This window comes from Equus quagga, chromosome 9, assembly GCF_021613505.1.
Source record: "Equus quagga isolate Etosha38 chromosome 9, UCLA_HA_Equagga_1.0, whole genome shotgun sequence".
Classification (NCBI taxonomy): Eukaryota; Metazoa; Chordata; class Mammalia; order Perissodactyla; family Equidae; genus Equus; species Equus quagga.
Genome location: NC_060275.1, coordinates 46,079,849 through 46,321,109, shown reverse-complemented (window position 1 = coordinate 46,321,109; position 241,261 = coordinate 46,079,849). Strand labels below are relative to the sequence as shown.

Here is a 241,261-nt window from a genome sequence, read left to right as displayed (position 1 = left end):
TATCATTCTTATTACTATTTAGTGGCAGTTACAAAAGGAAGTGTAGGATCTGTATGTATAAATGGGAAAGTATCCAAAATATGTCTTAAAAATAATTACAGAAGAATGTGTGTCATATAGTTCTGTTTATAAATTGTGGAATTATATGGTAACTTTTATTCCCCCTGTTGAAATACTTTACAATGAGCACGCATATATAAGAAAAAAATAGTTCCATTTTGAAAAAAAATCACATTATTTTGTCAATGTTGTTGTTATATTGTGCTTTTAATGTTTGGAAAACAACCCTTAGGGAAAAAAGTCAAAGAGTTTGAAAAAGAATTATTTCATGAGGCATGTGGAATTCCATTTCATAGTAGAAATTTTATAATATGATAGTATCTTCAAGGTAAAGCTGTGGTATAAATTTAAAAGCACTAGACTGAGGGCTCCATTCTTCTATAAACAGCTTATTTATAATCAAAGTGAAATTGCAATTTTCAATGCTATCTTTAAGTGGAATTTGTTCTCTTTTTCTAGCCATTTAGTATCGATTAGTATAATTCCTACTACTTAGGTTGAAAACAGACACATACACACAACTGTGTTACTCATGGTTTGGCAAATTTACCACTAAATTTTTTTCCTTGAATCAGGTATATTACTACTTTCTAAGTATGATACTTTTATGTTTCTATAGTTTTGGATCACGTTTACATTGTAAAGGGGAAATACTTAAAAATCTCCTTTCTGATAATATTTTCTAAGTGAGTGAAGCTTTTAATCCATAGGATGGGCTGAGTCAACCTTTTCCCATTCTTTTCTTTCAGATAACATTTGCAAAAAGAAGAGAATCAGTTTCTCTTCCTTTAGCTGTCTGATTATAATTTGCTCCCTACCCGTGAGCGTTAGGGTGCTTCTTAACAGTGGCATATTCTAACAGCTTCTTTATTGTTGACTGCTATTAACTATCTTCAGGGACTGACATTCTTCCAGGTTTGTAGAAACACTATTTGAAATGGTGTGGAAGGGGAGCAAGAGTTTGTGACTGCAAAAGACTGATGGTTATGTGAGAAACAGCTGTTTCAGAGATTTTATGAATGAAGTTTTTGGGCAATGTGGTATTAAAAGAGTAGGGAAAGAAAGAAAATGGCCATGGAGAGGTCAAATGCCAAAGAAGTCTTGAATAGAAATGTTTGCAGCCTTTGCATCTGTTTAAGCTTTTGATCAGTCTATTTTTTTGATAGAAACACATTAACTATTTCCTTATAGAAGTGTTGAAAATTAATTATATGATATTTCGGTATGGCAAAAGCAAAGAAGTGTTTTCTTTTTCTGTTTTAGCTTTCTTGATTTTCAAACCCTTAATCTTAGACAAAAAGCTGAGAAATGATATGTCACAGTTACATTGAATGCAGTTTGAATTCAATGGATATGTGTTTGATAATGAAGTAATACTCATTGTTTTCACAAGAAGAAATCCAGCTTACTTCATGGTTTAGGTAATAAGTATATTGGTCTTGGAATCTGGATAGACATCAACCTTTGAACAGTCTGCCATTGATATCTTTCAGAAAAAAATTTTAAAAATATGACTACATAGATTTTTTAAAAACATTTAATAAAACCTGATAACCAGCCCAGCTACTGTGAATTAAATCATTTTGATCTTTTGGAAATAGTTTATGTGACATTAGTGTTTAATCATTATTCTTTAAAGCCGTTTTCTTTAAAAAAGAAAATAAGGGGCCGGCCTCCTGGCCAAGTGGTTAAAGTCTGCGTGCTCCACTTCAGCAGCCCGGGTTTGCCGTTCGGATCCTGGGCTCAGACCTACTCCACTCATCAGCCATGCTGTGGAGGCATCCCATGTACAAAGTAAAGGAAGACTGACACGAATGTTAGCTCAGGGCTAGTCTTCCTCAAACAAAAAAAAGAGGAGGATTGGCAACAGATGTTAGCTCAAGGTGAATCTTCCTCACCAAAAAAAAAAAAAAAGAAAAAGAAAAAGAAGAGTGCATCAAATTAAGTCTTAAAGGAAATAAATCAGTGTTGGACAAGTGATACTCTATTTTACAAGTTCTTTATAATGGATATATATTGAGAAAAACAAAGGACATTATAAGAAAGATTTTATGATGGTTAAAACCCTTTTGTCAAGGAAAAAAGTCATTCTTTTTTGTAATGTGTCAACTACTTTCATAGGACTGACTGCTGACGCTAGAGTAGTAATAAACAGAGCTCGTGTGGAATGCCAGAGTCATAAGCTCACAGTTGAGGACCCAGTCACTGTAGAATATATAACTCGCTTCATAGCAACCTTAAAGCAGGTAAGCCAATATTCCAACAGATTTCTTCAAGTTTTCTCCTTTTCCATCATTATGGGTCCTATGAAAATACTATAATCACTCCAATCATTTGGTCTATTAAATCAACTAAATTCCTTATTCTTTCTCACACTTACTTCATACTTACACTGTTATTCCAATGGAATGGATTGATTTGATCACTAGAAATCTCAGTCAGTATCAATTCTGGGAATTATATTAAAATTTAAAACAATAAATCTAATCTTTAAGGGGATTTCTACACTTCTGGAGACATAGTAATGAGAACCATTTTTTAAAGTTGACCAAAGAAATACCCATGATTCTTTCAGCTACAAACCTAAACATAACTAATCAGGTTTAGATATGACTTCTTCTGAATTCATGCATAGATACATGGCTGGACATTAAGTATAATCATGATGTAAACATGTATTTTTTCACTTATAATTTTATGTGTCCTTTATATATGTCAACATAGTCCTTATACTTAAGGTTCTTACTAACTACATAATACTGTTTCTAGTTAATATCTGGTAATTATTTAGGTTGTTTCCAGTTTCTTTCATTTTTTTTCTCTCTCTCAATTTGCTACTTTAATAACATTACTCTTTGTCACAGCCTTTCTTTTTCTATTTTGAATTATATTGTTAAATTAATTTTCAGTATGGGATTACTAGATTAGAGACTGTAATTGGTTTAAGACTCTTGTTATATGTAGCTAAATTGCTTTCTAAAAAGATTGAACCAATTTTTATTGTGCAACCAGCAATGCATAAATGTATCCCTGAAGGATCATTAGCATTGGGTTTTTCATTTTTCTTTTATTTTGCAAATAACATAGTACTGTAATAGTTGTTTCAATTTGTATTTTATAATTAGTAATGAGGTTGATATTTTTCTACATGTTGGTTTGCTATTTTCAGTCCTTCTAGTCCCTTCTAGTCCTTTCTAGTCCTTCTAACTATCCTTCACTTTGACAGGCACTCTAATGGTTAAGACTGTTCCCCAGGAGCCAGAATTTGAGGGTTTGAATCCTGGCCTTGCTACTTCCTACTTAATGCCTTGGGCAAACTAGCTTGTTTTACCTCAATTTTCTTATTTATAAAATGAGTGTTACAATAATACCTACTTTGTTGGGTTGCATTATGGATTAAATGACTTAATACATTTATAGCATTTAAAACACTTTCTGGCGTGGATTTTACCATTTGTCCATGTAGAGATTTTTTAATGGACTACATATCCTAGGTATTAAAGTTTTAAATTACATATTTATAGAAAAATTGCCCTATTTTAAAAATTTAATTCATATGCAAGAAAGTCCAAATTTTTATATTGTTCTACTTTTCTTTTTTATTTGCTTTGATTTTCCTGGTAGTTAAAAAGGTATCCACCAAAAAACAAGGTACAGAATGTTATGTATACAAGGTTCCCAATTGTGGTTCTTAGGTTTTCTTCTAGAACTATAAAGGCTATGCATTGCACAGTTATAGAAATATATATTGTAAATCTGTCACAGTGGAATTGCCACGGGGAAGGAGCCTGGGTTCTGGGACAAGAGAGAGAGACCCTTTATGTACAACTTTGGTACTTTTTAAATCATTTTAACCTTGTCCATGTGTTACTTTTTCATTAAAAAGAAATGGTTTAGGGGCCGGCCCAGTGGCACATGGGTTAAGTTCGCACATTCCACTTCAGCAGGCTGGGGTTCTCTGGTTCGGATACCGGGTGTGGACCTACACACTGCTTGTCAAGCCATGCTGTGGCAGGCATCCCTTATATAAAGTAGAGGAAGATGGGCACAGATGTTAGCTCAGGGCGAGTCTTCCTCAGCAAAAAGAGGAGGATTGGCAGATGTTAGCTCAGGGCTAATCTTCCTCAAAACAAACAAACAAACAAACAAAACAAAAAAAATGGTTTATTGAGCAAATAAAGTAAAAGGGTCTCTCCTCTAAGGTATATTTACAAAGCATCTACTTCATACCTCAATATGAACTAGGAACATTAGAAAATACAAAGGAATTAAGACATAAACCCTATTCTTTAACAGTTTATGTTTGTAACCCAACTATTTGCATTCAAATTTTGAGGTGGTTTATGGAGATACATATATGATAAAATTTAAAAATAAAAATTAGGATACATTGACAAGTCCAAGAAGAAAGCTAGTGTAAAGTTATTTCAAGCTACAGAGTTACATACAGTTCCTCAAGCTGCCTACAAATGGAGTCTTGAGCTTTCTGTCAGAACTGCCTCTTGGTACAATGTCTAGGGGCACCAGTCTCAGAATGAGTGTGAATTCCACTCCCTGGAGCACAAATCCAGGAAGTTCCTGGCACAACAGGAAAAAGAAATATAATTGGTTTCCAGTGCCCCGCTGTCTGTGAGGGAAAAGCATGCTTTTTCTTCAAGAGAAACAAAGGTTTCCTTGTCTTGGGACTGAAAGAAATGTCTTGGTTGGCTTTTCTGTAGAGATAGCTTAGTCTATAGTGAACAGAATATACTTGATGATAATAGTATCAAGTGAGAATACTGGATAATAATAGTAACAATTACAGTGTCTCTCAAAGTAAACCAAGGACATGCTTCCAAAGCACAGCTCACTGAAATCAGCTGTGCTGGGAACCAAAATGCTGTGACACACACAGTTCTCTGCTATATTAAAGAGATCACAATCTAGTTATGTTACCAAAATGTTCATGGAGCAACAAGAAAATTATCTTAAGACCATATGTAAGCAAACTTAGGATTTTATTTTACAGACTGTGTACATTAATTTCTTAAAAATTTCATCGTGGATTGAAGTCAGTCCAGAAAAAGTCAGGTAGAGGATCTTAAAGATACTAAAATAAGAATTGATAAAGAAGATCATTTTGGCAGGAATGCTTTATTTACTATTAGAATTTGTTATTTGATAAGTAATACTGTTATACTTTGTATGGCCTCATATAGAAAGTAGTTATGAAAACATTTTATTTTTCAGAAATATACTCAGAGCAATGGACGAAGACCTTTTGGTATTTCTGCCTTAATTGTAGGCTTTGATGACGATGGTATCCCAAGATTGTATCAGACTGATCCCTCTGGTACTTACCATGCTTGGAAGGTGAGTCATGAATTTGTTAATATATTTTAGAAGTTGAGGGGGCAGCCTGGTGGCCAAGTGGTTAAGTTTTTGCGCTCCACTTCAGCAGCCCAGGGTTTCGCCGATTCGGATCCTGGGTGCAGACATGGCACCACTCATCAGGCCATGCTGAGGTGGCGTCCCATGTGCCACAACTAGAAGGACCCACAACTGAAAAAAGATATATATATATACCACTATGTACTGAGGGGGTTTTGGGGAGAAAAAGAAGTCTTTAAAAAAAAAAGTTGACTAAATGTATTCACTGTAAATGCTTTATCACTTTCAGGGACATGACAAAAAAATTTATGTTGCATTAAAATATCGATGGTGATACAACCTTTATGTGGCTATTTAGCTAGTCAGAAACTATCATGGTTTTGATGGGTACAGAAACACTTTAGTTTATTAATCACAGGGTGTTTTCCTTACTTTTGAGAAGATGTAACAAACTTAAGTGTATATAAATGATCAAATAAGAAAAATATCCAGTTTCTAATTCATCATTCCTTCTTCCAAATTAGTATTGCATCATATAGATGCTTGCTTTGAGTAGTAATAGTATTTCTGCTTTTAGTAAAGAATTAAATGAGCATTTAAACCCCATACTGAAAATTTAATGCATCTTCCATTCTAGAAGAGTCAGAGCCCCCCAAACTATGAATCAGTTATACCCATGTGTCAGGATGTTGCAGTTGTCTCCACATAATTCCTGGAAGATAGTTTGTCTTCTGGGATAAGTCGTTATCCTTGTTTTAGTACCCAACTACTAAATTTGTTTAATGGTGCGCTTAAATCTAATACAAAAGTCTTCGGCCTAGGGAAACTAGTGGCAGTTTCCAGAAGTGAATTTTTGTATATTCTCATATATAAGAATAAGACTACACCACAGAATCTAAGTGATTTTGACTTCATTAAAAGTTTAAATACCTAGGCTTTAAACAATTTCATGAAGAGTTTATTTTACTATGATTAAGATGCAAATGAGGGTCCAGCCCCATGGTCGAGTGTTTAAGTTCATGCGCTCTGCTTCGGTGGCCCAGGGTTTCACTGGTTTGGATCCTGGGCGTGGACATGGCACCGCTCATCAGGCCATGCTGAGGCAGCACCCCACATAGCACAACCAGAGGCACTCATAACTAACATATACAACTATATACTGGGGGGCTTTGGGGAGAAGAAGGAAAAAATTTTAAAAGATGCAAATGAATTAATGGGGAAATATTGCCTTGGTCTCTATGCCTGTATTATCTATAGGATTTGATTTGAGCTCACCATACTCATAAGATACTGTTTTATAAAACAGTTAACCAGGCCAGTAAAACAATGTGTTATATTCTAGGCACAAAAGTCTCAATACTTGTGTTAGCTGCACATCTTCTTTTAAGCTACCTGGACAATCTCATTGGTAATCAGAAGCTACACATTTACCTGCTGCAAATACCAGGCTTTTTCCTGCCAGTTAGAAATCTTTTACATGTACTAGATTTCTTGTGCCTTTCCAAACCTATGCCCTAAACAAAACAAGTTATTACACACAATCTTTCTCTAAGTATTTTGAAGTCTGCCATCTTCTGTTTGCATTTATCATTACATCATTACCTTTCATTTCAATATCATAACAACAATTTCCAAGTTTATGTAATTTTCCATTTTGATTTGGTTGCTCCCTGGGGTCATACAGAAAAGCATTTTTATTTTATTTCAAAGCCAATTAATTTGGAAAATATTGGAATTTTAAAATTGTTGGGGATTTCATTGATCATCTAAGTCTGAAACTATGCCGTGCTGTGGTGTCTTAAGGCCATATGGCGGAGGTGGGGAGGGTCTGAACGGTGTGTGCATACACATGCATACACGTGTATACCCCATTATCTCATTTTACTGATTTTACATATTGTACTTTCTCGTAAGATTTTGGCTGAAGGAAGTATTATGCAGCTTTAAAAAACATTATCTGTAACAAAAAACATTTGAAAACTTTATTTTCCATATTTGGTAAGTGATACTCAGGAGTTAAGTGAATTTTTTTAAGTTCACACCACTACTTAATAGCAAAACTGGAATTAGAATTCAGGGTCTTCTGCTTATTAGTCAAAGTTCTTTCCACTACATCATGCTACCTCCCTTAGGCCAAATAATTCTCTATGCGTATTATATAAATTGTGATATACAGCCTTGAAAGGTAGAATAAAATCTGTTTTTTTTCTATTTTGGGAGGACTTCAGCCATGAGATCAGGGATTTTGGGGAGTTTTTGTTGTTCATTTCTATGTTTTGTTTTTTTACTCTTACCTACTATACCAAGTAACCTGATAGAATGGTACAGTGGGCTGTTGAGGACACAGCTGTGGTACCATGTGGTGACAACACTTTGCAGTGCTAGGTTGTTACAGTCTTACAAGGTGCAGGTAGAAGATGTGTGAAATGGAGAGTAGAAAAAGGAAGTTATAAATATACACTATGGCCACATGACCAGTTGCAGAAATGAGAACAGAAGTAGCTAATACCAGCACTTTGGTTTGTTGGGGTTCTTTATCTGGCAGGTGACACAAACTTATTTTTTATTTTTTTATTGATTTTTCTCCCCAACCCTCCCCTCCTCCCAGGACATAGTTGTATATTTTAGTTGTGGGTCCTTCTAGTTGTGACATGTGGGATGCCGCCTCAGCGTGGCCTGATGAGTGGTGCCATGTCCGTGCCCAGAATCCAAACCGGTGAAACCCTGGGCTGCCAAAGCAGAGAGCACGAACTTAACCACTTGGCCATGGGGCCGGCCCCCACAAACGTATTTTTTTTGGAAGATTGTGGCCCATTAGTGATCCTGTCTTAATGGGTTACAGAGCCTTCCATTAATTTTTTTCACTTTACATAGGAATACTAAGACCTCCATAATCCCTTGAGTTCTAGATATCTCTTCCCTCATCTCATTGTATAATAATAGCTTTATTTCCCTTGATAATCAGAATAAATCATACCATCCTTACAATAATGCCCACCTTGCCTATTGGTTCAGTGGCATGGGAAGTCCAAAATGGCCAAGTGGCAGTCTTAGCTTCTAGTTCAGTGGAATTCTTGTTACAGCCCCTGGTAGAACGTCACCACTCCCCCCTCACCTCCACTTGGGAACTAAGAACCCAGTGGTGACAGGAAGCAGAAATTTTACAAGTGGGCTATTAGGGGTGTTAATGAGATGTCTGTCACTTGATTCCTAGATTTGTGACCATGGGAGAAATCAGTTAATCGTTCCTGTTTCAGGGCAGATACAGGATCTTATAGAACAGAAACATAGCTCCATAAGGTATCACCCAGCTGGTGCTATAAAGGAGTCTTCAGTAAGCTATTCCATGTTTCTATGAGGCTGGCTATTCCAGGGGGATAGAGAACAGGATAAAACCAGTGGATCCCAGGGGCATAAGTCTGTTCTCTCAGTTCCTTACATCAGTTCCTTGGTCAGCAGCAGTGTTTTATAGGATACCATGATGGTGAAGAAAGCATCCAGCAAGTCCACAGATGGTGGGGCTGACAGAAGCGTTGAGGACAGGGAAGGGAAGCACATCTAGAGTAAGTTTCTCTTCCAGTGAGGGCAAACTGCACCTCCTTCCCTGACAGAAGAGGCCAACGAGATCAGACAGCCTGGCAGGTTGCCACGTACTCTGGCAGTATCCAGGTCAGTTGTGGTGAGGGAAACCCATTTTGAAGTGTTTTTTTCTTTCTTAACACATTTTCATATTGAAGAAAATATTTTTTACTTCGAGTAGCAGGTTCTGGGGTTTGGCAAATTATATTAAATTACATTAACTAAAAATTCTCCTGCTATAAACACCTAGGATGTTAAAGTGATCATTAACATTTTTTAATAATGCATAGCTGAACTCACAAGAAAGACAGAAAATCCTAAGGGACCAAAAATGAAGAAGGAATTGAGTAGCAGAGCAGTAAGCGTGGAGTTGATGATATCTCTGCACTTAGGGATATTACAGTGCAGGATTCCCAAAGATAATTCACCACCAAAAGTTATAAAATAAAATAATTATATAAAGAGTCTGTCCTTTAACAAATATTCAGTCTATACATACTGAATTCCAATTATATATCAAATACTGTTCTAAGTCTGGGGATATAGAGGTGAACTCAGACAAATACATAATATATAAGTGCTATGAAAAAAAAGGAAACATGGTTAGAAGGATAGAGAGTGACTGGTAGGTAAGGTGGTCAGGGTAAGCACCTTTGAAAAGATGACATTTGAACAGAGACCTGAAGAAAGTGAAGGAGCAAGCCAGGTAGTTATTTCTATGGTGTTCCAAATAGAGGAAACAATAAAGACCAACTCCCAAGGCAGCAGCATGTTCCATATGTATGAGAACTATCAGGGAGGCTATCATAGCTAGAGCTGTAGCTCTACGTGGGAACATATGCCTTTGCTACAGCAAATCTACAAGAAAGATGGTGGTAAGGGTGCAGTAACAGAGGTAGGAGGGATCTAGATCTTGTCAGGTCTGAAGGCCATGGATAGGACTTGAGATATTAAATAAAGTGATGGATAAAGCCATTTGATATTTTTGCATATGAGAGTAACATGATCTGATTTATATTTTAAAAGTCTCTCTGGCAGCTGTATTGAGAATAGATTGTAGGGTAGGGTAGGGGAGATGCAGGCAAACAAGTTAGAAGGCTGTGTCTAATAATAAATCAGGCAAGAACTGATTAAGTTTGGGGCATTAGACCAGTGAAAGGTGGGGAAGGATCCAGCAGTCGGTGAAGGAGGAGACCCCAGAGAGCAGTGTCCTGGATCCCAAGTGAAAAGAGTATTCCAAGAAGAGATGATCAGCTGAGTCAGTGCCACTGATGGGTCAAGTAAGAAGACAGTGCAATGATTGGATTTGGCAACATGCAGGCTATTGGTGACCTTGACAAGAACAGCATGCATGGACTGATGGTGATGAAAGCTGGATTGGAGTGAATTTAAAAGAAATAGGGAGGAAAGATCAAGAATCATCAAGGGATGCTAAAACTACCAGGTAAAAGATGGCTAAGGAAAAGGATGTCCACATGGTCCCACATATTACTTATTAATCACAAAGGAGAAAATGTACCTTTTCAGTGGAGAGATCTGGTGGACACCATGATAACCTTCAAACTTACCATCGCTTATAATGGGATAAATTGACATTATGTGCCTCCTGGTGTGATATAATGGGAAAGAAATAACATCACCTTTGTAGTATTCTTTTTTTTTTATGACAAAGATTGGCCCTGAGCTAACATCTCTTGCCAATCTTCCTCTTTTTGCTTGAGGAAGATTGTCCCTGAGCTAACATCTCTGCCAGTCCTCCTCTATTTTGTATGTGGGACACCACCACAGCATGGCTTGATGAGCAGTGTGTAGGCCCATGCCTGGGATCGGAACCCGTGAACCCCAGGCCACCGAAGCAGAGCACACAAACTTAACCACTATGCCACTGGCCTGGCCCAACCTTTGTAGTATTCTTGCCATTGTATTTAACCCTAATCTGATCAAGAGGGAACAATCAGATAAATCCAGATTGTGGAACATTCTACAAGACATTTAAAAAATATTCATGTTATTGAAAGACAGAAAAAAACAAGGAGACATTTCTAGTTTAAAGACTAAAGAGACGAATGCAGTTCGGTCTTTGATTAGACCCTGGATGGGGGAAAAACAATCACAAAGGACATTTTGGGGACAACTGGAGATATTAAATATGGAGTGTATATTAGATAATAGTATTGTATCAGTTTGAAATTTCTGGTGGGGGGTGATAATTACAGTGTTATATAAGACAACACACTTGTTTTAAGGGGATAGATGCTGAAGTATTTAGAGATGAAATATTGTGGTTTCTGCAACTTCAATATAAAAAAGTGTATATTTGTGAAAATAAATGAAGTGAGGTAAAACAAATATCTCAAAGTGTTAACAATTCATAAATCTAAGTTAAGAATATCTAGTTAGTTGTGGGGTTGGCCCCATGGCTGACTTGTTAGAGTTCTGCATGCTCCGCTTTGACAGCCTGGGTTCGTGGGTTTGGATCCTGGGCGTGGACCTACTCCACTCATCAGACATGCTGTGGAGGCATCCTACGTACAAAATAGAGGAAGACTGGCACAGATGTTAGCTCAGGGCAACTCTTCCTCAAGCAAAAAAAGAGGAAGATTGGCAATGAATGCTCAGGGCAAATCTTCCTCACACACACACAAAAGGAGTATGTAGTTAGTTGTTCATTGTATTCTCAACTTTTCATAGTTTTCAAAATTTTCAAAATAGAAAATTGAAGAAAAGGGAATAGTAAGGAAGGAAGTAAAGATAGTTCCTTTAAGAAGTTTAGCTATAAAGGGAGCAGAGATATGGAACAGTAGCTAGAGGAGAATACAGGTTCAAGAGAAGTTTTTTTTTAAGATTGGCCATACTATGGGATTCATTCATTCATCAACAATGTTAAGCTCTTACTATGTGCTAGGCACTCTTCTAGACACTAGGGATAGCAGTGACTAAACAAAATCTCTACTCTTAGAGAGCTTATATTCTAGAGGTGACAGAAAGACAAGTAAATATATAGTAGGTTAGATGTTAACACATCCTACTCAAGGAGTGGGTCAGAAACCAGCATCACCTGAGAGCTTATTAGCAATACAGAATATCACGTCCCACCAGGCCTTCTGAATTAGAATCTGTTTTAACAAGATCTCCATATAATTTTTATATACATTAAAATTTGAGAAGTACTACTATGGAGGAATGTAAAGTCAGGTGAGGGGGATGGGGACGGTGCAGGAGCGGGGTGCAGTTTTATAGAGAGTAGTCAGGGCAGAGGAGTATTTGAGCAGAGACTGTAGGAAGTGAAGGGGGCAAATTGTTAACATATCCGGGGAAGAGCATTCCAGAGAGAGGCAGCAGCAAGGGCAAATACCCTGAAGTGCAGCTTCTTGGTGTGTTTTAGGAGTAGCAAGAGATGGAAGGAGCAGAGGGAGGGAGGGAGGTAACGGTAGGATGTGAGGTTAGACAGGAGTCTGTGGAGCAGAGAGACAGAATCATAGAGGGCCTTTCTTATACTCCATTATAAGATTGTGAATTTTACTCTGAGCAAGATGGGAAGTCATCGGAAGTTTTTTAGCAAAACAGAGACATGAAATGACTTTTAAGAGGTGCTTCTGGCTGCTGTGATAAAATGTATGGAGGGGGCAAGGATGGATGCAGGGAGGCCAATAAAGAATATAATAAAAATCCCAATGATCTGTGCCACGTGGTAGTGCTGGAAATGATGAGAAGTGGCTGGACTTTAATTTTATTTTGCAGGATGAGAAATGGTGTGAGGCTGTGCTGATGGATGTAGGGTATGAAAGAGGAGCAAGAATGAAATGTTTTGGAATTTTTATAAATTTATGAAAAAGATACAGTGGAGAAGCAAAACAACGAATGTAGAGGCAAGTGAAAATATTCATAAAAGACCTTAAATAGATGCAAGTGCATGGAACCCAGTGTGAAAATGTTTAAGTAGAAGCACGGACAGTTTTATGTTTAAAAGAAATAATTGTTTTTAATGGAACCTTCCAAGCACATACATAAGAATACAAAATAATATAAATATACGCATGTATTCAGCAAATTTAAATAGATGTTAATGTTTTATCATATTTGCTCCAGATCATTTTTTAAGAGAAATATTTCAGACTTCTGAAAATAATATTTAAAACACCCGTGTAACCACCAGCCAGCTTGAATGTAATTGAAGCTTCTTGTGCATCCTTCTAATCTCATTCCCCTCCTACAACATCTCCTCCTACCTGCTCCAGGAAACCACTATCCTAAGTTTGACATTTATCTTTTCAATGCATAACTTTACACTTTTACTGCACATGGAAGTATCCATAAGTAATAGGGACTATTTTGCATATTTTAAAATTTCATACAATTGGTATCATATTATGCATATCATTCTACAACTTGCACTTTTCTTTGTTTAGTTTGACATTAAGTAGAGATAAGTGCAATGATGAAACCAAGCTGCTGGATAATGTCCTAGATCACAACAGAGAGTTGCTTTAGATTGTATGTAGAGGGAACATTTCTCTGAAGAAGGGATGTTTAAGCTGAGACTGAATGAAAAGAAGCCAGCCAAGTGGCTATGTTGGGACAAGGGCTCTTCCCAGATGACTTTGCTGACCTGCCAGATTTAGAACTCATCCTTTTAATTTAAAAAACTGCAGTGTTAGAAAATTTCAGGTATGTCTGTGTAAAACCCATACTGTGTAGGGGTTTCTTGGCCTTATAAGGTTACAGGATGTAGCCAAATAGGATACATAGTATAAAGTGACAGATCTCAAAATGTAGTCTTCAGACTCCTGGTCCATGAAGTAAAAACTATTTTCATAATAATACTAAGACAATCCTTCGCTTTGTCTCTGTGTGGACATTTGTAGTGATGATGTGAAAGCAATGGTGGATGAAACTGCTGGTGCGCTAGCAGCCAGGTGTACTAGTACTCATTGTATTCTTTACCATCATGCCTTTGTAGTAAATTAATAAATAAATTCAACTTCCTCATAAGTTGTCTTTGATGAAACAGTAAAAATCATTAATTTTATTAAATCGACTTTTTTCTCATCACAGGAAAATATTGTAACTGTGTGTGGTGAAGGATGTTAACTAGACTTATTATGATCATTTTGCAATATATAAAATATGGAATCATTATTTTGTACACCTGAAACTAATATACTATGTCAATTACATCTCAATAAAAACATTATTATAAAAAATCTCAACTCTTTGGGCCTGCCCCATGATCTAGTGGTTAAGTTCGGTGCACTCCACTTTGGCAGCCCAGGTTCAGTTCCCAGGTGCAGATCTACACCCCTACACCCCTCACTGGCGGCCCTGCAGTGGCTGCGACCCATGTACAAAATAGAGGGAGACTGGCACAGATATTAGCTCAGGGTGAATCTTCCTCAGGGGGGAAAAACATTAACTCTCAAGTATGCATCTTTTCATATTCTGTGTGATGAAACAGAAGTATGCTTAAAGCACATCTACTGCAGGTAATGTTGTTTTGAGGAAAAACAATTATGCGATTGTTTGAGTTGTAAGCTAAAATAGCCCATTTTTTATGGAACTTCATTTTTACTTGATAGCACAACAGACAGAATAACTGTGGTTATTCAGACTTGGAAATTTAGCAGGAAATCTTCTAAAGAATGAGTGATCCGAGGCCTTTACTTTAAGGAAACAACCGATAGTACTTGTTGTCAGTGATAAAATTCAAGCTTTCAAGCGAAAATTAAAATTTTGAAAAACATTTGTCACAAAGAGCTGAACAGTTTCTCAGTACTTAAAGACATCTTTGATGAGATTGGTGGTGAAATTAATGAGCATGATTATTTGATATTTTAGAAATCAAATTGGTCAACATTTGGAAGATCTGCATTAATTCACTGAAGCAGTGTTTTCCAAATGACCAAAGCATGATATTACAAAACTAACAGTGTTAATGCTTTCGGGGGCATGTTTTGCTGTTGTCAGTAATGCTTCAAAACGGGAACAAAGTTAATATGTTGTGTACTTCAGAACAATGTTTCTCAAAGTGTATTTCTTTGATGTTACTAGATATATAGATATAAGGTAAACAAGCTAAGTCATTTTGGGTGGTGTTTGTCTAAAGAAATTTAATGTTTTATTAGGTTATGGATCTTCTAAAAAGCATTGTACGTCTTCCAGAAGCAGTTAAAGTAGTCATCGCCAAGATTACTTGAATTTAGAAACCTTTTATCATAGATCCTCTCTCCACTCTGGTATTCTTTGGAAAATACTACCATAGAGACATAGCATCTTAGGACCGAAAAGACTTTTAAAGGCTGTTTAGCCATCATTTTTAGGAAGTGTATTATTAAGTGCTTTTGGGATCAGCATTTCTTGAAAGGAAGGGAACAGCGCGAGGCAGAGGGAGAAGGGGGACTGCAGTGCAGTCTCAGTAAAGGCCTGGTCAGCCCCATGGGAAGCTCTGCATCTCGGGTGGCTCTTCAAAGTTGTTCCAAGTTGGGGTGAGGGGGCTGGACATTAACAACTCTTCATCAGTCATTGGATATGGGCCACCGCTAGAAGAGTGCATGACCTTGGGTGAGGCAGCTCAGTTAACCAAGGCATCTCTCAAGAAAGTGAAGAGCCTGGGCTATCTGCCATCGGCACCCCCAGGAGCTCTGGGAATAAGGGGCAAGGGGCACTGAGTGACAGGATCCACTCAGAGGTGTATCTGTGAGGTATTGTTTTGGGCTCGTAACAACAGAGATATGATTCGTAACACATAAGGATTTGCTTTTCTCACATAATGAGAAGTTTGAAGGTAGGCACTTGCCAGTGTTTGTCTCTTTTATTATCTTAGTCTTTTTCCATGCTCTCAAGTTAGCTACCAGACATCCAGCCAACATGTCTGCATTCCAGGCAGCAAAAGAGTCCTAGAAGTTCCACCCAGTTACTTTCACTTGTATATTTCTATTTGTAATGGAGGCTAGGAAATGACATTTTTTCAGCAGGCACATTGCCCCAAGTTCTGTCACAAAGGAAGAATGGACATTGGGGTTGACAGCTAGTATTCTCTGCCACAGAAAATCATCGTAAATCTGGATAGACAGGCAGGAAAAACATTGCAAAACCATCAGAGGCTGTTGAAGTGGCTGGGGTGGGTGATGGGGTTGGAGGCAGGGTGGGAATATGAGTGTGGCAAGAAGCAGCTAGATTTTAGGAAACCAGTCAAGTAGGTGAGAATTAAAGAATTTTGACGTCGGCAATTGGAGAAAGTGGACAGGAAAGTCAGGAGTGATCTGTAAGGGCGGAGATTTCTGGATAAACTGCTACCGTAGGTACTTCCCCTCTTGGCAGCAACCAGTTAGTTACCCCCAAAAAACTAGTAGCTAATAAACTCCAAAGTCGTACCACGCTTTACTTTTGATCATAGTGGAATTTCAAGGCCACAAAATCGAATTTAAAATTTCACAGCTATTTATTTTAATCCTCTGAAACACAGAGACATAGAAAAAGCTCTGTGAAGTAGCAGAACAGTAACTCCCGTGTAGTACAAAAGATGTGTTTTCATGCTCCCTTCCTAAAAATCTCCTTTGAGATCTCTTTCCTGTAATCATATTGCTAACCAGTTAGAACTGAAACATTTCCCCTTTAATGCCAGGATCCTTCCGTGAAAGAATGGGTCCTTCTGCTGGTTCTTTCCCCTCTCTAGAGTCATCATAGCAAAGAGGCATGTGGCAGCATAATGCATAGAGGTCAAAGCTTGGACTGTCGATTCAGTCCATTTGGCACGATCTAGAGACATGTTTGGCTGTTACAGCTGGGATAGGGGCCGCTACTGGCATCTAGTGGATAGAGGTTGCTAAACCTCCTACGATGCACAGGACAGCCCCCCACAGCAAAGAAATATCCAGCCCAAAATGTCAATAGTGCTGAGGTTGAGAAACCTCGTTTTAACCTTTCCAATCCTTCATTTCTTTACCCATGAATTGGAGTTAGTAATAGTACCTGTTTGGTTTTGTAATGGTTAAATGAGATAATCCGTGTAAAATGCTTAATATAGTGCCTGGCACGTAAGTGTTCTGTTAATGTAAATTACTATTATCATCACTAGTATTAGTCTGGATATTTAGACTGAATTAAAAGAACACAGCATTTACTACCTATAGCCATGCCTCCAGGGAAATCCATTTGCCTCTTTCCTTCAGAAATGTCTACAGAACAATATAAAACGCGCAATGGAACAGAAGAAGCACTTCTTGCTTATAGTCAAAGAAGATAATGAATCAATAATTACTATACTTTATTCTAAATTCTGTACTTTATTCTAAGTTCTGAGAAAATGATACACAGTCCTACTCATGTCAGCTTTCTTCTTCACGTGGATGTCCTTTTTTTTTCAGTCTTCTCTTTCTTCCTTTTGCACCATATTGCAAAGTTATACCTCCTTTCCCCTCCACATCTTTTGGAATTTCAACTCTTTCAATCTCTTCTGGCTATCAAGGATTTTGGAACCATTAAAGTAAAAGAAAGCATTGGCCAAGACCCAGGACAAAGTGTTGGTATATTTGAAAATAAGTTTATTCATATTGATTTCATATTGAAAATAAAATTATTCATACAGTAACCAAATGAGCTGCTGAAATGCTTGCTAAGTTTTCAAACCTTCAATTTTCATTTAGTAATTATGAAAACTCTAAGTCTCTAAAATTCACTTATTAACCATAAATCCATTCATATTGCAGTAATAATAATACTTATCTTCTATTTTTCAAGGCAAATGCAATAGGCCGAAGTGCTAAAACTGTTCGAGAATTCCTAGAAAAGAATTACACAGAAGATGCTATAGCAAACGACAACGAAGCTGTAAAATTAGCAATAAGAGCTTTGCTAGAAGTAAGTGATCTAATAAAGCTTATTCAGAAAAGCATAGGGTTTTTTTTTCATTCAGTGGCTTATTAAAACACAGAATTTCCTGAAGTAATTCTCACATTGCACTTATTCTACATTAGGTTGTCCAGTCTGGTGGAAAAAACATTGAACTTGCTATAATAAGAAGAAACCAACCTTTGAAGGTAAGTCATTAGGAAGACAAAAATACCTGTAGTATAAAGTATTTTGACAAAAAATTAAAATGTTGTTGACACCCACTGGTGTCTTCATTATCAGCCTGAAACATCCCTTTAGCATCCATTGACACTGCAATTTCCATTTTGTTTCTGTAGGCTGTCACTAATTTGTATGTGCTTATTGCAAACAGTTACCTATGCCTAACCCTTTGTGAAGACTTAGAGGCACTGAGATCTATATATGGGCCTATCCCATTTAGTGGTATATATTCTTCTAAGTAGGAATTCCTACTGAGTCAGCCCTATATGGTGTCAGTATAGCTATTCCCTATGGAGAGTCATTCCTGGCACCATATAGAGAGCAGTTACTCTTCCTGTCTTTTTAGATCTCCTGAAATCAAGATGTGCTTCCAGCCAGTGTCATTCAGCTGCTATTTATATAATTGTTGGCCCTCCAGGCTTCTAACATAGTGTTATCCTTCATTATGTTAAGGCACCACCCATTCTTGGTTGCCTACTGGCTTTTATCTCTTCTCTCTTCTTTTCACTTAAAAGTGGCTTGCGATTTAAATTTTAGTGCCTTGTGTAATAACCTTTCCATATGTCTTTGTGGCAAGTCTAGCATTATTCTTTCTATGCCTTTTGTCAGCTCTTATGGGTTAAAACTGCTGGACCACAAAATAAATTGTTTAGAACAATGTGATAAATTGTTAGGATATTGTGATAGAGGACTCATGGGCTAAAGAGCATTTGAAATGTGGTTCACGATTGTTCATTAGGTAGAACTTTACAGTCTGGTTTGCTGACTAGCTCTCTCTAGCTGAGAGTGTACAAAAGCACGTAAAGCATGGGAATCTATACGAAAAAGGTGCTAAAAAGGATTATTTCACATATACCTTTTCTTTTGTTTTAAGGAAAATATTTCAAGGGGAAATAAGGTTAAAATCAGTGCTATGTGGAGCAGTGGGGTTTTTGGGTTTTAGGGGCTTTGTTGTTGTCATTGTTTTGACATCACATTCCCACCTTTTATTAGTTAATCAATAGACGGAGGACGCAAGGATAGGGCAGCGCAAAGTTTCAGTGAATAAGAGAAATGGGGACAGAGTAATGGGGTCTGCCCCAGCACAGCCCCACAGAAATAACCAGAGTGCTGAGCACAGAGTGTGGAGATGGGAACTGAGCCGCAGTGTCACCCCTGCTGTAAAGGATGGGGGGACAGATGTGTCAACACCACAGGGACAGAGAACCACTGAGACCAGAGTCATCTCTCCAGCCCCATCACATACATATATACACATCTGGAGAGACACACACACAGAGTTATACATATATTTTTATTATGAGTGGTAGGGGGGTATGTGTACAGCAGCAAAGCTGTGCTCTCCTTCCACATGATATTTCAGGAGAGGCTGTAGGGGAAATAGAGCATGTGCTCTGGAATTGGATGGACCTGGGTTTACGTTCCAGCGATGCATTTGTTTAACAGTATGACCTTGAGCAAGTTGCTCTCATCTTTGATATTAATAAAATAAAAACTGTTTTTGCTTTGTACTTAGTGAGAGAGTTGTAAACAAAGCAGTGTAAATCATCTTTTCCCTACCTCTTTGGCTAGTCTGTGAGCTGATAAGATAGTCAAATCCTATCAGAGAATCACACAGTGGGGTAGGGCTAGGGGGAGTTCAGTAAGGAGTTGTTTGCTCACGAATAGAATAAGCGTTGCATTCAAATGTTTTCCAAGTTATATGCATATACAGGATACGTAATGCAACATCACATTGTACCCTGTGCTCTTTTAGAGCACAGTGATAGTGGAAATGTCATAGAGTCCTGGTTTTGTCCATAATTGTTACAAGTTGTGTTGCTTTTAAACCTTTTGAAATATTTCATTACATATTTGAAGTTATATACACTATAAAGTTATAAATAGAAAATGTAAATTTATAAAATATAATTGAGTCCCTTCATACTATAAATATTTAGAAATTACTGGTATTATTGAAATTTGCTTTTTAAATTTTTTCTCTTCTCAGATGTTTAGTGCCAAAGAAATTGAATTACAAGTAACTGAAATAGAAAAGGAAAAGGAAGAAGCAGAGAAGAAAAAATCAAAGAAGATTGCCTAATTCTTAGGATGAGCACGGGGAGCTTTGAATGTTTGGTTGTACTCCTCGGAATTATTTAGTGAAGTTTTAAAGGAAATAAGTTGATTTGTAGCATTACATTGAGTAGTTACATGCTGTTTCAAGAATGCCAGATTTCTGCCTGTCTTCAGTCTATTACATGGACAAACATACATTAGTAGGAAGGTTATCTTTGAAAAGAGCTTTCAGTAATTGTTGGAAGCAATCATAATTCCACATAAGCCTGAGACAGTACTTTATAACTTGTCCAGTGTATTACTTTTCTTCATATATGCAAATGTAATTAAGAAAAAACATTAATTAAAAAAATTAATAATTTGGTGACATTTGAGTATTGATATCAGGTAAAAAGCTGTTCCAAAATAAACTGAATATAATATTGAGTTGCATTTCTAGATGCATGATAAAAACATCCCTGCATTGGTGAATTGCCAAAATTTTGTCAGCTTGCTTCATTTTTGAATATTTTGTCATATTTATTTTGCCTTTGTCATTTCATAAGTTGCAGTATATCATTTTGTTCATGGGACACATATTAAAGGCCTAATCCAAATAGGCAATTAAAATAAAGTGTGGTAAGAACTTATAAGGACATCTCAACAGGGGACTATATGAAAATAAGGAGAGAAGTGAATACATTTAATTCTTTTTTTTTTTTCAGGAAGATTAGCCCTGAGCTAACATCTGCTGCCAATCCTCCTCTTTTTGCTGAGGAAGACTGGCCCTGAGTTAACATTCGTGCCCATCTTCCTCTACTTCATATGTGGGACACCTACCACAACATGGCTTGCCAAGCGGTGCCATGTCCCCACCCAGGATCCAAACTGGCGAACCCCAGGCCACTGAAGCAGGAAATGTATGAACTTAACTGCTGCACCACTGGGCCAGCCCCAATACATTTAATTCTTAGTTTCAATTTTAATTTTATCTTAAGCATGTCCAGTGTGTTAGATTTGTTATATGTGCCATCAGATATCTGAGTGCTTACTATATGCTTGCATTGTGCTAGGCTTATTGGGAGTAATAAATATAAAAAATTAATCCAGGGGTTGGCCCCGTGGCATAGTGGTTAAGTTCACATGCTCCACTTCAGCAGCCCAGGGTTCACAGGTTCAGATCCTGGGCACAGACCTAGCACTGCTCGTCAAGCCACACTGTGACGGCATCCAGCATAAAATAGAGGAAGATTGGCACAGATGTTAACTCAGGGACAGTCTTCCTCAAGCAAAAAAAGAGGAAGATTGGCACCAGATGTTAGTTCAGGACCAATCTTCTAAAAGAAAAAAAAGAAAAATTAATCCAAATGGCCCACAAAAAGAATGTGTTTAATGCCTGTAATGAGGTTATATTTTTTAAAACAAAAGATACTAATAGGTATAAACACAAAAGCTTATATACCTTATTATTTTAGAGCTTTGTCTTTTTTTAAGATTCTTTTTGAAAACAAGGAAAGAGGTTGAGTTTTTGCAGAAGAATAAAAGGCTCAGGGGACGTGGTAAAGGAAAGAATCAGTTTGGGTAGGCTATCATAAGATCTAAGCCATTGGTAGTTGTAGTGCTCTGAAGAAAGGGCAAAAGAAAGAGCAGAGTACAAGGCCGCCTCACTGGTATTCATCTTGGGCCAAATTCCTGCGGCCTCCTGCTGCTGCACTTCCATTCCTCAAACAGAAGGACTCCAGGGCATTTTCTAGGGCAGAATGTACAGTCTGTATTCCACTCTGACTTAGACCCCGACTGCCTTTCTAGTTTCATTGGAACCATGGAATTTCATGGCTCCCTATACCCTTCTTTAAAACTTAGAATCAAAGCCAAATACGTGTTTCCTGTCACCTCCTGGCCCTGCTTAGCTTTCCGGAAGCAAAGGTGCTTCCCAAGCGAAGCCTTACTAAACAAAATTTTAGCACATTGGAAAAAAAATCCACACCTCTGATAATCAATAATTAGCTCCTACTAAAGGCATCTCCCTCAACACGCACACACGCACACAGGAGGGGCGGGATGTTCGCATTTTCCTGCTGCACTGCAATGAACCCATTGCGAATCCTTGATACTCTGGATACATGGCTCAGCATCTTGCACATCCCTGTTTCTTGGCACTCATCATACTATATTGACTATATTGAAATTGTCTGTTTGATCTACTTTTTTGACAAATATTGAGTGCTTTAAGCAACAGGCACTGTTAGATGCCAGGGATATAGTGGTAAAGAGTTGTCTTCGTTTTTTGTCCTCACTACACAGTAGTGAGAAGGCAGATATTAAACCCAAATAGTTATATATAATTGGGATTAGTGGGGCCGGCCCAGTGGTGCAGGGGTTAAGTTCGCTCATTCTGCTTCTTGGTGGCCCAGAGTTCGCCGGTTCGGATCCTGGGTGCGGACATGGCACCACTTGGCAAGCCACGCTGTGGTAGGCGTCTCACATATAAAGTGGAGGAAAATGTGCATGGATGTTAGCTCAGGGCTAATCTTCCTAGAAATATATATATATATATATATATATATATATATATATATATATATATAATAATTGGGATTAGTGCTCTGTGTCTGTCTTCCCTACTAAACTAGCAGCTCTTCAGGAGGCAGGGCTGGGACTCACGTCTCTTTCATCTTTGTTTCCACACCTTCCCTATTGTTAAGACAGAATACATGCTTGTTGAGCTGTGTTAACTTGCAGACTGTTGCACATATCAGATATTGGGAGGATGGGGGCACGAATCATCTAGTTTAATCCCTCACTTAGTGTAGAAATCAACTTCCTAAATCCCTTTTTCCCTTGTTGAACATTATAGTGATGGGAAGTCCTCACTTTATCAATGAATATACATTGCATGCAGGGCCCCTCAAAGTGGATTCAGACCCTGGTTAAATAAAAATAGGGGGACTTCCAGGAAGAGAGGAATGTGGTGTTATGCAACATAGTATGGTCCTGGGAAACCAACTGAAGGTGCAGTGATCTGAAGTGGCATTCAGCTACTACTCATCCCTCACTGAACATTCTCTCTGCCACGTACCAGAAATGAACATGATATGGTCCTTGTCTTGAAGAGATCATAGTACCAAATAATTGAGTCCATTCTTGCAAGTTATCTGAATAATGAAAAGTATATCTCCCTTACAATCTGTGAATTTAATATGGAACATGTTTCTGGAGTAATATTTAAATATTCCCTAGTAAATGCAGCACACAACACCAGATCTTTTAAAATGGAAATGAGACATGTTTTGTGTGTTAATAAACAAAACAAGGGGGTTATACCTCCCTGTCTCCCAATTTCCATCTCTGATCTGAGGACGGGCCATTCTGCGCCTCTGGATGGATTTGGCTATAAATTGATATATTGTTAATGACCCTCTTCTGAATCATACCTCAGCTGTGTGGATCCCATGTTTCCTATCTGGGGGAACAGGGACACATCATCCAAATGATATGGTTCTAATTCTACCCCTTACTTTTATTAAACAAGTACTCATATAATGCTTACTACATGCCAGACACTGTTTGAGTTCTTTACAAACATTAACTCAATTCTCAATAACTCTCATGAGACAGGTTATGTGGTTTATGCCCAAGGGCTGATGGTTATGCTGCTTTGCCACCACACCTGTCCCTCAAAATCTCCCAAATCTCCCTCACAAAGCTGTTTCCTGAGGGGCAAGAGCCTTTATATCTCACTGGCTTTATTCCTCCTGTACCCAGCATGAGGGTCTTGATTATTTTTGGCTCAACTGCTTTCTTTTACTTTGGAAGGTATTACTTTGGCCAGGTTTTGCTGATCTACATAAAGTGACTTTTTTTCTAAATTTTTTTTTTTGGTGAGGGAGATTGTCCCTGAGTTAACATCTGTGGCAATCTTCCTCTATTTTGTATGTGGGATGCTGCCACAGTGTGGCTTGACGAGTGGTGTGTAGGTCCATGCCCAGGATCCGAACTTGCAAACCCCAGGCCACCAAAGCAGAGCTCGTGAACTGAACCACTATGTCACTGGGCTGGCCCCACTCCCTGTGATTTTTTGTTTAATGTGACATTTTAGCCAAAATATACTCAAACATTATTTCTATTTAAAATGTCATTTCTACATCTTTTATTGAGAGAAAATTCCCCCAAATGCAAGCACGTTGTGCTTTTTCTCTCTTGTATCCTCCAGGTGAGATAATCACAAACATTTGGTTTTAGGAATCAGCTAAAGAAGTTCTCTTCCCATCACTGGGTTATGGTCAACTACATAGTCTGAAAAAATTTCTCACTACAGGCATAGAAATGCTGGATAACACCTAACAAACATCCTTTTAAATGCATAGCTGAGCTCACAAGAAGTAACGGAAATCCCCAGAGGCCAAAACCAAAAAGATTTGAAAATCAGAAGAGGCATTTTCGCAGATGCTGGTGCTGCCCTGGAGGAGGCTGCACTGGCACAGGGAATAAGCAAACTGAGAACGAGACAGGAGAGAACCTAGAAACACACCCACCCTTCCTGGAATACTTGGTTGTTGGCAGCCAGCAGCGCAGCATCAGTCAGTGGGTAAAGAACAAGTTCTTCAATAAATGGTGATAGGATAACTGGTTATCCATCTGGAAAGAAAGAACTGGACCTCTACTTCACAGTATTAAAAAAAATTCCAGGTCAATGAAAGACCTAAACATAAAAGATAAAACTTGAAGACTATTCAGCAAAATAGCTTTAAGACTTTGGGGGTAAGGACAGATTTCCTAAACAAGGTACAAAAAATGCTAACACTTACGAAAAAGACTGATAATCCAACTACCTGAAGACATAAGCTTCTCTACATCAAAAGATAACAGAAAGAAAGTAAAAAGATGGGCCACAAATGGGAGAAGACATTTGTAACACATATCACTGATAAAAGCTGTGTGTCTGGAATTTATAAAGAACTGTTTGTTCAAAGGAATAAAAAATACAATGTGGGGGCCGGCCCAGTGGTGCAGCGGGTAGGTTTGCATGTTCTGCTTCAGCGGCCTGGAGTTCGCCGGTTCCGATCCCGGGTGCAGATATGGCACCACTTGGCAAGCCATGCCGTGGCAGGCGTCCCACGTATAAGGTGGAGGAAGATGGGCACGGATGTTAGCTCAGGGCCAGTCTTCCTCAGCAAAAAGAAGAAGATTGGCAGCAGATGTTAGCTCAGGACTAATCTTTCTCAAAAAAAAAAAACAACAATGTGACAGAAAAGTGGGTGGAACATTTAAACAGGCGGGTCACAGAAGAGGAAACCTGACCTCTTTATGAGGAACTTATTAAATGATGTTCTACCAGAGTCATTCATGAAATGTGTAGTATAACTATGATGAGACACTATTTTACAGCCATCAGATGGGCAAAAATTAAAAAGGACTGTATAAAATGTTGGTGAGCATTTGGAGCCAAAAGAACTCACCTACTGCTATTAGAACTGTAGACTAGGACAACTGCTTTGGGCAGCAAGATAGTGAGACTTAGTCAAGTCAAAGAGGCAGCAATTCCCCTCCAAGGTATATAGCCCATAGAAACTCTAGCATATGTGCATAAAAATAATCACGTACAAAGGCATTGTTTGTGATAGCAAAAAAAAAAAAAAAAGAAGTGACCTAATATTTATCAAAAAGAGAATAAAAGAATAAATTGTTATTCATACAGTAGCATACCATAGCAGGTAAAAAGAAGGCACTACAGCTACATGATGTATCAACAATGGATGTGTCTCAAAAACATCATACTGAGAAAAACTAAAGCCAGCTGTGACAGTGTATACACAATGTGATGTTTATAGAAACCTTAAAGGCCTACAAAGCTAAATATAGTATTTAAAAGATACAATGTTTGAGGTAAAACTGAAGAAAAGCAAGGGAATGGTTGTTGCAAAAGTCAGGATAGTGAGTATTTCTGTTGGGCGCTGGGAGAGACATGCACAAGAACTGCTAATGCAAAGCTGGGTGGCGAGCGAGTGCATGTTCACCTCATTCTCTAAACTGTACATGTAAGTTATCTGCACTTATTTATTGTGTGTTTCCCAATTATAAATCCAAAAAACATTCAATGCAGAAAAAGATTAAGAAAATTTAAACACACATACCTTACCCTCAAGAAAGAGACTCTTTTGAGTAAAATTAAAAGCATGCCTAGGGGCCGGCCCCGTGGCGCAGTGGTTAAGTTCACACATTCTGCTTTGGTGGCCCGGGGTTCACCAGTTCGGATCCTGGGTGTGGACATGGCACCGCTCAGCAAACCATGCTGTGGTAGATGTCCCGCATATAAAGTAGAGGAAGATGGGCATGGCTGTTTGCTCAGGGCCAGTCTTCCTCCGCAAAAAGAGGAGGATTGACAGTAGATGTTAGCTCAGGGCTAATCTTCCTCAAAAAAAATAAATAAATAAATAAAATAAAAGCATGCCTAATTATAATGTGTTATCTATGGATGTTTCCATATGAGATAATAATAAGAAGCAAAATCAGGATGGTTGGAAGAGAAGGGAACACAGGGGGCTTCAACTGCATCTGACACATCATATTTAAGTCTTAAACAGTGGATGGTATCAGAATGTTCATTATAATATGCCCTTGTCTAACAGAGCCAGAGACATCTTTGCTTCATTACTAAAGTTGGCACTTACCCCTTCCTAAAAATTTCTTTTCCCCTCATTCCTGGTGATCATGAGGAATATGACCAAGTGAGTGAAGTAATGAAAGACATGACAATCTCACCATTATTTGAAGTGAAATTATGATTAATTCTCTTAGGAAACAGATCTGGAGTTTGCATAATAAGTTTTAAAAGACATTCATAACCTAGTAAATTTCTTCTTGATCTTTGGAAAAGGAAGTGATTGAAATAAATACTCTCCAAGTTTGCAAAAAACCACTTACACTACTCATATTTCATAATTCCTTAGGGCTTTTCATTCCAAGTATTTCCATGGTTTATGTAATTGAATATATATATTCACATCCACTGAGATTCCTTTAGAAAGAAATTAAGCAATTACCTTATCATAACTCCACATAAATTTTCAGTTGTTACTGAGGGGTCAAAAAAATGACTAATCTGATTAAAATCTACAAGAAAATTTTTCACTGTATTTTTAATGAAGGATTATAAAGGTGCACTGTGTTTTACATATATAGTAAACATAGACTTTTTCTTTAAGATCTTGATTTCAAAAGGCATATATCAGGAAAAAAACAACCTGAAGAAATGCATGTAATAGTCTCATTGAATTTTTACATTATTACTCCTATTTTTAATGAGTAATACATTCACATAGTCAAATATTCCATCTCATTTTTGTCCCCCAGTAACTATGTTCCTCTTCTTGGAGGCAACCCATGTTACCAGTATGTTTCCACTGATATTTTCCATATACGTCTATCGATATTTTATACATATACAAATATGAATATATCTTTTGATGCAAATAGTAGCATAGAATATACTGTTCTCTATCTTGATTTTTTTCACTTAATATATCTTTGAGGACCTTCTCATGTGAGCATCATTCTTTCCAACGTACAGATGTAACATTAAATTATTAACCAGTCTTGTATTGATGAACATTACTGTTCATCATCGTTGCTACTGCTAATAATGTTGCAATGAATAAACTTTTGTTTGTCACTTCCCATATGCAGAAGTATATTTACAGGATAAATCACTAGAATTAGAACTGCACGGCCAAAGATATGTTACACGATAATACAAATTTATGTTTCTCCTAACAGCGAGTGAGGATCCCTCCTTCTCTACACCATTCCCATTTTAGTTGTGCTGGCTTTGTATGATGTCAACTCAGCTAACCTGGAACTGTTTCCCAGAAATCTCTTTCCTGTATGGTTCCAAGTTTGAGTTGGCCACAAGAGAAATCTGCACAAGATTCAAAAGGCAGAAGGGAAGCAGCTCAGTGTAGGGCACCAGGCACTGTAGCATCTCTCAAAGGATATTGGTTTGCTGGCTCACTTTGTTGGTCCTGGAAGGCATCCAGGCCCTTAGCCACTCCAGTTCCTCCAGATCCTGCTGGATTTCTTCCTTCAGATTCTTTGGGAACTGGGCCAGGGATGCATGCTGCTTCATGGCAAAGGACATTAGCTTTTGCTGCAGGTCACCAGAATCATCACCATTGCAGATGGTGAAAGATACACAAGGGTACTGTTTGTCCTCATGGGTTACAGTTGGTTCTCAGCCTCTCCACTTCACATCCAACTTTCCTTCCTGACTACCAGACTGAGCTGAGTACAGTGCATTCAAGCCCACAGAGAGGCAACAGTCTTGCACAGCTTTCTCCATCAACTCCCACAATTATGTGAGGTCTAATTCCAATAGGAAATTGCTTATTCTCTGGGGCCGGCCCAGTGGTGCAGCAAGTAAGTTCACAAGTTCCGCTTCAGTGGCCCGGAGTTCTCGGGTTCAGGTCTCAGGTGCGGACCTACACCTCTTGTCAAGCCATGCTGTGGCAAGCATCCCACACATAAAGTAGAGGAAGATGGGCACAGATGTTAGCTCAGGGCCAGGCTTCCTCAGCAAAAAGAGGAGGGTTGGTGGCAGATCTTCCTCAAAAAAAAAAAATCCAATGATGTTTTTTTGAAAATAGAAAAATCCATCCTAATCTGAAAATTAAAGAAAAAGTGCTAATTGCGGTTTCCTATTTTTCTGTGAAAGTTAACTCACATTATCTAAACTAGTACTTCTCATACTTTAATGTATTTGAACCTCTGAGGATCTTGTTAAAATGCAGGTTCTGATTCAATAGGTCTGGAGTGGAGTCCAAGAACATATTCTGTCAAGCTCCCAAGTAATGGATGCCCAGGATGCAATGGCAGCACCCAGGAATTGGTTAGATCTCATTAGCTAAGTATCTGCATGTAGCCCCTACTCTGGCCTGTGTGATCTCCCTTCCCTCCCATACACACACTTCTTTTGCTTCATCTCCTGCCATTCCTGCCATTCTGCCCTCCTTCATTCAGCTAAAGGCATGCTGGCCTCCCTGCTTTTCCTCATGTACACTAAGCATGCTCCTGCCTCAGGGCCTTGGCACTAACTGTGTCCCCTGCCTGGATCACTCTATCCGCACCCTATATGGGCACATCTTGCTCCTGTACTTTCTTTCACTTGCTGTACAAATGTCCCCTTATCAAAGAGGCTTTCTCTGACTACCATATATCAAATAGAACTCTCACCCCCCAACACCTAACACCTGAAATGTGTGTTTGTATGTGTTTACTGACTGATCCCCCTCCCATGAGAATCATAAGTTCTACGTCATTTTATTCATTGGTATACAACCAGTGCCCAGAACGGTGCCAAGCACATAGTAGATACTTAATAAATATCTGTTGAATGAATAGTAGAGAGGCATTCATTTAAATTAAATCCTATAAATCCAAAATTGGGTGCCAGGTCTTTCCTTGCTTCTCACTTAAAAGATACATGAAATTACTGGATAAGATTAGATATTCTTTTACTTATCTTATTCTAGATAATGTTATATTTATTGATAATGGATAAAATAATAGAATAGAGGTCTTGAAAAGTTTTCCAGGGGCCGGCCCTGTGGCCGAGTGGTTAAGTTCATGCAGTCTGCTTCAGTGACCCAGGGTTTCGCTGGTTGGATCCTGGGCGCGGACACGGCACCGCTCATCAGGCCATGCTGAGGCGGCATTCCACATAGCAGAACCAGAAGGACCTACAACTAGAATATACAACTATGTACTGGGGGCTTTGGGGAGAAGAAGAAGGAAAAAAAAGAAAAAGAAGAAGATTGGCAACAGATGTTAGCTCAGTTGTCAATCTTAAAAAAAAAAAAAAGTTCTCCAAATTATATCTTTCTTTGGCAAAATAAAACTCTGTCTTTGAAATGCACATAACATGTGACTGATCATGCATGAGGCTGGCCAGGCTACACTAGGGACTCAGGGACAACTCAAGGCCACCTTTTCTCAGGCATGATACTTTGATTTTGCTAATAGTGTCATGCTTTCTCTATGCCCATTACAGCTGAGATCTTTTGGTTAAAAGAAACAAAGATTCACTCAAGTAAGGGCACAAGGAAATAAGGGCTCTCATGGGGAAATACAAAACTGGGAACAATAGCATCATTTTGCTTCCTAGGAAGTGGCAGTGCTAGAAATGTCAACATGAAGAGCTTTTAGATCTTAACTCTAATACTGCACTAACAAGATCAGTTCCTTTCCCCACATCTGTTCTGTTCTTCTCTCTTTACTGACTTTCTCTGCCTCATTTTATTTCTTTAACTCATTGCTCACGCTAATTCATCATTTCTTTTCCCTTATAACCTTCGGGCTTATACCGATGCATTATGGCCTCTCTAGCCTCTCTTTCAATTATGATCGTGTAGCTCCACCTTCCATACTTAATTTCCCTTCACTTTCTAAGGTTCCCAATTTCAATTCTGCAAAGAATAAATGTTTGGACGAGCTGATATTTTTGCATCAGGCCAGGGCAAGGCCACTGTAGGCATCCAAGGATTGGCAGCCCTTGGGCCAGCTTCCTGATGCTTGTCTATCAGCAGTGGCCAGCAGCTTAGGGTCAAGCAGTTCCCCAGGGGATGCCCTTTGTGCCAGTAGAGCAGTTTTCTTGCAAGAGGCTGGGGACAGGGCAGGCATCATGACTGACTTGGGTAGCACACACAAGCTTCCTCTCACAGAAAAGACTTTTTTCCCAGCTCCTTTTCATTGATTGAGATGATTCTGGAAATTTCTTATGACTCACGACAGGCAGTCCTCTCCACGAAGACTTTCCTCAGACTGGAATAGAGGTCTGATATCTGTGTTTCCAGAGCTCTTTATTGTGACCTGTCTCATACTGTCTAGTAATTGTTTCATACTTGTGTCTCCTACTAGAGCGTAGCATCTCCGGCTATAAAGTGTAAACTTACAGTTTGGGGCCTCAATTTATGATGACTAAATAAAAGCTCTAAAAAGGTTTTAACTTTACTGAAGTAGTAGGTGAAGTCTACAGATTATTCAATCTCTGAAAAAGAAGAGGGAGCGAGGAGGGACTCTTCCTTTTGACGGGAAAGAGACGCAGATTATTGGTCAGCGGTTGCCCTCCTTAGAAACTGGCTGGCGGGAAATGCATGATATTGGGCAAAGGAGCAACCTCAGGACAGTTTTCCAAAACCTATCCCACGTCAGCTTCCTCTGTGCCACCTTAAAGGGCGTCATATGATCAAAGCATTCCTGGCTGGGGAAATCCGTGAAACGCTGGCTTACACGAAATAAAGCAGTCTTCTTTACTGCGGTGGTGACCCAAATGTGGTGTGTCCACCCCTGGGTATCTGGAGACCATTTCACGAGGTACATGGGTGTCTTAATTATTTTCATAAAATACTAAGATGTTTGCTTTTTTAAAAACTGTGTGGACATTTCTGCTGATGGTGCAAAAGCAGTGACGGTAAACCTACTGGTGCTTTAGGACAATCGGCACAGTGACACCAAACTATACACTAGGCATTGTATTCTTTACCGCCATGTGCTCTCTTTTTGGCATTTGCTTTTTTTAAAGGCAGTTCCACTTAAGGATGTTCTTGATGAAATAGTAAAAATTACTTTTCTTTTAAATATTCTGTGTAATAAAGTGAGAAATACATAAAAAGCACTTCTGGTATTTACCAAAGTAAGAAGATTGATTTGAGGAAAAGCACTTATGTGACGATTTGAACTGCCAGCTGAAGGAACCACTTTTTTCATGGATTGTCATTTCTTTTAAGAAACTATGTTTTTCAGAGGCTGACCCAGTGGTGCAGCAGTTAAGTGTGCACATTCTGCTTCTTGGCAGCCCGGGGTTCGCCGCTTCGGATCCCGGGTACAGATATGGCAGCGCTTGGCAAGCCATGCTGTGGCAGGCATCCCACATATAAAGTAGAGGAAGATGGGCATGGATGTTAGCTCAAGGCCAGTCTTTCTCAGCAAAAAGAGGAGGATTGGCAGCAGATGTTAGCGCAGGGCTAAGCTTCCTCAAAAAAAAGGAACTATGTTTTTCAGACAAACTATGTTTTGTCTAAAACTTACTAAGACAAACTATGTTTTTTGGGAATTGGTATTTGGTAACCATTTTCTCAAAAATGAAAACAGTAAACCTGTCACTTCACGGAAAACAACTGACAGCATTTATTGCCAATGACGAAGTTCAACTTTCAAGCAAAAATTAGAATTTTGGAAGACTTGTATACACTACTAAGAGACTGACAGCTTCCCAATATACAAAGCTGATGAGATTAGTAGTGTTACTGAAAAATATGAGTTCGATATTGTATAATGAAATATGCCACCACTTGGAAGATCTGAATAACTCAGGGAACCAATATTTTCCAAAGACACACACAAAATCATGCACAGGTAAAAGATCCATTCAGTGTAACCAATGGATTCCAATGTAACAAAGTATGAAAAGTTAATTGATATGATTTCAATTTCCACACTGCAACTAACCTTTAAGAAACTACTATTCTTCAAGTTTTGATGTAGCATCAAAGACAAATATCCACAACGATCTGAAAAGGCTATTGAAATATTCTTCCCTTTTCCAACTACCTGTATGAAGTCAGATTTTCTTCATACACTTGAATCAAAATAACGTATTGCAACAGAATGAATGCAGAAGCAGATACAAAAATCCAGCTGTCTTCTATTAAGTGAGACATTCAAGATATCTGCAAAAATTTAAAACAATGCTACAGTTTCACTATGCTTTTAAAAAACTGTAGTTATTTTTCATTTAAAGTGTTTATGAAATGCTATAAAATATTTATGGTAATATGTGCACTAGCTATCAACTTCTCATCTCCCAGCTAGAAATCACCTTTCTTTGCCCCTTTTTGTGACAGCAGAGCTGAACTCTGAAAACGTTTCTTCTTCGTCAGCTGGTGAAACACTAAACTTGGTCAACAGAGGGCACTGAAGTGATACTGCAGAGCTATAGCAGCAGCTACTTGGTTTATGGATTCTGGTACTCCAGTATTATCACTGGATAATACTGGATTCAGTGAGACGAACTCCAGTTCCACCCCCAGGACACGCTTTCCCCACCTTCAGTGGCTTTATAGATCAGCAATGGCTCATTCCCTCTGGCAAGTTTCTTTCGCACTGTCCAGCTTGGTGTTCCAGGCTCTCGTTGAGGAGGTCTGACTCTCAGCCTTGGGGAGGGCCCTCTCATAGTCCCTGGTTCTTTTATTGTCTGCGCTCCCTCCAGCTGGAGAGAGCAGATGCTTTTTTTGCCCCTGCTACTTCTGGATGCCTTAGCGTCCTCTTCTACCTCTTTTAGCAGTTAACTACCTTCTACTATCTAACAATTCTTTATATTAAATTTTCCCTCTTCAAATAACTAGTGTGATATCTGTCCCCTGACTGGACCCTAGCTAATGTAACATGTGAGTAATGTAACATAATGAGGCTTTTACTGTTATTTTTAAGTGGACTCATAAATAATTTATAATTTTCTCACTTTTAATTTCTAACATGGTAAATATTGATAGATATAATCCACATAAACAAAAGATTTTTGGGGTCCTCAGTAAGTTTTAAGAGTGTAAAAATTTCCTGAGATGAAAAAGTTTGAGAACAGATGCTTTACTACAAGTCTTCTCAGAGTTTTCGATAGACTAATACACACTACAAATCTGAATTTAAACCCAGATCTAAATATAGAAATCCGTAGAAGACACTGAGGTTGACAATTTTTAAATCCTGAAAATTTGAAACCTTTTTTTCTCATTCAGAAGTTCCTTAAAAAAAACAGAGAAAAGAGGAGATCACAGCTTATCAGCTAATAATATTATTAAAATGAAATGCATTAGCAGGAATTACTTAACAGTAAAGAGAGGATACAATAGAAAACTTGCTGAAATTTAGAGAATAGAGAAGATTCTCTGAAAGGAATACCTGGAAACAAACAGAAGGGTAATGGTAGGTGAGAGGTTTTAGCCCAGTTTTGCCTGGGACCTTGACCTCCTTCCTTCCCACCACAAAAATCTCATGACACTGTGTCAGAAACTGCAGGTTAAACAGTAAAATAACACAGCCCCTTCTGAAAGGAACTTAGAGTCTACTGGGGAGACACAGAAGTAAGGGATCTGCCAGAGGGAAAACAGAAAAACAATGGAGGGTATTTGTTGGGGAGGAGGTCAGAGACGACTTCCTTGGGCAAAGCTCCTCCCTCACCTCTTTGCCTGGCCAGAAGAGCACGGCATCATAAGGAGATTAACATGGGACAAGGGTGGTAGCCAGAAGTGATGACAAGCAGGGGTCACGTCATGATGCGACTTCTATCATGGAAAGTTTTTAAGTATAGAAGAAACCTCAAATTTCTGTTTTAGAGAGACAAGTATCAAACAATTAAACCACTTGAGGAAATATTATATCAAATACAAGACTAGAAAGCATATATTGTTATTATTCAACATTTTTCTGGAGATTATCTCTAATCAATGCAATAATACTAAAAACACATGACCCACAAATTCATTAATCTGGTCAACAAATGTTTATTAAACACCTACGATGGGCCACTGTTCCAGGCTATAGGCATACAGCAGTTAACAACAACAAAAGATCCCTGTCTTCATAAAGCATCATTCTAGAAGAGACAAAATTGAAATCTTACTAACCTCTCAGAATTTCACCTAGTGAAACACTTATCTTGGCTTCCTTACTTAACGTCTTTGATTTGTTTCACCTTGACTTTCTGTCTTAACCCTTTTTGATTGTTTTTACCTAGCTCTCCAGCTTCTCCTACTTCCCTAATTTCCTTTATTGGTTTCTTTTTTCACGCTACCACTAAATGCTGAGTTTTGATACGGGTTCTTCTCTTTACTAGACCTTCTCTCCCTCAGCGATGACACCCAGTCCCATTACTGCAAGTGTAATTTAGATTCCGTCAGGAAGGGCAGGCAGAAAGAGGATATAAAATCTAGACCAAGTTTCACTTTCAAGTTCAGTTTGATCTTTCTTGAACTAGAACTCTTGATCTTTCCCTCCAGAGCTGCTCCCTGTCCAATCTTCCCCATCACTGTGAATGAAATCACCATCTATACAATTTCTCAAGCTAGAAATGTAAAGTCATCTTCAACATATTTCACTCCCTCAGCCACTTAATTCAATCTATCACTAAGATCCATAGATTTTTACCTCCAAAGTATATTTTAAATCTGTCCGTGACTACACCCTATTTTCATAGTCACTGCCTCCACCCTATTTCAAGCCACTCTCAACTCTCACCTGGCCATCAACCATAGGTAAGAACCATCTAACTAGTTTCTTTGTTGCTTCTTTTGCCCTCCCCAAGTCCTTCTCCATATAATAACTAGAATGATCTTCTAAGAATGTAAGTTACTCAGAAAATGATGGGGATACATTAAAAGGATACAGGAGACAACTTAAAGGAGATCCTACTGTCCAAAGCTGAGACAACTGAGAATCAAAATAAACCATGATAATAGCTCATCATAACCCATTGACTAAAAAAGAATGCATGGATCCATACCGATACATACACAAGAGAAATGGGAAAACTACTTCTTCTAGTAGAATGTCAAACAATAATGTAGAAGAAATGATAATGTAGGGAAAAAAAAAATCACCATTATTCAGCCATCATAGTAATAACTGATTCAGCCAAGAGTCATTAATGGACACAAAAATTAATAGGTCAAAGCTTGACGAAGAACTGGATATTTACATAGTCTCAAACTATGTCCTATACACTGCTTACGAATTACAGAGAGGAAGACAGCAACTGTACAGTGAGAAACCTGGCAGTTGCATCATAAACAAGTGATCAAATTTAATGTAAACAATAATAACACAAACGTAACTCATGCATTTCCTAATGTGATACAGAGGACATCACATCACTCATGCAGTATCCCTGTCAAAATGCATAACCTGAATCTAATCGTGAGGAAACACCAGACAAACCCAAACGATGACACTCTACAAAATAAATGGCCTGTTTTCTTAAAAAATGTCAATATCTTGAAAAACAAAAAAAGGCAGAGGAACTGTTTTAGATTAAAGAAGACTAAAGAGATATTAAACTATATGCAAGAAATGATTCTGGATTGGATCCTGGACTAGAAAAAAACTGCTATGAAGAACATTATTGGGACAGTTGGCAAATTCAAAAAGACCTGTTGATTTAAGATCTGTTGACTACAGAATTGTATCAATGTTAAGTTTCCTGATTTTGTTAATTGTACTGTGGTTATATAGGTGCATGTCCTTGTTTTTAGGAAATATACATGAAGTATTTGGGATAAAGGGGCATGTCTGCAACTCACTTTCAAGCAGTTCAGTGAAAAAAGTATATATACAGTCGATTCTCATTATCTGCAATAGTTACATTCTACTAAATCGCCAGAATGCTGAATTAGCAAATACTCAACCATTGCTCCCAGGGGAACTACAGGGTTGGGTTCCTGTAGACGTCTAATCATAACATATTTTTCTATCTGTCAATACATAACCTTGTTTTATGTGTGTGTCTGCTTGAAGACACCTTAATTAATATATATTGTTGATTCATTAACATTGAACTCACAACCAACAGCGCTGTTACTTGTGCCTCAACAGAGCGCATCTAACACGTATATTTCTTTTTCATTTTTAATTTATTTAATTTACTTTTTTTTTTTTTTAAGGAAGATTAGCCCTGAGCTAACATCTGCTGCCAATCCTCCTCTGTTTTCTGAGGAAGGCTGGCCCTGAGCTAACATCCGTGCCCATCTTCCTCTACTTTATATGTGGGATGCCTGCCTCAGCACGGCTTGCCAAGCGGTGCTAGGTCCACACCCAGGATCCGAACCGGCGAACCCGGGCAGCCGAAGCAGAACATGAGAATTTAACCGCTGCACCACTGGGCCAGCCTCTAACACATATAGTTTCTCTGAAAGGCACGTCATAGCTTTCTTGCACTTAGGAACACCGGACAGCACTTCAGCACTACATCGGGGGGCCATTTTAAATGGCAAAATCACAAAGAAAATGCATAAAAATATGAAAAATATGGCACTAAATAGACTGTAAAAGGGACACTTGTCTACAGTATGAGAGCTACACCATGAAGGCAGAGTGCCACCTTGTTTGACCTCAGCTGGAAACGTATGCGTTTGGTGCCTCAAAGTTTTCACTGCTCTGCACATGTCTGCAAAAGACCTCGAAAGCACCATGAGTATTGATTTTGGGGGTACAGATACATTTTAGCAACTAGGTGAATTTGCAAATATGGAATCTGTGAATAATGAAGATCGAGCGTGTATATATTATGTATGTACACATATACACATGTACACGCAGAGAAGAAATGACAAACAAATCAAAATGCTAAAATTGGTGAATGTGGATGAAGGGGGTATGGGAGCTGCAAGTACTATTTCTTGAAACTCTTCTCTAAGTTTGAAATTATTTCCAAATAAAAGTTGAAAAATGTAAATAAATTCATTTTCCTCCTCTGCTTAAAATATTTCAGTTGATTTCATTTGCACAACACATGAGACCCTGAAGGGGGTCAGGCCCTTCTCTGCCTCTCCAACATCATTCTGGCCACTATTCCTCTACTTCCCTCTGGACCAGTCTCATGGGCATTCCCTTAATTCCTAGAGCTCTTCCCTAGCTCCCTACCTAAATTAGATCCTATCCATTTTCCTCTTTCAAAGCACTGTCTTCTTTTCTTTCATAGCACTTATCATAATTTGTAATTATACATGCAAACAATTATGTGTTCTTGTTTAATAAATATTATGCATAAAATGATAATTATGAGGACATTCTAGAAATATGGAATTATAAAAGTGAACTGATTTAAGTGTTTAGGCATGGGAAATTATTTAGCTCAAGTTCTAAATTACATACAAATCAAACATACACTTCACCTAGTAGCAAGCATACAATGGACAAGGATTAAAAAGGGATACATAAAAATGAGAATTCAGCCAGAATGATGGAATTATAAATAGTTGAAAATAGAAATTGTTTTCCTTTTAGGTTCCTTTCAGTAAGAAAGAAAAATAATTCTAAAACAAAGAATGATGATAATAATTACAATGTTAATGTTTAAAGGAACATTTAACATAAAACATAAAAATCTCTCTGATTGTAGACTAGAGAATCGAATGAAGGAGGAGCAAGGTTGGAGCCATGGAAGGAGCCCAGTTAGCATAATTGAAGTGAGCGTGCTTTGGTCTGAACTAAAAGAGGGAGAGTGGGAATGAGAGAAGTCAATGGATTCCAGAGATACTACAGATATGATGCTACAACTGACAGGACCTAATGACTGAAACGGTGTGAAAGAGGGAAAACTCAAAGTCAATTCCTAATTTTACACCTTGGGCAACTGGAAGGAGGTTGATCGGCTCACTGAAATAGGGATCATTGGAGAACAAGCAGGTCTGAAGATGGGATAAGTAGTTTCGAACCTGTGGGGCATCCAGGTGGAGATAGTAGGCAGCTGTCTATACAGGTCCGTGGGCCAGGAGAGAAATCTGAGCCAAAGATAGACAGATATGAAAGTCATAAACATACAGATAGAAGTTACGCCATGGAAGTGAATGTTATCGCCCAAGGAAAGTGCAGACTGAGAACAGAAAGCTCAAGTATTAACCTCCTAATACTATACGGAGAATTGTGCTAGACACTGGGGATACACATATAAGACAAAATTCCTGCCCCTAGGAGGCAACCTAGAGGTTAGGAGTGGGATAGGAGTCAGAGAAGTACTCTTTGTCAAGCACCTACTAAGTATTAAGTTCTCTCTTCTGGTCCTGAGATGAACAGAACACAGTCTTGGCTATCAGAAAATTCACAGTTTAGTGAATAGGAGAGGGTAGGCAAGAAAAAGAACTTGAATACTACAATATAAGTGAAATGGCAAGGTGCTACAGGAGAAGAGAAGCACTGAATTCACCCAGTGTAGGTTATTGCCTTTTGAAGGCCAAATGGAAATTAATTTGGCCAGACAGAACATGAGTTTCAGATGGGGAAGGTCTTTGAAGGGAGGTGAAGCAATGTATGAAAAGGCATGAAGTTGACAAAGAGTTCGGGACATTTGGGAAATTCCTGCAGCTATCTGTGGTGCCAATGGAAGGTCCCCATGGGAACATGGCAGAGTGAGATTGCTTGGGCAACCTAGGAGATACCAGATCATAACAAACCTTGGATGCCATGCTAGCTATTTGAGATTTTATCCTGCAGGTAACGGGAAGATGTTAAAAAGCTGTAAATGAGAGAGTTCCATAAGTAGATTTGCATTTTTCGAAGATGTCTAGAAACAGTGAGGGACAGGGATTGGATTGGAGGAAGGGAGAAGGATTAGAAGAGAATTTTCACAAGTTCTCACCATCACAAATATCCACCTACTAGCATCTGTGGCCAAGAACTCTGCCTTCTCTTCTGTTGCCATAGATGAATGGTCTATTGCTCTTATCAAAACCCAACCCCTCCAATTGTGCACTAGATTCCATCCCTTTTTGCATTTAAGGACATGGCTCCTGCAAGCCTCCTCTCTTTATTCCTCTAACAGCAATTTCTCTCCCTTCTGGATCACTGCCATCAGCATACAAGCATGCTATTATCATAAAGAAAACCTCTTTCTTGACCTCATCCCCTCCCCCTACTGCCCCATTTTGCATCAAAACTTGCGTAGTGTTCAAACGCTTTCCTCCAATTCTTTCTTGAACATACTCTGATCAGGCTTTCATTTCCACATTCCACAGAGAATTCTTGTCAAGTTTACCAAAAGACCTCCACACTGTGTTGCTGTACCTAATGGACACTTACCAGTCCTCATTTTACTTCATCTATCAGCTGCATTTGACACAGTTGATCACTCTCTTCATCTGAAACTTGGCCATTTGTTAGCTTCCAGGACTCCACATTCTCCTGATTCTCCTCTCATCAATGGAGGTTTGTTCTCCATCTCTTATTGCTGGATGCTCCTCATTGACCTGACCTTTAACAGTAGAGAGCCCGGGACTCTGGCCTCTTTTCTTCTCCTTTATATTCTCTCCTTGATCATATTGAGTTGACCAGCATTAAAAATACCATCCATATGCTAGTGAATATATTTATATTCAGCCGGGACCTCTTCCTTGAACTCTGGGTTTGTATATCCAGCTGCCTATTCCACACTCTATTTGGATATATAAAAAGCATTTCAAATTAAAACATCCCAAATTGAGCACCTGATTTCCCAAACCCCATTGTAGTCATCCCTACTCCAATTAGCAGTAAGTCATACTTCCAGTTTGCTTTGGCCAGAGACCTTTGAGTCATCCTTAACTCCCCTCTCAAACTTCACACTCAATCCATCAGGAAAACCTGTTGGATCCAGCATCAAAATATTCCCAGAATTTGACCACTTTTACCACTTTTGTCTAAGCTGCTATCATCTCTCATCTGGATTTTCCAGTAGCTTCCTTAAGTAGTCTCTCTACAATTATCCTTGTATGATTGTTCTTGTATATTATCCTACAATTATCCTATCCAATTAGCCCTCTGGGTCTATTCACACAGCAGACACAGTGATGTTTTAAAAATATAAGTCAGATAACATCACTTTGCTGCTCAGAGTCTCTCAACGTCTTTTCCATTTCACTCAGGGTAAAAGCCACAATCCTTACACAGGCCTACAAGACCCAACATGACTTTGCTGCCTCCCTTTCTTTCTTCTTCTGCACACCAACAGCACTTCCCATGCCCTTGTTTTATTGCCTTTTGCATGACATGTATCACCATCTAATATACCATATAATTTACTTTTTCACTTTGTCCCTTTCCATTGGAATGTATGCTTCATGGGGACAGGGATTTTTGTCTTTTCTTTTTTTCACTGATATATTCTTTACTACCAAGCATGCGTAAGCATTCAATAAACATTTATTATGTGAATGCATGACTGAAGGGAGGTGGGGAGGAGAGCCTTCTAAGAATATATAATTCAACACAATGAGTACTAAAATAAAATGGACAATGCAAGTACAAAGTTCTGTGATTGCAGAATCTTCTGGAAAATAAAAGATTATTTCTGAGATTATGGCTTCTTAGGCAGTCTTATTACTTTTTCTACTCTTGTTATGAAATGAAAGGAGTGAGCACTCACACTTTTAGAAAATGGCCCATCTTCCTAGGTTAAGGTGGTGTTTGTAATAAGCTTCCGCTTGGCATATAGCTTGAGCAGTCCCATATACATGCCCAGCTTTATGAAATTCAGTGAAGTTTCTCGGGTGCTGTGGGGAGTAGACTAGGGAGTACTTAGCTGTACTTACAGATTTCAATTGTCACTGAGAAAACGTATTTTAAGAAAAAGCTCGTGTTAATTTTTGATTATGCGAATACTATTCATTGTTAAAAAAAACTAGAAAATACAGAGAAATAAAAAGAAAATGATCATTTAGAACGTCTCCAAACAGAGAAGTCCTTAGTTAACAGTTTGGTATACAATCTAGATTTTCTTCTGAGCATATGTCTATCTGCTTATTGGTTTAAAAATTTTTTTTAATGTACAAAAAATGGAATCATACTTTATATACTATTTTATAACCTTTTTTTTCATTTTACAATATACCATGATCATTTTTCCCTAAATGTACCTCTAAATGGCAAATTTTAATGGTTGATTAGTATTTCACAGTGTGAATGGATCTCTTGTTAGGATAGTTTGGTTATATCCACTTTTTCTAGGAGCATTGCTTTTAAATGCTAAAAATTTTTAAAAGTGTCTCAGGGGCCAGCCCTGTGGTCGAGTGGTTAAGTTTGTGTGCTCTGCTTTGGTGGTCCAGGGTTTCAATGGTCCAGATCCTGGGCATGGACCCAGCACAGCTGTCAGGGCATGCTGAGGCAGTGTCCCACATAGCAGAGCCAGAAGCACCTACAGCTAGAATATACAACTATGTACTGGGGGGCTTTGGGGACAAGAAGAAAAAAAAGAAAGGAAGATTGGCAACTGCTGTTAGCTCAGGCGCTAATCTTAAAAAAGTGTCTCATATTTCCTTAAACCTTTAATGAAGATATCAAAAATGCAAGTTATTAACGAAGTTAAAAACTTCATAGAGTTTAAGCCGCATTCCTTTAAGAGGAAAGGAATGAGAGAGCAGTGTTGGAGGTGTTCTGTTGCAGAAAGTATTTAAATGCTCTGATGCAAAAGCACAGATACTGGACCAGGTTCAAGGTATAGAACTTGAAGGCATTTGTTTCTGGCTCACTTTGAACCTGAGGCCATAACCATCTTAGCTAAATAGTTCATCTTCTCAGGCAGATTTTTCAGCTGATCTCATTTCACAGATACACAAGACTTTGTTTAAATTCTACAGAGTAGTAAACTTTTATTCCTTTTCTGAAGACACTGTAGGCACTTGAAAACCAAAAGGACCATAAGAATAACTTACATTCTCCACCCAATAACTATATCCTTAGCCTTTGGTTTTGCCCAAGTTAAACTGTATTCGTGTGTGTAAACAGGGAAATATAAATTTTGTATTTGTTCACAGTTTTCATTACCTGAATTAATGAGCAGAATATTTGGACAATTAATGACTTAGTCCCTCGTTTAGAAGCTGCTATGGTCTGAACGTTTGCATCTCCCCAAAATTCACATGTTGAAATTCTAACTCCCAAAGGTGATGGGAGGTGGAGCCTTTGGGAGGTGCTTAAATCATGAGGGTGGAAACCTCATGAATTGGATTAGTACCTTATAAAAGAGGATCCAGGGAGATCCTTTGCCCCTTCGGAGATGTGAGGACACGGTGAAGAAGTCTGCAATCTGGAAGTGAGCCCTCACCAGACCATGCCGGCACCCTGATCTCAGACTTCGAACCTCCAAAACCGTGAGCAATAAATTTCTGCTGTTTATAAGCCACCCAGTCTATGGTATTTTGTTACAGCACTCCGAATGGATCAAGAAAGAAGGTAAATGAATAAGTATTTTTCAACATCTTCAATTTTCCAAATATTTTAACAGATAAACATAAGAAAATCAAGGTATAATCTCCCCCCTGCATTTTTTCTTTTCTTACATAAATAGATAAAATGCATTTTTTGCCTCCCTATGTATCCTGTTTTATTGTAAGTTTCTATAGGAAGGAAATGTAGTAAACATAATTATTACTTAAGTCCAAATTCAGGACAGTAGTTACCTGTGCTGGGTAAGAAGTATATTCCGGGGCCGGCCCCATGGCCGGGTGGTTAAGTTCCTGTGCTCCCCTTCAGCAGCCCAGAGTTTCGCCAGTTCGGTTCCTGGGCGCGGCCATGGCACCACTCATCAGGCCATGCTGAGGCGGCATTCCACATAGCACAACCAGGACCACAACTACAATATACAACTATGTATTGGGGGCCTTCCAGGAGAAGAAAAGAAAAAAAAAAAAAGAGATTGGCAACAGATGTTAGCTCAGGGGCCAATCTTTAAAAAAAAAAAAAGTATATTCTTTGCAACTAGATAATTAAAGTTCTCATTAGTGAGACGAATTATAAAGCAAACATAGACGATTATGAGAATAACGTTCAAGGTCACCTTAAAGAGAAAGTATACTTCCTCAGCCAAGCCTCTTTGTAACTTGATTGAGGGTATTTACATACCTAAACAAAGTATGTGAGTTGGGGGTGGAGTCCAATGGAAGTTTAGAATGGGACAGGTCTCAGCAAACTTTGAGCCTTCCTTCCACAAGTATTTATTGAACTACACTATATGGAGAGAGAAAAACCAAGGCTAAACAATTTGCTGAGCTAGTAAAGAGCAGATCTCAGATTCAAATCCACCAGACCGTTCTGCTTCACTGAAAATGTTGCATGTCTCCATTTAATTCATTCACTGAGCAAATATGTATTAAATACCTTTTATGTGCCAGGCATTTTGCCAGGGGTAGTGTGGGATATATGGTGAATCAGCCATTTGTGGAGCTGTAGAAAGAGATGTACTTTGGCATCATACAGACTGGTTTGAATCCCAGCTTCTTGGATAAATTACTCTTTTGACGGCATTTTATGTCAGTAAAATTAGGTGGTGGTTTAAAAAAAAAGAAACAAGGAAATGTATCTCTTAGTGCCCAGCACACAAGAGGCCATAAACTGAGTCTTCTTCTCCCTAACTCCACTTTGAGGAGTTTTCTAGACGGTAAGTGATCAGGTAAGTCTTCACGGAATGGGGAAAGTTGCGCTTGATTTGGGTCATGAGATGGGGTTCTTGATTTGGACTAGTTGAGATGTGGGAGACGGCAAATGCAGTGAAAAGTGAGGATTGTGAATAGATCCTGTCCATTGGAGTTTACAGGGAGGGAGAAAACTAGAAGCTGTAAACGTCAGGTTGCCTGCCTACCTGCAAAATCTCCTTCGGTATGGTGTCAGTTCCTACAAACATAATATGATGACAATGCCCTCAAATCAGGTCATCTTCTCTGACTAGATCTCTCACGGGCAAGTTTTTCCATGTTGGGCTGTATTGTTGATTCATTCAACAAACACTTTTCACTTATTCAAAGGATATCTAGGATTGCACTTAAGATCTAACTGCTAGTATCTGAGGATGTAAAAATCAAAACACTGTCCCAGTTTCCAAGGAGATAAATAATTTAAGTAAGTTTAGAGGTGACAGAGACATATATAGAAGCACCGGAAGAAAAAGATTTTCCTTTGGAAGAGCTCAGCTCTAAAATTGTATGACAACAGCACCATTTTACAAACTATAAAATCATACGCCATTCTTAAGCATTTAAAAGACAGAAATGGATATTTAAAAAAATTTTCACTGTGTCAATCGTAATGCTCATTATAGCGACGCTTTAGAGCAAAGCCCGCAGAAAAACACTGAGTTACCGTTCTCCGAAATCGGTCTTCCACATTTTTTCCTCAAGAAGTAGAAGCCCGTGGAAAGCATATTCTTGGCTGTTCAAGGAACACGCAACTGAGGATGCGAAGGAGAGGAACGCGGATGCCGCAGTTTTCCAAGTGCGGTTTGCCCCTCCCACGTGGTAGATTTTTGGCAACTCGCCCCTCCTTCCTCCCCATTCCGGGGATGATTCTAACGCCCTCTGGAGTCGTCTCTAGTGACGTCACGAGCACGATTCCAGCCTGTGGCCAATCACACGGCCGGATTCCGGGGGAAGCCCGGGGCGGCCGCGGCGGCCTGTGCGCGTGCGCGAGGTCTCCGCGTGGCTATATAAACATGGCTGGCGGGGCCGCGCGGCGGGGCCGTGCGGAGCGCGCGGAGGGGCTTTGGGGCGCTTCGGCTTTGTAGTTTTGAAATTTCTGGCGGGGGAATCGCGGCGTTGAGTTTTGCTGGGAGGGGGAGCCGAAGGGACGCCCTTCCGGGAGCGGGGCAGCTGAGCTCGGCTGTAGCGGGACCGGAGGCTGAGGCGCCGGGCTGAGCCGGCGCACGTGTGAGCGCCGCTGAGGAAGCGGCGAGCGGCCAAGCAGGTGTTGCTGCCGGCGGGCTGCGCGGACACGAGGAAGGTCCGGGACGCGCGGGTCCCGCTGCCCAGCCGGAGCCGGTCCCTGACTTCTGTGTCGCGGCCCCTGCGCCTCTCCCTAGCGATGCTGTGGGGCCGGAACTGCACTGGAATCGGCGGCCGCTTGTCAAGCCTCCCCTCGCCTCTGCTCCCAGAACGGCAGCGCCGCAGCTGCCGCTGATCCACCTGGGGGATGCCCGCGGGCCTCAGCGAGCCGGCCGGCGCCGCTCCGCCCGCCGCTGTGAGCGCCTCTGGGACCGTGACCATGGCCCCTGCCGCGGCTCTGCCCGTCCGGCTGGAGAGCACCCCGGTGGCCTTGGGCGCCGTGACTAAGGCTCCTGTCAGTGTCTGCGTGGAGTCCACGGTGTCCCAGCCCCTGCGGTCCCCTCTGGGGACCCTGGTGACCAAAGTGGCTCCTGTCACTTCTCTTCCTAAAGTCAGCAGCGGCCCTCGGCTGCCTGCTCCTCAGATAGTCGCTGTGAAAGCCCCCAACACCACCACCATCCAGTTGCCTGCTAATTTGCAGCTTCCTCCAGGTATGTCGATCACCTTTTCCAGATTATCCAGCGGTGACACGGGAAACGTCGCAGCCCCGGATTGCGCCTTCTTGCTGGTAGCTCTAAAAAAACTCACCCGAGAACCTTTCCTCATCTTGACTTTGCAGGGCAGCGATTTGGCTTTACAATTAATATAGCCTCTTTGAGTCCTTACTGCAATAGTTTTTCTTTCCATATTTAAGGAAAGAATCTTTTCATCCAAATGACCCAGGAGAAGCTGGAGCAGCGTATTGAGGAGGGCCTTTGAGGCACTGGCTCCTGGGTCGGGGAAGAGACAGGATAATAGGTAAAGTTTATTTTCGTGCGGAGGACGGACCGATTTATGTATCCACAAGCTTAGATTACGGCGTCAGAAAAAGTGTCTTTAAAAGGTTCTTGTGTGTTAAGACTGAAAGAGTAATTTAAGTTTAAGCAAGCCAAAATAAGTTTACTGTTTTCTAGTGCCAGAAATGAATAATGCTGCTTCCTGCGCAATCTTTAAATGTGTGATGATCGTTAACTTTTAGTTAGAAGAATCCCTCTCACTGGGAGCAAGTGCCAGAGTTGAGAAATAGATCTGTCATGTTTGAAGCAGGGTGTGAATGCCACAGTTTGAGTCTGTGACGAGTTTTTTCCTAGGGTTTGCTCTGTTGGGCTGTTTTTCGTGATTGATGGAAAGGTTTGGCTTTGTGATTGTTTACATATGTAAATATGCTGAATGATATTTGAGTGTTCTACCTTCTTTCCTCAACTGAAAGCCTCTTGGAATTTCAGTGGGGAACAAAAGCACATCTCACATTCTTCTTTGGAGTGAGCTCTACTCAGAATATTTCTTCTGTTTCTTTAGCTTAGCAGTAATTGGAAGTCTGTCCTGCAAAGATGGGAAAGCGTGGAGTTATTTGATTCAAAAGATTTCAGTGTCCTCTAGCAAAAGGATAGGGGCTCTTTTGTAGCTGGTGTTCTATTTGGTTATGAACATTGTGAAAAAGAAGATGTTCTTCACTGTTGCTGAAGTTCTGTTTCAGTTTTGGATGGTACCGAGGTACGGGCACTTAGGACTGCACGCAGCTGGATACGTTTTCTGCCGGTTCTAAATTGTCTTCCTGCGTATACTCTTATAAAGTAGTTATGAACGTGTTTGAATGAAATTACCCCCTAATTTGTTAAAAACTAAGTTCCTGTCTAGCCAGTGAACTTTGCTTGGAAATAATCAAAAAAGTATTAAGATAGAACTTTCAGGAGTGAAAACTTGGAACTGTTTGGAACTTGGAAGGTGGGAACTGATCGCTTGTTGAGGGTGTACTGTGCTAGGCACGTTTATAGTCTTTCCTTTTGTTGGTCATAATAGATAGGTAGCAAATAAGGAAAAAAGTCTCTAAGGGTAAATAATTTGTCCAATGCCAGACAACTCATAGGGGTCAGAGGGAATTTGAATCCAGGTCTGTTTAACTTAACTCTTTCTGAACCTTATGCTCACCACTTGGTGTGTGTATCTACAGTATGCTTCATTGAGTATCAGTGCTAAAAGATAATTTATAGAATTTGAGAGCCTGATCTTTTCATACACGAGGAAACCAAAACTGAAACTTGCCAGAGCTGAATGCAAACCAGGACCACCACCTAAGTATGCAGTACAGTAAAACAGTTTATGCTATTGACTATGGAGAAACTCTCACAAGAGAGAGGAGGTAAATTGCTTTTAGGAATTGTTATTTCAGAGGAGGTGGAGAGGTGCTTTGAAGAGCAGCTTTTGGGAAATTCTGCTGATGTGTGGCAGGAACATACTAACACGTTTGTGCTCTCATTGGTGCACCATAATATAGCCAATGGTTGAAGAATGAAATGGAAACACTGATTAAATGACATTTTTAAGAGGTTGAGTCTTGTACCATTTCTTTTAGATAGTACTGTGGATTAGCAGTTGATTACTTGTGGATGTTTAAATTATATGTCAGCTCTTATTTTTCCAAGGTAATGAATACTTTAAGTATTTGGTCTCTCTTTACATCAGAATTTCCTCTATGAACAGAACTGGTTTTGAAAAATATAAATATTCTCCACAGGTTTTTCTAGGGAGCTGGAGCTGGAAAAAAAGGAGAGGGGGCATTGTGAAGAAATAAAGCAAGCTCTGAAAATTTTTCTTTTGTCAAATGTTTTTGGTAATCTCTTCAGTCTTCCATTTCGTGAACCTGTGGGATTTTATCCCAGACTGTGGCTCATTCTGTTTTTGGTATTCTGCATCTCCTATTACTTGTTTGAGAGCCGTGAGCAAGGACTGGATGACTTCTTTTATGTCGTTAACTGTGGTGAATTCTGCCTGACAGTCATACTGTACAGAAATGTGTGAAAGTTACTTGTGAAATGGCTACCGTCCATTTTCATGAACTCCTTCATGCTGAGACATGGCATAGGATTTGCAACTTCTTTCTCAAATTCTGGAACCAGTTCCTGGATAAGGCAGTGGTTCTTGTTTCCACCCTGGCTTTATTAAAGGGATATTACATGATCAGCAGCTTCCACAGTTGTCACAGTGCTGCTGGACTTCGTGAAATGCGAGGCTGTTCTCTTCAGGCTGTTTAGGTTTCCAAGGCTGTGGAGTCAGCTTAACCCCAGTGTTGATGGCATTATTCATTCTATGGATAGTCATCCCTCAGTAGAAGGTGCTGACATTCTTTTCGTGCTGCGCTTCAAGGCTAGGTTGGGTTCTCCTATTTTGTGTTCCCACTTGCACTCTGTACTTTTACCACCTTTGTTCTCTCACACTTTGTTATTATTGGTTCCTTTTTTATTGTAATTTCCACAAAGGTAGGGAATCTGTCACTGACTTTATTCTTCCTAGGGCCTAGTAAGTTGCGTGGCGCTTAAGCATTTGAACGCAAGCTGAGTATGTATGGAGAGAGTGGGGGCAGTCTGCTGCAGCCCTGAAGGGATTCCAAGGGCCATCACATCAGTGTATCATATTTTTAATTTCTTTGCTTATTCTGCTTACAAAAGTGGTAGTAGTTATGTGGAAAAAAAGTACTGAAATGTAATACTCACTTCATCAGAGTATTATCATTAACAATTTGTTGTATCTTTTTCATGTTAGTACCCATAAATCTTACTCAATTTTTGAATTGCTTAGTAGTCCATTCTATCGATGTACCATCATTTTTGAACCACTTTCTTATTTATAGACATTGATAATGTTTCCACTACTTTCTGCTACTACAAATGATACTATAATAAATATCTTTGTATATATATTTTTGTGCAGTTTTGTAAACATGTTTTTATAGGACAAATTGCTAGAAGTGGAATTGTTGGTTCAAATATGTATTGCCAAATTTTACCCCCAAAAGATTGTTTAAATGCATAATCAACAAAGGTAAAACTTAATTTTAAAAAGGTACCCAGGAAATCTAAGAAGTCATTTTCCAGACTTAACTGTACTTAGTGGTAAGAGAAGATGAACATATAATTAAGTGGAGAGACATAGACTTTTAATATAGAGAAATGTGGACTGGATGATAATATTATGTAGATTTGTTACTTCCTGAATAACTATGCCTCAGAGGGCTCTTGATAGCTTGAAGTCAAATAAATATATGATATATAGTAGCTAGGAAGGTTTAGTTCAGAGCCACAGAACAAGGGCTAGGTGGTGTGCTAATCAAGTCTGTAGATAACAAGAGGCTTGGAGGGAAAGTAGTGGCGTGTAGTAATGTAGGGCGGAACCTTGGCCTGGGAATCAGTGGACCTGGATTTGAATCCCAGCCCTACCTCTTAATAGTTTTGTGATCTTGGGCAAGTTTATTAACCTCATCTTCAACTTTAGTTTTCTTATGTCTAAAATGTGGACCATAACTTCTTCATAGAAGTATCATAAGGATTAAATAAAATAAACATACAGGCCTCATGTCACAGAACTCCGGGGAGCGCCATCTGTATGGAATATATGTTGTACAGCAGGAATGTCCTGAATATTTAAGGTGCCTGTATAGCATTTGGCTCTAGGTACGGTAAGGTTGCTGTTTATTTAATATATATAAGCATCCACCAGATTCTCAATAATTTAAAAGGATGGAGTTTTAAATAACCTCAGTGCCTACCCACTCCAATATTTTTTAACTAGAAAAATGATGTAGAAAATTTGGAAAACAGAAAAACTACCCTAAAATATTTTGAATGTATTTTTTAGTCTTTTTTTATGTCAACTTTATTGAGCTATAATTTTTGTTATTTAAAATAAAAAGGAATCTATTTACAGTGAGTTTTGAAAAATTTGACAAAGATGTGCAATCAAAATATAGAACATTTCACTCCCCAAAGATTTTGGTCTCTTTGGAAGAAAATATATATATGCGTCCTCTATTTTTGCATAATTGGGATTCTATCATATAATTTTTGTATCCTGCTTTTCACTTACTGTTAAATAGTGACTTTTTTTCCTTTTTTTTGAGGAAGATTAGCCCTGAGCTAAGTGCTGCCAATCCTCCTCTTTTTGCTGAGGAAGACTGACCCTGAGCTCACATGCGTGCCCATCTTCCTCTACTTTATATGTGAGATGCCTACCACAGCATGGCGTGCCAAGCGGTGCCATGTACACACCCGGGATCCAAACTGGTGAACCGCAGGCCACTGAATTGGAACGTGTGCACTTAACCACTGTGCCACCAGGCAGGCCCCAAATAGTGACAATTTTGTATGTTATGAACTCAAAAGTTTAATTTTAATGGCTGTATAATTTATTATTTAATCATTCCTCTATCCATTTAGGTTGCTTATGCTTTTTTGTTTAAAAAATTACTTCTAAATAAAAGTAAGCCAAATGTTTTTGTGTTTAGATTGTGGTGTACATCTTGATTATTTTCTTGGGACAGATAAGAATTGGAATTCCTGGATCAAGGAAATGTGGGTGTTTTATAAAGTTATTGATATAATTTTTATTTACTCATACATTTCAAATCAAATAGATTTCCAGAATTTCCTTAGATTACTCTAGGCTTAATTTTTCTCCAACAATCTTATTTTTGTAAGCTAACACGTACATATATAAAAACAACAACAAAAGAAGGTAAAAATCCTGTCAAATCTTATGGTCCTATTTTAAAAGATGAAACTTAATTGAGGTAAATAGAACCTCTGTTTTGACAAATCAACTGTGTAAATGGAGAATAGGAGAGATTACCACAGTAGTAGAATCTGGGATAAAAATTTATTGATTGATTTAATTTTTTCTTTCATTTACTCGGAATCATGGGAATAAGGGGAAGAGGGAAATTTAAGTGATTTTTAAGCTCAGTAGGGGAAACTAAGACATTTGAAAAATTAAAGGAGTTGGGCCCATGGTGCCTGAAAAAGAAAACCACTTGGAATATGTTAGTTGCCTTTAAGCATTTAAAGGACTGTCCTGTGGAAATGAAAGTAGGCTTATTTTGTGTAGTTGCACAAGGGACCCTTGCATTTGTGAATATTAATGGGAAGAACATTTTGCTTCCATATTAAGGAAGAACTCTATCTCTGGTCTGCTTGTGAAGGAGTGACACTTCTGCTCTCCACCTTCCTAACCCTGGACTTACTTGGGTAGAGGCTAGAAGGTCACCAGTCGGGCATTCATGTATAGCTATTACATTGTAATAGATGCATTCTGAAGTCTTTCTGGCTCTGAGATTTGTATGGGTCTTGTCAACTTAAACAGCAGATTCGCCTGTTGTTTTACCCTAAAAACAAATTTATTCAGGAATAGCCCCAAAAGAACTGGAAGTCAAGATGTGCATACTATGGCCAACCCTAGGCAAATCCATAGAACACAGGAGGGGAGCTTGCTTTTATAGAGAGAAAGGGGGTGTAGGGAGGAGCTGTTCTAAAGGGAAGTCCATTGGGGGAAAGGAACAGTTCAGGGGGGCAAGGGGTTCTCATTAGCTGAGCTACAGCATTTCTCATTGGCTGGGCTGTTGCTGGGTGGGGAGAGAAATCTTCCTCCAGTTGTAAAGCAGTTGTGTTTCCTGTCGGAGATGCAAGCTTGCAGTTTTGTATTATTTGGGGTAATTGACGGTATGCTAGGCGTGAGAGCTCCCACTACAGGGCTTCCTCGCTCCAAATTAGTTGAGGTTTCTCATATTCATTTCACAGTGTGCTATCCTTTCAGGGAAAGTGTTTACCAATGCTTGGAATATGGAGAAATCAGAGCCTCCATCCAGATCTGTTTGCCACCAAGATGAAGTAGGAAAGGCATCTTGGGAAATAGCAGTTCACTGGGTAGAAAAGTAGAGTATGTTAAATTGTGTACCAGATAGCGAGTGGACATGGATCACTTTACACTTTGATATCCTAATATTTTTAGAGGAAAGTTCGTCTGACACCTGATGTACAGTTATTTTCTTTGGAGATGTGTAGAATAAATAGGCAAGACTGGCTATTGTTTTATGATTGTGAATCTCAGATATTTATCAGGATTGAATTCAAAAAGACCTGGTAACTGGTCTTCAGAAAAGACTGACTAACGTTCAGCTTCCTTTATGTGTTTATAAGTGCATTTTACAGGTTGTTGCCCACTGGAATTGGGCCTTTGAGATAGATAAATACTTCGTCAGAAGAGGATCCAGAGTTCAGATGAGCTCGTTATTTTATTCTCAGTCTTGTCTATCTGCAAGTCCTCTAGTATTACCTCCTAGTGATGTTTTGAGTACTTAGTTGAAGAAAAGTTTGGATTGTGCACTTTTTAGCATTAATAACAACTGTTACTGATAACTTTAAAATACAATAATCCTCTCAAATGTATTGTTTCCTTTGATCCCTTTAACAATCTTACAAGATAGGTATTAAGTCTCTCAATTCACAAACATGGGATGCTTTTCCATTTATTTAGATCTTTACTATTTTTCAACAACTTTTTGTAGTTTCCAGAGTATTAGTTTTGTACTTACTTTGTTAAATTTATTCCTAAAGTATAGTATTCTTTTTGATGCTATTGTAAATAGAATTGTTTATTAATTTCATTTACAGTTATTTGTTGCAAGTGTATACACTTGAGTTGTGTGTATTGATCTTGTATCCTGCTGCCTACCTGAACTCGTTTACTAGTATTAATAGTTTTTTTTGTGTGTATTTGTTAAGATTTCTATATACAAGAGCAGATTATCTGTGAATAGTTTTACTTCTTTCTTTCTAATCTGGATGCCTTTTATTTCATTTTCTTGCTTAATTGCTCTGGCTAGAAGTCTCAGTACGATGTTGAATTGAAGTGATGATTGTAAGCATCCTTGTCTGAGTCCTCATTTCAGATATCTGTGTCTTGTTCCTGGTCTTAGGGAGAAAGCGTTTAGTCTTTCACCGTTAAGTATAATGTTAGCAATGAATCTTTTATAGATCCCCTTTGTCAGGTTGGAGAGGTTTCCTTTTATTCTTACTTTGTCAAGTGTTTTTCTCATGAAATAAAGGGTGTCAGGTTTTGTCAAATGCTTTTTCTTGCTTCTGTTGAGATGGTCGTGTGATTTTTGTTCTTTATTCTATTGATAGGGTGTTTTACACTAATTAATTTACGAATGTTAAACCAACCTTGCATACTGAGATAAATGTCACTTGGTTATGGAGTATAACACTTTTTGTATGATGCTGAATTCAGTTTGCTAGTAGTTTGTTGAGAATTTTTGCATCATTATTCATAAGGTATGTTGGTCTCTGGTTTTCTTGTGATATCTTTGTCTGGTATGGTATCAGGGTAATACTGACCTTACAGAATGAGGTGAGACACGTTCCCTCCTCTTCTGTGTCTTTGAAAGTTTGTGAAGGATTAGCATTAATTTTTTCCTTAGATGTTTGGTAGAATTCACCAGTAAAGCCATCTGGACCTGGGCTTTTCTTGTGTATACTTTTTTGATTACTAATTCAATCTCTTTATTTGTTAGATGTCTATTCAGGTTGCCTATTTTCTTGAGTCAGTTTCAGTAGTTTGTGTGTTTCTGGGAATTTGTCCACTTCATGTAAGTTATCTACTTTACTGGTTTACAGTTGTTCATGGTATTCCTTTATAGTCCTTCTTTGTGTAAGATTAGTTGTAATGTCTCCTCTTTCATTCCTGATTTTAGTAGTTTTGAGCCTTATCTCCTTGTTAGTCTAGATAAAGATTTGTCAGTTTTGTTGATCTTTTCAAAGAGCCAACTTTTGTTTTGATTTTTCTCAATTGTTTTTCTCTATTCTATTTACCTTTGCTCCAACCTTTTCAATTTCCTTTCTTTTGTTTGCTTCAGTTTTTATTTTGCTTTTTTTCCCTAGTGTTTTAAGATAGAAGGTTAAGTTACTGAATCTCCCTTCTTTTAACACAGGCATTTACAACTGTAAATTTCCCTCTGAACACTGCTTCAGCATTATCCCATAAATCTAGGTATGTTGTGTCTTCATTTTCACTCATCTCAAAGTATTTTCCAGTTTCCCTTGTGATTTTGTCATTGACTAACTGGCTACTTAGCAGTATGTTGTTTAATTTCTACATGTTTGTGTGTTTCCCCCAATTTCTTTTTGTCACTGTTTTCAAATTTCATTCCATTGTAGTTGGAGACCATACATTGTATGATTTCAGTCCTTTTAAATTTATTGAGATTTGTTTTATGTCTTACTATATGGTCTGTCCTGAGACTGTTCCATGCATACTTAAGAAAAATGCTGTTATTGGGTGGAGTATTCTATAGATATGTTTTAGGTCTGGTTGGTTTATAGTATTGTTCAAGTATTTGATTTTCTTGTTGATCTTCTGTCTAGTTGTCTATCCTTTATTGAAAGTGGAGTATTGGGGGCCGGCCCAGTGGCGCAGCGGTTAAGTTCGCATGTTCTGCTTCTCAGCGGCCCGGGGTTCGCCAGTTTGGATCCCAGGTGAGGACATGGCACTGCTTGGCACGCCGTGCTGTGGCAGGCATCCCACATATAAAGTAGAGGAAGATGGGCACGGATCTTAGCTCAGGGCCAGGCTTCCTCAGCAAAAAGAGGAAGACTGGCAGTAGTTAGCTCAGGGCTGGTCTTCCTCAAAAAAAAAAAAAAGTGGAGTATTGAATTCTCCCAAGTACTATTTTTGGATTGTCTGTTTTCCCCTTCATTTATGTCAGCTTTGCTTCATAGATTTTGGGCTCTGTTGTTTGGTGCACATATGTTTATAATTATTACATCATCCTGGTCCACTGGCTGTTTTATTATTGCCCTTCTTTGTCTCTAGTAACATTTTTTGGTTTTGGTCTGTTTAGTCTGATACTAGTATGGCCATTCCAGCTTTCTTATGGTTACTGTTGCATGATATATTTTTTCTGTCCTTTTACTGTCAACTTTTTTATATCTTAGAGACTAAAGTTTGTCTTCTGTAGGCAGCATATAGTTGGATCTTGTTTTTTTAATCCAGTCTAACACTTTTTGCATTTTATCGGATTATTTAATCCATTCACTTTTTTTTTTTTTTTTAGGAAGATTAGCCCTGAGATAACATCTGCCGGCAGTCCTCCTCTTTTTGCTGAGGAAGACTGGCCCTGAGCTAACATCCGTGCCCATCTTCCTCTACTTTATATGTGGGGGGCCTGCCACAGCATAGCTTGACAAGTGGTGCCATGTCTGCACCCGGGATCCGAACCGGTGAACCCTGGGCCACCAAAGCGGAACATGTGCACTTAACCGTTGTGCCACTGGGCCGACCCTCCATTCACATTTAATGTTACTGATATAGTTGGGTTTAGGTCTGCTATTCACTTTTGTTTCTATATATTTTCTCTCCTTTGTGTTCCTCTATTTCTTTTCTGCTTTTCTTTGCATTAAGTGAATATTTTTTAGTGTAACATTTTAATTCCTTTATAATTTTATATATATATATATATGTTTTCGCTGATTGCTGTAGGGCTTACAATATATGTCTTATTGAAATCCACTTCACATTTATATTATTTCCATGAGATGTAGAAACACATCTCCTATTTACCTCATATCCCTCTTCATTTTTGTGCTATTATTGCTCTACATGTTGTATCTAGATATGTTACAAACCCAACAATACCTTGTTATAATTATTACTTTGTGTAATTTTATGTCTTTTAAAGAGAGTGACAGAAGAAAAGAGAGCTAGAATATATTTATAGCGTTTGTTTTATTACCTTCTTATTTACCCTTTCTTGTTTCCCCCGTTTGTTCCTGTGGATTCGAGTTACCATCTGAGGTAATTTCCTTAGTGCAGTACAACTTTGTTCTCACCCACTTCCTTTGTTCCATTATTCACAAATAAATTACATTTCTATATGTCATAAGTCCAACAATACAATTATATACATATAATTCTATACAGTTGTTTTTTAAACCAATTTAGAGAGGAAAGCAGAAGTAATATGCATTTATACTATCAAATTACATAATTACCTTTATCAGTGCCCTTTCTTTTTTCATATGAATTCACATTACTGTCTGGGTTTACTTGTTTTCAGCTTGAAGAACTTTATTTAGTATTTCCTGTGTGGTGTGTCTGCTAGCAACCAATCCATTCGGTTTTTATCTGGGTATATCTTCATTTTGCCTTCAGTTTTAAAAGACATTTTTGGTGGATATCTGATTGTTGGTTGACACTTTTCTTTCAGCAGGTGGAATATGTCATACCACTGCCTTCTGGCCTCCATTGTTTCTGATGAGAAGGCAGCTGTTATTCCTGTTGGCAGGGAGTCTCTTGTACATAATGAGTCATTTTCTCTTGCTGCTCTCACAGTTTTCTCTATGATATATTTGGTGTGTATCTCTCTGAATTTGTCTTACTTGGAGTTTGCTGAGCTATTTGGATGTCTAGATTGTTTTTCATCAAATTTGGGAAGTTTTCAGACCTTATTTCTTTGAATATTTTTTCTGCTCTTTTATATCTCTCTCCTCTCTTTTTGGTATTATGCCCATGTTGGTGTGTTTGTCAGTGTCCCACATTTCTCTGAGGCTTTGTTCATTTTTCTTCATTCTTTTTCCTCTTTGTTCTTTGGATTGCATAATCTCTGTTGATCTGTCTTCAAGTTCACTGATCTTTCTTTTGCCTGTTCAAGTCCAGGCCCAGAGGAGTGAATTTTTCACTTCAGTTATTGTTCTGTCTAACTACAGAATTTCTTTCTTTCCTTTTTTTTTAATAATATCTATCTCTCTAGTGATATTCTGTATTTGGTGAGATCATCATTGTACTTTCTTTTACTGCTTTGAGCATGGTTTCCTGTAGTCTTTTGAACATATTTTAAATGGTTACTTTAAAGTCTGTTAGTTCTGACGTCTAGTCCCTCTCACAAGTAATGTCTGTTGCCTGCCTTTTTTCCTGTAGTGTCACATCTTTCTCTTTGCATGTTTTGTTATTCGTTCAAAATTAATATCTTTTAGCAATTCTAGATACTGGTCCCTACTCCCTTGAGTGTGTTCTTGTTGTTTGCTTCTTTATTTTTTTAATGTCTGGCAGGATTATTGTAGTGAAGCCTATTTTCCTTGCAATGGAAGCCTCTGATGTTGCTCCTTAGAGGATACAGCCTTGGGCATGAGCACAGACACCCTGGGATCACAGATATTTTAGCAGGGGCTCTTTGTCTCTTTCTCTGATTACTCTGTTAAGCTGTCTGCATCTCCTGGTATCACACCCAGCTATTAGGCTCCACTCATAGCCTGCCTATTGCCCTATTGTTTTCAACAGTGCCATAGGGCCAAATTTGCTCCATAGTCTAATCCAATTAAATTTCGGCTCCTTTTCAGGGGTAATTTTTGAGGTCATTGTTTGAGATTTGTTCTGACCCCAGGAGTGCCCTTCTTAGTTTTCTCTTTGTCAGCTTCTCACTGGTAAACTAGAGCTAGGCCTATGGCTTAGCTTGTATCTGTCATGAAGCTGCAAACTTTCTTTTAATTGTTCAATTGTATTTGAGAGTTCTCTTAGTGGTGAGCTTCTCCAGACTCTGTTTGAAATAAAGTCAGTTTCTCTGGGGACATATTTGGAGCAGGGACCAGCACTGTCACATTGCTTCTCTCTGAGTGATATCCCTGCCTTAGGAGCCAGGTACTGGGCATGGGTGGTAGCCTCTGGTCTTCTCTGCTTACCTCTCCCAGCATGAAATCTCCATCCTATGAAAGAACTAGAGGGAAGGTGATAGGGGGCCAAGTATTCTCATTGTGTCATCTCTGAGGTAGAGTCTTCCCATTTATGAGCGGGCATAGGGGAAAGAAGGCTGGAACCTCTTGGACACACTTGTCGCAAATTTGTCCTGTACAGTATGTAGCTTGGGGTGGTGGAGATGAGAAATGCTGGTGGGCTGCTTCTCCCAGGAAGATACCATAGCCCTCAGCTGGGGAGCTTGAGAGAAAGTGAGGTTCTGCATTGGCCACACTTCCTGGAGTGGAGTCTTGGTCATGCTGAGCTAAGAAGGGAGAGGGAGGGAGTAGATCGTGGTTCAGATGCCACAGATTCTTGCTGTTCTTACTGAGGGTAGTAGATCCTTTTTAATAATTGTGCAGTCTTTTTCTGTATGCCTTAGGGCAATTTCCAAAGACTTGAAATGGTTGTTTTTAAAAATAATTTCTACCAGTTCCACCTGTTATGCTGGGAAACGGGTTTGTTGAGTTCTTTATGCTGCCATTCTGGAAGTGGAACTCCAGCTATGAAGATTCTTATCTGTCCCTCCTACTGACACGGACAAGAATTTTTTTAGATTAGAAATACTGGGTTAGAGGGTATGCAAATACAAATCAATTTGGCATAATCATATAAAGTTGAATAAAGCAGTTGTACCAAATTATACTACCACTATCAAGATGTTAGAGCTCCTGTTGCTACACATTTTTCTAACACTTAATATTGTCATTGGACTTTTTAATCTTTGCCTGTCTAGGTAGATAGAAAGTGATATCTCACTGTGGTCTTAATTTACCTTTCCTGTCATTGGCATCTGTGTTTTTTTTATGCATTTTGGATATTTGTCCTTTGAGTATATGTAAAGTAAAATGGTCTCCTATTTTGTGGTTTGTCTTTTTACCTGGTGGTTTCTCTTGCTCAACAGAAGTTCTTTTAATATAGTTGAATCTATCCAACATTACTTATTTAAGAAATCCTTCCCTATACCAAATGCAGACAATTTTCTACATTGTCTAAAAGTTTAAAAGCTTTTACTTCTTACCCTTTTATCCTTAATGGTTTTTGTGTATGGCGTGAAGTTTTTCATCTTTTCCATATAGATAACTGATTGGCCCAGCCCAAATTATTGAAGAGTCTCTCATTTTCTCACTGATCTGCGGTGGCTCTTAGGAAAATTTGATATGCCATATCTGCATGAGTCTATTTCGGGGCTCTCTGTTCTCTTCTGTTGGTCAGTTTGTATAGCTTTGTGCCCTTACCATACCATCTTACTTATTGTAGCTTTCTAAATCCTTTCGTGTCATGAAGGAAAAGTGTTTTGCCTTCTTCAGGAATATTTTGGCCATATGCTTAGACTTTTAATATTTTAAATAGTTTTAAATGAAATCATTCTTCCATATTATATAAGATAATTAGTAGGCATGGAATTCAGTATGTACTAATCACTTACTCAGAGCATTTTACAGTGTTGAAAGAAATGGGAGAAGAAAATATATGATGATTATGCTTCACTTATTAGCTAAGGTCACTTTTTTTCCCTTTTTAACTATAGGAACAGTTTTGATCAAAAGTAACAGTGGTCAGTTGATGTTGGTGTCTCCTCAGCAAGCTGTAACAAGAGCCGAGACTACAAGTAACATAACTTCAAGGCCAGCTGTACCAGCGAATACTCAAACAGTCAAAATCTGTACCATGCCGGTAATATACCTTAAAGTTCTTTTCATCTTTTTTAGTTTTCCAGCTATTATCTTCATATAAATGTGTATATTTGCCAGCAAGAAATAATTGAAGAGATGATTCTGCTCAACTTTTTGAATTAAGCTACTTTCTTTTTGAATATGTTAGTTTAATCAAGATGTTTGGTTTTGTTATTTGGTAATTGCTAAAATAAAAATTCAGTCTTCATACTCAAAGGTTTTGTAGTCCTCGAGGGAAGGTTCAAAGGGCTATTTGCATCTCTAAATGGAAAGAAAACCATTCTGCTTCAGTTTTAATTTGTGGTAAAATATTAAGACTATGATTTATAGTATTCATTTTTATTCATATCTTATAGGAATTACCTTTAAGAAATTCAGAAATCTAATATTTCATTAATTTGGCATTATTAGAATGTGATTTATTTTACAAACATGCTAATCTTTCCAGGTAACTGAAGCTTATCTTGTATGCCAGAGTTAAAAAAAATATTTTTATGGGCATCTTTCTTAGGTTAAACAGAAAATGCTGATGATTTTCTTGATGAGTCAGGTTCATCCTAATGAAATATTGTTTTGTATTCTGTGTTAATACCATCTCTGCTGGTGCCCCCCCCCCCCCCCCATTTTGTGCTCTCCTAATTTGATTCTAGGTTCTCAACCAATCATTTTCTCTATTCCTACATCTGACAATGATAGCTGCTCCTTGCCTTTCTAGTTTGCTTTAACTGCTATGGGTTGAGAAGATATGTTAGCAGATTTTGTTTATAATAAGATATTAAATAAGGATCTGTATGTTTTCTATATGAGCCAAAAAGTAAAGGTCAAGATTTTAAAGCTGAAATACTGTGGTATTTATTTGTTAAATCACTTGGCCAACTGACTAGTTAAGTTCGTAATAGTAGAGAATGTGTATAAAATGCATAAGGTTATAAAGCCACTTTTAGCAAAGAAGTTTGCTATGGTAAAGTGGTTTAATGTTTGCTGTGGTACTGATTGATTTTAAATTCCTAATGTTGATGTCTCCATATTATTTGCCCCCCAACCCCAGAATTCTAGTTCACAGTTAATCAAGAAAGTGGCAGTCGCACCTGTTAAAAAATTGACACAAATAGCAACTACTGTAGTAACCACTGTTCCGAAGCCTTCCTCAGTACAAGTAAGTTGTGACTGACCTGGGGCCATATGTGCACTGGTTATTCTCTCATCTTTCTTTATTATTTAACCCTTTCATGCCGGATGTGTAAGTTGCTGACTGTGACATTGAAGAGAGCATTTCAGTGATATATGATGACTCTTACCAAACTGAGAACTGTTGGAGGTATGGGAAACAGATAAACATGGTGTAAATTCTTGGGGTACCAGTTTTACTTACATATGTTAAAATGATACGCAGTGCGTCTAATAGCCATGTGTTGCAATGTCTAGAAGCAGGAGCTGGGACAGAATTTTGGTGTATGGGATATTTATTAGGGATCCATACCTGTGGAAGGGAAGGAGAGTAAGTAAGAGTTTGCACTAGTAAACTAAGTAAGAGTAGTAAGTAAGTAAGAGTAGGCCCAGTAAAGACTGAGCCAATCTGATGGACAACTTTGGAACAAATATGCTCTGTCAGAGTTGTCCCACTGTGTGCCAACATAATCAGTCTGGCCTTAATTCCTCCTCTGTGGTCAGGGGTTGGATGTGGACTCCCCAGAGAGAGCTGTGCTCTTGGGCAAGGTAATTCTCTGCAGCTGAGGCAAATCCTGAAGGAACTGACAACTGGAGGCTAAGAGCACTGCCAACAGCTAAGACAACACAAATCTCTCCTTGTGATGGTATATCACAGTCTCCTCCTTGCATCATTGGGATCTACTTCCTCCTACATGTTGGAGACCAGCTGTTCTGGGATTCCAGTGGGTTTCTTCCTTGGGGAAACAAAGAAGAGAAGGTTAGTAGGATGAACTACAGTCCCCCCTGCTGCAGCTGATACTCATCATCTTGCTCCTCCACTATCCATTCTAGATTCTCCTCACCCTCAACTACCAACTCTACTGGTCTTGGTAGCTTAACTGGTAGGGTGACCAGACCTTCATCCTTGAGGGATCTGAGGTCCTAATCACCATGCCCTTTTGAGTCAAGAGTTGCTATACTTGTCTATGTATCATCACAATTGGGAAAGAAAATATGAAGAGACACTTAAAAGTGGATCACCTGGATTTATCATATATACTCCTCTTGGCCTCCATTTTGTAATAGCAACCTACCAGTTCCAGAGGTCAGGTCAATTACCTCTGTCTTGATAATGACCCTTCTCTTTACTGCTGGTCTCTGGACACAAGGAACCTGAAGTGCCCAGGAGGCAGCTATAGGGTCTAGTTTATAGGGACTCTTGCTCTGTCCTTTGGTGAAAGTGTGCCCTCTGTGGGCAGAAGTGGGAAGCACAGTCTCCCAGTGGGTCTTTGGGAGTGATGGTAAGTGGATTCATTTATCCTTTTACAGCTTGATTCCTTTGTTCTTTGTGTATTTGTCCCATCTGGGACATAGTACCACAGTAGAAGTTTTTGCTTCAGTGAGTACATTGAGTCTTAGAAGATGGAGGATGGAATTCCATCTTCCTTGAGCGTTGCCTCTGAGTTTGCCCTTCCCCTGTGCCTTCTTCAGGCTTCCCAATACTTTACTAGGCCGGTAGCTTCTGGGTCATGCTGTATGTGATACAATCAGTGGATCCTATGGTCATGGGACTACTGTCACACTTCCTTTGCTATATAGAGGGTGCATCTTCTTAGAGCATGTTATGTGAAATCCCATGCTGGTAGTTCAAACTCTCTCTTGGTGTTTGAAAACTTATTTAACCACATTGCTCCCATTCTTTTCCTCTAACAGTGATAATGAGCAGTGAATCTGATTTTAAACATAGGGGTTTTTTTTCTATTAATGGCTACCATTTATTGAGCACTTAATGTGTTTGACACTTTTTAGGGACTTTACATCTATCATCTCATTTTATCCTTGTGACTAGTCTATAAGGAAGTATTATCTCCATTTTATATGTGTGAAAACCAGTTTTGAGAGGTTAAGAAACTTGGATGATTTATGTTATATGTGGCAAAGGGGGATTTTGAGCCAAGGTCTCTGTCTGATTCCAGAAACTCTGTTCTTAATAACCTTTGTACTGATTATCTCAAACTCTAGTTGTTGTTTTCCCTTAGGATAAATTCTAAGGAGATTATTGGGCCAAAGGGTATGAATTTAGGCCTACTGATACCTACTGTTGTGTTGTAAGAAATATTCCTTAAAATGGGGTTTTTTGATGATCAGTAAGATGTGGACACAGAATAATTAAAGGCATATTAAAGTGAAAGATTTATTGTACTCACATATCCTAGAAGAGGGAGGCAGGGCACACCATACAGGGGGCCATCAGGAAGAGTACCCAGGGAGCAGGCTTAGCCAGACAGGTGGGGAGCTGAGAGAGAGGGAGGCGCTGGGGCAAGTACCTTTATTGGGCGTCAGTGTGGAGTACACAGGCAGAAGATTTGAGTGGATTTCGTTGGTGTCTTTGAATGTCACAAGGTCATAGTCAGGGGAGGGCAGGAAGGAGAATTTGTGGCAGGAACCAACCCTACCACACTGTAGTCATGGTCACCTGGAAGGGGTGCTCACAGCCTCTTTGTGGGATGTTGAGGCATGAGGAAAATATGAAGTTGTAAGAATTTACAATATAATTATATGATTTTATGAAAAGTTTTCATCATTTTAGCAGTACTTTGAGGATATCAATTTTTTCATTTTCTCTATTTCTTAAAGATTTAGCATATACAGTTATTCTAAACTGGTATGTCTGGGTTGGTTCTTTTCCTTGGATTATTTTTCCATATAAATCACTACCGTTGATATTTCCATGTGGATTGTTTATAACTTCCGAATTTAGGTCGATGCATATTTTAAGCTGGTTTGCTCCTCCGTGGTCAGCTAAGGCAGTAGAAATGATCAGACAATGAAGTTAAAGAATAATATCTGTGTCCATTTTAAGGGGTAAGGCATCTCAGTTTTAAGCATTTCTTGGAAATAAGGAGCTAGAACCTGGAAATTGGAGAAAATATAATTCTTTGTATTTGACTATAAAGGCAAATATTTGTGTTAAGAAATTTTGAAGGTGCAACATGGTCTGGTCTAGTAAACATAACAGAAGAACTAATTTGAAATCCTTGTTCAGTTTTATATTGTATTTAATGATGAAGATATAGCTTGACCCATTGTTAGGTTGGAATCTAATGGGGCAAATGGTTGGATTTAGAATTAGTATTTCTAATTAAATATGGAAAAATGCAAAGTGATTGTTCTTTCAGACAGTTATGGAAAATGACCCTCCTTGAAATGCAGTTTAGTCTGCTAACTTTGCATACAACTCATTTTATTGGCTCTGTGTGTAACTGATTTTCACAGATATATTTCGCACACACCCCAGCTCTTTCTGTTCTGTCCCACAGACGTACCTAATCAGTGCCAGTGCAGCCTTGCAAAGTGTGGAAGTACCATTGGCTGGTCTAGAATATTGAATCTAAGCCAGAGTTATGATTGAGTTTAAGATGGTCCATCCATTACTACAATGGGATTACATAGATAAAGACCAGATTATGTACCTCTCCATGCCTTTTAAGAAGTGGAATTGGCATGCAAGGTGCATGTATCTGCTAAGGTACACGTAGTGGGTATATTAGAAAGAGTTGTGAAGGACAGATTTTGCACTAGAGACAGAGTAAAACATTGACAAGGAAAGTAGAAATACCATAAGTGCTCCCTCTACTCACAAAAATAGAATACTTTTCCTGAGTTCACATTTCATTGGGCCCTATTTTGCTTCATAAGAGAGAGGAACAGTACTTCCCTGAGGAGCTCTTTCCATGAGTCCTGAAAGGGAATCAAAACCACCAGCTAAAAGTCCCAGATTAGACTTTCTTAAATAGAGTAGTTACAAAGAGTTAATGGCTGAGTATAAAATAGACTCATTGAAGAAAGAATATTTATTTACTGTACATAGCCTTAGAAATTTTGTTAAGAAATCTCCAGAAGGATTCAGGGGAAAGTGCACAGTACTTGTCCTTGGGGAGCAGGACTAAGGATAGGAATTGGGGGAGGCTTTATTTCATGACTGCCTTTAAGATCTGTTTATATTTAATAAAATGGTAGTAGTTTAGCTGCAATTTTTTATTTTACCTTTTTTGCTTAAAATTTCATTATTAGTTCTAGTCTTCATCATTAACCAGTGTTTTTCATTTCATTCCCGTTTTTACCCTCAAAACATTCTTGTTTAACATAGTCCAGTCTTTCTAAAGTGGGAAATTTTGGTATACATTCAAATTCACCTGTCTTGACTGTTACAGAAGGAAATTTTCTTGAAGGTGATAGCAACTTGAGCTTTTTGCGTTGTGTGCCTATAGAACACAAGCATTTAAATTAAAACGATGGTGCAGGGTTTAGTTTTCTGTGTGAGTTGTAAATACTATTCTCTCCGCTACTCCCTAATTTTGCTCATGTTCTGTAACTTAGTGTTTGTCTTTAAAATAAGATTGGATAAGATTGTTGCTTTATCTCAATATGGTTGTCTCAATTAGTACCCACTTGTGATTTCTTGTATTAAACTTTTTGTCCTGTAGGTGGTGCTATAATCACACCTTATTTCAATAGAGAGCGGAAGAAACAACCAAGATCTTTTTAGTCTGAAAATAAGATACGTTTTGTAAAATTGATTATGCTTACTCTCATAGTCTATGTAAAAGCAGCTTAGATTGAATATAAGATAATCAGTAGATCTCTTTACTTTTTACTTAAGAAAAGGCAGAAAATTACAGAACAGGAAATTCTATATTTTCCTATAAAGTCTTGCTATTTCAAATCCTTTTTGGAGAAGTGTTAATAATATTTTTTTGAAGACTCTGTGCCTGGCACTGTTTTTCACAAACAACCCTAGCATAGTAGATACCATTGCTATCCTTGTTTTTTATAGACAGGAATCAGAGGCTTAGCAGTATTAAGTAACTTGCCTGGAGTCAACACTCAGTTGGTGTCAATGAAAAGTAGGTAGGTTGGTGAGAATGAAATCCAGGTCTATTAGAGTCCAGAGCTCTTACAACTGTGTTACATTGCCCTGGACTAGTGGAGCATAACATAAAAGCAAAGATGTCAAGAGCCATTTGTAGGTATTAAATGAGGCACCCACTATGATGCATATCATAGTAGTATGTATCTAAATGTGTGCTACTTCTAATTTCAGTCTGTGGCTGTGCCAACCAATGTTGTCACAGTTACCCCTGTAAAGCCGTTGAATACTGTAACTACCCTGAAGCCTTCAAGTGTGGGAGCATCACCTGCCCCCTCAAATGAGCCCAGCCTCAAAGCAGAGAACTCAGCAGCTGCTCAGACTGATCTTTCTCCGGTAAGTTCTCACACCTTACGTAAATACAACTGTTTACAAATGTTCTTGAGTTCTGACTCCTAGCTAACATTCATGAGTGTTTGTTTATATTTCTGTATTCAGACAATGCTAGAAAATGTGAAGAAATGTAAGAACTTCCTTGCAATGTTAATAAAACTGGCATGTAGTGGATCACAGTCCCCAGAAATGGGGCAGAATGTGAAGAAGCTGGTGGAACAACTTTTGGTAAGTTAGTACTATAAAATCTGGCAAGTTCTGTAGGAATCTATAGAACGTATTTTAAATGAGAAATAAATATTTAAAAATACTGTTTATTTTAAATGAATTTTTTAATAAACTTTGCTTTTGCTTCTTGAAAGCTTTGTAATGATTATAAATCTTAGACAAGTAAATCTATTATATATTACTTTCTGTATGCCAGTCCTGCTTCCTTTAGCCTAAAATGGGCCATGGCGAGAATGTTGACCATTTGGTCAAACAAAAAGTCGTTATTAGAATTGCCAGTGACAGAAAGCCAGGCTATCAACAAATAATGAAATTCAGTTCTGTATGTCCAGACAGCAAACTTTGGGACCTGTGGAATTAAGTTGACCTTCTTAGGTCTCAGTTTCCTTTTCTATAAGATGAGAGGAGTAAATGTTATGATCTTTGAGGTTTACGTAAGGGCCAAGGTACTGTGTCTTTTAGCTACAAAATTACACATCCTTCGTTTCTTATATCCTCTTTCAGGTAAAATGCTTACATACATTAAAGCGGATGAAGGTGGAAATTAGCAAATATTGATGTTATATGCTTAAGAAATATGAGTATGTAACAGACAAATATAATTTGGGATTTTTTAAATTACCTAAATCTACAGACTTTTCTAACCATGTAGTTAGAATTTTTGTGTATTTTTTTTTTTTTTTAAAGATTTTATTTTTTCCTTTTTCTCCCCAAAGCCCCCCAGTACATAGTTGTATATTTTTCGTTGTGGGTCCTTCTAGTTGTGGCATGTGGGACGCTGCCTCAGCGTGGTCTGATGAGCAGTGCCATGTCCGCACCCAGGATTCGAACCAACGAAACACTGGGCCGCCGCCTGCAGCGGAGCACGCGAACTTAACCACTCGGCCACGGGGCCAGCCCAGAATTTTTGTGTATTTTTCGTATAAAAAACTTTTCTCAGCAGGAAATGTTTACACTTCAAATATTCTACAGGAAAACAAGCATACTTTGTAAATATTAAAATTCTTTGCTACTGTTTTTCATGCTGCCTCTAATTTGTTAGAAATAGAGCATAATTGAAATGGTGGGAAAACTACTTTAGATATTTAAAATTATAAGTCATGTAAATAGGTTTTTAATTTAACTTTTGAGCATCTCTTTTAAAGCAAACATTGAGCTTTTGATCTTCCATTTTCAAAGTATACTAGCTTCAAGGTATACTAGTTTTGAAAGGGGATCTCGTGGCTTGTTTCTCTGAGGTGGAATACTCTAAATGGAGAGGCATGATGAAAAGGAACATGTATCCAGTAAAACATTTAAAAATTTCCAAGTACAAAGAATTTGTGTAAATTTTCTGGACAGCTAGGAGCAGTCAAGAATTAAAGAAATATACTTTCTAGCTTAAGATCTGTTTAGAACAGCTCAGACGTTTTGGTCATAGGATACCTTTATATTCTTAAAAATTGAGGATTCCCAAAGGCATTTTGCTTTTGTGGAGTCAGGATTAAAATTGAGACATTTAAAAGAAAAATTTCAGGTGCTGGCCCCATGGCCGAGTTGTTAAGTTCCAGTGTTCCACTTCGGCCGCCCAGGGTTTCACGGTTCGAATCCTGGGCACGGACATGGCACCGCTTATCAAGCCATGCTGAGGCAGCGTCCCACATGCCACAACTAGAAGGACCCACAACTAAAATATGCAACTATGTACTGGGGGAATTTGGGGAGAAAAAAGCAGCAGAAAAAAAAATAGGCAATACCTGTTAGCTCAGATGCCAGTCTTTAAAAATAAATTAAATAAAAAGAAAAGAAAAATTTTATTTATTAATTTATTTAAAAATAACAATAAGGGGCCAGCCCTGTGGCTGAGTGGTTAAGTTCGCGCACTCCGCTGTGGTGGCCCAGGGTTTCCCTGGTTTGGATCCTGGGCACAGACATGGCACCGCTCATCAGGCCACACTGAGGTGGCATCCCATATGCCACAACTAAAAGGACCCACAACTAAAAATACACAACTATGTACCAGGGGGCTTTGGGAGAAAAAGGAAAAATTAAAAAAAGAAAAAAAATTATAAAAAGAATAAAAATAACAATAAACCCATTACATGTTAACATTAATATTTACACCCTTATCTGAGGGGGGTGCATTCCAAGAGGCACAGTGGATGCCTGAAACTGCAAATAGTAACGAACCCTGCGTATACTGTATATACATATACTACATATATATATAGGAAATATACATAGATATTTGAGGTGCGACAACAAAACTAGCACGAATTTCTTTCTTCTTCATAATTTCATGGACAGAAGATTCATTCTTACCATCAGTCTTGGCAACCTCAGCATACAATTTTTTTCTTTCCTCGTTAAGTCGAGAACTTTCACCCTTTCACCTAAAGGAAGCATTTTACGTCTTCTCTTTGGCATATCTGAATTGCCAGCGTCACTACTCTTGCGCTTTGGGACCATTATTAAGCAAAATAACGGTTACTTGAACACAAGCACTGTGATACTGCAACAGTTGATCTGATAACCTAGTCGACTACTAAGTGACTAATGGGGCAGATAGCATATATGCCATGAATATGCTGGACAAAGGGATGATTCACGTCCCAGGTGGGACAGAGCAGGACAGCACGAGATTTCATCATGCTACTCAGAGCAGCATGCAATTTCAAACTTAGGAACTGTTATTTTCTGTATTTGCCATTTAATATTTTCAGACCATGGTTGATGGCGGGTAACTGAAACTACAGAAAGTGAAGCCACGGATGGTTGGGGGGACGACTATAAATGATGAAAACCGTAGTTTCCAAAAACAAAACAGTTGAGTGAGAAGAGTGGCATTGCTTTACATTTTTGCAAATTCCTTTAATATCTGACTTAATAAAAGACAGCTGGATTCTCATATCTGCTTCTGTATTTAATCTTGTTTTGTGATGTGTTATTTTGGTTAAAGTATTTGCAGAATATCTGGCCTCATGTAGAGAAGTGGTTGGAAAAGTGAATATTTTAAGAGCTTTTCTCCACATCATTGTGGATAGTCTTTAGAGTTCACTGGTTTATCTTGCACTCTGAATGGATCTTTTACCCATATATGATTTTGGTAACAGCAAGCATTTGGTCGTTTGGAAAATATTGGTTCACTGAGTTGTACAGATCTTCTAAATGTTGACAGATTTGTTGTTTAAGATATCAAAAAAATCGTACTTGTAATCTCATCAACAGTCTCATCAAAAAATTATTTAATTACTGGTGAGCTATCAAGTTCAGGATTGTGGTTACAAATTTTCTAAAATTCTAATTTTGGGTTGAGAGCTCTAATTTTTATCATTAGCAACAAATACCGTCAGTTGTTTTCCTTACAGAGATGGGCTCTTTTTTTTGACTTTTTTGAATAAATGTCTATCAAATACCCAAGTCTGAATAACCACAGTTGGTTTGACATTGTTTCCAATAAATGAGAAAATGGAGTTAGTTCAGCTAGCAGCTCAATCTCACAGTGCTTTTCCTTGAGCCTCTTACTTTGGTCTGCAGCAGAAATGCTCTGTGTGCTTCCCATTTTGTTACACACAATATTAAAAAGATGTCTTCTGAAGGGTTGAAATTTTGAGGACATTTTAAAGTGAAACTGACTCTTTTTGGTCTTTTACCACAAGTACACAGCAATATAGGGTATGATGACATCTCTTTCAGTTTGTTGCCATTGCCTTTCTTGCCAGCAGTTTGACCCACTGCTGCTTTTGTACCATCAGTGTAAATCTCAGCACAGTGAAAAGGACCAAAAAAATTAGTATTAATGTGAAAATCATTAGACCTTTCTGAGGAGGTTTATGACTCCTGACGTTCTTAGGAGTGTAAGCTGTATGGAAGGTTCCTAAGTCCTTTGGAACAATAGTATACCTGTTATTATTGGCCTTGCAATAGCATTCTAAAAATACAATCTTACTTTGGTTAAGGTGATTTAAAAATTTAAAAAGCAGAAGAAAAAAACCCAAAGCCTCCAAACCAAATAACTTCTTATTCCCTACCTTAAGAAGTTTAAGACTCCTCTGTCTTCACTTCTTTATTGTTAACAGTAATACTATAATACCATCTATAGCTGTATTCAGCCAGCCAGCTCTTCTCTCACTTTACTTACTGGGATCTTAAAAAAAATCACCCTTAGCAGCCAGTCCTTAGCGGCAAGGCGTTGAGTTTGGCATGCTCCGCTTCAGTGGCCTGGGTTCATAGGTTCAGATCCTAGGTGCAGACCTACACCACTCATCAGCTGTGCTGTGGTGGCGACCCACATACCAAATAGAGGAAGATTGGCACAGATGTTTGCTCAGGGTGAATCTTCCTCAGCAAAAAATAAAAATAAAAAAATTCCTTTCATTCTGTATAAACAAAACATCTCTATTACTTGTTTATTCATTTCACAAGTGACATGAAAAAAATGCCCCATTTAATGATGGACTTTATCACTATTCAAAGCTTGTTATGTCTACAATCATGAATTACACCCATTTCCTCTTTTAAAATATTTGTAGAACTAAAAGTGTTCTTCTTTCTCCCATTCCTCAGGATGGAAAAATTGAAGCAGAAGAATTTACTAGACAACTGTATGTTGAACTCAAGTCTTCACCGCAGCCTCACCTAGTTCCTTTTCTTAAGGTAGAGTTGTGTGTTACTTTGAAGAAATTGTTTGGATTAGATTACTTTAAAATAATTTAAAGCCTGAATATTCAGTATAACAATGATTTAATGTGAATGTACTCACAGTGTAGGAGAAACCTCTCAGTGTTTTTGTAATCTGTGGAGCACATGCATAGTCCATGTTCTTTGGATTGGAACACATTGGGAAACCAGAAGTAACATCTCATTCATGAACATAAGTTAATGATTATATTGTTTAATGCTTGCATCCTCAAAGATTCTTGACTTTAAAAAAAAAACAGGGCCTTCTGCTTTGTTCTAATGACTCATATTCTCTTAGAAGTAATAAACCACATTGTGCCAAATTTAGTGGGAAAGCTGTTAATTTTAAAAATTAATTTATATTGTTAGGCATATGCTTCTCTAGGATTTATTGAATTAAATAGAATTTTGATGGAGAACAATAACTTTGATAACAAGAGTTTGGCTTGACAGACTGAAAAAATATATTCCTTTTGGATAATCAGAAGCTGAAAAGGAATCAAATTAAAATTTATAATATCTTTTAAGACATGAGCCTATAGGGAACAAAAGACTCATCCCATACATGCTGAAATAATGGGATGAGGAGTTGGCCCTTAGAAAAAGTTAACTGAATTGTCTAGGGAGGATGACAGAGGGTTCCTAGTGGAAGACTCCTTTTGGTTGCCTCATGAAAGAAGAGTGAGAAGGGAGATGAGGCACTGCATTTTCAGAAGGATATTAAAATAGTGGAAACTGTCCTTAGGAAGGAGACCATGTTGCTTAGGAGGGTGCCAGTCATGTGCTATGAAGTGTGGCTAAAGAAACTGAGAATCTTTTCGCTAGAGAAGACTTGGTTTGCAGAATTTAAGGTTGAAGGGTCAGCACAATCAATACCTAATATCAAATGATGAGTGCCCTGTTTTCAGATGACCCTCTTGAGTGAGAAGTTAGAGGAACTTCTTCCTTAGATCCCTTTCATTGCCAAGGTTCTGTGAGCTGTAGGTGCCCTACATGACATTGACAACTCTTTTCAATTTGTCTATATTTCATATTCACCGTGGAGGAGGAGGGAAATTAGTTAAGCACCTACTTTGTGACTGATGCTTTGCTAGATACTTTACTTTTAATTTGCATTGTTTGCACTTAATTTTCATATCAGTCTTTTGAGAATAGGTGCTAGATAGTCTGGTATTTTCTATTTTGGAGATGAGAAAACCATTTAAATTGATTCACTTTTGATCAAACTCAAAGGTCCAGAATTTAGCCGATCTGACTCTGCTTGCTAGGTAAAACTACCTTTAAGTTACCAAATATTACCATGAAGTGTTTGCACTTTGTGTCTGTTTTCTCAGGACCTATTGAGCCTTATGCGTTTTTTCTTGAGAATTTTTTTTTCCTCATCCTTGAGAGTTTTGGGGGGTTGGATGTTGCATGGAGATGAGAGATTCAGCATTTAAACTTAATTCTGGCTAGGTGATCAAGACATAATTTACCTATATGTTTTTTCTTGTTGTCTCTTTAAGTCTTATTACGTTAACATTTCTTTCCAATTGTGTTTTTCTCAGGATCCCCTCATCTTACGTTTCTAGCTTAAATTTAATTAAATTGCGTCATTCATATACTTCCAAAGCAGCTTGTTTTCTACCGTTTTTAAAGTTTGGAAAAAGATTATGAGATTTTCTGCTTCTTATTTTCCTTTGTTACTGTTTATATATATACTTGGAAACCTCTTCAGATAATAATTTCCTCAATTTGTTTTAAACCAAAAACGTAAAGGAAGTAACTAAGAGGAAGAGAAGAGGAGCAATAGTTCTCATTTCTTCTTAAAAAAAGGCAGTCTGAATTTAAGTGTCAAAACAAGGACATTTTCCAAAACAGCCCATGAACTTGCCAAAAAATAACCTACTGTCGACTTTTCCAATTTTTTTCTTACTCAAAAACAAAACCCACAAAAACCCTACAGATGAAAAGGCAGAACTTTCTGCTTTTTAGTTTGAACTGTCTTTATTCTCTCAGCAAGATGCAAAGATAGATACCAACTTAAAATCTAGTCAAAATATTCTGGCTCAGTGAAGGAAGTTGAACGTGTTTGTGTTAGTTTTATTTTGATGTAAAGACTATTTCTATTCAGAGTGTGAAAGTTAATAAAAACTTTTTTGTAGATTCTGCTGCTGTATAAACAACCTTAAAGATACTGAAGTTATTAGTGATCAATTATGGAATTTAGATGTGATACACTGTTTTCTTTTACCGGGTTGATATTGAAGTACACAAAATAAGTTTAATACTGGGACATAATAATTTTGTATTGAAAAAAAGCACTTCTGGGCTTTAAATTGATTGTATCCTGGATATTGACAGGGTATATGTGTAAAATCAGATTTCCTCAACTGAAACACTTGATATACTTTTGATTTATTTTATGCTCCAAAGATATGAAATACAAAGTACTTCTGTTTTACTAGTAGCTAGTTTGTTTAGTTATCAGTGTTTTTTTTCCCCGTTTCTAGAAAAGTGTGATTGCCTTACGACAACTCATGCCTAACTCCCAGAGCTTTATTCAGCAGTGTGTTGAGCAGACTTCTAGCGAGATAATCATTGCTACCTGTACTGCAACAGTAACAGCTTCTCCTGTGGTGACAACGACAGTTTCCTCAATCCAGCCTGAAAAGCCTATCATTGTTTCTGGAGCAACAACACCCAGAACTGTGTCAGTGCAAACTCTGAATCCACTTGCTGGTCCAGGGGCAGCAAAAACTGGAGTTGTGACACTTCATTCTGTGGGCTCAGCTGCTGGGCCAGGAGGAGCAACAGCTGGAACTGTTTTGCTTCAGACTCCAAAACCGCTTGTGACGTCGATCCAAAACACAGTGACAGCAGTCTCCCTTCAACCCGAAAAGCCAGTTGTCTCTGGGGCAGCAGTAACGCTGGCCCTTCCATCAGTAACTTTTGGAGAAACTTCAGCTGCAGCTATTTGTCTTCCGTCTGTGAAACCTGTTGTTACTTCTGCTGGGACCACATCAGACAAGCCTGTCCTTGGTGCGCCAGTCCAGATCAAACTTGCACAGCCGGGCCCCATCCTTTCACAACCAGCTGGTATTCCACAGGCAGTGAAAGTCAAACAACTAGTGAGTAACATTTCATTTCTTCCTCAATTTCTTATTTTGAAAATTTCAGACATTGAGAAAACTGGCAAGACGAGTAAAAGGAGCCCCTGTGCGCCCTTGACCGAGTTTGGCCATTTGTCATTTTACCACATTGCCTTGCCTCTCCCTCTCTGTTCACATTCACAAACACACACAAACAGTTGTTTCCTGAACCATTTCGGAGTTGGTTGTAGAAATTGTGACATTGCATCCCTAAGTACTGTGTATCTCTTAAGGAAAAGGATGGTTTTTTCTAACATCCTTTTACTGCAACATACTTATTATTGCTCATGGGAAGTTAATGTTGGTACAATATTTCCCCAGTTGTCTCAGCAATGTCCTTTATAGCTATTTTTTTCTGATGTTGTTTCTAATAAAGAATTGCGTATTACATTTACTTGTCGTTTCTCTTTAGGGTCCTTTAATCTGGAACAGTTCCCCAGCCTTTTATGGTTGCTCATTATGCTGTAATATTTTAAGTGCCCAGCCTAGCTGTTTTGCAGAGTGTCCTTTACTTTGTTTTGTCTGATTGTTTCCTCAAGATTAGATTTAGATTAAATATTTTTGGCCCGGGTTATTACATAGGTGATATTATGATAACATTTCTTTAAAAAAATGTGCTGAGGGAAGAGGGAGACAGTAAGGAGAGTAGATGAGTAAGAAGTTGTGTCTTTTCCTAAACTCCGGTATGTTGGGAGGTTCTTGGGTGAAAAGAAATCTTAGCTGTTTATCGATTAGGGTTTAAGACGTTCTACTTTATTCAAGACAAGACAAGTTTTATCAGAAGACTATGAAAGTATTGTTAACCTGTGGGAGATAGTACATGGTGAATTAATTAAAAATCATGTTTTTTTAGTAAAGTTCTCCCCTATCTTATACTATAAGAGAGCTGACAGTTGTTTTGATTTTTGATGATTGCCCTTGTTCTCTTTTGTAAAGCCTTCATTTTAAAAGCTGTGTTTTGAATCTTTTGGTTTTAATTTATTCTGCTTCTTTGAATAGTAAAATCTAGGTAAAATTACCAGCCTTGTTTGTGTGATCAGAAAAAGGTTAGTATCTGTGGTTGATGGTCTTTGAGGCAGAAGGCAGCTTTGGGCGTAGAATGAAAGGGTCAGATCAGTTTGGACAGTAGTCAACCCTAACAGGGAGGAAGTAATAGTCATTTCCTGGGTGCTAATCTTTTTTCATCCCCTCCTACTCTGAGTCTGATTTTCAAGTGGAGAAATGTACCTGCCTCCCAAAGCTTCTCTAGGGTGTCTGAGTTTAATCTCAGAGATGAAACCTTTTTAGAAGCAGTGATTCCTAAACAGTGGCCTGAACAGCCAGTTTTGGGAACCACCGGAACAGAGTAATTGCCCCAAGGAAAGGCCTCTTTTTGGTAGCACTGAACAGAATTGAAATCCTCTTCATGGGTCACAGCTGATTGTTGAATCAGTGCTAATCTTTATTGAACATCTGCAGTGCATCAGTCCCTGATGTGAAATAATATTTTATAGCTACATAGAGTTTTAAAAGCATGTCATGTATGCACTATGGATTTTAAAATAATTTTATGATGAAGAAAAGGCCAGGAAAAAACTAAGAATCTGGAACTTTTAAGTGACCTATCAGCTGGCACGCAACGTGTAGTGGATCTCAGACTAGAACCTGGGGTGTTTGCCATTAGGTTATGGTGCTCGTGGCAAGAACTTAGAGGTTTCTGCAGCATCCTAAAATAGAAAACTCTGTGGTAAGAATATCTTGACAGCATTTGCATTTTGTAGGTGTGACTTATTATACATTAAAAACAATTTCAGTCAAGAAAAAAGTGTAACAGAAAGTCCAATAGTCAATTTTAGGGTTTTTTTTTAACTTCCTTAAAAGAATGTGTATAATTTTCCTTGTGAATCCTGCTTGCTTGTTTGGCCTTTGTTTCAATTTTAATCAACAGATTTGACATCAGTATTCATACGTTTTTATTTAAAATGGCAAAAATCAGGGCAGCTAGACAGTGAAGATGCATTGCAATCTGTTTTACAACGGATTTTTACCTGGTGCACAAAACAACATAAGCCATTCTGTATGGTAATACCACAGAGAGGATTGAACTAGAATATTCTTGCAAATCAACTAATTTAGAAAATTAATGTTACTCAAGTTTGAATTAGTATTACTGAAGTAATTTAAGAATATCATCCCTGAGTCTGTTATAAACTATACTCCAATTTAATCCTAGGTCTAAGTGAGAAGGAAAACACTCAGGGTGCTAGAAACCTAAGAAAGTATTCAATGCAGCTTACAAGAAATATGGCAAATAATCATTTAAAATATGAGAATTGCCACACTGGATCAAATCTATGGTCCATGCAACTCAGGATGCAGTCTCCAGAAATGATCTGAAGAATGCAACTATGGCTATCTTGTTCAATGTTAGGTTTAAAATTTGTGTAATGTATTTTCCTTAATAATTAATCATGAATTTAAAGATTCACTCTTAATACTTTATCTGTTTGGTAAGGGTACGTTAGAATTTCTGGAAAATAAACTATTTAGAGATAATATTTACATATGTTGTGTATGTATGTGTCTTTTTGTATTATTCAAGAAAATGTTTTATTATAGAAATTTTCAAAATAGCAAAGTTGAGGTTTATTTATAGTGAACACCCATATAGCAAACACCTGGATTCTACTATTGACACATTACTGTACTTGATATCATGTATTTATCCAGCCATCAGTCATCTTAATTTTTTGATCCATTTCAGACTTCTTCCTAAATAAACATGCATATCATTAACTACAGTTCAATATTTGTTTACTCTTTTTTTCCTTTTAGCTAAAATTTACCTATAATGACATGTACAAGTTTTAAATGTATCATTGGATAATTTTTAATAGTTAGTGCCTACCTCTGTGTAACTCAAACTCCCCGTCAAGATAGCGTTACCATCACCTTGAAGTTCCCTCATGGCCCTTCCCAGTAACTCCCCACCCCCAATCCCCCAGAAGCAACAACTCTTCTGATAATTCTCTACCATAGATTAGTTTTGCTTATTTTAGAACACCATATAAATCAAATCATAGAATAAGCACATTTGAATTTTTTTAACAGAAATTTGTAGTTTCTTGATTTGAAGCAGGCATTTACTGATTCCTATAAAAGCCTGGTAACAAAGAATTCATTTGAGCAAATCTTTTTTTTTTTAAGGAAGATTAACCCTGAGCTAACATCTGCTGCCAATTCACCTCTATTTGCTGAGGAAGATTGGCCCTGAGCTAACATCTGTGCCCATCTTCCTCCATTTTATATCTGGTATGCCTGCCACAGCACGACCTGATGAGCGGTGTGTAGGTCCATGCCTGGGATCTGAACTGGCGAACCCTGGGCCACCGAAGCAGAGGATGTGAACTTAACTGCTGCGCCACAGGGCTGACCCCTTGAGCAAATTTTTTAAAGTGTTTAGAAGGCCCTTTAAATTAAAGAAACAGCATATTCTGAGGTTTACCAAGGTTGAGTTTTAATCTAGATTGAGCATGGCAAGTAAATGTCAACTCCCATTGTAGGATTTTACTAGAGCTCTGTCTTAAAGATTCTAATGCTGGATGTGGGTATATAGAAGTGCTGACATTTAGTGGTATGTGACACTGTCCCAGAATATGAGGAGTTAGAGGCACAAGAACCACACATTGGCTGTTCCTGAGGAATACTTGACAACTAACATGTATTTCCTGACTTTTATACTATAGTTTTTGTTTAGTTGGGGCCCTCTATTTTCTAGAACTCAACCTTAGTGAGTGTATGCCAGTAATCTTATATTGAATATTATATAGAAATTAGAGGCGATATTACCCTTGATTCTGCTAACTTTGTGTGCATATACTATGTGAGTTATTTAGAGATAAGTATTTGGTTGCTGTATATTTATGAATAGGGAAGTGGTTGGGGGTTGAAATACAGAGAAAGCAAAGCAAATTGTAAGGGGTGTTCTCATGTACTCGTTTAATCCATACTTGGATTCTTCGCTTCCTTTCCTTATGAAATTTAAGAACCATTCCTTGTCAGATATTCCGGGTCATAGTTAATGTAAAAATTATAATTAATGTAAAAAAACCTGGCACCTAAGGAGTATTGTGTACTTCTAGACCTGTAGTTTCTCTAAACCACTGGCATGTTAATTTATGTTAACATCCAAAGAAAACTTTAGAACTTGACATGTCAAGAGAAAAAGCTAAGGTATGTACTATTTACTATTCTTCCTTTCTAGTGATTCTTTTGAGAGAAAGTAAATAAAGGACTTAAGTTTTATTTTATTTTTTTATTTATTTTTATTTTTTGTGGAAGATTAGCCCTGAGCTAACTACTGCCAATCCTCCTCTTTTTACTGAGGAAGACTGGCCCTGAGCTAACATCCATGCCCATCTTCCTCCACTTTATATGTGGGATGCTTACCCAAGCGGTGCCATGTCCGCACCCAGGATCCAAACCGGAGAACCCTGGGCCGCCAAAGCGGAATGTGCAAACTTAACCGCTGCGCCACTGGGCTGGCCCCAGGACTTAAGTTTTTAAAAAATACAGCTCTTCCTTTTGCTTGCCAAGTAGGACTAAATATCTCTTCTTTGGGCCAGTTTCCATCTGTCTTAAGATAATTTCAGTCTTCAAAAGGTGCCAATACTGTGGTTTTAAATGGTACTTTCTTTGAAAAAAACACTAATTCTCTTATACTTTCTCACTCATTATATTTTATTTTATTCAGCAAGTGTGCAGGATATATGCTGCCGTAAGTGTTATAGTGATTAAGATGAGGAATGATGGGGATCCAGGATTGTGAAATCCCCGCTCAAAGCCTTGCAATATATATAAATATCACAATCATATAAATATACACACACACATACACTTCTTATTTTTTTAACTGGCACATTTGCCTCCCACTACGTACATGAATTTGACCCTAATTGGGCTGCAGGAGGAGCTGCCACACTCCCAGGTCTGAGATCCTGACTGCAGTCACTGAGGCTTGCCTCCCCCAGCTGGTTCCATCCCAGGGCTGCACACAGGCACGGGTCAGTGGAGGCCAGCCCTACCCCCATGTTCTCCAGCCCCATTTCCTGCCCCTACCCAGCCCCCACCCCTCCTGGCAGGTCCCCAGGTGGCTGTGGAACTGCCCCCCCCAACCCAGGAACAGGCTTCTAGGCTGTTAATTATTCTTTTGGAGAGGAAGATTTGTCCTGAGCTAACGCCTGTGCCAATCTTCCTCTACTTTGTATGTGGGATGCCACCACAGCATGGCTTGATGAGCGGTGTGTAGGTCCGCCACAGGATCTGAATCCCCCAACCCTAGGCAGCCAAAGAAGTGGAGTGCATGAACTTGACCTCTGTGTGCCACCGGGCCAGTTTCTGGGATGTTACATTTTTGAGTACCTATCAAAAATGGTATGAAGACTAACTCATAAACAAATTTCAAATAATATCTTTTGTTTTTTAAAGATTTTATTTTTCCTTTTTTTCTCCCAAAGCCCCCTGGTACCTAGTTGTGTATTTTTAGTTGTGAGTCCTTCTAGTTGTGGCATGTGGGATGCCGCCTCAGCATGGCTTGATGAGTGGTGCCATGTCTGCACCCAGGATTTGAACTGGTGAAACCCTGGGCCACCGAAGCAGAGCACACAAACTTAACCACTCAACCATGGGGCCGGCCCCCTCGAATAATATTTCATTACTATCTTTTATAATTAAAATACTGAAAAGAATACCTCATAAAGGATATCAAGAAAGAAAATGTGAATAATACGGAGATAAGCCAGAATTGTTAGGGGTGCTGCCGTTGAGATTCAGTCTGAATGCATAATTGGGACTCTGAATGTATGTTACTTTGTAGAATTTAAATATAATCTCTAGGACTTTAAAATACATAAATATGATCTCAACTTATTGAAATACATCGTTTTTGAGAGTTCTTTCTCTCTTTCAAGAGTCTGTTCTCAGAGAACAATGGCAATTGAATTATTCCAACTTGTATTTCTTCTCAAGGGACATTAGTTCCTGTGGGATTATTTACTAGGACACTTTGAGTTTCTTGTGAGTTACTTTTGTTTAGTAATACACACAAGATTCTAAATTTTACTTACAAAGAATTAGAGTGTGGAATAAATTATAGCCCCACAATTCTGTTTGGAAGCCTGTCTCCTGGCTTGTCTTATATTAGCCACATATGAGTTTAAAGACTTATAAATACTTCACTATCAAAACAGGGTGGCTGTTTTTCTTCTTTTTTTTTTGAGGAATATTAGTCCTGAACTGCCAATCCTCTTTTTTTTTTGCTGAGGAAGACTGGCCCTGAGCTAACGTCCATGCTCATCTTCCTCTGCTTTTATGTGGGACACCTGCCACAGCATGGCTTGACAAGCGGTGTGTAGGTCCGTGCTGGGGATCTGAACTGGCAAATCCTGGGCCACCAGAGCAGAGCATGTGAACGTAACCAGTGGGCCGCTGGGCCAGCCCCTGTTTTTCTTCTTTGAAGTGAAAAAATAAAAGCTCTGCTATTCTGTTTTTTCTTCATCTTTGAAGCTAAAAATCAGGTCCCACTATTACTTTAATTTCTCTTCCTTTATCCCCAGTGCTCACCCTCTGGATTTCTTGAACTCTTCTCTTAGAGAATGCCTTTAGCTGTGTCACTTTCCAGATATTTTTATTTATTTATTTATTTGAGGAAGATTAGCCCTGAGCTAGCATCTGCCGCCAACCCTCCTCTTTTTGCTAAGGAAGACTGGCCCTAGGCTAACATTTGTGCCCATCCTTCTCTACTTTATATGTTGGATGCCCGCCACTGCATGGCTTGACAAGCAGCATGTAGGTCCACACCTGGGATCCAAACCAGCGAACCATGGCCGCCAAAGCGGAACATGTGAATTTAACCACTGCCCGACCAGGCTGGCCCCTTCCAGATATTTTTTTAAAACAGCCCATTAAAAGTTGCTGTCTTTTAGAGATATATTTTGAAATATTTATGGATAAAAAGATATATCTGGAATTTGCTGTAAAATATTTGAGGGTAGTGGGGAAGTGGGTAGGGGTATAGATGAAACAAAATTAGTGAAGAATTAATCATTGTTGAAGCTGGGCAATAATGGTACAGGTGGTTTCATTTTCTTGTTCCCTCTCTTTTTGTGTGTTTGAAATTTTCCGTGATAGGTTGAAAAATGAAAATAGGATCCATATGGAGCTTTAAATTAGGCAATGTGTAATGCGAATTTGAATTCCACTCTAAAAAATACATATACTTGTGTGAGATAATAATTTTTTCACTTTTGAACAAGATAATTTTGCTCCATACAAATTTAAATTTTAAGTAGGCTTCCCTATGCTAAGATAAAAGTGCTTTTACAGGTAAGTGAGCACAGTCCTTTAGTTCTGTTGTTACAACTGAAAGCCTGTTCTTTCCTACAGCGGTTTAGTTGAATGACTATATTGACAGTTCTCATTGTTTCAGGTAGTCCAGCAGCCTTCAGGAGGCATTGCAAAACAAGTGACCACACTTTCCCATTCCTCAGCATTGACCATTCAGAAATCTGGACAGAAGAAGATGCCTGTGAACACTGCAATACCCACCAGTCAGTTTCCTCCAGGTAGACTGTGCATCCTCACTGCATCACACCGCGTTTGGAGCTTGATGGGGTTTTGTACTCTCTTTTTTATTGTTATTATTAAGCAAAGAGAGATTTGGTCTTTTAAGTTGAAGACTGAAACATAACTATTTATTATATTCTTTGTACATACATAGCTACCTTTTAGTAAATAAGTACTTATTTAACTTATAAAATTTTCTATAGCCTTATTTCTTTTAATTTTAAAATTTACTTCTTTCTCTGTGTTTGGAAATCAGTCTTATGCATAAAAGTTAGAGGTTTTTTGTATTTTTAAAATCTAGCAATATAAATGATATATATTTTAACGTGTTTCTGTCGCCTTTTCTGCATAATATTTTTATAATGCTGGTAATTCTATAGACAATTTGAAGACCATATAAAAGGAAATGGAGAGGTCTTGATTTTATAGGATGATTTCTTATGTAGGGGATAAGTTCATTGTCATGTTTGAATTTAAACGTAGTTCTAGGGCAGCTTGAAATTTTAATTATTCTACATAGATTAAAAGCTGCTGTCCTGAATTTTTCCTAATGTGACTTAATTGGTTTTTTTAATTCCACTTTTTTCTTTCTTTTGTTTTTATAGCTTCCATTCTAAAGCAAATTACCCTACCAGGAAATAAAATTCTATCACTTCAAGCATCTCCTGTTCAGAATAATAAAATAAAAGAGAATGGAACAACATCTTTCAGGTAAAGAATATAAATAGGTAAAACCTAGTCTGGTTTATTTTTTAAAAAATAATTTATAAAAATTTTTTGAAAACACAAAAGAGACAACAGAATATTACGTAAAATAAATATATTGATGATATTGATGCCTTTTAAAAATGCTAACAGTACTTTATTGGGTATAATTTGTAAACAGTAAAGCACACAAATCTTAAGTGTCCAGCTCAATGAATTTTGACAAACATGTATACCTGTGTAATCGTAATCCAGATCAAGATGCTAAACATATCCATCACCTTTATGCGCCTTTCAAATCAATTTTCCCCTAACCTCTGCCTCTGGTAGCCACTGTTCTTATGTCCATCATCATAGATCATTTTTGTCTATTCTTGAACTTCACATAAATGGAAAATTACATTATCTACTCTTTTCATCTGACTTTTTTCACTCCGCATATTTTTGAGATTCATATTATATGTTATCTTGAATATTAGAAGACTGTTCTTTTATATTGGTGAGACGTATTCATTGTATGAATGTAAATTTGTTTCGTTTTTCATGTTGATGGACATTGGATTGTTTCCAGTTTTTGATAATTACAGTCATGCACCACCTAATGATGTTTCCGTCGGTGATGGACCGCTTGTACAATGGGGTCCATAAGCTTACTACCATAGAGCCTAGGTGTGTAGTAGGCTATACCATCTGGGTTGTGTGAGTACACTCTATGATGTTTGCAAAACAACAAAATTGCCTACCAATGCATTTCTTAGAGCATATTTCTGTTTTCAAGCAATGCATGACTGTATGTATAAAGCTGCTATGAACATTTATTTACAGATTTTTATGTGAACATAGATTTTCGTTTCACTGTAGTAAATATCTAAGAATATGATTGCTGGGTCGTTAGGTAATGACCATTAGGTAAGCTTGTGTTTACTTAAGAAACTACCAAACTGTTTACTAAAGGGACTATATCATTTTGCATTTCCACCAGCAATGATAAGAATTCTAGTTGCTCTCCAACTTTGCCAGCACTTGGTATTGTCAGTTCTTTTGATTTTTACCATTTTAATAAGTGTGCAGTGGTTATTATTGTGGTTTTAATTTGTATTTTCCTCATGACTAAAGATGTTGAGCATCTGTTCTTCTGCTTATTTGCTGTCCATCTATCTTCTTTGGTGAAGGGTATATTCAAATCTTTTGCCCATTTTTTTCTTACTGAGTTGTTTGTTCTCTTATAGTTGAGTTTTTAGAGTTCTTTATGTGTGCAAGATCCAAGTCCTTTGCCACATGGTGATTTGGAAATATTTTCTTTGTGATGTGTTTTATCATTCTCTTACCAGTGTCTTTCACAGAGCAAAATCCAGTTCATTAATTTTTTCTCTTGTAGATTATACTTTTCATGTTTTATCTAGGAAATGTTTGTGTCACCCAAGGTTAAAGAGATTTTCTCTTAGCTTTGTTCCAGAAGTTTTACAGTTGTGGGTTTATCTTTTGATATTCTTTAATTTCTGCCTATTGCCTATATAAAAATCAATACGTGGATACTTGCTTTTTCTCCCTTTTCCCATTTTTAGTTGCGTTGATTCTTTGTCACAATATATAAGCATTTGTGCTTTGGTCCTCCTTCCTCATCTTCACCTACATTTTAGTTGTAGGTCTAATTTTATGTTAAAGTGGTCACCTTAAGTCCTTTCTCTGAAGTTTTCTGAGTCATCTCTTGGTTGGATGACATTCATCCACTTAAGAAGGATTGTTGGTGTAGAATTCCCTAAGTTCTTGTATGTTAGAAACTGTTTTTCAGGGGCCGGTCTTGTGGCCAAGTGGTTAAGTTTGCACCTTCTGCTTCAGCAGCCCAGGATTTTGCTGGTTCGGATCCTGGGCGCATGCATGGCACCGCTCGTCAAGCCGTGCTGAGGCAGCGTCCCATGTAGCACAACCAGAGGCACTCACACCTAGAATATACAACTATGTACCACGGGGCTTTAAGGAGAAGAAGAAGAAAAAAAAAAGGGTTGGCAACAAATGTTAGCTCAGGTGCAAATCTTTGGGAAAAAACAAAACAAAACAAAACCAGCGCCGGCTCCTGGGCTGAGAGGCCAAGTGGGCCTTCCAGCTTTAAAACCAAACCAAACCAAACCAAACCTGTTTTTCAGTGTCCTTGAAGTTAACACTTTTTGTATTGCGTGTTAAAAGATGCTGCTCCATTACTGCATTGATTTTTATGTTGTTTTTAATTTATTTAATCTTTTTGTCTGAAGGCCTTGAGAATTTCTTTATCTTTGAAATCTGATAGTTTTACATTAGGGTATATTGTGAAACATTGATCATTCTGGTTAATTTTCCTAGGTTCCCAGTTGGCCCTTTTAATATGCAGATTCTGGTCTTTTGAAATTTCTAGAAAATTTTCTTGGATTATAGTTTTAAATATTAACTCTAGTCCAATGTTTTTAGTTTTTTTTCTTCAGGGACTGCAATAGTTTGGATTTTATTCCTTTTGCTTCTTTTTCTTTTCCATTATTTTGTCTCTGATCCTTTTTTATTTCATCTCATTTTCATTCCCTTGTTGTTTTCCACCTTCCACCGTTTCCAATGCCTCTTAATAGGGTTTTGTTTTGCATCTATTTGCCTTTGAAAACCTATTTGATTCTCTTTTGTCTACAGTGCTCTTAAATTTTCCCTTTCACCAAAAAGTGCTTCTCTCTCTCTTTTTTGCCTCCCCACACCCTGAAGCGTACTCATTTTGAAGTCAGCCAGGTTAAATTGAATGTAGCCCATGCTTTGATCTACCAGGACACCTTTTTAGTATTTTCAGATTTGGGATATATTTAGTCTTCCTACCAATAGCATATTTCATCTTTATGCTTGTGTTCCAGCACATGCCCATCTGGGTGAGCAGTGCAGGATAGGTTGCCAAGAGACCACGGAAAAGACCCTGAGACAGCAAACGAGACTTGTGGGTTTATTGGGAGTTACTTACAGGGAAGGTCCAGTGGCGGCTGGCTGGGCAGCAATGTGTACCCGCTACCGCCCCCTGAGAGAAGCTTGCTTAAATAGGCAGAGAAGCAAAGGCTGTGTGCTTGCCAAGGGGGGTCATCCCTGTATCACCTGCATTCCGAGTACCAGAGCCCCCCCCCCCAGAGAGCCTCCATGTTCCCTCAGACCTCGAGGGTCTTGGGGCTAACTTTCCCATGAGAAAGCAGCTGGGTTGGCCAAACCCAGGACTGTTATCATTGTGAGTGCTGGCGCACAGCCGAGACAGGAGCCTCAAGGACACATGGTTTTTAAAAGGGCACACAGGCTGATGCCTCTATAGACTGCCACTAGTTCTCTTGCCTCTCTTTTGCAGTTTTTCCCAGTCTGCTTTTGCCACAAGCCTTGAGTCAGATGATGGTGGGGGGTGAGCTGGGTAGCGGACAGGGAGTGGGTGGATGGGGAATTGTTTGCCAGAGGACAGGAGACTGCGTACTAGAACTTGTTGTTTTCCTTTTACATTTATACTTACTTCGAAGTTTCGATGTTCTATGTCTTCGAGTTATGCCGAGGCTGTGGTTTTTGTTGTTCTGTACTGTTTTGAGAGGAAATGTTGGAAGATGGTAATCTAGGCAGTCATCATTGTCTTCCAATGCTGTGAGTTTGATAAAAGGCTAAATCCATGTACCAAGTACCTCAGTAAGATACATGGAATATTTTCAGCATCCCACAATCTTCCTTTGTGCCCCCTCCCAGCCGGTCCCCTCATTACACCCCAGGCAACCACTGATTGGCTTCCTGTCATTGTAGTTTAGATTTGTCTTTCCTGGGGTTTTAAACCAATAGAATCATATAATTTGTATTCTTGTGTCTAGTTTCCTTTGCTCAGCATAATGTGTTTGATACACATCGAATGTTGTTGCATGTGTTAGTAATTTGTCCCTTTTTCTTGCTAAGTAGTATTCCACTGTATGGATATACTGAATTTGCACTGAATTATCTCTTCATCTGTTCAACATTGGGATCTTTTCTAGTTTGGGGCTATTATGAATGAAGCTACTAGGATAGTGTGTCCAAGTCTGTATGGGCATGTTTTCCCTTTACTTATGTAAATATGTAAGAGTGGAATTGATGAATCATATAATATGGTTATCTTTAATTTTGTAAGAAACTGCCAAACTGTTTTCCTTTGTGGTTGTACCAAATTTGGTTCCCACCAACAAAGCATGAGAATTTGTTCCAGTTGTTTCACATCCTTGCTAACAATTGATACTGCAATTTTTTAAGTTGTAACCATTCTAGTTGGTATATAGTTGTATTTCATTTTGGTTTTAATTACTTTCCCTTGTAACTAATAATACTGAGTATATTTTCATGTCCTATTGGCCATTTGTGTAACTCCTTTTGTGAAATGTCTGTTAAAATAATTTGCCCAGTTTTAAGTTGAGTATTTTTGTCATGCACTTTTTCTGCATCTATTTAATATGATCATTCATTACTTTTTTTTTTCTCTTTTTGTGAGGAAGATTGGACCTGAGCTAACTTCTATTGCCAGTCTTCCTCTCTTTTTGCTTGAGGAAGATTGTTGCCCAGCTAATATCTATGCCAGTCTTCCTTTATTTTTTGTATGTGGGATGCTGCCACAGCATGGCTTGTTGAGTGGTACCTAGGTCCACACTCAGGATCGGAACCTGAGAACCCCAGGCCACTGAAAGCACAGCATGCAAACTTAACTACTACACCACCAGGCCAGCCCCCTACACTGATTTTTTTTTTTTTTTAATTTGAGTGTCAAGTCAACGTTGTTCTCCTGGAGTATTATCCTTTTTATGTATTGCTGTATTTGATTTGATTAATATTCCGTTATGTGTTTTGTGTTTATGTTCATGAGGGATTTTGGTCTATACTTTTCTGTTCTTATGTTGTCTTTGCCAGATTTTGGTATCTCTGGTTATGCTGGCCTCAAAAAATGAGTTGTAGAGTGTTTCCCACCACCTGTGTTCTAAATCTTTGTGTAGAAATTATATTATTTCTTCCTTAAATGCATGAATGAATTTACCATTGAAACCAGGTGGTCTTCTGTTTTTTTTGGGGGGGGGGGGAATTTTGATAAGAAAGTCAGTTTCCTTATAAATGTATGATATTTACATTTTCTATTTCATCTTAATGTCAGTTTCAAAAAGTTATATTTTTAAAGGTTTTTGTACATTTCATCTTTTAAATTTGTTGAAATTGTTAATTTGTTGGAGTTGTTCCTCATACTTCCTTTTCTTTTTAAGGTTTGTAGATTCTTTAGTGATAATGTAGTATAGTGTAATTTTTTCAAGAATTTTGTGTATTTTATCTTAGTCGTTGACTTTTTTTGGAATAAAGTTGTTTATTTTATTCCCTTATCCTTTTAATATGTATAAGATTTGTAGTGATATTCTTTCTTTTCGTTGATAGGGTTTTTTCAATTGTGTTAATGTTTTTAAAGAATCAGCATTTGATTTTGTTATTTTTGTTCATCTTTTGTCTACATTATTAAAAAAATATTCCTTTCTTCTCCTTACTTTGGGTTTAAGTTGCTTCTCTTTTTCTTGCCTCTTAAGGTGGAAATTTAGATCATTACATTTTAATCTTCTTTCTAATATAAGCATTTAAAATTATAAATTTCTCCCTAAGTACTGATTTATCTTCCAACTAATTTTAGTGTGTTGTTTTCATTTTCATTCCTATCAAACTATTTTCTTCTTTCCCTTCTGTTTAATAGTACAAATATTTGGGGCTTTTCTAGATATTTTATTCATTTAATTTCTAATATTTTTTGGTGACCAGAGAACATACTCCACATAATGTCAATCTTATTAAATTTATTGAGACTCTTCATTATGGTCAACCTTGATGGATATCTCATGTGCACTTGGAAAAACGTGTGTTTTTCAGTTTGGGGGAGTAATTTGTTGTAAGGGTCAGTCTGGTGAAGGTAGCTAATTGTGTTCACATCTATTTCCGGGCTTTTTTTTTTTGGACTATTTCCATCAATTACTGAGCATAGATATTAAATTTCCAACTATGATTGTAGATTTTCTTTTTTTTTTCCTTTAGTTCTGTCAGTTTTTACATTTATGTGAAGCTCTGTTATTAGGTATATGCATATTTATAATTGTTTTCCTGATGAATTAGCCTTTTTATCAGAATTAAATGTCCTTCTTTATTTGAAAGTATTTCTAGTATTGCTGTCTTATTTTGTCTGCTGAGTATAACACTTCAGCTTTATTATTGTTTGCATATTCTTTTTCCTTCCTTTTTGTTTCAACCTATATGTGTCTTTGTATTAAAAGAGTGTCTTTTATACATAGCATATAGCTGGATTGTGCTTTTTTTTTTAATCAAATCTAACAATGATTCGTTTTTAACTGTTGTGTTTAGACTTTTACATTTAATTTAATTATTGATGTTGTTATATTTAGGTTAATATCTTGCTATTTTATTTATCTGTTCTTTGTTTCCTGTCTTTTGGGATAACTGATTATTATTTTATATTCCATTTTAATTCCCCTGTTGGCTTTTTATCTATATCTCTTTGCATTTTTTTTGTTTGGGCGATCTACAAGGATTATAATATGCAGGTTTAGAATGTCACTTTCTATTTTGAGTTAATATGGTACTATTTTACATAAAATATGGGAACTTTGCAATAATATAGGTTATTAACCCCACTGTCTTCTTCTGTGCTATATATTTTTATGTTTGTATGTATTACATCAGCATGCATTATAAATTCTGCAGTTATGATTTTAGCGTTAAACAGTCTTTTTTCTTAAAACAGTCTTGTTCTTTACAACGTTCCATGTGCTCTTCATTTTCTTCTGTAGAGTCTGATTTTCGTGTGATATTTTTTTCCTTCAGCTGAAGATCTTATAGTATCTTTTGGTCTGTAATTCTGCTGGTGACAACTCTTTGGTTTTCCTTTTCCTGAAAACTGTTTTTGTTTGCCTTCACTTTAGAGGGGTAGTTTTGTTTTGTTTTTTAATTTAAAATTACAGGCTGGCATCTTTTTTTACTGTGAAGAATTAAAGGTGTTATTCTGTTGTTTTCTGATCTCCATTGTTTCTGATGGGAAGTCAGTTTTAATTCATATCATTGTTCACATGTATGTACTGTGTAGTTTTTTTCTCACTGCTTTTAAGATTTTCTCTTTGGGTTTCAGCAGTTTGACTCTGATACAATTTGACTCTAGTTATGGTTTTCTTTGTATTTCTTATGCATGAGTTTTACTGAGCTTTTTGGATGTATAAGTTTGGTTTTTTTCTAACTATGGACAATGTTCTGTCCTTATTTCTTTAGATATTTTTTTGTCCCATTATCTCTCCTGTCCTTTTTTGATTTCAATTATATATGCATTAGACCTTACTTGATATTTTCCTACATACAGCAAGACCTTGTTTATTTTTCTTTGATCTTTATGTTCTGTTAAGTCTGTCAGCATGTTTGTATGCTTCCTTAAAATCTTTGCCTGCCAGTTGCAACATCTGGCTCATTTCAAGGTTAATTTCTGCTGACGTTTTTCTTGACTCTAGATCACATTTTCTATTTTTCGTATGTCTTGTAAATTTGTATTGTGGTCAGAACATTCACTGACTTCCCATTTTTTACATGTCTAGTGATTATTGACTCTCGGTTCACTTATGTTCTTCTGAAGACTTGATTTTTAATTTAGTACACTTTTATTTTAGCTTGACTGTTCTTGGTTTCCAACTTTGTTCTTTTCTAGGCTGAGCAGCAACTGAAATATTCACTGAGTACTTTTCTTTTGCTATTGCTGGTTTTATTAAGCTTCCTGCAGTGTTACCTTGCACACAGGTAGTTCTTCCATCAATCAATGATGAGGTCAATTTGACATTCAGATTTGAGGGCTTACTCCTCTGTGGGTCCTTACATTCTCATATGTCTTCTTCTCTCATTGTCCACATGCTCTGTCAACATCAAAATCTGTCCTGTGACACCTGACACCAGGAATGTGACTACCCAGAAGGGGGAGTACTGTCAGGCCAAAAGATATAAACTCACAAGTTTTACCCATTGTTGTTCCCATCTTTTAATGGTGACTTCCCTCCAGTTTCTGCCTGCTTTTGTTAGTTTTTTAAATGGTTGCCTAAAGGTTGTATGTCAATTTTGTAATTGTTACTAATCAAGCTTCTCTGCTATTACCAGAAACCACAACCTCCGTTTCTTTTTTAATAGATTATTATTCTCTAGTGGAATTATCTTTTCTTCTGTGTTCTTGAACAATTAATCCTAGTTATTTTAAAGCCCATGCCTAATAGTCCCAATATCCAGATAATCTGTAAGTCTGTTTCTGTTACCTGGCTTTTTAGTCCTATTTCTTGGTGTGTACTTAGTAATTTTTGAGTCACAGTCACATATATATAAACAATAATTGTAGGAGTTTTGTATTAATTACCTCCAGAAAGAGAATTCACCCAGTTTTCTGGTTGGCAGCATGGGAGCAGGTTGCCTCAGTCTAGTCAGTAACTGAGCTGGAACAAAGTTGGGTTGTAATCTTTCCAAGACTCCATGTCTCTCTTGTTCTCTTCAACTCCAGCATATAGTCCCTCAGGAGTTTCAAATAAGACTTAGGGTGCTTTTCTTTGGTGGATTCTGAACCCCAATTTTTATTTCCGGAGTACTTCAGGCATACTTAAAACTCAGTTTACTATTTTTTTTGTTGTAAAATGGCATGATTCTTTTTTTCCTCCAATTTTTAAAATTGTGAAATACACATAACAAAATTTACCATGTTAACCATTTTTAAGTGTATAGTTCAGCAGTATTAAATATATTTATAATGTTGTGCTACCAATGCCACCATCCATCTCCAGAACTCTTTTCATCTTGTAAAATGAAACTCTGTACCTATTAAACTGTACCTCCCCATTCCTCACTTCTCCCTAGGCAACCACCATTCTGCTTTCTGTCTCTGTGATTTTGATTACTCTTTAAGTGTCTCTTGTAAGTGGAATTTTACAGTATTTGTCTTTTTGTAACTGGCTTATTTCACTTAGAATAATTCCTACTGTAGCGTATGTCAGAATTTCCTTCCTTTTAAAGACTGAATTATATTCCATTGTATGTATATACCACATTTTGCTTATTTATCTGTCAATGGATTCTTGGGTTGCTTCCACATTTTAGCTGTTGTGAGTAATGCTGCTGTGAACACAGACATGCAAATATCTCTTCAAGTTTGTTTTCACTTCTTTTGAGTATATACCCAAAAGTGGTATTGATGGATCATATGGTAATTCTATTTTTAATTTTTTAAGGAACTACTATATTGTTTTCCACAGCAGCTGTACCATTTTACATTCCCATCAACAGTGCACAAAGGTTCAGATTTCTCCACATCCTTGCCAACACTTATTTTCTGTTTTGTTTTGTTTTATAATAGCCATCCTAATAGGTGTAAAGTGGTATTTCATGGTGGTTTTGATTTGCTTTTCCTAATTATAAATTATGTCAAGCATTTTTTCATCTTATTGGCCATTTGTATATCTTCTTTGGAGAATTGTCTATTCAAGTACTATTTCAAGTATTTTTTTAATCAAGTTACTTTTTGAGCTTTAGGAGTTCTTTATATATTCTGTAATTTAATCCCTTATCAAATGTATGATTTGAAATAGTTTCTTCTGTGGGTTGCCATTTTACTCTGTTGATAGTGTCTTTTGATGCACAAAATTTTTAAGTTTTTCTGAAGTCTGATTTGTCTAATTTTCTTTTGTTGCTTGTTCCTTTGGTGTCATATCCAAGAAATTATTGCCAAATCCAATGTCATAAAGCTTTTGCATTATGTTTTCTTCTAAGAGTTTTATAGTTTTACATCTTACATTTAGGTCTTTGTCCATTTTGAGTTAATTTTTGTATATAGACTTAGGTAAGGGTCTAACATTATTCATTTGTATGTGGATATCCAGTTTTCCTAGCACTGTTTGTTGAAAATACTATTCTTTCCTCATTGAAAAGTCTCGGCACTCTTGTCAAAAATCCTTTTACTATACGCGTGAGGGTTTATTTCTGGGCTCTCTATTCTATTCCATTTGGCCGTATGTCTGTTTTTATGTTAGTACCACACTGTTTTGATTACTGTGGCTTTGTAGTAAGTTTTGAAATCAGGAAATGTTAGTCTTCCAGCTTTGTCTTTTTCAGTATTATTTTGGCTATTCTTGAAATTGCATATGAATTTTAGGAGGAGTTTTTCTATTTCTTCAAAAAACATCATTGGGATTTTGTTAGAGATTGCATTGAATGTGTAGGTCACTTTGGGTAATTTTGACATCTCAGTAATATTAAGCCTCTAATTCATGAATTTGGGATGTGTTTCTATTTATTTATGTCTTCTTTAATTTCTTTCAGCAGTGTTTTGTAGTCTTCGTTCTGCAAGTCTTTTGCCTCCTTGGTTAAGTTTATTGCTAAGTGTTTTATTCTTTTTGATGCTGTTGTAAATGGAATTGTTTTTTTCTTTAATGTCCTTTACAGATTTTTCATGCTAATGTATAGTAATGTAGCTGGGTTTTGTGTGTTGACTTTGTATCCTGCTAATTCGCTCAATGCATTTTTAGTTCTAACTTTTTTGTGGAATCTTTAGTGTTTTTAAATATATGACATCATGTCATCTGTGAATAGAGATAGTTTTACTTCTGTCTTTCCAATTTGGATGCCTTTCAATTCCTTTTCTTGCCTAATTGCTCTGGCTAGAACTTCCAATACTGTGTTGAATAGAAGTGGTAAAAGTGGTCATTTTGGTCTTCTTCTTGATCTTGGAGGGAAAGCTTTCAGTCTTTCATCATTGAGTATGGTGTTTGCTGTGAGTTTTTCATGTATTTCATATATATCGAAAGATATTTCAGCATTATTATGTTGAGGTAGTTTCCTTCTCTCCTTCATTTTTTGAGTGTTTTTATAATAGTGTTGAATTTTGGAAAATTCTTTCTCTACATCAGTTGAGATTATCAGTGATTATTTTCCTTCATTTCATTAATGTTGTGTATTACATTGATCAATTTTTTTGTATTGAACCATCTTTGCACTCCAGGAATAAATCCCATTTGGTCATGGTGTATAATCCTCATTATGCTGAATTCAGTTTGTCAGTGTTTTGTTGAGGAATGTTCCTAATGTTCATGCCAGTGTTCATGAGGGATATTGGTTTGTAGTTTTCATAGAGTATCTTTGTCTGGCTTTGGTATCATGGTAATGCTGGTCTCATAGAATGAGTTAGGAGGTGTCCTCTCCTCTTCAGTGTTTTGGAAAAGTTTTAAGAGATTTGGTATTAGTTCCTTTTTTAAAAATTTTTTAAAATTAAAAGAAAAATTTTTTTAAGATTGGCAGCTGAGTCAATCTTCTTTTTTGTTTTTGGTTTTTTTCCTTCTTCTTCTACTCAAAGCTCCCCAGTACATAGTTGTATATTCTAGTTGTATGTCCTTCTGGTTGTGCTATGTGGGACGCCAGCTCAGCATGGCTTGATGAGTAGTGCCATGTCTGCACCCAGGATTCAAACTGGCAAAACCACGGGCCGCTGAAGCAGAGCACGCGAACTTAACCACTTGACTATGGGGCTGGCCCCAGTATTAGTTCTCCTTTAAATTTTGGTAATTCACAGTGCAGCCATCAGATTCAGGGCTTTTCTTGGTTGGGAGATTTTTGATTACTGATTCAATCTCTTTGATAATTATTGATCTATTCATATTTTCTGTTCATTCATCTTTAGTTTTGATAAGCTTTGTGTTTCTAGGAATTTGTTCATTTCATCTAGGTTATCCAATTTTTTGGCGTGTAATTGTTCATAGTACTGTCTAATAATCCTTTCCATTTCTGTAGAATCAGTAGTAATGCCTCCATTTTCATTTCTGGTTTTAGTAATTTGAGTCGTCTTTTCTCTTATTCTTAGGCGGTCTAGCTAAAGGTTTGTCAATTTTCTTTTTATCTTTTCAAAGAACGAACTTTTGTTTTCATTATTATTTTTCTGTTCTCTCTTTTGTTTATTTGTACTCTAGTTTTTATTATTTCCTTCATTCTGCTAGCTTTGGATTTAGTTTGTTCTTATTTTTTCCAGTTCCTTAAGTTGTAAGGTTAGTTTATTACTATGAGATCTTTCTTGTTTTTAATGTCATTTATAGCTCTAAAATTTCCTCCTTACCACTGCTTTTGCTGAATCTCGTAAATTATGATATGTTATGTTTTTGTTTTCATTTGTGTCTAAGTATTGTCTAATTTCCCTTGTGATATCTTCTTTCATCTATTGATTATTTAAGATTATGTTGTTTAGTTTCTACGAATTTGTTAATTTGACAATTTTACTTCTGTTGTTGATTTCTAACTTCAACCCATTGTGGTCAGAGAAAACACTTTGTATGTTATCTTTTAAAATCTATTGAGACTTCATTTGTGGCCTAACATACGTTCTGTCCTGGAAATTGTCCCAGGTGCACATTAGAAGAATATGTGTGCTCTTGTTTGGGTAGCATGTGCTATATGTATGTGTCTGTTAGATTTAGTTTATTGTATTTTGTTTTTGTTTTTGTAGATGACATTAGTGTCTTCATTCAATAGTGAAAGACAAAACTTGCCACTCTAGTCTGCCTTTAAGGGTGATGCTAATGGATTAGCCAACACTGATTAATACTAATTTTTCTCAACATGTTGCTAATCCATTCAGTGAATATTAGTTCAATATCTGCTTTGTACTAGTCATGTGTTTGGTATATATATATAGTTGTTAACATTCTGGTATAACTTTGCCTTGTCCATCAGGAATGTTATGAGGCATTTCTTAATTATTCTTTAGAAATCAAGATATCTTCAGTCCTAGCTATTCCTTTGACCTCTCAGTCTAGAGGCTTATTTAAAAAGTAATAACTTGGCAATTATTACTATTATGAGTAATATTTACTTAGTCCTTCCAATGCACCAGGTGCTGTGCTAAGAAGAAGGTTTTTTTTAATCATTCTTTTAAATTGAGGTTATGATAGTTTACAACATTGTGAAATTTCAGTTGTACATTACTATTTGTCAGTCATCTTATAGGTGCACCCCTTCACCCTTTGAGCCCACCCTCACCCTCCCCTCCCCCCCATAACCACTGAATAATTCTCTTTGTCCCTGTGTTTGTTTAAAGAAGATAATTTTTATAACATCCACTTTTCCCGGTACCTCAGTGAGGTAGACACTATCATCATATCTATCATAGTATCTTAGAGGACATTTAGGTTTAAGAAATATTATATTATTTGATCAAACTTATGCAGATAGGAATTGATAGAGATGGGATTCGAAATCAGACTGCTGTATATTAGTGAGGTTTGTAGACTCCTGATGATCTTGCTTGCTTGCTTCCTTCCTCCATTCTTTTTTTTTTAAAAATTTTATTTTATGGTTATTGAAAAAAACCCAGCTATCAATTTTGTGTTAGGTACTCAGGGCTGGAATTGAAATATGAAAATCTGGGTTTAAGTCCTCGCTTTGTCATGCAATACTGTATGATTTAACCCTTGACCTTTGATCCTATTTCTTCCCATCTGTAAACCTGAGACAAAACTAACTCTTCTGCTTACAACATTCAGATGTTAAAAGGATAAAAATAGTAGCACATTTGAAGGTACCTTGAAAATGGAATCATGACTAATAATAAAGGCAGGTTATATGCACCCTGAGAAACCAGCATAAGAGAAAGGAAGTTACACTGCTTTATAACTGCACAGACCTCCACAGTCCAGAATAGTGTTAATAGTTTTGAAGAATCATTTTTCTCAAAGAAGTGAAAAGCATTTTTATATTTAAATTTTGTGTGAGTACTACAATTTTATATATCTAGAAGTAAACTAATCAAATCCAAGCTGATGTTGAATGAAAGGAACCTTCGGGTAAATCTAAAACTGGTTCTGTTCCGTCAAGCACGTTGGTTATATACCATGTGAGAGAGATGTCTCAGCAATGCCTACCTCTAGCATTCCACCCTCCAATACTACTCATAATGTGGGCCTGATCTGTTAAAAACATCCCTTTTTTATTGTGTTGTTTAATTCCTCTATATCCTTGCTTATCTTCTGTCTGATTGTTCTGTTCGTTATTGAGAGTACGGTATTGAAGTATTAAGATCTCAAACTATTATTGCAAAACTATGTGTTTCTCCCTGCAATTATGTCAATTTTTGCTTCATACATTTTGCTGGTCTATTAATAGATGTGTAAATATTTATAATTATTTTCTCTTCTTGCTATATTGAACTTTTTATTAATATATAATGTCCTTCTTCATCTCTTGTAACCTTTTTTGATTCAAAGTCTATTATATCTGATATTAGTATACTCACTCATGCTCTCTTCTGGTTACTATTTCATGGAATATCTTTTTCAATCCTTTCACTTTCAATCTGTTTGTTTTGAAATCTAAAGTGATTCACTTGTAGGCAGCCCATATTAGGATCACGTGTTTTTATCCACTCTGCCAAGTGCTGTCTTTTGAATGGAAAGTTCAATCCATTTACATTTAAAGTAATTACCAATAAGGAAGGACTTAACTTTTGTCATTTGCTATTTGTTTTCTATATGCCTTATAGCTTTTTTGTCCCTCATTTCCTGTATTACTGTATTCTTTTGTGTTTAATTGATTTTTTTTGCAGTGAAATTGTTGAAATTCCTTTCTTCTTTCCTTTTGTGTATCTTCTGTAGGTATTTTCTTCGTGGTTAACATGGGGAGTTGGTTTAACATCCTAAAGTTAGAACAGTGTAATTTGAAATTATACTAGCTTAACTTTAATAATGTATAAAGATTCTGCCCCTTTACTACTCTGTCCCCATTCCTTTCAGTTGTTGATGTTGGAAAATTGCATCTTTATACTTTGTGTGCCCCAAAACATAAATTTATAATCTTTTAAATGCATTAGTCTCTTAAATTATGTAGAAAGCAAAATGTGGATTTACAAACCAAAGTTAAAATAGTCTAGCTTTTAGACTAATAATTTTTTTAAAAAATTGTATTTGTCTCTTAAGTCATAGAAAACAAACAATGCAGTTACAAACTATTAAAATAATAGTAGCGTTTATAATTGCCCATGTATTTACCTTTATTGAGATCTTTATTTCTTTTCGTTTCTTTTTTTTTTTTTTGTGAGGAAGGTCAGCCACGAGCCAACATCTGTTCCAATCCTCCTCTTTTTGCTTGAGTAAGATTGTTGCTGACCTGACATCTGTGGCAGTCTTGCTCTGTTTTATGTGGGATGCCTCCACAGCATGGCCAGACGAGTAGTCCTAGGTCTGTGCCTGGGATCTGAACCTGTGGACCCTGGGCCGCCAAAGCAGAGCATGCGAACTTAACCATCATGCCACAGGGCCATCCCCAATGTTTATTCCTCCATAGGGCTTCAAGTTACTGTCTGGTGTCTTTTCATTTCACCCTGAGGACTCTCTTGAGTATTTCTTGCAAGGCAGGTCTAGTGGTAATGAACTCTCAGGTTTTGTTTATCTGAAATGTCTTAATTTCTCCTTCACTTTTTTTTTTGTTTGTGTGTGTGGAAGATTGGCCCTGAGCTACCATCTCTTGCCAATCTCCTCTTTTTGCTTGAGAAAGATTGTCCCTGAGCTGACGTCTGTGCCAGTCTTCCTCTATTTTGTATGTGGGATTCCACCACAGCATGGCTTGATGAGCAGCAAGTAGGTCCATGCCCAAGATCTGAACCCATGAGCCCCAGGCTGCTGAAGTGGATCGTGTGAATTTAAGCACTATGCCACTGGTCCGGCCCCCTCTCCTTCACTTTTGAAGGACAGTTTTGCCAGACAGAAAATTCTTGGTTGACATTTTTGGGTTTTGTGTTTGTGTGCATGAGGAAGATTGGCCCTGAGCTGACATCTACGCCAGTCTTCCTCCATTTTGTGTGGGACACCACCACAGCATGGCTTCACAAGTGGTGCTAGGTCTGTGCCCGGGATCCAAACCTGCAAACCCTGGGCTGCCGAAGAGCATGTAAACCCAAGCACTATGCCACCAGGCTGGCCCCAGTTGACATTTTTTTTTTCTTTTAGCAGTCTGAATATATCAACCCACTGCCTTCTGGCCTCTAAAGTTGCTGATGAGAAATCTACTTGTAATCTTATTGAGCATCCCTTGTGTGTGATAAGTCACTTCTCTCTCACTGCTTTCAAAATTCTCTTTGTCTTTTGCTGGGAAAGATTTTCCCTGAGCTAACATCTGTTGCCAATATTCCTCTCTTTTTTTGTTTCCCCTCCCCAAAGCCCCAGTATGTAGTTGTACGTTCTAGTTGTAATTCTTCTAGTTCTTCTATGTAAGTTTCTGCCATAGCATGGCTCCTGACATATAAATGGTGTGGTTCTGTGCCTGGGAACTGAACCCAGGCTGCTGAAATGGAGCTTGCTGCACTTTAACCATTAGGCCATCTGGGCTGGCTCTCTCTCTTGGTCTTTTGAAAGTTTGATTATAATATGTCTCTGCGTGGATCTCTTTGAGTTCATGTTACTTGGAATTTGTTGAGCTTCTTGGATGTTTATATTCATGACATTCTTCAAATCTGGGATATTTTTAGCCATGATTTCTTCAAATATGCTCTCTGCCCTTTCCTCTCTCCACCTTTTGGGACTCCCACAGTGCATATGTTTGACTGTTTGATGATGTCCCACAGGTATCGTAAGCTCTGTTCACTTTTTTCCAATCTTTTTTTGTTCTGTTCCTCACTCTCAATAATTTCCATTTTCCTGTCTTCAAGTTCACTGATTCTTTCTTCTGCCTTCTTTAATCCACTTTTGAATTTCTTTAGTGAATTTTTCATTTCAGTTATTGTACTTTTCAGTCTCAGAATTTCTTTTTGATTTCTTTTTAGGTTTTGTATCTCTTTATTGATATTTCCATTTTGTTCACACATCATTTTCTTGACTCTCCCCATATCTTCCTTTTGTTCTTTGAACATCTTTTAAAACAGTTGTATTAAAGTCTTTGTTTAGTACATCCATCCTCAGGTCTTTTTTTTTTTTTTTTTTTTTTTTTAAAGATTTTATTTTTTTCTTTTTCTCCCCAAAGCCCCCCGGTACATAGTTGTGTATTCTTCGTTGTGGGTTCTTCTAGTTGTGGCATGTGGAAGCTGCCTCAGTGTGGTCTGACGAGCAGTGCCATGTCCGCGCCCAGGATTCGAACCAACAAAACACTGGGCCGCCTGCAGCGGAGCACGCGAACCCAACCACTCGGCCACGGGGCCAGCCCATCCTCAGGTCTTTTTGAGGGACAGTTTCTGTGGATTTTTTTCCTTTGAATTGGCTATGCTTTCATTTTTCTTTGTATGTCTTGTGATTTATTTTTGTCAAAAACTGGACATTTGAATCTAATAATGTGGTAACTGGAAATTAGAATCTTCCCATTCCCCAGGGTTTGCTGTTTTATGGGTCTTTTTCTTTAATTGGTGTAGAATCATCCTGAGGTATAAACTTCAGATTTTCTCAGATCTTTTCTTAGCTTTTGCCTTTTACCTAGTGGTTAAAGTTCAGCAGGCTCCTCTTTGGTGGCCTGGGGTCAGTTCCCAGGCGCAGAACCACACGATTCATATGTCAGGAGCCGTGCTGTGGCAATGGCTTACATAAAAGAACTAGAAGGACTTAGAATTAGAATATACTTATCTGGGCATGCATGGTGACTTTATCATTTTCCCCATATACCCATTTGCCTTTGAATGTCCTAGTCTTTCATGTCTGGCCTCCAAAAGTGGTAGAGCAAAATGGGGGGATGAGGGAAAAGGGGGACTGCCCTTTAAAATGCCCTGGAAGTCATTTTGGCTGCAGGTTGAGGGGCTTGGAACAAAGGGAGGAGTTGCAACAACAACGCCCACCCACCTCATTGTCTGTACCTCTGAGATCAGAAGCAACAATCAGTGATCAGAGTGCCTATTTCTGATATTTGGAGGACAGGCTTTTTTTGCCCACTCTAGCTCCCACAAGCTGTGTGCAAACTGCTCCAATACACAGGGCATGGTTTTCTGCCCCTGGGTGGGGGTGGGTAGCTCCTATCAAACTAACAGCTGAACTGGACCAAAATCGACCACAGTTTCCCTTCAAAGCCTTCCCCTGAAAGTTGTAAGCTTTCAGTAGACTCAGAAGTTGCAAAATAGTTACACCAGATTTCTGATGCATACTATTCTCCCATTTTCCAAGAATCCTCCTCCTCAGTGTGCTTTTCGTAAACTTTTTGCTTGGCCTCTTTGACTTTTCTTCTGCAGAGTTCAATGTTAAATGCTTTGAGGGGAAAATCATCACCTAATGTCAGGTCTGCTTCTTTGTTCCTCAGTTCTTTAGAGGATCATGGCTCATCCCTCAAGTCTTGGCAGCCTTGAGGGGCTTGAACTCCAACTTTTGCCTCTCTAGCCTCACGAGATTGCCTAATGCTGTCTTGGCTTTTTGGCTTCTTAGTAACTGCCCTCTCCATGGCTTCTTTGTGTCCTGTTCCACATCAAGAATTAGTACATGCCCAGAGGAAAAACATAATGGAGGAAATTGAGGTTCCTTCAGTGAGGTTCTCTTTTCTTGGGACTGTGACCCCTCAAGACGTGGTTCCCTTGGCACTAATCTGCCTTCAAACAAACTTTTAAAAATAATTTTTCTGGCTTTAGTAGTTTTTCTTATCAGGACAATTGTCTGACAGTCTACAACAGAAGCAGAAGTCTTTGTGTAATTTTTTATACTTTGTGTGTTGCAAATACCTGTTGGAGTTAGTTTTTTTCGATTCACTTTCTGGTGTATTTTGATGAACAGAAGTTCTTAACTTTAAAGTAGTTGAATTTAGCAATTTCTATTATGAATTGCTTATTGAAGTCTTACTCATTCTCCTTGGTGTTATAAAGATAGTCTCATGTATAGTCTTCTGAACATTTTGAAGTTTTACCTTTTATGTTAAATCTTTGTCATCAGAGTTTAATTTTGGTTTCGTTTTTTTCCTATATTGTGAGGTAGGTATCCTGATTCACTTTTTTCCATTTGTGTAATCACTTGTCCCAGCCGCTTTAATGAAGAGTCTTCCTTGATTATCTCTAATGTGTCCTCTGTCATATATGTGTGGGTCTTTTCTGGGCTATCTGTTCTTTTGTGGTTTTGTTTTGTTTTTGGTGAGGAAGATTGGCCCTGAGCTAACATCTGTTGCCAATCTTCCTCTTTTTGCTTGAGGAAGGTTGTTGCTGAGCTAAAATCCATGCCAGTCTTCCTCTATTTTGTATATGGGACCCACGGCCACAGCATGGCTTGATGCGTGATGTGTAGGTCTGAGCCCAGGGTCCAAACCTGCAAACCCTGGGCTGCCAAAGCAGAGCACACGAACTTAACCACTATGCCACCAGGCTGGCCCTCTCTTCTTTTAGTTAATCTTTCTTTTTATCTCTATTTTATCTTACTGGTTTATTAATTTCGAACAGCATACTACTCAATTTACTATAACTTCAAAAGAAATTTTATATTTGTTAAGGCATGTCCATTACCTCCCTCCCCTTCTCCTTTAATTCCTCTCCTTTTCCCACTCTTGTACTCACCCCCCCCCCCCTGCTCTTCTTGGTTTCCTTGGCTGCTGTTGGGATTTTCCTGTTGCATATAAATGTAGGCATCAGTTTATATTCCACCAAAGATCTCTTCTAGAATTTGAATTGGCATGAGACTGAGTCCATAGGTCCATGTCCTTCAGCTGTTTTCTTTATAATTTTGAGCCTTCTATCTATGAACATTATTTATATCTCTATTTATACATGCCTTTTTTAACATTTTTCAATAAAATGAAGTAATTTTTTCTATAAAGGTTTACACAATTTGTTGCATTTATATGTTGAATTAATTTCTAAGGACCTTTTTACTGCTCTTGTAAATAATATTTTTGATCATTGCCTTTTATGTTCCTAGTATATACAGATGCAGGTGGCTTTGTTAAAAATCATTTGCCAACTGACTTGCAAGTTCTTATTTCTGATAATTTTTAGACTATTTTAGGTTTTTGTGTATACAGTGATGTCAACAGTGAGATTAGAATTATGGATTGACTTGTTTTCATTTGGCTTTCACCACTTTAAAAAATGTCAGTGTTGTTTTCTGTATTCATGTACATGTTCACTTTCGAAGATAAAACATACTAAGGAAAAGTCACCCTGAGTTCAAATTACAGGGAAGCAGCAACACATTTGGAACTCCATTGACTTCAAACACTGGATGATCAAGTATTCAATATTAAAAATTGTTACAAAATGGTTAAAAATAAGATATGGAATCACCAAATGAGCAAGTAGCAATTACCTATTAACAAATGAATACAAAGATTTGAAAAAGAACCAAATAGTACATTTACAAGTGAAAAAGTGTAATTGTTGGATTAAAAACCTCATTGGATGGGTAAGTAAGAGTAAACCTGAAGACCCAAATTGATTTGGCTATACTCGGAGAGGATTTGTGACTGGTTCTCATGGGAACCAGGGACGACTATTGACTTGGGACCACTTTAGCCCTGTTCTAGGGAACTTGACTTAACCTAGCAGGCACAGATACGATTTCTGTCCTTTAACAGAGCCCGAGAACTAGTGCTAGCCACAGGCGTTGGCCCCTGAGGCACTTCTGCCTTCAGAGTGTGCTCACTGCTTATTTTTACTGACACCTTTTTTGACAACTTCTGTGCACCCAGCACTGGAATAAAAGTGTCTTATGCTGGTCTAGTTATAATGCTACGTAATTTCTCCTCTGTAAATCTAGTCCACTTACTGCCTGCAGCAAAAGTGTCACCATTAGTATTTTCTTTGGGAAATTTCTGGCTTATTACTTTTGCTCATTTATCTGTTGAGTGCTTATTGCTTTCTAGACTTAGATATATATATTGGAGAGTAATTCATTGTTGCATATGTTGTAAATATTTTTCTCGCAATCTTTTGCTTAACTTGTAACTTTGTTTTTAGCGTCTTTCATTACACAAAGGTTTTAAATCACAGTATTAGATTTATCAGTCTCTTCCTTTATGGCTTTTGAATTTTACCTTATTCTAAGAAATCCTTCCCTACCCTGTGCTCATAATGGTGTGCCCCTATATTTTCTCCTAAGATATCTATACACACACACTTCACATATGCACATATACCTTTACATTTTAAATAATTCTGATTTTATCTTTGTAAATGTCTGAAGCAGGAATTAACTTTTTCCAATTGGATTGCTTGTCTCAATATAGTTACTAAAGAATTCATAATCCATACCTTTTTGATTTAAAATGCCACCTTTATCTTATAATAAATTCTCGTTTATACAAGAGTACATTTCTAGAATTTCATTTTAGTGCTATGTTTTTGTTCTATTTCTATGGTAATATTTTTGTGTTTTCAATTATCATACCTTCATTATTTGTTTTTGTATCTGATAGGGTAAATCCTCTCTCTTTATTCCTTTTTTATCAAAGGTATCTTGACTTGTTATTTTTCTTTTGTACATGAATTTTAGAATCAGCAGGGCAGTTCTATGAAAATTTTGTATTGAGTTTATGTGATTAGGTTAATTTGGGGGAGAATTGACTTTTTCTTGATGTGAACCATCTTGAACCATAGTTATATTTGTTAAAATTCAGTAAGGTTATAGATAACAGAAAAACTAAAAAACAGTGGCATAGCAAGATAGAAGGTTATTTCTCATATTCACGGAAACTGAAAGTAGGCAAACCATTGCAGATAGAACACTCCATGGTGTTAGGAACCCAGGCCCTTTGTTCTCTTTCTTTCTGTTCTTCAAACCCACTAGTCATGTTCCCATTGTACAGTTTTTAGATGTGATATTCCCTAGACTTTCTGTCTGCCACTCTTCATGTTGCTTGGTCCTTCTTATTCCAGTTTCAAAGTTGTCTCCTTAAAGAGCTTTTGCTTGGCTAACTTCAGTCACATCCAGTGTCTTGGGGCACTTATCTAAAATTATCCTATTCATTTATTTGTTTACCTTTCTTTGTGTTTTCCACTCCTTTTTAAATCTCTGTGAGCGTTTACAACTTTTATTTACCATTGTATACATAATTTTAAGACAATGCTTGATTCATTTTAAGCATTCAAATATTTGTTGCAATGTTGATTTTTAAAAAGAGAACAGGAGTATCTATAATCTTAGCTAATTTTTAAGATATCTTTTATTTTGCATGAAGATACACTTCATTTTGTATAATTCTAGTGATTTGGGTCATAGGTGATTTTATGTGTACCTTTTTATAGTGATGTCTTTTTTTATTTGTTTGCTTTCTTAGATACTTAATATCACTTCAGTTACTGTTAAAATGAAGCTTAAAATAGACTTTGATGTTGACTTTTTTGTTCAATAAGAGGAGGTATTAGTATTTGGCATTAGGTCTTGTCTTGACTTAATTGGATGAGGTTTAATAACAGAGTGGTAGCTGTCTACTTTTTCAAAACTACCCGTTTAACTGAAAAAAAGTTTTTTGTTTGTGGCCTTTTTCCACTAAGGAAGTCATATTTTCTATTCTGCTTGTCAGTATACCTGGGATGAATGAGAGAAGCGATATAGTGCTTAAACACCAGAGGGTGCCAGAGATTTGTGTTTTATTCTTTATATTCAGAATCAGAAAGGACAAATATTACAGTACCTCTGCATATTTGTATAGTTAACCCCATTTAAACTGACTATTTTGATGATGGTAAGGACTTATTGTTAAGTTTTTGAAAGTGTGATAATGCTTTATGATTAAGGTGGGTTCTTTTTTAGAGTCTTTTTATTTTAGAGAGAAGTAAAATATTTATGGATGAATAATGCATATATATATATTACTTCTGTTAGTGAAGATATTTTAACAGCTAGGGGTGTGGCGTGATTTTTAAAAATTTGCTTTAAAAGACACTTTTAGAAAATAATACAGGACAAGGTTATATGCTGTTTGCATAAAGAGTATTATTCCACCAATTTTCATGTCCATTTTTTCATATTGCAGGAATCGGATTCTTTAGTGTTCATTAAACTTGTGTTCTACCTTGCTTCATGTGTAATTCATTGTTTCATCATGTTTGTCCTTAGAGGTACAAGTATATCAAGAATATATATTGGTTATGTAATATATGACATAATATTTATGGTTAATCGTTCCAGAGCAGGGAATTAAAGAGAGAGAAAATAGTCTCTGATGACTAACTCTCAGCTTGGAAAGATGAAGCAGTTAGAGAAGCATCCGTGTGAGCTGTGCCCAGATTAGCTCTAAATCTAGGGTTAAAATGCAGCCAAAAAGTCTTCTTGGAAGAGTTGCCTTATGCTAGATCTTGTTAGAAATTAGGTTCTTAACCTGATATCAGATATCTCAAGAGTCCGTTGCACCCCTATGTTCATCGCAGCATTATTTACAATAGCCAAGACGTGGAACCAGCCTACATGCCCAGAAACTGATGATTGGATAAAGAAGATGTGGTATATATACACAATGGAATACTACTCAGCCATAAAAAAAGACGAAATTGGCCCATTCACAACAACGTGGATGGACCTCAAGGGCATTATGTTAAGCGAAATAAGTCAGTCAGAGAAAGACGAACTCTATATGACTCCACTCATAGGTGGAAATTAGTATATTGAGAAGGAGATCTGATCGGTGGTTACCAGGGAAAAGGGGGGGTGGGGGGAGGGTACGGAGGGGGAAGTGGTGTACCCACAACATGACTAACAAAAATGTACAACTGAAATCTCACAAGGTTGTAATCTATCATAACATTAATAAAAAATAATAATAATAATAATAAAATAAATAAATAAATAAATAAAAAATAAAAAAAAAAGAAATTAGGTTCTTAAACATTCCTCAAAGGGAAATCATGTGGATGAAGACTTGGAGATGAGATTATGAAGTCTTTCAAAGATTTCAGCCAGATTCGTCATAGTAAAATGCTATTTAGGGAAAATTATGTTTGTACTTACATGCCAGATGAACCAGGGAGGTGGGACATTACAGGTAGATTCGCCATGGAGCAGAGGTTGAAGTTACCTGGGCAGGAGATAGAGCATATCTTAGTTATATACCGTGAGTGTCCTCAAGAAGGATCAAAGCCAAGAGAACAGTAATGATGCTATGATTTGTAATAAAACTTTCTTAACAGGATTAATAATTCTATTGAGAATATATAAATATAGGAAAGGGCTGGTAGATACTTTTGAAACAATTTATAAGTAAACATTTGCTAATATAGTATAGATCAGCAATTTTGTGATTACCCAGGGAACTTGTTAAAATTCCTTTTTTTTTTTCTTTTTGAGGAAGATTAGCCCTGAGCTAACTGCTGCCAGTCCTCCTCTTTTTGCTGAGGAAGCCTGGCCCTGAGCTAACATCCATGCCCATCTTCCTCTACTTTATATGTGGGACGCCTACCACAGCATGGTGTGCCAAGTGGTGCATGTCCACACCCAAGACCCGAACCGGCAAACCACGGGCTGCCAAGATGCGGAACGTGCGAACTTAAGTGCTGCACCATCGGGCCAGCCCCTAAAATTCTTGATTGTAGGTCTCATCCAGAATGAAATCTCTGGAGAGTGGACCCAAGCAGGAATCTGTATTTTTAAAATCCTCATAGTATTCCTGATGTTCATTATAGGTTTAGGACTTTAAGTACAGACTAGCAGGTCTCAAAATGTGGTCTACGGAAAATAGTTTTGAAACTGAAACTCTTTCAGAGAGGTTGCGAGCTCAAAACAGTTTTCATCATCGTCATCATCATCATGATGTTATTTGCCTTTTTCAGTATGTTATTTGTGTTGATTCAAAAGCCACAATGGTAAAACGGCTGGTACCTTAGCGTTGATCAAGGCAGAGCACTTGATACTACATACAGTAGCTGTTAATTCTTTACCCTCACACACTCACAATAAATAAAAGGAAAGAAGCTAGTTTTTTTAAAAAGTGTTTTTAATAAGGCAGTACACTTTCTTATTTTTATTAAGTCTCGACCCTTGAGTAAACACCTATTTAGTATTCTGTGTGACGAAATGGAAAGTTTGCATAAAGCTCTTCTGCTGCATGCCGAAGTTCATGGTTGTCTCAAAGACAAGTACCTTTGCTTGTGTTTCAGTTGTAAGCTGAGCTAACTGCTCTTTTCATAGAGCATCATTTTTACTTGAAAGAACGACTGACAAACTACAGTTATTTAGACTTGGGAATTTGACAGATGTTTTTGTGAAAATGGAAAAACTGAGCCTATCTCTTTAGGGAAAATAACTCTCAGTATTTTTTGCCAATGATGATAAAGTTTGAGCTTTTCAAGCAAAAATTAAAATTTTGGAAAACTTGTGTCCACTCCATGAGCTTAGCAACTTCTCAATACTTAGATTTTCTGATCAGATTGGTACAGATATTAACATGTAATTTTGGATTATGTATAATGAGTCTAAATTGGAAGATCTGTATCACTCAGTGAACCAGTATTTTCCAAATTACCAACACATGATGTTACAAAACCACGCATCAGTGAAAGGTCCATTCAAAGTGAAGAAGACCAACGGGTTTTAAAGAGATTTGCAAAAATAGAAAACAATGCCAGTCTTCTAATTATTTTTTAATTTTGGTATTGTTAGTTTTCCATAAAAATGTTATTTATGTTTATATGTAGTTTTATTATTTTGTAATGAATTAATATTTTTAGTTTCTAATACAGTTTTCATTCACAATCACATGATAGCTACAGTCTTCATCTTCAGTTTGCAGATAAGGGGATTGATGAATAGAGATGGGAAGAAACTTATTTACAGTCATCGTTTTAATACTTGGCAGAACAAGGACTGAAACCTCGGTCTCCTTAAGTCTAGAATTGGTACTCTTAATTTTTATAGTTCAGTTTTGCCAGGTGTGGTCCACAGACTGTTTGCATCACAGTCAACTAGTATGTTTGTTAAAAACCTCTGGGTTTCTGGTCTCCATCATAGACGCACTGAATGAGAATTGTAGGTGCTGTGTGAGTGTGTGTTAATCATTGTGAGACCTGCATTTGAAATAGGTTCCTAAGTGGTTCCTAAAATCATTTAAGTTTGAGAAATACTGCAGTATGCTGAGTTAAGAAGAAGAAAGGCAAAGGGAATTTCCCATGAGAAAGATAACTTCCAAAAAGGCATAGGAAGAGGGATAAGCAGGGTGTTGTGTGAGTTTGCATATTGGCTGTGGTAAAGTGGAGAGGTTGTGCCTGAGAATGACGACAAAGAATATTGAAGGCAAACTTATTTTAGTAGGGATTAATAATCTAAGGGAAGAACTTGATCTTAACGTAAAATTTTTTGTTTATATTTTTTAAGTAAATTATTTATTTATTTGACTAGGTAATACAATCATTTTAGATACAATTCAAAAGGATATACCATGGGAAAATAAGGTTCTCCCTTGCTTCTCTTTCCCTCTGGTACGCCGGTTCCCAAGCTAGAGCTAACCACTGTTAGTAGTTTCTTGTGTATCTTTCTAGATAGAATCTTTTCAATACAGATGCTAGTATACAATACGTGTTTTACATTTTGGTTTTTTTAGGTTTTTTTTCTTTTTTTTGAGGAAGATTACCCCAGAGCTAACATCTGCTGCCAGTCCTCCTCTTTTTGCTGAGGAAGCCTGGCCCTGAGCTAACATCTGTGCCCAACTTCCTCTACTTTACATGTGGGACGCCTACCACAGCATGGCTTGCCAAGCAGTGCCATGTCTGTACCCGGGATCCAAACCAGCAAACCCTGGGCCACCAAAGTGGAACATGCAAACTTAACCACTGTGCCACTGGGCAGGCCCTAGATTTTTTTAAAAAAAGATTTTATTTTTCCTTCTTCTCTCCAAAGCCCCCGGTACATAGTTGTATACTTTTTAGTTGTGGGTCCTTCTAGTTGTGGCATGTGGGACACCGCCTCAGCATGGCTTGATGAGCAGTGCTAGGTCTACTCCCAGGATCCGAACCAATGAAACCCTGGGCTACTGAAGCAGAGCGCACCAACTTAACCACTCAGCCGTGGGCAGCCCCTAGATTTTTTTTTTTTTTTTTAAAGATTAGCACCTGAGCTAATATCTGTTGCCAATTTTCTTTTTTTTTTTTCTTTTTTTTCCTCCTTCTTTTCCCCAAAGCCCCCCAGTATATACTTGTATATTTGAGTTGTGAGTGCCTGTGGTTGTGTTATGTGGGATGTCACCTCAGCATGGCTTCATGAGAGGTGCCATGTCCTGGCCCAGGATCTCAACCTGTGAAATCCTGGGCCACTGAAGTGGGACAGCAAACTTAACCACTCAGCCACAGGGCCAGCCCCTACATTTTGGCTTTTACAACTTAGTACTAATAAATCTTAGAGATGGTCCTATATCAGTACATATTTCTTGTGATTTGTTATTTTTGACAAAGTTACATAATGATGAGCATTTAGGTTGTTTCCAGTATTTTGTACTAGGAAAGCAAAGCTGCAGTGACTATTATTTTGCATGATTTCTGGAAAGAGCAGCTTATTCATTTTAAATTATCAGATATATCAAATGACTCTCCATGGAGGTTCTATTAACAAGTTACACTCTGGGGACAACCCTGTGGCCAAGTGATTTAGTTTGCTAGCGCCCGGGGTTTTGCTGGTTCAGGTCCCCGGCTCGAACATAGCATCCGTAATCAGGCCATGCTGAGAAGACATCCCACGTAGCACAACCAGAGGGACCTAGAAACTAGAATATACAACTATGTACTGGGGGGGGTTGGGGCAAAGAAGGAAAAAAAAAAAGAAAATGGGTAACAGATGTTAGCTCAGGTGCCAATCTTTAAATAAATAAATAAATTACACTCTGAGCAACAAAACTTAAGATAGCAAATTTCTACGTGTTCTGGTGAACTATAAAGATTTTTTTCCAATTCAACAGGTGAAAAATTATATCTTATATTTCTCTTCTGAGTGGGGTAGAATATCTTGTATTTGAATCATTTAAAATTTACTCTTAACTGAAGATTCATATGCTTCATCTGTTTTTCCATTGGATTGTTGGTCTTTTCCTTAGTTATTTATGGGAGCTCTTTATGCATTAAGGTAATTCCTTTTTCCATGATACAAATTACTTCCTTCAATCCTTACTTTAGGATTAGGGACTATTGTTGTTCTTGTTTTACTGAAGATGCTGGTCTAGAGAGGTTAATTAATCTTATTTCACATAGATAATTAAGTGGCGGAGTTGGGATTCTGTGCTAAGCAGTTGGACTCAGAAGCCTCCTCATTTTTACTCACTGTTCTTCTACTTCCCAGTACTTGGTAAAAGATAAACAGCACACCGTTCTGAGCACATAGAAATTCCTCAACTATTTCAGTACCATTTGTGTACTGCTCTACTGGGAACAGTAGGTGATGAAGATGATTAATAAGATCAATAAAATTAGTCGAGTTAGAGTTTAAGCCAAATATATTGATTATTAGAGTAGAAGACAGAGTAAGACTCTACCATAGCAGAGACAAAACCTGCTCAGAAGTTCAAAAGTTGTAGCAATTGGACAAATGCTTTAAAAGTATAAAAACAAACCAGCATTTCTAAAGTAGGCATTTGAAGTAGGCCTGGGATATAGATAAGGCTTTGGCAACTGAAAGATAAAAAGCAAGAGGAGTTGAAGACTAGAACAAGAAGGGAATAGCCTGAGCAAAGGCCAGAATCAGTGGGAACCATTTGATAGCGAGTAATGGGAAAGAAGAGTCCTAAGGTAGGTCATTACCTGGAAGGCCTTGAATATCAGGTTGAGTTCATGGGAACATGAAAGGTTTTTGAACAGGAAAGTAACGTGATTCACTCTACTTTAGAAGAATTAGTCTGGTGCTATTATAGATCTTAAGAGGTTGGAAGAGATTTAAGAAGACAGGCATGAGCAGTGGTTGACTTTATCAAAAGCTAAAGAATTGGATCAGTTTCAGAAGCCAGAATGCAAGGCATTAATGATAATTGGGTAATACTTCTTTAATTTTTTGCACAATACCTTATTACACCCCACAGAATCTTGAGTTGGAAGACTTTTCCTACTGAGGCACTATTAAATTTCCTTTTTGTATATCTCTTAAAACAAAACAGATTATCTTTCACAGTGCCTTCATCAAAAGACACTATATTAGACTGGAAGACTTGAAAGCGTGGTTCGGAGATTCTGACTTTCTTCTCCCTTTAAAATTAAAACCAAAGTAGAATCACAAATATGCTTCAACATCAAAGCCTTTATTACTGCCCTGACCTATTTTAGCCGTGTTGTCTTGCTTTCCTTCAGTCTGGCTCCTTTCCTAGAGGAAGTTTTAAATGGCTTGGGTGCTGTTTATTGTGGCACCTTTTCCTCTTTCCTCAGTTGGGTCTTCCTCTACTCCTGCTGCCTCTGTAACCATAGCAACTAGCAGCTGTACTAGAGGGAGCTGTGTTCAGCTTGGGGCCAAATAGGAGGAGGGAAGGCAGGCAAGAACAAATTTTATTGGACTGTTAGTTCCCTGCTTATTTCAGAGAAAGACTGCAAGAAGATTCTAAAATCATGGACTGTCTCTTCATTTATGAATTCTATTCAATTCTAGTACTGTGCTAGATCCTGGTAGTAAGTAGGCCTGGTACTGGTCTCTGCAGCCTGTGTCTGAGATCTCAGCAGGGGTTATGCAGGACCGTCCTGTGGAAGCAAGCTGCAGTTTACAGGACCTGTGTACCTGGCACACATCTCAGATTGTAAACATTCAGTGTTGTGTGCATGTGTGTAAAGGCCGTGTTTTGAATACCTTAAACAATTCTGATTTTCTTTTTAAAGGAAAGACAAGGGTATATGTCTAAACTTCATCAAATTTGTATCTCCAGTTTCCTTTCTCTGTTTAGTTACTACTTTTTAAAAATATCACTAATCATTCTGATTGGATAATCCATATACATAGTACAACAGTCAAAAATAGAAAGGAGTATAATATGGTATTCAATAAGTCTTCTTCGTATCCCTGCTTCCCTGTTTCCCTCTCTAGGGGAAAACTTGTCATGTATCTTTCCAGAGACATGTTGTGCCCCTATAAGTGTGTATGTGTGTGTGTGTACTTTTTCAAGATGCAGTGTATTCTGTACCTTGGTTTTTGTTTTTGTTTTGTTTTGTTTCACTTCACAGTACCCTTGGCAATTTTTCTGTATCAAGTCAAAGAAAGCTGCCTCATTCTTTGACGTGGTTGAGAGGGACCTTAGAAAACACCTAATCTAAGTTATTTGCTTTTCAGAGGAGGAAAAATTTGAGTCCTAAAGATATTAAGTAGCTGGTTGGGATTCTGTTTTGGAGTGAACTGACTTTTCATTGATGTGTTTTTGGCCTTTTTAAAAAATATAGTTTGTTTATTAGAGCAGTTAGGTTCACAGCAAAATTGATCAGAAGCTATAGAGAATTCCCTCTAGTCTCACACATGCGTACCCTCCCCCATTATCAACATCCCCCGCCACAGTGGGCCATTTGTTGCAATCGAAAAACCTGCCTTGACATATCATTATCACCCAAAATCCATAGTTTATGTTAAGGTTCACTTTTGGTGTGGTACATTTCATGGGTTTTTACAAATGTGTAATGATGTGTTTCCATCGTTATAGTATCATACAGAGTAGTTTCACTGCCTTAAAACTCCTCTGTGTTCTGCCTGTTCATCCCTCCCTGTCCACTAACCCTGGCAGCCAGTGGTCTTTTTCCTGTCTCCAGAGTTTGCCTTTTCCGGAATATCATGTAGTTGGAATCATCAATACGTAGCTTTTTCAGATTGGCTTACTTCACTTCGTAATATGCATTGAAGTTTCCTCCACGTCTTTTCGTGGTGTGATATCTCATTTCTTTTTGGCGCTCAGTAATGTTCCATTATCTGGATATACCACCATTTAGCCACTCTCCTACTGAAAGACATCTTGGTTATTTCCAAGTTTTGGCAATTATGAATAAAGCTGCTATAAACATCTGTGTACAGGTTTTTGTGTGGACGTAAATTTTCAACTCCTTTAGGTGAATACTGAGCAGGGTCGTTGCTGGATCATGTGGTACAAATATATTTAGTTTTGTAAGAAGTCACCAAACTGTCTTTCAGAGTGACTTTATCATTTTGCATTCCCACTAGCAGTGAATGAGAGTTCCTGTTGTTCCATATCCTCATCAGCCTTTGGTGTTGTCAGTCTTCAGGATTTCGGCCATTCTAATAGGTATGCAGTGGTATCTCATTGTTGTTTTAATGTGCGTTTCCCTAATGACGAAGGATATGGAGCATCTTTTCACATGCTTGTTTGCCATCATTTATCTTTGATGAGGTGTCTTTTAGGTCTTTGGCTCATTTTTTCAGTTTTTCAGTTTGCATTCTTATTACTGAGTTTTAAAAGTTTTTTGTATATTTTGGATAACAATCCTTTATCAGATGTCTTTTGTAAATATTTTCTGCCAGCCTATGGCTTGTCTTTTCATTCTATTGATAGTTGGGGTTGTTTTGTTTTTTTTTTTTTTTCAGATTTTTTCCTTTTTTATATTTTTAGTTTTCCTTCTTCACCCCAAATCCCCCCAGTACATAGTTGTATATTTTAGTTGTGGGTCCTTCTAGTTGTGGCATCTGGGACGCTGTCTCAGCACCACTTGATGAGCAGTGCTAGGTCCACACCCAGGATCTGAACTGGTGAAACCCTGGGCTCCTGAAGCAGAGCGCATGAACTTAACCACTTGGCCACGGGGCCAGCCCTGATGCTTGGTTTTTTAATAAAGCTTTTTTGCTCAGACCTTTAAAAAATTTTTTTTACTCAGATCTTGGTCCATCTTTAGGTTTATAGTTTCTACCATTCTTACACTTTAGATGTTTAAATGTTTAGAATGTTTTTGGAAATACTATTTTATTTACATAGGTGGCAAATTGATTCTTAGAACCATTCTCAGCATCCCGTACCTCTAACAATACCTCTGTGACGTTTGATAAGGTGGAGGCCAACCATTCTTTTCTTTCTTTCTTTTCTTTCTTTCCCTGAGCTAACATCTGTGCCAGTCTTCTTCTATTTTGTATAAAGGATGCCGTCACAGCATGGCTTGATGAATGGTGTCTAGGTCCACACCCAAGACCCGAACTGGTGAGTTCCGGGCCAATGAAGCAGAGTGCGTGAACTTAACCGCTATGCCACTGGGCCATCACTACGCCACTAGGCCGGCAGTCCAACCGTTTTTGTTTAGTTTATTTATAGTGCATGTTTCAGTTCGTGGTTTGAGATACTAATTTTTAAATTTTTTCTTTTCCTCATTGCAGAGACATACCTTTTAAAGTTAGTCTTTTAAATATACTGTCCAGATTGTAAGACCATTGTTCTTTCTTTTCACTTTCAACTGGTGTGTCTAGCATTTTACTTTCTTTCATTTACTTTGAATTTCTTGTTTATTTGAACATGGGCCCTTTTCCCTTCACTCCTAATGTGCTGCTTTTTAAAGTTGAACACTAGAGGGCTTCATTTCTTGACTGCTTGACGATTATAATTTATTTCCCTTTTCTGTGCACAAGTGCATTATCACAGAGAGGTTCATAATTTAAATCTATTGACATGAGAGGTGATATACCATTTGGCCTATTCAATAAAGAGCAACAACATCTGTTTAATATAATCATGTTTGTGTAAATTATGTTGTGCGCTGGTATGTGAGTTATGATCAGTAATGTGCTTATTATTACATATGATAATAAGAATATTGTCAGAAAATTTTAGTATTTCTTTTCTCTCTCTCTTCTCTACCCTTAAACATATGTACTTATCTTAGTACTGTAGCTATGTATCAATTCTATGACATAAAACAACTATTTAGTTTTGCAAGTAAAATGCAAGGAACTCAAACATATTTTGTGTTTTATATGTTTGTCTTTTTACATGTATGTGTACATTATTGTATATTTTAAATATAGGCCCTTTGCAGCCATTTGCTCAAGGATGTGATTTATAAATTCAAATGGTACAATTGGAGTGCACGAAAAGTCTGAAGCAGAAAAGCAAAACTAGTTTTAACCGTTTCATTTCACACTAGCTAGTCAAGAAGCCTTCTCAAGGGCCTTTATATGGGTACAACCTTTCAGGACCTGGGGATTTCTCCTGCTCTTCGGTGAACAGTGGAGTGCACTGGGGAAATCTGAGGAGCTCTTAATCATGTTGGATGAAAACAAAGAAATCTGTTTTAATTTTTTTGTCTTTCATTGCAGGGGATTTGTGGATAACTTAGTATAACTTCCAGATCTCTTTTAGTGTATCTCGTTTACTAAACTGAGACAGGGAACGATGGGCACTAGAAGACAAAGTTGCCTCTGATTCATCTTTCTGGTAGTGATTAGACACCAATTAATTTTAAAGGCTTACAGGGAAAACCATTCTTCAGTTCTTCTCTTGCTTGGATGAATTGAGTAAAATAATGTCTTTAGTTATAAGGAGAGATCTATGATTCTTGATCTCTTAAATTACTCATACGTACACACCACCACCATCACCACCAAAAAGCTACCTTTTTTTCCTATTAGAAATGAAGATGACATCAATGATGTGACTTCCATGGCAGGGGTCAACCTCAATGAAGAAAATGCCTGCATCTTAGCAACAAACACTGAATTGGTTGGCACACTCATTCAGTCATGTAAAGATGAACCATTTCTTTTCATTGGAGCATTACAAAAGAGAATTTTAGACATTGGTAAGTGCAGACTTATGATTATTGACCTGATAAGACTGTCTGTTCCAGGGGAAATGTTATCAAAAGAGACAGCCTGGGTTGGTTTCCCTGGAGCTCTGAGGCTCAAATAAGGCTCTAGAAATAATCAAGATTTCATGGGTGTTATAGAGAGAAGTATTTTATTTTAAAAACTGTTAACTTAAATCATATAAGCTATGGTTTCTGGTTTAGATCATTGAAGTTAATATTCATATTTCTTAATGGGATAATAGATGTGTATGTTTTTATATGAGTATGTACATGTGATATACTATTTTTTCCTGTCCTTTTCCTTCCTTGGTTGGCTTTAGGCATTTAGGTGTACAAATGCACTCTTATGTTACGAGTTTGTGTTTATGAAATATGGAAATGGGCAATGAGAGTAAGTCCCTTTTTCCTTATCTCAACCCTGGAATTCAAAACCACTCTTGCCTTAAAAGAATTAAATTACAATATTAGGGGTCTCACTAGGTCCAGGAGTAGTTGTTAGGTGGCTGCAGTATATGAAAGTAAATGGAAGAGAGCATACCAGTTCTATTCTGGAACCAGGCAGTTTTTTTGTTGTTTTTTAATACCAAACTCACAGTAATGTGAAAGACTACAATCTCCCCAAATTAACTGAAAAAAGAGACAGACTGTGGAGATGTTGTTGCATGTGAGTTATCTCATTTCTTGTGTCCTGATCCTGGGACTTATTGGAGACCAGCTCTCCTCCTTCACCCGTGTCAAATTTGGGGGGCCAGTATATAGTGACCTTTGGGTGTAGTTGAGTAAGAACCTTTACATTTTGTATTGAACGCCTAAGACAAAAATGTGGAGGTTTCTGAGTTTTGTTAGGCGCACGGTATGTTTAAGGACTACAAAGTGCATTACCATCAGGTATTTTAAGTCCGCTTCATAATGACTTGGTAAAGAAATGTATGAGCTCCTACTATGTGCTATATAAATTACCACTTTTTTCATTTAACTTGGTATGTATTATTATTCTTTTATCATGAAAAACTAGAATTTACAAGTAGTCCTAAAAGGATAGGAATTCAGAAGAGCTGATCTTAAAATGTTTGTTTGCTGTTTGCTTGTGTTTTGTTTGACTCCCCCTCCCCCACCCTCTTCTTCCCTCTGTCTCTTACGTTTTCCTCTTTGCATCTATATTTTTACTGTACAGGAAGCAGTTGCTTAATTTTGGAACAAACCTCATAAGCACTACACCTTCCTGTAATGGCTTGGGAAATTTACTGATGTTTAACTCCTTTAGCCATATAATTATTTAGAGCTTTGGTAGTATAGAAGTAGATACTTAGTTTTATCAATTCCCCGTCCCCCTTCCAAATTTTATTTCTAGCTTGATTTAAACCTTGATTATATGATAGGAAATTTTTTAGTATTTAAAGAGCATTTTTGATTATTTAGCACAAGGATTGGCAATTTTTTTCCTGCATGGGGCCAGATAGTAAATATTTGCCACTTTGTGGGCCATACGGTCTATCTACATAGCAACTGTTCAACTCTGTTGTTACATTACAAAAACAGCCATAGACTGTATGTAAACAAATAACACATGACTGTTTTCCCATCAAACTTTATTTACAAAGAGACCAGATTTAGTTTTCCAGCCTCTGCTTTCAAAAAGGAGAATTCTCAAGACAACTATTTGTATTTTCATTTCTTAATGAGGAAACACAAACTGGTCATTTAATATGATGGAAAATTGCAAAACTTACTTCTGAATTATCTAAGCTTTTTTTAAAAAGTAAAACTGTAGAGTGAATGGAATTATGTATTTCTAGGAATGTTTTCCATTTATAGTAAAATTCCATCTTTACAGAACAGATCAGAAAAGACCATTTCTTAATAACAGATATTATAAATTTACCCAAAGAATTTTTTGGAAGAAATTTTCCTGCTTGAATAGTGTTAGGAAAGTAAACATGGCAATGTTCTTTCATTTTTGCTAATTACCTAAATTAATCATTTTGTAAAAATCACATAAGTTTGCAAACACCAGCTATAGCTCCTTAATCAGTTATGTTGACTTTGTTAAAGAGAGTGTTTTATTTAAAGTGAGAATTTAACTTTGTATCTTTGTCATGTTTTATTATCAGTTTAGTGAAGATATTAGAATATTTGATTGTTCACTAAGCCCTGGAATTGTTTGCAAATCCCAGCTGTTTATTTCTAATATTTTTAAAATATGGAGTTTTCTTTTCCATAGGGTAAATTATCAATTTTATAAATACATATGAAATTATTTTCAGTTACCCCCAAAACACTAAATATTTTTAAATGCTCATTTTCTTTAATTTAGGCATGAAACTGGCATGTCATCCTCTGTCTACCCTATGTTTAGTTGTGATTTTAATCATTGGATTGTTTTGAAATTGTACAGTTCCTTCTGTAGAAGGCCCCTGCTAATTGTTTATGCTGACAGTTTTAGTAAAGTAGATTGGACTTTGTTGTGTTTTTTCCCTGCTTGAATCTTAAATTGGTGACAAATTCAGTTTTGCTACAAAGTAGTGAACTACATTTTGAAGATTTGGCATGGGAGAAGCTGGATAATTTTTTATCTTCTTCCTGTCTGGATTACTGTAGCCCACATTTTGAATTAAAGTTTCACCTTTATTACAGAATAATGTCAAAGAATGTATTTAAGACTTCTTGCCTTTTTATTAAAACGTATTTTTGCTATACTCATTCACACTTTGAAGAGTATATAAAAGTGTGTTTCAGATAGAGTGCAAAAATCAAACAATAATATTTTAAACATGTCTGTGTATATGCATATGTTAAAAAGAAACAAAATAACACTATTAAAAGCTCGTTTAAATTAGACTCCCTAATTGCCTGTATCTTTGGATTTAGGTCTCTGTTGATACAGGTGGTTTCACTGAGCTGGAGAATTGCTATTTAAATACTGATAAGGTTGATTTATAAATGAGCTTCTGCCTTTGGCTTGTGGTCCAAATTGTTTTCCTGAAACTTTCTTCCTAGTTAGCAGAAGGAAGAATAGAAGTTTGGTTTATTTATGGAAGGGATATGGTGAAAGAAAAGTTATTCAAATGGATGGGTGAAATGATGAGGCTTTGAGCCCATTTCAACTTGTAAATTAATTACCACAATTTATCAGAACATGAGTTAGTGCAAAATAAGCATGATTGGTAATGGACATAAGGAGTATAGGTACATCTTGTAGACAAGACATTAACAGAGACTCACAATCTGAATTCATTGAAATAAATGTCATAAATTGTTAACAGTGTCAAACAGGCCAAAATGTAATTTTCTATTTTTTTAATTACTAAAATTAACACAATACGGCACTAATTTCTGCAGTTACCATTTTCCTCCCTGAACACTAGGCTTGATTTGTGTTCTTATTAACTTTGTCCTATAAATGACCTTGCACGGAGAATGATTCTAGAGGCTAAGTGAAACAATGTCTGTATTTTCTGAGGCTTCAGGCTAAGTTTTATTAATGTAATGTCTAAGATCTTTGAAGTTGTGACTTTACCAGGAAAATCATAATCTCCAAACCTTTATTCATAATGGGTATGACTTCCAGGGGGAACAGAATACCTGCTGTGCTAATTATTTCAATTATCAGCCACTACTAAAACACGTAATGGATTTTCTCTGCTTCCACAGGTAAAAAGCATGACATTACGGAACTTAACTCTGATGCTGTAAATTTGATCTCCCATGCAACACAGGAACGATTACGAGGCCTTCTAGAAAAACTGACTACAATTGCTCAGCATCGAATGACAACTTACAAGGTAAAGGAAATCATTGAAGAAATACAAACTCTTCTCTCTCCTCTTTGTCATGTTACGGGTATTTTTTGGTCATAGATTCATTTTCTAGGTATATTTTTAAAGGAAGTGATTGAGATCTCAGTTTCATATTGGTAGAAAATCAAAGTCTTATTCTTAATTTGCCTTATGTAGATACACTTACATGACAAAATTAAAATAGCGTTTAAACTGGTATCCAAAGCTTCTGTGTCAGTGTAAGTTGAAATACGCATCTGTTCTCCTGAGGCTTCTCCTCCTAAAGCGTTTGATTGGGAAGGGGAGGATATGTTGGAATATTGGAATATTGGCTAGTTGTGTTCTCTTCAGTGATCTGTACTCTGCTAGCACTCCTGTTCCTTTTAATAAATTAAATGATTGCATTGAGTGCTAATACTGGTGCCACTCATTATCATCATTGGCTGCTTTTATGAAAAATGCAAGAATGTCTTGTCTTCTCCCTAGTGCTATGCACCAAATCATTTACCATCATCAAGGTGAAAGCACCTGATTTATTTGAATTATGGTTTTGGTGGAGAGCAGATTTATTGGGTAATGAGAGATGAAAAAGAAAAAACCTTTTCCCCCTGTATCAAGAAATGTTGGCAGCTAGATTTTGTACAAGGTGGTATGTGGGTAATCTTTAGATGTTTTGAGTTTGCAAGAATGGTCATTGTCATAATGTCCTAGCCAGAGGTTAAAAGGAATCCAGGCAAATATGAGCTACAACACGACCGGTAAGTTTCCTGGAGGAATCATTGTATTTTCTCTCCTTTCTGCTTCATTTAGAACTTGGGAAGAACTGTTTTTAGTTGCTGAGGTTCTCACTTGCATAAATCTTTGTGAGAATTTGCTGGGCTGTCTTAAAATAAGAGATCAACCAGAGAAAAGGCTGTGGGAGAAAAAAAACCCACTATCAGTATTTCTTTTTGTGTGTTTCTAGAATTTGTCCATTTCTTCTATGTTATCTAACTTCTTGGCATATGATTGCTCATAGTATTCTCTTATAATCCTTTTTATTTCTGTGAGGTCAGTAGTAACGATCCCACTTTCATTTCTGATTTTAGTTCCTTAAAATATAAAGTAGCTTACTGATTTGAGATCTTCCTTTTTTGATGTAGGCATATACTGCTATAAATTTTCTTCTGGCCACTGCTTTTGCTGCATTCTGTAAGTTTTGGTACATTGTGTTTTTGATTTCATTCATCACTAAGTATATTCTAATTTCCCTTGAGGTTTCTTTGGTCCTTTGGTTATTTGATTTCCACATATTTGTGAATTTTCTAGTTTTCCTTCTATTGTTGATTTCTAGCTTCATTCCACTATGGTCAGAGAAGATTCTTAGTATGATTTAATTATTTTAAATTTATTGAGGCTTGTTTTGTGGCCTAACATAGGGTCTATCTTGGAGAATGTTTCATGAGCACTTGAGAAGAATGTGTGTTCTGCCCTCGTGGGATGGAGTGTCCACATGACTATCAGATCTAGTTGGTTTGTAGTGTTAAGTCCTCTATTTTCTTATGGATGTTCTGTCTAGGTATTCTAACCATTATTGAAAGTGTGATATTGAAGACAAGCTATTCTCGTAGAAGTGTCTGCTTCTCTTTTTAGTTCCGTCAGTGTTTGCTTCATATATTTGGAGGCTTTGTTGTCCGGTGTATATATCTTCCTGTTATATCTTCTTGATGAATTGACTCTTGTCAATATATAATGTCCTTGTTTATCTCTTTTAACAATTTTTGATTAAAGTCTATCTTGCCTGATATTAGTATACCCCTGGTTTCTTTTGGTTATTATTTGCATGAAATATTTTTTTCCATCAGTTCACTTTCAACCTATTTGTGTGCTTTCATCTAAAGTGAATCTCTCATAGACAGCATATAGCTGGATCACACTTTTATCTGTTCTGCCAATCCCTACCTTTTGATTGGGGAGTTTAATCTATTTACATTTAAAGTAGTTACTGATAAGGAAGAACTTATTTCTGCTATTTCACTATTTTTCTGTATGCCTTATGGTTTTTTTGTCCCTCATTTTCTCTATTACTGCTGTCTTTTTTGTTTGATTTTTTTCTTGTGTATTGTTTTGATTCCCTTCTCATTTCCTTTTGTGTACATTTTTTAGATTTTTTTTTGTAATTACCCTTGTGATTGCAATTAACGTCCTAAATTTATAGTAATCTAGTTTGAATTTATAACAGTTTACCTTCAATTTTGGGACGTGGGAGAATTAGTCTTCCTTTTTGGCTTTTTACTGTAATTTTTTAAAGAGTTATAATTTTTCAAACCTGGATTTTCCCCTATTGCCATCCCAGTCACCCTTTTGTTTCAGAGATACATGAGTTCATTTTCATTTACAATGGGCAGTTTCTATATAAAATGTGACATGTACAATTTAGTATGGAATAGAATCCTTCCAAGTAATATTGATTATTCTGAGTGCCATCCAAAGCTCTATTATGTACAACCTTCAGATGCAATTCTTCTGTTGTATATCGGTGCATATGTTCCAAGGATTTAGTTGCCCTCGGCAAAATGGATAGTATCTACCCCACCTGGAACCTCAATAACTTAGCTTAAAGCTAACACCTCCATAACCTTCTGTCTTGTACACTGCCTATTGTGGTTGATTTTCCCCTGCCCTCCTTTCCCCACACTCATTCCTTGATACAGCTAATCCACTGTCTCAATTTACACATATAGAAAGGCAGCTACATTATCATCCTTCTTTAAACAGAAATAATAATCATTTAGTTATATTTGAATCTACTTCAAAATTAATACTTATTTTGTAGACTTTGATTGTAATAATCTTTGTATCATAGATTTAGCCTTGCCCTTATATTTCAGTTCATCCCCATAGGATTTATTTTTATCTGTACAGTGTGGGAAACTCTACTCCATGAATTTCACAAAAGTGAGCTACTTTTATTAAAAGCAAAAATCCCACAATCTCTTTCCATTTGACATCCATCTCCTTTTGCTAATCTTTCACCTGGTTGGATATAATTCTCTAATTAGTCATAGTCCCTAAACTGAGATTTAAGTAAAGAAGTAGAAAGTGACACATGTAGTACAAAGCTTTTGATCTTGCTGCCAGGTGTTTTCCCACTGAAGATATGTTATAGTCTTCTGTGTGCCGGTGGGCTGGAGAAGCTTCAGTGTTTTCCAGTTAAAAGAGGCTATAGTGCTTTCTTTACATGGGATTCATTTGGTCTGAGTCCTTATATTTTTATTGCTAAACTACCCTACTCTGTGGTACATGAAGACTTCAGTTAATCCAGCTGGGTAGACAGGAAGGAATATGATAAGATTGAAGTTGCTGTTGTGTAAATAAATTTGGGGACTCAGTAGGAGTTGGGGAGGCACTCATTTGTTTAGCATCTGGAGGAGTAAAGGAAGGATGCATTAAGCCAGAGGCAGTTGTATCCAAGTTGAGACAGAGAGGAGGAATCTTACCCATGGGAATGAGATTCAGTTAAAGTTTAGAAAGTCTGTGCCCCTTTTTAATTTAGTGTTTGTTGTCTTTTTTAAATTAAATCCTGCAGTAAACTGTCTCCACAGTATCTGAAACCAAAAATGGTAAAGATGAAATATTTAAGAAATCACTGGTTATTATGTTTATACCTCTATGGTTGGCCTATAATGTATTCCATGTTCTATCTTGTATTATTTAACTTTAAAAGTATTTAGAATTCTTTTTGTATTAAACATTAAGTAAAATAAGTAGCACTAATATATCCTTGTTCGTTATACTATGTAATACTCTTTTGATCTAGTTAAATACCAACAATAAAAATTTAATTTAAAAAGAATCTTGGGCATATGAAATCTCTCGGTCCCAGTTAATTGAATCAGCCATAAGCATGGGATAAAACAGAAATGGAAGTGATGCTGAACCCATGATTTCCAAAGCCAGTCACTGACTGTTGGACTAAATGTTTAATAGCATCAGTTTTCCTATCATTCAATCTCCCTCCTATAGCTTGAATGTCTGAATTACTGAGATGAGTAGATGACAGGATGTCTTAAATATTGATTGGGAAGATTGCACCCCCACCCCAAGCATTCACAAACTCGTATATGTATTACAGAGGAGAAATTCGGTGGTCATATCAGATGAAAAAAATTACATAATATTTAGATTGGAAAGCACTGTTTTATATTCTGGAATATCAGAATAAATGGAACGAAGTAAATTTTATCATTTTATGAAACAATTAAGGCAAATAATTATACTTCTTTGTTATGGCTTTCATTTATAAATTTTATACTTTATTTCTTTAACCACAGTTTCTGCCCAAGTTCATAGCTTAAGGGAATCCTCAAAACAAGGTTTAGAATTCTAATATTTGCCGTTTTATCTTATGTTGTATTTTGATAGAAGTTGTATTCACTTGTCAAGTTTAGACCAATCCAACAATAGAAACAAGGATGATAACTTTCATCTTTGGTATGTTTTTCAGTGAGGTGACTTTTTCTTGTTGTTTGTCTTTGACAGGCCTAAGATCTAATTAATTGTATTAAGGTCTGCTGAGATGGACAGTCATTTAACTAAAAAGATTTAGGTTATAGGTAAATGGTACACTCTCTTGCTTTCTACTTCCTTTTGTTAGGATCTGCTTGGCTTAATTCCTTTCTTTTCCCCCTCTGAATGAAGCTTACCAGGGAACCTCTTTGAAATTTAAATGCTTAGTCACCTCTCAAATTTTAAGGATGATTGAAGTTCCTTTTTTTTTGTTTGTTTAAACCTCCTGAAAACTTAGCTCCTTGTGTCTCGTGGTGTTACTGTCTCTAGCTGATTTATAACAATACCTAATGTAGAATGTGTTGCCTAGGATCATCATAAGACTTTCTTTTTTTTTTCCAGGCAAGTGAAAATTACATCCTGTCTAGTGACACCAGGTCACAGCTCAAATTTCTTGAAAAGCTGGATCAATTAGAGAAGCAGAGAAAGGATTTAGAAGAAAGAGAAATGTTACTTAAGGCAGCCAAGGTAAGGTCTTTTGTGATTTATGAGTGAACAGGGCCTGGCAAGGAGATCAGAATTGGTTTTATCATTGGTTGACTGTCTTGGTTTTATTACGCCTTTAGATTTCTCTGAAGAATTTCTTAAAATGAAATTACTAATAAAATCTCTCACAGCCAGGATGGTGTGGTGCAGTGACTTTTAGTTAATTTAGTTTAATGAAACATAATATTTTGTCTCCTCATTCTCAATTCCTGTGTGGCTAGCATCATACCTGCCATCCTCCCACATAAAAATGTTTTGTAAAGTTTTCAAGGTCTTTTTAGGGACGTGATTTCAACTTGTGTCAAGTTGAAGTTGAGACAGGAAAATTTGGAAAGTAGACAGGAAAGTTATGGGTAAAATTAGGAGTAATTAGGACTATATGGAACAAAATATAGGATACGCAAAAATGATTTAGAGAGAAAGTAAAAGAGAGAACAGGTGAGGCTATTATTTATTTATTTATTTCCTTTCTCCTTTATTTAAACATTTTCCTGGACTATTAGTGCCAGATGAAGTGAAAGTTAATTCCACTACAATGTGCGTTTTGTTGCTTCACCTTTCTTTGTAGACCTAGGGCCTTTCTGAGTAGTCTTAAAGGGTAGGCACTAGTCTTATTCTTTTATTTTAAACAGCTTAGTTTTAATTTCTAGTGTTCTTAGCAGCCTTCCCTTTTAGAATATTGTTGCTGATCACGTGCCAATCACTTTTTTAAAAACTAATTTATTTTGAAATTATGTCATACTTAGAGAAAAGTTGCCAGAACTATACAAAGAACTCTCATCTCCTTTACCCAGATTCCTCCCACCCCCTTTATCTGGTTTTGGTGTGTCCCTGAGCTAACATCTAGTGTCAGTCTTCCTCTTTTGGTTTGAGGAAGACTAGCCCTGAGCCAACCTCCGTGCCAGTCTTCCTCCACTTTGCACCTCAGACACCACCACAGCATGGCTTGATGAGCAGTGCATAGGTCCATGCCTGGGAGCCAAAGCCATGAACCCTGGGCTACCAAAACAGAGTGTGTGAACTTAACCACTATGCCACCGGGCCAGCCTCTAGATTCCCCCATTTTTAACATTTCATTGCATTTGCTCCATCTCCACCCTTTCTTCACACACACACATCCCCGTTATCGTTAGTCTCTTTTGTTCTCCTTTCTTTCAATTCAGAGGGTTTTTTTTGTATATTCACAAAGTTGTGCACCTATCATTCTCTAATTAGCCCTTTTCTGAACCGTTTGAAAGCAAGCTTCAGTTTCCTAAAGATTCTAGTACATATTTGCAAAAACAAGGACATTCTTCTGTACAACCCTGCAAGTCAGGACTTGAACAATACAACACAAACATCTAAACCACAGTCTCCGTTTAAATTTCACCAGCTGTCTCCACTCTTTTTCTTTCATGGTCCATTTTCCCATTCAGGAATATGTGTTTCATTCAGTTGCCATCTCTTGAGACTCCTTCAGTCAGATTTTCTCTTTTCTTTCATGTCTTTGACAGGTTTCAAGAGTATAGGCCTTACTTTCTGTAGGGTGACTCTCAATCTGGCTTCATCTGATATTTCCTCATGACTTAGGTCGTGCATTCATGGCAGGAATACAGAGAAAAGATGCTACATTCTTCTTAGCTGATCATATCAAAAGGCCGCCTTGATCACCTGGTCATGTGGGTGCCTATCAGTTCTTTCCATTTTAAATTTGCCATTTTCCCCTTTGTAATCAATTAGTTTTTCACAGGAAGGTATTCAAAGATTATACCAATATTTCATTCTTCATTAAACCTCCACATATCTACTTTGGCATCCATTGATGATGACCACCTGAATCAGCCACTTCTGTGGTGGTTGCCAGATGGGGATTCTTTATTCTTATCATCTCTTCTACATTTATTAGTACTCTACAATATGGAAGGGCTTTCCTTTCTCTCTTCTTCATTCATTCATGCATTCATGCATTTATTTATATTAGTGTGGGCTCATGGATTTCTATTTGATTCAATAGGTTGTAATCCATTACTTTCATTATTTATTTTGATGCCCAAATTGCTCCTGAATGGGAGACCCTTCCAACTAGCACTCTGACCTTTTGCATGTCCTTACTTTCTGGCACAAGATATTCCAGGCCCACGTTTTACTCTTCCTTCACCAGCCTTGGAATCAGCCATTTCTCCAAGGAACCCTGCATCATTTTTGTTGAGGATGATATCCAAAAACCAAGATTAGAACATATAGTGTGCTCTTTGCTAATGGGGTGTCATTACATGTAGGCTCTCTCAAATTGGCAAATCTAGGAAATATATGTATGGTGCATATATATGTACATGTGTGTAAATACACACAAACATACATTTGTAACTATTTCTTTATCTGTGTGTATATTATAAAACCATAAGTTTGTATGGATACCTCCAACTCCAATCAGTATCTTAGGGTTCTTTTTAGCCTTAACCTTTCCATGTTTATAAGTACTTTCTCCACATTCAGAAACTTGGCTTTCATTATCCTCAATATATTTACTTATGTCCTCAGTTTACTTATTTGATCAATGTAACTAATCTCCCAAACAGCCATGCTGGCTGACTCCTGTGTCTCCTACTCATATTACCCTTGCCCTCATTTCATTGCCCGTGTAATTGGTTGCATGCCCACTGGCCCCTGCCTTGGTGAGTCCCGCAACCCCCACATCACCCTGCATTGGCCACTGGTCTACACCTTCATGTGTCCCAACCCCCCACAGAGATGTGGTGCATCATAACCATTGTCAGTGTGCCACTTCCCGCTTTCCCACAGGCCCAGTCCCCATGCTGACCCTTCCTGCACTGGGAAGGGCAGCTGGCACAGGGAGATACTCTTCCTTGAGCCTTCAAGTATTATAAGCAAGCACACAGCCAATGTAATAAGGTGGTTTATTGGTATTTTATTTCCAATTACTATGCTGTTAACAAGATCATAAACTATTAAGTACTTGTTTAGTTATTACTGGATATAATGTTATACTTGCTCTCACTCTCTTTAGGCTGTTCCTTCTTTACCAGACTTCTAAATATTGGAGTGTCCCAGGTTTCAGTCCTAGGTCTTGTTCTCTGTCTGCATTTCCTCTTACATTTATATTTCCAACTCAGTTTACATTGTGGAACTCTGGACTCATATAGCTAACTGCCTGCTTGCAATTTCCAGTCCATTGGCCAATAGGCACCTCAAATTTAATGTGTCCAAAAGAATTCCTGATCTTCCTCCCTCTTCAAAATACGTTTTACTCTTATAGGTTTTCCTAACTCAGTAAATGATGCCATTATTCGCCCAGATGTTCAAACCAAAAAACCTAGGAGTTATTTTTAACTCCTTTTCTCTCCTCACATCCGTTCACTTCCTATTCTGTTTCCAAAATGTATCCTTCTTCTTCTCTTCATCACCATTGTCACCACTCCAGTTTAAGTTATCTTTCACTTGGACTTTTATAATGTCTTCTAACTAATCTCCTTTTCTTTCTACCCTCCATTTTTCATATTATTTTCAGTATAATATTTTCATAACAAGTCATGTGTGTCTCTGTTCCTTAAAAGCCTTCAGTGGCTTTCCCTTATACTTAAAATAAAACCAAATTTTAGAAAGCCTTATATGATCTGGCACTCACCTCCCTCTCTGAGCTCGCCTCATATCACTCCCTTCTTCACTCACTCTGCTGCACTCACGCTGGCCTTTCCATGCGGGTGCCAAGCTTGTATCCTAGACTATAAATTAGGCATCTAAAGCTGACCAGTAAGTTCCCTTCCCCTAAATCTGCTCCAGTCTTTATCCTCTCAAGGTTGGAATTATCATCCTACCAGCTGCTTAAGCAGGAACTTGATTTCTCTCTCTAATTCATACCCTATATCCAATCCATCAATAAATCTGATTGGCTCTACCTCCAAAATATATTTTGAATCTAATCACTTATCGTCTTCTCTACTATGGCACTAGGCCAAGCTGCCCTCATCTTTTTCCCAGTCTTGTACTCAGAACAGTTTTTAGAACAGTCTCCTGATTGCTCTGTGTGCCTGGGCCTCCAATCTTTGGTCTCTACGTAGTACCCAGCGTGATCTTTCGAAGGTGTCATATCAGTGGCATTTCACTCCAGTTCTCCAAACCCTCCTTTAATTAGAATTAAACCCCATCTCCTTATCATGGCCTACAAGGCAACACCTCACCTCCGATTTACCTCCTTCAACTTGTCTCTATGCTCCACCCACACGGGCCTTCTTTCTTTCCTCAGGTATGCCGACTTTGTTCTCAGTTTAGGGCTTTGGCAATTCCTGTGCCTTCTGCTTGGAGTGTTCTTCCCCCAGGTCTTTGCCTGGCTACCTCCTTCTTGTCATTCAGATCTCTACTCAAATGTCACTCCTCACAGATGTCTTTTCTCCCATCCTAGCTAAAGAAGTACCCTCCCCCTTCCTTTCCATCACATTATCCTGTTTTATTTTCTTTATAGCACTTATTACTATCAGTAATTATTTGTTTTTATTTTTTCTCCATTATAAATGTTTTATGTATCATAAGTGTTTAATTTTTATAAAATTGTTTGTTTTACTATTTTTTTCTTAAAATGTAGGTTACTTGAAAGCAGAGACTTTGTCTTCTTATTTCATTTATGTATCTCCAAGGCCTAGAACAGTGGCACGCAGAGTAGAATTTGTACTATGGGTAATCAGTAAATATTGGTTGACTGACGAAGACTTGATACTCTGACGCGCCCATTTTATACTTTGGCGGAAAATCTGGATACATACATACATATACACATGCACATGTATTTTTATATAAATGCACATATACTCATTCTCTCCTAATACTATAGGTGGAATAACAAAGGAGTTTGTCTTAGTTTGGGCTGAAGTGGAGTTGTTTTAGTAGATTGGGGACAAAATGCAGAAAAAAATTACTGGAAGAATTTTATGTAGGTATTTAATTAAGGTGTTTAAAATTAGAAGACTCTCTTAAGTCTAAGAAAGTCTCTTTCTTGTATTTTTCTTTAACAAAAGCACTGATAAATCAGTAAACGTAGCAAATAAATGTAGTACATAGGAAAATACTTTTAGTTTTTATTTTGTTAGCTACCTTTAGTTAGGTGATTTGCATTTTATAGAACAAGTATTCAGATTTATAAGGAGTTAAATAACCTGGTTAGAATGAGAAAAAGGATACACCTATCCTAAGCGTATTTTTCAGTGGACAAATGTTCATGGTGCCGGAAATAAAGTTTCTTACTATTTGTTCCATCATAGCATTACATATGGAGGATGGCTCTCTTCTTATAGCAATCCTGTAAGATTGTTCATTTGTGGAATGTTAAAATGAATCCGTATGAAAAGCAACATTCAGTAAACATTTATTGAATATTTACTTGTGCACAGCATTCTGTCAAGTGCTATAGAGGGCCCAAAGAGGCTAAGATACTCTAATGAAAACATTGGGATGTATTTCCTACTTAATTTTTTTAATTACACTTTTGAAGCGAGAGAGGTTTGGTTCAAGATTAGTCAGCTTCTTGATTTGAATAGTCCTTGAAAAACCATGTTTTTCCAAAATGGCTTCACCTGAAGGTTAGCCAGTATTGATTATTTTCATTCATTTGAGCCAACGATTATCCTTCTTTTCTTTTCCTTCATCTGTACCATCCGTGTTTTAGTTTTAGTGTTCCAGCAAGAACAACGTCATGCCTCAACTGGACCTGACTGACATTGTTAGCGTCATTTTCAGTCTAAGCTTCCTTCAGGCTAGAACTGCAGCAGCCGCGATGATGAGAGGGAGGGGGCGGAAGGGAGCGTGCGCCAGACTGGATTGAGGCATTTTCCCCTGGAGCTAAGGTTTTCAATCACCAGAGAAAATTGTCATTTATTAAATATTTAACGGCAAGTATGGTGTTTAGATGCTAGTAATTTCTATTACAATTTTCTTTTCCTTTGATAGAGTCGTTCCAATAAAGAAGATCCAGAACAGCTGAGATTAAAGCAGAAAGCCAAAGAGGTAGGACTTTCAAGTTACCATGCTTGTCTTTGTGTTGGAGGGAAGGTTGGCAGCTCTCTCCTGGCAATTAGGTCAGGGTTTATTTTGCTGTTGCATACCATTTGCAGAAGCCTTGGGGAAGGACAGGAACTGCTGAAGGCAAGGGCAGTACTTCAAATGAGGTCAATGAGTTATGTGCTCTCTTTTTAAAATTTATTTTCAAGGCTTACGCCTGTCTAGAAATGGCTCTTTGTAAACTACAGCAGTATACTTGGAGGAATATAATGTGGGATTAAAAAAAAAAGGAAACTTCTGAGATTTAGCATCTGGGACTGTACAATAGGCTACATTTTTCCAGGGTAATTGTTCGTTTTGTAAATCTGATACTGCTTATAATTCTTTGGCTGGGAGGCGGTACTGGGATTTAGTTTTAAATGGAAAACGCCTCTGGCTTTTAATTTTCTGGGCCCAGCAGTTTTCTGTTCTGGAATGGAGCCCTTGTTTCACACAGTTCATGTTTAGCTGCAGGGGTTTTAGTTTATAGCTTAGACTGGTTAAGCTTTTACTCCCAGAGGCCTCTGCATAGCAACTGTAGAAATCAACAAATAAGTTCATTTATGTCTGCAGCCTTCTCTCAGTAGCTGACTTTTTACATTTCCCAATATCCATTTCCTGACTTTTCTAGCCCCAGAGAAAAAAGCTCCACTAATTGGAGCTTATTTTAATTGAGCCTTAATATTGGATCTCACTGGAGTTGCCCCCAGAGCTGCTGAGAACAGAAGGAAATGAAAGTACCTAAGGTTGAAGATGTGGTGTGTATATGGGTGTGTGTGTGAAATTTTTCACTTGACCTACAGACTCTTTTCCCTGCTGAATAAATCATCAAGCCTGTTCACATTTCTGATTAAGGATCTGACAGCAGACGATAATAAAGACAATTGAGGTGTGAGACGTGTGATATGGAGCTGAAGAAATTGGTTTCTATAGTTACTTGACTGATTTCATGCAATTTTTAAGGATCTTTGTGCTAAATAAGAGTGATTTCCTGAGCAACCTTTTTCCTTAACTGTGCCTCCTGAACTATGAAATTTGTTGTTGCTTAACATTGCTGCACTCGGCTCCTAGGTGCCAGCAGCAGCAGGTTATTTATGAATGTTTTAAAGGCCCTTATTGTTTGGATTAATGTAGGAGCTGAGGCAAAACAAATGGAAATCTAGTAAGATTCTTACAATCAGTGTGGTGTGTTTTCACTGAAATAGAGAAGGAAAATACATGAACTCTGGATGGAGGGGTTCCTGGATTGGGATGAGGAGAACTGGAAAAGGAGAACATGGAAAAGGATTGAAACCAGAAACATTTTATTTCAACAACAAAAAATTTCTCGTACTCTTTTCTTTCCAGTGGAAAATTTACCTAAAAATATTATCTAAAAAAATTAATATCAGAGCTATACCTATAATCCTCTTCAGGCAAGCTTGGCTTAATGACAGATTATTTGGGATGGGCAGCCTCTTGTTGGTCTGAATCCTGGGTATCCTTCTTTATTTTAGTTAAGGACTGATTAGATGCTTATCTTACTTTCTTCTAATTCTACCCACTTTTTGGAAAATATATATCAGAAAGCTTACCCTTTCATCCTTAAAGATCTTATCCTGTCTGTTCCTCCTTCACAAACCTTCATATTTGTCTGGATCGTAGATTAATTTTTCCTTCAGGTTTGTATGGGATAATTTTGCTTATTTGGTTGGTTGGGTTTTCTTTTAATATTGTGTTAAGTATTCTCTGAGGGATGAATAGGTAGACAAGGTTTTTCAAAGAAAATTGTAAATGCAAAAAAAAATACCTCTCTTAATGAGAGCAGGTGGTAGCAAATCTGTTTGGGTTTTTTCCCATTCTTTTTGCACTTCCGTTTATTTCTTTTTCCTAGCAAGATTAAAAGGACTATATAATTTCTTTCCAAGGTTTCTTTCTTCTGAAGAGTTTCTAGTTGCTTCCTATCCTAAATCCTCTTTGATTTAAAAAAAAAAAATCAACTACACTGGACCCGTTCTAAGAACTGAGCCATTCTGTATTAGTTGCAAATGTTTGATGAAAATAAAATGTTGTCGTTATTGTCATCCCCTTGACCCCTAGAGCTCTTAATAACTTTAATATTCTACGGAACTGTAATTTACATTCAAACACACAGGAATCCTGTATTTTGTTTGGTTGCAAAAATCATTGACCCTATCTATACAGAGTTGAATTGTTCTCTTTACAGTAATCTGTAAGGTTATCAGTTGGAATATGCCAATTGTTATCATACTGGTATAAACTATAAAGCTTTGGTTTGTGATTTTTTTGGAATTTGGCTGTCTGGGAAGTTTTCTTTGTTCGCTTGTGAAAATTAGCACAGATTCCTTACAGTTCCTCAGTTTAGAGCTACTGTACTTTCCTTTTCCAGGTAACTACCTACCTACCAAACTGGTCATAGGAAATAGATTAATGACAATATCTTATGACTGTAGAACTCTGAAGAACTATTTAGAGAAATTGTCGGCTTTCTTGATCCTAGGAAATGTTTCAGCAATGATGTTTGTCATAAATATTAAATCACAACTTGGATCCCCTTCATGTATAATCTTTTAATCCATGGTTGCTTTCACCTGTTAAGGACTAGAGTTTTGATCTTGATCGTATCTCCTGTGGCTTATCTTCTGACACAGTTTTAGAGTCCTTACTTCTTTGCATTCTGGGTGTAAGGAGAAACTGTTAAATTGGACACATTTTTAATAAAGGTATCTAATAATTTCTTTTCATCCTTCATATTGACTTCTTCCAATTTTGTCATTCTCATTTGGTGCTTAAAAAAAAAAAGGCTGCCTTTGGGTTTGCCTCCAGCCTAGTCTCAATCCATTGACGTGGCTCCTGCTGCATGCTGTTCTTATTCACCTGACAGGTTATCTGTCTATTTGAAAACCTTGTTGTTGTCTGGCTAAAGTGTCTGTGGATATTCCTGTAGTTCAAGCATTTTAGTTTAAACTTTGGGGCTGTCTTTTTCCATTTTTCTGGTTTTGCCTGAAAAAACAAATTTAGTAAGTGTTCTCTCTCTGTTATAACTTTATATTTTAAATTTTGACCCTTAAATTCTGATTTTTTTTTCATTTTCCTAAATACTTTTCCTAAAATGTAAGTACTGACATTCTTCCATTTCGCTATCTATTTGTGAAAGGTTTTAAATAGATTACTAATTGCCAAATTCTAACTTCAAACAAGTGGGCGCATCTTTGTTTAATGCAGCTGCAGACTTGTCTGAAATGTGTGCTGTGTCCCCTAGATTACCATCTAGGCTTCAGTGCTTTCCTTTCTTACCAGATCATCCAGAATTCTGTGGAGCAAGCCATCTGACCTTGGAGTTCAAACATCCTGATTCCTTAAACATTTGTTATATATATTGTGACCCTTATTTCCTTTTGAATATCTTCTTTCTCCTTTGGGAAATGTGAGTTCAGTGCATCTGTGCAGAGTGAGACAAAGAATTCATTTACTTTCTTTTTAACAATTCCTAGCATTCCCACTTTCATTTGTTATCAGACAATAGAAGAAAGAAAAAGGAATGCAAGACATGTACCTGCTGGCACATTAGCTTCACAGTGCAACCTGTAGAAACTGGACAAAAGCATAAGTATTAAATGATTAACATTCATAACAGATTAGAAAACCTGTACCATGAAGTATTTAGGATTTTTGTTTATAGGAAAATATAGGATATAAAAACTATAAGTAGTATAATTCTTCACAAAGCATTATTGTGCAAGAAATAGAATGCTGAATCATAAGTCTCGTTACTGATTAGAAGATATATTATTTGGGTACAAGAAAGGCAAGGGATATTTTAAAAGATAGGGAGTTATTGAAATGTGATAGTTAAGGCTAAGAATTAAATTATAGCAATTTGTATTTAAAGTTTATGCTAGTTCTGCATGAGCCAAAACTCTGAACAGGGCAAAATGAAATTTGTCATTAAAAGTACATTCAAACAATCAAATTAATACAGTATGGAGAAGATGTTCTTAAAGTGAAAAGTTATGAAGAGCTTGTGTACATAGCAGAGAAACAGATATAAATGTTTCAAAGCATTGATCGTCTGGACACTGGTTCTCAGACTTTAGCATGCATGAGAATTATCTGGAGGGCTTGTTAGAATACAGATTGCTGGGCCCTCCCCACAGAGTTTATGATATACTAGGTCTGTGTGAGGCCTGAGAATTTGCATTTCCAACAAATTTGCAGGTTATTCTGCTATTGCTGCTTGCTGCTTTGGAGATCACACTTAGAACCGTTGGTCTAGGAGGAGGAAGAAGCAGGTCTTTAAAATCCATCACTTTTATTTTCCCACTGAGTAAATGGTCATAGAAGGTTCAACAAAATACTGTGATTTGAGAATCTAAGAGTTGGCATCTCTAACTGGGGTAGTTCATTTACCATTTAGTTACCATTCAGTAGGCTCTCTCTTGGAACCAGGCAAGCTACAGTAAGTTTTTTTTTTAGGATATTTTCACAAGAGACCCCTATAGGTTGTATCTCTTAATTGGTGTACCTTACATAGAAAGGACAATATTTTATTTAGAGCTTTTTATCAGAAGGTTGCATGCATTGTTAATTTTGAAGTATAGGATCTGTGCGTCTTGAGAGACATATTACCCTTTTGGCAGAAGAGGTGCATATTTTAAAAGAACTAGCATTGAACTAGAAGTCAGGAGTCTTGGATTCTAGATTCAGCCATGGAGTCCACTATTATTTAGATCTCACTTTGGAGAAGTTACTTCCCCTCTTTGAACTTACCCCAGTTTCTTGTATTTAAAATGAATGTAACAAGACATGCTCCGCTTAGGTAACACAGCTGTCATAATTTAGGGAAAGGTGATGTATAAGGAAAAACCAGTAGCTTAAACCCCTTTGCCATAGAAACATTTAAGGCAAATGCTATCAAGCTCTTAAACATAAGCTTGAGATTGACCGTGGATATGTTAGATGTTTTTTCTTCCGGAGGTCTGGAAAGAAGGTTGAGAAGAAAAAACAACGTAGAGGTGAGGGGCCAACCCAGTGGCATAGTGGTTAAGTTTCCATGCTCCGCTTCAGTGGCCCAGAGTTAATGAGTTTGGATCCTGGGCATGGACCTACATACCGCTCATGAAGCCATGTTGTGGCAGCATCCCACATACAAAATAGAGGAAGATTGGCACAGATGTTAGCTCAGGGCCAATCTTCCTAACCAAAAAAAAAAAAAAAGAAGAAGAAGAAGAATGTGAGGACCAGCCCTGTGCTTTGGTTCATGCGCTCTACTTTGGTGGCTCAGGGTTTGCCAGTTTGGATCCTGGGCACGGACCTCTCATCAAGCCATTCTATGGTGGCATCTCACATAGAGGAACTAAAATGACCTACAACTAGGTTGTACAACTAACTATGTACTGGGGCTTTGGGGAGGAAAAAAAATAATGTAAGGGTGAGAACTGGGGGAAAAAGTTTTATAATCCAATAGGAATACAGTGCATTATATTTGTTTTAAAAAATACATAAATCAAGTATTATGTTTAAATGTAAGGGAGAAAGTATCTAATTGAGATTATGTGGAATACGCTATTTTACTGAAAGAGAGGGATGGATTAGAAGGGCTGACTTGAAGACATTAGAGCATACATTTCAAATTCCAAGTATCTCAGGTGTTGTGGACAGTGTCCTAATATCATAAGAACTATCTTAGTGAATAGGAGAAAAAAATAATCAGACCCTGTACTGTTTGATTTGGTGGAATGCCTGCCTAATAATTGTCTTTAAGGGTTTGAAAAGGATCCTATGTTTCTCTTGTGGTATCCTTAAATTTTAGGTGAAGTAGGGGTGGTGATGTTTTTGTAACTTGCTCTTTGGTTCCCTCGGTTTAACATTCTTCTGTTTATAGGATTTGGTGTGGTGGTGTTTGCTTGTTTTGTAGTATATTATTTTAGGATTTAACCTTCTTTCTTTAGTAAATTGCAGTAATTCAGAAGTGATTATAAGCATTGTTGAGAATTTTAGAGTTTGTTTAATTAATTTTTCCAGATCTAAAATTTTATTTAAGTTTTTACTATGTAAAAGGTGTCTATTGTTTGGTTGTAGGGGTTTTTGTTGTCTCTATGTACGCTTAACTTTCATTGTGAAATCTAGGCAGGACATTATTCTTAATTCTTTATAGGCTGAATTCAAAACCTGGTAGTGTACTTTATTTCTTTAGATTCTTTCAAACATTCCTGTTTGGTGGCATTAGCTATTTTCATTGCTACTAATGTGTTTATTGTTGGACAGCACCCACCCTAAGCTTTAGGAGAGACCTTAACTTACCTCTCAACTCTTTCCTTTGCTTTATACCATTTTGTCACTTTCCAAAAGTTTGTAGCAAAATCAGACTGAAGATGACACCACTTCAATTTTTTGGATCATTTGTTATGAAGGACGGCTCTGCTGTCCTGTTTTGTACTTTCTGTGCCTGCATTTTTTTTATATCTTTCATTCCTTAAATACAAAAAACCCCCACATTTTTTTATTTCCCATGCTATCAGTGTCATAATTATCTAGATAATTTAGTCCTTCCTGTTTAATATGTCACTGTATCTGTCAGGAAATTGGCTATGTAACACTTGGCTTATTCATTCTTCAGCTAGATCCTCTGATTCTGCCTAAGCTTTTGGTTTCTGTTTTCATTAATTTTTATTTTTTCACAATTTTGTTCTTGAAAATTATGTGCCTAGCATTGAGAAATAACTCTGAGATCTTGTGTGATCTTTGAGGTAATCTATTAACGTGTTTTGGATCTTGATTAAAGTCAGTACTACCATAGTTGTACTTAAAAATGAACAGAGTCAAATACTAAACACCAAGGATAAAATAATCTTCAATTACTGTTGCCCTGTTGCTCTTGAAGGCACTGACTTGAATTTTAGGGGACCTCTATTTGATGTTAGAGACTGTGATAAGGGAAATGAAGGCTTCTGCCTTTGTTCATTGGCCATAAAGAAAAGAATGAGGATACTCTTAAAGAGAACCTGCCAAGCCTGTTAGGTCCTTTTGGACCAAGATATGTGTCACTGGCATAGGTGATCAAGCAAGCTTAGGTTGTATAAAACAAAGGCTAGTAGGAATAAAATATAACAGAAACCTGTTGTCAGAATTCTGGTTAAACTCTAGCTTTTAAGGGTTCCAGGTAAGATAGAGTAAAAAACCTCCATACTGTCTCTCACCCTGAATACTGCTGTAAAGCCTGGATAGATTGCATGGAGCAGCTGTTTGAAGGCCTTTGCAAGTAAATAGTAGACAAATTGGGGGGAAAGATGAGAATTCAAAATACCACTGAACCAGCAATGAGGTTGCTATCCCTCTCCCACTTTTGTAACCCAGTTCTTCTTGATGCTTGACCCTCGACATAGACACAGTCACAGAAACGTGTGGCAAAAAAGAATAACTAAAACCCCAGCTTTCTGGCTGGAGGACAAAAAGAGGAGCCCCAGGGAATCAGAAATCACTGGGAAGATTATAGAAAGGGAGGAGATCAGAAAAGCAACCCCATATTATTACTTTAAACTCCTAGGCCCACTCTTGAGCTACACATTTATCACGTGACTCTGATTCTGATCAGCATACCAAAGACTTTAAGATTTGAACTAATAGATGACTGCCAAGTCCTAGACTGACCACTGAGTGGTACACCTTTGGGACAGATCCGAATAGCACTACAAAGACTTTCAAAACTGAACTGACATTGGAGGCACAGTCCACAGAAGTGATGTTGGAACTTGTGGCCTAAACGTAACTGACCTATTTTGCATACTAAAACAAAACATTCTTCAAAGGATTTAAAGAAGACCCGAAGTCTTAAAACACAATATTCAAAACATTCAGGATACTATCCAGAGTTACTTGGCATGAAGAACCAGGAACATCTCAAGTTGCTTGGGAAGAGACAATCAACAGATCCCAACCCCAAGATGACACAAATGTTAGAGTTATCTGACAAGCACTTTCAAGTAACTACCATAAAAATGCTCCAAGAAGCAATTGCAAACCCTCTTGAAATAACTGGAAAGATAGAAAGTCCCAGCAAAGAAGTAAAAGATATCAAGTTCTAAAATTTCCACTTTAGAACTGAAAATGACAATAACCAAAATAAAACACTCATTGGATGGGCTGGATAGCAGAAAAGAGATGACAGAGGAAAGAGTCAATGAAGATGGATAAATAGAATTTATCTAATCTGAACAACAGAGGAAAATAGATCAAAAAGAGATAAAAATTAAAAAGAAAAAAACCTCCTCAGAGATCTGTGGGGCAATGACCAAAACTCTGGCATTCATGTTATTTAAGTCTCAGAAGAGGAGTGAGATGGTAAAAATATATTTGAAAAAATGATGGCTAAAAATACCTCCAAATTTAGAGAAAGACATAAACCTAAAGATTCCAGAAGATTGGTGAACCTCCAAACAGGATAATTTTAAAGAAACTCAGTCTCAGTCACATCATAATCTCAGAAAACTAAAAATAGAGGAAAAAAATCTTGAAACTAGCTAGAGAAAAGGATACTTTCCATTAGGGGAGCAACAGTTCAAATGATTGTAGATTTACCGTCAGAAACCATAGAGACCAGAAAAAAGTAGCAAAATATTTTTAAAGTACTAGAAGAACTGTCAACCAACCCAGAATTCTATATCCAGTGAAAATATTCTGTAGGAATGAAGGTGAAATAAAGACGTTCTCAGATAAAGGAACAAGAATAGAATCTGTTGCCAGCAGTCGTGCTCTAAAAGAATTACTTAAGGAAGTTCTTCAGAATCAACTGAAATGATACCAAAGGGAAAAGTTAAACATCAGGAATGAAGAAAGAGTAGTAGAAATGGTATAATAGACTATTCTTCTGCTTTTGAGTTTTTTAAATATGTTTAATTGAAAGCAAAAATTATAACATTGTCAGATATCTTCAATGCATGTATATGTAATGTAAAAAATAACTTACAAAGTATGGAGAGTAAAAGGAAATACATAGGTAAGGTCTGTATTCCTCTTGAAGTGGTAAAATATTGATTCCAAGTAGACTGAAAATTTAAGTATGTATATTGTAATCTCTAGAGTCACCACTAAAATTAAAAAAAAAAACTATATAGACATATAGTAAAAAACAATAGATAAATTAAAATGAAATATTAAAAGTTTTCAAATAACCCTAAAGAAGTAGGAAAGGGTAAACAAAGAAATCAAAAGCAGAGGAAGCAAACAGAAAACAAATAATAAAATTGTAGGCTTAAATCCAAACTTATCTAAGTCATTATATTAAGTATAAATTATCTGAATCTACCAATTGAAAGACAGAGATTGTCAGAGTATATATAAAACTATGACTGAACTGTACTTGTCTACAGGAAACTCACTTCAAATGTAATGACACAGGTAAGTTTAAGGATGGGGAAAAATGCTCATGTTAGAAAAGAAGAGAGGTCTCAAATCAATAATCGAAGCTTTTACCTTAAGAAACTGGAAAAAGAAAAGTGGTATACACCCAAAGTAAAGCAGGGGAATAACAAAGGTAAAAGCAGAAATCAATGACTTTGAAAACAGAATGGGAAAAATAGAGAAAATTGATAAAACTGAAAGCTTGTTCTTGGGTCAACAAAATTGATAAATCTCTGGGAAGACTGAGAAAGGATAAAAAAGAATATGTAAATCACCAATATCAAGACAGAAAAGATGGGAAATTGCTACAGATGCTGCAGGTGTCAAAAGGATAAGAAAGGAATACAATGAACAACTATGCAAATAGTTTGACAACTTAGAGGAAATGACCAATTTCTTTTCCTTTTTCTCCCCCCCCTTTTGGTGAGGAAGATTCATCCTAAGCTAACATCCATTGCCAGTCTTCCTCCTTATTTTTTTTTTTGCTTGAGGAAGATTAGCCCTGAGCTAACATCTGTGCCAGTCTTCCTCTACTTTGTCTGTGGGATGCCTCCACAGCATGACTGATGAGTGGAGTAGGTCTGCACCTGGGATGCAAACCCATGAACCTGGGCCACCAAAGCAGAGCTCACGGAACTTTAACCACTCAGCCACAGACCAGCCCCAACCAATTTCTTGAAAAGCACAAACTTAGCCGAGATGAAGTAGATAACCCAATAGTTCTGTAATTATTAAATAAATTGAATTTATGGTTAAAACCTTTCAATGAAGAAATCTCTAGGTGCAGATCGTTTTACTTAGTAAATTCTCCCAGACATTTACAGGATTAATACCACTTCTACACAGTCTCTTCCAGAAAATAGAAGAGAGAGAAACTCTTCCAGTTCATCTTATGAGGCAGCATTACCCTGATACCAAAGCCAGAAAAACATTACAAAAGAAAACTGTAAACCAGTATCTCTCATGAACATAGATGTAAACATCTTCAATAAAATATTAACAAATCAAATCTAGCAATATGTAAAAATAATACTATATCATGACCAAGTGGAGTTTACCCCGGGAATGCAAACCTTGTTTAATATTTAAAAATCAGTCAATATAATCAACCATATTAACAGCCTAAGAAAGAAAGACCATGTGATCATATCAGTTGATGCAGAAATACATTTGACAGATTTCAACATCCATTAATACTAAAAACTCTCAGAAATCTAGGAATACAAGAAACTTCTTCAGTCTTATCAAGGGCAGCTGTTAAAACCCTACCACTAATATCATTCTTAATGGTGAAAAGACTGCTTTCTTCCAAAGATGAGAAAAAAAGCAAGGATGTCTGCTTTTGTCACTATTATTTAACTTTACATTGCTAGTACAATAAGGCAAGAAAAAGAAATAAAAGGCATATAGATTGGAAAGGGAGAAATTAAACAGCATGTTCTTTTGTTCTCTTAACTGTCTGTTACAGAACAAAAGTTTTTAATTTTTATGAAGTCCATTTTTTCACCCCTTGCTGGGCCCCAAGTCATGAAGATTTTCTCTTATGCTTTTTACTAGAAGCTTATAAATTAAGTTTTGAGTTAATTTTGTATTAAGGTGTGAGGTTAAAGGTCAATATTCATTTTTTTTGCATGTGGACGTCCAGTTGCTTCCACATTTGTTGAAAAGACTATGCTTTCTCAATTAAATTGTTTTCCACCCTGGTCAAAAATCAATTGGCCATATTTATGTGGATCATTTCTCCATCCTCTATTCTGTCTCAGTAATTGATATCCCTTTGTCAATACTTTATAATTTTGATTACTGTAGCTTTATATAAGTAATTTTTTCTTTTTTTTGCTTTTTCTTCCCAAATCTCCCCAGTACGTAGTTCTATATTTTAGTTTGGGTCCTTCTAGTTGTGGCACATGGGATGCCACCTCAACACGGCCTGACAAGCAGTGCCATGTCCACGCCCAGGATCCGAAGCAGAGAAACCCTGGGCAGCCAAAGCGGAGCGCACGGACTTAACCCCTCGCCTATGGGGCCAGGGTCCCAAAGTAATTCTTAAAATTGCATGATGTAACTCTTCCAATTTTGTTCCTTTTTTTCACATCGATTTAGCTCTTCTAATCCTTTGCCTTTCCATATAAATTTTAGAATCAACTTATACATATCTAAAAAAATTTTATTGGAATTATGTTAAATCTATAGATGAATTTCAAGAGGATTGAAATCTTTACTATATTGAGTCTTGCAGTCCATGAAGACAGTATGTCCCTCCATTTATCTATGTTTTCTTTTATTTCTTTCATTTGTGTTTTGTGGTTCATAGCATACAAATACCTGCACCTATTAGATTTATACCTAAGTATTTCATTTTAGGGAGAGCTATTAGGGAGGCATTTTTTAAAATCTAAATTTCTGATGGTACCTTAATGGTATTTAGAAATATGATTATTGTGTTTGTTGACCTTGCATCTGGCAACCTTGCTAAACTCATTTGTTAGTCCTAGGAGAATTTTGGTTTTTGTTTTTTTGTAGCTAACTTGAGGTTTTCTGGTAGATAATCATGTCATTTGCAATCCTCTTTCCACCAGCAAGCCTCTAACTCGATGGCTGACTGTTTTTACCCAACTGAGCTTACGTTTCTTCACCTACTATGTATGGCAAATCTGCATTAATGCCAGAACGTTCTCCTCTTCCAGTTAAAAATGCCTAGGATTTTTTTTGAGGAAGATTAGCCCTGAGCTAACTGCTGCCAATCCTCCTCTTTTTGCTGAGGAAGACTGGCCCTGCGCTAATATCTGTGCCCGTCTTCCTCTACTTTATATGTGGGAAGCCCACCACAGCATGGCTTGCTAAGCAGTGCCATGTCTGCATCCGGGATCCGAACCAGCAAACCCTGGGCCACTGAAGCGGAACGTAAAAATGCCTAGTTTTTCTGTATTGTGCTGGCCAAGATACGTTGTTTTTGAGAAAGTTTGTTTTAAATACAGGGCCAACCAAAACTATGGTCAATTCCCATTTTTGTTAGAGTTTTGCAACATTTTTGAAAACTCGTGTGTGAGATTTCAGAAAACCAAAGTATAATTTGCAGAGTAGGAGAAAATGTTATACTATGTAGGTAGGAGACTTGATGACAGACGTCAATTTCAAAACTTTTTATTTGGTATGACTATCTGGCACATGCCATTTATCTACAGAGAAAGACTTTAAAATATAGCTTGTTGTTTGATTTGTGCTGGAGGGTAGATTACCTAAAATTGTATTTTGTCACCTAGAAATTCTGGATTATAATATATCAGACTCTAAAACTACGTATTTTATTTAAAAGACCAGCATCAACAAAAGATAGTTTACAACTCCTGGAAATAATTGTCTAGCAATTTATATATAAGTAAGCACAATTTAAAAGAAGGATTTCTCCCTGTAATTTGTGGAGCAAATGGAAAATGGCTCTTAGTTCATTTTCTTTAGTTAAGTGTTTTCTGCTTTACTAAATGCTCAGTTACCTATGGCTTATTCTCTGTCTTTCCTGTAATGTTAAAATAATCTCAAGTGATCTTTACTTTGTATCTCCTTGAGACTGCCTCTTTTACCACAAGCTGTTTCCTATTTTCATCCTGTTCTTAATATCTTAAAAATTTGGTTAGTGCTCTTTTAACAGAATATTCTCAGTATATAGATAGCGTTCCTCAACAGGTTACTTTCAGTTGACTCTCTTGGAGTCCGATCTTCTTTGAATATTTGCCTAGCAACCAGTGCCAGGTGCTTTCCTCTTTCCCCTTTGTATTAATAAGATTTTGATGGGATTTTAACATTTGTCCTCTTCTGGAAAAGCTTAAGGACCTGTACAGTAATATTTTATTTTGATTTCCTCACCTTGTTTTTTTTTTTTTTTAAAGAATAGCATTTGACCTTACCTGCCTTGCTGAAATGATGCTATGTTTCATGCATTTATTTTCCACTTTTAATGTCTTATTTATCTGCCTTTTAATGGAGCATCTTTCATGAGTACCCCTGTATACTTTAGTAGCCACTTCATAAAAAATTGTGCCTCGTATATTTGGGCATTCTGGGTTAAGTATGACAAAAGAGGGACAGTAAAACAATGCTAACTCACTTTCAATTTTGGGCATGAAGTAAACATAGAGTAAATCCATGACAAGTGTGATATATTGAAAATGTCTGTAATGAAAACACTGGGCTCTGGGCTCTGTTTCTACCACATATCATTTGTATGACCTGTATGAAGTTTTCCTCACCTCTTAGAGCCTCACTGTCTCCCTTAGTAAAAGAAGGGATAAAGTATATGGAAGTATATGTATAATTTCCATATGTTATTATAGCAATTAATGTATACCTTTCAATGTGGTTGTGAAAGTTAAATGAGTTAATTTTTAAGGAAGTGCTCTGTAAATCATACAGCATAGAACTGTTTCCTTTGATATACAAAAGCTATCTTTAAGTAATTTTCTTTTAATCTGAGAAGGTTGACTGTAGTTTGGCAAATTTCTCTCCAATTTACTGTTCAGTTTATGCTTCAGGCATTTCTTACCTGTGCTTAAACTGAGGAGTGGTTAAGCTCTGGATGCCTTTCTTTTCCTCTGCTGTTCTGTAGTTCTTCCTTACCTAAATTCTGCCTCTTCTGTTTAGAGATTCAGGACTAAGGAGTTTGTTGGAGTAAAGGAATCAGGAAATGATGTTGCCTTGGCTGTTAGGGGAATCTAGTATGTATTTTACACCGTAATTTATTTGGTGAAGAATACAGAAATAGGCTTAGTGATCAGTTTCTTTCTCCCTCTGAGCATGACTGTGTGTAAACATTGATTTTTTTTTTTTATTCCATCTTCTAGTTACAACAGTTGGAGCTCGCACAGATACAGCAAAGAGATGCTAATCTCACTGCTCTTGCAGCTATTGGACCAAGGAAGAAGAGACCACTAGAATCTGGGTCTGGAAGTGAGGTATTGAAATCATGTTTATTTTATTTTTCATGTTAAGAAACCAAGCCAAAAGGAAGCAAAGACACACAGATAGCTTACCCTACCTTGCACACTGTTGCTGCCAAATGCATGTTAAAATTCTTCTTTGCCTATTTTATAAAATTTTAATTTTTGCCTGTTTTTTCAGATATATAACACCTTGAACTTTACTCCTAGTTTTTACTTATTTTATACTTCTTCCTATCCCCCATCTCTAGTCATACTGAATCTCACTATCTCCATTTTTATTTCTGTGCATTCTTTCTAGCTATTTTATATAATAATACTCTCCCCTCTGTGTATCTAAATCCAGTTCATTTATTAGATCAAATCTGCCATTTTATTTATTCCATGAGCCCCGACTATTCATTCCCACACTGACTTCTCCTTTGCTGCACATACGTGTTTGCATGGCATTAATTCTTCTCTGCTTCTTTTTTTTCTTTTGTGAAATTATAAACTTTTTGAGCAAGACTGTAATCCTATTCCTTTGTATTCCCCAAAGAACTGGGCACAAATATACTCAGTAAATACCATTAATTATTTTAACACCCAGGAAGGATCGATCTTACGTCTTTAGTGTAATTATTTGATATAATGTTAGATTGTTGGATCAATGATCAGGGCTGAGATAGAGGTCTGGTAAGAGCCCTGAGATACAGTCAGCAATTAAAAAACAGGAGTTTATCTGTTCTGCTGGGTAAAATTTAAATGCGCTTTGAGACAAGCTCCTCCCCAGCACTGACCCTAACCATTGACAGTTCCTAAATGAATGACAATCATCTCAATAGAGGAAGATTTAAAAAATCTAGTTGTTTTTCATTATAAATGCAATGAATGCAATATGTTTACATGCAAAAAAGTCCCAGGATAAAAATGTTTGTAAAAGTAAGTGTTTTCTCCTCATAGATTTCCAGTCCCCTTTCCCCTGCCTAACCAGACGTAACCACTGTTAAGATTTTGATAGTCTTCTGAAAGTTTGTTATGAACATTGGGGTGTATCTCATATGCTTCACAAATCCACGTTTGATACTGTTTTTACTTAAATGTGATCAAACTAAACCTATTGTTCTGCCCTTGAGTTTTTTCCCCTTTCCATAATCTCCCTCATATATTTTACCTCCATACTTTTTAAAGGTATATGACATTACTGTGTTTGGATAAACATAGTTTATTCAACCAGTCTGCGAATGGAAATTTAGGTTGTTTCCAGGTTTTTGCTTCTCTTTCCTTAGAGAACATCTTTGTACTTACGTTGTTCTGTGCTTGTCCAATGTAATGATAGGCTAAATTCCTAGAAATGAAATTCCTGGGATAAAGAGTATGCATAATAGGAAAAACTTTTTGGAAGAATTCAAACATGCACAAAGATAGAATAGTATAATGAGTCCCCATAGACCCACCACTCTGCTACCACTGCTGTCAATCTATGCCCAACCTTATTTCACTTATAGCCACACCAACTTTCTCAGGTAAGTGTTTCACCCCTTAGGTTATTCTAAAGTGAATCTTAGACTCAATATCATTTTGTCCATAAATATTATTTGTTGCTTTTGATTTTTTAATAAAAATTACCCTTTGAATAAATTGTATAAGTTTTTACATCCATCAATGCCTATTTTACCACATTCTCATTAATTCTGGGGATTATCTTTGCCATCTGATGGTTGAAAGTGCAATTTTAATAGAGAGTTTAAATTATGAGTAAAATTGAGTGATTTTTTTCCTGGGTATATTGGCACTTTCAGTCTACCTTTTTCTCACTGAGTTATATTTTTTAATTGATAAAGAAAACGAAACACTCCACACTCCCCTCCACTTTTCTTTCAGTTTGTTTGGGCTTTAAGTTTTTTTATTTTTCTAAAAAGAAAAAAATCAATGTTTTGTTTTTGTCTTCTGGGCTTCTATTCAATTTGGAAAGCCCTTTCCTTAATTAGAATTATGTATTAGTACTTTTATCATTTCACCTTTTAAGTGTAAATCTTTGATTCATTCACAATTTCTTCTGAATAAGAGTTGAGTTATGGCTTTAGCCTTATTCCCTCATTCTCCCCCAAGCTAGCAAATTGTCTCAACACTATTCAGTAATTCTTTCCCCACTGATTTGAAATGCCACCTATATCACACACAGTTTTGTACTGAATACAAATCCTGTATGTATTTGCATCTCTTTCTGTATACTCTGAGCCAGTGCTATCTAACAGAACATCCTGTGGTAAAAAGCTTCTTTGTCCGTGCTGTCCTGAGTAGCTGCATGTGACTGTTGAGCAGCTGAACTGTGGCTGCTGTGATTGAGGAAATAAAGTTTTAATTTTTTAAAATTAATGTAAATTTTCATAGTCTCATGTGGCAGGTAGCTACCACATTAGATAGTGCAGCAGGACTTTTCTTTTATGTAGATGTATTTATGCTGTGTATTACCCACCAAGTCTTTTTTTTTCCATCTTAACCATTTTTAAGTATACAGTTCTGTAGTGTTAAGCATATTCACATTGTCGTGCAGCATATCTCCAGAACTTTTTCATCTTGCAAAACTGAAACTCTATACCTATTAAACAGCTCCCCATTTTGCCCTCCCTCACCCGTGGTAATCTCCATTCTAATTTGATTCTGTTAATTTGACTGCTTAGATACCTCATGTAAGTGAAATCATACAGAATTATCTTTTTGTGACTGGTTTATTTCACTTAGCAGGTCCTCAAGGTTCCAAATCTTAATACATATATTTAAAAATATGGTAAAACTTGTCCAGTAGAGAGAGACTTTTTTATGTTTCTACTTCTCTAGCACAGGATGACCGACTGCCCTTCATTTTAGGTCTCTTGGTATATAAATGTATGCAAATGTTTTATTAAAACTGGGGCATGTTATTTCATCATTAAACGTATCCCTATAAATATGGCCTAGTTTGTATTTTTTTCTTTTGTGGCAAGAATAGTTATTTGTAATTTTTTTTCATCCACAGAGTTATTATTTGTATTATTCTGACTCTTTTGAGAAAGAGCTGTGGGAGCGTCTAAGTTCCTGTCCTTTTCTGTTATGGTGGCATTACACAACAAATCCTGTTAAACGTTTGCTTTGTGAGGAAGCATTGTAGCACATGGGATAAGTACATGTGCTTTGGACCCAGACAAATCTGGGTTTGGTTCTTGACTCTGTCAAGTTTTATAACCTTTGGCAAGTTCTTTACACTCCATACCGCAACTATCCTCATCTGGAAATTGAGTATACTACCTGCCTTATAATTGGATTATGTAAAACTTAATTAGTTGCTGGCCTCAAGAACAGGCTTAATAAATTGTCATCATTGCCATCATAGTAATAGTACCATTATTTTATCTCTTAATAGTATTCTATAAGTAGTAGTCATGATACATAGTGAGTTTGAAGTGTAACCATCAGTCTCTTCAGAGCTTTGCTTGTCTGTCTTATTTGAGTTTGTCACAAATTTTAGAAACTTTAGACATTTGCTGGCTTATACCAATCAGAGATTTTTAAGTGTTTTTCATTGATTTATGTTTGAATCTGAGAAAGTCCATAGGTTGGGGGAGAGGAGGGTAAATGTTCTGTTGGTGTTCAAAACAGTGATAAAAATCAGTTTATGTGACTTATCTATTGGCATTAAAATGCAAAATTATTTTTAAATTTCAAAATGTGGTCTAACTTGGATATAAATATACTGAATTGTCTGTTTGCTTGATGCTTCTTTGAGAATTTAGGCCTGTATATTTTCCCCTGTATTTCCTGGACTTGAAGCTTATATAGTTGTCCGACTTTACTGAATTATAACAGCCAGTACTTTAAGTCATGCCAGCCTGAACTGAAAATACCTATTTCTTTAATGAGCTGGTGACATTTTGGTACAATCTTTATTTTGAAATTAGCTGAAGACTACTTTCTTTTTTGATGATTTTTATTCATGGTGTTTTAACTTCAAAGGCAATTTTCTTTTAAAAATGTTCACTGGAGAGAACCCTGTTGTCTGTTCTTTCCATGTTCAAGTATACTGCTGATTTATTTGCCCCTCCAATAACTAAAGTTACATTAATCAGGATTGTTAAACACCCTTTATTCGCTTGTTTTATTCTCTCACGAATAACGCAAAAATGGTGTTGTATGAAACCTTTTATATTTTTAATATTCTGTACCTTGGAAACTGAGGCGTTACTTTTGTCTGCTTCTTTCTTTCTTTATAGAAGGGGACCTGAAATCCACCTGTTTGATTTAAATGTGCTAGAATAAGCAGGGGAGTCGGGTAGAGTCTAGTTCTTTGAGGAGTAACTCCTTACTTCAAATGCAGGGTTTTTTTCTACTAACAGGGAGAGCTTACAATTTGAAAGGTTGCGTAGAATGGTGGTGTATTAAAAAGTTGTAAAATTCAAAAGATTAAGCTTAGTATCTTTAGTGTTAATGGATTACTATTTTTGTTGATAATAAATCAACAATAATAATAAATTTGGAGAAATTAGTTTTAAACCTTCATCCTTTAGTATTTTTCTGTTATGTAAAACAAAGCAAAATTTCCTCTGATCCTTAAGAAGATCTATTTGTGCAATTTATATATTAAACTGACCTCGTGTCGATTTACATTTGATATTCTCCGAAGTCTTGGTGAAGTTGAATAGCATCAGCTACTGTCTCCTCGTGTTACCCTGGCAAAAAACAACAAGTACTAATTATCATTTTGAACCAAATATTTGTACCATCAGCCTGTTGGCTTTGAGGGAGTGAAATAGTTAAAATGTACTACTTGGGAGTACTTGGATTTGTCCTTAATTTACTGCTGTGGTTAGTAGTTATATATAAGAATATATATATATGAAATTAGTTTTTAAATTAATATAGACTGTACAGATACTTAGTAAATTAGAACCTACTTTAAGATTTAGAGTGTTTGCATGTGTGTATTATGTATGTATAGTGCTTAGGTCTTATGTTTGGGGTCCTTTGGAATGTGAAGACATTAAAAACTTCTTGCATTAATTTTAGATCCTTGGATTAAAAAGGATCTTTTTCCCTATTAGCAATATTTTCAAATAGTTCATGTAACTTATTAATGATCCCACATTTATAACATTTCTTTTTTTTTTAAAGGTTTTATTTTTCCTTTTTCTCCCCAAAGCCCCCCAGCACATAATTGTATATTTTTAGTTGTGGGTCCTTCCAGTTGTGGCGTGTGGGATGCCGCCTCAGCGTGGCCTGACAAGCGGTGCCATGTCCATGCCCAGGATCCAGACTGGCAAAACCCCGGGCCACTGAAGTGCAGCACGTGAACCCAACTACTCGGCCACGGGGCCAGCCCGGATAGCAATATTTCTTATTAATTTTTTTGGATATAAAGATACGTTTTATATTAACTTCATAACCTATCTAAAAAGTCGCATCATTATACGTAAAAGTGATTTTTGGAGCTATGACAGTATGAATTTAGGAATGTCAGCATGCAGTTTTACTTTCAGTGCTTTTTTACAAATACAAATAAATTAGGCCTCCTGAGAACATTTAATTATTCACTTGGCCTGAAATGCTGATATTTCTTTTAAAATGAAGTGGTTACAGTACCACATGAGCTACATGGTGCATATAGTATTGATGTGCCTAGTATGTGTTGCTTAAAATAGTGTTTATTTGCTAGCCAAAATGGAGAAATTGTCATGTGGATAAGGTATGCTCTTTCCCTCTAGAAGCGGGGTAGAGTGCTGCCCTGTAAAATGCTCACTCTTGGGGATAAGAGGAGAAAGGGCTTTTTTGAAACTGTGCTTAGCAATAAATTAGAAAATTTGATTGAAATCAGAATTGCTTTCAGACGAATGTATATTTTTCCACAGTTGAACTCTAATTTGATGATGAATGTTAGATACTGATAACAGTTTTACTCTCTCTCCCCACAATTAAGAGTGCATTCCTAAAATGTATTTCTTCTTGTGCGTTTTTATTTGTGCACCTTGAAAATAAGCCATTTCATTTTGGACATTCTTCTAAATCTTTCTTTTTAAACTAAGCATTCTTTAAATATTATTAATCAGGCAAATATTTTTTGGATAGAACCTATGAAATGATTCTGCTGCAGAACCATGTATCTATAGTCTTAACCATTTATGTTTGATGATCTTACTATAAGATTAATAATAGAAATCACATTGCAGTATTTCATGATCAGACTTATTGGATATAGAGGAGAGGAGATGAGAAGGACCATTTTAGAATAACATGTTACGTCCATTGTTAGGTATATTTCGTGCTGTAGCTTACAGAAGAGTGATTGCTGGGAAAGTTCTATTAATTTTTACATGTGTTGTAAAAATTGAGATGAACTTTGAAAAATCCTCTACTACAAATAGTGTTCTACAACAGTTTGCTGTAGAATATTGTTAGAACTTTTTGTATAAAACTTAAGGTCTTGTTAGTATCTATTTTAGTGTTGTAGCAACTTATCTTTCCCTTTAGGTCCAATTTGATATTTAAAACATCAGTTTCTTTGTTTGACTTTTTAGATATGTTATGAGGTTAGTATAAAACATATCTTTATGTTTGCAGGGTGGGGGCGGGAAAGAGTGGAGGGGGTGTTCAGAATATTATGGGCAAACAGCAATAAAAAAATCAAGATGAATAAATGGTGATGCTATGAAGGAAACAGAGGAGTTTAAAGAATCTTTGTATGTTTTCTTTATTATTTGGCCCCGCATCTGGGTGCCTTTTTAAAACGCAAAGTGGTTCCACTCTGCTAGATGCCTGGTCCTCTGAAGGGCAAAGCACGTCATTAGGACCCAGCCTGTTTTAGGCTAAAGATATCTCAGGGTTCGAAAATTCACCCATGTTTATTTTTTTCTCACCTGGTATACAACTTTAAAAGTTACATACAAAATAAAGCTCTTTTTAGAAAATAAACTGGACTTGTTTGAGGAAAAGTCAAAAGTTATCTACGAATCAGTGCTGAGGCAGTGTTAAAGTAATAAAATGCATTGTATTTTGAAAAAGTTTTTTTCTTGAGCTTTGTTACATAAAAGGTATATGACAGAGTTTGAGATAGCTAAGAGATAATTTGCATTAATTTGACAACTGTGCATTGAGTGCCTATTGTTTTCAAAACTTTTAGTCTTATGAAAAAGAAAAATATTTGTAGTCGTTTTAATAGCCAGAAATCACCCAGCATTCCACTAATTTGTATATATCTGAGAAAAAATTCACCAAAGTCATAGTTAGTGGCACAAACATCCTCTCCCTGTTCCTCATGATTTAATATTGTACCCTCAGTGTCTTAGGATGTTGTAGGCGCTCAATGAAAGAATTGCTTAATGGATTCCCAGAACTACCTCTGGATTTTTTGAAGAAATCTGTGTGTAGGTAGCCGTTTTTTTCCCTCCATGCTGATCCTTACAACAGTTCCCTCTCTCCCTCGCATTATTTCTGTGCTTTGGTGGTGTGCCCCTTCTGGAAAGTGAAAGTCAGATAGTTAAGTGCCAGGTAGTGATGCACCAGTTTTTAAAACAAGCACAGAAGCACTCAGCAGCAGCTTCCACAGCCAAAAATGCAGTCTGGGGAAGATGGGATGTCCAGGAAAGGCAGTGATGGTACTGGAGAGTGTTCTAGCCAAGAACGGATGGAACTCTGATGGGTTTTGTGTGTGTCTGTATCAGTTAAGAGGAAAAATCAGGAGGCAAAGTAAGACGTAGTCCGTTGCTTTGTCTTCTTCAGAGAAGATATTATTAGGGATTTCTGGACTTAATTATTTTCCCATTATTCCCTTTCCAAGGATTATTTCATCATGGAGCAGGACAGGGCTTCTAAAGCACTAGACCTATGGTGGTCTTCTCAAACATGGAGTGCCCACACATTTCTTTGTTCCTATCAGAAAACATTTTGTTTCTATTTCTTGACTTCTCTATTCTCACCCACCTTCATAGAAGGATACTTATAGAGAATTATCCAAACAAGCGCTCTTTGGAATATAATATTTAGATTGGATTTCAGGGGTAACTTGCTGACACTGTTTAAACTAGTATGAATTTACCTAGGTATGTAATTGCTAAGATCCTTGCCACTGCCAGCACTCTGTAAGTCTTTAAGTTTCTCTGAAACGAAGAGGACTCTCCCTACAAGAGTATTATAAGAAGGTAGATTACTCCTTCAACAAGTGATTATTGATTTTAGGGAGAAGGGGGAGGTCTCCTATGTCTGCCATGCTTTTAAGATAATACTGCTTACAGCAGGAGGAGTAGGGTAGATAGCTTTTTATCTGGGGGAGAGAGGTGTTTGTTAACTCTGGTCATGTTGAACATGTCTAAATGGTATAGAAGAGTATTAAAAACAGCCCTTAAGTTTCTTGGGTATCTTTTCTGAAAATTTCCATTCTTATATTAGGTTAACTCATGAACTTGCCATTTTTATAGGTAAAAAACTATCAAGTATTGGCAAGTTCACATAGTTCGACCTAATACAATCATATGTGTATGTATATATGATAATAATAATTTGCCTTTATCAAGCACTTAGAATGTGTTATCTTTGTTAGTTCTCACAACTACTCTGTAAAATCATACTGTTATTTTTCCTAAATGAAAAAATTGAGGTATGGGGAGGATTACTTTTCCAGAGTTCCACAGTTAGTAAGTGGAGGAGCCCAGATACATATCCAGAGAATTTGTTCTTATCTGTGCTCTTAACCACTATTAAGGGATCATCCTAAAAGTACTGTCCTGAAACTTGTAGAGCAATGTGTCTTGGACATTTTCCCATGGGAAAGTACTAAGTGTTACCCATAAAGAGATGTGATAGACACTAAAAAAACTGAATGATTTTGCCTGCAGTTAACCTCGGGATGCTACCTAAGGTTATGGTATCAGAGCACAAGGGGTATAAAATTGGATTAGGCTGAATTTATTGACGTGGGCTCACTAAGCAGAGATTCCAGATTGAAGGTATTAGGTCACAGGGCTAGGCGTGGCTCTAACAGTTTGCTCAGTGGGTTGACTGCAAACTGCTCTAAAAGGTGGCCTAAGTTAAGTAAAGTTGAGACAGATGCTAAAACTTTATTTGTATACTGTAGAGGAAAGTTATCCAAAGGCTTAGGGAGATTAGAATGCTAGAGTGGATTTTTCATAAAAACACTTGATCATATATGCCTCCTAGGTGGGTCCAGTGGACACTCCTTTCCTCAAAGCTCTAAGAAATACATTCATGAGGGGAGCTTCAGCATCCTTGAAGAGCTCTGTTGGTTATTCTCTTTAAGCCATTAATGACAGGGGAACTGTTGCCATCAAACTGGGATCCCTGAATTCATCGACATTGATGGACTCCTAGCTGGCACTTAATTGCTAAAGACAAAGAGGGTGTAGTTACTGAATGATCAGCAAGGCCAAAGCCGTGCTCAGAATCGTCTGAGTTGCAGAGGTCTTTGGCATGGGCTAGTTGATCATAGTACCCCTAGAACTGAACTAGGTGGGAAACCTGTACGTCTTCACTGATTTGTGTAAACAGAAGGCTCTAGACCTGGGGAGCAGAAGTGTGACCTGGATGACCTCAAAAAAAAAAGGATGCAGCCTCTCATCCTGTCACCAAACTTAAGCCAGTTCACAGACCCTAAGACCTTTGAATGAAGGGAAAGCCAGGTCCTCTTGAGAAAAGACCCTGCCATACAGCCAAAAATTTATGCTGTGAATCTCCTTCTAGCCTTCCTCCAAAAGACCTGTAGCCATTTACTAGAGTGACTGGGATTGGGGCTGGGGAAATAATTAGACTTTTTAGGAATTGCTGAACACTGACTCTGAACCTAATGAATTCTAGCAGACCCAAAACACCACTGTTTTCCATCAGTCTCAGTGGAGTTTTGGCTTAGGTCCATCTCACAGTGGGCCTAATATGGTTATTTCCATATTCCTGGAATGCGTAATTGGAATAAACGTACTCAACAACTAAGTCACGTGGAAGCCACTAGAGTGTCATCTACCTACCAAAACAGTGAACTATTTCCTGGAAGGATTACAGAGCCAACATTAAAGATTTGAAAGATGCAGGATTTGTGGTTCCTAGCCATCCCCATTCAACTCATCTATTTGGCATTGAAGAAGACAGATGGATTTTGGAGACTGATGGTGGGTTATCATAAACTTAATCATGTGGTGGCTCCAATACAGCTGTTCCAGATGTGATTTTGTTGGTTGAGCAAATCAGTACAACCCCTGGCATTTGCTATGCAGATATTGATCTGGCATATGCTTTTTTTTCTTCTATGCTTATTACTAAAGACCATCAGAATTAGTTTGCTTTCAACTGGCAGGGTCAGCAATACAACTTCACTATCCTGTCTTGGGGCTGTAACAAGCCTTATGTCATAAGCTAGTCTGCAGGTACCTGGATAGCCTCTCCCTTCCAAAGAAATATTGATACCTCACTAATTGGGTCTGGTGAGCTAGAAGTAACAGCTCCCATAGACATTTTGGTAAGGTGCATGCATGCCAGAGGGTGAGGATAAATCCTGCAAAAACCCTGGAGCCTGTCACCTTGGTGAACTTTCTAGGAGTTCAGTGGTTTGGAGCATGTTGAGATACCCTTTCCGTGGTAAAAGACAGCTTGCTCTATCTGGCTTCTCTTGTCACTAAGAAAGGGGCACATTTGGCTATTAGAGGAAACATGTCCCTCCTTCGATCTGAAATGGGGACTGTCCCCCTTTCCACGAGCCTTGCTCTGCTCTATTGCCCTAATCAGGAGCTCCAAAGCCTACCCTTTGCTCTGTCATTTAGTATCTGGAGTCTGTTCTGTCTACTTTCTCTGTTTTATTTCCAGTGGGTTCTTCACTGTCAACTCTTCCCACGTCCCTTTCCTTTTCCTGTCACTTGCACCTTTTGATGTCTCAGACTGGTGATTTCTTTAAATGTTCCTCCCCTGCCTCTGTAATGTGAATTTTTGCATTTAAAATTTTTATTTTCTTTAAAACAAATATGATTTTTATAGAAATCAGAGAAGGAAATTAAAAGTTATCCACATTAGGGGCCGGCCCGGTGGTGCAGCAGTTAAGTACGCATGTTCCACTTCGGCAGCCTGGGGTTCGCCAGTTCGGATCGCCAGTGCAGACATGGCACCACTTGGCAAGCCATGCTGTGGCAGGCGTCCTACATATAAAGTAGAGGGAAATGGGCTCAGATGTTAGCTCAGGGCCAGTCTTCCTCAGCAAAAAGAGCAGGGTTGGCAGCAGATGTTAGCTCAGGGCTAATCTTCCTCAAAAAAAAAAAAAAATTATCCACATCATATCACATCTTTGCAAAATTCGTATTGTAGTAAGATTTTTGGTAACCCACTTTTTACTTAATGATGTAATGTGTACATCTTATCCATGTCATTATATGTTCTGCACATTTCATTGGCATACTATAATTTATCCATCTCTCGTATTGGACATGTTTGAGTTTTCAATATAATGTTGTGTGAACTTATTTATAATTAAATCTTTGACCATGGTTTGTTTTTTTTAATTTCAGAGATAGCATTGCAAAGTCAGATGAGATATTTATTATTAAAGTTCTTTTTAAATATTTACTGCCAATTACTGTCACCTAAAGTTGAACTAGTTATTTCCTATCAGCGGTATATGAAAGTGTCTTTTTATTAGCATCTCATAAATACTGGATATCATAATTTTAAAAACTTAATGTCATTTGTTATCTCTCAGTCTTTTAACTTGTTGCTCTCCTCTCTATTCTCTATTTAAGAGTCATAATGTACTTCTTGAGATGGCATTTGTATTCCCTTATTCATTCGTTCATTCCCACAGTTGTGCTAGGTAGAATGGTGAGAAAAGAACTAGGTCTGTGTCTTTTCCTCAAATGTTTTTATCTTCCTCTGCTTCATTAAGTATTTTGGTCACTATTGCTCCCACGGCAAATAGTGTTTCAATGGTGTTTTATATATAATATTTGAGGCTTTATGTGGCTTTTTTTTTTAAGTTGTCCAGCTTTAAGATGATTCCTATAAGTTGTCAGGCTCCCAGGGAGCAGTTTTTCAAAGTGTGTCTATGTGCATACTGCTTCTTAATTCACACTAGTATTACTCTGCTTAGGTTTCTTAAATGGTAGTAGTCTCACACGACCAGTTACACTGTTATGCTTATACTGTAATGTTGTACCAGTAGCTGTTTGTTTCAGCCCCTCATGCATCTCTTTGGTTCAGACTTTAGTGACTATGAAAAGCATGTATTGCCTATGTTAAAAAGAATTGCCTATAATAAATATCATTTAGGTCTTAGAGGGTTTTCTAAGGTGACAGATGAATGCTAATTAACAACCACCTAATGTTTATGGGAAAAGTGCTCCATTGCTAAGCACACCTTTCAAGTTTAAATGACAGTTAATTTCTCTGTGAAATTTTCCTAAAATAGATGTTCAGATTGTCAGTTAGTTACAGTGAACATGGAAGACAATGCATCTGCCTTAGATATTGCAACAGTACCTTCTAATGATATTTAGAGTTTATTGTTGGGTTTCTCTTTATGCATTTTTCCCAAGAATTCCAGAGTGTTGAAAAGAAGAGTAAATATAAGTTGCTTTTGAAATGTTTATTTGAACTTGTTGTTTGACTTCTCAGACCGTGCCAGTCTTTTGTTTTTTTGGTAAGAGACTCACATACTATAAAATTAACCATTTTAAAATATGCAGTTCAGTAGTTTTTAGCATATTCACATGGCAGTGCAACCGTCACCATTATTTAATCCCAGAGCATTTTCATTACTCCAAAAATAAACTCCATAGCCATTAGCAGTCACTTCCCCTAGCCCCTGGCAACCAATAATTTGCTTTTTGTCTCTATCAATTTGTTTATTCTGGACATTCATATAAATGGAATTATATCATATGTGGCCTTTTGTTTCTAACTTGTTTGACTTAACATAATGTTTTCAAGGTCCATCCATGTTGTAGCATATATCAGTACTTCATTCCCATTTATGGTTGAATAATATTCCATTGTATGTAAATAACACATTTTGTTTATCCATTCATCAGCTGGTGGACATTTGATTATTTATATACTTGGCTATTATGAGTAAGGCTGCCATGAACATTCATTTAAAGTTTTTGTGTGGACATGTATTTTCGTTTCTCTTGGGTGTATCCCTAGGAGTGTAATTGCTGGGCCGTGTATGGTAACTCTTGACTTTTTGAGCAACTGCCAAACTGCTTTCCATAGCAGCTGCACCGTTTTACATTCTTGCTCACAGTGCATGAGGGTTCCAATTTCTCCACATCCTCATCAACACTTGTTATTGCCATTTTCTTTTATAGTTATCCTAGTGGGTGTGAAGTGGTATCTCATTGATTTTGTTTTACTTTTCCCTAATGACTAATGATGTGGAACATCTTTTCATGTGCTTATTGGTCATTCGTATGTCTACTTGTAGAAATGAAGTCCAGTTGATCTATTTTTTTCTTTGGTTGCTTGTGCTTTAGGTGCCATATCTAAGAAATCATTGCCTAAGCCAATGTCACAGAGATTTATACCTGTGTTTTCTTCTAAGAGTTTTATAATTTAAGCTCTTACATTTACATCTTTGATCCTTTTTGAGTTCATTTTTGTATATGGTATGAGGTAGGGGATCCAAATTCATTCTTTTACATGTAGGTATCCAGCTATCCTGACACAATTTTTGGAAAAGACTGTTCTTTCCCCGTTGAATGGTCTTCACGCTCTTGTTGAAAATAAAGTAATATTAGATGTGTGGATTTCTTTCTGGGCTCAGAATTCTATTTTTTTGATCTATATGTCTATGTCTTATGCCACTACCACAGTGTCTTGATTACTGTAGTTTTGCAGTAAGTTTTGAAATCAGAAAGTGTGATTCCTCCTTTTTGATTCTTTGTTTTCAATTGTTTTGGCTATTCTGGATCCCCTATGTATTTTCATGCATATTTTAGGATCAGCTCATCAGTGTCTGCAAAAAAAAGCCAGCTGGGATTTTGATAAGGATTTATTGAAAATATAGATCAATTTGAGTAGTATTGCCATCTCAACAATGTTAAGTGTTCCAATCCATGAACATATGATGTTCCATCTGGTCTTTTTAAAGTTCTTTCAACAATGTTTTGAAGTTTTCAGTATACAAGTCTTGCACTTCATTTTGTTAAATTTATTCCTAAGTATTTTATTCTCTTTGATGTTATTATAAATGGCATTGATTTCTTAATTTCATTTTTGGATTGCTTATTGCCGGCATATAGAAATAGAGTTGATTTTTATATATTGATCTTGTATACTGCAACTTTGCTGAACTCGTTTATTAGCTCTACTAATTTTTTGTGAATTCCTTAGAATTTTCTATATATATAAGATAATATGTGCAACTAGAGTTAGTTTTACTTCTTCCTTTTATTTCTGGATTCCTTGTTCTTTCATTTTCTTGCCTAATTGCCCTGGCTAGAACCTTCAGTACAAGTTGAATAGAAGTGGTGAAAGCAGACATCCTTTTTGTTCCTAATTTTAGAGGGAAAGATTTCAGTTTTTCACCATTGAGTATGATGTTGCTGTGGAGTTTTCCTAGATGCTCTTAATAAGGTTGAGGAAATTCTGTTCTACTCCTAGGTTTTTTAGTGTTTTTTATCATGAAAGGGTGTTGATTTTGTCTAATGTTTTTCCTGCCTCTTTTGAGATGATCCTGTGTTTTTTTCCTTTATTAATAAAGTGTATTGCCCTGATTTTCATATGTTGAACCAACTGTACATTCCTGGGATAAATCCCACTTTGTCATTGATGTATAGTTCTTTTCATATGCTGCTAGATTCTGTTTACTAATATTTTCTTGAGGATTTTTGCATCTATATTCATAAAGGATATTGGTCTGTATTTTTCTTGCTATATCTTTGGTTTTGGTAGCAGGGTAGTACTGGTCTCGTAGAATGGATTAGGAAGTGTTCCCTCCTTTTCTATTTTTTTGGAAGAGTTTGTGAAGTATTTGGTATTAATTCTTCTATAAGTGTTTGGTAGACTTTGCCAGTGAAGCCGTCTAGTCCTGGAGTTTTCTTTGGGAAGAGTTTTTTGATTACTACTTCAGTCTCTTGTTATAGGAACATGTGCCATTTAATTCATCTTTTGCTTCTTAGTACCAGGCATGTATGCAACCTTGTATCCTTTTCCATTCTTTAGTCTTGTCCTCAGTGTCCATTCTTAACTTTGCACTTATGAATAAAGTGCTGGTAGCCTAACAAACCTTTCTTACCATTAAATGATTATGTTATGTTTTGACTGCAGCATGAAAGGCAAGTTTGAATATTGAAACCATAAAGCAAATTAGTTAGTATCTGCCTGATTTAGCTTAGGATGTGTTATTTAAGGAGATTTTAGTTGTTTGCTAATTTTTTGCCACAGAAAACACCTTGGGAGTATCCTGATTTTTTTTTTAAGCCCACTATTGCACAGAAATGGGCCATTCATAGGGTTCTGATCATGGTAAATCATCTTGTGGATTTATCACTCCACTCAATAGTCTGATTTCTAATGTTATTTCTTATGTTATAGTTTGGTGCTGTTGACATTGTGGTTGTATTTGGTTTCCCTAATTAGAGATTTCAACAAAATCAGTTGTTCCTCATCCTCCCAAATCAGTCGTATATATATCGCACATGAAAGCATGTACTTTTTTCTTTTGAAGATTAAATAAATAAAGGTAATCGTTAGTTAAATTATCAATTTTGGAATTAAAATCGTACAGTAGATTAAGTCTATTCACTGGATGATTTTTCATGCTGCTTACAAATGCTTTTGGCCATTAGCTTGTAGACTAGTGATTCTCAACTGGGGGCAGTACCTGCTCCTGTGGGGTGTTTGGAAATGTGTGGAGAGTTATTGTTTTGACACAGTGACTTGAGAGTTGCTGCTGTGCTACTGGCATTTGCTGGCTGGGAGCCAGCAATACGAAACATGGTTCAATGTGAGGAGCAGATCCCCCCAATCAAGCTTACTCAGACTTCTAATAACACCCCACTGAGAAACACTGATACAGAAATTTCTCAAGCATTTCAATAATATTTATAATCTCTTGAGTTGAACATATTCTTGGGTCTTAGAATATCTTCCAAGTAACTTTTTTATCTACAAACAACTTTCTACATAATATCGGAATAAACATTTCTTTGTACCTGTCGTAATATTTGTGGATGTAGAATTCTGACATCACAGTGCTTCCCAAACTCTTCACCAGACGGTAGAGAAGAGTCACCGTTTTCCTTTGGAGGAAGTCTTGAGTAAGGGATGACTTTTAGTTAAAAATTCAGACACACTTTGCCTTTGGTTTTTAGATTGAAGTATAATTTATATACAATAAAATATGCTGATTTGAATTGTAACCACTATCGCAAATCAAAATATAAAACATTTCTGTGACCCCAGAAAGTTCTGTCATGCCTTTTCAGTCATTACGACCTGCAGCCCCCTCCACAATTGCTGATCTAATTTCTGTTAATGGCTTAGTCTTGCTTGTTTTAGAACTTTGTACAATTGGGAATCGTACAGTAAGATACTCTTGTTTCTAAATTGTTTCACTCAATATTTATGTGTTGGAGATTTATTCACATTGCACGTATCAGTAGTACATTCCTTTTTGGTGCCGAGTAGTATTCCATTTTACAAATGCTCCGTAATTTGTGTATCTGTTGGATACTGGGGTTCTTTCCAGTTTTGGGCTAGTATGGGTAAAGCTGCTATGAACATTTTTGTGAAAGACATTTTGTGGACATATGTTGTCATTTCTCTTAGGTGAATATTTAGAAGTGCACCTGTTGAATCATAGGACAAATGTACGTTTAACTTTATAAGGGACTCTAAATTGTTTTTCAGATGGTCAGACCGTTCTAATACTCCCTTTAACAGTGTGCTTTTACTTTCATAATGGTGCCTTTTGGAAGAAGAGAAGGTTTTAACTTTTACAAAGTCCAATTTATCTTTTATAGTTAGTGCTTTCTGTATCCAGAAAATTTTGTGTACCCCATAGTTATGAAGATTTTTTCCTAGAAGGCTTCTAGTATTAGCTTTTAAATCTTAAGTGTTTGATCCATCTTGACTTAATTTTTGTGTCTGGTGTGAGGTAGGAGTTGAGGTTAATTTTTTCATATACAGATATCCTGTTACTCCATCCTATTTATTGAAAAGACTTTCCTGATTGAATTACCTTTTCATGACTTGTGTTGAAAATTAGTTAACTGTATATATGGGCATATATTCATACTCTATTTTGTTGATCTGTTTTTCTATACTTATGCCAATACCACAGTCTCTTGATTACTGTAATAATTTGGAAATCAGATAGTGGAAGTCCTCCAACTTTGTCCCTTTTCAATATTGTTTTCTGGGGCCTCTTTGGTTTTGTATGAATTTTAGAATCATCTTAATCATTCTTACAAAAACATATAGCTGTTTTTGTTAGTATAGCATTGAATCTATAGATCAATTTGCTAAGAATTGACACCTTAACAATATTGAGGCAATATGAGCTTTGTATATCTCTCCATTTACTTCTATCATCTTTAATTTCTCTCTAGTGTTTTAGTTTTCCATTTAGAAGTCTTTCACAACTTTCATTACTTTCATACATAGGTATTATTTTTTGATGCTATTGAAATGGTATTTTTAGTATTATACTTTCCAGTTGTTTTTTGCTAATACAACGATCTTGTGTCCTCCAACCCGCTAAATTTACTGAATTGTTCTAGTACGTTTTTGTGTCAGTTCCTTAAGATTGGCTAAACAGTCGTGTTGCCTACAAATGAAAATAGGGTACTTCTTTCTTTCCAATCTTTATGTTTTTTATCTATTTTTTGCCTTAGAGCACTGGCTAACATCCCCAGTACTGCATTGAATAGAAGTGGGGAGAGCAGACTTCCTTGCCTTGTTCCTCATCTTAGGAGGAAAAAGCACTCAGTATTTCACCCTTAAGTGTGATTTTGGCTCTAGGTTTTTCATAGAGGAGGTTTTTCTCTTCCTAGTTGACTAAGAGCGTTTATGATGGTGGGTGTTGAATTTTGTCAAGGCTTGTCTGAATTTATTTATCTGGTTATCATGTGAGTTTTCTCCTTTATTCTCTTAATTTGGTAATTTATATTGAATTTAAAATTTTTTTTTTTTTAAGATTTTATTTTTTTCCTTTTTCTCCCCAAAGCCCCCCGGTACATAGTTGTATATTCTTCGTTGTGGGTCCTTCTAGTTGTGGCATGTAGGACGCTGCCTCAGCGTGGTTTGATAAGCAGTGCCATGTCCACGCCCAGGATTCGAACCAACGAAACACTGGGCCACCTGCAGCAGAGTGTGCAAACTTAACCACTCGGCCACGGGGCCACCCTGAATTTTAAATTTTAATCAATCTTTTAATTCTGGATAAATCCCACTTGGTCATAATATAAAATTGATTATACATGTTACTGGATTCTGTTTGCTATTCATTTATTTTGTGGAGTATTTTTGCGTCTATGTTCATAAAGATATTGGTCTGTAATTTTATTTGGTTGTAATGTCCTTGTTAGTTTTGGTTTGAGCTGTGCTTGGGTTCCCTCTTCCTTCATTTTTTTGAAAGTGTTTGTGTAAGATAGGTCTTATATCCTCCTAAAATGTTTTGTACAATTTACCAGTGACGCCACCTGAGCCTAGAGTTCTCTATGTGGAGAAACCTCAATCCTCTTTCTTTTGTGTTAGTTTTTGAAAGTTGTGTTTCTTAAAGAATTTTTGCACTCATCTGGGTTGTTGAAGTCATTTACATAAAATTATTAATTGTACCATGTTTTCTTTTTAATGTCTGTAGTGATGTTACCCTTTCTTTCTTTCCTGATAGTGATAATTTGTGCTTTCTCTCTCTTTTCTTGATCAGTTTAGATAAAAGTTTTACTAATCTTTTCCAAAAACTAACTTATGGCTTCAATTTTTTCAAAATTTTTTGTCCTTTTCCTATTTCATTGATTTCCACTTCTATTATTTCCTTTCTTCTACTTACATTGAGTTTAATATTTTCTTTTTGCAACTTCTTAAGGTGAAGCTTTGGTATACCTTACTTTTCTAATGTAAACACTTAAAGCTATAAATTTTTGTTAGCTTTTCTCTTTAGCCCCACTCCCACAAACTTGGGTATTTTGGATATATTGTGTTGTTATTATAATTAAGTTAAAAAATATTTCCTAATTTCCCTTTTGGCATCTTTTTTGACCTACAGACTATTTGGAAATGTGTTGTTTAATTCCAGATATTTGGTGTTTTCAGTCTGATCAGAGAACTTATTCTATGATTTTAATCCTTTTAAATTTATTGAGCCCTGTCCTAGCATATGGTTTATCTTAATGAATATTCTCTCTGCACTTGAGAAAGATCTGTGTTCTGCAGTGTTGAGTGTAGGGTCTATAAGTCTTGTGTTTCCTTGCTAATTTTTTTGGCTACTTGTCCCATAAGTTACTGAGGGAAGTGTGTAAGTTGTTTTTTTTTTTTTTTCCTTAACCATGGTTATGCATTTGTCTATTTCTTCATGTCCATTTTTGCTTCTTTTATTTGATGGTCTGGTATAAGGTACAAACACTTTATGTCTTTCTGATGAATTATCCTGTTTTGTCATTGTGAAATTGTCCTCATTTCTAGACGTATTCCTTGTCTTAAAGTCTGCTTTATTTCATATTGTTACAGCCACACCAGCTTTCTTATGCTTATTACTATTTGAATGGTTTATCTTTTCTCTATCCTTTTACTTCCGGCCTATCTGTGTCTTTGTTTAAAGTTGTCTCTGATGAATAGCATACAGTTGAGTTTTGGGTTTGTATCCAAACTAAAACTTATTTGGACTGTTTAGTCATTTACATTTAATATAACTGTGATTGGACTTGAGTCTACCATCTTGCTATTTATTTTCTGTTTGTCCACTGTTTTTTTGTTTCTCCTTTCCTGTCATCTTTTGAATTAATCAAGTAGTATTTTAGTATGTTGTTCTGTATCCTCCGTTGGCTTTTTAACTATACCTCTTTTATTTTTTTTTAATAGTTGCTGTATATATCTGTTTAAAGGTATAATATGTATCCTTCACTGACTACACTCAGCCTGAATTAATACCACTTCACATATAAAATAAAACCCTTTTAACCTTATAATTCCATTACACAATCCCTCCCATCCTTTGTGCTATTGTTGTCACTTGTTTTACTCCTACATGTTTTGACCTCCATAGTACATTATTATTACTTGGTCATATATCTTTTAACGAATTTATGAAAATAAAAATTGTTCTTTTATATTTACCATTTTGAGGACTCTTCCATTTTCCCGTAAATTCATATTTCTTTCTACTATCATTTTCTTTCTTTCTTTTTTTTTCTTGCTAAGGAAGATTCACCCTAAACTGACATCCCCTGCCAATCTTCCTCTTTTTGTATGTGAGCCACTGCCACAGCATGGCCACTGACAGGCGAGTGGTATAGGTCTGTGCCTGGGAACTGAACCATGGCCGTTGAAGTAGAGTGCACCAAACTTAACCACTAGGCCACAAGGGCTGGCCCTCTAGTATCATTTTCCATCAGTTGATATGCAGTTCACCAACTCTGTTCTTACCAGAGTTTTAAACAAAGCTATTACTTATTTATTTTTTGTTGAAAAATTTGAGTTCGTAATAGTTTACATCATTGTGAAATTTCAGTTGTACATTATTTCTTGTCTGTCACCACATAGGTGCTCCCCTTCACCCCCTGGGCCCACTCTCCCACTCCCCTTCTCCTGGTAACCACTGAACTCTTTTCTTTGTCCATGTGTTTGTTTATATTCCACATAGGAGTGATATCATCTGATGTTTGTCTTTCTCATTTCACTAAGCATAGTTCCCTCCAAGTCTTTCCATATTGTTGCAAATGGGAGGAATTTGTCTTTTTTTCTGGTTGAGTAGTATTCCATTGTATGTGTATACCACATCTTCTTTATCCAATCATCAGTTGATGGGCGCTTGGATAGTTTCCATGTCTTGGCTATTGTGGATAGTGCTGCGATAAACGTAGGGGTACATATGTTACTTTGGATTGTTGATTTCAAGTTGTTTCGGTAGATACCCAGTAGTGGGATAGCTGGGTCATATGGTAGTTCTATTTTTAGTTTTTTGAGGAATCTGCATACTGTTTTCCATAGTGGCTGCACCAGTTTGCTTTTCCACCAGCAGTGTATGAGGATGCCCTTCTCTCCCCACCTTCTCCAACATTTGTTATTCTTAGTCTTAGTGATTATAGCCATTTTAACAGGCATAAGGTGATATCTTAGTGTAGTTTTGATTTGCATTGCCCTGATGATTAGTGATGTTGAACATCTTTTCATGTGTTTATTGGCCATCTGTGTACCTTCTTTGGAAAAATGTCTGTCTGTATCCTCTGCCCATTTTCTGATCGGACTGTTTGTTTTTTTGTTGTTTAGTTGTATGAGTTCCTTATATATTATGGTGATTAACCCCTTATCAGATATATGATTTGCAAAAAATTTTCTCCTAATTGGTGAAATTGGTTTTGATCCTAGTTTCTTTTGCCTTGCAGAAGCTCATTAGTCTGGTGAACTCCCACTTGTTTCTTTTTTGTTTTGTTTCCCTTGTCTGAGAAGACATAGTATTCGAAAAGATCCTTTTAAGTTCAGTGTCAAAGAGTGTACTACCTATATTATCTTCCAGGAGTTTTGTGGTTTCAGGACTTATCTTCAAGTCTTTGATCCATTGTGAGTTTATTTTTGTGTATGGCGTGAGATAATGGTCTACTTTGATTCTTTTGCATGTGGCTGTCCAGTTTTCCTCACACCATTTGTTGAAGAGACTGTCTTTTCTCCATTGTATGTTCTTGACACCTTTGTTGAAGATTAGCTGTCCATATATGTGCAGTTTTATTTCTAGGCTTTCGGTTCTGTTCTGTTGATCTGTGTGTCTGTTTTTGTACCAGTACCATGCTGTTTTGATCACTATAGCTTTGTAGTACATTTTGAAGTCAGGGATTGTGATGCCACCAGCTTCGTTCTTTTTTCTCAGTATTGCTTTAGCAGTTCGGGTCTTGGTTTGCCCCATATGGAGTTTAGGATTCTTTGCTCTATTTCCGTGAAGAATGTCATTGGGATTCTGATTGAGATTGCATTGAATCTGTAGATTGCTTTAGGTAATATGGACATTTTAACTATGTTTATTTTTCTAATCCATGTGCATAGAATCTCTTTCCATCTCTTTATGTCATTATCTATTTCTTTCAATAATGTCTTAATAGTTTTCATTGGATAAATCCTTTGCCTCCTTATTTAAATTTATTCCTAGGTACTTTATTCTTTTTTTTGCCATTGTAAAAGGATTTGTATTCTGGAGTTCTCTTTCTGTAAGGTCGTTATTAGAGTACAGAAATGCAACTGATTTTCGTAAGTTGATTTTGTACCCCATAACATTACTGCAGTTGTTAATTATTTCTAATAGTTTTCCTCTGGTTTCTTTAGGGTTTTCTATATATAAGATCATGTTGTCTGCAAACAGTGAGAGTTTCACTTCTTCACTCCCTATTTGGATTCTTTTTATTCCTTTCTCTTGCCTAATTGCTCTGGCCAAAACTATGTTGAATAAGAGTGGCAAGAGTGGGCACCCTTGTCTTGTTCCTGTTCTCCGAAGGAAGGCTTTCAGTTTTTGCCCATTGAGTATGATATTGGCTGTGGGTTTGTCATATATGGCCTTTATTATGTTGAGGTAATTTTCTCCTATCCCCATTTTGTTAAGAGTTTTTATCATAAATGGCTGTTGGATCCTGTCGAATGCTTACTCTGCATCTATTGGGATGATCATGTGGTTTTTATTTCGCATTTTGTTGATGTGATGTATCACATTAATTGATTTGTGGATGTTGAACCATCCCTGTGTCCCTCCTGTGAATCCCACTTGATCATGATGGATTATTTTTTGATGTATTGCTGTATTTGGGTTGCCAAAATTTTGTTGAGGATTTTTGCATCTATGTTCATCAGCAATATTGGCCTGTAGTTTTTCTTTTTTGTGTTGTCCTCGTCAGGCTTTGGTATCAGAGTGATGTTCACCTTATAGAGTGTGTTAGGAAGCATTCCATCTTCCCTAATTTTTTGGACTAGCTTGAGAAGGATAGGTATTAGATCCTCTCTGAAAGTTCGGTAGAATTCTCCAGAGAAGCCCTCTGGTCCTGGGCTTTTATTCTTTGGGATGTTTTTGAATACTGTTTCAATCTCTTTCCTTGTGATTGTTCTATTCAGATTCTCTATTTCTTCTTGATTCAGCTTTGGGAGGTTGTAAGAGTCTAAGAATTTATCCATTTCCTCTAGATTGTTCATTTTCTTGGCATATGGTTTTTCATAGTATTCTCTTATAATCCGTTGTATTTCTGTGGTATCCGTTGTTATTTCTCCTCTTTTGTTTCTAATTTTATTTCTCTGAGCTTTCTCTCTTTTTTTCTTTGCAAGTCTGACTAAGGTTTGTCAATTTTACTTATCTTCCCAAAGAACCAGCTCTTTTAAACAAAGCTATTATTGATACACTTGAGTGGATTGGTAAATCTACTTTTAGTTGTGAGGCACAGCAACCCTTTCTGATATTGTAGCTTTTTTTAACATTCACAATCCTGCAAGGATTAAATCATTGCTGGTTCTGACAGAAAAAGAAAACCTGGTGTTCCTTTGAAGAAGTTTTCATAAAATAATAGATATAACTTGTCTCTGGATATTGTTTACTTGAGTTTTTGGAGGACTCTATGTCTTAATTAAAGGTTCAAGAAAATAATTATAGTATAAAGAGGAAAGTCCTGGCATGGGCTTTTCAACTTGCTGTCAACATGCTTTTCAGAGTTGACTGTTTACTTGGTTATTTGCTGTTCTTGTGTGTTGCATTATTTGGTTGGCTGAAGCACTTTCTCGCTGTTCGGAGAGAGTGGCGGAAAAACAGCCTTTTGAGTAAATGCCATGTGGTGGCAGTGGGGTGAGGATGAGCAGGTGAGATAAGTTGTTAAAGGGCTGAGTAATGCTTATGAACAAGCCATCAGAGGACTTGACCTTTATATTTTTCTCCCAAATTTCTTTGGCTTAAAGCTAACAATGACAGCAGGGTCTTGATTTAAAAGGTCCAAAGCCATAAGATGGCTCATTTTCATTGTTTGTTCATTAATATAAGTGATATTATTGGCTGACACTAGACACAGATCACACTACACATGTTGGTTGGATACCAGCTAAGTGCCAAACACTATATAAAATATTCATAGGTACAAAATCCTTCCCTTGGAGCAAGTGAGAAAGTTAGAGGTAGTTGCGCTGCGTGAGTACATGTGAGGTAGAGTAGAGTACAGACTACTGCTGAAGTACACCGGAGTTGTGCCTCGTCTAGACCTGGATGAGTTTGTGTTTGTAACATTGGGGAAACATGCTACCTGAGTTGAATCTTAAACAACTTAGTCAAGTGATGTGATACAAGGATAGGACAGAGAGATTGGAGAAGGAATTCCAGGAGGGGAGAATTAACTGTCTGGAGCAAAGCGGAAAAAAATATTCTGTGGCATGCTCAGTCCTTTGGGACAGGAAGAAAGGAATGAGAGAGGAGACTGGGGAGACGCTTTGGTACCCTCGTGGATGACTGTGTGTGCCGTGCTTGGACACTTGGACTGGGTCCAGCAGGAGATTTTTAGCCATTGGAGCACTTTAAGCAGGAAAACAGTATTACCAGATTATTTATTGCTTTAGAAAGATCATTCTCACTGCAGTGTGAGCAATACTAATACTGGAAATTGAGAGGTTTCTTAGAAGATTGTTGAAGTAATCCAGGCAGAAGATAAAGGGGGTTAAAATGTAGAAAGAAGTAAATGATTTGGAAACTGTTAAGGAGGTAGAACTGATAAGAAGTGACAGATGGAATGTAGAGGAATAAAGGGATGAAAATGACACCCAGTTTTCTGTCTTGGGCATTGAAAGTGAATGATATTACTTTAAATAAGAGAAGAGGAGAAAGGGAAGAAATGATGATTTGAAACATATCGAATTTAGGAGACATTCAATTGGAGACTTCATTAGGAAATTGAACAATAAGGTCTGGCATTTAAGAAAACATTCTTTTGGAGATAAAGATGGTGGATTGTCATTAGCACAGGACACACCAGTATTACCTTTATAGCTCTCATAATTACACAACCAGATTAGAACTCAAAACCTGTGATTACATGTCACATCGATCTGTTTAGACATATTACTTCTATAAAAGACTGTTGAAACACACGTACTTAAAAGTAACAAAATTCTGGGGCAGAAGTTAATGTGCGGGGTTGACAATATTCTGAAATAACTCAAAGGAATAAAATGAAGGTGGTAAAGGTGAACTATTGCTTCAGAAGTTCTGCTTGTTGACCAGCAGAGGGCAGTGAATCTTGAAGCTCAGTATTTTCTGCTCTGTGTTGCCCTTAAGGCCCAGAAGCTTAGGTCTTGAATAGAGATTTTCAGCGTTCCTGTTACACAAGGGCAGGCATCCAGGATACTTTTACTTATCCTTGCTTCCAAGACTTATAAAATGTTCCGTTTTTGTTCTGGAGCTAATTCTTCATTTTACCTCCTGTTCCCCATGACTAGTCCTTATTTCCTCCGTAAAGTTTAAGACTTGAGTCATCCCTTACGAGCTGCCGTGGTAGCATGGGGTTAGGATAAAATCAGTTAGCAAGTCTGAGAAATGTAATGAATCTTTGCCTCTCTCTATTAAATATATACAGTTTTTGTTTCTAGTTCACTGTTAAGATTCGGGAACACATTTGTGGTTTTTTAGTCTTATGATTCAGAGAATACAATGGAAGAAGCTGGCATTACCTTCTAGAGACAGTATTGTTAAGCTGGGTTGGTTCTGTAAAGTAGCAGGCTCCTCCACTGTTTGACTGGAGGAGCCTATGAGAAACTTTCTGTCCCAGGATATATCTTTCATCCACCTGCCACGTCTGAAATGCCCATTGGTTTACTCTTTAGCTGTAGGCATTCAAAGCTCCACTGAAATTCAGAAATTTTATTGGGAGGGACAAGGTAAGTGTGAGAGGACAAATTCTTTCTTTCTTTTTTTATTGTCTTTTTTTTTTTTTTGAGGAAGATTAGCCCTGAGCTAAGGTCTGCTGCCAATCCTCTTTTTGCTGAGGAAGACTGGCCCTGAGCTAACATCCATGCCCATCTTCCTCTACTTTATATGTGGGATGCCTGCCACAGCATGGCTTGCCAAGCAATGCCATGTCCACACCCTGGATCCGAACCCGCGAGCCCTAGGACACCGAAGTGGAATGTGCACATTTAACTGCTGCGCCACCATGCCGGCCCTGGACAAATTATTTCTTTAAGTTAGCTGGGACTTAAGAGAATAGGACATAGGCAGGGAAATTTATTTTAACTAGAGGATGGAAAGAAAGGTCTGGAACTAGGATTATACTGTTTTCTATTTATACACCTTCACTGCCTCCCAACTGACTAATGAATTAATTTATCATAACAATGACCAACATTTATAGTGTGTACTGTGTACCAGGCATTGTTCTCATTTAACCCTCAAGCCAACCCTATGAGATAATTACTGTTACTATCCCTATTTTGTAGATTAGGAACCTGAGGGCACAGAGAAGTTAAGTAATTTGTCTGGGGTTGCTTCTAGAGGAGACAACTGGTATTCACCATGGTTCAGTCTTCCTGTATATCTTATGCTGCCCAACACAGTTCTTGCCCGTTGTGGGTGCCAGTAACCCAGATAACTTTTGAACCGAGTCAGCACGTGGGCTAGCATGAAGCTAAGTTGCCTTGGATGGGGGCTCTTGGAAACAGAGGCCCACATGAAGTCACTGAGAACCTCAGCAGGATGCAGGAAGCCCCTGGGCTCATAAAGATGTTATTTCTGCATCTCGGTTAGTATAGCAGTAATATAATTTAAGGACATGTGGAAAAAGAAGTAGAGAAGCTTTTAAAGGTTCTACTTCGGAGCACTCACTTTATTAAATTGAGGGAATAAAAATTTGGATAACGGGTTATTTTTAATTACTTAGTGTCATTCTTAAAACGATGTTATTTCTCTGAAATTGGTAAGTGACGGGGTTTTTTTCTTATTAGAAATCTTTTTTTCTTATTAGAGCAGAAGAGTTTTGTTGTAAAAATAAGAAACTTTGTTTAGTGATATAATCGAAGAAATTAATGAAGGCTAACTTAATTGACCTGGCAGTGTTAGAGCGTGTTAACATTTCTGTTTGATTACGCCTCCGAGAACATCTGTTGTGTACTTGGTAAGTGAATTATTTCTTTCATCTTCATTGAACTTCATCTTCTGTTTTAACTTTCTTTTCACCCAGGTGAAGAATCCAGATTAAGGAATGTCCTCATGTAGAAAGATGACTTGGGAAAACCTTCTATTTCAGAAATAAGTAGTAAATTGTCATGAGTCTTTTTTCTTCTTACAAATTCTGTTCTCTTAACTGCATTAGTGTTCTTTGGCATTGACAGTGTAATGTGACCAGAAATCAGTCCTAGGCATCTTTGGGGAAAGGACTTGCTGAGGTGGAAGAAAATTAAAACTCGTGGTGAGAAGGCAGGTTTGAGTGTTTATGGCTTTAAGTTCTCCGTGCACATTCCACGCTCTTTACCTTGCATAACTGAGAGGTAGCTCATTTCTGACCAGGTCATTGTGAAACTGGCAAGTCAGATTGTGGACATTCCCAAATCATAAGCATAGGAATTAAAATGATAGATGTTTGTATCCAGGTTCAAGAAAGAGTGACTTTTTAAGTCCGCCACTATTTGGGGTAAGAGGATGCTGTCACCTTTGTAAAGTTGTGAATTATGAAAGACATTTCTGTTGGGTTACCGGGTGTCCCTTGGGGTTTGTTTCATTTATAACATTGCCTCAGGCCTTCTGCTGCATCCTGTTGGAATGACCTCCTTTTCAACCCTGTGCTGGCAGCTGGAATATGGCTCTTTCCCCTGGATCCTTCAGGCTTGTCACATGACAAACATGAACTGTGACCCTTTTGTCCCCTACCCAGATGATTCAGTTTCCTTAAATTTTTTCTGTTTAACAGTTTTGCTTTATTTTCTTTCGCCTTTTTCCCTGTTTGCTCCCCTTTTTATTTCCTACCTAGACAAGGGGATTTTTGGAGTAATTTAACTTCTTTGTTGAAGTATAATATTGGTGCAGAAAATTACATAAATAATAAGCTCACTGAATTTTCACAGCATGAACACACCCATGTAGACAGTACTTAGATCAAGAAAGAGAACATCACACGAACCTCAGAAAGCTCTTCGGGCCCCTTCTAGTCACTACTCCTTCCCACAAAGGAAGGCATTATCCTGACCTCTATAGCTTTGACTTTGTAGAAATGGAATCAAATGAATGTATTCTTTTGTGTCTGGATCCTCTCATGTAACATTTTTGTGATATTCATCCATATTACTCAGTTTCTTATTGCTGTGTAGTATTCCATTTGTATGAATATTCCACAATTTATCATCTAGTCTAGTCTTAATGGGTATTTGGATTGTTTCTACTTTTGGGCTATTATGAATATAGTGCCAGACATTACATGTCTTTTGATGAACATATGACGTATTTCTGTGTATTTACATAGAAGTGGAATTGCCAAGACCTATTGTATCCGTCTAGTCGTTTAATTAAAAATTCATATAAAACACTAAATGACTGATTTTACACAAACTCTTGGTAGGAAACATTTGTAAACATATATAGATACAGCTTTAGCATATCTGATTTTTGGCTAAGAAAAGTGCTTTTAGGGGCCGGCCCCAGGGCTGAGTGGTTAAGTTCTCATGCTCCGCTTTGGCAGCTGGGGGTTTCGCTGGTTCAGATCCTAGGCGTGGACATGGCACCGCTCATCAGGCCATGCGGTGTCCCACATAGCACAACCAGAAGGACCTACAACTAGAATATACAACTATGTACTGGGGGGCTTTAGGGAGAAGAAAGAAAAAGAAAAGATTGGCTACAGATGTTAGCTCAGGAGCCAATCTTAAAAAAAAAAAAGGTGCCTCTACTTAAATGTACTATAGTTTTAAATAGATGACTCCTATATACAACAAAATTGCCACTCACCGCCTATGACACATTTTATTAACTTTCTTCCTAATATATACTTTTTATTACAGTTTTCCAAAGGTGAGTTGTTGGGATTGATGAATGTGGTCATTATTTTGATGGTGGTGATGATTTCATAGGTGTATGTACATTATGTGAGATTGCACACTTTAAATGTGTGCAGTCTTTTGTATGTCAATTATAAAAACAAAACTAAAAGCCTTACAGAGTTCAGATCTCACCACTCCATGGTTCAAAAATCTTCAACGCTCCTCATCGCCCAGAGCAGCAACTTGAGCACTTGTTATTTTTTGAGAGCTATGGTAAACACCTTCCACACGTTATTTCTTTTTTCCCCACATTATCTCTTCCTTTTCACACAACATTATAGCAAGTTATATGGGTGCTGTCTCCATTTATCAAATGAGGAAACTGAGCTTAGATAGGTTAAGCAACCTGTTTAAGGTCACACAGCAAAATTGAGCCTAGACTGCAAAAATCTTAGGAAAACATTTTGATGTTGATAATTTACAACAGTTAAGATTACCTCTGAGTTACACCACCTCTGAGTGGTGACACTAATAGGGAAGATTGATATGTGGTGCTTGACTGCAAAGTGACAGAGGCTGACACTTGTATTTGTACAAATTGCCTTCATTACCAAGAACATTGCAGAAGTGATGAGCTACTGGCTCAATACTGTAGATGGTCTCCAGGGTAAGTAGCCAGACAGCATGCAGCCACAAGTAATCTTTTTGTCCTTTTTTAAAATTTGGACTTTCCAAAATTTATTCTATGGTTACCTTTGAACGAGTTTAACCTAATGAATATAGAAATGTGATTGTGATATCATATCCCCCTAAAACTGAATAATACCCCTTTTTGGAGGGGAGAGGAAGATTCGCCCCGAGCTAACATCCGTGCCAGTCTTCCTCTAGTTTATATGTGGATGGCTGCCGACGAGTGGTATAGGTTACGCCCAGGAACATCCTGGGCCACCTAAGTGGAGCACACCAAACTTAACCACTAGGCCCCAGGACCAGCCTCCTGAATAGTATCTTTTAAGGAAATTTTGTGTGACCATCAGATGAAGTGCCCCGAGGTCATTCTGTGAATAGGCAATTAAGTTGATTTGTTTTGACCTCAGTGTATTAGAGACCTTAAGAAGGATTTCCATCCCCTCCATCAACAATAACAACAGAAAAAACAGAAACAAAAATATAGAGGGAATAACTAAAATTTGATGGTTATAAAAGGAAAGTAACAGAACCAGAAGATTTATTTCCTATGTTAGGTAAGTATCTTCTCTTGTATACATTTTTTGGGTGGAGAAAGGTGAATTGCCAAGCCTATCAAGATGTTTTTGAAATGAAGTTTGGTAAAAAAGAATGAGAGAATAAAGGATTTCATTTTTACAAAATTACATTCTGTCTGAGAAGTCTGTATTTTTCATTTCTTCTTCCAATCTTTTTTTTTTTTTTAAATAGTGGTGTATAGACATATTGATATTTAGAAACTGTCTTAATACGGGAGTATTGGGTTTCATTCATTTTTAAATGACATTTAGAACTCATATTGGTTGTTCTGTTTTAAACCAGTACATTCGTTTCGGAAAATTTTGCTGATGATCTGTTTGGTTCTGTGCAGTCTGCTGAGCCATGGAAGACATTGAAATGATAGTCCCTGTCCGCAGAAAGTTTATGATCTAGTGAGTACTTGTGGGTGGTGATGGCACATACAGATTACTGTAATGTGGTGTAAGGCAATTGCCACAGTAAAAATTCCTTGTGAGGAGGGCAAATAGACCCATTTGAAATGGGTCTTAACAGACAAGTAGAGAGGCCAGCCCAGTGATGCAGTGGTGAAGTTCAGGTGCTCTGCTTCAGTGGCCTGGGGTTTGCAGGTTCAGATCCCAGGTGCAGACCTACACACCATTTATCAAGCCATGCTGTGGTGGCATCCCATATGCAAGGTAGAGGAGGATCGGCACGGACATTAGCTCAGGGACCATCTTCCTTAAGCAAAAAGAGGAGGATTGGTGACAGATGTTAGCTCAGGGCCAGTCTTCCTCATAAATAAATGAATAAATAGATAGAAAGAAAGAAAGAAAAGAAAAGCCAAGTAGAGGGGGACAGCCCCAGTGGCCTAGTGGTTAAGTTCAGCATGCTCTGCTTGGTGGCCCAGGTGTGGTTCCTGGGTGTGGACCTACATCACTCTGTTAACAGCCATACTGTGCTGGTGGCCCACATACTGAAAAATAGCGGAAGATGTTAGTTCATGGCTGATATTCCTCGGCAAAAGGAAAAAAAGACAAGTAGATTGGTCTGGAATGTCTTCTACTGACTTTTGTTTATTGACTATAGTTAAAATGCCTTGTAAAGGAGCAATGGGAAGTAAAGCTGGAGGGAAGCCGGGTGATGAGTTTGTGCCTGATCTGGTGGCTAATGTAGCACAACGACTAAGAGCTCGCTCACCTTAGATCAAATTAGAGATTGAGTCCCAGCTCAATTTTGCTGTGTAACCTTATTGCTTAACCTATCTAAGCTCAGTTTCCTCATTTGATAAATGGAGACAGCACCCATATAACTTGCTATAATGTTGTGTGAAAAGGAAGAGATAATGTGGGGAAAAAAGAAATAACGTGTGGAAGGTGCTTACCATAGCTCTCAAAAAATAACAAGTGCTCAAGTTGCTGCTCTGGGCGATGAGGAGCGTTGGAAGATTTTTGAACCATGGAGTGGTGAGATCTGAACACTCTAAGGCTTTTAGTTTTGTTTTTATAATTGACATACAAAAGACTGCACACATTTAAAGTGTGCAATCTCACATAATGTACATACACCTATGAAATCATCACCACCATCAAAATAATGACCAACATCCATCAATCCCAAAAGTTTTGTCTAAGACTTTTAAAGAGAGGAGTCTGGCCTGCAATGTGCAGCAAAGAATGAAGTGAAGTAGAGCCTCGAAGTGGAGAAATCAGTTAAGAAGCTACGGGCCATGGTCCAGGTGAGAGAAAGAATGAATGAGGTCATGAACTAGGTGTGGTGGCAGTTGGCCTTCCCCAAGAGACTGGACTGCTGGGGGACAGAGTTGAGCCTGCATTGTTACAGTTATGTGCTACATAGTGAGATTTCAGTCAACGACAGACCACATATAACGACAGTGGTCCCACAAGATTAGTACCATATAGCCTAGGTGTGTGGTAGGCTGTACCATCTAGGTTTGTGTAAGTACTATAGGAGAGGAAGAAATTTTTCTTTACCCTTCTAGGTTCTCTGGCTAGTCTAAGAATTAAATTGACGTGAGACAGTTTAACAGGAGGAAAAAAAAAGTTTAGGAACGTGTATATATCCATGGGAGAAACCTAGGAAAACCGAGTGACTCACCAAAATGACTGAAACCCTCACCTCGAATACCCTCCTCAGCTAAAGACAAAAGAAGACATTGAGGGTGGGGAGAGTCAGGGACTTCAAAGGGAAGGAAGGTGATTCACAGGTAGGTAAAGAGGAGCAAAGGTACGGAAAACAGGTGTTTGGCCACACAGAAACAGAAGAACACAGAGGGGAGCCTAACAAACAGGCTTCTCTAGGTTCCCCCATCGACCACCTAGTTCATGTTATGCTAAGGTGATAGCTCTCTTCATGAGACAGGTTTTTTAATCTGAATTCTTTTATGCAGTTAAAGGGGATGTAACAAGGAAAACTTGCTGAGTCTTTTATTTCTTAAAAATAATTAACCTAAAATAATCCTCATGTTAAAGAGACACATTTTGGGGTGGCAAATTTTGTTCTCCTTCAGTACACTCTATGACGTTGACACAACCACGACATCGCCTGTGATGCGGTTCTGAGAACGAGTCCCGTGGTTAAGCCATGCATGACTGCGTATTATCTCCAGCACCTAAGGCAGTGGCCAGAGGTTGAGACCTCTTACATGCTGAATTGGCAGGCTTTCCCTTTATGAAAGATTGCTTATTTTAAACTTGTTTCCTCCTTTATTCTGTTTAGGGCTTAAAAGACAACCTTCTTGCTTCTGGGACATCCAGCCTGACAGCCACCAAACAGATGCTTCGTCCAAGAATCACGAGGATCTGCCTTAGAGACTTGATATTCTGCATGGAACAGGAAAAGGAGATGAAGTACTCTCGAGCTCTATACCTTGCCCTTCTAAAGTGACCACTCCATTCTCCATCCAGATCCTTGCTGTTTACTGCCAAAGAAGACCTAAAGAGCATTATTGCACTGTCCTGAAATTTCAGTTTCTGGAAAATAATCACCAGTAGGGAAGACCATTGTTTACAGTTGTGAACTTTTATTAAATCTTGCTTATACATCCCATGGGGTTCTTACTGACTGGAATTCAGCCTTGTCTTCTGAATCTTGGGTCTGAAATACAGTTTACCCAGAAGTAGGCATGGCCTGCTTGTACACTGAATTACAGCCGGTTAAGGCCCTGTTTGTCCCTGCCTGCTTCATGTGCCAAGCTGTGAACAGTGAGGTGTCTTTATCTAAGACAGCCTGCACGGAGATGCAAGGGAAAGAAAGGAAAGGTCACTACTTCCCAAGGAAACTGTATTTCACCCTGTACTGACCCTGTCTCAAGGTGGTAGGTGTTCTGGGCTGGAATCAGAAGCTACTTAGCTCGTTATGGCAGTCACCTTCTGTAGTTGAAGGTACCAACCAGAGTAGGGGCTGTGGTGACTTTGGTTGACTGAGTCCCAGTGTTGTCAAAACTGAGACAAATGGGGATAGTTTTTGCTTGAGGTTGCTATCCTCTGGTTCCTATCACCAGACATATGCTGCTTCTGATGCTGAGTGAGGGGACTTCTTGTGAGGGAAACTGCTGCTGACACACCTTGTTGGAAACAGGAGAGGTAGAAAGCAGTGGAAGGGAGGATGGGGCATTGCGCTCAAACTGATGAGGGGAGAGTGAAAACGAAATCCTAAGACAGGGAGTGTGCTGCGTCTGCCGGAGGGGGGCAGTGCTGGGCCTGCAGCTGCACAGCAACTGGCGCATGTTTTGTTGACAGGAAAGAAATCATAGCCCGACCAAAAGGGAAAAGGTCTCAAACATGTCCAAATTACAGTATTTCAAAGGAAGAAGTTATTGTTTGTTTTGTGTATTGTTTTAAAAATCAAGAAGGATAGTTTTATAAAATCTTTTAGTTACCCTAAGTTTTAAACATCTCGTTGCATTTAAAAAATCCTAATTGATGATTAGAAATTTTTAACACCAGGACTCCATTTCAGATTCTCTTCTCAAAAGATAATGTCAGCATCTCACTCTTGGAACTTGGCTCTAACTATATTATGAGAAGCATCTTATATATTCATCTGAGGAGGAAGCTGATGTTTTGCAAAGCAAACATTCTTTTTTTTTTAAGTTCTACCTTTGTGGCATGTAGTGGTGAAAAATAGTAGCTATAGTTAGAATCACATTCAGAAAGAATGAGGAAATCCTCCAAGAAGGTTTAAAAAAAGAAAATGGGAAAGCTGTGCTTCTCAGAAAAAGAATTCAGGGGAAAAGAAACACCTCGCGTAGGTTACTCTTCATCCTGTTCTTCCCGTTGGGACTCTTATGGCCATGCTGTGTACTGTAGGAAGTTTTAAATTGGCCACACTTTTTGTTTCAGCAAGTTATGATGTAAAATGCTATAAATTATGTACATGTTAAAGGAGTACTTTAAGAAGAGATCTATACCTACAGTTGTTTTTGTATATTTAAATGCTTAGCTTTATTTTTTGTAAAGTGCAGCATACTCCCATATTTGTGTATAATCTTATTGATCAGATGTTTAAAATTATTTCAAATACGTCATTAAAATAATTATTTTATTATAAGAATAACTTTGCTCGCTCACTGACTTTGAGAACCGGTGTTTTCGTAGTCAGCCCCTAAAGCAGGGTGCTGGGCGGTAGATCGGATCCGCTGGGCGGGGGACCGTTCTTGGCTCCGACTGTTATTTACTTTGCAGTGTCAGCTTTTGGGGTCCAGAATCTTACTTCAGATCCAAGTTACTATATCACTTTCTTTGAAATCATTATAAATTTGCCTGCTATTTGACTCACAAAGAAAGCTAAGCTTATTCATTAGGAAAGCTTTTCTTGGCCCATCAAGGTTTTCTTACATAAGGTATTGTTTTTCAGAATTTATTTTCCTATATATTTTTAAGCTTTGCGTTGTAAGGTATATCTTAAACACAAAAGAACAAAGACAGTGTATCCAAGGGATTCTTCTGCTCAGGCTGCAAAATGGTGGCCTGGGGTCGATTTGATCTATTAAGGCGTTCTCTGTGACTCACACAGTGCTGCTGCTGTTTTAATTCACGAAAATCTGTATTTCCACTTCTTTTGAAAAATTAGAAAATCTGCAATCACTAGGTATACCTTTTTGTATGACAATCCATTGGAGCCAGCCAGTGGCTGTCCACCTTAGATTTGGGGGCATAAGTTTTCCTTCTTTTGTCTGATCCCTTTAAGCATTGAAGTTTGTGACACTCTGCCTCCAGTATTTGTCTTGGATGATGAACAGTAAAAGGGGAAAATACCAGAAATTCTCCATCTATTTACTTTTTTTTAGCAACTTTATTGAGGCGTATTTTACGTATAAAATTCACCCATTTCATCCATTTACTTTTCCTCCCCTTTTTTTTTGAGGAAGATTAGCCCTGAGCTAACATCTTCCACCAATCCTCCTCTTTTTGCTGAGGAAGATTGACCCTGAGCTAAAATCCACGCCCATCTTCCTCTACTTTATATGCGGGACGCCTGCCACAGCATGGCTTGCCCAGAGGTGCCATGTCCACACCCAGGATCCGAACTGGTGAACCCCAGGCCACCAAAGCAGAACGTGCAAACTTAACCGCTGCACCACCGGGCCAGCCCACATCCATTTACTTTTTATATGACTAATTGACCTTTTAAACTGTTTCCTCCTGAATAGCCTTAAGATTCTTCTCCTCTCCTTAAAAAGAAGCAAAGTTTAACATTCTTTTAAAGCCTGTATTTCTTTTTTTTTTTTTTAAGTTGAGAGGGTTGTTTTTTTTAAAGATTTTTATTTTTTTTATTTTTTTTTTCTCCCCAAAGCCCCCCAGCACAAAGTTGTATATTCTTAGTTGTGGGTCCTTCCAGCTGTGGCATGTCGGACACTGCCTCAGCGTGGCTTGATGAGCAGTGCCATGTCCGCGCTCAGGATTCGAACCAACGAAACACTGGGCCGCCTGCAGCAGAGCGCACGAACTTGACCACTCGGCCACGGGGCCAGCCCCTAAAGCCTGTATTTCTTAAAACCTGTGTTTGAGGTAAATTTTGTTTCATTAGAATTTTGGCAAAACTTTGTTTAGAATTACGACCATTTATACTAGTTATGTCATGGTTGCAGAAAAGAACAGAAGCAATGTTAGGGCATATTCTTTAGAAAAATTTGGAACCAAGGTCCCAGGCTGATTAAGTTGGACTTAACTCAATGCGTAGTTGTACAATGAACCAACTAAGTGTTTATAAAACTTTGACCTCAATAAGACTCAGTGACTATGCAGGAAATAAAAGTATAATGTGTTGTGTGTTTGTGCATGACCTGGTAGCCAGTCTTTATTTTGTTGTTTTTAGCATTATCTTTTCAGACACTTTCGTGTGCCTTGTTGCCCTGACATGACTCTTTTTTTCTTACATGTGGACGTGATTTGTATCTGGTCTCAATATCTTTGTCTCTGACTTTTCAGCCGCCTCTCAGGATTTTTACATGCATCTCAGTTATGTTGCATTGCTGCGTTTGCATTTTCACTGAAGTTGTTTCACCAGTTGGAAATTGGTCCTCGGAATATTTTTGTCATATTTTCCTGTTGGGAAACATTGAGAGACTGCTGTGCGAATGCAAACCTGAAGTATTTGCCACCACGCTTGAACACTGACTGGTTAGGTGAGAGCAGCAGATATATAACATAGTAGTTTTAGAATGTATGTAGACCTTGCACACTGAATATTTGTGGGAAGAAAATACTCCTAAGGAACTCATTTTAAGACTTTTGACTTTCTTGGTAAACCATGATGAGAGCAATTGTAACGGAAATTCTTCTTTAAGATAATATCAAGTTGATGTCTTTCTAAGTTCTCTTATTATAGGTGGTATTGAGGCAATATTGCCCTGGCTGCCCATCTCAGTCTTGCCTCTTACCTGTTGTGTGACCCTGGGCAAATTATTTAGCTTCTCTGCGCCTTTGTTTCCTCATCTGTAAATAATAGTACCTACCAGTGAGGTGGTTGTGAGAAATTATTGAATTTTCTTATGTAAAGCCCTTAGAGCAGTGTAATCCATGTAGTAAACACTGTCAATGTCAGTAATGGTGGTTGTAATGGTTGTATCAATTCTGAATGACATAGCTCTACCTCCAGCCCACCTCCACTACCATATTATATTGATGAAAACCACTGGTTGAATGTATGAACCTAGTGTCTTATTTAAATATAGTAATCTTTGACCGGCCACTTGGCCAAGTGGTTGAGTTTGTGTGCTCCGCTTCGGCGGCCCCAGGTTTCGCCGGTTTGGATCCTGGACGCAGATATGGCACCACTCATTAGGCCACGCTGAGGTGGCGTCCCACATGCCACAACTAGAAGGAGCCACAACTAATATATACAGCTATTTACTGGGGGGATTTTGGGAGAAAAAGCAGAAAGAAAAAAAAAGATTGGCAACAGTTGTTAGCTCAGGTGCCTATCTTAAATAAGTAAATAAATAAAATATAATAATCTTAAGGTCATGCAAAATTCTTAAGCATTGCATTGGGCGTTGGAGGATGGGAGGCTAGAAGGAGAAAGGTATGATACCATAGTGGAGCCGTTAAACAGAGTAATTCCATGTCATAGCTTTGCCTAACAAGTTTCTTGTGGGGTTGGAAGCAATAATGAAGCAATGCCATCATTTCTAAATTTTTATTTGAAAATAGAGGTAAATATGGTGAGCATTCAAACCGTATAAGGGAGCATACCAAAGTAATTCTCTTACTCCTAGACATCCCTTGGTCCCATGCTCCCCTCTTTCTAGATTCATCCATTCTTACCAGTTTCATATATTCTTTCCAGACATAGTCTTTGTACATGTAAGCACATAGTTGTGTATTTTCTTTTTATTTGCATATGGCAGCATACTGATCTAACCATTGCCATTTTCACAATCCCATTATTCTTAATTCACTTTATACTGTGTTCCAGGCCAGGAGTCCTGGTAGAATCTTACTGTAATCTTAAGGGCAATAATGAATTTTCCCTAGAGGGATTTAGTCACAAGTTTTTTTTTTACTATTTTGTAAATTTTAATATTTCACTAAAAGAATCCAGTCACATCTGAATGTGTCAACAGTGTTTCTCTACCAAAGAGGCATCGTGAAAATCAACAAGGGGAGTGGCAGTTTCCTGGTAGGTAGGGGGAGGGGAGAGGAAAAGTCATTTAAGGGAAGAGCTGAGTGTTCAGTAGTAATTATGAAGTCTCACTGACAGCACCCTCCCACCGTGAACACTAGTATTGGAAACCAACCTGAATTTAGGATAACTTCAACCTATTTTCTGTAAGATTTACATTCCTCGTTAAAAAGTAATGAATAGATCAGAACAGAGATATTCTAAATTCGAGGTTCCTGGGAGTGATCCCTGATGGGAGCCCAAAATACTCATTTGGCAAACTTGTAAAAATCTTCTGTATGTGAGACACTATGGGGAACAAAGATGTGTAAGACACAGTCCGTGTCCTGGAGCGGCTCTCTAGTCAGAGTGATGGAGATAGACATAAACACACTAATAATGCAAAGTAGCATGTACTCCATTGCAAGGAGTGGTGTCAATAGTAGGTTCTCATAGGTGTCTGGGAAAAAGATAGTACTTCCAAGTGGAACTGTCATGTTTAATCTCTCACAGAAGAAATAAAACTTGATATGAGCAATGAAATGAATGGGTAAGATTTTTTAAGTCATATATTCTAAAGCCTTCTAAGGGAAAAGATTGGAAAGCAAAAAAAGGCTAAAGTACTTTTAGGGAAGTAAATATGTAGTTTGGCTGATTATGAAAGTCATGTAGGGGAGCAATGGAAGGTAATTTGGGAAATGTAAGATAGGAGCAATTAATATCTGTACACTGTACAAAATTCAAAAGGTACAAAAGAATATACATTAAAGTCCCCCACCTTCGTCTTCTAGATAAATTCATTATTTCAAGGAAATTACAGAAAAAGAGAGTGATAAAACTTTCCTGCAAGCTTCTCTCTGCACCCCGAAGATTTTCTCTTGATTATAAGAGTGATATATTCTCCTTGTAGAAAATGTGGAAAATAAAAGACTATAAGGAAAATGAAAACACTGGTGCATTTCTTTCTCGTCTCTTCTGTGCTGAATCTGTAGCTGTTTTGGATCATACTGTCGATCTAGCTCTGGGTCCTTCCCTACGTCCCATTGGAGATGCTGGGGGAAAAATGAGAGAAAACAACTGGGAGAATAAAGCATCACCTTGGGGTTCCGTCCCTCAAAGTGATGCTGAGGCCACGTTTCTCATTTCCTTGAGAAGCATATGGATTGATTTAAAATGATTTCAATTTGTTGTACTTAGGGGTGAAATGGAAGTCCCTTTCTTGTCTCCCCACTACTTGCACTAGCCCCCTACGTGATCAGGTGATGTGGAAGAAAAATTGCCGTAGTTCTATGTAAACCGTTTAGCAGACTCAAAGCTCGTATAGAAATGTTCCCCACGAGGCTTAGGTTATGGGACTGGTAACTTCTCCTTTTTGTAATTTTAATGGAGGCTTTGCCTGAAGATGAGGGGAAGGTGCGGATTTGCTGGTTGGCTTCTTGATGAAATCTTATGTCTTAGGCTACCATTTCCCTAAATAGAAATGTGAAGTTGTCATGCTGGGTGGTCTCAAAGGAACCTTTAAACTTTCAGATGGTAATATGAGTATCTCACTGCATGCTTCCTAGCAATGTTAATTCTTATAAAAGCAGACAGGGGTTGCCTCTAATACTAAGGAAAGCAGGACAATTGAATAAATGGTGCATCGTGTCTTTTTCATGCCTTCTGCCATTATCAAAAATGTGTAATGTGTGTTGTGCTGGGCCAGACCCCAATCAAAGAATAATACAAGCATCGTAATTGATCTATATCAAGCTGCACAAATTTCCTAAGGCTGCCATGACAAATTGCCACAAACTGGGTAGCTTAAAACAACAGAAGTGTATTCTCTCACGGTTCTGGAGGCCAGAATCCCCAAATCAAGGTGCCAGCAGGGCTAACACTCCCAAGGCTCTAGGGGTGAACCTTCCTTGCCTTTTCAGCTTCTGGTGGCTTTTGACGTTCCTTGGCTGTGGCAGCAGAGTTCCGATCTGCTTCCGTCTTCACGTGGGCTTCTCTGTGCCTTTCATGTTGTCTCCTCTTCTTATAAGGACACCACACGTTAGATCTAGTGCCCCCTCTAATCCAGTATAATCTCATCTTGACCCTTAACTAACATATGCAAAGACCGTATTTCCAAATAAGATCACATTCTGAGGATCCAGGTGGACATGAATTGGGGTAGGGTTGGGAGGCGGAAGGGCACTATTCAACCCACTGCAGGTGCATACTGTATATGATTCCTGATACTTTATTTTCTATCTCTGACTTCAATAATAGTAAAAAACTTAATGGTTCTTAAAATGTGAAGGGGTTGATTTTGTGTCTTCTTACACTGGAGACTTAGAATCTTGAGGTCTGACAAGATGCCTGTCTTTACCTTCTCCCCGATCTCTTTCACTTCAGGCAAGGCTCAGAAGTTCCTGGTGGGTGGCTCGCTCTGTTCTGAGAAATGCATCTTTGATGTGGTTAAGACTTTGCCATCCTGGTGTTTACAATAGTGTATTCAAGTAAATCTGTCTTCAGAAGCCTTTTGAGATTGTGCATGCTATTTACATGTTGACCATTCTTAAGGAAATTCTCCACACTATGAGTGAATCATAAATTTATTTCATGTGGATGTGCTGATTGCAACAGGTATCAAGTATTAGGACATTTCTTATAAAAATGAAACCAGGTCCTCTCTCTAAGAACTTCAAGAGACTATAGTCCTCCTGAAATGAAAATATGCCAATATGTGGAAAATGTCAGTAACTGTTCCTCTCACAGTCTGTTTCCAAAGTGCCAACTTGGGACCCAGTCCCATTAAATCAGTCAACTCAATTGATTTGACACCAGCAGGCTTGCTTTTGAGGCGGGAATCTGTATTGTTGGGGAAGGAAAGGAAGAAGCAAAGCCCAGAATTAGTGGGGAGAGATGCATCACTGAGGAGACTTTGAAACTGGAGACACATCAAGAATAGCTTTGTTGATCTAATCACAGACACCACCATCAGGTATCAGCCTCTGGAACTAGGAGTTGGTAGCAAGTTCTAAATCTAAGGTCACTACAGGGAGCTCAGATTTTTATCAGATTTCTTTTGTGATAGAATTTTAAAAAGATCCTAACTTTTTTGAGAGTGTGCATTTTGTGTGCTCTATCTTTAAAAAGCCATGCTCAAGGAGAGATGTCAGCATCATGGTGGAGTGAGTTGTTCCCTTTGTCTCTCCCCTCTGAGTTACAACCAGACAGATATCCATTAACCAACAGAGGATTCCCTGCACAACACAACAGGATGCCTGAGAGATCCACGCAGCTGTACATCTGAAGGTGGGTGGACTGGACCCCCAGGAAGCAGTGGAGCTAGGAGAGTGGATTCCTCCCCAACCCTAGGGGACAAGATCCAGGTCGTAGATCCTCACACATTGGCCAGTGCAACTGTGAGTGAAGGTGGGGGCAGTCCGGCCCACACCAGAACACTTTCAGAGTGGCAGCTCAGTCCACCTAGCACAGCAGCTCAATAGGACCTGCCTGCTGAGCACAATGGCCACACCCACATAAGTGTGACCTGCCCAACAAGTGCAGACGCCCATCTGCAACCGACCCACTGAGTACAGCGGACCTGCCACCCTAAGTGCGACCCACTGAGCAGCTGCAGGCAGCCCATGCAAACATGGAGCAGCCCAACTGGCACAACTACCAGTGGACAGGGTGGGAGCAGAAAACAAAGACCCTGCCCATCCCTCAGCCATAGCAGGTGAAATCTGCCACCTGATACTCCCACAAATGCATCAGCAGAGGATCAATTCATCAAACACCATGAAGAACAGACTAACACTGCAGAACAGAAGGAAAATTACAAGTCTCCAGAAACCAAACCTGAAGTCACAGGAGATTACAGTCTAACCAACAGAATTCAAAATAGCTGTCATAAAGAAACTTGACAAGTTACAAGAAAACACAGACAGTTCAGTCTGATCAGGAATAAAATTAATAAACAGGAGGAATACTTCACCTAAGAGATTGAAGCCCTTAGAAAAAACTATATAGAAATTCTAGATATGAAGAACACAATTAATAAGGTAAAAAAAAAAATGTAGAAACCGTAAAAAATAGAGCAAACTTTATGGAGGACGGAATTAGTGAATTAGAGAATAGAAATCTAGAAATGCTTCAGTTGGAAGAGAAGAGAGAACTAAGATTTTTAAAAAGTGAAGAAATTCTTTGAGAAGTATCCGACTCAATTAGGAAAAGTAACATAAGGATTATAGGTATCCAACAGGGAGAAGGGAGTGAGAAAGGAGCAAAGAGCTTGTTCAAAGAAATAATAGCTGAGAACTTCCCAAACCTGAAGAAAGAACTGGACTTACAGGTATGTGAAGCCAATATAACTCCTAATTACATCAATGCAAAGAAACCTCCAAGGCATGTAATAGTAAAACTGGCAAAAGCCAATGACAAAGAAAAAATATTAAGGTCAGCAAGGCAGAAGAAAATAACCTACAAAGGAACCCCTAACAAGCTTTCAGTGGATTTCTCAGCAGAAACCTTACAAGCTAGGAGAGAATGGAATGATACAGTCAAAGACAAAAACTTTCAGCCAAGAATACTCTATCCAGCAAAACTATCCTTCAGATATGATGGAGAAATAAAACTTTCTCAGATAAACAAAAGCTGAGGGAGTTCACTGCCACTAGACCTGCCTTACAAGAAATGATGAAGGAAGCCCTCTTACCTGAAACAAAAAGGCAAAAGTTTACAAAGCTTTGAGCAAGGAGATAAATAGACAAAATCAGAAAATTGCAGCTCTCTATCCAAATAGGTTAGCAAACACTTAATTATAACAAAAGATAAAGGGAAGGAAAGCATCAAAACGAACTATAAACACTTCAATTTAGTCACAAATTCACAACACAGAAAAGAATAATTTGTGACAAGAAAAACACAAAAGCGAAAGAGGAATGGGATGGAAACTGCTTAGGCTACTGGAGATAATAGGCTATCAGAAAATGGACTATCTCATCTCTGAGATCTTTTATACAAACTCCATGGTAACCAGTAAACAAAAGAAATCAGAGCAGAGTCACCAGTCATAAATAAAGAGAAAACCATCACAGAAAACCAGCAAACTGAAAGGGCAGTCAGAAGTACAAGGAAAAACAAACAATGGAAATATAGAACAACCAGAAAACAAGAGATAAAATGGCAGTATTAAGCCTTAATATATCAATAATCACTCTAAATGTGAATAGATTGAATTTGCCAGTCAAAAGACAAAGGTGGCTGGATGAGAAAAAAAAAAATCCCAACAATATGCTGCCTCCAGGAAGCACATCTCAGCTCTAAAGACAAACATAGGCTCAGAGTGAAGGGATGGAAGATGATGCTCCAAGCAAATGGCAAGCAAAAGAAAGCAGGTATAGCCATACTTATATCAGACAAAGCACTTCAAGATAAAAAAGATAATGAGAGACAAAGAGGGGCAGTATATAATGATAAAAGAGACATTCTACCAAGAGGACATAACACTTATTAATATATGTGCACCTAACACAGGGGCGCCAAAGTACATAAAGCAACTATTAACAGACCTAGAGGGAGAAATTGACAGCAACACAATAATAGTGGGAGACCTCAACACTCCACTTACATCAATGGATGGATCATCCTGACAGAAAGTCAACAAGGAAACAGTGGCCTTAAATGAAACACTAGGCCAGAAGGACTTAATAGATATATACAGAACATTCCATCCAAAAATAGCAAAATACACATTCTTCTCAAACGCACACTGAACCTTCTCAAAGATAGACCATATGTTGAGAAATAAGGCAAGCCTCAATAAGTTTAAGAATATTGAAATCATATGAAGCATCTTTTCTGACCACAATGCTATGAAACCAGAAACCAACTACAAGAAAAAAACTGGGAAAGTCACAAATATGTGGAGACTAAACAACATGCTACTGAACAACCATTGGATAAATGAAGAAATCAAAGGAAAAACTAAAAAGTACCTGGAGACAAATGAAAATGAAAACACAACACACCAACTTTCATGGGATGCAGCAAAAGTGGTACTAAAAGGAGAATTTATAGCAATATAGGCCTACCTCAACAAACAAGAAAAATCTCCAATAAGTAATCTTAAAACTACACCTAACAGAACTAGAAAAAGAACAAAACCCAAAGTCAGCAGAAGGAGGGAAATAACCAAAAGTCAAGCAGAAATAAATGAAATAGAGACTAAAAAACAATAGAAAGAGTCAATGAAATTAAAAGCTGGTTCTTTGAGAAGATAAATAAAATTGACAAACCTTTAACCAGACTCACTAAGAAAAAAAGAGAGAAGCCTCAAATAAATAAAATTAGAAATGAAAGAGGAGAAATTACGATGGATACCACAGAAATATAAAGGATATAAGAGAATACTATGAAAAACTATATGCCAACAAATCAGATAACCTAGAAGAAATGGATAAGTTCTTAGAATCATACAACTTCCCAAAACTGAATCAAGAAGGAATAGAGAATCTGAATAGACCAATCACAAGTAAAGAGATTGAAACTGTAATCAAAAACCTCCCAAAAACAAAAGTCCAGGACCAGATAGCTTCTCTGGGGAATCCTACCAAATATTCAAAGAAGATTTAATACCTATCCTCAAACTATTCTGAAAAATTAAAGAAGATAAGATGCTTCTTAACTCATTCTATGAGGCCAACATTACCCTGACACCAAAATCAGACAAGGTTTGAATCCTGGGCGTGGACATAGCATCACCCATCAGGCCATGCTGAGGCGGCGTCCCACATGCCAAAACTGGACGGATCCACAACTAGGAATGTACAACTGTGTACCTGGGGGGGGCTTTGGGGAGAAAAAGGAAAAAAATAAAATCTTTAAAAACAACAACAATTCAAAGAGACTTGTATACCCCTATGTTGATTGCAGCATTATTCACAGTAGCCAAGATGTGGAAGCAACCCAAGTGCTCATCGACTGATGGATGGATAAAGAAGATGTGGTATATATATATAAAATGGAATACTACTCAGCTGTAAAAAAAGACAAAATTGTCCCATTTGCAACGACATGGATGGAACTTGAGGGGATGACGTTAAGTGAAATAAGCCAGACAAAGACAAACACCATATGATTTCACTCATATGTGGAAGATAAACTAACACATGGATAAAAAGACAGATTAGTGGTTACCAGAGGGGAAGGGGGTGGGGGGTTGGGTGAAAGGGGTAAAGGAGCACGTATGTTTGGTGACTGATAAAAACTAGACCATTAGTGGTGAGCACGATGTAGTCTATACAGAAACTGATATATAATAATGTACACCTGAAATGATACAATGTTACAAACCAATATGACATCAATAAAATAAATAATAATTAATAAAAGGCATCCTTTGTCTTCTTCTTATGGCCTTACTGAATAACTAGACAAACAGTTTGGCGGGCTTTAGGGAAAAAGCTCTTGAAAGAAGTCTACATGTACTCTATGGGGGACCTGCAGAAAAGTCTATCAAATGCAGTCTTTAAAGCTCAGAAAACAGCAGGTTCTGCCTGAAGTATTAACATAGGAACCATCATCTCTCAGATTCTCAAACTTGTTTTCATGACACAGTGTCTTCAGTTATCTCAAGGGAGAACTCAAATCTCAGGTTCTCAAGACTAAGTTTTAATCCATCTTTTTGACAGATGCAGAGGTAGGCATGGGGATAAGGAGAGAAAGGTGTCAAATCAAGCCAAATGATAGGACGTTGCATCCTCTGTCTGGTTAAGTCTGTTTCAAGACTACTGAGTGACATCAATTGCTAAGGTGCAGGCGAGGTTACAGATAAGTGTCTGTAGAACAAGGATGATGATATGTCTAGTCTACCACATTTAAGTATCAATCCACCTAGAATCAAGCCACTTATTTGCAGCCCAAGATTCTTGATATTTCTGAGGCTATCTAAAGGTTATCTAGTCCAACATCCCACCTAATAAAGGAATCCCCTTCATCCCTGAAACATAGGACCACTACTTGAATAGTTCCAGTGGTGGAGACCTTACTATCTTAACATAGAATCCATAATCAAACCATCCTATTATTTATATATTCTGTCTTGGTTTGATTTGAAATCCACCTTCTTATAATTTAACATTTGGGGCCACTTATGTTCTCCAAAGTTAAATAATAACAGTAGCAAATTGTTGAGCACTGGCTATGTATCAGATACTGGGCCAAACTAAGCACTTTACCTACTGTACCTAAATCCGCCATCACAGCAGCCTTATGAGACACAGTGGCAGAGCCCCATTTCCTCCTGAGCACACAGCTAGACCACATTTCCGGGTCTCCCTGTAGTTAAATGTGGCCTTGTTCCTGAGGTCTGGCCAATGACATGTAAGGAGAAGTGATGTGTGACATGACTCACATCTGGCTCATGACAACCTGCTGTGCATGACCTGACTTGCTCCTTCCGTCTCCACGGAGACCTCAGAACGCTCATGGTGACGCTGGCAGAGTCACCAAGTGGAATGAACCTTGAGTCACTGAATTGTGTTTTGAAGCAAAACTGCCTGCTAATCAAAAACACCCATTTTGGACTACACGCACGTGAGAAAGAAACATCTAATGTGCAAGCCACTAACAATATATCTGTGCTAGCAGTGAATAGAGCTGAATTAACCTCTACCGATAGCTACTGCTATTATTATTTCTATTTTACTGATAAGGACACTGGTGTGTCAAGAGAGTAAACAATTTAGTGGAAATCACAGAGAAAGTAGTGGAGTTGGGATTTGAACCCAGGCCTGTCCAGCCCCAGAGCATGCACTCAGTCCCTACAGTGAGCTGGGGGGTTGTTGGGTTTTGTTTTTGTTTATTTTTTAATGCTTTGGAGCTGATCTCCATACCACGTGAGAGCACTTGAATGGTCTAAGAATAGCTATCCTTTCCCTTTCCTGCGCTTCAGTGTTCCCTTCTGCAGGCTGAAGGGGCCCAGCTCCTTCAGTTCTCACAATGTCGATTCTAGATTACTCAGAATTTTAACTGTTTTCTTGGTCGTATTCTATGTGCTAAAGGCCACATAAGATGTAGTTCCCTCTGCTAAATGCAACATAGCAGATGGGGCTTGGGGCGTAAGGAGGATGACGGGCCCATTTACTACGTGGGTCAGAATTCCATACTGCTCTTGGAGCAAAGACTGTGGTAGAGTGAACTTGTGGTTAACTCGTCACTCCAGAGCTATTTCCCTCCCGCTGTTCACAGAGTAGCCAGCGGACCAGCAGCATCATCCTCACCTAGGAACTTGTTAGAAACGGAGGGTGTCAAGCCCACCTAGACCTACTGAATCGGAACCTGTGTTTTAGCAAGCCCCCGGGGTGATTCCTGCACTAACCAATTTTGTGAAGCTCTTCTCTAACTGATCAATTGCCCTTATCAACCTGAAGAGAAAACACTACTAGGTTCTTCTCTGCTTCATTTTGCTGATTTTGGCCTGTTATTTTAGCCAGTCATGATCATTTAAATTTTGATTCTGTCACTTATTGAGGACGTTTGAATTCAAGTGACTAAATCAACTACGAGAATTCATTGTCCCTCTCAGCCTTGTGTCACCCACACATTTCATAAGCACGTCTTCTGTGTTATTCAACTTGTCCATAAATGTGTTGAACAAGACTGGGCCAGCTATAAAACCATGAAGCATGTTGCTGCCCTCCAACATCAATCTATTAATTAGCACCGATACCACTCTAGAGCCACCTGTGGCCGTGTCTAACTAATGGTACTATTGCAGAGTTCACAAAGTTGTCGTGAGATATCTGGAGAACTTGCTCAGTTACATGCACTACCTGATGCATAGGCAGTTAACCAGCCTAGCAGCCATCTCAAAGAAGAGCGTGGCAATGGTCTGGAAGATCCCCATCTAAACTGTGCTAAATTGTGTACCCCCCAAATTCATATGTTGACAGCCTAACCCCCAGTACCTCAGAATGTGACTGTATTTGGAAATAGGGTATTTAAAGAGGTAGTTAAGTTAAAATGAGATCATTAGGATGGCCCCAATCCAACATGAATGGTGTCCTTATAAGAAGAAGAAATTAGGACACACACAGGTGCAGAGGACACAGCCAGAAGGCAGCCATCTGCAAGCCAAGGAGAGAGGCCTCAGAAGAACCCAACCCTGCCGACACCTTGATCTCGGACTTCCAGACTCCAGAATTGTGAGAAAATAAATTTCTGTTGTGTAAGCCTCCCAGTGTGTGGTACTTTGTAATGGCAGCCCTAGCAAACTGCTAAACCATCCTCCCCGCGCCCCTCCTGCCATTGCTTTTTGGTAGAATTGGTCCTCTGGCTCTGGCAAGATCATCTGAAGTGGTACGTTACTGTCCGTGTGAGAAACTTAGGCATGACCGATACCACATTTAAATGCCTCAGGGGTGTTTGCTACAGTGAAGTCCTGGGTGAAGTAAAGGATTGCCTTAAAGGGAAGACTCACCTCTAGGTCACAAGGGCGGAAGAATGTTCACGAGGCCTGCATTCATGGATTTAATCAATGCTTACAGGGAAAGTCGGAGTACAACACCGCTGAGCCAGGCTCCTGGGAGAATGAAAAAGTCATTCACCATACAGCACAGACTCTAGCAGCCTTGTCCTCTTGTCCCCTCCATGTCAGAATCCCTGTCTCTCAACTCTCGTGTTTCTGACAGTCACAGTATCTCAGCCGCTCTGTCGCTGCTTCTCCTACTAGCTTTTCTGCTACTGCTTTCGTCCTCTATCTAGTGCCTCCTTCTTGCACATTTTTGCATCTGGGCACAATCCAGTGTGTCACATTCACACTTCCAAGAGAATGGAAGTGGTTGGTGAAGGGAGCACAAGGCAGAGACCCATTTCCACTACCAAACCCCTGGCCATTTTCAAAGGCGGGGAAAGGATACTGTGATTTCAGAGACAGCACTGTAAGTGGGTGGGTTTCATAATTAATGTCTCCTTAAGTGAGGACTTCGTTTAGTTTGCCTTTCCAGACCATTTGGTAGAAATTGCAAAGGAACGGAGGAAGAACAGCACCTTTCAGCTGGCAGTCAGTAAGAGCAGACGCGGAAGTGCCAACTCCTTTTTGTATATTCATATCTACTGGATAGTGATTTTGCGCTAAACTGTCTCACAGGCAACTGGCCGGCCTGTGGATGGCTGCTCTGGAGTCAAGTGCTGGTCCCCAGTGCAGACGGCTGTGGCCAGTGTGGGAATGTCACAGGTATAAAGCAAGACAGATCTCATGCAAGGAAGCAGCCTTGGCAGTGTTGTTTAGAGGACAGGTTTAGCATAACAGGCATGCTATACACCTGCTTCTCAAAGTGCAGTGCCTGGACCAGCAACATGGGCATCACCAGGAGCTTGTTAGATGCAGAACCTTGGCCCCACCCCAGAGCTGCTCAATGAGAATGTGCGTTTTAACAAGAGGCCAAGTGATTTGTGCATGCGTTATAAGTTTGAGAAGTACTGTAAATCTGGAGTTTTCTGTATATTAGGTTTGCTTAAAACTGCACTTCCCTGTGGGTCAGATCCGATCCAGGCTTAGGAATTTTAAAGCTATGCTGAACCTTAGCCGTATAACCGGATTTCAGAACAGGAAGTTGAAGTCCAAAGGGATTAGGTAGTTTGCCTGAGGGCAGAGCTCTAGAATGCATTTAATATGCACAATTTTCTAAGAACACTGGTAATATAAAAATATATTTTCTTATGCAACCTGGCAATGCTGAGTCAGTTTCTAAGCCAGATAAATTTAAGAACCAGGCCTAAATGTGTTAAAGCAGTGGATGAATTAGCTGGCCACATGCATTAACTGCATTCAAAGGGGTTAGTGCAATGGAGGGTTGGAGAGAGGTTAGGGGGATTGTCTGCCAAAGAGAAACACCACCATCCTTCCGGTCAGAGGGGCTAACACTTGGCAGTTCACTCTATCTGGTCTTCCTCTCTCAAGAGAAATTATTAAAGTCTGTCCCATTTCTAAACAAATTCTCCTGTGTCTTTTATATTTTAAATTTCCATTTGATTCACATCAGAATGCCTTTGGCCCACACAAGTTTTTCATCCAAACAGACACCATGATAATAAAAAGTAATTGTAGTAGCAGCACTGACAGCAGTAATAGTGGCAACAGCACGTTAGGTCTACCAGGGTAACGAGCCATGTGTGATTCTAAAACATGTGCCATTACAGTCTGGAGGGTTTTCCCTGATGAATCTTCCATTTGATTCATGTTTTTCTTAAGTTTTGCAGTGGTCATTGTTCTTTCAATATCCACTTTACAGAGCTTTTGAGGTAGTGGAATTATACAGAATACTCAAAGGAATTTTAGAGAGCTTGGAACAGGCACCTCATTTTACAGGGGAGGGAAACAATGTCCATCAATGGTTGATGGCAAAGCAGAAACTGGAGCCCAGGGGGACAGAGGTTTGCATCAGGCAGTAGGCCAATCAGGTGTCCCCTGTGGTCATGAGCTGCCTGAGAGCCTGACATCCGGGCATTTGCTTGGGCTGCCTGGCAAAATATTTGCCACTGGTCCCCAATGACAGGTCTTAGTTTTAGCTCTTCCTTCCAGGTGCACAGGTTTCTTGTTCGTAAGTCGGACACACTTCAATTCATTCTACCATTTCCCTCAGTGCGTGGTACTGTCGCTCTTCTCCATGGGTCTCTTGGGCTCATTGGTTTTGCTATGCATCCAAGACATATATTTGGTGCCTACTGTGTACCAGGCACTGCATCTCATACAGTGGGATTCCAAGATGAAGACCCATGCCCTGCCTCTAGGAGCTCCCTGCGTGGTAGACGAGGCACATGGGAAGCAGGTGATTGGAACACAACACAATTGGCAAGAGTGGATGAACCAAGTGCTGTGGGAGGTTTTTTGTTATTTGCTTCAATTTCTATTTCTTTCGCTTTTTGCCTTTCCTTTCCATTTCCTTTTCTTCTTGAAAAATAATAAATATCAAGTAGCTTAAAGATAGTAATACCTTGTTTTATTTTATCACACATCCATCATACCCCAAGCACTGTAATGGGTACCCTGAAATGAACCACATTAGGAAGACAAACTTGTCACCAAATAACTGCATGGGGTGTGCTAAGTGCTGTGACAGAGGGTGGCAAGGCCCCGTGGGGTGCACAGGAGGAGGCCTGCTCTGGAAGAGACAGGGAAAAGGGAAAGTTTACACAGAGACTTGAAGACTAAATAGGAGTTCCCTAGGCTGAGGAAGAAGCTGGTCCAGGCAGAAGGCAAAAGTGCCGTGACTTCTGGATTTGGGGAATTGTTAGTTTCCTAAGGCTGGTGCATGTCAGGGGCTTTTGTAAGCAGCTAAGGAGTACAGGGACTAACCAAACTGTCTTGTTGGAACCCTCTGGTGGTCACATAGGGCCTGGATCCCAAACCCCCTTGACTCTGGAGCCCTTTAAGTCATAATTTGTTGATGGTCCACACACAGGCACTCGTGAGAGGTGAGGCTTGCTTGCATTTAGGTACCAGAGGTCCTCAGCTTTCATATAGTCTCCACTTTTGCCCACCATTCACACACACCCACCGGCCCACCTCCCTCCACTGGCTTTGGTCTTTCCTATGTGGTAGGACTAATGATAAGCCATCTCAAGGTGGCCCTGCCTGCCTGCCAGGTACCATCACTGAGAAAATGGCTAGTGGGTGGTTCACTGCCCAGATGCCTGAGTCAGCATTTGAAGGTGGCCCTCCTGAGCCCCTGCCTTGTAGGACCCTGGCGCCCCTTTCTGGGGGCTCCTCCACCCCTTTCCCACCCTCTCCTCCTCTTTGGTACATTGGAGGGGGTAGGTTAGGGTAGGGACGCAGCTCCAGGTTGTCTACAGACAGCTTCATGTGGGTTGGTCCACTGAGGCCCCACTTGTGTTGTGGTAATGAGCAAAAGAAGTGCCCTTCACTGCGACCTCACTTCTGGAAAAATCCTGGCTGTTTGGAGGAGTGAAGGTTGAGGGAGGGCTTGTGGGCCCTGGCCCCTGGCAGGGCCCCCTCCCTACGCATTCGGCACCTGGGAAGCTTCTCAGCTGCCTGCCAGCCAGCCTGAGCCTGGGGGAAGAAGTGCCTACAGAAGCCATAATTAGGGATTTTATCATCTTTTTTTTAGCTCCTCTGGAATGGAAACTCTGGAAGTCAGCAGGAGCCAAACCGGCTGGGCAGGCCTGGCGGTGGTTCTCCTGACTGTTGGTGGCAGCAAAGGCCACCTTTGAGTCATAGGCATGTTCCTCTGGGCTCCTCCTCAGGGCTAGGTGGGTCCTCTGAGTGAAGAACCCTTTAAGTCGCCTCCTGGAGGTTCACTGGTGCCAGCAGGTTCGCTTGTGCCCTTTAAACCGTGAACCCTGGGTAAGCATTTTCAGATGTGTTCTGGAATAAAAAACCTCCTCAGGCTTTCCAGGTACAGCCCCCGGGTCTCTGGGCCTGTCAGAACCATTCTTCCCAGCATGCAGTTTGACCGGGAGAGCCAGCCGCAGCTCCTCCTGCTGTCGCTTCTCCTCCCACCAGTTGGTGGTCGTGTGGTATCCCCGCCATTTCTCCCCGACAGGAGTGGATGTTGTCTCTCAAACTGGAAAACTGAGGAAAGAAGCTTGGTGTTTTTCCCCTCTCATCACCCATTGTCCTTGGCGGGGAAGGGTCTACCTCCACAATCAAGATGGATGACCTGTTTCACTTCCAGACCCTTCCACTTCTAAATGGACCCCCATGTCTTCCACTCTGGCTCCAAGTAAAGGCCTGTTAACCAACAACTGGCTCCCTACTCGTTTCGCTGGGGGAACTAGTTTATTGCGTAGTAGCCTAGTCTGTCCGTTGTAGGAAGGGGTTGGAGAGCAGAAATCCCTTGCAGATACCCCCGTTGGCTTCTGACTGTGCCCTGAGGGTGTTATGTGGGGCCGAGGGTGCATTTATAGGTGTGAGGGAGATCAGTAGCTCCCCTGAGACTCGCGGCCCCACTGGTGTGGCTGTCACCATCCCGGCTGGAAGGGAAGCCCTGAGTTACAGCAGTTCCAGGGGATGTGACTGGGGGACCGATGCTGGGCAGAGGCCTCACCTGGCTCACAGACCACGTGTCAGAGGCCACATCTCCACACAGCTTGGAAATGTGAGATCAGAGGTCAGGAGAATGAAGACATTTGGTCTGCCCCTCAGTGTGGGACAGGAGGCTGGCAATGTCCCTGGGGTACACGCCTAGGAAGGGCTCGAAGGAAAGCATACAGTCCAAGGGCAGAGGGAGGGTCCCTGAGGCCCTACAGTCAGTGCCATATCTTCCTACTCAAAATCCGGATTGGTGGTTTGACATGGAGGCCCCACAGCTACTGTCTCCCTAGCGCGAGAGCCGGAGGATCCCCACAGGGTCTGCCTCCAGGTCGAGGTCATGCTGCATTTCATGAGAGCCTGTGTTTCTCACCGCTCACCCGCCTGGATGGTGGAGGGGCCCGAGGCGGGAGAGCAGAAAGGGTTATGGTGGGAAAGAGTAAGGCTGGGGACAGCAGGCATTTCTGCTTCCCAAGCCCTCAGTGACCTGTGCTTCTGGGCACCTTCCTCTCCTCTTCTGCCTCTGTGCAGGCGGAGAGATGCCTGCCTTGCGAGATCTTTGGATGATTCAATATGTACATGCCGGGGGCCAAGGCTAGGGTGTGAGAGTTGCTTAGTAAACTGAAAGGTAAGTAAACAAACAAACTTCCTACCAAATCTGACACCAAGTAGGGATTTCCTTCCAACCCAGGACAACGTTTGCTTCAAGAGTTGCAGCTTTGGGGAAGTTTGATGGAAAAGAATTGTGAAATCTTCCCAGGCAGGAAGCACAGCGTGTGGAAATCTGTCTTAAGAGACCCATCAGTGAGTGTGCGCAGGGAAGAGCGGAGCATGAGGGCCTGTTGCCTCTGCATCACCCCTCTGCGAGCTGACTTGTGTCCACCGCCAAAGCTCTTCAGGGTCTAAAGAAACAAGATGGAAGGCAATATATGAAACAGAACCACGAGAGCAGCTTTTCATCCTGGATTTAACAATTTCAAACTTTCTTCTGATGTTTTTTCAGAGGAAGGAAGGAGGAGGATCTTAACTCAATAAAAAAACAGCCCTCAGCGTCTTCTGCAGAGCCAAACCCTCTAGGACTGGACCTGGAGCCTTTGAGCTCTGAGGGTTTATTGTAAACATCGGCATCGCCAAAACCCACAACCGAGCACTGTTACTGGGAAGTGGGTGGATGGGTGAATTTTTTGTCGATGTTTAATTCAGCAAATAAGGTAGCTTCTCTCTGTATCTTTACTTCTCACGGACTCCGAATTTGCCAAACTGGTCAGTCTCTTTTATAGGTTAATATGTGCCCATTTTATTAAAAGAAAAGCCTCTTACAATGCAGATGATACGCCTCCTGCTTGCTAATCCTCAGATTCCTTGTTGCAACCGAAGCGGGTGTGTTACTTTGATAGTCGTATGAAATAACCTTAACTTTGCCTGGGGATATTTATAACAAAACATGCAGAATTATTGCACCATAAAGCCTGCTTCACTGATTCTTGCTGATTAAAAACTTTTTTTAAGACTAATATAATAAAAACCAAAAAGACCCAACAGCTGGAGCTCTGAAGACAGGCGGACTGGAGCCACGGCGCCTCCCCCTGTGCCCTTTGATTCAAGCCCTGGAGAAGCTGGGGCACTCCGCGGGGCCCTTCCCAGAGGCGCTTCATGCACCACCTGCTTCCCGGCCCAAGCTGAGGCGGAGAATGAACGGCCTGGGAGGGACGGGCGCGTCTTCCTGCCACGCTGGAGGCCAGTGCCAAGTTTTGCTTCAGGAAAAACGAACGCAGAGCAATCCCTGGTATTAGGCGAGGCCAAGGTATTCCACCCTGTCGCCTGGCAGACAGGCTGAACAGGACGGAGGCATTTTTAACTGATGCTAGAACCTTGCAAGGATAAGAAGTTGGCAGAAACTGACACAACCCTTTATTCCTTCTTCCAACGTGCCCATTTACCAGGCACATCCTCAAGGGCACTGTGAAATCGGGCCCAGTGGGGTTTTTTCCCTTGGTTCTTGGCCAGAATCAAACCGGTTTCATCAGGCCCTGAGTGTAGAAGCAATGTGCATTAATTAGTGCATTCTGCGTTAATCCTCATTTTCTTTGAGAGATTTGAGGAGCTTTCACTAACCTCTCCCATTTGGTGCCTCATCTTTGGGGCCTACATAGCACCAGCACCACCCTTTTCTCTTCTCTCACTTCCCCTCATCTTTCTTCAGCCCCTCCCCTGGCCACACGCATGTTCACACATATATAATCCTTAATCCATCAGAGTCAGAGATGTCCCAGAATGTAGCTCAGGTAGAAAAACTGCTTTGGAAAGAAGAAAAAAAAAGGATTTTTAGGGTCCAGTTTTAATTTTTCCCCTGTATGGATAAGCCATTGTTCCACCAATTTATTGAGAGTTAGTCCTTCCCCCCTGATCAGTAATGCTGCCAATTTCATATAGATAGATAGATAGATAGATAGATAGATAGATAGATAGATAGATATAGATAGATAGATAGATAGATAGATATAGATAGATAGATAGATAGATAGATAGATAGATAGGTAGATAGCTAGGTGATAGATACAAACATCTCTTTGAGGCTCTCTATTCTATTGGCCAATTTGCTGTCTCCAGTACTGCCCTGTTTTATGCACTACGGCTTAGAGTAAATGTTAATATCTTATAAGTTCCACCCCCTCCTCCCAGTTCTTCTTCGAGGGTGTCTTGGCTACTGTTGTTCTTGCCCCTTTGCATTTCCATATAAATTTTACAATCGGTTTGTCAAGTTCCACAAAAACTCTGTTGATATTTTGACTGGAATTGAACTACATCTGTAGATGAATTTGGGAAAAACTGGTATCTTTATTTATTAAGAAAAAAAATTTTTTTTAAAGATTGGCACCTGAGCTTACAAGTATTTCCAATCTTCTTCTTTTTTTTCTTCTTCTTCTCCCCAGAGCCCCCCAGTACATAGTTGTAGATTCTAGTTGTGAGTGCCCATGGTTGTGCTATGTGGGACGCCACCTCAGTGTGGCCACTTGAATGGTGCCATGTGCACGCCCAGGATCCAAATTGGTGAAATCCTGGGCCGCCAAAGCAGATCGCGCTAACTTAACCACTCGGCCACCGGACCGGCCCCTATTAAAAATTTTTGATACTACTCTAAACTGTACTTTTAAAACAAATTTTCTAGCATTTGATGTTGATATGGGAAAATGCAATTAATCTTTGTGTGTTGATTTTATATCTAGTACCTTACTAAAATCCCATCAATACTAATAATCTTTCTGTAGATTTTTGATGGTTGTTTTTGAAGACAGTTATGTCATCTACAAATAAGTACAGCTTTGTTTTTTCCTTTGCAATCTTTAAACTTTTTCTTTCTCCCTTTTATTGGCTTGAATCCTCAATACAAAATGGACTACAAGTAGTGAGAATGGACACATTCGTCTTGTACCTGATATTAAGGGAACACAGACAATGTTTCACCATTAAGAATGATGTCTGTAGAATGATGTTTAGGCTGAAGAAGCTCCTGTTGTCAACCTCCAAGAACAGAAGCCAGCTTAAGAGGCCCAGTGTTTATCTGGGATCCAAGAATTGCAAGATTCAGCCAGCCCTGATGGCTTAGTGGTTAAAGCTCGGCGCACTCTGCTTTGGCAGCCTGGGTTCAGTTCCCAGGCATGGAAGCACACCACTCATCTGTCATGCTGTGGTGGTGGCTCACAGAGAACTAGAAGGACTTGCAACTAGAATATACAGCTATGTACTGGGGCTTTGGGGAGGAAAAAAATAAAAGGAATTGCAATTCCAGGAGCACAGATTCAGGCCAAAACCCAAATAGCGTCCCGCTAGGGAGTAAAAGTTGGGGGTTTTAAAGACAAAGAAGGGAGGCTGTATTGCAACGAATTTTCACTGAAGTTGGAGGCAGAGAGCTAGTCTCGGCAAGACATTGATTGACTATTGATTCTATCTTCAGGAAGTCCGCAATCATGTCTTTGTGATCAGGATGGCTGTTCTGCTGACTTCTCAAACAACTGCATGTAAAACAATTGCCTTTTTGGCCCAGTCCAAAGTTGTGACCCAGCCCAAGGTTCAAGACAGCAAGGCAGTTTCTCTGGAAAGGCAGCTTTGACTCTATTTTAAAATGACTCCACTGAAGTCAGCTTTGACACTACATATCCTTAGGTTAGGAGTTGTTTGTTTGTTTTGTTTTTTTAAACCATGGATGGACATAGTATTTTAACAGCTACTTTTTTCTGCTTTAATTGAGAAGAGAACATAACTTTTCTCCTTTAATTGGTTAATGGAGTAAGTTACATTAATTGATTTTCTAATGTTTATGACCAACTAGGTCGTGATGATTTTATACAATGCTGGAGTTTGTTAGTGTTCTGGTTATCTCTTGCTGCATAACAAAGTACCCTCAAGACTTAATTGATTAAAACAATATCCATTTTATTTCATTTATAATTTTGCAGATCAGGAATTTGGGCAGGACTCAGCTCAGGATTTTCCTGCTCCATGAGGACCCTTAGAGATCACTTGATCAAATTAAGCTGGCAGATGAGCTAGTGTGGTGGCTCCAGGACGGCCTCCTCATTCATATACCTGGCACCTTGATAGAAATGACTGAAAAATAGAATCGCCCAGGGATTGTCAATTGCAGTGTCTTCCTGTTGCCCCTCCCCCTGGCATTCTCAGGGTAGTCTTACTTCTTACACAGGCTCAGAGCTCGGGGCTCCTAGAAAGTGTTCTAAGAGACTAAGGTGGAAGCTGCAAGCTGCTTCTTCTCACTAGCTTAGCAAGCCATGCAGTGGCACTGAAACCACATTCTACTGACAAAGCGCTTTGTCAACCTAGATTCGAGGGGGAAGGAATTAGACTCTACCTCTCAGTGGGAGAAGTGGCAAAAATTGTGCAATCATCTTTAATATACCATAGTTAGCTTGTAGTGTATGATTTTTACATATCTATTTCCTAAGTGAGATTGCAATTTTCCTTTCTGCTAACTGTCCTTATCTGGCTTTGATACCAAAGTGATGCTAGCCTCGTTAAAATGAGATGGTGAATCTTACCTACTTTTCTCTATTTTAAAATAATTTAAGGCTAGTTTCATTTCCTGAATGTTGGTAGAACTTGCTGGTAAAAGTCATCTGAGCCTGGTGTTTCCTTTGTGGAAAGATTTTTAGCTAGTGTTTCAATTTATTTAATGGTTATAGGAGTATTTGAATTTTCTATTTTTTCTTGAGTCAGTTATAGAAAGCTATATTTATCTAGTAATTTATCCGTTTCATCTACATTTTCAAACTTATTGGCAAAAGTTGTTTATAATAACCTCGTAAATCTTGGTAATGTGGGTAGCATCTCTAAGTGTGTCTTTTTTCATTTCTGATAGTGTTGTTTGTGTCGTCTCTTTTTCTTGATCAGTCTTGCCTGGAATTTATCAATTTTATTAGTTTTGTTAAAGAAATAACTTTTGGCTATGTTGGTTCTATTTTATTTTTGTCCTCTATTTCATTAATTTCTTCTATTTTTTTTTAAATCTTTCTTTGGGTTTATTCTATTCTTTTCCTATCTTCTTAGATGGTATGCTGACCTCATTAGTTCTATTATAAGTTGTATGTTTTAGCTTCTTTCAGCCATTGGTTATAAACATATTTTTTAATTTCCAATCATTGGGAACTTATCTTATGTTGTTGATTTCTCATTTAACTGCACTCTAGTCAGAGAATGTGGTCCATGACACTGATACTTTAAAATATGTTGAGACTCTTTTGATCGGTGTGTTGTCGCTGAAAATAATTTGTATTCTATAGTTGTTGGGTACAATTTTCTGTAAATATGTATTAGATCAACATTGTGGTGCTGTTAAATCTTCTATATTCATACAGTTTTTTTTTAATCTTCTTGATACTTAAATTACTGGGATAGGTTTAATAAATTCTTCCACCATAAGAGTGAATTTATTTATTTACCTTTTAATTGTGTATGTTTTGGGATATATATTTAGAGGCTATATTATTAAGGTTACACATGTTTAAAATTGCATATTTTCCCAGTGAACTAAAACTTTAATCATTGTATAGTGATCTTCTTTTTTCTAGTAGTGCTGCCTGCCTTAGAACCTATTTTGTCTGCTGTTAATTTACGCACACCAGCTTCTTTGATTAGCATTTGCCTGGACTATCATTTTCAGTCCTTTTTACTTTTAACATTTTATGTCTTATGTCTTAAGTGTGTTACCTATAAATGGCACATAGACAGAGTTTTTTAAACTGAAACTTTGTCAATTTATATTGATTGCAATTACTGATATATTTGCCGTTTTATTAAAAGCTTTCTATTTGTCTTACTTTCTCTGTTTCTTTGTCTTTTTTTAAATATTTGTTTTATTTTAATTTTTCATTATAGAAAATTTTAAACACACACAAAAGTGGAGAAATTATCTTTCCGTTCCGCCAAAGATCAACAAATTTTATGTATCCTCTGTGCCCTCCCCACAACCCAACACTGGATTGCTTTTAAGCAAAACCAAGCCATCATATAACTTCATTCCTAAATTCTTCATGTATCTATAGTATTTGAGAGATTTTTTATAAAACAAAGCTGCATTACCATGATTACATCTTAAAAAATAGTACTTCTTTAATATCATTAAATATCCAGTTAGTGTTCAAATTTTCCTAGTAGTCTCACACAGAAATTATTATTTTTTTTAGCACTGGTTTGTTAGAATTGGATCTAAGAAGGTCCACCCACTCATTTCTTTCTTCTTTTAGAGTAAACATTATTTTTCTTATCTTATTTTTCCCTTACTAGCTTAGAAATTATTCACTTTGTTTCCATTTTTTTCTTCTTATTTTAGAAATTCTAACTTAAAGCCTAAAGTTAATCAGTATTTTTTCTTCTCTGAACGTTATACAACCTTTGGGACACATTAACTCCTACCAACTGTCAACTGCAAAAATAAAATATCCAACTATTTTACCATCAAAATGTGTCTACTCAGGAAGAGCAGAGAATTGCAATTTAGGACAAGCAAGCTATGTGAACCACAGGCAAGTCCAGAGAGCAAAAGAGAGGGGCTTGCTTTTATAGAGCAAAGGAGGAAGTTGAGAGGGGCTGTTTTGAACAAAAGTTCATTGGAGGAGAGTGGGAGTTCAAAGAGGCGATGGTTTTCCTTTGGCTGAGTTGGAGCAGTTTCTCACTGGCTGGGACTATTGCTGGGCAATGAGAACCTCTTCCTTCCTCCTATTGGAGTAGTAAAGTAAGCTTCTTCCTGCCCAAGAATGTGAAGTAAGCTCCAATGAAAAGTACTTGCACGAGAGCTCCCCCTTCAGGGCTTCCCAACTCCCATTTTAAATGAGGTTTCCCTTATATTAATTTTCACACAATGAACCCTTCCTCTAATCTCAGATTATATGCTACTGGTGTCATATATTTTGGTTCTAATTTTTAACCCTATAAGACATTATTATTATCTTGTATCATTAACATTTGTTTAGATTTACCCACGTATTTACTACTTTTTTACTCGTCATTCCTGTTGCATTTCAGATCTTCCATATGAAGTCACTTTCCTTTAGCTTGAAGTATAACCTTTAGAACTTCCTTTCTGAGTCTTTTGGGGGAAAGTCACTGAATTTTTCTTGATCTGAAAATGTCTTCATTTTATTCTCATTCTGGAAACATTTTCCAGTGGGTATACATTATTAGGTAAATGACTATTTTCTCTCACTTTGTTAAATATATCATTCCACTGTCTCCTGGCTTCCTGAGTTGCTGTTGAGAAGTCAGCATTGAGTCTAACTAGTTTAAATATTCTTCCTATAGATAATCTGTCTTTTTTGCTGCTTTTAAGATCTTCCTACCACCTGTTTTTTGTGTTAAAAAAATAGTTTTAAAAAATAGTGATATTTTTACACTGTGTTACGGTGTTAAAAGTTTCATCATGATGTATCTGGATATGGGTGATGATGATGATGATTTTAGCCTTTATTTATCCTGGTAGGGATTGTTTTAGGCTTCTTGAATCTATGAATTGGTATCTTCTATCAGTTCTAGAAATTTTTCATCTCTTGAAATATGATATTCCTCATTTTTTTCCTTCTCTTGATGGAATGCCAATTAGACATATGTTAAACTTTCTCATGCTTTCTTTCATAAATTTTAAATATTCTTCTATATTTTCTGTTTCTTTGACTTTCTGTGATACAGTCTACCTAATTTCTTCAGAACTACTTCTAGTTCACTAATTCTCTCTTCAACTGTGTCCAATCTGTTGTTAAACTCAACTACTGAGTTTCACATTTTAATTATCATTTTTATTTGTTGACCTTTTATTTGGTTCTTTTTCAAATATGGTCATGTATAGTCTCTTGCTCTTTATTCATATTTCACATTTCTAATTTTATCTTTTAAAACATATTAAACATTTATTTTATATTCTGTATCTGATAATTTCATGAGTCTGATTCTTCTGGGGTTTTTTCTCCTGCTTGTACTTACTCATGCTTTGTTTCTTTATGTATTCTGTGATTCTTGACTGTGAGTTCATATCTGTGGGAATTATCTGAGGTTTAGTTGATGAGTTTCTCTTGGGAAGATTTGTATTTGTCTCTTCCAAGCATATGGGGGCAGCTCCAGTCATAGACATCTTTAAACTAAATATTCAACTTGAAGTTTTCCCTTCCTCCTCAGTTCAAGATCCAAGGAGGCAAATTCCTTGCACTGCCTTGGAAAAGGAGGTAGGCAGGTCTGTTTCTCAGTTCGCTCTTACATAGAAGGTGTTGCCCATGGGGGTTCTAACTTTATGCAGAGGACTCTTGTGTTTGAATCTCCACTTTGACTGGACTCTGTTTCCTTCACACAACAAGACTGTGAAAGATTGTTCCAGTGAATGTCCTCAAGGTGTAAGCTGGCTTTAGAATTCTGCTTCTCTCTTTGATTTTTTTACTTTCACTTAGTTTTCAGTCTCTTGCCATTTTTCTGGCCAAACTCAACAATACTTTTTATATGTATCAGCATTGTTAATTGTTTTCCATAGCAGGATAGGCCATCATGCTTTCAGAAGTAAGAGTCCTCCCCATGGTTACTATTCCAGCCTTGATTCTCAGAGTGCTAATTTTTGCTAGGCAAAGTTTTGGGAGTTTCTAACTTCAAGAGAGCAAGCCCACCTGGCTGCTTTGCAGTCCCTTTTCTCCATCTCTTTCAGATTCACCTTTTCCTCCTGACCTTGACCCTTGACCCTCTGCTTTCAGAGGCTCCTCTGCTTTCCTACATTACAAAGTATAGTGAGACCATGATGTATTTGTTCTCTTGTACCCCATCCTCTCTGCTTGACAGTTGCTTCTTTATCCTATTAATCCTTCCTACGTATTCTTCCCTTAAGTCCCATTTGGAGAATTGTCCCTTCTTTCCAAGGCCAACTCCTCTATCCTTGCTATGAATACTGTCTTTGCAGCTGGAATTCCTCCTTTCCTACACCCTTCCTCTGCATCTTTTGCCAATAATATTGTTGCTAATCTTGCAAGGCTGAATATAGTACTTTCTCTTCTGTGATGCTTTTGAGATGTCACTTCCCCTTTCATTTCAAATTTCCTCACCGAACTCCAATAGCACTTTATTGTTAAGAAGAACACAGGGCTTACACTACCATGCAATATTGCTATTTGCACAACTGTCATCTCTCCTACTAAATCGTGGGCTCCTTAGAGAAGGCACTGTGTTTTGTTTTATCCTTACTATTTCTTACTTTGCTGAGCACAATACTTTGCATATAGTGGCTCATTGTAAATGCTGTTGAATTAACAAATGGATCTTTTCTTGTCTTCTCCAGAAAACATCTTTATCTATGACCTCTTTTTCTTGCTCAGTCTCCATCTTCACTATATCCCTCCCATCTATGATCAGACACATTGATTATTTGACATTGAAGGGAAAGGAAAATATCCTTACTTGGTCCTGCTGTTGCCTTTTTTTTTTTTTCATCTTTTCCCTTCTAAATATCCTTAACATATGGTCTGTGAATTCTGTCTTCTTTCTTTGCCCTGAGTCTTTCTTTAACCATCTGTAATCTAACCTCCACCCTCACCACTCTATTGAGATTATCCTCTTAAAAATGAAAGCTTTCCTTCTGTTATCACCAAGTCTTCTCCTCAGCTTATTGTACACGATCCAGTGCATTCCTGCTGGGGAAGCATCCTCTGCCCCTGGTGACCCTGCAGTACCAGGTTCGCCCCCTACCCTCTGCCTGCTCTTCTTTCACACCCGCCCCTCCACCCAAGCCTGTTCTCAGCTCACAGCTTTCCTCTCTGTACTGAGGGATCCCTGCCCTCATGACTTAAGCTATTATTAATGTGGCTGCTCTTCACATCTTGATTCTCTGTCCCTCATCTCTTCTAAATCTAAAATCTTGCATCCCTAAATTCCTCCCAGACATTTTCATTTAGTGTCCCTATGCTCAAGATGGCTCTCCTTCCTAATTTTTCTTTTTTGCATTCATCTCTTCCATTGCCTCTTGGGTCATTTAGGCTCAAAAATCTCAGTTTAGTTTGGTCCCTTTCACTTTCTTATTCCTCTCTCCCTTGCCTCCTATCACGTTGGTTCTGCCTCTGCACTATTTCTTTCCCTTTCTGGTGCCTTTACTCTAGTTTACCTTTTGGGTTAGTACAGGCTCCATGCTGATGCCTCTGCTGTCAGTCTCTTTCCTTTGTCAACCATCTTGCACACCATTACCTAGTATTCCAAAAATTCCCCCCAGGATGTGATGGAGGTCTATGGAAAAAGAGTGTTAATTTTAGAATCAGACAAACTAGGATTGGGATCCCAACTCCACTATTTGCTGTCTGAGTAGTGTCAGTTTCCTCAATTTCTGAGAGGGTAATATCACTTATTGCATAGGATTTTAGTGAGTATTAAGTGAGATGATATAATAAAGTTACCTTTCTATATTTTTAAAGCATTTCTGACAAATGAGTAAACAGTTTCAGAGCGATTAGGTAATCTCAAGGTCATAGTCTATAAAGCAGAGCACAGTCTATCAAGACATTTTTCACATGTCTCATAGGTCAAAGTGAATATAAGCTTTCAATTGGTCAATGTTAATTAACAAGGCCATATTCCTAATATCTGGACACAATTCTAGATTCAGTTGGTTCTTTAGGATCTAAGAGAAGACACTGACTGTGACAGGGCTGGAGCAGGTACAGGTCCATATCAGAGGTTGAAACCAGGGGTGGAAAACAAGGCCATGTGCTGTTAGTGTGGAGGTGAACAAAGATAGGAGCTGGGAAGTGGACATGGTGAGGTGAGAGAAGATCGTGTCCAGAGGACCCCTGCCCAGCGTGACTGTTACTGGAAAAGGAGAAGCGATGTGGAGCTCATTGTGTATTTTTATGATATTGAGTGAATTTAATACCTTTCTGCCTAGGGCATTTCAGTCTTCATAAGGGTCTTGGGAATTTGGGCAATTGTGAGAATGTCTGTGGTGATATTAAAGCTCGTTTTATGAGGTTGGCAGCCATTACTTTCAAACCATAAATTTCATCCTTTAAAACAATGAGAATGACTGCTTTGAAAAATTCTATTTGATGTTGGAATGTACAGTCCTAAAAAACGCCAAAAAAAAACTTGGGACCCCCACTTCTGCTTCAGTCCTGAATGTGGTCTGGCTTCAGGTGTCCAGTGACATGTAACGGCCTGCAGCCTCCCACACGAGAGATTCTTTGACTGTGATGGAACAACAAAAACACCCAGGAGCGTAAAATTGTAGAAAGAAGGAAGAGACAAAGGAAGGGGAACACGCCTCAAGGCACAACAACCCACCCTTTGCTTGGTTACTTGGGGTCGTGCATCTAGCTTCTTCAACAGGGTGGCAGCACGGCCTCGACTTACTTGCCCTGCCCCTGTGTCCAGGAGCTGTGTCTTCACCCTTTGCCTCACACCCCTAGATCAATGGCTTGAGAGAGCCATTTATTCAGAACTCCTTGAATAAAAGCATTTTGTGGTGAATTTTGTTTGGGAAATGTTGCATGTTATTTTCCCCTTCTGGAGATTCACAGTGAGCATCAGCAGTTATAATTAAGATTCTGCTTTTTAGCTAAAAGTCTTCAGAGCCAGGGTAATAGTTCTTGGGTTGTTCCCAGGGCCCAAGTCATGCCCTGTAAGAATGGTCCTTAAGAAGGTCCACAAACTCTCATACCTTCGAGATTTCCACTGTCTCCCTTATTTTTGGCGGCAGCTCACTATTGAGCCGGTCAGAGCACCCTGTGGAGGGGAGAGCAGGGTGTCGCCTTCTAGCCTACTCAGGACCAAGAGCTCTCAGTCGCTCGTTTCTAAAAACCCTTTAAATGATTTTTCCCCCTTCCTTCCTCTCTCTGATAGAAGGGGCAAGATCCACATTTATGTGCTGATGGTCCTTCTGTTGCTAGTTTAAGTGTGTGAGGTATGGTTTAGGGATGCAAAAAGTTGAAGCAGTGTTTTGGGGAGCAGCTTGCATTGTTATGGCAGCTAAAGACATTTGCTGGGGTGCAGCAGGCACGGGGCAGTGGAGAAGGGTGCATAAGCTCGGGAGAATTGCCAGGAATCCCACCCATGGCGATTGCTAGTGGCCAAAGGCCACAGGTAAAATCCAGGGCAGTGTGTTCACAGGGGAATACTGGTGCCACAGGGCAGGCATCCCATGGAGGGTATGGGTGGAGATAGTAATTTTTTGAAAAATCAGGCTTCCACTCACACTGTTTCTAACCACTTGACTGCTCTGGGAACCTTCCAGATTGAGGATATTTGCTTTAATGAACTGGGCAGAAATCATAAAGTTAGCCAACATTCATTAGACTCTCCCTGTGTGCTAGATGCGAGGTTAAAAAACGCAGCCTGTCCATCTTCCCATTTCACAGCCATGGCACTGCTGTGACTCGTGGCAACAGAGTGTTATTATACCCGTTTATAGACGAGGAAAGTTAAGCTGAGGGGGGCTGAGTGACGCCCTCTGTGAATCTGGGTAGGAAGCCCAGGCTCCCACTTCCTCCATGTTTTGCTTCAGGGTACAGTTTGCCGTCTTCTGTGGAAACTTCCTCACTTCCACACGGAAATTTAAGCACTAGGGAAATAAGAGCCTAAGCAATCGCATCTACATTGGAAAGGTTGCCGCCGTCCACACTGCCCTCTTGGAGCGAGAAGAAGCAGAGCCTCCCTCCATGAGAAAGGGAGACTCTGTCACAGCCTTGGCCCTCCTGTGGGACGCAGAGTCTGACCCTGAATCCTGATGGAATTCTGCAGGTCCCACAGGGCCGTGCAGAGCTGGACGAGCAGAGGACTCAGGGGCCAGGGGCAGGTATGAGTGCTCCCAAAAAGAGGGTCCTCGCCTACCCTTTGAAAATGCAATTTCTTTTGTTCCCTCCAGCTCTGCCTTCTCCTAGGGATGTAGCGAGAGAAATTCTTAGGGAGTTTCGGAATGAATTTGGCTGGCGTAGCTGTAAAATACCTGGGAGAGTTTCAAAACCCTGCTGTTGCCAGAACTTAAACCTTAGTTTCTGCTGCACTGTTTTTTAAGGCAGCACTGGCTCGTGACCCTAGAGGTGAGTTGTGTACCCACCACAGGAGGAACTCTCGGTGATGTTCGAGCTGCAGGAGTCGGCCTTACTTTATTTTTATTTTTCTTATTTTTTATTATTTTATTTATTTATTTATTGAGGAAGATTAGCCCTGAGCTAACATCTGCCGCCAATCCTCCCCTCTTTGCTGAGGAAGACTGGCCCTGAGCTAACATCCATGCCCATCTTCCTCCACTTTATATGTGGGATGCCTGCCACAGCATGGCTTGCCAAGCGGTGCCATGTCCGCACCCAGATCCAAACTGGTGACCCCTGGGCTGCTGAAGCAGAACGTGCAAACTTAACTGCTGTGCCACCAGGCTGGCCCTTCTGCCTTACTTTATTGTCTGGAGAAGGGAGAGTGAAAAAAACCTGTCTCTGAAATGTTTCTATTAGTTGAATAATTTGTGTATTTAATGGTATATAACATTGAAAAAAAGGCATTGTCAATATCCCATAAAAGATTAAAATATGTAGTTTTTAATCTTGTATTTGAAGAGAAAGGAAAATAGCAATAATATGCAGACAATACAAACACAAGGCCTTTTTTGGCTGAGACTGGAAATTGCTATCTACTGGGGCTGGATTCGTTCCCCAAACCACACCCAGGACCCGTTTCGCAGGTGTGTGGCCTGGGCGGTCACGCAGGTCCCCTACTCAGGACCTGCACGTGGTTTGATGTTCTCCTGCCACGGTCATGAAATTCGGAACACTCTTTGAACAGCGGGCCCGCGTACTCATTTTGCACTGGGCCTCGTGAGCTATGTAGCCAGTCCTGCCTCACTGGTTCTCCATCCCTGCGGAAGGAAGTCTGGGCCTGGAGATCTCTCTGGGCCGGGCTCTGGCACCCCCCGACCTTCCCCAGCTGGTCTCTCTGCTGCAGCAGGGCTCAGGGGTGCTCTTCCCTTATGCAGCTCCTTGACACTCCCCGCACAGTTTCTCGCCACTGGCGTTGCTCACGCTGCCCCAGCCTGGGAGGCCTCCCCATTTCCTCCACCCTCCTTGAGCATCCCTCCTCCCGGCCACTGGGCTGCTTGAGCACCCCTGCCATCTCCCACCACACCCGCCTTGTTACACCCACATTCTCCGTGTCTGCCCCCACCACCCAGTGAGCTCCTCCAGGCAGGCAGTGCAGCCCAGCCATGCCCACCCCAAGTGTCGGACACTGTGCCTAGCACGTGCCAGGCGTCAGCCAGTGTTGGAATGACTAGGAGGCTTCGTTCTGTGGGCAGCACTCTGTGGAAACCCCACAGAGGGGCTTGTTTTCCTTCCAGATAAGATGGAAGCTCTTTCTAGCCTCCCAAAATATCCCTTTTTCAAACCAAACTCATTTCCTAGCTAAAATCCACTGTGAAGCACTAGGCTCTCACCTTGTAGGGAGGGGTGTGTGTGTGTATTAAGGCTACCAAGAGATTTAAAACACTGTTTAAACCTACCTTCTTTCGTTTTCCCTTGCAGTTGTTCATACAGTGGAGCTTCAGTTTTTGTTAAAAAGAGCCTGTTTCCAGTTTCTTATTTCTGCACGTGCAGACTTTCGCATGGAGGGTTCCTTATTGGACTAGCGTAACACCCGGGGTGGGGGGAGCGGGTAGGGTGGTTGGTTCAGTCTAAGGAGCTCTGGGCTCTGGGCATCACAGGCTCTTCAATTGTCCCGGCCTCAGGACCAGCTTCTCCACTCGGTATAGCACACACAGGGCATAGCGCCCACGAAAATGTTTTAACTTCTTTTAAAATCAGAAGAGTGGATATAATAATAATAAATATACAATATATAACATATAAATCCAGTTTGGATTATATTTGTCTTCACGCCAATATAGTCATAAAATATAATTTTTAATATTTTATACAGAGGAAGGGACCCACAGAGGCAAAGGTGCCTTGAGTCCCCAAAAGGCACAGGCAGCCTTGCGTGTTTGGCATTGACTATGTTATCAGACACCTCACAGCTTTGGCCCTCAGGTTCTCTCAGGAGCAAGAAGGTGAGCCAGACAATTCAGAAGGTTTGGCAAGAGTGGGTGGGAAAAGTGCTCTGAGGGCCCCCTGCCCCCAGGGCAGCCCGGAGAGAACACTATTATGATCACGGCTTTAGGGCTGGAGGGCTGCTATGACTGCCCATCCTGTCAAGGACCCCAAGGTGACAGTGCTGAGGCCAAGGCTACGTACTGCTTCCGCTGGGTAAGCGCCCTCCTGGTGAGGCACGGAGCAGGGCGCACGCTGCCCGCTCTCCATCTGTGGGATGAATACCCTCTGGTGTCCTGGGGACCCAGGCAGCACCCAGGAGTCTTTGCTGGAGTGGATGCCTATCACGACAGCTTAGTTTGTACATTTACTTTTTCAGGAAAATTCCTTCTGACTCCTGGATTTGTGAAGGAGTGAGAAGCCTGTGATAAACAGAGAATGTTCTCCATGCCTCCCGGGTGAACTCATTCCCTCCACTGTGTCCTAGGGCAGCAGGAGCCTTGAGACAGATGCCCACGGGGTAAGGCATGAAGCTCCTCTGAGGTTAAGTGCACAGAGCTGACAGTGCGGTGGGCTTATGGGGACACCTGTGTCACTGCAGGGGCCCTGGACAAGCACCTAGGCAATCTGGATCAAGGTGCCAGTTCCAGTACTGCCAGCTATGGGTGGGGCAGTGCCCTTTCCAGCACTGATGATATGCCAGGTTCTGGGCAAAAGACTTCATGCACTTCCCATTTTAACCTCATCATAATCCTCCCAGGGAGGTGCTATTACACCCCTTTTACAGATGAGGAAACTAAGATGTAGAAAAGATGTAGAGAAATGATGAATTGTTCAGTGGATGACCCTCAAGTTGCCTGGTAACAGGGTCTCTGGAACAGAGGTGGGAGGAGCCGTGTATAATCTTGGCTTGCTCACTATCTCCAGATCCTGGGCACTGACATTCCCATCACCTCCTTGAACAGTCCGTGTCTATGCTCAGACTTCCTAGTACCCCGGCATGATTTGTCCCTCACCATTCAAGACTCCTTTCATGCCCAGTAGAAATAGCTCTCCTGCCCTAGAGCACAAGCATGGCACACCATGCTGAGGGAACGGGGCACCCATGCACCAATTGGCCCTTCTCCCTGTGAGTCCCAGCCTGCCTCAAAGACAGTGTCCGTTAGCATAACTGAGGTCAAGCAATGTTCCCAAGGTCACGTGGCTAGCAAGCGGCAGAGGCAGAACTTAAATCAGGCTGCGTGATTCTAGAACCTGTGTACTAACCCACTGCATGCCAGTTAAATGCTGTTTCTTCATCAAAAGCAGCCTGAATAATCCTTGCTCTGGCTTTCTCACCAGGTTTCTGGGTAGGTCAAATGAGACAATGTATGCAAAAGCACTTTATAAGTTAAAAGTGCTATGCTTCCTGGTTTAACACACCCCCTCCCTCGAACCTACTCACCACTCTTCATCTTCAAATTCCTCAGTCAACAGTTGGTTTCGTTGTCTTGATTTGAGGCAGTGATGATTTCTGAAGAGGAAAGTTCTCGATATGTGCAAGGTCAAAGCCCTCAGGTGGTTGCATTTCAGCAGGGTACAGGGATAGGAAGACAGAAGGCTGATATCAGGATATCTGATTTCTAGTCTTGGCAATGTCATTGGCCTTATTTTCCACCTTTAAATGTGGGCAGCATCCTTTCATTATTGAGCATTCTACTGTAACCAGATTTTGTGCTAGGCATGGGGGACGCAGGAAAAAAAGTCTCAATTCTTGCCTTCAGGAAGTTCACCCAAGTCTTTCTGGCAATGTTTGGAGTAGTGTGGTAGACCATACTATTGTTTGCAATGATTTGCTGCCCTTCTTATGAGAGCATAATTTTTCTCTACCTCGTTGACCTTGGCTGGACATATGACTTATGTTGGCCAATGAAATGTGAATGTAAGTGGGATAAACCACTTCTGAACCATTGCATATCTCCACCAGTTCTCTTGTTCTTTTGTCCCTGCCATGAGGCTAGCTTGCTCCAGAGAGGGGCTGCACGTTCAGTCTTGGTTCTGGAATGAAAGAAAAGCTGCAGTTGACCCATAGAAGGTGTGAAACTGAGCAAGAAATAAACCCATTGTGGTGGTGGCTGGTAAGACTCAGATTTTGGGGGACATTTGTTACACAGCTTAACCTAGCAAAAGCTGGAGGATACAAAAGGGAAAAAGTGGGCTTTATTTTCCTGTTCCCTTATTTGCATCAGTTTGGTGATAAGAACAGTAATCTTCATGTCTAAATTAATAGATTTCATGGGGCCTAAAAACTTATTTCATTCATTTCTTGCCTTTAGAACCTTGGGGTCTAGGCAGCCAGGGGTCTAGGTAACCAGGACAGGACAAATCCATAGAAGTTCACTGCCCACTTGCCTGTGGCCCGGGTGGCCCTTGGGGCCCTGGCTTCAATGATCTTCTCCGCTATTTCTGGTGAGTGGTGGCTCTTTGTCTCAAAATCTCTCTGAGCTGCTTCTCTGCCCACATTTGTAAGGCAGGATTCTGGGGTTATTTGTCATTCATATTGGGTGAGGACTTTACACTGGAAAGAAACTCTGTTAGACAATCCTGAGCTGGGTGGAGAGGATGCTCCTCCCTGTCTACTCTTTTTTCGAGTCGCCTATCAGTGTCCTCCTCTGAGAGGCACCCCTGAGACCCTTCTCTATCTCCTCTGTCTCATCTTCCTATTTCTTTTCTCTACTCATGGTTACCTTTTTTCTTCCCCATTTGATGAAACTCAAGGGGCAGAGTCGGTTCCTTCAGAGTATAAAGCCTGGAAGACAGACAAACGTTCCTCATGCTAATATTGAGTGCCTCTTGTGGTCTCCCTTCCATGTATGGTTGGTTATACTAATCCAGGCTCACCCTGCTTCCTCCCTCCTTACTCCCTTCCCTCCCTCCTTCCTTGCTTCCCTTCCTCCTTCCTTCCTTCCCTCTTTCCCTCCCTCCTTTTCTTCCTTCATCCTTCCTGTCATTTCTTCCTTCCAGAAAGCCCCTATGAGCCCCTATGGTATTCTAAGGCACTGCACTGGGTATTGGAGAGGCTGCAGTGAATAAAAAGATCAAGAAACTTCTCCCAAGAGCTGGGGGATGGCGTCGGGTGAGTGGGCAGGGAGGACAACTTTTTATATAGAAATCTGAAATACTGGTGTAATCGTATTATTTTTTCAGTTCTTCTAAATGTAGACTTCTGGGTGGAGATGAGATAAGATGGAGAGATGAGATGAAGGAGGTAACAGAAGGTCAATAACAGTTTTTCCTGGAAAATCTCTCTGTAGGTTTTCAGACTGGGCCCTGGTATCTTCTAAAGGTTAGAGCTAGACTGAGGATAAAAGATCAGTAAGTCCAATACTCCCAGAATTTCCACAAAATAGCCCTAGGGGCAGAGCAGCATGAATCACTGTCCCTGAGGGAGACTTGGACTCAGCATGAAGCTGCCAGACACAAGGAAAATTTCTTTGAAGTATCTTTTATGATTTAAAAATTGATGTAATTTTTGTATGCTTTTCATAACATAGCTGTTTGTTTTAATATAAAAATTATCCTCCTAAGACCACATATTATATGATTCCATTTATATGAAATGCCCAGAACAGGCAAATCTATAGAGACAGACAGTAGATCAGTGGGTGCCTAGGGCTGTGAAGGCTGGGGGACATGGGAATGATAGCTAAAGGCTACACGGTTTCTTTTTTGGGGTGATGAAAATGATCTCAAATTGATTATGTGACAGTTGCACAATCTGAATATATTAAAAACCATTGACTTGTATGCTTTAAATGGGTGGATTGTATGGGATGTGAATTATAGCTCATAAAACTGCTTTAAAAAACCCAACAACTTATCCCTCCCAATCTTCAAGTAAAATTGGCATTCCAGAAAGATGAGTAACTTGTAGCCTTTCACCACTGAGTAAGCTGGGGTTAAATTTGCCCATTTGAGAAGTGAGATTCTGGTCCAACGCCGTCTGAGGAGGCGATGTGGCTTGCTGCGATTTTGTGATTTATAAGAAATACATATATTTGTTCATTCAGATGACCAAAATGTATTCTTCAGATATATTTGGTGTTCGTCCACAGTTTCTAGCTCACAGCTCCCCAAATCCTTGGAATTTCCTGAGGGATAAGAGCAATGAGAGTCTCTTTTGTTAAAATATTTGGGTCTCTTATCCCCAGTTCCTAAAAATGCTTCAGGGCCGCAAAGGTGAAGTGAGCGTCTTGTTTATGTTAATGAAAGTGACTTTGGACCCCACCCAAGGGGGAGCTGGTTGCCAGGAGAACCAGCTCGTGATCAGAGGATTACAGCTTTCAGTCTCCTGCCCTCATTTCCTGGGAGGGATGAGGCAGGATTGAGGTCCAATCAGTTGCCAATGGCTAACGATTTAGTCACTCATGACTACGTTGTGAAGCCTCCATCAAAACCCAAAAGGAGGCTCGTTGGCCTTTTTTTCAGAGAGCTTCCATGTGCCAGACCCCAAGCTCCACAAGGACAGCAGCTCTTTTGTTTGAGACTTCACCCTATGTATCTCTTCATTTGGCTGTTGATTCATATCCTTTAGTATCCTTTGTAATAAATTGGTCATCTAGTGAGTAAATGGGTTTTCTTGAGTTCCATGAGCTGTTCTAGCAAATTAATCGAACACAAGGAGGTGGTGGTGGGAACCTCTGATTTATAGACAACAGGTCAGAAGTACAGGTAGGAACCTGGACTTTTGACTGGCATCCTGAGTTGGCGGGTGGTCTTGTGGGACTGAGGCCTTCACCTGTGGAATCTGATTCTATTTCCAGGTGGATAGTGTCAGAATTGAGGTGAGTTCTCAGACCCCCTCCTGGCATCCGAGAACTGCCTCCACACACTCACACATTGGATTGGGTCCAGGAGCCCTGTGGACTTGCCCTGGGCAGCCCAGAGTAGAGAGCAGAGCCAGGGGTCCTGAGTCCCAACCCAAAGTACTTTGTAGTGGACTTGCATTCGCCTTGTTTCACTTTCCTAAATCATTTACTTACCAAGTTGGTTCAGCCACACATGTTCCCTGGTCCATGTCATTAGCCTTCTTTTGGTTTTCTCTGGATTTGCACAGCCTAGATGTTCCCAAAACAAGTGGCTAACCTGTGGATCCTGCACCCTCACCTTCCACAGGGACTAAGTGGGAGTGGCAGGAGGAGGAGGCGCCCCACCCATCCTTGCCTTAGGCCCCACTGAGCCAAAGGCCAGTTCTGCCTTCAAGAAGCCGTGGGAGTAAGAGTCACTATCTGTTTAGTCATGGAAGAACTGGTGGTATCTGGATGGAATCTCAGCTAGGACTCTTTCATCCTAACCTGCCCGGCATCGGGTAAGCCATGAAAGTGAACTGCTGGGCTCAGATGTGAGGAGGGATCATGTAGTAACCTGCAGCCCCAACAGCCTCACCTTCTCCAGATGACCTCATGCCTGGGGATCCATGAGTGTGTCCACAGTATGGCCCCTCCCTGCCAAGCTGGACCTTTTCAATGCTGGGCGGGCTCAGAAGATCTCTGGTAACCTTGGGGCCTCCTTTCTGTGTGGTTCTATATGGTTCTTACATCCATTCTTTCATGACACCTTTATAAAGATCCTGAGAGGTGGGCAAAGTGAACATTATCTACCTTTATTTTTCGGACATGGAAACCAAGACATAAGAATGCAAGTTGTTTGCCCAAGATTTTTGCCAAAAAATAAAGGAGCCGGGCATGCCCCAAGCTTCTAGACCAGGCTATTTCCACCAGGTCCAGAGTGCAGGTCAGCAGCACTCATGAAGAATAGTACAAAAGGTTGCCCATGGCCTCAAAGTCTAGTGCGAATATTCATCATTGCCCATTGCATTTGAAGACCACCTCCAGGATATCTCCATTTTAAATGCATGCCCAGGGCTGAAATTGGATTGAAAAGGTGTGAGAGACAGCAATCTTAAGTGTACTCAGAAGTATTTCCTAGTAAGGAACTCTCTCCCTTCCTTTTTTTGAATTCAAGAGATTAGGAGATGAGCAGTCGTAGGCAGAGATGACAGTGTGAGGTATTTCACCAAGGTGTTTAACTACCACTTGCCTAGCAGATAAGCAACTGGTCCTGGAGGTTACGCTAACAGGAAACTAGTCTTTACAGAGCCCAGGGAAGGAAACTTGGAGTCTGGGGTCTGGAATTCTGGCGGCGGGCCATCATACTTTCCCCGTCAGGCGAGATCCTTATCTCCAACTGGAGTTCAGAGGTCTTACTCTCTTTTCATTAGATTCATACGATTAAAAATTACCTGATTCTGTAGTCCAGCATTTTTAAAACACTTTTTAAAATCTGCAGAATACACTTTTTTTCAAAATAAATAAAAATTCATAAATCTGAGAAAAGCAGAGCTGGAAAAAAGAGGCATTTGGAGGGTGAGCTACTTAGAGCCCCATCCGCTAACAGTTCTGGTATCCCTTCAAAATTCTAGAATTCCTCTGAACACTACTGATTTAATCTCTCATTTCACACATGAGGAAACTAAATGTAACAGTAGTAATCATGGCCGTATTTTATTGCAGTCTTACTATGTACTTGTCTTTTTAATCTCCCAGTGGCCCCACAAGACGGGTGTTGTTTTCTGGAATTACCAAAAGAAGAACTTGAGATTCAGGAAGGTTAAGCAACTTGCTTGAAGTCACCCAGAGAATGCATGGAGGACAAGGCACTTACATCCTGGACTGGCTGCAAAGCCAGCACTGGGCCAAGTCCTCAAAAACTCAGATTTCCCACCTAACCCAAATTCTGTAGGAAAGACCGTAATGCAAACTCGGTGTAGATTTGCTTTTCTAGCCCTAAAAGGGTCAGCTTTCGCGATGCCTACTTTGAACAGTGGAGGGGCTCTAACTGGTGATCTTTGATGGGGTACGTGGCTTTTGGTGTCCTAGAGGAGGGGTTGGCAGTTTGTCTGTGACTGAGAGGAAAGTCAGGCCAAGTCCTCAAAGTCACCCTGAAGCTAGGGCAGCAAGAATAAAGTGCCTCCATCCCTGACACAGAATCACGCTGTCACTTAGAATGACTTCTGGGGGACTTGGCATTACAGATGTGTAAGAATTTTGGAAGCATTTGATCCAACATCCTCATCTTACAGATGAAAAAAGTTGGGGGGGGGGGTGTGTAGAGTGACAAAGAACGAGGAGGAGGAGGAGGAGGACACGTCCCAGGGAAGCCAGAGCCCCCAGCAGCATGGCAGTCATGGGCTAAGAGCATTTGCATTTGGGAGAGCGCCAGTAACAGCAGCCACAGCTCATTCAACTAGCTACTACTGAGTGAGAACTTATCGTGCTGGGCACTGTTCTGGAGTGTGGAATACATGCATGAACAAAGTACCAAGACCCCTGCCCTCAGGGAGCTCACAGCCTAGGGGGTGAGCCACACAATGCAAGGTCATCCTAACAGTGGTCCTCAAAGTTTGTTGGCCATGCAACACAGAGAACAAGGTTTTTGACCCTGTTCCTCCAAGGTAAGTCTATTTATTTATAAATTATATATGCATGCATCTATACTGTTCTATATTATGTGTATTTAAATCTACCCCCAAAAGGAAAAATTTAAAGAATGAATTAAAATACATACCCAGAAGTTCTAATATTTTTTCCTGTTCCCGGTTGGATTGTGTTAGGAATAGACTTGGAGCGCTCACTTTGGAGAATTCTGGATCAGCCACCCTGCAAGCCGGGAAATTTAGGAACCCTGAGATCTGGTGTTCAGTTTTAGGTTATTTTTTATTCTGAGTTGCAGCCCTCTCTTATAATATTATTACTTCATTCAACATATTTTAAAATTGTGGCAAAATATACATAACACAAAATTTACCACCTTAGCCCTTTTTAAGTGTATAGTGACGTTAAGTACATTCACATTGTTGTGCTACCATCGCCACCATCCATCTCCAGAACTCTTTCATCTCCCCAAACTGACTCCGTACCTATCAAACAATAACTCCCCGTTCCCCAGGCCCTGCTAACCACCGTTCTACTTTCTGCGTCTATGAATTCGACTGCTCTAGGTCAATAATTGTTTTTAAACTCCTGCAATGACTCAGGTGGTGGTTTGGCATGTGGGATTTAACAGTGAGCAAGGCAAATGAAGTTTCTGCCCTCCAACCTCCGCTAAAGTCTACTTTAACTAACTTTAACTAACTTAACCTAGTACTGCTTTAGGTTAGTGTCTTTGGAGAGGTGAGGAGGTAGGTTTTGTCCAAGCTGGCGCCGAGTGTGGTAGACAGGGCCGATGAGGAAAGAAGGGATGGGAGAGTTGAGGGTGGCATTGAGTGAGATGTGACAGGTGACTACCAGATAAAAGAGAAACACCTTCCCAAGGGATTCCTTAAAAATTTGGGGAAGAGGTGGGACTTCCTGCATGAAGTAGGTTGGGGCTGTATTTATTTTAATTGAATGCTATAGGAAAAGGTGATCCCAAAAGGCTAGAGGACATGGGAACATTAGGGTATCATTGTTACCAGTAACCTTCAAATGACTCAGGCTTCAGGGCTTGGGAGGATAGGGTTTCAGGCCAAGTGGAGAGAATGTGAGAGGGATGGGGGGCTAGTTGTCCCCGGGTAAATCTTTGCTGTGTGGCTGAAAGCCTGTCCTCATCTCACTGGATTCCACACTCTGCCTTCTGCCTGCCTATACCTTAGGAGGAAATGATACATTTCCAATTACAGGGCTGGTCAAAAGTCAATACAGAGGTGGAGAGAACAGATCATTTTTCTTACGGAAGTAACTGTTTTCATTAATTTTTCATTAGTGCTGCCTTGTTTCGCTCTCCATCACTGGTGGAGATGTGACCTGCATTCAGTGAGTGTGCGCGTTTCTCAGATTCAGGAGATATTGGTTGATAAAGCCAGCAGGTTACTGCCCAGGACTATTGCCTGCGGAACCAGTTTAGGTGCCTGTTTTAAGATCATCGTTTTGGTTAAAATGTGCTTAGAAACGTCGTGTTTCCACTCACCGAAACTGAGTCCTAACTCTATCGTGGAAATTCCATTTGCAGAATAAGCGCAGGTTGAGCGTCTGTCATATTTATTTTCAGGGGTGTATAAGTCAATCTCTTCGTGGGCATTGTTGACGTTGATTGATAAGATGGGTCCCCTTGGCTGGTGCACTTAGCTAAGCGTTGCCAGGGTATGCCTGTGGGGCCTGGGGTCTTGGATGGGGAAGTGGGGAAGGGCAGTTTCCCTTTGCAAGGTTCTTCCCCATGCTTTTGACGATGCTTATTTTATCCTTAAACTTTCTTCAGTTCCCTAACCTCAGCCTGCCCCATCCTGTCAGAAGCTTAAAACTCTTCTCTAGGAAGGCTTCGCAACTCTGCACTTTAGCAGAATTGCTCGAACTACCACCAGCAAACCTTATCTCCCTCACTTAATGCTCTTAACACTAGAGTATGTTGTCGGTTCAAGTCAGTCTCCTCTAACCAACCTCGAGTTATCTGAGAACAGGGGCCATGGCTTTGTATTGATTTTCAGCACCTAACAGCACCTGGCCAATGGTCAGTGATTAATGAATGTTTCCTTGCTTTGTGTAAGCAACAGTAAGGGGTCTCATTAGCAGTGGGAGGTGAGTCAGGGCCATGCCTTTGAGGAGGGCCTGACACTGCCCCAACTGACTTCTCCTAGGGATGTAAGAGAACTAAGTGCTAATCCCAGCTCTGTGGCTAATTAGCCACGTAACCATGAATACGACACTAACATTGGGTCTTTATCCATAAAGGGGGATTCTCTCCCAGCCCCAACGTCCTCAACCCCAAGAACCTCTGCCCTTGGAAAAGAATTTTCCCACACTAACTCGCTCAGCTGGCCACTGCCAGGCCACCCCCCAGGCCACTGGGCTGACTCTCCCTCCTTCCCGGGCCTTAGAGTCTTGTCTGGAGCTAAGACTACATCTCTGGTTATTAACCTGGCCCCTCAGCCTGTTCCTGGGCCTCGCTCCATCAATTATCTCTCGGCCCTTTCCTGACTTCTAAAATGTATTATGACTACATTTGGGACAACCACCCTCATAGAAAACATTTTCATTACCCCTCAAGCCCCTGTCTCGCCACTTGCCCCCCAACCTCTCACCTCCACCCTACAGAAGGCTTCTAACTTCTATCACTGGAAACGAGTTTTGCCAGTTCTTTCTCATAAGGGCTCCCCAGCCACCTGGGAGCCTGAGGTAGAAACTTCGGACTCATTCTTGATTTTCTCTCCTTCTCCACCCGCATCTAATTGCTCATCAAGTTCTGCTGTTCTACCTTGGAAATATCTCACGAACTCATCCTCTCTTCTACCTCCCAATTGCTTTCATTTATCATCGCTCCATGAGACAGCTGGAATAATCTTCTGATTTATCTCTTCATTCTCTGTCTGCTCCACTTCCTTCTCCATTCTGCCACAGAAATAGTATTTCTTGAAAACAAATCTGATTACATCACTCTTCTGCTTAAAAATGTCACTGATTCCTTGTTGCCTATGGCTGGTTCCCACATGGGCGCCTGGCTCCAGCGCCATCTGGAGGTAGACTCCTGGGGCCCCACCCCAGGGATTCAGAGGCAGTAGGTGGGGCCTGGATATCTGCATCAAAAAGCGCTCCCTTCCTAACCTCCGTAGGCAGGTCTCCTGAAGCTCTCTTCCACAGGGAACTTGCTATCCTTAGCATACTGGCTTGTTCGAGCCTCTGCTTTGCATGTGCTCTGGTCTGTACCTGGAACACCCTCTGCTCCTCACACCCCTTCTCTTGTCTTCCTACAAGATTCTGCTCTTACCCCCAGCTCTCTGAAGCCTTCTCTGGCTTCCCCAGGATGAATTAGTTGTTCCCTCCTCTGCGTTCCCAGGGCAGTCTGAACATACCCCAGTCAGGGCATCTATTAACTCTGCTGATACATTACAAGGGCACCTGCCTCCCCTTGCTGGGAGCGGCTCCCTCACCAGCAGGACGCCGTCTCCTCCTGCTGCATCCTTGGTGTCTGGCACAGTGCCTGGCGTGCCAGCCCCACTCAATGCTTGGCCAGTGAGTGAGTGAATGAACCTGCCTTCTTTCTTCTCTTTTCCTATTTCGAGCACTGCCTGTCAGATGCTGCCATCGGCAGAACTAACAGTTAGCAGAAACTGAGCGCAGTTTTGTAAATGTCCTTTCGTTAGGATCTCCAGTTTCTCTGAGTCAGTCGTGGTAAATTTTATTTCACTTATGTCTACTATTTCAGTAGAAGAAAATTAAGGCGGGGCTGAGGAGGGGCATCGGGAAAGAGAATTCCAGCGTCCCGCGTGAGCCTTCTCCACTTTGACGCCTAGCAAGGCCGTTTTATTCGTTTTATTTGGGTGTAGTGAAAGTCTCGGATTTCACTGTCAGAACGTCCTAGCGGAGATGCCCCGCGGAGCCCTGGGAGGGAACATCCATTTCTTCCCCCAGCAGGGCGCTGCCTTTGGCCTAACTTTTGCAGCCTGGGCAAGGGAGCAGCAGCAGACCGAGGCCAGCCGAGGGGGACGTCTGGACAGTCACCCGTGGGGCAGGCACCTATTCAGAGGGCGCGGTGTGACACTCCAGGAGTGGATTCTTCTTGTAGGTGGGCTAGGCCCTTTCGGTTAGTACTCGGCCTTGGTTTCACAAGAAAGCAAGAAAATCCTAACGAAAAATAACAACCATGAAAAATGACAAGAAGACTAAAAATGAAGCTTATAGGATATTTGAATCTGCACACAAAAGAGGGCTCTTTTAGCTATTGTCAGAATAGGAAGAGAAAAAATAATAGTGAACATTCATTGAGCCCTGTCCTCTACGTGCGTTAATTCATTTATTCACATCCTCACAGGAGCCCAGTGCGGTGGATACTGCCATTACCCCTGGTTTTTAGATGAGGACTCTGAGGCACAGAGAGGTTGCCTGCCTTTTCCAAGGTCACACAGAAAGTGAGCAGGGGCGCAGGAATCTGAACCTACACTGATATCCATCAGGCCACAGTGCTCCTCTAGGCAGGGCGGAGGGAGAGGCCCACTGCTGAGACGAGTCAGTGCGATGTGACTTGTGGCCAAGAGAAAGCAGATCTACTTCACGGCGGTTCTGTCTCTGCCTTTCCCATCTCCGAGAATGGACTTCAAATTAGAAGGAGGAGAACACAACAATAAGGAAGGAGCTGGACGGCAGGGTAGGTGCAGAGTGTGGGCTGGCGTGCATTTCAGTCTCTTGGTTTAGACGAAATGCAGTTCCAGGTGAGGAGAGGACTTGTGGATGTGTTAACTAGTGAGGTTTCCTGGAGGAAGGGAGAGGGCTAAATACTGAGCGTCAGTAGGTGTTCCAATGATCACAGAGGGTCTGAAAACAGACCATTAGCCGCATCTTTTCTGTATTATGTATTAGGTAGAATTTTTAAATTGCAAATAACATAAACCAGTTTAAACAGCTTAAAGTAGAGCTTATTATAAGGATACAGAACTGTCTGCCCACACAGCCCGTGTTGATAGTTCCTCTTTTTGAGAGTCCAACCAGACTGAGACCAAGTCTCTGGAACCCAGTTATGTATTTACAGGTAAAGGACTCTGAGCTGATCAGTGAGGGAGAGGGTCCTGGGTAAACAGAGCTGCTCCACCTGTAAGGGGGGTGGGTGTGGAGAGGGCGTGTGTATGTGGTCACTTCAAAGGGAATTGGGCCAGGGGAGTAGAGAAGTTTCTCAGACGGGGGCGTGTCCAAGCTGACACCCAATTCCTTACCAGATTCTGAACTGTGTACAAATTCTTTACCCAAAAAATCAGACTTTTCTAAACCCTTCAGAAGGCCATTTCCTTCTTGATGGACTTACAGGTCAATGAGGAGAACGGCATAGACGTATAATCAGGATGGTCTTGTTGTGGAAAAGCTGTAAGGGCATGATGGCAGCAGTGGCTTCCGTTTGTGTAGGGCTTTGCCCTTCCACATTCTTTCTTATTCACCACACAGCCTTCAGGCAGAGTTGAGGCAGACGATGCTGGGCTCTCGTTAGAGCCAAACTGTGCAGCTAAAGAAAAAGTGTTTAAGTGACTGTCCAAGGTCACACACTTCACAAGTTGCAGGGCTAAGGCTAGAATCCGGATGTTCTGGCTTCCAGTCTGATGGATTCCCTGAAATTCCCACGACCAAGGTGTTGAAGGAGAAGCTGGAAGACCCTGGCAGGGATGCGGCAGAGGTGAGTCGTTCCGTGGGCCGGAGAAAGGCTGCCTTTAAGATTCCCCAGCTCTGAGTGTCTGTAATTATGAGGATGCCCCGTTCAGGATGTCAGGCTCCACTGTAAACTGTCTGTGTTCGTCAGTATGCAAACTGTCAGTATGCAGGTGACGAGAGGTTGCAAGCAGTTGACGTTCTTATGTCTCCCACCAGCGACTGGCAAACACCAGCATGACTTGTGAGAGATGTTCCATGTAAGGGCTAGAAGACGGTGCTTTCCCTGACTTCAGTGTCCTGTGTCATTTTTCAATGAGTTATGTCGTTTATTCAAAAGGATAATTTAATGAAATTGCTGCTTCCGCCTTTTGGAACAGTGTGTCTGATATTCAGGGCTTTACTTCAAGGGTTATTACTTCTGAATTAATTGCCAAATCAAGCTTTCATTTATCTGAGACTTTCTGACTGGCGGGAGTGGCAAATCAGACAGACACATTTAGTACGGGTTGAAAAGTGCTCAGCAACATGACAACTCAATGCAATGTGTGATCCTTGACTCGTTCCAGAATCAGCAATCAAAACAGAACGGCTCTAAAAAACATATTGGGACAATTGGGGAAATTTGAACATTGACTTTGTGTGTGTGTGTCTGTGCCTGTGTGTGTGTGATATTATCACACCAATGTTAAATTTCTTGCGAGTTATGCAGGCGTATGTTCCTTTCTTTAGGAGATTTCATGCTGAAGTACTTTGGAAGGGATTGTCATGATGGTTGCAGTTTATTTTCAAATGCTTCAGCAAAAACAATACACAGAGAGAGAGAAGGGAGCAAAGTAAATGGAGAAAGTAAATGTGGCAAAATGTTAACAACTGATGAATCTAAGTGAAGGATATATGGCATTATTTGTACTATTTTTTCAACTTTTCTGTGGCTTTGAGTATTTTCAAATGAAAGTTGGAGCAAACGTGGTTAACACTGAATAAAGGCAAATTTTAAGAAATACTTCTACTGTATTTTGAGCCTAAAAATGAAAGGCTTCAGTGGGAAGTAGACAAGTTGAGGCAAACCATATTACCTCTTTTCTTTTCTTAGCAGTGGAAAGCCAGTAAGCTCCAGAATAAAACAAAGGCTATTTTGTGTGGTAGATGAACTCATTTATCAGCCGCATTCAGACTGGAGAGGCAGAGGGAAAGATCAGACTGTTTAAGTTTCTTTTCTCCACCCCATCCCATGGCTCTGATTTAACCCTGTAGTTACTTCCTGATGCTTATAAGAAAAGGAGGCAGCCCAACCTAAAACTCTAATATAGGCGGGATTCTAGCTTGTCGCCTCACGTAAAGCATCTTTGAAATATAAGCCATAATTACTTTCGTTTCGCAGGCAAATACTCTTAGTTTGAAAAAAGTACAGTTGTTTTTTTCTTTGAGCAAGATTAGCCCTGAGCTAACATCTGCCACCAATCCTCCTCTTTTTGCTGAGGAAGCTTGGCCCTAACATCCATGCCCAGCTTCCTCTACTTTATATGTGGGACGCCACCACAGCATGGCTTGATAAGCCATGTGTAGTCTGCACCCAGAATCTGAACCAGTGAACCCCAGGCCGTTGAAGCATAATGTGTGAACTTAATGGCTGCGCCACTGGGCTGGCCCCTTTAAGAATCTACTTTTAAAAATCATTTTAATGTTCAAAGTCAGATAATTTGCCAAATGAAAAATGAATATTTGTTTTTTTAATTCATTACAAATTCATTTAGAGGGTAACAAAATATAAAACTTCTTACGTTATAGTGTTGCTTGGAAGTGTTTAGGTTGCAAATGTATAATTTGGAAGGTTACTAGTCTTGTTAGAGACACTTCTGTGGACTCAGGAAAATTTTACTCTAGCTGCTCCCAACCTCTTTGTCGTCTAGTGTGCCTCTCTAAGCCCCCAGGGGTCCATGGGTCATGGGCACAACAGGTGGCCAGGCCTGACTTAGAATCTGGGCTCCTTCATTGATTTACTCTTTGGCTCATCCCTAATATTGACCTCTCACTGTTTTCCCCAGGTCAGTCTGGCTAGTTTTATCAGTGTTATTGATTTTATCAAAGAACCAGCTTTTTTTTTTATCTTTTTGTTTCTTTTTTGAATTTTTATTGAGTTAATGATAGGTTACAAGCTTGTGAAATTTCAGTTGTACATTATTGTTTGTCAGTCTCAAAGAACCAGCTTTTGATTTCATTGCTTTCCTCTATTGACTTTTGTTTTTCTCTTTTCTGATTTCTGTTCTGGTCTTTATTATTTTCATTCTTCTGCTTACTTTGGATTTCATTTGCTCTTCTTTTTCTAGTTTCTTAAGGTGGAAGCTGGAGTCCTTGATTGGAAAGCTTTCTTCTTTTCTCAGAAAGATGTTTAGTGCTATAATATAAGTACTGTTTTAGCAGAATCCCACACATTTTGATATGTTGTATTTTCATTTTCATTCAGTTCAAAATACATTCTAATCAACCTTTTGATTTCTTCTTTGACCCATGGATTGTGTAGAAATGTGTCTAGTGTTCAAATATTTGGGGATTTTCCAGAGATGTTTTTGTTATTAATTTCTAATTTCATTTGATTGCAGTTAGAGAACATCCTTTGTATGACTTAACTCCTTTCTTTTTTATGTTGTTAGGGTTGTTGAAGTCATCCACATCCTGACTGATTTTCTGTCTACTTTTTCTATCAATTCTTGAGAGAGCTGTGTTGAAATCCAGAATAATTGTCATTTGCTTATATCTCCTTCCAATTCTATCAATCTGTATTTCCTGTATTCTGTTCTAATGTGCTGTCATTATGTGCAAAAAAAAATGGTAAAGTGTATGTCCTCTTGACCTCTTTATAATTATGAAGTGACATTTTTCTCTTCCTAATATTTTCTGCTCTGAAATCTGCCTGATATTAATACAGCAATTCCAGCTTTCTTTTGATTGGTGTTAGTATGATGTATCTTTTCCATCCTTTTATTTTTCACTCATTTTTTTTTTAATTGAAAACAAGGTTCTGGTAGGCAGCTTATAGTTGTCTGTTCTACTTTCATACAATCTGACAATCTTTGTCTCTTAATTGAGGTATTAGGCCATTTCCATTTAATATTGTGATTGATATGGCTTGGTTTAATTCTAGTTAGGTGCTATTTTTTTACCTATTCCATCAGACTTTGCTTGCTTTTATTCTTTTTCTGTCTTCTTTTGGATAAAAGGAGTATATTTTATGATTTCATTTCATCCCTGTTGGCTTATCAGCTATAACTCTTTGTTGCACTATTTTAGTGGCTGCTTTAGTGTTTATAGCATCATTGTTAATATATCACAGTCTGCCTTAAGTGATATTATATCACTTGCCATATAGTATGAGAACCTTATACTTCCATTTCTCCCTTCCTTGTGCTATTGTTGTCATATATTTTACTTCTACATATGCTATAAATCCATAATGCAGTGTTATTTTTGCTTTAAACAGTCAATTACCTTTTAAAATATTTTAAAAATAAGGAATAAAGCCTTTTATGTTTGCCTGTGTAGTTATCATTTTCAGTGCTCTTCATTCTTTGTATAGATGCAGGTTTACATCTGGTATCATTTTCCCTCTGCCTGAAGGACTTCCTTCAATATTTTTGTAGAGAGATCTGCTAGCGATGAATTCTTTTAACTTCTGTATGTCTGGAAAAGTCTTTATTTTGCCATTGTTTCTGAAAGAAGTTTTTACTGGGTATAGAAATCCAGGTCAATAGTTTTTGTCTTTCAGTGCTTTAAAGTTATTGCTCCAATGTCTTCTAGTTTGCATTTTTTCTGACAAGAAGTCTGCTATCTTTCTTCCTCTGTTCATAATGTATCTTACCTCTCCCCCCATGGCTGCTTTTAAGGTTTTTTGTTTATCACTTGTTTCAATTAATTTGATTATTATGTGCTTTGGTATGTTTTTCTCCAAATTTCTTTTTTTCTTTTGAGGAAGATTAGCCATGAGCTAACATCTGCTGCTGATTCTCCTCTTTTTGCTAAGGAAGACTGGCCCTGAGCTCACATCTGTGCCCATCTTCCTCTACTTTATATGTGGGATGCCTACCACAGCATGGCTTGCCAAGTGGTGCCATGTCTGCACCCGGGATCCGAACCAAAGAACCCTGGGCTGCCGAAGCAGAACGTGTGAACTTAACTGCTGTGCTACTGGGCCAGCGCCAAATTTCTTTTGATCAGAGTTCACTGAGCTTCTTGGATCTGTGGGTTGATAGTCATTCTCAAATTTGGAAAATATTGAACCATTATTTCTTCAAATATTTTTCTGTTCCCTCCCCCCAACTCCTTGAAAGAGACTCCAATTACATATATGTTAGGCTGCTTAAAGTTGTCCCACAGCTTAGTGATGCTTTGTTCATTTTGTTTCAGCCTTTTAAAATATCTGTGTTTCATTTTACATAGTTTCTATTGCTATCTCTTCAAGTTTACTAATATTTTTCTTCTCTAATATGTAATCTGCTGTTAATCCTATTGGGTGTATTTTTTAGAAACTGTGATTTTCATTTCTAGATATTTGATTTTGTTCTTTTTTATGTTTTCCATGTTGCCGCTTAACATGTTCAGTCTTTACTTTAGCTCATTGAACATATGGAATATAGTTTAATAACTGTTTTAGTGTCTTCATCAACTTCTGTCATCTCTATCATTTCTAGGTTGGTTTAGATTGATTGATTTTTCTTCTTACTATGGGTTGTATTTTCCTGGTTCTTTGCATGCCTGGTAATATTTTATGGGGTGCCAGATATTGTGAATTTTACCTTGTTGAGTGCTAGATATATTTATATTCCTATAAATATTCTTGAACTTTGTTTTAGCATGAAGTTGAGTTACTTGGAAATAGTTTGATCCTTTTGGGATTTGCTTTTAAACTTTGTTAGGTGAGATCAGAGCTATGTTTAGTCTAGGGCTAATTTTTCCCTACCACTGAGGCATTCTGACTATTCTAGCCAATGCCCAATAATTTTGAAGTTTTCCACTCCGGCTGGTGGGAATAGGAACTTTTGCTGGCCCTGTGTGAGCTATAGGGTTGTTTTTTCTAGTTCTTCCACATAGTTCTTTGCCTAGCCTTGGGTAGTGTCCTCAGACACATGCGCTGATCAGAACTCGCTGAAGACTCCGAGGAGACCCTCTTCAGTTCCTTGGTCTTCTCCCTCTGTGTGGAGCTCTCTCCTCTCCATTACTCTGCCCTATGAACTCCAAATGCCTTGGCTTCCCTAGAATGCCAGCTGTTTCTTCAACCCAAGGAGACCACTGGCCTCTGCCTGGGTTACCCTTCCCTGCACCATGCCTGGAAACTTTCTGGAGGCAGTTAGCTGAGGCAACCATATGGCTCACCTTGTTTGTTATCCACTTCTCAGAGAGCACTGTCCTCTGTTGCTTGATATCCAATGTATTTAAAACCATTGTTTCATACATTTTGTCTAGCTCTTTAGTTGTTTCAGGTGGGAGACTATATTAGTTATTCCATATTGGTCAGATGTGGAAGTCTTCCGTGACTTTTTATTGGGCGAAATCCAAAGTAAACATTAAAACACGCATAGTGTTTAAGGGATTTAATATTACTAATAATTGATTCCCTATTGTATGCCAGTTACTTTACATACATTTTCATTTAGTCTAGTGCTTGTGATTACTAACAAGCTCTCCAAGTGATGGAGTTAGTAAGGTGAAACCCACACTCTACCTTGTTCTAGGAATAATAGCCTTCATTTATTGATTTCATCTGTCATCAACAAACATTTCATTAGCACCTACTAGGTGTGACATAAATAAGTCAGATATCTCTCATTGAATATCTTAAGTTTGGCCATTAGATGAAGACACGTACAAAGGTATTTCGATATTATATGGTAAGTGCAATAATAAAAGTACAAATAGGGTGCTTTAGGACCATAGAGAAGGGTCACCCAGCTGAGGGCTACATGGAAAGCTAGTGATAGGTGAAAGGAGTCTTGAAGGTTGAGTGACAAGTGATTAAGCAAATAAGAGGATAAATATATTGCAAAGCAGGGAGATTTAAACCAATATGATGTGTAGGGGAGCTAAAAGCATTATGCAGGAGGCCAAAGGTGGCCACAGCTGAGGTTGAGGGGGGGGTAGAATCGAGGTAGGGGTTGATCAAGGAGGGCCTTAAATGCCACACTAAGGAGACAAGATGATTCTGAAAGCAACGAGGAAACACTGTTCGGCTTTTAATGTGGGTGAGGGGGCTGCAATGTGGAGGATGCATTTTAGGGTTGACACTCCCAATTCCCAGCAGAAAAAACAGTTAAGATCTTATGGAAATGGTGTACATAAGAAGAGTTAATCATATGACATAGGGAAGTGTCCGTAGAAATGGAGAGGAAGAGATTAATTTGAGAAATGTTTAGGAGATACTTTCTGTAGAACTTGGTAAGCAACTAAAGTAGGGAGTGCAGGAAATGGATTCCTGGTTTGGAAGGAAAGGAGCATCTTGAACTGAGATAGGAAATCTGAAAGGAGAAAGGAAAGGTCTAGGGGCCAAATAAGTTCTAGAGAGTCAAATGGAAACTCTCTGTCATTGCTTTTGACACAATATACTGAAATGATCTGATTATGCCTTTCCTGCATAACTAAGAGTCGAATGACAGGCCCATGTCTTATTTGTTGCTATATTCTCAGTGCTGGTTACCCTGCTGGAAGCCCTGGGAGAGGTTGGACCTGAAGCACAGGTGACGAGGAAGCCATCAATGGATGAGATCACCCAGGGAGGAGGGAGTAGGCTGAGAAGAGCATTGACACATAAGAAAAAGTTGTTTACACCTTGGGCTGAGAATTAGAAATGAGGGAACTAGTGGCCTCACTTTGTCACAGGTCTCTTCTGTGGGCCTTGTGAAATGCCACCCAGTTGCAGTCCTGCTGCTTTGTCAGTTTTTGCTTTAGGTAAGTCATTCCCTTTATATATTTTTAATATTAACATGAAGGCTTTGAGTGGTCATGCAGAAATCGTTTCTATGCATCACTTGACTAAATTTGCTTAGAAGAAAAGTTCCAAGGAGTGGGCAGGGCTCTGGGTGAGGGGTGGAGCATGGTTAATACAGACGGGACTGGGGCAGAAAGCTATTGGAAGGAAGGATTAGGGGCGGTGTGTGTAGTTCCCTCCCCTTCTCTAGGAGCTATGGCAAAATAGCTCTGATTTTGAAATTATAATAGCAGTAGGGAAAAGATTGTACAGGTCAATGTTCCGTTTTGGAGACACAGCTACACTGCTTAAAGTAAGAGCTCCAACTGAATTATTTTCATGAATATGCAACCTACTTAACAGAATTCCAAATTTACTGGTATTTATATATATTAAGGGGCCAAATATTTGAGAATATTACTTATAGGAGAACAATACTTTAAATAGTAAAATACCATTTCAAACAAAGAGCAATAATGGATGAGATATTTAAATTTTAGGGCCCACCAACAATCCACCTCCCACTGTTCCTCTTGCCAATCCAGTTGCCCAGTACTGCTGACTAACAGGAAAGCCAGCAAAAGAGATTGCTCAAGTTGCAGACCTTTAAATGGTCTTTAAGGTCTCCTCAGACTGGATTTAGTCAACTGTCCCTACTGGTCTTGCTGCTTTTCCAACGAATGAGAACATTTTGTGACAAGGATTTGGTCTCTAGCTTCCAGGACGGGCTTTCCCAGTCAAATTCCAGACTTTGAATGGAACACACAGCTTTTTCAGCTTCTCTGGCTTTTTCAGTCCTGTTGGTCAACAGTATGCTTTAATACCTATACTGTCTATTCCTTATTCTGACAAGCACAATCTGATGGACTCATTAGGAGGAGTGATGAAATACTGGGTTTCACACTGAGGGTGAGGGGGAAAGGAGAAACAGAGAGAGAGAAAATGAACTTGGAGTCCCGTGAAATATAGTCAGAATGAGCTCTCTGAACCTTACATATATCAAAGCATATGCAGAGGAGTTTTGTGGTAAATGGTTAGGGTTATAGATTTACACACCTCTTCAAATTTGAAAGTCTGAAATAATTTAAATTTCAAAGAAACTCATACAAGTTAAAATATATGGGAAAATGTGGATTCCTGCACATCTGTAGAAGCTTCTGTTATAGGTGGTAGATGCTACTGTAATTATTTCCTGTGCTGTAAGGTTCATTCAAGCCTGTGATAGCTTTTTAAGAGGAGGTGGAAGAATTCTTAAATGGTCAGCTATTTCCACAGGATCGGGCAGTTCTCTACCTAATTGGGGAAGGATGAAGGCCCTCGGGTTAAATTTCAGTTAAGTACTTCCCCATTCCCGCTGACTCCATTTGAAGTATTCAATCTGGCCTTCAAAAGAAGCTGGGGCTGACCCGGTGGTGTAGTGGTTAAATTCACGTGCTCCACTTCAGTGCCCCATGGGTTTGCAGGTTTGGCTCCCAGGTGCAGACCTACCACCACTCATCAAGCCATGCTGTGGTGGCATCCCACATAAAATGGAGCAAAATTGGCACAGATGTTAGCTCAGTGACAGTCCTCCTCAAGCAAAAAAGAGGAAGATTGGTAACAGCTGTTAGCTCTGGGCCACTCTTCCTCACACACACACAAAAGGACTACGAGAAGCCAACCATTGTTTAATAAACATCAATGAAGTTATAAAAAGGCACTTCACAAAAGTACCCCCTGAAGATTCTCATCTACTGTTCTTAGCCTAGATTGAGAGAGCATGATATTACCCAGTATTTTCCAAACTTGCCTGATGGAAGAGTCACCTAGGGTGAGCATTGTTAAAATACAGATTCCCAGGCTCTTCACTTCGAGACTGAGATTCAGGACATCTATGGGGAGATGGGGTGGAAGGAGCGGTGGTGGACTGGAGCCTATAACTTTAACACGTGCCTTTCGTGTGTCTTATGAGCAGACAGTTTGGGGAACCCTGCTATAACCAATGTAAACTCTTATTGAGAAGAGCTGCTTGACAGCTATGTCAGAGACAACAAATATTCCCAGAGTTTAGTAATTCCTACTCTCTGACCAGTAAGTTACTGTAGTGACATTTTTGTCTAGTGTCTTATAATGAAGCACACTGAAGTTGCCAGTGACAGAGCAAAATCATTTTTTGCAAGGGTTAGGAAACCAGAAAGTCTGGGGTATTAATTAAACATGGTGTGTGTGCGTGCATGTGTGTGTGTGTGTATGTGTTATTCCAAGTTTCTTGCGGCCTTTGGCAAAACTTTTCGACATACCAATGTTCTCATCTGTCAAAGGGGGATAATAATGAATGCTAAATTCTTAGGGTTTCTATGAGGATTGAAGGAAAGAACATCTGGGAAGCCCTTAGCACAGGGCCTGGCACGGAGTAAGCATTAGTGAGGGTTCTTATTATCACTATCGCCAGTTATACACCAGGATTTAAATCTACGATCAAATGATATGACTAAAGGTGCATCAACGCCTCATTTTCTATAAAAGATATGTCCTCAAACAACTTAATTCTTGTGCCAATACTTGTGAGTCTACCCAAGCAGAATTTTTCTAGAATGTCTAAAACTGTTTTATTATTTCATAACTCTCAGAGCTACAAATCCTGCAGATGTCTTGTTTGGTCTGTGCATTTGAAAAAATGAATTAGTTCCAACATTTATATATCTAGGGATTTCACACAAAAATCTAGATTTCTGTGTTTTCTAGGAAAATGAGGAGTTTAAGTAAAGAGGATCCTTGTTCTCCTAAGGGAGAACCTGCTGGAGTTCAGTAGGGTCCACCCCTTTGAACGGGACACACAGGCTGCGGCTTGTCTGTCTCTTAACTGATGTGACTCACCTGGCCCTTGCAGGCGTCTGAGTTTGTCACCCCTACACCCAAGGTGATGTCTTATTTTCTCATATTTCTTTGGATTGTCAGCTCTTAGCCTGGTTAGTAGGTCATGAATGGATGAACCAGAAAAACAGCCACTTAACTGCCCCTCTAGACAAACAGACTGTTCCAGCCAATCAAGTGTGCGGATCCCCTAGGTGACTATCCACAGAGCCCCCCCTCCATGATTCTCCGACAGCTCCTGAGTGAAGTCCAACCCCCAGTGTGGCACTCACGATCCACCCCCACTCCAGTCCAACTTTACCTTCCTTTTCCAGCCATGTTTCACTCTTCCTCAGTTACCGCAGCTGCATGCCACCCCACTCTTTGAATCTGCCTTATGCTTTCCCAACTCAGAGCCCCCGCCTTCCCTCAATACCCCTTCCTTGTGAAAGCCTACCCATCTCTCAAGTGCCACCTCCCCCCTGAGGCTTTTCTCATGTCCCCAGCTACATGTGATCCCTTATCATTTGGCATTTCTATAATCCTTGGTTTGTAAATATGAAATGACAGATACCCAATAGCCCTGTCCTGTAGTTAGCTCTGTATTAGCCCAATTCTGCTGCTGATGTGCAGGTCCCCACCCACCCCAGCACCCCATCGAAGAAACCATATTATGGTCATCATAGTATCGCCAAATCCCAGTGCCCAACATATTGTAAGCGATGCTCAAAACATTTAAATACACAAGCCAGCCCCGTGGCCAAGTGGTTAAGTTCACGCACTCCACCTCGGGCAGCCCAGGGTATCACCAGTTTGATCCTGGGCTCAGACATGGCACCACTCATCGAGCCATACTGAGGTGGTGTCCCACATGCCACAATTAGAGGGACCCATAACTAAAAATACACAACTATGTACAGGGGGGCTTTGGGGAGAAAAAGGAAAAATAAAAAAATCTTAAAAAAAATTTAAATACAGGAATACATTTCCCTTCTAAGTAGAGAATGCTATTAATCTACTTTTTTTCCTCATCTTATTACAACATGAAAACTTACTTTTTCTCAAATACTTTGTTTGAGGCCTTCCTTAGAAAGCTTACCTGAACATTCGTCTTTATCATATGTACCTGATGTCCTGGAGTCTTAGTTTCTTTAAGTGAGAAACAGGGATAATACCACCTCTCATGTGGTCGTAAGGACTGAGTGAGTTAAGCAGGTAAAGTGCTTAGCACAGAGCGTACGTTAAACGTATCAGTATTATTATTGCTATGTAGAAATATAACTAGTATTTAGAAGTGGCTTGCTTCATTCTATTTTTCTAAACTACTTCATAGGAAACAGCAGGTCAAAGATTGTTGTTTGTGTGCTCTAAAGAAATGTGTTTTGCTAAAAAGAAAAAAGGTTATTTCAAATACTGATGGTTCAGACAATAGTAGCTTTTTAAAAAGTACACTTTTATAAACAGCATGGTAATGATTGATTCAGGAAAACATTACCAAAGAATGTTAAAACCATTGGGACAAAAGTGTGTTGAGGAACAGGGTATTTACACAGTCTCACAATTTCATCCCATAGATTACTTATTAATTATAAAGGGAGAAAATTACTTTTGCATTGGAGAAATTTGGTGGGTGTCATTTCAACTAAGTGGTCAAAATTCCCATCACTGGGTCCAGCCTGGTGGAGTAGTGGTTAGGTTCGCATGCTCCATTTCAGTGGCCTGGAGTTGGCAGGTTTGGATCCCAGGTGTGGACCTAGCATCGCTCATCAAGCCATGCTGTGGCCGCATCCCACATAAAACAGAGGAAGATTAGCACAGATGTTAGCTCAGCAACAATGTTCCTCAAGCAAAAAGAGGAAGATTGGCAACAGATGTTAGCGCAGGGCCAATCTTCCTCACAACTACAACAACAAAAATTCCCATCACCAAAGAAAAACCATAAGAGACAGGCAATGAGATTTATAAGAGCAAAAAATAAAAATAAAAATAAATTACCATCACTACTATGGGCCAAATAGACCCTCGTGATGTGATGTAATGAGGAAATAACATCATCTATGTAGTATTCTTGCAAAAAAAAAATTAACCTGATTCTACCAATGAGGAACCAACCAGACAAATCCATATTGTGCAACAAACTCCAAAATGATTGGCGTAGACTCTTCAAATAAGCCAATTTGAGGGAAGAGCAAACAGACAGAAAGATGGGGAAACCTTTCTAAATTCGAGTCCAAAGAGACATTATTCATAAATGCAGTGCATGAGCCTTGATCAGATCTTCTAGGGCGAAGATAAGCATAGCCACAGAGACTTATTGGGATGACTGGTGAAATCTGACTATGAGCTGTGTATTGGCTAATAAAAAGTAGGGAAAAATAAGATTGTGACTCAGTTATATTTTGATTGATCAGCTCTTTCCTGAAGTGCTTTGGTATCTGTGAATTTTTATGTTGTAAGACCTAAAAATGTGAGAGTTGCATGTGATATGTTCGCTCCATTGAACTGGGTCAGAGTTTTTGTAGATAGAGTGTGCACTTGGGCTCTAGTTGTATAAATGGGCATAAGAATTTAGAAAAGAACAAAGTGGATGCTAATACTAATGCATGTCATTCTGTGCAGGTTTGGTTGGGACAATACTAAACGCACATGGAGAGTGCTGGGCAAATGTGAACTGATGACAATAACCTGCAGAAGGTCCCAAAGTGGGGCCCTTGCTTTACTGCTTTTAGAAAATTTTGCCTCATGAGGATGGATTATTAGTAAAATCACATTCCATCTCCTTCGGGAGGACATGGATGCCAAGCAGCCGGTGGGCGCAACCCTGGCTGTCTCCATCTGAGACAGGGGTGAATCAGTCTCAAATAGGGGGAAATTAAACCACCTCGTGGAAGGCCGGCTGCAGTCATTAGAGTAATTCAGCATTTGGGCCGCCTCTTGTTTCAGGGGGTGATCGGAGCCATTAACAGCTTACTTTTAGTTTCAAAAGCCAGAGATATTTTCATTACTAGTGTCCTCGGGCACAGACTTTTTAATTTAAAAAAAGAAAGTAAGTTCAGGATGGAAATAGCCCGTCACCACAGGAACGTCTCTGCGCCAGAAACACATTATAGTTTACCTGTCAATCTTATCACCATGCCAGGTTTATTCTGAATGTCTGGAAGGACGAAGAGGAGGTAGGGAAGAAAGGAGATGGCAGGGCTGATGCAGGAGCCTCCGGAGTCACTAACCCCTCGGGAAAGCTGAGGGCTTAATTCCGAAGTCGTACAGAAATCTCAGGTTTCTTACCTTTCTGGATAAGAAGAAAGGGATGGTTCTGGCTCTGAGATTTTCTCTACTTCTTCCAAAGCCTTAATGCCCTACTTTTTGGATTTTTTTTGGACAGGTGTTATGGTAGATTCAAGTTGGCTACAAATTCTTTGTCACTCTCCCCACCAAGAGGCGGGTTTTATTTCCCCTCCCCTTGAACCTGGGCTGGCTCTGTGTCTGTTGAACCAACAACTCACCCGCAGAAATGCACTGAGTGGTTCCAGGCCCAGCCTTTCAGAGGACTGAGGCTTCCGCTTCCTCCCTCTTGGAACCCAGCTCCCACGCTGGGAGGGGCCCAAGCCACATGGAGAGGCCCACGACCAGTATCCATCGGCAGCCCCGTGGAGGAGCTACCTTGGATGTCCTAGCCCAGTCCTGCTCCGGATGACATCACGTGCAGCAGCAGCAGCCCAGCAAAGGCCAGCAGATACAAGAGAATCACAGACCCATGAGAGAGAATAAAATGTTTTAAGCTGCTGAGTTTTGGGTGATTTGCTGTGAAGCAATAGATAACTGAAATTTGTAA

At 38.7% G+C, this 241,261-nt stretch overlaps 2 protein-coding genes across 2 annotated transcripts in view; both read left to right on the top strand.

The window, feature by feature from the left end:
- Nucleotides 1-20,161, top strand: part of PSMA8 (proteasome 20S subunit alpha 8) — a 41,569-nt gene extending 21,408 nt beyond the window's left edge. The window contains exons 3-7 of the mRNA XM_046670868.1: nucleotides 2,182-2,306; nucleotides 5,290-5,412; nucleotides 17,746-17,865; nucleotides 17,982-18,044; nucleotides 20,069-20,161. Coding sequence (XP_046526824.1) covers nucleotides 2,182-2,306; nucleotides 5,290-5,412; nucleotides 17,746-17,865; nucleotides 17,982-18,044; nucleotides 20,069-20,161 — 524 coding nt within the window. The remainder of the gene's footprint in view (nucleotides 1-2,181; nucleotides 2,307-5,289; nucleotides 5,413-17,745; nucleotides 17,866-17,981; nucleotides 18,045-20,068) is intronic.
- A 25,198-nt stretch (nucleotides 20,162-45,359) lies between these two features.
- Nucleotides 45,360-180,351, top strand: TAF4B (TATA-box binding protein associated factor 4b). The gene is made up of 15 exons (XM_046670814.1): nucleotides 45,360-46,150; nucleotides 59,782-59,927; nucleotides 60,975-61,082; nucleotides 66,180-66,341; nucleotides 66,444-66,566; nucleotides 71,112-71,201; nucleotides 73,718-74,335; nucleotides 81,822-81,957; nucleotides 82,564-82,669; nucleotides 116,113-116,282; nucleotides 119,943-120,073; nucleotides 124,958-125,083; nucleotides 131,039-131,095; nucleotides 145,366-145,476; nucleotides 178,549-180,351. The coding sequence occupies exons 1-15, from the start codon at nucleotides 45,808-45,810 to the stop codon at nucleotides 178,714-178,716; spliced, it is 2,595 nt and encodes an 864-aa protein (XP_046526770.1). The 5' UTR covers nucleotides 45,360-45,807; the 3' UTR covers nucleotides 178,717-180,351.
- Nucleotides 180,352-241,261: the final 60,910 nt, after the last annotated feature.

Excerpts from the sequence above, each read along its gene's own strand:
- TAF4B (XM_046670814.1), top strand. The coding sequence starts at position 45,808 with ATGCCCGCGGGCCTCAGCGAGCCGGCCGGCGCCGCTCCGCCCGCCGCT. Across the intron at positions 66,567-71,111 it reads AGCTGGTGGAACAACTTTTG|GATGGAAAAATTGAAGCAGA; the intron begins GTAAGTTAGTAC and ends CCCATTCCTCAG. Across the intron at positions 116,283-119,942 it reads AAAGAGAATTTTAGACATTG|GTAAAAAGCATGACATTACG; the intron begins GTAAGTGCAGAC and ends CTGCTTCCACAG.